The sequence below is a fragment of the Erpetoichthys calabaricus genome, chromosome 3 (assembly GCF_900747795.2).
Source record: "Erpetoichthys calabaricus chromosome 3, fErpCal1.3, whole genome shotgun sequence".
NCBI classification, from domain to species: Eukaryota; Metazoa; Chordata; class Cladistia; order Polypteriformes; family Polypteridae; genus Erpetoichthys; species Erpetoichthys calabaricus.
Genome location: NC_041396.2, coordinates 103201916 through 103490273, shown reverse-complemented (window position 1 = coordinate 103490273; position 288358 = coordinate 103201916). Strand labels below are relative to the sequence as shown.

General features: G+C 38.3%; 1 protein-coding gene across 1 annotated transcript; it reads right to left on the bottom strand.

Annotated features, from left to right (window-relative positions):
* Positions 1 to 60657: 60657 nt before the first annotated feature.
* Positions 60658 to 245326, bottom strand: pld5 (phospholipase D family, member 5). Its single transcript, XM_051924697.1, has 11 exons — positions 245157 to 245326; positions 243235 to 243244; positions 240099 to 240235; positions 193304 to 193487; positions 167163 to 167277; positions 162747 to 162874; positions 132395 to 132592; positions 124787 to 124950; positions 120629 to 120794; positions 64972 to 65062; positions 60658 to 61622 (listed from the first exon to the last, which is right to left on the bottom strand). The coding sequence occupies exons 1-11, from the start codon at positions 245324 to 245326 to the stop codon at positions 61363 to 61365; spliced, it is 1623 nt and encodes a 540-aa protein (XP_051780657.1). The 3' UTR covers positions 60658 to 61362.
* Between the last annotated feature and the right edge of the window lie 43032 nt (positions 245327 to 288358).

The window sequence follows — 288358 nt, the reverse complement described above, 5'->3', positions numbered from 1 at the left end:
TTCCTTATAAGGATACTACCTTTTCTTCAGTTGTCCATCCACCACATTGGTTAATGCAGCTGTTAATCACTTCTGTTGAATCCACTGCCTAAAGCCATTTTGAAGCACATCACACACTATGTAAGTTAGCAATTTATTAATAAATTTGGGCAAATAAGACACATGATGATTATTTTTCTTTTTTCTATAACGTCACCAAATTTCAATCAAATCAGTCAAAGCATTTTTGAGATTCGGGGAGAATTTGTGTTTCCACTGTTGGGGGTTTACCCCTAAATATTAATATTAATATGATCTTTCCTTTTGGATATCTGCTGGTCTAAATGTACACTCCTGCCAAATTTCAGCTTGTTAACTAAATGGGAAATTGTGCTTTTTTGGAGAATGAGTGAGTCAGTCAGTCAGTCAACTTTGCATATATATTGTGGTCGTCCAAGAGAATAACATGCTTAAATAAGGATAAATTCTGGGGCACTAACCCAGCTGTCCCCGTTTACTTAACGATTTAAACAAAAACAATGCTTGATGGTAAGAAAATAAAAAAAAACTGCTGCAACCAGAATAACTTGGCTACAATAATAATGATTGCTTCATCTGCCAACAGAGGAGCTCTTTTGTGCTGGTCACGTGAATAAGAAGTGACGTCTCCTTCTGGGCTGTTGTGCTTTGGCCCAGGGACCAGAAGGGACAGATTCAATTGCCCTCATTGGGGGTTTTCTCTGAACTGTGGAGGAAGAAGAAGACAAGACAAGTTAATAAAAACGGACCCTTTCAGTCTGGATTGGTACCACATACCTGGTAGGAACTCAGAGACTGACCCTGTGATGTGCATGCATGACATATCTTATATATAAATGACTACACATGGAAGTGTGTGTGTCTGTCTGTCTGGCCCGGAAGTGCGAGGCTACAGCTTGAAGCTCAAAGAAAGCGACTCTGTTGCCAAAGTGAAACCACTGCCGCTAATACACAAGTGAGGCGAGCACATTGGCAAAACGAAACGTCAGAGGAGCCGCTAATACACAACCAATGTGATTGATTGATTGATTGAAGTGCCAGAATCCATAGTTTCTAGGAGCCCAGGCTTTTTACAGCATGGGATTAACACAGCTAATATATATATATATATATATATATATATATATATATATATATATAATATATATATATATATATATATATATATATATATATATATATATATATATATATACAGTATATATATATATATATATATAGTATATATATGTATAAGCCCGTCTCCTGGTATCTCCTCCATGCTCTTGAGATCTTCTTGCGACGGCACATATGGATGTGCCATCCTGGAGGAACTGGACTATCTGTGCAACCTGAATTGGCTGCAGGTACCATCTCATTCTATCGGTGGTGACAAAACTAGCAAAACTAGAGAAGAATAAGGAAGGATAAAGAGAGAGCAATTGTCTGTGGTCACCAACTGCGAAACCATTCCCTTTTTGGGGTTTATCTTGCTGTTGACTCTCCAGTGCACCACTTGTCTCTTTCATTTTCACCAAGGCTGGTGAAGTTGATTCACAATCGCTGATGTTTCCTAACTGGACAGACTGATATCCCTTAAACTTAATGGGCTTGGTGTTAGACTGTGATGATTAAGTGTTCCCTTCTCCATTGAAATTGATTTTGTATTGTCCATTAATAAAAACAGACCAACTAGTGGGGCAGAATGATCTTTTCTTCTTTCTGTTTTCAAATTTATGGACCTCTTTCAAAATCATGTCTTGTATGAGGAGCAAGTGACTTGACCCAGTCAGTGTTTTAGATTTTACCTGACTTACAGAAACAAAGGTAATTTTAGGCAAGCTCTCTGTACCCTGAGGCTATGTAAAGCTTGCTGGCTGTCACCATCTTAAAGGGAACTTAGGTTAGCAAGGTTAGCAGATTTTCACAAAGCCTAAATTCATTTCTGTTTGTCAGAACATATGGGAATAAAAATTCATGGTCCACGTTTCTCAGAGGCACTGAAAGGTTCTGTCACCCTGGCAGGCATGCTCAATACTTTCATTGCAATTAAAATTTTATTAAAGAAAATAACTGAAAAACATAAAGAAAACAGAACATATGCAATTAAAACATTAAAAAATAACCCACATTGGCACCGACTCCCTCACCCCTAACAATACCTTCTTTCAAGAGAATAGTGATAATTGAAGGGAAGAGACTGTAGGTCAATGAGAGGTGAGTTCAACACACTCAGAGGATGATGGGTATAGTATAAGGTATCCAAGGCTGCATCTACTGCAGGAGAACTGACAAGAGGTGCTAGGGCATGGCACCAGTCTGCATGAAGTCTGCTCATTCATCCTGATCAGAATGTTATGGACAAGACAGCTAAGTTGACAAAGGTTGTGGAAATTCTTCAGAGATTAGTGCATACACACGTGAAACACATAATTTTAAGATTCATACAATTCCGACATAACTTGTCAGTGTATTAATTCAAAGGTTCTTTACAATGATGGGAACACCAGCACATAATTTGTAATTTGAAAGCATCAGATGTTAGTATGTGGAAAAAGTGCATAGAATTAAAACCAAGTGAAACCAGTAACCTCTAATCTACACATTGTTGAAAGAATACAAGAATCTATCCACTTTAACAGATAAGAAGTCAATCAGTACTAACCCAATTAGATTAAGTACCGTAATGCTCAAGACCATCCGCATTGTGACTGTAAGGATGACGTGGGCTAAACGTACTGCTGGGAGAAAGACCATGAAAGATATGGCAGCTATTGGTAAGAAGTCTAAGAAATCTTTTTAGACTCAAATTATATTTTTATAAAGTCATTTTCTGGTTTGAACATTAAACAGAAGCTGATATCCATTGCTATAACTGACTCGTAATATGTTACTTTTTATGAATGGGTTAAGCTGCTTTAATATTCTTGCCCTTGGTAGCAATTACTAAAAGGTGGAGATAATTACAGAGTTAAACACCAAACCTAAACTGACACTTGGCAGCTGTTATGGTGGTTTATGCCAACATGATTTGGATTACAGTATGTGACACACCTGCTATCTTTCAGTAATTCGTCATAACAATACCAATGGCCACAATGTTGTCTTTCAGTGAGTCACTGGTGCATATTCTTAGTTTAAAGGTATCCCGCCAGAATATTTGCATCACTCTGAAAGAGTGTGGATTTCAGTGTGAACCCTATAATATATGAGGTAAAATCTGTGTGTGTAGTTTGCATGCTTTCTGTATCAGCTTTCTCTGGGTATGCTGCTTTCCTCCAACATCCCCTATTGGTAATTCTAAACGGGTCAGAGTAGTTGTGTGTTCGCCCTGAAATAGAGTGACACCTCCTAGAGAGTTGTCTTTGGCCTCTTGCCAGATTCTGCTAGGATAAGCCCTATCTTCTGATGACTTAGACATTGGATTAGGTGGGTTACATTAATAGGACAATCATTCTCAAGAAGAATCATTACATAGTTTTAACATGGTTTAACATATACTGTATGACAATAAACTTCTTGTATATTGTAGCCTCAAAAAAGACTGGATGTAACCTTTTGGTGTCTTTCATGTGTTCTTTCATTTTGCTGTACACATTCTTTAGAACTTAAAGGAGTAATAGTGTGAAGAAAGTTAAATGTGGTTATCATTTGTTAATTTTCAGAGAATTTTTGGCTAGTGACTTTATGTTTTGGCATGAAACAATCTTTCCCCGTATAGAATATAATGGCCCCTTGGTATGTGCATTCTGCAGGACAGGAAAGCACAAAAATGCTGTTTGGCAGCCGTGTATGAAAATGCCATTTGGGCTTTAAAGAATGCATATTAACATCTGGAACAGCAAAATTATGCAAAACTGACCACAGAAAAAATTAGATTTCCATAGGATGTCATTCTGCTTTGCCAAATGTCTGACTGCAATTGTCTAATTGCCCATATTAATGGATTCACAAATGGAATAGGAAAAAATCCCCAAAATGTATATAAGTAGGCTTTGTTTTGTTTAAACTGTTGCTTCACTGAGCCTCAGTGCCTACAGTATATGGAGAAAACGCTAAGATGAGGCATTCCCCAGAAGCAGCTAAATATGAAGTAGTGGCCTTTGATAATATCAAGAAGCACAGGATCCAGCTTGAATAAAGGGCTCTTTAATAAAAGGAATATGAAAGGATAACTTTGGTATTGTTCAAGTCAGCATTTTTTTATCACAATCATGGTATGAAGGGATTGTGAATGGGAAATAGAATTTTGAAGTGAAGCATTTTCAAGCCAAAAATGTTTTCAAGTATTCATCTGCAACTTGAGATTGCACACAAATTTTAAAACAGAGCAACAATGCCATTTACGGAAAATGAAATGTTTTATAAGATTCAGCCATTTAAAAAGAATTCCAGTTGTGTTATTAACCTCACCCTCCACAGCAACCTTTCATCCCCAGAGATGTGATTTCCTGTAGTATGTTCTGTGAATGCTGCAGATGCTGCCATTTATGCCAATAATATGTTTGACTGTTAAAACAAGAAAACATTTCAGCCTCATCACCGTACCATAGTTTTGTAATTCAGTTCTGAAATCTCTGTTTCCACTTTTGCACTTTTTGTGGATTTATGGAATACTTATGTACCTTTCAATATTTATAGTTATTAGTTGAAAATACCACAGTCCTTTATTATTCATGTTAGCAACACCATTTCTGCTAATTTTGAATTTTAGTAGCCAGGTTTTTTATGCTGATGCCATCTTTTGCCAGTCTTTTGAAAAGACATTGTCGTTTTGCATGACTCCATATCATATTCTAGATTTGAAGGTGTCGAAAAAATTATTCTTAAAGTTGATGATCTGTATATATTCAAAGAGAATCATAAGCATATCTTTATATATAATGCTCTACTGTGGCTGTTCGTTTGTCTTTCCAGGATTTTAAATTACCTGCAGCTCGCAAACCGTTTGAACTATTGACCTAAAATGTGTACACATATACTATATTATGTCTACTATCCACTTTTGGGGTGATGATTGACATCCAAGATTATTCCTCCGGGCGCCGTTCTCATCCCTACCACCTTTGCCATCACTTCCCCTACCTCTTCATATCTTAAATCATTCTTAAGGCAGATTAAAGACTTAAGTATCAGCTTAAGTGAAAAATTAAAGAAACTGTACTCATAATTTCAACACAAACACTGAGTTAATCAGTTTTAATGTGTAAAGATGCCAACGAAAGAAGAGAAGAAACGGACTGCTAGGGTGGAGAAAAGAAGAGCTGCTCAGGAAGCAGCAAGCGCATCAACCTCTAAGCAAATGAATGCTAAACGTACAGAGAAAGACGATGAAAGCTATGAATGCTCAAGTCAAGTGTATTCACTGCATGTTATCGTGCAGTGCGCTGTTACTGGTATGAAAATAAGTATTATCCTAATGAATGCTAGTACAGTAAGGGTTAAACCATAAAAAGCCCTTGCCTGCATATTTTATTATTTTTCTCTTTTCAGTTGCAAACCACCAATATCTTGTTGGTAAGCTCAAAAACTTTAGTCAAGGACACTGTGTACTTAAAAAGAGTTAAGCAGATCATTGTTTTAGAAATGTAGCTGCTCAAAACTTGCTTGGATGTCAAGTAACTTTCATTTGAACAGTGGAGTGTCTCATATTTGGGTCTTCCTGGTTTCGACTTAAGTTGTGTTCTTCATTAATGAATACGTTTTGGACACCTGCATAGGGTATAAAATAATGATGGCAGTTTCGGTCAAGTGATGGACATTAGGTAATGGTGGGTTTGGACATTAGGTAATAATGGGAAGAACTAGAAGGAGGAGAGTATTTTGCATAAGTGATAAGAATTGTAATAAATAAATGTAAGCTCGCTGAATTTGCTAATTGGTCATCTCACTTTATTTGAGTCCGTGTATGCATCACGCAATAAAGCTTGATTCTGCTGCCTTCCTGAGACTCTGTGTGCCTTCTTTGAGCAGCCCGTTTATGCCACAACAAAGGTAGGGTGCTATATGGATATTGTTTGTGTATTGGACTCCCTTTGAAAAAAAATGTCTTTTGTAATTTAGTTAGGGAAAGGCAAATATTGATAGCATGAAGACCTTTTTACTTGCTGTTTTTAAATGTCAATTTTCACGTCAGCATATTTGACTTTTGTGGAAGAAAATTTAATACACACAGGCACCCCCCTACTGGAATGCCCCGATTTTAAGCAATAAAACACAGGCAGGCGAAAGCATCAAATCGTTATCCATATTACTAACCGAGAATGCTAAACCGGATGATGGACGCAGGCACATCCTGCAATGGGCCGTAGCTGCAAAAAGACGTACTGCGCAGGCGCAAAAAGAGTCCGCGAGAGTCGGCTGAGGAGCCGAGAAAGGCGGACAAAAGAGGGCGAGAGAGGCGGATGAGGGGCCGCGAGAGGCGGACAAGACCACAGAAAAAAGGAGTGAGCACAGGAAAAATGGAGAAATGAGGAAACGCAGGCAAAGCACGAAACACATTGCACACGAGACTAGACCCAAAAAAAAAAAAAAAAAAAAAAGAGGCTCGCGCACAACAGCAAGGCACCCCCCCCCTACAGGCACCGGACGGGACACACACCAAGAGGGGGATTCAACAAGCCCATGGAACACAAAAAAAAGAACACAAAACCACCCCACAGACCCTACAAGCAAGGGACGGGACACACACAAACAGGGGGATTCAACAAGACAGAGGAACACAAAAAGAAAGAAGACGCTCGCGCGACAACAATCCTCACCCCCCCCCCACACACACACACACACACACACACACACACATCCATAAGAAGTGACACCCAAAGCCACATATTCTAAAGTGAACATCAACACCTTCACACTAGACAGCATAGGTTTCAGCATTGGTGGATCTCCTTACAATAAAGCACTATTAACCGTTCAACTGCAGAAAAGGAAACATATTAACAGTGACTGCGATCCTCCTTATTACTTATCCATATTTCGCATGCTGAGAAAGAAACAAGTCATGAATACACGGTCACGGGTACAAAACGAAAAGAAAAGGATAACAGGAACAAACACACAAACACGAAAGAAACAACAAAATAGACGGCTATGCAGCATAGGTGGATCTCATTACAATAAGGCACTATTAACCGTTCAACCGCAGAAAAGGCTCCATATTAACAGTGAGTGCAATACTCCTTATTACTTATCCATATTTCTAAAAGAAAAAATGACTCGACTCCAAAAACGCAAAGCTCAACTAAAGCTTCTAACTAACGATGTACCTAAAAGTAAAAACTTTATGAACTGCATTAGATCCTACAATAGTTCATTTAATATGCACAAATCTACATCCTAGATCCACATGACGCAAACTATCAATCAAAGTGCTGCATCGCAACAGGCACGGATTCAAAACGAAACACCTCCCGTCTCAGACATACGTTAATGGCAGCGAAGGCTACAACGGGCTTCTCACACAGCACAGGCAAATCGATTACAGCTCCAAAACAACATGTCCCAAATACTACACATGCAACAACGCGCCTCTCAAACGGCACAAGCAAAACATACACCAGGAAAATTCATTCGGATTAATGAATGTCATTTGCAATCATTGTCATTCAGTTCACTTCCCTGAAGAAACAACTGGCAATACAAGTTATACATTTACACGTTGTTGTCAAAAGGGTCAAATTAGACTGCCTTCTTTACATTCATATACTGAATATCTACAGAAGCTTATAACTGACGATGTACCTGAAAGTGAAATCTTTATCAACTACATTAGATCCTACAAATCGGAATCCACTATGAACATTAACGGTGGCACTGCACGTGACATCCGTCTTGAAAAAATGTTGTTTATTGATGAATGTTCAATGGCATGAACAAACGTTTATGAATAATAATATTCGATTTGGAGGAAAGGTACTTTTATGAGGAGGAGATTTTAGACAGTGATTAGCTATTCTTCCAGATGCCATGCACTCAGCTATTGTTCAGTGCACCTTAAAATACGCAGACAATTGGCATTGCTTTCAAAAGATACAGTTAGTAAAAAAGATACAATGTCGAGAACCAGATCATAACAATTGCTTATTACAACTGAGAGATAGTACACTCACCAATACAGATGGACTTCAGCCACATATTATTACAATTCCTCAAGCCTTTATCTGCGACAACTTAGTTACAGAGAGATTTGGAACAGCAATCTCATTAGACCAAATGCCCCTTTTAACACAACGCACTATATTATGTCCAAAAAATATTAATGTGGAAAACATAAATACCCAAGTCATTCCATTACTTCCTGGAAAGACACAACTCTTTCTAAGCTCTGACAAACTTGACTCTGATCACAACAATAACCATCTTAAATGACCTTACAAGTTCTGAGCTGGAATTACCTTTTACACTTAAACGGTGTGTACAAAGAAATTTTCAAATAAACCTTTACACTGTGCCACACACTTTATTGTTTGCTTTCTATTTGCATCATCTACACCGTCACACTATTCTATATCTCATTCATACATCACGCTCTTTGTCATTCCCAACACCAGGGGTTGGCGAGCGAAGCGAGCAGGGGGCGGAGCCCCCTAGTTCTTTATCTAAATCTTCGAAGAGGTAACAAGTGTATTATATGTTAGCCACATGTTAGTCACATTGCTACAATGGAAAAAATGTCCTCAGCGCTATATTTATACAATTAATTGATTAGGTCACTATTCTTTAAAAGGAATTCATTACAAATTCAGAAAACTTTTAACATGATTGGTTACTCCTAGTTGCTAACAGGACATGCACAACTTGATTGATAGTCCTGTTTGTTTGGGATGTACGTGACTTTTTGAATGTATGTTTTTCATTTTTATTTTTTTGGGAGTTGTGTGAACACTTTAAAAGGAAGGAGAAAAAAGAACAATAGCCTATATATATATAAATATATTATGATCCAGCTTGGTACAAGACAGGAAACAGTATTGTAAGGGAAAAGTTATGCCATAAATATAGTACTTCTCTTAAGGGGTTATGTAAAGGACAAGAAATACATTTTATCATAGTAAAAATAAAATAATAGTGTCAGCTTTTAGGCATAAGCTCAGAAGGATATGAGACTCAGACACATGCCAGGTACACACTGGATCAGGGTTCAAATTTAACTCTTACACTTTTGATTAGTACTCTTGACTTATTTTGGTCTGTCCCTGACCTCATCTCTACTCTGTCCTGCCTTTTGGTACCTCCCTCTGTGTTAAGCTGTCATGGGGTATGTCAGATTTGGCTACTGAAACTAAAGGCACGTCCAACATTTACGAGTCACACTGCCAACTTCAATCACCCTGAGATTTTAACAGTCATTTATCTGTACAAGTCAGAATATACTGAGGAGGAGATCTAACAGGATGAAGGTGGCAGACAAAAGAGAAATAGAACTAAAGAGGCAAAATATTTCTTTATTTTATTTTTTCATTCTGGTTATGCTCATTTTAAAACCTTCACAACAGAAGTACAATGTCTCTATGCTAATGTAGCCCAGGTAGAAATTTGCAATAATAAGTGATTGATGTAAATAAATTACTGATGTAAAAATGTAAATGTTTGTGTTTTAAACTGTTAATATTAGTGTAGTAATTTGTTTACGCGGTTATGCAGACTTTTATTTTGATAACCGGATGTTGTAGAGAAAACGGAAGGGGGTGGAAGAACCGGCTGTAGGAGAGAACAGGCGAGAGAAAAAAAAAAATGTGACGCCGAGGTGGTGTAGTGGAAAGTTTGGGAGGCAAATTTCAAATTATCAGCAAGATAATTTACCGGAATACGAACTGCTGAGATAGACTGAGAATTTCGATTAGATGTTCGCAGTGTCTATCCGGCGAAGAACCACTTGTTAATTCAGCGAGGGGAAGTAGCAGCGTGAACCGATAGAGGCAGCAGCTAACTCAGCTCAACGCGCTTCTGCTTTTGGATTATGGTTAGTTTGACAAGACTGAATGTGTTTTTATTTTATTATTAACGGTGTAATATAGTTTATGATTATTCGTTTGGGTAAAAGAAAATTCCTGAGTATCTTTTAAGAGTAATAAAAAATGCTTCACTTAATTCACAATTTCCTGTTCCAAATTTATGTAAAACGGTGATAAAATATCTTCAACTTGAAAATTAGCAAACTTATCCTTTAAATTTGCAAAAATAAATAAAACAAGTGTAGGAGGTAGATCCTTCTGCATCTGAAAGGGCATCTGAATATTCTCATCATGCTCTCATGAATGAAGATGGAATGTTCTCAGATGCCCCCATGTTTTTGAACTGAAGACCTGCTACCCTGTCTCATTTATTTGTCAGGAGTCCAGTCCAGTATCAGCTTATTCATTGGCTAACATTGCGCTCCATATGAGATTAGTAAAACGTGTCCACTGAGAGAGCGCATTCAACTTTTGTCCACAAGTGCATTTTCTAGAAGTGCGTTATTTAACATTATTTTAGTAAAAACACATTTGTTTGAAGCATTGTGAGCATATAACTGGATGACTTGATATTGTCACTCATGCACATCAGTGAATCATCATCCTGGCTCTTCTCAGGTATGTAATTCCACCTCGGGTCAAGAGAGGGCACTGGTGCTAACCTTATCCTCTGTTTATTCCTCTACAGTGCCGAGAAGATGTCCAGTGAGTGCAACTGATTCTGCCCCTTATGGTTCCCCCACTACATATTCTGCAGTCCCCGGAAGAAGGCATACACTGCAGGATATAACGCCTTCCCACTGTGACTCTCATAGGCTTTACCAGCCGAGAAAGGTTCCTCACGCTTCAACCCTGATTTTTATTTGTTTAGTGCCACTGAGTGCAAGTTTTGCTTGGACAATTATTCTGATTAAAACGGGGAAACTGGGTTAGCGCCCCAGAATTTTCAGCTTGTGGACCTGTAGTTCCTTCCAGCAACCACAATATGTAAATTATGCGAGACAAGCAACATGGGATTTTTTTAATGGATGTTTTGATATTGTTTGGTGTTGTCCAGCACTGGTCTTCATAAATGTATCAGAAACTTTGTTTTTTCTGTTCTGAATGAAAACATGCTTGAAAAATTTCCTTTGGCCATCACTACGAGGCATATTGGTTTAGTAGAATATAAAAAAATAATTTTTAGATGAAGAATTTCTTTAGCAATAGAAGGAATAAGTGCAGTAGAAATAAGGTAGGCTGATACAGACAATAATAAAACAACAAAACCTAACCCTCTAAGCCAGTACTAATCAGCGCCGGTCCTGGAGGTCTGCAGTGGCTGCAGATTTTCATTCCAACCAGCTTCATAATTAGAAGAAAAGCCTAGCCATTAATGGCGCTTGTTTTTTAATTATATGGTTTTCTTGTGCTTTAATTCATCCAAGGCAAATCTTTATCACATTGTAGATATTTCATTTGCTGAGAACGTTATCCATATGTTTTGTGGTCTGAAACAGATCTGTATCTTTTGGTCCTTCCCTTCTCTCTTACTTATTTCAAAATGTTGTATTAACACAGATACCTCATGATGCCTGTACACAGGTTTAACTACAAGCATGTTAGCCGGAGAGCTGGTGGTTTACTTGCCATTTGCACTTCATTATTAACTGATAAGTGGTTAAGAAAACAGGCAACAACTAAAACCTTAATGCATCTGTTTAAAACTAAAATATGCAAATAAGGATTCTGAATTGTAACAAACATGTTTCCTAAAATAAAGCCCAAAAAATCCTATATTTCTTAAATAGTAAATACGTGCATTCTAATTAAGAATCTGGTTAACGCAAAAACCTGCAGCCAATGTGGACCTCCAGGACTAGAGTTTAGTACCCCTACTTAATACACAAGAGGTTCTTAACTACTCCTGGCTGCTTTGATTACCCATTGTAAGTCACAATTTCAGGCCCACCTTTCTCAAATAAACCACTTTCTATCTCTAATGCTGGCCTACCTTTGCCCAATCAATTGATTCCTTATCAGCTCCTTCCTCCCAACTCCAAACTTTTTGATCTTCTGGCCAGAAGAGGCTTTTAAACCCAGGCCCACATTCACCCCAGGGTAACCCATTGTAAGTACTTTCATGTTCCCCAGTGACCACACAAAATCCTTTTGATGTATGGGTATGACATCATAGTGTTGTATTCGGGAGGCCCACATTGGGTATCCTCGTCAGTACCCTAGTGTAGGCTTCAAATGGCTTGAAGAATAGAAACAACATTAATAAAACTTCTTTTATTCATTCCAATGTCTCACCCCATGCTGATTATAAACAGTGCCACCACCTCAGATTCCTCCAGAAAAACAAAAGAGACTACTGTGTTAAACAACTTTATTAATTTTTGACTGAAAAGATATATACGACTTTCAAGCTTGAATAGTTTTAACAGTACTGTGAAAATACAGTCATATGAAAAAGTCTGGGAACCCTTTTCAGCTTGCATAATAATTTACTTTACTTTCAACAAAAAAGATAACAGTGGTATGTCTTTCATTTCCTAAGAACATCTGAGTACTGGGGTGTTTTCTGAACAAAGATTTTTAGTGAAGCAGTATTTAGTTGTATGAAATTAAATCAAATGTGAAAAACTGGCTGAGCAAAAATTTGGATCCCCTTGTAATTTTGCTGATTTGAATGCATGTAACTGCTCAATACTGATTACTTGCAACACCATATTAATTGGATTACTCGTTAAGCCTTGAACTTCATGGACAGGTGGGTCCAATCATGAGAAAAGGTATTTAAGGTGGTCGATTGCAAGTTGTGCTTCCCTTTGACTCTCCTCTGAAGAGTGACAGGATGGGATCCTCAAAGCAACTCTCAAAAGATCTGAAAACAAAGATTGTTCATTATCATGGTTTAGGGGAAGGCTATAAAAAGCTATCTCAGAGGTTTAAACTGTCAGTTTCAACTGTAAGGAATGTAATCAGGAAATGGAAGGCCACAGGCACAGTTGCTGTTAAACCCAGCAGGTCTGGTAGGCCAAGAAAACTACAGGAGTGGTATATGCTCAGGATTGTGAGCATGGTTACAGACAACCCAAAGATCACCTCCAAAGACCTGCAAGAACATCTTGCTGCAGATGGTGTATCTGTACATCATTCTACAATTTAGCGCAATCTGCACAAAGAACATCTATATGGCAGGGTGATGAGAAAGAAACCCTTTCTGCACTCACGCCACAAACAGAGTCGCTTGTTGTATTCAAATGCTCATTTAGACAAGCCAGATTCATTTTGGAACAAAGTGTTTTGGACTGATGAGACAAAAAATGAGTTATTTCGTCATTACAAAAAGCACTTTGCATGGCGGAAGAAGAACATTGCATTCCAAGAAAAGCACCTGCTACCTACTGTCAAATTTGGTTGAGGTTCCATCATGCTGTGGGGCTGTGTGGTTAGTTCAGGGACTGGGGCCCTTGTTAAAGTCGAGGGTCGGATGAATTCAACCCAATATCAACAAATTCTTCAGGATAATGTTCAAGAATCAGTCACAAAGTTGAAGTTACGCAAGGGTTGGATATTCCAACAAGACAATGACCCAATATTCCAACAAGACAATGACCCAAAACACAGTTCGAAATCTACAAAGGCATTCATGCAGAGGGAGAAGTACAATGTTCTGGAATGGCTGTCACAGTCTCCTGACTTGAATATCATCGAAAATCTATGGGATGATTTGAAGCAGGCTGTCCATGCTTGGCAGTCATCAAATTTAACTGAACTAGAGAGATTTTGTATGGAAGAATGGTCAAAAATACATCCATCCAGAATCCAGACACTCATCAAAGGCTATAGGAGGTGTCTAGAGGCTGTTATATTTGCAAAAGGAGGCTCAACTAAGTATTGATGTAATATCTCTATTGGGGTGCCCAAATTTATGCACCTGTCTAATTTTGTTGTGGTGCATATTGCATATTTTCTGTTAATCCAATAAACTTAATGTCACTGCTGAAATGCTACTGTTTCCATAAGGTATGTCCTATATTAAAAGGAAGTTGCTACTTTGAAAGCTCAGCCAATGATAAACAAAAATCCAAAGAATTAAGAGGGGTTCCCAAACTTTTTCATACGACTGTATGTGCACAATTTCTTCAAATTCATAATCCCAGCATAAGACTAATTTAAACTCAAGTATCTGGAATGAAAATTGAATCTGGCCAAATTGTATGAGCTTGATGCAAAAAGCTGGAATATTATGTAAAATAAACTACTTTAGAGTGCTGGTATGTTTTAAAAACAAAAATGATGTAAAATATATTGTAGCGACAGACGGCGCTGATGCCCCAGGAGGCTCTCTGGCACTGCACCTAAAATTAGATTGTTAATTATGATTTCTTTCATGATGGGTTTCAAACAGTAATATTTGGTTTTGGTTTGTAGCTTTTGGCAATGGGAGTGTTTTGTTGAAGTTAAAATGGGGGTTTCGGTTTGCCACCACCACTGGCTAATGTTGCCTGGTGAATGCATCCCGGTATCAGGACTAAAGAGGAGAGGCTTAATTTGAATATTGCTGTTTAAAGTAGTTGTCTACATAACTGGAATGCTACCAGTATTAAGAAAAGAGTAAAGAAAAAGTGTTTTTCTTGATAAATCAAGCATGTCTGTCACAATATATTTATCTGTGGGTTTGTGCAGTGCAAAGGCACATGGATCATGAGTCTCTTCATTGTTCACTGGGCACTGTGCTAAATGGTTAAATGGCATAGGTGACCTTTTGTGAAGTTATTAATTGTAATTTATTTTATACATTTTAGGGAGAAAAGAGGGGCGGCATGGTGGCACAGTGGTAGCCTGCTGCCTCGCAGTTGGGAGACCTGGGTTCGCTTCCCAGGTCCTCCCTGCGTGGAGTTTGCATGTTCTCCCCGTGTCTGCATGGGTTTCCTCCAGGCGCTCCGGTTTCCTCCCACAGTCCAAAGACATGCAGGTTAGGTGGATTGGCGATTCTAAATTGGCCCTAGTGTGTGGGTGTGTTTGTGTGTGTCCTGCGGTGGGTTGGCACCCTGCCCAGGATTGTTTCCTGCCCTGTGTTGGCTGGGATTGGCTCCAGCAGACCCCCGTGACCCTGTGTTCAGATTCAGCGGGTTAGAAAATGGATGGATGGATGGCAGAAAAGAAAATGTGTGTCTATGTTTTCATATTCTGATTACTGGATTGTGATTTGGACCTGCTTTGGTTTAGAATTGCCTTATAGGCAACTCGTTTGTGTCTCTTTTACTTTTTTGTGAGCTGTTCTTTATTTTTTCACATTTTTGTTAATAAATCTTATTTTTATAAAGATTCTATGCTTGCATGTCTGGCCATAAGTCAGTCCTCCTCTTGTGATGCTTTCAATATATTTTCTGATATTGCTACAGCTGTTTCACCAGGCCCTCCTTTTTGGCCAGTGGGTTGCCCTGGGGCCTGGTTGAAGTCTGGTGAGTCTCAGCTAGGCAGACCAGGCAGGATTCTGGCCTGCTTCCTAGCTTCTTTTTGAAGGCCTCTAATTATTGCTGTTTGGAGGATATTCCAGTTCATAACAGAATGGTTCCCCAGTCTAAAACAAAACAAATAAAAAAAAAAAATGGCCTTAAACAGGCCAAACATTATGGTTAAAGAAAAAATACAATGTATAAGGATAGCATTGGATGATATAACTAAATTTTTATTTACCAGACTGCTGGTAATGTCCTGTAAATTTTTGTGTAACTTGAAAATCTATAATAATAAAAGGCAAAGCCCTCACTGACTGACTGACTCACTGACTCACTCATCACTAATTCTCCAACTTCCCGTGTAGGTGGAAGGCTGAAATTTGGCAGGCTCATTCCTTACAGCTTACTTACAAAAGTTAGGCAGGTTTCATTTCGAAATTCAAAGCGTAATGGTCATAACTGGAACATATTTTTTGTCCATACACTGTAATGGAGGAGGCGGAGTCACGTATCGCGTCATCACGCCTCCTACGTAATCACGTGAACTAAAAACAAGGAACACATTTACAGCACGAGTCACACGCGGGAACGAAGGTAAATTACGTTAATTTTTGACTGTCTTTTAATACTGTGTGAGCATACATATTAACACATGTGCAATTAAACGTGTGCATTTACGGGGTGATTTCTCAGGCTTAAAAGCTCACCTTTTATCAAACGCGGGAAGAAAGGTAACTGACGTTGTTCACTGTCTTTTAATACTGTGTAACCATACATATTAACACATGTCCAATTAAACGTGTGCATTTACGGGGTGATTTCTCAGCCTTAAAAGCTCGCCTTTTACTAAAAAGGTAAATGCAAAACTATTTTCAATCAGTTTATTGAAACGCTCCCGTTAAGGATTGCAATAACATATTCGCGAGATAAAAGAACGAAGTAGGGGGAAATGGAGGAACAGCCGCAAACAGCGAAGAGCAAAAAATTAATTAAACAATTGAGAACGGAGCAAGTTAAGCATACAAGCATGTTCATAAGGGAAACAAAGCACGGTGTAAAACGTAACTTTAAATTAAGTTAATAGAAACGCTCCCGCTGCGGATTGCAATAACATATTCGCGAGATAAAAGTTTAATGAGAAGACACGAGGTATAAACGAAGCACACGCCGTGGCGCAACGTTAGGGGCAACAGTTTCAACCATTCTATGATCTGCTTCTCGCAACTGAAAGACGGCACATGGCGGATGTTAGCCGACTTGCTGACCGCAACGTTAGGGGCTTCAACTATGGCGCTGACGCCACATCTCAGTGCCAACACTTTGCAGACTGTACTTAAAAGACACACCCTCCTCACTGGACAGTTAAAAACACCAATCAAACTAACGATGACATCAAGTATTACCCAATCAAAAGTAGGAAAGGAGGCATCTTCATAAAATGCGTGTGGGATGATTTGCATGAGACGCTGCTTTAAAAAAAAAAATGATAAAAAAAATACGGGATAAATCCCGTCCAGTATTGATTCAAAACGGGACGCGCAATTTCATTCTCAAACGCGGCACAATTCCGTATTTTAAAGGACGGGTGGCAACCCTACAGTGCCAGGTAACCACCCATACAATCAGATTGTGATTCAGACTAGGAATGCAATGAATGTAATTACCCCGATCTACATACAAGGCGAAAGTCTTGCAACATTCAAAGATGATGGTTTGGGATAATTAGTACTTATTAAGTACACCATGGAACATAAAAGAGCTTATGAAGCCTTGAACCGAAAAAAGCAAGATCTCAGAGATCGTAAAAAAAAAAAAGGAGGTAATGTCGTTTTACTCACTGTACATTTTACTCAAACATTACCAGTTATTCCACGAGGGAGACCAGCAGATGAACTCAACGCGTGTTTAAAATCCATGCTTCTCCCACGGTCGGTTATATGTCGCGTGTTCTCGGGTAGGTACACCAAAAAATGTATACATTTAAGCATGTAATGGGCAAAGAAAAAATGAGGTATACCCGAAGGCACTGCAGTAGTACTCAATGTAACTTTACTTCTTAAATGTTAATGTTTTACTGTTTAATAATTTATACGCTTCTTATATATTGTTCAAATTCTTTTATGAAAATACCAGTGACAGCGCAATGCACGATAACATGGAGTGAATACACCATACGCATCTGCCCACGGCCGCCCTGGTGTGCGCAGATAGGAGTTGATTCTAAAATAAAATAAACATAAAAAGAGTAATACATTCATCACCCATAAAGCGGATAGCAGACGTGACGTATTATATGTGTACCACATTTCAAGTCAATACGTGAAACGGTTTGCAAGCTACATGTGATTTAAAATCCTGGACAGACCAACGAAAAGCCACGGTAGCAAATTATTGAAGAAGATTTTACTGTTTAATAATTTATATTTATATGAAATGTGCTTCTTATATATTACTTCATATTCTCATAGGATAATGATGTTAATGTTGTTTATATTGATTTCTATGTTATTGTAAGTGCATCTATGTGTGTATATGTATGTATGTATGTGTATATGTATGTATGTATGTGTGTATATATATATATCTATATATATATATATATATATATATATATATATATATAAAAAATATATGTGTATATGTATATATAATATATCTGTATATGTGTGTATATGTGTGTGTATATGTGTATATGTATATATATATGACAGCAACACTCATAACAATGACAACACAATTACATTGACAATCATGTTACGTTATTTTTAAAATGTTTCCTTTACTTTTTCATTACCTCTTTAACACACTACTTCTCCGCTGCGAAGCGCGGGTATTTTGCTAGTATTTATATAATTTTGATGGTTATTTTTTTATACATTTTATGAAGGTTGTTGAAAAAACAGCAAATGTATTGTGTTAGAAATTAAAGAGTGTTTATTTACCCGATTACAAAATACACTTGAACCGTTTGTTAAACAGGTTACAAGAAGGACTTTCTAGTGTATTTTTTCCCTTTATAACAAAAACCACTGAGGATTTCAACCATAATCGATTTTTTGCACCCAAGTCACCAGTCTTTGCAGCTGAATCTACTGCAGAATTTTTGGAATCACAAACACCCAGATAAGCTGTTTATTCTGTTCAACCACTTTTCTGTATCTGTGATGCTGCATGTTGATGTTAAGCCCGTTTCAGTAGAAATTGTTGTTTCAACTTAAGTTCCACTACCTATTTCTGCTGTTACAAGTGTCATCTACCCATCTATCTTACTTGGTGCTGGGATATGCAGAGATAACCTCACCACCAGATAATCATGAAACTCTAGAGTATAGTGAGTATAACGTTTATATGCTCACCTCTTAGTTTATGTTTTTCAGAACTATCTTCCTGCTTGCTAGTGTCCAGTTGTCTTCACTAAATGGTGTCCTGCATGGTCTCGCCTCGTCTAGCTCACCAGGCCAAAGTCTTCATACTTGGTAGACCTAGCTTATAGATGAACATTATTGTTTGGACTTTGTGTTGTTTTTTGTGGGAAATTTGTTTGGGGGAATGGTTAAGGTTGTCTGAAAGTCACCCCTCAGAGGAAAGGTTGTATCATGTATCATGCTGATATTACGTGTCTAGGTGCCAATCTTATTGTTGGTTGTACTCACGAACACACTTACACTCAGTCATATGCAGCCAGCTTAGATGCCTGTAAACATAACAAATGTGCTTCTGGGATATGGAACGTAGAACTGGTATACTTGGAGAAAAACCCATTCAGACACAGTACATCCAGGAACTCTTCACTTTTTCACATTTTGCTATATTGCAGCCATATGCTAAAATCATTTTAATTCATTTTTGCCCCCATCAACCAATTGTCAATACCTCCAGCATGACATAGCATTTCAGAAATTTTTGTAAATTTATTAAAAGTAATAAACTGAAATATCACATTGGTACAAGTATAGATAACCTCTGCTATGACACTTGATTGGTGGCTCAGGTGCATCCCATTCTATTAACCGTCATTGAAATGTTTCCACACCTTGTTTGGAGTCCGCCTGCGCTCAACTCAATTGATTGCCCATGATCTGGAAAGGCACACCTGTCTTTATACAGTAATGTCCAGCAGTTGACAATGTGACAAAAGTCAAGCCATGAGGTTGAAGGTATTCTAAACATCACGTTTAGAAGAAAGCAGGTACCACTTATCACCTGTACAATACCATTCCAATGGTGAAGCATAGCGATGGAAGCATCATGCTGTTGGTTTGGTTTTTTTCAGCGGCAGGGTCTAGGAGACAGGTTAGAGTTGAGGGAAAGCTAAATGAGGGTATAGAAATATCCTCATTGAAAACCTGCTCCTGTGTGCTCTGGACCTCAGACTGGACAAAAGGTTCACATTCCAATAGGGCAATAACCAGAAACACAAGGCAAAGGCAATGCAGAAGTAGCTTAGGGACAACTCTGTTTATGTCCTTGTTTTGCACAGCCATAGCTGAGACCTGGCACACCAGTGTTGCCCAGAAATGCTATTTTCAGCTATTTGAAAAGCAAAATATAATTACTTACTACAGAGAGCTAGACCCAATGACACCTCAGTGATACCTTTTAATATTTCTCATTGTCTTCTTACTGAGTCCCAGAAGACAGACACTGATGTAAAATTCTGACTTACCTGTAGTAAACCAATAATTAATTTTTCTTTTAAGTTATAAACTAATTCATGTTGTTAATAACTAGGAATTATGAGATGTAAAATATTAATAGTCATTAATGGAATTTCAAGTCTAGTGACGTTATACTTTTGCATGTCCTTATACTTTAGAAAACTTAAAGAAAATGTAAGGCTCAGAGAAGGGCATGCTGGTGTCTCTAAACTACCTTATTGCTGCCTTTAAAATAGCCTAGTGTGAGTGTGTGTGTGTGTGTGTGTGTGGGTGTGCGTGTGCGTGTGCGTGTGCGTGTGTGTGTGTGTGTTTTTTAATGCATGTGTGTATTCTGTCAAAGACTGTAATTCTTTCCAAAGTTACCTACTGCTAGGCTACACCCTGTAAAAAGCAGAGTCAGAAAATAAACAGAAGGCTTCACAATTGCATGATAGCAAATTCAGATTCAGGGCAAACTCGTGGCAAGACCATTCCAGATGAACAATAATTACAAATGCCAGATTAAGAAAGAACAAAAACAGGATGTTGCAAAATATTAAATGAGCAATAAATCTGAGAGGCCAAACGAACACAAACCATAACAGAGTATACCAGCGATTACAAGAAAAAGAGCAGAAAGAAAATTTGGGAAATCTTGTTGATACTGCTGCACGACACAATGTTTCATCTTTTCTATATGTGTCTCTTCATAATTGTTTGTTCATCTTCATTCAGTATGGTAAAACTATAATTTGAAAGGTTGATTTGCTGCAAGGAATTATGTGTTTTGTAATTTAGTTATGAAAGTAGCTTTTCTCCATTGGCTTGGCCTTGCATAATCACTGGCTTGAAAATGTGTTACAGTTCTTCCCAAAATTCTCATGACAAGATTCATGAGTGTCTTAATCAGTGCCACATGTCATGTGTCAGCTCTTCTCAGAGGTTTGTTTTATGAGCAATGTTACTGCAGTTCCGTGTTATCTGTCAATTGGCCTATAATATGAATGTTAAAATTGTTATGTTTTTTAGTTGTGTTAGCTTTTCGTCTATGAGCAAAAAGAAAAAAAAACTCATCCTGGTTGTTACAGAGATATGGAAGTAGATTAGACACAAATCAGTTTACAAAAGAAGCCTTTGATTTGATCCCAGAAAGTAGTCACAGGATAGAGAGAGATGTCTTGCTCTCTAATGGGCACTACTCTCCTCACATGCCAGTCTGGCATTACTCTTACAACTTGATTTGTGCTGGAGCTAACCAAAGCTTAGCTCCCATAGCTCTCATTTTGAATCCTCTGCACTCCAGGGGCCTGCCATTGTCTTTTAACAAAACGTGGAACGGAAGGGGCTGTTTATGCAGATTTGCATATTCAAATAGGTAAAATTCTGGGAGGAGTCGGGGTGGGGCTGTAGGCTCTTGCATGTACGTTACAATTCACGTTGATTGGGATTTATAAAGAAAAAGTGTGTCAAATTTTGCTTACTCACAGTTTTATGCATCTGAATTTTTTTGTGCATTCACACGTATCTAATCTTGTTTGTTCACCAGGCTTTAATTTGAATTCTACACAAGGCATTATACATGGGGTCCTGGGACCTCCAAATGTGCTCCAGGACCTAAAATTGACATAACATATTTGTTGTTATTTTTTTATAATTATTTAAATAAGCTAAGTTTATTACACAGGCTATTTAAACTTTATAAAAGTAGTCCAGTTAACATTATGCCTAACTGTTTTTTAATTGGCTGATGTAAAAAAAAAAAAAAGTACAGCAAAAACACCAGAAGCTACACAATTTGAAATAGATTGTCAGTTCAGTATTGTTCAAAGCAGCAGGTAAAAATGCTGACACGGAGTTTGAGAGAAAAGAGAAACAGGAGCAAGGCAATGGAGATGAAGATGCATCAGATAATAATAATAATAATTCATTACATTTATATAGCGCTCTTCTCAGATAAGGTTGACCAGAGCAAAAACCGTGAGTGTACTTTATAGAGTGTGGACAACAGAAGAAATAAGGATTGCAATATATCCAAGTGAACACTAATTTATGCATATTAGCCTACAAGTACACAGAACTGATTTAAATGTGTTTATTAGACCAATGATATAGTTGGAATCTAAAAGTATGGCGCTCCGGTGCCCAAATCGCTGTTGTCGATGTACCCCCATTCCACTCCCGGGCACAATAAGTTCTGCTGTTTTGGAAATTACAAATTAATGTTGCAAAACTTTGTAACATTCCTTTCAAAATATTCCATCCGTCTTTACATGGCAAGGGTTGTTAACTACAAAAAAATCCACATCCTACACAGAACAATGTCTGGGTACTGTATGCCTGTGTAATGATTTTGCGTTTAACTCTAAATTTGATCCATTGCTGATTAATTTGGTTACCTTTTTGGCCATCATTTTCATTCACTTAATCACAGTCTTTTTGTGGACTGAAGTCATATTGCTTATAGCAACATGGAGCCATTCACATCACATGATGCCAGATAGTGACACGTCACAATGTCCATCCATCCATCCATCCATTTTCCAACCCGCTGAATCCGAACACAGGGTCACGGGGGTCTGCTGGAGCCAATCCCAGCCAACACAGGGCACAAGGCAGGAAACAATCCCGGGCAGGGTGCCAACCCACCGCAGACGTCACAATGTCATCAACCACAAAGTATAGTGTCAGCACACTACTTAGCCATCATTTTGGTTCACTACTGGTAACAATGAAAAAATTGTACTTGCTGTGTTTTAGTTTTCACTGTGTTTAAAAGATACTATGAACGTAGGCAGTGATTATGAAAATACGTATTGGGCTTTAGTTTTCTCGGTTTATTGATTTTCTGACCAGGATTTATTTTATTTTGATCTCCAAGTGATGACCTTTTGCATGTGTGTATTTTGCCTAAGCCATCTCCTGAGCCATTTTCATAAAGTTTTTTTTGTATCTATTTTTACTGGTAGAACAGTTTGAATATTTGTGACAAGCCAAAGGACTAAGCCAATAGACAGTTGTGAAAATAACTCTTTAGCCATTCAGAAATTTTAAAAACAATTTTGTAGCTAATGTTAATTGATGAGAGCTGTATCCGATTTAAGCAAAAAAGTCATTGTAACTCCTCTGAAGGTTACCCATGAACACACAGCTGTGAATAACACATGAATGGTATCAATGCTAAGAACAGACTCCTTGATCCTAATCAGCCAGGCTGCAAAAAGGTCATTGCACAGACATGGCTCTACTTACTGTTGGAGACATGTTATGACTGGTTAGACCTACCAACATGTCATCTGTCCTCATTCTGCTAGGTATCCCCTCTGCCTTCAACAAGGTCAACCATCAGATCCTCCCTGCATCACTGGGACTGCTCTTAGATGGTTTGAGTCCTACCTCTTGGGCAGATCCTACCATGTGTCCTGATGAAGAGAGTTGTAATTTGAGCACCAGGCAGGCACCAGGCAAGCATGATATCAGTAAACATCTCTACATGTCTCAGTGATATTGCAACTGGATTTAGAAACACCACCTTAAGCTCAACCTGGCAAAGATGGACCTTCTTGTTATCTCAACCTGTTTATTCAGTACCCCAACTCTGTTTGGGTTTTAGAACAATCTAGACATGAACAGGCCATTCAGCCAACAAAGCTTGCCAGTTCTATCCATTTAATTCTTCCAATATAACATGAAGTTGAGTTTTGAAAGTCTCTAAAATCCTACCATCTACCACACTACTTGGTAGCTTATTCCAAGTGCCTATGGTTCTCTTTGTAAAGAAAAATTTCCTAATGTTTGTGCGAAATTCACTCTTAACAAGTCTCCAACTGTGTCCCCTTGTTCTTTATGAACTCATTTTAAAATAACAGTCTCGATCCACTGTACTAATTTCCTTCATAATTTTAAACACTTCAATCATATCTCTTCTTAATCTTCTTTTGTTTAAACTGAAAAGACTGAGCTCTTTTAGTATTTCTTCAAAAGTCATCCCCTGCAGCCCTGGAATCAGCCTATTTACTCTTCTCTGCACCTTTTCTAGTGCTGCTATGTCCTTTTTGTAGCCTGGAGACCAAAACTGCACACAGTATTCCAGATGAGGCCTCACCAGTGCATTATAAAGCTTCATGGTAACCTCCTTGGACTTGTACTTCACACATCGCACTATATAACGTAACATTCAGTTAGCCTTCTTAATGGCTTCTGAACACTATCTGGAAGTTTATAGTGTCGAGTCTGCAGCGACTCATAAGGTGTACTCTCGATTTTCAGACCTCTCATTGTGTATTCAAACCTAACATTTTTACTATCTATGTGTAATACTTTACATTTATTGACATTAAACATCTGCCACAAAGTATGTTGTCCTAGTCCCTCTGTAATGATTTCATGAATTCCAAATTATCTGCTAATCCACCTGTCTTGATATCATCTGCAAACTTAACCAGCTTGCTACTTATATTCCTATCCAAATCATTTACAGTGGTGTGAAAAACTATTTGCCCCCTTCCTGATTTCTTATTCTTTTGCATGTTTGTCACACAAAATGTTTCTGATCATCAAACACATTTAACCATTAGTCAAATATAACACAAGTAAACACAAAATGCAGTTTTTAAATGATGGTGTTTATTATTTAGGGAGAAAAAAAATCCAAACCTACATGGCCCTGTGTGAAAAAGTAATTGCCCCCTTGTTAAAAAATAACCTAACTGTGGTGTATCACACCGGAGTTCAATTTCCGTAGCCCCCCCCCCCCAGGCCTGATTACTGCCACACCTGTTTCAGTCAAGAAATCACTTAAATAGGAGCTGCCTGACACAGAGAAGTAGACCAAAAGCACCTCAAAAGCTAGACATCATGCCAAGATCCAAAGAAATTCAGGAACAAATGAGAACAGAAGTAATTGAGATCTATCAGTCTGGTAAAGGTTATAAAGCCATTTCTAAAGCTTTGGGACTCCAGCGAACCACAGTGAGAGCCATTATCCACAAATGGCAAAAACATGGAACAGTGGTGAACCTTCCCAGGAGTGGCCGGCCGACCAAAATTACCCCAAGAGCGCAGAGACGACTCATCCGAGAGGTCACAAAAGACCCCAGGACAACGTCTAAAGAACTGCAGGCCTCACTTGCCTCAATTAAGGTCAGTGTTCACGACTCCACCATAAGAAAGAGACTGGGCAAAAACGGCCTGCATGGCAGATTTCCAAGACGCAAACCACTGTTAAGCAAAAAGAACATTAGGGCTCGTCTCAATTTTGCTAAGAAACATCTCAATGATTGCCAAGACTTTTGGGAAAATACCTTGTGGACTGATGAGACAAAAGTTGAACATTTTGGAAGGCAAATGTCCCGTTACATCTGGCGTAAAAGGAACACAGCATTTCAGAAAAAGAACATCATACCAACAGTAAAATATGGTGGTGGTAGTGTGATGGTCTGGGGTTATTTTGCTGCTTCAGGACCTGGAAGGCTTGCTGTGATAGATGGAACCATGAATTCTACTGTCAACCAAAAAATCCTGAAGGAGAATGTCCGGCCATCTGTTCGTCAACTCAAGCTGAAGCGATCTTGGGTGCTGCAACAGGACAATGACCCAAAACACACCAGCAAATCCACCTCTGAATGGCTGAAGAAAAACAAAATGAAGACTTTGGAGTGGCCTAGTCAAAGTCCTGACCTGAATCCAATTGAGATGCTATGGCATGACCTTTAAAAAGGCGGTTCATGCTAGAAAACCCTCAAATAAAGCTGAATTACAACAATTTTGCAAAGATGAGTGGGCCAAAATTCCTCCAGAGCGCTGTAAAAGACTCATTGCAAGTTATCGCAAACGCTTGATTGCAGTTATTGCTGCTAAGGGTGGCCCAACCAGTTATTAGGTTCAGGGGGCAATTACTTTTTCACACAGGGCCATGTAGGTTTGGATTTTTTTTCTCCCTAAATAATAAAAACCACCATTTACAAACTGCATTTTGTGTTTACTTGTGTTATATTTGACTAATGGTTAAATGTGTTTGATGATCAGAAACATTTTGTGTGACAAACATGCAAAAGAATAAGAAATCAGGAAGGGGGCAAATAGTTTTTCACACCACTGTATATACAAGTAGCCGCAGCCCAGCACTGAACCCTGTGGAACACCACTATTAACATCTGCCAATTCTAATAAGGTTCCTTGCACCATAACCCTCTGCTTCCTGTGTCTGAGCCAATTCTGCAAAAAATTCTAAAAATATCCCACTTCTTTTAGTTTGATGTCCAACCTCTTATGTAGCATCTTATCAAATGCTTTCTGAAAGTCCAGATAAATACTATCATAACCTCCACTTTGATCATATCCTTTTGTTGCTTCCTCATAGAATTCCAATATGTTAGTAAAACACGACCTCCCTCTTTGGAACCAGTGCAGACTTGTCCAAAAAACTCCTGTACTTACCATGTGCTGCTCAATCTTATCCATAATAATTCCTTCCATTAATTTTCCTGTGATGCACATTAAGGTTATTGGCGTATAGTTGCTTGGATCTGCCTGGTCACCCTTGTTATATAGTGAGATAATATTTGCCATTTTCAAGTCCTTTGGAATTTCCCCAGTGTGCAGTGACTTCCTAAAATATGTCAAGGGTTTATATATGTACTCATTAGCCCCCTTAAGAACTCAAGGGTAAATATTATCTGGTCCTGGTGATTTGTTTATTTCAGCCTATTTAATCTAAGCAGTTCTTCTCCTTCTACAATTTCCAGATCCCACAGTACGTCCCACTTCCTCATTTGTGAAGACCACAGAAAAATGCAAGTTTAGTGTGTCCGCTAATCCCCCTTACTATTCTTGATACACTTCACCTCATCCTTGACTGTTCTTTTTACTACTAAAATACTGAAAGAATCTCCTAGGGTCTTCTTTCACCTTATCTGCTATATTCCTCTCCAACTGTCTTTTAGCCTCCCTAATATCCTTCTTAATGGTTGCCCTCATGTTTTCATATGCTCTACAATTCACATTGGACTTATTAGTCTCATACGCCTTATAAAGCTGTTTTTCCTTTGCAGCTTCTTTTTAAACTCTTTATTAACCCACTGTGGAGTTTTTTTTAATTGACTATTAATTCCAGATATGTACCTGCCCTGCATCAAATGTTAAACCTTTTTAAATCTATTCCACTGGTCCTCAATTGTTTCCACGCTTAAAAGTGTATCCCAGTCTATCCTTCTTAGACTTTGCCACATCTGCTCAGTTTTAGTCTTTGCACCAGCACTCTTCCAATACACTGAGAATTGAATTATATTATGATCACTTGACCCTACTGGTTCAATCACCTCTACATCCTCAATTCTATCTTGATTATAACAAAATACTAAATCCAGATAATCTTCCTCCTGCATTGGTGCTTTGGCATACTGTGTTAAAAAACAGTTACTGATTATTTCTAACAATTCCTGCTCTGATACTCCGCTATTTGCAAGGTTATCCTAATTAATTTTTGGGTAGTTAAAGTCCCCCATGACTTCAATATTCCCTTGTACATTTGCCTTTTTAATATTACTAAAAAGATGGGCATTGAAATTACTGTCTGCATTGGGCAGTCTATAACACACTCTTTGTTATTTAGCCATGTTTCTGTTATTGCTATAATATTATAATTATGCTCCTCTACATACAATTCCATCTCACTTGTTTTATGTTTGATACTTCTAGTGTTAAGGCAAGATATAATGCATTACTCATTTTACTTTTGCATTTAAACGTTGGGTTAGAACTTACATTACTATGCATTTTTATTTTTACACTACTGTTTGCTCCTCCATGTATAGTTGTAAACCTGGCTTATCCTAAACTCCCTGCCACCCCAGTCCTAGTTTAAACAATCCTTATCTAACCTACTTATACACCTCACCTCCACATTGGTGCCCTTCCAGTTCTGATGTAACCCGTCACAGCAGAACAGGTCCCAACTGTTCCAAAAGCAGTCCCAATGCCCCATACATCTATACCCTTCTACCCTACACCAAGATTTGAGCCACGAGTTAAGCCTTGTAATCTCCTCAATCTTTCCTAGACTTTCGCGTGGCACAGGCAGAACTTCAGAGAAGACGAACCCGTCAGTTGTGCTCTTCATCCTGGCACCTAACTCTTTAAATTTCAATCATAGAACTGACAGACTACCCTTATGCATGTTATGTATGGTCAATGTCAACTGGATCCATCCCCGCTCTGGCCAAGAGTCTATCCACACTTCCAGGGAGGTCTCCCACCTGTGCACCAGGAAGGCAATATACTGTGCAAGATTCTTTGCCTCAGGAGCAAACGGTGGTTCAGTCCCTTTAATGATTAAGTCCCCAACTATCAATACCTCTCTTTTTTAGGAACTGGTTTTGAGATGGCTTATGGTCTACATCCCTGCCTACCAGAAAACACTGTCAGAAGCACAGTCCAGCTCTGCAAGGACCTGAAAATGGTTTGACATTTCCAAACCTGGGGTTGATACCCCCAGAGATTGTGCACTCTTTACCTTACACTTTGTGGCCATGGCCCACCTATCTCTACCTGTCTGGACTGGAACATCCGCACACAACACCTTAGGGGTGCACACTATCTCTCCAAAGGATACCTGGGCCAGGTCTGCTTATGGTCTACTACAACGCAAGCTAGCAAACTCCTCCTCCAGTTCAGTGACTCTAGGCATCTCCTGCAGATGTAGCCCTCATAGAAGCTTGGCTCATTATTGCTAACATCCACCAAGTCTGTATGCAATCTTGGGGTGGTGATTGATGATCATCTGTTCTTCACTGACCATGTTGCAATAGTCTCTTGGTCTTACAGAATTTGCTCTATACAGTGTGCAGAAGATCAGACCATATTTGACTGAGTATGGTACACAACTCCTGGTCCAGGCTTTGGTCTCATCTGGACTACTGCACCTCTCTGCTGCCAGGAATACTGTCATGTGTCACCAAACCACTGCAGATGATTTAGAATTTAATTTTAATTAATATCTTTAATTAATATTGTTTTTTTATCAGTATGCTGCTGCTGGAGTATGTGAATTTCCCCTTGGGGATTAATAAAGTATCTATCTATCTATCTATCTATCTATCTATCTATCTATCTATCTATCTATCTATCTATCTATCTATCTATCTATCTATCTATCTATCTATCTATCTATCTATCTATCTATCTATCTATCTATCTACAATGCAGTAGGACAATTAGTTTTCAACCAGCTGAGGTGGGCTAATGCCACTTCTCTTTTCAGATTCAGTATTTGCTCTCTGCAGTGGTATGCATTAAGTTCAAATCATTGATTCTTGTCTACAGAGATGTCAATGGGTGAGCACCTATAAATATGGAGACACTCATGAAGCACTATGCTCCTTCTTGACTACTCAACTAATGAAAGGCATCTGATAATGCATGGAAACACAAGGAAAACATTGAATGGAACCCTTAAAACCATAAGTGAATATGGATCACATAATTATCAACTGGGACTGCCATAAATAGAACAGGGTGATACCAGGCAGAAGTATCAAAGATAATAGTAAACAAAGTCCTATAACCCCATTGGGCCTGTCTTGGATGGGTTTTGAACCAAATATTTTTGGGGTGTTTACATCATTAGCATTTCTCCCACTTTTTCAGAAAGCCCTCCTTCATATCTCCAGTCACTCTCTCTTACTCTGGCCTCTGTTCCTCTCCACCATGACTTTCAATAATTACACTAATGGAAAGGACCATCACTTAAACCGTACCCAAGTGTAACGGACAGGGGATGGGGTTCTCAATGGATAAAAAAATGCTAATAAGGCTGAGGAGTGAGTTTGAAAATAATACCATTTTTAAAAAAAAAACTAGCCCAAAAATGGCCCAATTGAAGAAAAAACTGCAGGCATTGTGATCTGTACCGATAGTAGAGAGCAGGTTGAGGAGATCCTGGAGAGATGGAGATATGCTCTAGAAAGGAGAGTAATGAAGGTCAGTAGGAACAAGACAGAATACATGTGTGTAAATGAGAGGGAGGTCAGTGGAATGGTGAGGATGCAGGGAGTAGAGTTGGTGAAGTTGGATGAGTTCAAGTACTTGGGATCAACAGTGCAGAGTAACAGGGATTGTGGAAGAGAGGTGAAAAAGAGAGTGCAGGCAGGGTGGATTGGGTGGAGAAGAGTTTCAGGAGTAATTTGTGACAGACAGGTATCAGCAAGAGTGAAAGGGAAGATCTAAAGGACGGTAGTGAGACCAGCTATGTTATAAGGGTTGGAGACGGTGGCACTGACCAGAAAGCAGGAGACAGAGCTGGAGGTAGCAGAGTTAAAGATGATAACATTTGCATTTTGTGTGACGAGGATGAACAGGATTAGAAATGAGTACATTAGAGGGTAGGCTCATTTTGGAAGGTTGGGAGACAAAGTCAGAGAGATGAGATTGTGCTGGTTTGGTCATGTGCAGAGGAGAGATGCTGAGTATATTGGGAAAAGGATATTAAAGATAGCTGCCAGGCAAGATGAAAAGAGGAAGGTCTAAGAGAAGGTTTATGGATGTGATGAGAGAGGACATGCAGGTGATGGGTGTGACAGAGCAAGATACAGAAGACAGGAAGATATGGAAAAAGATGATCGGCTGTGGCAACCTCTAACGGGAGCTGCCGAAAGAAGAAGAAGAAGAGGGAGAAAAAACTGCAGGCCTGGCAAAATTTATCTGCTCTCAATGTTGTAAATCAGGATCCCACCTGTCCGATAATTGATACCCCTGCTGTCACCTCTAGCCTGAGGATTTTCCCTTTGACATCTACTGAGTTCACTTCCATCAGCAATAGTTAGGGAATTCAGGCTGCTTCTTGTACATGGGAACCCTTTGTGGTATTTACTTGAACTGCATGTATTATCTTCTTGAAGGCCCTCCAAAGACTCCCTGTGTCACCATGCTTTCTGGTAATCCTCTGTAATTATTTGTGGTCAGTGTTTATGCACAATAGCCTGATAGGTGCTCTTTGTTTGTAAGTTTTATTTCTCCTTTGATTATGATCTGTGATGAGCCTTACCCCATACTATTCCAATTTGGCAACTCTTTAGGATATAATGTATAAATAAAAGAACATTACATGATAAATATTTTAATTTTATTATTATTCATTTTATTTACACTACAGCATATGGTAAACATTTTTATACTTGAGTTAAATATAATCAAGATAGTTATTTTTAAGTATAAAAGTTGACATACATTGGCAATAAAAGATTACATTGCACATGAAATAGGCATACATTGGTGCTTAATATAGCAAATACTGTAGGTGAACAGTCAGGTTACATTTGTTAAATAGCAGCCCATGCAAAAGTAGCAGCATTCCATTTTTAAAGTATCCTTGTATTTCAAAGCGTTTACATAACTAGGCTTGCTGTTATAAAAGAAAACTTTCACAGTTTTATGTACAGTGCAGCCTACGTAATATAAAGTTCTCCTCTTCAGAAGTGTTGAGAGAATCGGCCACTGTGAGGCAGTGACAAACCACGTTAAGGTCAGCGTGTCTTCTATTCTCATGTTCTAGCACTAGACAGGACTGTTCTTTTTGTAAAATGCTAAAACCTGTAGTGGACCTCAAAATGATTAATATGTACCTTTTTGCCATTTCACTGAATATATTGCATTTTCATGTTAGACTACAAGCAACTTTTGGTTGAACCAGCTGAATTTTAACATATATCTAAAATTTTAGTTGGCTCCATAAAGAACTAAAATATTGTACAATAAACCATTAATGTTACCAGAAATTGTGATGATTTATTGAAGGCAATATTTTAGTGACTTTCATTGTAGACATTTTTAGGAAAGACCTTGTTTCTTCAAAAGCTTTTAAAATATTAAATTTTTATGGCAATTTTTACCATATAACACCTGAAGAAAAAAACCATACATTACTTTAGACTCTAATAGTGAACCAATTAAGAAGCTAGCATTCCCCAAAATCTAACAGAATACTATAAATTTGCATTGTCAGTGCTAAAATACTTTTATTCTAAAACAGAAGATTCTTATTTTTTGGTTTATCATCACAAAATTGACCAAAGGGGAAGCACTCTGTAAGAAATAATTTAAATATACATGCTCCTTGCAGATATTTTTTGCTGAGAATGTAGGCTGCATTAATGATACCACATCAAATGTGCTTTGTCAATAAAAAGACAAATTATGCGACAAGCAGAGTTTCTACCAAGTGATGAAGTTTAGTACACTTTGCACATGTATGAAAATCCCATTGCTTTAGAGAAATATGTTATTGACAAATCATCATTAAAAGTATTAAGGCATAACAAATAACTGAAGCTGTAGAAAAGTTGGTTTTGAACAATGGTGTACAGCAAGCAATATGAAACATTGAAAAGAGAAGAACATTGAAGTGAGAGTGTCATTCGGTCCATCAGCCCTTCAGTTCCTCCTGTTAAAGAGGACTTTAAAACCATAATTAGTGACACCTTTAGGCACAACACTGTTTCTGTGCTTTATTGGAAAAAGCTGGTATTTTTGACATTGCTTTTTTATGAATTCCATTTTAACACTCACCTCAGAGCCTCTACTTTCCAGTTTTATAAGCTTAACTTTCTTGTGTCTCATTTTACTTGCTGTATAAATATTGAACCTATTTAAAAAGTCAATTTTCAATATCCATTTACTGGTAATATAAATTAAATGTAATATAAAATAATGTATACATAACCAACTTATTGTACTTATAGAACATTTAATGAAAAAGTTAAAATTTTCCTCCACTTTAGAGAAGGATTTACATTATGCTAAATCCTCCAGTACACATTCGAAAAAGTTCATCACTGTGCAGCAAAACATTCTTCTTCGTAATTCAGGAAATAAGTCAAACTGTTTCTATCTTTTATTTAAAAAATCAAGCTGTTATTCAACATTAAAAAGTGCAAGAAAGATGCAATCAACCAGAACTATGTGCAGTGCTGGCACATGGTTGCACTGTGAGCTGAAAACAAACGTCAAAAGAGGCTAACAAAACATTTGAGATTGATGTGTAATCTCCATACCATACAACAAAATGTAACTTGCCGAGGAAATAGACAGGCAAGGGTAGAAAGAATACTTTGTGTGTGTTTTGCAATGTATAATTCCAAAGGGCATAGTATCACAGGTATTAAAAAAAGAGAACAATAATACAACGATACAGAATGTCATATTGGATATTCACAAAATGATTATGAGGTTCCAGCAACTCAAGAAGTGACATGAGAGGTTGAAGTTAACTGTCATCGTATTGCTGCTTAATATTCCCAGAGATGTCATTCAGGTGTTTCAATGAACAATCAAGGTAATTATGAAGTTAAGGACACCAAAAGACAAAATTATATATATATATTGTATACTGTATATAAAATGGCAGATATGCTATATTAATTTTTAAAAGTTGTATTCAGTATAGTAGTGACCAACATGATTGATGTGCAAAGCATCCTACAGTTATTGCTTTTTGTAAGGGGATAAAGGGCAGGTAGTATGTCTAGGGCATATGCCAATTTGGTCCTGGCTTCCAGCTCACTGAGTGACCCATCTTGCCTATACTATAATTGCAAACAATCATAATAATCCTGATCTTGTTAAGTTGCCATAGTGCCTTTGGGCTATAAAATCTATAATAATGATAACGATTAACAAAAATGATTTGCTTTGTTTTGTCTGTATGTGTATTACTATCCCTTATAGGTGTTTCTTATTTTAAACAGAAAGTGTCACGCAAAGATAATATTAGATTTAGATTAGATTAGTGAAAGCATAAAATAAAAAGATTCTCTTCCTTTATGTATTTTCATAGAAGCAGTTTTCTAAACTGTTCTTGAACCAGCCTTAGCAGGAAATAAGGGCTATTTGTACCTGGGAGTTTCTGAAAGGCTTGTCATTAATCGGACAAATGAAAGCCAACAAGGCTCAAATGAACGGTATGCAATGAACAGGCTATCTGTGTACTATTTGCCTTATAAATGTAAGTGGGTTTCTTTTTCTTTAAACAAATGTAGGGTTAAACAATAATGAATGCAGAAATGGTCCCAAATTTTGTGAAAAATTAGATTAAATGGAATAGCTTTATTTTCAAGATGCTGAAAGAATATTAGAGGTTCACCAGTCAATAAGACACCTAAATCAGTTATTGAGGCATGAGCACAACTAGCAGCTTGCCAAAGGTTGCTTCAGAAATCAATAATGGATATTTTACTATAAATAACAATAATAATAATAATAATAATGATAATTAAATCTATTGGTAGATGACAGGTCCAGGGTAAGCCATATCTTACTAATACCATTTCTATTGCATTTTAAAAGCATTACAACATTAGAAAAATTTTGACAGGAACAGGCCATTCAGCCTAACAAAGCTCAACAATCCTATCCACTGAATACTTCCAAAACAACATCAGGTTGAGTTTTCAATGTCCCTAGAGCCCTACTGTCTACCACACTACTTGGTAATTTATTTCATGATCTATAGTTCTCTGTATGAAGAAAAACTACTTAACATTTGTGCAGAATTTACCATATTTCTAACTGTGTATCCATGTTCTTGTTGAAGTAATTTTAAAGTAACAGTCTCGATCCACTGCACTAATTCCTTTCATAATTTAAAACATATTAATCATTTCTCCTGTTATTCTTCTTTTGCTTAAACTGAAAAGGCTCAGCTCTTTTAATCTTTCCTCATAACTCACACCCTGCTGTCCTGTAATCAGCCTAGCCACATATCTCTGGATTTTTCCATCATTGCTATGTTTTTTAAAGCCTGGACACCAAAACTGAACACAATACTTGATGAGGTCTAACCATTGTGTTATAAAGCTCAAGCATAACCACCTTGGACTTGTACTCTACATATCATACCACATTCCTTAACATTTTGTCATCCTTCTTAATGGCTTCTGAACACAGTCTGGAAGTTGATAGTGACAAGTCCACTACGACTTCTGAGTCCATTATGACTTCTCAACTTTCAGGACCCCTCAATGTGTATTCAAATTTAACATTATTACTTTCTATGTATAATACTTACTTTGCATTTACTTATATTAAACATATTTTTACCACAAATCTGGCTCTCCAGATCATATATATTTAACATTACCCAATTCTGATAAGGTTACTCGCACTATCATCCTCTGCTTCCTGTACTTTAGCCAATTCTGCACCCATCTTCTTTAGGTTTGATACCCAGCCTGTCATGTGGGACCTTATGAAACACTTTTTGAAAGTCAAGTTAAATATTATAGACACCACTCTGATTGTATCCTTTTGTTGCTTCCTCATAGAATTGCAGCACATTAGTAAAACACGACCTCCCCCATCTGAACCCATGCTAACTGTTCAGTAAAACTACTGTATTGCCATGTAATTGCTCAGCCTTCTCTATAATAATTCCTTCCATTAATTTACATGTGATGCATGTTAGGCTTACCGACCTATAGTTGTTTGGATCTGTTCAATTACCCTTTTTATATAATAGAATAAAATGTGCCCAGTGGAAAATGACTTGAAAAATATGAATCAAGGGTTCCTGTATGCATTCAAGGATAAATGTTATCTGGTCCTGGTGATTTGTTACGTTTCAGCCTATTTAATCTGAGCAGTACAATTTCCAAATCACTCAATACATTCTTAGTAGTCACTTTTATTGCTGGGAGGTTATCCACTCCCTCACATTTGAAGACTTGCAAATTTAGAGCATTCTCTGTTTCTCTATCATGTTTTAATTCTACCTTACCATTCCTGATACACTTCACCTCCTTCTTGGCAGTTCTTTTAGGACTAAAACACTAGTAAATCTCTTTGGGTCATCTTTCACCTTATCAGCAATATTCCTTTCTAACTGCCTTTGCGTTTCCTGATAACCTTCTTGGTTGTTCTCATGTTCTCATACGCCTTACGGTTAGCATTTCAGTCAATTAGTTTTATATGCCTAATGCAGCTATTTTTCCTTTGCAGATTCTTTTTCATCTCTTTATTTACACAATGTAGTTTTTTTTTTTTAATTTCTTACTAATTCCAAACTTTGGGATGAACAAGTTCTGCATTATGTGTGGATTTTATTTAGCTTTTTTGATACTGATCAACAGAAAGAGGCTCATTAATGTCCGAAACCCCTCTTAAACAGCAATACAATGGGAAACAAATACAGTTTTTTACCTCTTCTTTGCTACTTTACCTTTACCTCTGCTGCTGCTGCTGCCGTGCCATGTGATCTGGTTCTCACGCAGCACTTTGAACATTTAAAAGCCTGTATAGCAGCTGTCCTTTTGTCTTATTGCCTTGTCTGACTTCTCCCCCAGACCTCCTCTGTTTTATTATGCTGTTTACGAATAAAGTTTATGTGTCTTGAAAACCCTGAATGAATCTGTGCAACTGTGTAACCCAAGCGTGACAATATATATATTGTGATGGGCAACCTTGGCCATTATCCGGACAGGACGCCACTGGATGGATGGACGGGGGAATGAGCGTCTGCGAGGCACTACCTCCCCTGGGACACTACAGGGCCGCCCTATTGGGCGGCTGTGGCACCACCAATTCCCGCAGGGCATACCAGGACTTGGAGTTTGGTACAGCCCTGTTGGGTTCTGTGGGGGCTACCAGGGGGAGCTGCAGAGCCATTTCCACCACACCTGGGAGTGATTCCAGGTAATACTGATAAACCACCTGAAGCACTCCCAGGTGCTGAATAAAAGGAGCCATCTCACTCCAATCGGAAAGCCAGAGTTGGGAGGTGGAGGACAAAGCTTGGTAGGAGCAGAGTGGAGGCGGCAGAGAAAGAGAGGAGGAAGAAGAAAAAGAAGAAAGAAGAGACTGAGCATTACGACTTGTTTGCTTGATGTATTGTGCTTTGTAGTGGGGAGAGTGGGGAAAAGCGCTGCCCCATGAGAAATAAACATGTGTTGCCTTGGACTTGTGTCATTGTGCCTGTCTGTGTCCAGGTTTGGGAATCTGTATTCCCCCTAGAATCCCACTATATATATATATATATATACATTGCATTTATACTGTATTTGGTAGAAATTAGTACCAAGGAATTCGCAGTTTAATATTTGCAGACCCACTTAATCCATTCAGTGTTACAGTGATCTAGAGGGTAAAAAAATCCCTGGGCAGAGAGCCAGTCCATTACGCACTCACACACACACATTTAATTTGGAACTGCCAATTAACCTAAAATGAAGGTGTTTGCGAATGCTTGAGGAAAACTTACACAACCATGGGGTGAATATGAAAATTCCACATTGATAATGACTGGGTACAGTATTTAAGTGGAGGATGCTGAATCCGTGAGGATACAAGACTAACCACTGTGCCATTAAGCCACCCCACCAAGAAATTCTCACTTGCATTTATCATCCCCAGTTCTCAGATACTTCTCATTTTCTCATTTACTGTAGGCATAAATGAACAAACCCTGAAATCTAAAAGGAACTCTTAGAAAGTGAAAGCTCTTAATTAGTTTTAAAGATGATCAGCCTCTAGGCCACAGGTGTCAAACACAGATCCTGGATGGTTACAGTGGCAGTAGGTTTTTATTGCAGTATTTTCTTAATTATTAATTAATTACTGCTGCAACCAGAAGCTACTTCTTTTGTGTCAGTTTTTAAGATACAGAAAGCTTAATTACTTCTATCAACCAAACAGTGATGAAATCCAAAGTCATCGTCAATCCACCGATCACACATTTCTCTGGACTGTGGGAGGAGGCCCACATGAATATGTATAGAACATGCAAACTCCACGCAAGGAACACATGGGACTTGAAGCCCAGTGTACTTGTTGTGAGACAGTTGCACTGCTACACCACTTGTAATGCATCCTGTTATGAACAAGTTAGATTAATTTCTATGAGAATGTACTAAGACAATGTAAAAAATATCCTCGAAAACTTGTTTTGAGCTTCATGAACTCTCAATTTAGAACATTCCGCTAAGCTTCATCTGCTGACTAGCACACAGCAGGTCAAGAGCCTACACTTTGCTGCTTCAGTTACCAAGCACAAGTTGTATAATCGTCTTTGGTGAAACCCAAACTAGTTGGAATAATCCTGGCTTATTAATTTGAGTGAAGCTTACTCGCTATGCACGCTTCATGTAATGTCCAGGTTTACACATTCATTCAAGTTAGAATGTCATGGATTTACAGGTTAACTTAAACAGAAGCTCATAAAATACAAGCTTCTTTAACTTACGCAGCTCCGTACAAGAGCATTAACACCAAAGGAATTTAAAGAGTTAAGAAGGTTAGATTACTTAAACTTATGTAAACAACCCTGCATGAAAGAGTCAGCCATACCTTCTGCCTTACATCTGACTTAGCCTGGCCCTAAAAGAGAAACTGTGTACTAGAACTCTTTACCACAGTGTGCCAAGAAATGTGTTTCTGTGTTAGTAAGCCATAACATGTAACATGATACAGCGAGAGAGACTGACAGTCAGACAGAATGGATCCTGATTTAAAAATAGAACAGTTTACACTGACTTGCTAAGACACTGTTGAGTAGTAATGTTCTTTATGTGTCAATGAGAAAGAAAATGGAGCTTTTAAAAAATATATATAATGGGCAGTTCTAGATTTGCTTTTTATGAAAAACGTGCAATTAAAGCATTAAAATGTCAGTTCTTCATATTTGATTTAACACAAATGCAAATAGTAGGCAAATGCTTTATATATTTTTTGTTATCAGTTTCTCACAAAAATAGAAAATGTATAGACACTTTAAGTGCAATGTATAAAAATATATTTCTATACAAATTAACATAGATTTAGACTCAGCAGCTTTTTATTAAGGCAAAACAGTAAAACTGCTAAATTACTAAGCAAAATGTCAAGCACACATTGTTAAAAGCAATGGCTCTAAACTGGGTCCATTTTATTACTGGGTCAGCCTGCTGGAGTGTATTCTGGCAGTGCAAGAGAGGAGCCAACTCTGGATGGGATGTCTACCCATCGCAAAAGCACACTTATATATCCTAGTATTTAGAGTTTAGAGCTGCTAATGAACCTAATCCTTATCTCTCTTGGCTGGGGAGAAATCCTAAGTAACTGGAAAAAAATGAAGGGAATACAGAGAAAATGTGAAAGTTCTGTACACCCCATGACTGAACTGAGAATTGAATCCAGGTCCCTGGAGCTACTAGGCAATAGTACCAAAGACTTGACCCTTATGCATACTGTCCAGGAATATAAAATGAAAAAATATACAGTATATTGACAGTGGTAATGGAAATTTGGCAAGTTAAATCAATCTGACTTCCCCCTAAATGCTTCAATTTGCTTACGGTAATTTAAAGTTTCAAAGTGAAAGGGCAAATTGACGTGATTTAAAAAGAACTGGCTGAATAAAAGTTAAAGCTGCAATGCAATAGCATTTTCTCAGTCATTTTTTGCACTTTATTCAACAAAGCAGCTATTTTATATCCATAATGTGTATGAAACAATACTTTGCATATTACTTTTTTATAGTAACTTGACTGATAATATTGTAGCATCTGGCTGCTGAGGAACCATTGAGTCTAGCAGGAAGGTCACATAGCAGCGTGCAGGACTGCCGTCAGGGAAATAATTGAAACTAGAAGGAAAAAAAGGGGTTGTACCCTGACCAGAGGGGCTGGAAATGGAGGTGGGGATTTCTGGACGGTTCAGGGGATGATGGGAAGGGGCGGTAGTAAGGGGGTATAAGCACAGGGGGAAGGAGGATTCTCAGTCAGTCAATCATATTCCAACCCGCTATATCCTAACTACAGGGCCACAGGGGTCTGCTGGAGCCAATCCCAGCCAACACAGGGTGCAAGGCAGGAAACAAACCCCGGGCAGGGTGCCAGCCCACCGCAGGGCACACAAACTCACACACCAAGCACACACTAGGGACAATTTAGGATCACCAATGCACCTAACCTGCATGTCTTTGGACTGAGGGAGGAAACCCATGCAGACATGGGGAGAACATGCAAACTCCATGCAGGGAGAACCCGGGAAGTAAACCCAGGTCTCCTTACTGCGAGGCAGCAGCGCTACCACTGTACCATCATGCCACCCACAAGGAGGATTCCGTTGTGGGGAAATGAAGTTTTATTTTAGGGCATCTCTCTGGGCTACAACAATGTGAGGTTTAATTGTAAATAGTTCTTGTTCATTTTCTTTCTTTGTTGTCTTACATTTGTGTATTCTCCTTACATTGTTAAGAGTATATTGTAATCACTTCTTTGTCCTTCAGTGTCTTCTTTCTGAACCTGTTATGAAGAGGTCGCTACAATATATGCAATAATTATGGTTAACTATGGAATATACTAACATTGCATATAATGTAAGATTTCCTAGATCTTACAGACCAAACTCAAACTTGTTTAGAATTTTATAATGTACTGACTACTATCCCATAAGAGATTACCAGGCTTAAGGACAACAAGAGCAAGGTAGTGATTGTGAGATCTCCCACCACTGAGTTTAGTTCATATCTATAAGACAATGTGTATAAATAGCAGGCACAAGAAAATTGGTAAGCAAAGGATTGTTCAGAAAAGAACTCTCTTGGCAGACCCCTGATATAAGAATGAGAACCTAAACTTCTTATAAGATGTGAAAAATAGGACTACAGTTATATGTATAATAAACACTAATAATGGATTTATGTGTTGGATTTTTCTTTGCAATTTATTCACATATTAAACAGACCTACCGTATGTTCTGCATTGTGTACAGTACACAATAGAGTACATGTTTTAGACAGCAATTAGAATAGTCATGCCTTAAATAATGTTTAAGAGTGGATTTAAAAAAAAGATGTGCTTTTGTGAGATGATTTGGGCTCCAGCCTTGTAAATGTGATAGTAATGATTATATAATTAAGGAGTTAATTATAAGAAAGATAGAAAAAGAGAGGCAAGAGGAAGCTTCTCTCAATTAGATTTTATGCTGCTGTAAAGCTGCTTACTACAGACAGAGCACACTCACTCTGTGATGCCTAAATGTATGGCACTGTATCATCTGTAAAGACAAGACATTTGAACCCCTTTATCTAAGGATAAAGAGAAATTGCCTTATTAGAAGCGGTACTTTTAATGAGAAGCATGTTACTCTTGGTCATTTTATCTTGCACAAGAGGATATAGATTATTTCTGTAGCTACATGGATTTTTTTTCTGGTGTGTTTTCAGTTAAAACATTTTTGTGCTAGCTCAGAGGTTAATTTGTGGTGCATAAAATGTGTTAAGTACCACACACAAAAAATCATTTTTATTTAATTGCATCACCATATTTTCCTCTTATTTAAAGGTTCCCACACAATATCATTATTGATAGAAATCAAGAAGAACTGACATTGTGGACTGATCTTGTGAAGGACATCATTAACTTGAAAAGTACAAATATTCATGTATGCTCACAATCACGTCATAATTACTCCCTATTACTTACTGAGATCTGTTAGGTTAAAAAGTACACTTGCTTCCCTCATATTAAATCATAATCTAGTCCTGAATTAGTGAACTGGAAGTATGGAAACTGTAAGGAGTACATCAGGTACGCTGATATGTTTTTTCTATTAAATACATAGACTATGTTGAAGCCATGCAAATAATTTCACTGTGTTCTGATTAGAGACCATACTAGTTATTGTTCACTTGAGGGTTCACCCAACAAAATTTTGCTGATGAGAAACTTGTATACTTTATTTGTTGTAGAAGCAAATTCAATGAGAAATACAGTATATTAGGAACAAATTAGTATATTGTTTCATTTGTTCCTTCTCCTCCTAGATATTTATTAATGTACTATACCTCTGCCTTATGGTTTAGTAAGTATACTCACAGTTTGAAAATTTTTGTAAAAAAATATTTTGTTTCTTATGGATTCCTGTAGTTACATGTTTTGGTGGAGGCCTGTTATTTTGCAAAACATTTGCAAAGTACTTACTCATTTCTGAAAGAATAATCTGTATTTGCCACTTGAAATGTAGGGATTCCATGTGAAGTCAAGAAAAAACATTAGAATTGAACTGTCCTTTCAAGGAATTTTAATGAACAGAAAAACATGGCCTGAGATCTTGCTTAGTTAAATATGTTGAGTATTTTGAGGATTTTGCTAAAGGCAATTCATCATAAACTTTAGTACACATATGGTGCCGATTATAGCATTGACAAAAAGGTTTCCGCTATTACTTTACACTAATGCCTCAACCCAGTTAACACATTCTCTGCATTTTTTGTTTTCCCCAGACCCATTATTGTTGTCTTGTTTACATTTTATTTTGTCTTTTTTCCGGGCCCTTATTTCTCTTTGCAGGGACAAGGCCTAATTATTCATTAAGACACTTAGGTGCTGTGGTTGTCAGAGCTGCAGTTACTTGAGATGTCTATTTAAGTCCCCTACCTGCAACAAAACACTGGTTTTGAATTAGCACATCGGCTGCTTTGTTTTTTACACTCTGTTTATTTTGTATCTTTTCAAATGTTTGGTCTATTATTCTAATAGCTTAGCTCAGTGTGTCTCATAGTAGACTTTTTGTTAAGGACTTTTGATTTAATTTTTGAATTTTGCCTGCCTCTCAGATCTAAGCCTTTGGATATCCCTTGTGAAGATTAAAAACCCTATCCTAAGGTTGACACTGAAATGCAACCAAAATTAATCAGATGACCAGAGTCCTTTAATTAGCAAGGGACTGTAACCAGAAGACTAATTGAGAGAGATCGTCAACTCCAAAACGTAACCACAAAAACGCAATTGAAAAAGGTAAAGCAAAAGTCAGTAACCAAAGAGGTTTTAGAAGAAATTAGTGAAAGGAAACACACAGTTTTAGTCAGAATCTGTCAAGCCTGAATAATTAATGGTCCAGGGCACTGACCTTTATAGTATTGCACCATTGATATAATTCATGTAACTTCCGTGTTCGCTCTCCATGGCATCCACAGATGCATAACAGGAACCCCAAAACAAAATTGCAGTGACAGGAAATAAACAAAAAGACTAATCATTCATATCAAAATAAACAATAAACATGTGCAAATGAGAAAAAACAGTAAACTCAAAGAAAAACATCAGGAAAGAATTCATAATATAACCGAAGACTTATGGTACAGATATATCTGTCAGGTATAACTGGAAATTGTGCCAAAACACATCTTAAGCAAATAAGGTAAATGAATCAAGTCTGTACTGGACCCAAGAACAGTCCTCAGGGCCATAACCACACCAGTAAACAAGGTAACTACCTTGAGAACCCTTACGATGCAAGTTTATAATAAATTGCACCTCAAATTCCTTCAAACCATCAACGGACACACGAGCAGGAAGGGGACAACACTCATGTAATAAGGACTCATACAGGTATGTATTGGTTTCAGTTTAGAAACATGGATTACAGGATGAATTTGAAAATGAGACAATAGAGCCAGTTTATGGTAGACAGGAACCAAATATCTATAAATCATATAAGGTCTCATAGCACTTTATTTGTTCCTAATATATTGGGGCTCCAACATGCGGAATGAAATTATAATAAGATATAAAACCGGCCACTACAAGGTATCCAAAACACTGACACCTGAGAAAAACATAATAAGTACAGTATATTTTGTGATAGCACCATTCAATCCTGAGTGTGTTTGTACTCAATTTAAAAACCTTTAATCTTTAATCAATTTCATTGGTAGAAATCACCTGAATGCTGAAGAAAATAGAATAGATTTCCATAATGTAGTATGTTTCGTCAAAGAGGAAAATAATATTATTTACAAATATTTGCTCCTGACTACCAATCTGACAATATTTAAAATTAAGATAAGGGAGGTGGAACCTTCTGTAGCAGCACTGGGCTCACTCAAGACAGGAGCTATCCCTGGAGTGGGTGCCAGTACATTACAGCAATAAAGCCAAAATACCTACAGAAAATGTCATTGGTGATACACTGCATAGAGTATTTTCTCATATTTGAAAAATCATTTAACTTTACTGACAAAAACATTTAGTTAGTATTGTGTTAACCATTTATCAAGAAGTTTTGGAATATTTTGCAATGAACCTAATAGTAAATTTCAGACGTTTCACCAATTTTCTGAATGTTAAACCTTAATCTTTGTTGATTGTAATCATTATTATTATTTTTTTAAATTATTCACAGGAGGGCTAACATACTTGTTGCCTCAAAACTCAAAATGAAAACTTTATTACAAAAACTAGATCTCAACACTTCAATGACACATAAATACAAAAAATGATCATGGCCCCAAAATCAATGAGCAGACCAAAAAAGCTAAGACTGATTTCTATATTTTAAGGGAGATTGGGAAACATAAAACTCATGGCTCACGTAACAATAAAATATTTTAAAGAGTGCTAATGGCAGCATTATATTTGGCAATATTTAAAATACTGTAACTGCTTACTTAATACAAAACCATTATCACCACTTTTATTGGTGGTTACAAAGCTGATGTACTGGACATAAGTGTTGCAATAGCTGGGTCAGATATAATCATGACACAAACTATGCCATCAAGTCTACTGATGACACAACAGTAGTGAGTCTGATTATCAACAATTATGACCCATAGGTAAGTACTTCAACTTCTTAATGAATGGTGCACTGTCAATACTCTGTAGTTTAACATCAACAAGACTAAGAAGCAGATTGGGGAAAACTGGGGTTGGGGGATCCTTGAGTCATGTGTTCATTAGAAAGATTGCAGGGGAAAACATCAGTAGCGTTAGGTTCTTTGGAGGGGGTCATATAACTGATGATCTGAACCATGTATATCAAGTTATTTGGATTTTGTTCACTTCTATAGATGCAAAGTAGAGGGCTTACTGAGCAGCTACATCTGTGTGGTATGACAACCACACCATGGTAGACTGAAAAGCCCTGCAGCAGGCTAAAATGATCCAATTCATCACTCAGTCTTTGCTCTAGGAAAGGATATTTATAATAAGAAATGAAAGACCTTTTGATTGTGACAGATCCCACACACTCCAGCAACAAAGTTTTCCCATCAATAAGCGGTATTATGGAATTCAGTGCAACAGCAACAGTTTCTATGCCAGATAATTAAAATGTTAAATCCCATTCTCTTAGACTCCACTTGTGATTCTGTTCTGCTATCTCATTGTTAACTATGATTCTGTTCTGATGATTGCTACTTGTTCCATTTTCTGCATGTTGTATTTTAAACAGCATATTTATTACATTCAATTTTAACTGTTGTTTGTGCGTATGCACCGAACAGCAGTTCGGAGTACCCACCCTTTTTGGAGTCCCTGGACGGGGTGCTAGAGGGCATACCTTCTGGGGACTCCCTCATTCTGCTGGGAGACTTCAGTGCTCACGTGGGCAATGACAGTGAGACCTGGAAGGGCGTGATTGGGAGGAATGGCCCCCCCGATCTAAACCCGAGCGGTGTTTTGTTATTGGACTTCTGTGCTCGTCACGGATTGTCCATAACGAACACCATGTTCAAGCATAGGGGTGTTCATATGTGCACTTGGCACCAGGACACCCTAGGCCTCAGTTCGATGATCGACTTTGTGGTCGTGTCGTCGGACTTGCGGCCACATGTCTTGGACACTCGGGTGAAGAGAGGGGCGGAGCTGTCAACTGATCACCACCTGGTGGTGAGTTGGCTTCGATGGTGGGGGAGGATGCCGGTCAGGCGTGGTAGGCCCAAACGTGTTGTGAGGGTCTGCTGGGAACGTCTGGCAGAGCCCCCTGTCAGAAGTAGCTTCAACTCCCACCTCCGGCAGAACTTCGACCATGTCCCGAGGGAGGTGGGGGACATCGAGTCCGAATGGGCCATGTTCCGTGCCTCTATTGTTGAGGCGGCTGACCGGAGCTGTGGCCGTAAGGTGGTCGGTGCCTGTCGTGGCGGCAATCCCCGAACCCGTTGATGGACACCGGTGGTGAAGGATGCCGTCAAGCTGAAGAAGGAGTCCTACAGGACCCTTTTGTCCTGTGGGACCCTGGAGGCAGCTGATAGGTACCGGCAGGCCAAGCGGAATGCGGCTTTGGTGGTTGCTGAGGCAAAAACTCGGGCGTGGGAGGAGTTTGGGGAGGCCATGGAGAACGACTTTCGGACGGCTTCGAGGAGATTCTGGTCCACCATCCGGCGTCTCAGGAAGGGGAAGCAGTGCAGTGTCAACACTGTATATGGTGGGGATGGTGCACTGCTGACCTCGACTCGGGACGTTGTGGGTCGGTGGGGGGGAGTACTTCGAAGACCTCCTCAATCCCATTAACATGCCTTCCAATGAGGAAGCAGAGCCTGGGGACTCAGAGGTGGGCTCCCCCATCTCTGGGACTGAGGTCACCGTGGTGGTCAAAAAACTCCTTGGTGGCAGGGCCCCGGGGGTGGATGAGATACGCCCGGAGTTCCTCAAGGCTCTGGATGTTGTAGGACTGTCTTGGTTGACACGCCTCTGCAACATCGCATGGACATCAGGGACAGTGCCTCTGGATTGGCAGACTGGGGTGGTGGTCCCCCTCTTTAAGAAGGGGGACCGGAGGGTGTGTTCCAACTACAGAGGGATCACACTCCTCTGCCTCCCTGGAAAAGTTTATTCAGGGGTCCTGGAGAGGAGGGTCCGTCGGATAGTCGAGCCTCGGATTCAGGAGGAACAGTGTGGTTTTCGTCCTGGTCGCGGAACAGTGGACCAGCTCTATACCCTTAGCAGGGTCCTGGAGGGTGCATGGGAGTTTGCCCAACCAGTCTACATGTGTTTTGTGGACTTGGAAAAGGCATTCGACCGTGTCCCTCGGGGAATCCTGTGGGGGGTACTCCGAGAGTATGGGGTACCGGCCCCCCTGATAAGGGCTGTTCGGTCCCTGTACGATCGGTGCCAGAGCTTGGTCCGCATTGCCGGCAGTAAGTCGAACCCGTTTCCAGTGAGAGTTGGACTCCGCCAGGGCTGCCCTTTGTCACCGATTCTGTTCATAACTTTTATGGACAGAATTTCTAGGCGCAGCCAGGGCGTTGAGGGGGTCCGGTTTGGTGGGCTCAGGATTGGGTCACTGCTTTTTGCAGATGATGTTGTCCTGTTTGCTTCATCAGGCCGTGATCTTCAGCTCTCTCTGGATCGGTTCGCAGCCGAGTGTGAAGCGGCTGGAATGAGAATCAGCACCTCCAAATCCGAGACCATGGTCCTCAGCCGGAAAAGGGTGGAGTGCCCTCTCAGGGTTGGTAGCGAGATCCTGCTTCAAGTGGAGGAGTTCAAGTATCTCGGGATCTTGTTCACGAGTGAGGGAAAAATGGAGCGTGAGATCGACAGGCGGATCGGTGCGGCATCCGCAGTAATGCGGGCGCTGCATCGGTCTGTCGTGGTGAAAAAGGAGCTGAGCCGCAAGGCGAAGCTCTCAATTTACCAGTCAATCTATGTTCCTACCCTCACCTAAGGTCATGAACTATGGGTAGTGACCGAAAGAACGAGATCGCGAATACAAGCGGCTGAAATGAGTTTCCTCCGCAGGGTGTCTGGGCTTTCCCTTAAAGATAGGGTGAGAAGCTCAGTCATCCGGGAGGGGCTCAGAGTAGAGCCGCTGCTCCTCCGCATCGAGAGGAGTCAGATGAGGTGGCTCGGGCATCTGATCAGGATGCCTCCTGGACGCCTCCCTGGTGAGGTGTTCCGGGCACGTCCAACCGGGAGGAGGCCCCGGGGAAGACCCAGGACACGCTGGAGGGACTATGTCTCTCGACTGGCCTGGGAACGCCTTGGGATTCTCCCGGAAGAGCTAGAAGAAGTGGCCGGGGAGAGGGAAGTCTGGGCATCTCTGCTCAAGCTGCTGCCCCCGCGACCCGACCTCGGATAAGCGGGAGACAATGGATGGATGGATGGATGGATGGATGAATTTTAACTTGCAATGAGCTAATATTTATTTTTAATTGTCAGTTATTTTCTAATTTATGTCTGTTGTACTGCTATATACTGAACTGTATTGTCAGTGCATTTTTTCTAAATCAGTGAGACTAGCAACTAATACTTTTCGATTTAATGTAAAGTATAATGACTATTCCATTGAACTGAATTAATAATAATAATACATTTTATTTATATAGCACCTTTCCCGTGCTCAAGGCGCTTATCATCAAAACCAATTTTCTTTGCTGTTTTTAAAATTTACTGTCTTATATGGATTTTGTCTTTATCATATTTTACCTTATGTTTTTGGTGTATTATTATTACATTGCCTTGTAATATTGATTGCTCCGTAATGTGTTTTGAAGTAATGCTAAATGTATAAGGTGCTCAACTATGTAAACTGTAATTTACTGTTTAATCTGATACACTATTGAATTAAATTTGAAATTTGTACTTAAGTAACATAGAAACATGTTTCCCTTAATACAAAATATTTAAACCAACTTATATTTAGTTGTTTCTATTGCTCATTTTGTGGATTTTTTTTCTTTAAACTACCTCTTAAACAATTATTTTCAGAAGCATTAGGCACAGTGCAGTACTAGAGGTAGACTGTTGTAAAAAAGGGAGTTTGCCAAAATTACTGGCACTTTGAAATATTTCCTGTACATGAAATGAGTATTGAACTCCTTTTGGAATACTGTGCTGTATGCTTGTACTGTATATATGTTAATGATATATCATTAATAGGCCTTGCGTGCAGTGCATCAAATCCCACGGGTACTGCACTGGTTTAAGAGTTTCATGTACAATATTAATGTGATAGTAACTCTTTTGACATTGTTTTAACAAGTTAACTATGTTAATACAGTTTAACAGTTTCAGACCAGCCAATTAATCAGGGTTGGTGTTTAAGTTACTGAAGTTGTGAGAACTATTTATTCAGTTTTCTACATTACTTGCTGTAACTTTGGAAGTTTCTCTTTTATTCTATGACATAAACTTTGCCTAGTCCACTAAACATTCTCTGGTGCACATCAATATGCTGATGCATGCGGCAACATTCTGTTGATCCTTGGCCAATTAAAGATCTCTGGAGAAAACTGGTGGTACACTGCAGTGCATGTCAAGTTTGCTATGTCAGTCAGTCATTATCCAACCCACTATATCCTAACACAGGGTTACGGGGGTCTGCTGGAGCCAATCCCAGCCAGCACAGGGCACAAAGCAGGAACAAATCCTGGGCAGGGTGCCAGCCCACTGCAGGGCACACACACACCCACACACCAAGCACACACTAGGGACAATTTAGAATCGCCAATGCACCTAACCTGCATGTCTTTGGACTGTGGGAGGAAACTGGAGGAAACCCACGCAGACACGGGAAGAACATGCAAACTCCACACAGGGATGACCCGGGAAGCGAATCCAGGTCTCCTTACTGCGAGGCAGCAGCGCTACCGTGCCACCCAGTTTGCTATATAGAAAAAGTTAAATCTTTCTTATTTGTTGTATAGCTAAAAATAGGCATGCATAATTTTGTTTAACACTTTCGAGCAATAAAAGCAGAGGTTTATTTTAAATGAATTGTCTTTAAAGGGTGAAGTATAATGGCACAGTGGTTCAAGGGACTTGTATTCAGTTTCTTGCCTTGTCACTTCATGCTTGGATGTTGTGATTAAGACAGTGGTTTCTGCAAGCAGTTTGAAAGGGAGACCAGAAAATGGATTTTATTTTAAAAAGTTGTCTGGAGAAAGTCAGAAGTTAGCTAAGCAACAAAACCAGACCTAGACCCAAGAATAAGTCAAACATGGAAACCTAAGGATCTAATACTAAATATTCTTGTAAGCTCATTATGGCTTCCAGTAATACTAGAAAAAAAAAGTTAATTATTGAGAGTTCTCTGTGTGATGTTTCAGCCCGGATTCTATCCCTGGCTGGGGTTCAGATCTTTGTTTTATGTCCTTTTTTGATTTTTTGTTTAAATTAATACTGCTTGTTTTTATTTGTATTCTTTGTTTTTCATTTTCTCTATGCATCAATGTCTTGATTACCCACATTATTTTTGTGGGTGGTCCTCCAATAGGCTGGACCACCTTCCAGTCACTACCAGGAACTGCCCTCTGGCTTATAAATCACAGTTCCTGAAGGTTCATTCAAATAGGCTGGGGAGTTTAGGTGCATTTCTGTGTTTCCACTGTGGTTGTTTTGTTGTATCTGGATTTTTGATCTTCTGTCCTGTGTTTTGATCTTACTTTAGATTTGTGATTTTTGGGTCTGTTTGCTTATCGACTCAGCAAATCCTTTATTCCTTTTGTGCTCTATGAAACTTCAGTGTTTGACAGAGCATTTTTGTGGAAATAAAAACTTTTATTTTTGTAAAGTTCTGTGTTTGCCCTTGTTACTAGTCGGTTTGACAGTTTCCCCCTTTATTGGGCATTGTTGGAAGTGTTTGGGACTATGTGCTTTGGAACTTATTAGGATTTACGTGCTTTAGGACTCCTAAGTCCCAACTCTTTTATCCAAAATGCAGATGTGTGTATTGCTGGGCCACTGTTTTAGAGAGGCATAACACAATATTGTCAAGTGTTGGAACAACATCCAAACACATAACTAGCAATGGATGTTATTGCTTAAAACAATACAGCTGTAGTTGGGCCAAATGTCACAAATTGGCAAAGACTGTGACAGAAAACATCCAAGATGGTGCCATGGTGCCATGGTGCATGACAGAAATGGACTAAAACGGCTTGCATAATGTAGAATTTAAAATATTAGATAGGAAAGAATCAAAATCACACAAACAGCGGAATTTGTGTACTCCTACTGCAAACACCGTGCCTAATGTCTATAATTCCATGGGTTTTCCCTGAATATTTCTATGTTCCTACAGCCCATAAATGTGCATACTAGGGTAAATGAAAGGTAAAACTGAACCTGCACAAGTGAGTGACATGCACCACTAAGCACTGAAATGGACTGGAGCCCAGGACAGTGGGGGGATCCTGCTTTGTATCCAAGACTCTTTGTGACCCTGCAATGGAAAAAATTATTTCAGTGAATACATTAAAAGCCTTATGAAAAGATAATAATTTATATTTTTAGACAGCCTGCATGGCAGTTTGACATTGTCTACATCATTGAGATACCTAAATAAAATGTAATTATTTTTAAAACAGTTCACTAAAAATACGGAAATTTGCTGGGATAATCGGTGGATTACATTTATTAAATTAATTAAATACATTAATTAAATGTCAAACACAATAGTTTTATTTACTAGTGGAACACACAGACCTCTGCATCCTCAAATAAAAGTCAACTGAAAGGGGTATAATCCACCATTATAATGATACACTTGCATATGTATTTTTGAGTACGCATGTCGTGAGGGAGTATAAATGGAGGCTGTAATGGATGGCAAAGAGGGGTGTTGATGCTGCATATGTGTGTGTATGGCCCTCAAAGAAAGGGGAATGGAAAAAGGATTCCAAGATGGTAAAATGTAGAAATCCAAAACAAAAGTGTGCTATTGGAAAAAAAGAAAAGAGCTTGGATAACAGAAAAAAACAATGCAAGAATGTTAAACCAAAAGTCTGAGACACCTTGTGTTCTACCAGCTTTGGTCTTCTGTGAAGGGTGTACTGTAGTGGGCATCACCAATAGCAATTATTTGTCAATGTTATAAAGGTAATTTAAAGTTCATTCACTGAATGTAAAAAAAATGAGCAAAATGTTAGCAGGAAAGCCAAATATTAGCAGGGTTATTATACAGTTGGTTTGAATAAATGTTAACCAACCAAAAATGAAAAGTTGGTAATTCACTCACTGAAAAGCGCCATCTTCTGTTGGTCTGTTTCTATTACTGTACATTCTAAAATAAGAGCATCTACATGCGTATGCTCTCTTCTTTTGTGGCTTAGTTCCATCATGTAAATTTACATTTTATTTTATAAATTCCGTCTGTATTTTGCTTACTTCAGAAAGTGGTGAATGCTTGTTGTTCATTCGTATTGGCAAGTTAATGGCAATATGCAGATGGACAACATTGCTAGCTTTTTGAAAAATTGAACAAGGTGGATTTCAGAGTTATTGTCATGTGTGGTGTATGCAGAAAAGTGAAACGCATGCTTAAGCAAGTGTATGTTGGTGGGGCGAATGTCATCCTGCAGATTATGTCAAATATAACATCAATAGGTAGTGATTCTCAGCACTGCATTAGCCAGTTTTGGGTTTGTGCATTTCTCCGAAAATGGTGTAGATAAAAAACAAAGTGGAAGTGACTTTAGTGAATGCAATTTGGTTAAACACAGTAAAAAATGAACGATTTACTCTTAGATAAAAGCAGTATTCCAGCAAGGGCATAAAATTGTTCTCACAAACTGGTTGAGGAGCAAAAAAACGTGGAAGCTGCTCTCTTGGACATCACGCTTTTGTCAGTGCTCATGTTGAAACTGTGGGTGTGGATGACATTTTCCACCACAAAACATGATGAATATTGTAGTTTTTGCTTTGGGATTGCCACAAGGTTGGAGAAGAGATGAATATATCGTTGTGGAGAAGGGATTATACAAGTGAAATATGTGTATTGCGTGAAATTGAACTGGTTAGTCAACGACTTGTTTTTGCGATGCCAAATAGTGTGGTTTGTTCTTTTTTTTGTGGACTCAATTTTGTTGGAATCACTGACACATTAGCATAGGCTAAAAATTGGCTGGGGCCTTGGCCTGATAGCCTCCCGATTCCACAGTGTGTCTTTGGGTGTTAAGGCTATGTGCATTAATGAATTCCTATAATTTTATGAGGAAATGAGAGGAGATATCTTATTTGTAGGCCATGAAAGTATCTACTTAAGCATTCCATCAGAACAGCTACATTTATAAGTTATTGAACCTTTCTATTGTGTGGTGTGTGTAGGGTTTTTTTTTTTTGTCCGCCAATCTGTTTGCATATATCCTGGCAGAGGGGATGCGCACTAATGCCTCTTCAGTGGCCATGAGAAGAACTCTGGGCCAATTTCAGTGCTGCTGTGAGCCAAATGACCAAACCAATGGGTCACGTAGCGTAGCTTATAAGCTGATAAGCTTCAAATTGCATCCGGCGCCGCCGTGAGTGGCAGCCTTTTCAGCAGCTCCGTGTATGACTGTATATGTATGTGTACTTTTCTACTTTTATTTTTCTATTTTTATTTATTGATCACTCCTACCACTTTATTTTATGTGGATTCCTTCCCTGGACACACTTACTTTTACAACGTGGGCATGGATTTTAACACGCCGAGACTCGCCTATTCAAGTACTCAACTTCGGGCGCTGAGAACAAATGCCAGTGCCGGTGTGGTTCCATATTTACCCGACGAGGTAAGAAGGCGGTATCGTGGCAGCAGAGCCGGCACTAAGCTAAAAAAGAAGCGGCTTGCGAGAAAGTGGCGTTTCAAGCCTTCGGTGCCTTCTGTGATTCTGGGGAATGTAAACTCAATCTCAAATAAGATCGACGAACTGGCTGCGCTGGTGAAAAATGTAAGGACCTACAGAGAATGCAGTTTGTTGTGTTTCTGCGAAACGTGGCTAAATAACACCATCCCAGATGCCAACGTGGAGCTATCCAGGTTTAGCACAGTTAGAGCGGACAGAGATGCAAGTACCTGTGGTAAGCACAAAGGAGGAGGACTCGCTCTCTATGTTAATACACGGTGGTGTCACTCTGGACATGTTAACGTCAAAATCTCCACTTGCTGCAGGGATATCGAACTGTTGGCCGTAAGTTTACGTCCCTACTATTTGCCCAGAGAGTTTGGACATGTCATTGTTGTTATTGTATACATTCCTCCTCGGGCAGACGTGGAGTCAGCGAGTGACATCATCCATTCCGCTGTTGCTAAGTTACAAACGCAGCACCCTGAGGCGCTTGTGCTAATCGCTGGAGACTTTAACCATGTGACGCTGGACAAAACATTGCCTGCATTCTCCCAGTATGTGGACTGTAACACCCGGGGAAATAAGACTATTGATTTACTGTATGCAAACGTTAAAGACGCATACAGCGCCACCCCGCTGCCTGCGCTTGGGAAAGGAGATCATAACCTGGTTCAGCTTCAGCCTCACTATAAACCAAAAGTTAGAGTCCTACCTACAACCACACGATCATTCAGGAAGTGGACCCTGGAGGCTGAGAATACTCTGAGAGAACTTTTTGGAACTACAGACTGGGATATCCTGCAGGGATCTCATAATGAGAACATTGAGGAAGTTGTTGACTGCACTACTGACTACATCAACTTCTGTATGGACATTGTAGTTCCAGTAAGAACTGTACGCTGCTATGCTAACAACAAGCCATGGATTACAAGTGACATCAAGGGCCTTTTGAATCAGAAGAAAAGGGCTTTTAAAGACGGTGATCAGCATGAGCTCAAGCGCGTGCAGAAGGAACTCCGAGTCCAACTCAGGGCGGCGAAGGAGCAGTACAGGAGAAAGCTGGAGCAGAAGTTGCAGAATAACAGCATGAAGGAAGTGTGGGATGGGATGAAGATCATCACTGGCTGCAGCTCGAAGCGGGGGTACCACCATTGAGAGAGACGTGAAGAGAGCAAACCAAATGAACAACTTTTTTAACAGGTTTGACCACCCTAACCCACTCTCACTCTCACCTCGGAGTACTGCACCCTCCACACATCCTTCTGCTGATACCAGCATAGGAAAAACATCCCCACCCATAATAACAACAGCGCAAGTGAGCAGAGAGCTGAGGAGACTTCGTGCCAGCAAAGCAGCGGGTCCAGATGGAGTATCGCCACGACTGCTGAAGGTCTGTGCATCGGAGCTGGGGGGTCCTCTACAGCGCATCTTCAACCTGAGCCTGGAACAGGGGAGAGTCCCGAGGCTTTGGAAAACATCTTGTATCACCCCAGTCCCAAAGGTATCACGTCCTAGTGAGCTGAATGACTTTCGGCCTGTTGCTCTGACATCACATGTGATGAAGACCATGGAGAGGCTGCTGCTTCACCACCTTAGGCCACAGGTTCAACACGCCCTTGACCCTCTGCAGTTTGCATATCAGGAGAAGGTGGGAGCGGAAGATGCCATCATCTATATGCTACACCGATCCCTCTCTCACTTGGACAGAGGCAGTGGTGCTGTAAGAATTATGTTTCTAGACTTCTCTAGCGCCTTCAACACAATCCAACCTCTGCTCCTTAGGACAAGCTGACAGAGATGGGATTAGATTCATACCTAGTGGCATGGATCGTTGACTATCTTAAAGACAGACCTCAGTATGTGCGTCTTGGGAACTGCACGTCTGACATTGTGGTCATCAACACAGGAGCGCCACAAGGGACTGTACTTTCTCCGGTCCTGTTCAGCCTATATACATCGGACTTCCAATACAACTCGGAGTCCTGCCATGTGCAAAAGTTCGCTGATGACACTGCTATCGTGGGCTGTATCAGGAATGGGCTGGAGGAGGAGTATAGGGACCTAATCAATGACTTTGTTAAATGGTCCGACTCAAACCACCTACACCTGAACACCAGCAAAACCAAGGAGCTGGTGGTGGATTTTAGGAGGCCCAGACCCCTCATAGACCCAGTGATCATCAAAGGTGACTGTGTGCAGATGGTGCAGACCTATAAATATCTGGGAGTGCAGCTGGATGATAAATTAGACTGGACTGCCAATACTGATGCGCTGTGCAAGAAAGGACAAAGCCGGTTATACTTCCTTAGAAGGCTGGCTTCCTTCAACATCTGCAATAAGATGCTGCAGATGTTCTATCAAACAGTTGTGGCGAGCGCCCTCTTCTACGCAGTGGTGTGCTGGGGAGGCAGCATTAAGAGGAAAGACGCCTCACGCCTGGACAAACTGGTGAGGAAGGCAGGCTCTATTGTTGGCATGGAGCTGGACAGTTTAACATCTGTGGCAGAGCGAAGGGCGCTCAGCAGGCTCCTATCAATTATGGAGAATCCACTGCATCCATTAAATAATGTCATCTCCAGACAGAAGAGCAGCTTCAGCGACAGACTGCTGTCACTGTCCTGCTCCACAGACAGATTGAGGAGATCGTTCCTCCCCCAAACTATGCGACTCTTTAATTCCACCAGGGGGGGTAAACGTTAATATTTAACATTATACATAGTTATTGTCTGTTTTTTTTCACTGCATTATTATCATTCTTTAATTTAATATTATTTATTGTATCAGTATGCTGCTGCTGAAGAATGTGAATTTCCCATTGGGATTAATAAAGTATCTATCTATCTATCTATCTATCTATCTATCTATCTATCTATCTATCTATCTATCTATCTATCTATCTATCTATCTAACAGACAGACAGTCCTTCCAATTTTATATATACTGTACTGTATAGATATTCTTATTAGCACTGTGTGAGTGTTATGTCTGTAATTGGTTAAAGATTTTTTGGGTTTACTGCCCCTCTTTATTCATACTATATTCATTTGTTGATAGTGTGCTGATGATCCCTTCTGTGGAAGTGTGATTAATTAAAATCTGAATGAGCCTAAGCTGTTTTAATTTGGGGTGTTCATAAGAAATGTGATGATTTACTTCATGAGGTAGAAATTCATACGAAACAATAGCTGCATCAGATATTTGCAATATCAAAATGTGTGCTTCACATTAAAAGTTTAAAGTCTAAATATTCTCGATTGTAATAGAAATTTGGCATTTTTCACCCTCTGATAGAGTTTTATAGAAGGTTAGATGCCTAGTAAAAGAAAAATCATATAAACAATCACTGACCTTGACATAGTCTAAAATGATGCCCCTTAAGCTTATGTTTGAAATATGTCATTTTTAACCTTTACCAGACCCGGAACCACTGGTAAAAAATCAAGTATCAAAAATATTATACTTGTGACCAGCAACCTCAAAATAACATAAAACACTCCACATGTCTGCATTACTGATTCACATTTTTAACTTTGATTTCTCACATCCAATTACAGGGTGAATCCCCGGGGTAAATTAATGTAGCAACTTCAAGTCCTTCTGATAAATTTTGTTGACAACACCTACTGGTTTACTCTTTATCATAAAGGTGTACTTTCCTGCTCAAAATATGGTCTATAAATGGCCTAAAAATAAGGGTTTGGAGATACAAAATAGGGAGAAACACCAAAAAGCTTGATATCTTGCATAATTAGACATCAAGGCGCATTGGACAGTATGTCATATGTGGGGGTATTCTTGTACTGGTGAGTCAGGAGGAGAAAAACTGAAGTGATTTCAACGTAATTCTAATGAACATAAATTAAAATTGAAACGTATCCTCTGGCCTGATTTATAAGGTGATTCAAAAATGTATTTTTGATACTAAATGTACCATGAACCAAATTGTAGGTATACTCTTTTTTTTATTTCCCTGTAGATTTTGGTGTGTTGTAACTGCCAAGTCAGTCATCGACAGTGATGTGCTACAAAGGACTTACAATGAATACAACAACAGGACTGACGTGTGCCACAAGACATTAGAGGTACTTACTGAGCATTTGTACGACTGAAGATAAACAGAGTTTCCTTACACACAGACTATAAGATAACATGACACTTAGTTACTAAGAAATACACTTTTTAAAGTCAATTCTTTTTGGATTATCCTGTACTTTATATGCAGACACCAAAGTGAATGCTGCATTTGGTTGTGTAAAGTAGACACAAGACACAATTAAAGAAAATGTCAGTTTAGAAATACAAGCTAAACCATAAACATACCAATGACAAAATGAACCAGAGAAAATAGTTTCAGTAGTCATATGACATTTCAAAATGACAAATTAATTCATAAAAACAGCAAGATAAGATAATATGAGCTCTGGAGTGCTCTCTTCTGAAAGATGATGTAAACAAAAAGGCATAACTACTATGATGTTAGCAGAGCTTCCTAGAACAAAACTACTGCCTTTTTGTTGAAAAGCTGCAAAAAATGAGAGTAGGAACAGAAAACAATGAAGAAAAGAATCAATAAGTGATTATCAAAAGCCAACTTGATGAAACCAAAAGTACCATTCAGTCCAACATTGTGCAGAAGAATGTAGTTTACATACTTAGGTTGAAATCTTTATACCTCACGCCACTTAATACAGTGATCCTCTCTTCCAGATCCTAGTCTGCTACCAGCCTCTTTAGCCAGTGTTTCCATGTTACATGCACCAATTTCTCTTTTTGTGATTTTTGGCAACAATTTATAGTGAGTTTCTTGCTACAGATTAGTTCCACTGTAACTACTCAGTTACTATTTACATAAGGAGTGCATTGTCATTTTTACAATGATGAGTCTTTATTTGCTAAAATGCCAACTTTTTTGCCATATGACAGCTGTAGTTGTTGAGCAAAGTATGCATTCGATCATCCATTCACTCACTCATTAATATAAGAGCAATTTAAAGTCAATAATTAGCCTTTCTTTTGGAATTTATTAGGAAATGCTCCCTGTTTTTGCATGGGTATTCCTCCAAAGTACTCTGTATTTGCAAACTCCACATAGGTACACCATGAAAAGCATTCAAATAAAAGAATCTGAAGCATAATAGACTGTAAAAATAACATTTTAGGAACTGAGTGTCACATATTCATTTAATGAAATATTCCATCCAAAAATATTTTTATGTTACTTACCCCATGTAGTTTGCATCTGAGCGTATTCCACTTTTCAGAAATGACATATTTAACAAATTTAGTAAAAGCGCATACTGTATGTTTGGGACATTTTGAGGATAAAGATAGATGACTTTATATGTGGGTTACGTTACAAAAGTAATGGACATACTGATGTTGTTTGTTTGTTCTCCAACCTTGGTCAGGATAGACTTAGATTGTATCAAACTTTTTTAGCTCTGTTCTGCATGAAATTAATTAATAAATAGAACCTAGTGGTAACAGCAATTAAAAAAAAATTGGGTGAGGTATTCCTTTAACTGTGGTGATTCCTTTTTTCTTGTAATTTAGCAATTTAATATTGAGAAATGTTACTTTGAATAATGGTGTTGGTCTTTTTGGCTTTGTGTATTGCATGTAACTGAATGATTTATGTACAGTAACCTCAAAGGCATTCTTAGCAAACTGTTGCAGTTTTATTGGTTTCTGCAACCAAAAACAATTAAGAAAGCAATTGTCTTTTTACATCTTAATATTGAAATGACTGCCAGGAAGAATATCTTCTCAGAACGGTTCTAGGCAAAAGAAAAAGATTTCCCAAATTAGGCAAAATATCACCTGAGTTTGCATACAAAGATATGTAATGCTATGTTCAAAATTTTGGAAGCTGTATGACTGAGATGTTTGAATGTTTTTTTTTTTTTAAATCTCTCAATACTGCAGGATTTGTCCTTTGCAGTCTGATTTTTTTTATGCTGCATGTCGCATTAAAACATTCTGCACATGTTTATCGATTTTTGCCAGGGTGGTTAAGAGTTGCAAATGCTATAGAAGTTAAAGAGGAGGAAGAAATACAAAAACAAAGGGCTCAGAGCTTTGCATTGCATAGCCACTAGAAATAAGCAAAAAATAACATAATAGGACAGGGTGTTTGGGCTCAGTAAAGTTAAACATGTTACTTTATAAAAAATGTACTAGGAAATGTGCAAATTTATTTTTATACCACTTTAAGAATTTTTTTCTTTTCTGGCACACACATTAACTTATGACAACAATGCAGCTGCTATTCATTGTTGTGTTCCTTGATTAAGTGCCAAGGTGGCTACAAAACTTTTTCACTCTAAAATCGGTTTGCAGCAAATGTAGTGTCTTTTTTAGATATTTAAAGGATCTGGAAGAATACACATGGGATATGTCTTTGTTAATTTTGGCCCCAAGTGGCAGACTTATTTATTTTTTTGTAATTATTGGTAAAAGTGAAAAGGTTAGGCTTATTTTTTAATTAAGGTTACAACCATGTTGCCACAGATTTCAGACGTCACAGCACATGTACTGTATATATGATTTGTATTGTAGCTCTCCAATGTGTACCATAGTTTGCCCTATTTTACATAATTTTATTTTATGTTTTTGGCATGAATACAGTTTATATTGCTTAATATATTAAAACATTCTCAAACTTGCTTAATCCAAATCAGGGTCTGTTGGGGAGATGGGGCCTGGAACCAATCCTAGCATCCATTGATGCAAGGTTGAGCCGAACAGAGTTAAAAATCCATTGCAGGGCTCAATAATGCAAAAACAAGAAGGGGCCAATTTTGTATCTCCAATTAAACTTCCATTAAAAAGGGAAATGTGCAAATTCCACACAGGTAGTGACAATACAGAGAACTCAAACTGAAGACCGAGAGGCAGCAGCAGTAACCACTGTGCTGTCCATCACAGCTACTGTGCACTTAACTTTATGAAATGCATATAAGATTTGAGCATTGGTATCAGTTGAATTAAGTTTGAACATGATCTGTTTAACCTGGAAAGTGTAAAGCTTTTTGAATTTTACAAATTTGCTGTCACATAAATATAAAAAACATATTCATAATGTGAGTATTTCAGAAACTTGCCTATGGCTAACGGAGGAACTTGCATGGCATGAAAATATAATGAAGTACTGCATATAATAAGAGCAGAATGTTGATTTAAATCAGAATTTATCCACACTATTTTGAATTACTGTTATTCTATTTAGATCAATCCAGTTTCAATTCAAAGTAAGCATGTTTTAAATTAACATGATTGTTGTTGTTACAAATTTTCACCCAGCTACAGTATCTGACTTTTTTAGTTTCAAAATGAGCTTGACATTTCCTTTAACTGCCCTGTCCATTTATGTTGATTGTATATTACATTTAAAATATTTATGCTTATGACTTAAAGGCAGATATTTTGATTTTCGGAGGGGAAATAAAAATGATATTAAGAGAGAAACAGACAGCAATAATAAATCCTTTGTTCAAGTCCTCATATTTTAAAAATGGTTTGGAGTGTTTCCAGCATTACTTAAGGGACTTGTCATATGGTGTTAAAATTGAAATATAAATGCAACTTAATGGATACATGAAGTCCACAATTCTAATTTCTGTGGGCCTACAAAGAAAATTCTGGGTTTTGATTTAGCAATCTTAAGCATAAATAACTGTAATTTAAGGAAAAGAAAGTTGAATATGCCTTCATTACTGCCTTTTTTTCTGCAGGGTGTGTAACAGACCCAATCAACCATCTAAAATAACAGAGAATTGGAGTGATGTAATATTTTATGTGTGCATGTAGATAGTATCTTTAAATTTCATAACAAAATATTAAAATTGTTTAAAATGCAAAATTTATGGAAATTTACATCCTCACTGAGGGGAAAAAAGACAACATTTTGAAAGTATATTGAAAAACATTTCTGCCTTCTTTGTATCTCCTAGTAAGTAAATCCATAGTGATAAAATCCAGCCATTGTTTGGACTAACCTGAGATACAACTTCCAGTCTGTAGTAAGTTTAAAAAATGTCCTTCCCTTCCATGCTTTCAGGTGAGATTTTAAATGATGCTGGTTTACTTAGTTTTTGCTTAATGCACTCTGGAATCTTATTTGCTTGTAAACTTTTGGCATGACGAGAGTACCAGTCCCACTCAAAAATAGCCTTCATTTGCTCGATCACTGTGGAATTAGTTTTATCTGGTTTTGCACCCTTTTGGATGATGGTTAAGCCAGCACCTGCATTGTAGGTGAAGTCATTTCCAACCCAGTCAAAGTTTCCTGTAAGGCAACATACACACATTTTAATGAATATAATTAAAAGACCAGTTGTATTTGTGATACAGACCTTGCACATTATCTCTTACGTCATCTGTTATTGATCCATGTACATATGGTGATATTTCCTCCCTGTCAAAAATGTTAGTGTGTTGAACAAAACTGAAAGTGGGGTGTGAATGCTTTAATAACCAAAGTTAAGCAGACAGTCTTTGAAAGTTTGAATTTAGTTTAGTTTTGTTAATTAACTAAAATACAGTAGAATGTGTGAATTTATAACATTCCTGTTATGTTAAAGCCGTCTGCATAAAATGAAAGACCTATATATCAAAAGAAAACAAACATAAGGGTTCCCTTGTTCATTAGGTGTACTTACTGCTATTCTAACTTACCAAGTGTTTTACTTAAGGGTTTTAGGATTATCATATTTAAGCTTTACATAATTTTGTTTCAAGTGTTAAAGCCATTTATTTCTCTGCATTTCTAAACCTCATGTTCTTATAAGGTTACATAGAGAATTCATTAATTTCTGCATTTTGTTTTCAAACTAAAGACTCATTGGCGGATGGAAACTAGCTTCGGAAGCACATTCTTTTGGTTCCTATGTTTTGTTTCTGGCTTAAGATCTTTTACCTGATTAAGACCCCAGTTTCCTCTTTTGCTCTTTGTTTTCACTTGGCTTAGTGTTTTGTATTGCTGAACAAATCTGTTTGACAATGTGTTTAGAATATTCCTTTTTTAAAATTTTCACCACTTCCTAGTAAATGTCAACCAGAACAGCATAACTGCTCCTCAGTTATACAACAGTGAATATGTATGAATGTCCCTTTTAAAGTGCTGGCATTTTTTAGGGTTTGTTGCTTAATTTAGCTGATTCTGATGGGCAATATCTCCCTTTGATAAGTGGGTTGATGTATGGGTGAATTTCAAAACCAAAAAAAATGTTTTCATCCAAATTCATTGCAATTTGGATACATTATCTCATATACAGTGCATCTGGAAAGTATTCACAGTGCATCACTTTTTCCACATTTTGTTATTTTACAGCCTTATTCCAAAATGGATTAAATTCATTTTTTTCCTCAGAATTATACACACAACACCCCATAATGACAACATGAAAAAAGTTTACTTGAGATTTTTGTAAATTTATTAAAAATAAAAAAATTGAGAAAGCACATGTACATAAGTATTCACAGCCTTTGCCATGAAGCTCAAAATTGAGCTCAGGTGCATCCTGTTTCCCCTGATCATCCTTGAGATGTTTCTGCAGCTTAATTTGAGTCCACCTGTGGTAAATTCAGTTAACTGGACATGATTTGGAAAGGCACACACCTGTCTATATAAGGTCCCACAGTTGACAGTTCATGTCAGAGCACAAACCAATCATGAAGTCAAAGGAATTGCCTGTAGACCTCCCAAGACAGGATTGTCTCGAGGCACAAATCTGGGGAAGGTTACAGAAAAATTTCTGCTGCTTTGAAGGTCCCAATGAGCACAGTGGCCTCCATCATCCGTAAGTGGAAGAAGTTCGAAACCACCAGGACTCTTCCTAGAGCTGGCCGGCCATCTAAACTGAGCGATCGGGGGAGAAGGGCCTTAGTCAGGGAGGTGACCAAGAACCCGATGGTCACTCTGTCAGAGCTCCAGAGGTCCTCTGTGGAGAGAGGAGAACCTTCCAGAAGGACAACCATCTCTGCAGCAATCCACCAATCAGGCCTGTATGGTAGAGTGGCCAGACGGAAGGCACATGGTAGCCCGCCTGGAGTTTGCCAAAAGGCACCTGAAGGACTCTCAGACCATGAGAAAGAAAATTCTCTGGTCTGATGAGACAAAGATTGAACTCTTTGGCGTGAATGCCAGGCGTCAAGTTTCGAGGAAACCTGGCACCATCCCTACAGTGAAGCATGGTGGTGGCAGCATCATGCTGTGGGGATGTTTTTCAGCGGCAGGAACTAGGAGACTAGTCGGGATAAAGGGAAAGATGACTGCAGCAATGTACAGAGACATCCTGGATGAAAACCTGCTCCAGAGCGCTCTTGAACTCAGACTGGGGCGACAGTTCATCTTTCGGAAGGACAACGACCCTAAACACACAGCCAAGGTATCAAAGGAGTGGCTTCAGGACAACTCTGTGAATGTCCTTGAGTGGCCCAGCAAGAGCCCAGACTTGAATCCGATTGAACATCTCTGGAGAGATCTTAAAATGGCTATGCACCGACGCTTCCCATCCAACCTAATGGAGCTTGAGAGGTGCTGCAAAGAGGAATGGGCAAAACTGGCCAAGGATAGGTGTGCCAAGCTTGTGGCATCATATTCAACAAGACTTGAGGTTGTAATTGCTGCCAAAGGTGCATCGACAAAGTATTGAGCAAAGGCTGTGAATACTTATGTACATGTGATTTCTCAGTTTTTTTATTTTTAATAAATTTGCAAAAACCTCAAGTAAACTTTTTTCACGTTGTCATTATGGGGGTGTTGTGTGCAGAATTCTGAGGAAAAAAATGAATTTAATCCATTTTGGAATAAGGCTGTAACATAACAAAAGGTGGAAAAAGTGATGCGCTGTGAATACTTTCCAGATGCACTGTATAAACATCTACGTGTGGAATTGTGTGTGTTTCTGTCCTGCCCGGAAGTGAGAGGTTGAGTCGGGGTAAGGGCTGCACCTCTGAGGATGCACAAGAGAGAGGCCAGCACGTCAGCAAAACGAGACCTCCAAAGAAAGTGTCACTCGCTTAGCTGCTAATACAGAAGCGAGGCAAGCACATTGGCAAAACTAAACATCTAAAGGTAGACAGTCGCTTAGCCACTAATGCACAAGTGATGTGAGCACGTTGGCAAAACGAAACCTCCTAGGAGAGAGAGATGCCCAGAGTAGTTCCTTTCAATTACCTGACATCTCTACATTTCAATTTTTTATATGATGATTTTAATAGTTTATAGGACCCAATGCTTTTTACAGCACGGGCTTACACAGCTAGTATATAATAAATGTATAAATATGCCCACACATTATATAAAGGAAATTTACGGGAGCTGAGCAACTTGACTTTCAGTTTTTATGTATAACATAATTATGAAATACAGAGTTTTTTTTTTGGTATTAAAAAATTAATAATGTAATGTAATAATAATGTTAAAATAATAATGTTAATAATGTAAATAAGGATTGTATTGTATTTTTCTAAAGTTTAAATCTCAAAGAAAATATTCTGTACAGAAAATATCAGTTTATTCAACAAAACCTTTTAAAGCTTTTTTTTTTATACAATTTAACATTTTCACTTTTTCCCTTCAAATTGGTTTGGTAAAACATGCAGTGTAAAAGCAAATAACGCTGAATACTTACCAATGTAAACAGCTCTGTCCGTCACAACGAATTTGTTCCTATTGACTGTCTGAAATGTATTGTTGTATTGATCTTTTGGGGTGAAGAATTTCTATAAACAAAAACAGGTAAGTGCTTTGTCATATTTAAAGATAGAAAAGCACTAAAACACAAATACAACTCTAAAAACTCTAAAACACTAAACTTAAATACAAGTAGAACTATACAGACAAATCTACTTTAGAAGTTTCCTGAAAGGACACTACTCAGGTAAAAGTAAAATGTGTAAGCTATTGTGTTGAGATTTAATGTAACTCAATACAGTAAGTAAAAACATATTTTTAGAAAGGTTTGTTAATTTATTAAAAATCAAAAACTGAAATCTCTTACTTATATAAGTATTCAGACCCTTAATTCATTACTTTGGCAGAAATTACAACTTTGAATCTTCTTGGGTAAGTCTCTACAAGCTTTGCATACCTGGAATTGGAGTAGTGTGTCTGTAAAATGTCATCTGTGGAAAGACCTATGAGGTTTAAGTCTGGGCTTTAGCAAGGCCATTTAAAGACCATCAGACTTGTTCTTAAGCTACTTCAGTGTTGCCTTGGCTGTAAGGTTCAGGTCGCTGTCATGCTGAAAAGTGAACTGTGTAAATTCGAAGCAGGTTTTCTTCAAGGACCTCACTGTAGTTGGCTGCATCTATCTTTCCCTCAATTCTGACCAGACTTTATGTCTCTGCCACTAAGAAAGACCCCACACAGCATGATGTTGCTACCAGCATGGTTCACGTTAGGTATGGCATTAGTGAGATGATGAGAAGTGACTGATCAAGTCCATGGAGTTTAACCCAAAAAGTTAAATTTTTGTTAGACTAGACAATCTTCTTCATCACACTCTGAGACCTATAAACTGTCATGCCTTTTACTCAAGAGTAGCTCAAGTACTCAAGACTATCTTATGTGTCCAGTTGCTGGAATGCTGCTGAGATGGTCCTTCCAACAGGTTCTCAAATCTCAGCAGAGGGACTTCTGAAGCTCACAGAGTGACTTTTGGGTTCTTGGTCCTTAAGACCATTTTTTTACTCAATTACTCAGTTTGGCAGAACAGCCAACTCCGGGAAGATACCTAGTGGTGCAAAACTTCTTCCATTTCAATTGAGGCCATTGTGTTCCTGGGAACATGGAGAATTTTCAAAATAGTTTTTATATTTTCACTAAACTTGCAAACCTTTCTCAAAACATGTTTTCACTTTGTCATTATGGATAATTCAGTACAGATTGATGAATTAAATTCAAAGACATAAGGTGTGCAGAAATTTAAGGGGTCTGAATACTTTCTGATTCCACTGTATGTGTGTGTGTATATATATACACATACAGTATATATATATATATATATATATACAATAATACATTTTACTGTATATATATACAGTATATAGCACCATATATAAAATGCACACAGTATATATGCACACATAGAAAAAGAAACTGTGTACTGTAGTTTATATGGCAGTTAAAATTTTTAATTTTCTCTACATTTTATGAAATATACAAAATGTTTAAAATCTAAACAAAACACACAGCAGCCTTAGTGATTTCAATGTGAAATTACTGTACATTTCTAGCAAAAATGGGCCCACCGTCAAATGCATAGAGAACTGCCCCTGGAATGAGATTTAATGTTATGGATGCAGACCATAGAAGTACAAAATGATGATAAAAATTAATTCAGTAAGACTATGTTTTTTTACTTAGATTTTAAAAAATGCATATTTTTAAAAGGTTTTAATGTACTAAAACCAAGTGGATAACATTGCATACAAATATGGACTAATTAAATGCCAAATTCCAACCATAAAACAAATACAACAGAAGGATCCAGTGTAATAAATTTATTTGTTTCTGCTGGATTTTAACATATGAAAACATTTATTTTCAACCCAAAATCCAAATAAATGGTACGGTACCCATAGTGATTTGAAACTATAAGTGTTATTTCTAGAAAGCTGAGCCCTTCAACTGCTCATTCAAGTGTTCATTATCCTTCTTTCCGAAATGAGATTTAAATTTTTGAAAACAAGTCAACATTTTTATTACTAGACATGCTCTATACTAATTGCAATTTTAAATAATGTGCCTGCTGTATTAGATTGCTATTAAAAAGTTCTCAACCAGATTCAACTTGGCCTATAACAACAATAATGAATATCATTGAAGCAACATGTATATATTGAAATAGGAAAACAAGAAAAAAAAATATCATGATAACAAATGCATGGCAAGTATTTAAAATCATGTCTAGTATAGCAAAGAATTCCACCACTGGTCAAATCATATCAAAAGTGCTGTGCTTGGCCTTGCACTCTGATAACTGTTAGATGTGCTCTAACAAAAATGCAGCTGTTAGTTCATGCTTAAATCATCGGGGAAAATATTTATTAAAGCTTCTTTCATGCTAAATGTCTGAATCAGGTTGTCAGCCCTCTAATAATAAGTAATGATTTTTGTTACATAAACACTGCTCAGGCTCTAAAACATATGCAATCACCTTCCATTTCTTTACAACATAATAAAACATGTTATTTCTGCAAAAGCTGAAAGAAAAACAAAGTATTGATGGCAGTGAGCAGAAGTTGTTTTGCTCAACTAACTAGTTAAAATTAGATGAACATGGTCGTACTTCTGAGATTTTTTTTTGCCTTACTCATTGCACAGCTCTTGTACTACACATGGCTTGCAAAACTTTCACTGGCAGTTCCTGGCCTGATATCTAGCATTATAGTATTATGTCAAAGTGATGCATTAAACAGTTCAGAAAAAAAACATCACTTTCCACCAATTATTCTAATTACTGTTTTTCTCCACTTGACGTATCATGTTCACGTATCTCAGCATTCCTTTTCAGTCCTATAAACTATAGGTTGTGACTCCGATTGGGTAACTGATGTGCTTGTGATGAGGCGCCACATAATTGTGTGTGTAAAATCAGTGGTAAGTGATACAGCGCCCACTGTTTAGCATAGTATTTATTGCAGTAGTATGCAATCTAAGGCATGGCCTGAAAACAATACCTTTGATGCATCACATAGAGATTTGGTTTCTATGGTGCAAAAACAGAATTCCTTCTCACAACACTGTACCAGTACACTGGTAGTGTGAAGGACATGTTTGACTTTTGGAAGGGTGAGACAAGCTGTAGAAGAAGCCTTGGGCATTCATCATGAAGTCAGTTGGTAGTATTAAACATTTTAAACTGGACTTTTTACTATATTATTCATCAAGATTTTGTCTCATCACCCATATAATCTACAAATAATCCATACATTGTTTAGTAATTTAGCTACGCACCTGAGTTTTTTTTTATTCAGTTTGTTGGACTGTTAAATGAAAAATGTTAAATGAATTTGAGAGCTCATTTAGAAGAATGTATTAATAGTGGAGCTAATTTGAAAAATGTTTTATAAAAATCTCAACACACAATAAATAAACAGCATCAATTAATTACTGGATTTCTAATTAGTCTACTCCTTATACAGTGCCATGAGTCAAATAAGTAATTTAAGTGACCATTCACACTCTCCATCATATATTTGTTCAGCGTCTTTTATAAAGAATTTAATTCTCTCAGCTTACTAAATCTTAACCTAAGCATTCACCATGGCAGTGATGTAAACTGGGAATCTATTCACTGTGTTGAATAATTAAAGTTTTATCAACAATTTTACCTTAATCTTTTAGTAATATTCATGTGAGAAATAGCCTAGTTGTGTAAACAAATATTTGTTGTTATTTATTACATGGTCATTATTATTTGTCTATATAGTATACAGCAGGGAAAATAAGTATTGAATGCATCAACGTTTTTCAACAGTAAATATATTTCTAATGGGGCTATTGACATGAAATTTTCACCAGATGTCGGTAACAACCCAAGTAATCCACACATGAAATCAAAACAAATAAGTCCATAAGTCATGTGTAATAAAAATTGTGCAAGTCAATAGCCCCATTAGAAATATATTTACTGATAAAAATGTTGACGCATTCAATACTTATTTTCCCCACCGTATGTTTCTGATGTCTTTAAAGTAATACTCTTCTGGGGCCTTACGTATAACACTGGGTGTAGAATTCACACTAAAATATGGTGCACGGATAAAAACAAATGTGCGCACACACGCAAAATGTGCATAAGCAAAGTTCCACACATTTCCCCTTTATAAATCCCAAACAACATGAATTTTAATGCACCTGCACATGCCTACAGCCCCACCCCGACTCCTAGAAGTTTGCATATTTGAATATGCAAATCAATATATAGCCCATTCCGATTTATTGTTTTGTTAAAAGACAATGGTAAAAGCACATATAAAAAGGAATTTCATCTAATACGAAAGTGAAGGAAAAGAAAAAAGTACAATTTGGTGGCTTAGGGAATGGTATGAACAACACAAGCAAACTGATGGAGTGGCACTCAAAAGTTCAAATTCAGAAAGTCGCACAGTGATCAAAATAAAGAAGTGGTCGAATGTCAAAGTCAACGTGAAAAGGTGAGTGTCTGAGTATCATGTGAACGCGTATTAGGGCCACAGAAGGGAATAAAAAAAGGACACATTGATGAAGAAATTCTGTTCGAGATTAAAGTCACTGTCAAATTTAATCTAATTTCCCTTTAATCTCATAGTTTATTTTGTAATTAAAGTAGAAAGTTGTAAACTTCAACTTAAAATCTATATTTAATTACTAAAGTTTCTCAAAAGCCATCGTAACTAAAGTAGTACGTTAAATGCTTTGTACTCTATGTGTTCTTTGACCTAGTCATTGATTGCTCTGTGCTTGTTACGCCAACAGGAGTGCACAGAGAGTGATTGCCACACAGAATACATTACATTCATGATATTACAGATCTTTGAACATTTTAATATACTCATGATGAAATGCATTAAAGCATGTATTAAACATCAGAGGGACGGTGATGTAGCGGAAGTGATAAGCTGGTGCCTCATCCAGGGACTGTTCCTGCCTCCTGCAAGATGCTTGCTGTGATGGCATGGAATAATTTATTGCAACAGTACTATGTTTGTCAAACGTACCAACCCCTAATTCCTGTCCTTGCCATTTCCTTTCTCCACATTACCAATCATCATACAATAAGTGTCTGTGATAAATGTAAAATCAGCTGTAAGCTTAGAAACACTGATTCTTCCAAAACTTTAAGGAACATTGAAAAATCTTTGTTATACATATTTAATTATTTCATCCATCCAGGGTTGTGCCAGATCCTGCAAGCACAAAGCGTGAAGCAGGTTCAGTCCTTGGATGGGGCACCAGCTCATCACTACATTTGTGCCACTGTGCACATGTTTAATTATTAACAGAAATATAATATACTGTAGTTTACAGTGAGGTAGTTGTAATTATAAGTACAAACAGTTCTACGGGAGCACTTGATGGACTGATTGAAGTGTGTTTATAGCACTTGGGATGAAACTGTTTCTGGAGGAAAGAAGTTCAAATAGACTTGGCATGGGTGAGTGGAATTCATGCAGATGCTGGTGACTTTCCTGAGGCAGCATGTGCTATAGGTGTCCTCCAGGGCTGGTAGATGTATCCCAATAATTCTGTGCGCTCTCGACACAACCTGCTGTAGAGCAGCTGTGATTCCACACACAGATACAATGGGTTAAAATACTCTCAGTGGTGCACTAAGAGTAACAACGCTAAAGCAGCTATGGTATTTGGAATAGTTTGGCCATTCCATGCATCATTATATTGTTACAGAATGATTACAATCAAGTGCCTTAAATTTGTAAACGATATGCAGTTAATTTCGGTGTATTTGATAAAGCTCACATCATTGATGTGAATCTAAAAAAGAGAGACCACAAGAACAGTAAAACTGCTTTGATTCTTGGTGCCGCTAGTTTGCAAAACCGAGCAGAAACTTGCATACACATGGTATGAGGCTACCGTGAAAATGTTTGTGGCTTTACGCCAAGTTTCGTTTTTATACATCTCAAAGTGAGCCTGGAAAATGGGCATGCACTAAATTTTTGTGCGTATACACCATTTATACATGAGGCCCCTGGAGTCCCAGAATAGTACAGATTTTCTTATTCTGGTCTTCAGTTTAAAAAGTGTAAGAACTAAATGAGAAAAGATTTTTCTTGCTTTTTTGACAGTGCTAGCCTGAAGGATAATATATACTTTAAACTTTGGGTGTTTGCTTATGGCTCCAGTAAATAGTGATAAAATTACAGTTAAGTTAGATGGTTGTCTTGTGGCTGAATACTCAAACTCTTTTTGGACTCCTACCTAAAGGACAAATGTATCTTTGCTTCAAGAGGGTAGACAAGCTGTTACACTTACCTTAAAGAACCACCTACAGGTAAGCCACAAAAATCCAGCCTTAAAATCATAAGAGGACTGCTGTAATACACCTGAAACCACTCATTAATGAATAAGTTCAAATTATTGTATAAATAAAGTAATAACAATTAATCTTAAGTTTTAGAACAGCTAAAGATTGAGAATAAAAAATTAATAAGAAAGCAACAAATGACTAAGTTTATTTTTTGATTTTAGTGGTTTTCTTTTTCAAATTAACATTAATTTCCAAATTCTGACCAGATAACAACATTCAAAAAACAAAGATAACATAGTTTTTGCTCACAGTAAATAAATTAACAACCTAAATTAGAGCGCAATTTTTGTTTCCAAATTTTAATATCTTTAACCATCTCATTCAAACAGTATGACAAGTCTTTTCATCACATGTGTAAAAAGTACCAAACATTAATAAAACCCTGAAAATCCAGAAATCATAAATGCTCGAATACTAAAATGAGGTTTATACTCTGAATGGTTGGGAAGGGAATTTCCTAGGCAATGTAAGCAAATGATTGCAGCTCACTTTTATACTTACATTAGCCCTCAGGTTACTGCACCTTTAAAAATAGTCATAATTTAAGTTCATGTCTCCTGGGGCTCTAGTGTTAAAATGGAGAATGGTAAACAATTCACAAAGAAGAAAATGAAGAGCATGACACAAACCAGAGTGCATTATCAGACTTGCCTTTTTGACTGCAGCAGGCTAATGACACTTTATTTGCCTAATAGGATATACAGTGAACTTTAAAAAACAAAATCACACTACTGTAAACATCTGAAACTATAGTTCAAATCTAAGGTCAGTGATATGACACAAGCAGTTGACACATATAAATGAAAACACATTAATAAACATGCTGGAGGTTGTTTCAGCATCTGATACAGTTGCTTTTGGACACCTTCCTTTGGTGGTATTATGGGCATGACCAGCTGGGAGGGAGATGCCAGTGGGAATATCCAGGGCCTTCTGGAGGATTATGGGAATCCATAAAGGCCCTAACACTACTGAAAAAAAAATTAAGAGAGCTACCGGCAAAAGTACTTTGAGCTTGCAAGGGCCTGCAAATAAAAGTAATCGCCTTCAACTTGAATCTCCCAACTTCAACCGCACATGTGGACCCCTACAGCTCCCCCCATCCAAACACAAATGAAATGGAAAAGGGCAGAAAAGAAGTCATAATGTTACTAAAGAAAATACAGTTTAGTCAACTGGATAGGGAGCATCTTCAAGACTTGTGCTGATCAATTACTTTATTATTACGGTGTCTGTCACAGACTATGGAAGAATGGCTTCTGTTGTGGATTTTTATACTGGAAGTAAGGAGGACAAGTGACATAGTGGGTCAGTGGATAAACCTTCTGCACAACATTTACAAAGGATAAGATATAAATGTTGTAGCCTGCACTGAAAGAAACGGTTCTGAAATGGATAAATGGATGGATATTATTTACATTTTCCACTTTATTTGTTAGAAATTATTTAAATATTTAACTTAATTCTCATACCCTTTTGGTTAAGATTATTTTCTATTATATTACTGTCTTTGCTTTGCTAATGTCTGTTGTGATATCTGAGTTTTTGTCATCCCAGCGTGATCATAAGATTTTTGGGTAATTTTACATTTCTGCAATGTAATATGTTTATGCAATTTATGTTAAGTACAAAAACCTGTGGAAACAATCTTAGTGAAATGAATCATTTTGTGCTGAATATCAGGCCTTGTAAAAGAGTGTGCCAAATTTAGCTCTAGACTTTGCAACCATCTGTGAATCTCTCCCAGTATCTTCTTTCTAAGGATGCCATCCAAAATGAGTCCTTTCAGTTTTGAAATATTTTTTACATACATGAAATTCACTTTATGAAGTACAGACCTATGAAGCAATCCGGAAGGTTTGAAAGGTGCACCATAAGTGGCTTAACCTTCATATGTTTGGAATGGAGAAAAACCCCAGGAACAGGAGGCGAACATGCAAATCATGCTCAGATAGTAATGGAAGTATCAACAGAGTTTTTTTTCCTGGCTCAGAAGAATTAACCACTACATTGGATAAGGCACTGCTAGCCCTGTTTAGAGTTAACAGTCAGCTTAATACAAGTGTCTTTAGAATTGGGAAGAACAAGAGTGTGAGATTTCCTCTGAATAAAAACACTGGGAGAACGTGTGAAATCCACACAGATAGGGATCAGGCAGAGATCTGAACCCAGAACTTCTGAGTTATGAAATAGAATTGAAAACTATTGTGCCACAATCAAAAACAAACCAATGTCTGTGTTACATGACTTTATCTACATAATGCTCTGTTTGCAGTTTGACCCTGTCATGATACTTTCCCAATGTATGTAATTACCTCTGTAGAAAAAAAACAACTGCAATGATTTTCTCAATCAAAAGGCACTTAGCATTGAAAGTTTCACTCAAATCGAGAAAATGTATTTTTGAGTAATCACGTCTACAAATTCAAATTCTGACAAACATGCAGACACAGACAAATGATGTCCTGAATGTGATCAAGAATGCCTAAAATCTGCAAAATTCAGTACACCTATGAAATATATACATAGAGAGAAAGAGGTTGTGAGCATGCATCGATACCGCATGGTGTTGCACTCACACGTGACAAATCACCACAGGAATCCCAAATTAGGATCTGAGCACACCTCAGCACCACACTAGTTCGAATGGAATTGTGTGAGGTGTTTTTTTTTTTTACAGTGGCTGGAGTGTCAATTCTGACACCAACCCCCAAGTTTTCCCTTGCAAGTTGGAGGACCTCCTTGCAGGGCTGGACGCAGGTTAACGTCATACCAAGACAGAGCAATTGCAGGTTAAGGGCCTTGTTCAAGGGCCCAACGGAGAGGAATACATTAGTGTTCAATCAACAAGCAAAGTGCGATGATACTATCAAAAACACTGCCAAAGCTCACCAAACACTGCTTGTATGTTATTGTAAAAAACTGAGAAATCCTGGCTGTGTCACAATGATTTTTCTGTATACTTTTGTTTCATGTAGTTATCTCTGTAGCCATTCCACTCAAGATCATTAGGCTTCTGGCAAGTTTTATTTAGATTGATGAATTTATGCTGTGGTGGATGGCTGGGTCCCATACCCGGCCAAGACGCCCCTTTGACACTGGATCCAGGGGAACACCCATGGGCTACACCCTATGTCCTCCAGAACACTTGGTGGCAGCCCTGGGTTGCATCGGGGCCACAATGGTGGAACATTGGAGCTCATCCCTGTTGGGCTCCGTGGCTACTGCCACGGGGAGCTGCATGGCTTAACGAGCCCATGTGGGCTGGACTGCAGCCACACCCGGAAATGCAGCCTGAAGTAGGTCAACGAGCACCTGGAGCACTTCTGGGGGTGCTATAAGAGGAGCCTGCAGCCACTACTCTAGGCGAAAGAGTCTGGAGGAGGACGACGACGACGACGACGACGACGACGACGACAAGGAGGAGGACAAAGTTGCCTGGGAGGAGTGGAGGAAGAGTATTTTGTTGTGCTTTTGTTTAACTTTGGTGTGCTTGTGCGGGACTGTGTTGAGCTGGTGGGACATGGGGAAGACGTGCCCCATGGCCGAAGGAAAATAAAAATCCTTTTTCTTTTCTCTTATTCTTTTCCTGCCGCCTCCACTCCTCTCTTGCAAGCTTCGTCTCCCTTCCTCCCAACTCCGGCTCTTCGACTGGAGTGAGGCAGCCCCTTTTGTGCAGTACCCGGATGTGCTCCAGGTGCTTCTTGATGATCTTCCTGCAGCACTTCCTGGTGTGGCGGAAGTGCAGCCTGAGCAGCCGGAAGCACACTGGGTGTATTTGCCTCCTGGGCTAGCAGCACTCCCTGTTGTGGCGGAAGTGCTGCCGTCCATGACTCTGGGAATGTCTGGGCGGACCCTGGTGGTGGCCACGTGCCCCAACAGGGTGGAGCTTTCCCAGTTCCAAACGTGTAGCCCACCTGTGAACCAGGGAGGTTGCCCTCTCGTGTCCTGGGGAGGTATTGGTCCTCTCCCGGCTGCGCAGACACCCCAGCCATCTGTCACAATGCATTATATCCGTGAACTCACATTTTTATACACAGTCATAACTAAAACATGTAAATCTGCTGAAAACTTAAAGTCACAGCTTTGATCCTGAAACCCGCCTAATCAAAGATGGATAGCAATATGCTGGATGGTGAAGAATTCCCCTCTGTTTTCTGTTTCATTTATCACAAACCAGTCATCCCCGTGGCTCTGCTGGAGTAGTAGTGAAACAAGGCACACTTTAAAAATCAAACAAACAGGTATTGCTAGCTAAACGGAGGCAAGGTCCACTCCAACATGTGGCCAGAGATACAGCGATCCGAATGAAGGTGGCGCGTGAGTGAGGAGGATCCCACCCAGCTCCCCACTCCTGACGTCACTCTTCCCCCTCCCATCGGCCCGCAGCCTCTGACTCAGATTAGCGCAAATAAATCAACCCTGCAAGCGAACTATGATACTTAGCGCAATGAGAGAAGTCACAAAATCAACCACAATGTTCAAGCAAATTATAGAAAAAAAACTCAATCTAATTCCGTTAAGTAGTTCTCTCGTGAAAAACGGATAGACAGACAGATGTTGGATTTAATACATATAGAGATGACCTCTTTGTTGAAGTAATTAAACAGTGCTTGGAGAGCCCCCAAACCTACTCCTGTATATAATAAAACAAAGTTTGCATCCAGCCCCTCTGAGCAATCTGATTGGTCAGTTTGGTTTTGATGTGATTGGTCAGTTTGGTTTTGGTGATGCACTCAAAGTGTGAGAGTCATGAAGAGGAGAAACGACATTGAAGGTGATTGTCTCATTGCCTCCCAAAACAGCGAATATAAAAGCGGACAGGATGTGAGAAAGGCACCTCCAAAATAACCAGAATCTGAGAAGCAGGCTTTAGAATAACATGTTCGAGATAGGGAGTGCCAGTGAAGAGAGGTTCAGACACATGTAGATATCAAGGAAAGGTGTTGAAGGTATACATTTAAGGCATCTATAAATTATTCTATTACCTGCCTGTTATATATTATATCAGATGATGGAAAAAAATTGTACAATGATATTGGAGCAAGCTGGAAATATCCATTTTTTGTTCACTGTTTCTTTATTTCTGATGTATAGCATTATGACATTAGCAGCTAAGACCCACAAGATCTTTCAAACACATTGCCAAAGTGTACCATGGTACATACTTAAATCAATTCAGTTTTGCTTGTTGATTTTATTACCTACATTTTCATTTCAAAGTTAATTGTATATGCACTGCGAGGTTTAGTCCAAATTGGCTTTCCTCTATGAACGACAGGCATAACACTGCAAAATTAGATTTGGCAAGTCTGCTTTTTTTTTTTTTTTTTTTTTTTTAGCATTTGCTGACCTTTTCTTCATGATTTATGCATTGGTGGCCAGGCTCTGATATGCTCAAATGGTAATTAGCTGGCACTGTTGAAAAAGCCTGCACTTAGGGACATTACCTACTGTAGACACTTACATAGCAGTAAATACCTCTGCTTGTGTTGCAGGAGTAATTAACAAGAAAAAACCAGAAAAGCTTCGTACAGGCGCACCTCTGATGAATCTGACCTTGCCTGAGATACATTTATGCTCAGCAAGTGACAGCTGCATGCTTAATTAAAACAAAATCTCAGACACTCTTAAGAGGCTAGGTAATAGAGGTGCAGCACTGCCTGACTACAAAAGAATGTATTCACTAGCAGGATAGGGAAAAATTCAATAGTCTTTGACTTACTAATTCATTATTAATATGCATACAGGCATAGCAAGCAAGGCATAATTATTCTCATTACAACAAACATCTCAACATTTGAAAAAGGAAAACTCCTTACTGGTTCTAATATTACACATCAGAATTAAAATAAAGGTGACTTTACTGTAGCCGTATTTGTATGAGAAGCTACTGCAGTTTTGTCAAAGCCCACTAACGGTCAGTTCCACAAAGCATTACCATAAAAGACCAAAAAACTGGAGAAATAACACAACGTACAGTAAGTAAACAATGCTCTGCACACCTCCCTGACCTGAACCATGGAGTGACATTTTACCCTAAACATGTACATTGTCTCACCCAATTTGAATTTTTAAATGATATAATTTTTTTTATAAATCGTTTTTAAATAATGTAATTTTCCTCTTGCCATTCAGTGTGACATGCTGAAATACCCAGATCCAGCAGAAAAGTGGAACCGGGGTGGACAGCAGGTCCCCAGAACAGGTACCATCTTGCACAGGAAACACAATTAACACATCATTTTCTTTACTTGGAAGAAATAGTCTTGAACATTCAAAAATTAAATTTCTTAGCAAGACCCATTTGTTTTCTATATAAGTCACAGATCACAGAACTATGGTTTGGGCTACTTTCCGCCTATTAGTGATGAGCCAGCAATTCAGGCAAAATTGAATTTGCAGTTAGATTCATGATATTTTGTGACCTGTGAAATTGTTTCCATTAATTCAGGAAGAAAGGTGTTTAGAGTATTTTTTATATATATAAACTATAAAAAAATTTCTTCTCTATACCTCTATATTTGTAGTAATGATGACGTGGGGACTACAATTAACAATCAGGTCGAAGGAGTGTGCTATGACTCTGACTGATGAGAGGACACTTTCATCTGTGTATACAAAGTTTAAGCAACAGCAAAGGTGGAATCTTATCTAACACTGCTGCCTGGTGTGTGTGTGTGTGTGTGTGTGTGTGTGTTTTTAATTCTCTCTCATACAGTTAGGATAATGCTTTCAGTGCATCGCTTTGTCTAAGAGTACATCTTTTTTTCTTATTGTAGGTTGTTTATCTTTTTTGTATTTCCAGAATACATTTCTCCCTGGGGCAGCACTCCTGCCTGTGTGGAGTTTGCATGTTCTCCCCGTGTTTGCATGGGTTTCCTCCGGGTACTCCGGTTTCCTCCCACAGTCCAAAGACATGGAGGTTGGGTGCATTGGTGACCCTAAATTGTCCCTAGTGTGTGCTTGGTGTGTGTGTGTGTCCACGCACCCTGCGGTGGGCTGGCGCCCTGCCCGGGGTTTGTTTCCTGCCTTGCGCCCTGTGTTGGCTGGGACTGGCTCCAGCAGACCGCCGTGACCCTATAGTTAGGATATGGCGGGTTGGATTATGGATGGATGAGATGTGGTTCTCCCTGTGTGTGTGTGTTCCCAGTACCCCCTCCCTCCCCAATCTGGCGCATTCTGTGAAAAATATACCGTACTTTAAAAAATACTGTAATTGCACATTTAATGCATGTTTCCATAAGTTTCGCACTACTCCATCACTACCCATTATATTTTGTAATATGTTTGGATATGGGATGTGTTGGTCATGTGCAAATAGGAATTTCATTGTACTATGTACGCGTGACAATATCTGAAATTAACAGATTACATAGTTTATGAACCCAAGACTTTTTAAAAAAAAAACAAAAAAAACCCCCTGTTGCTCACCTGCAAATCTGTAGTAAGTTCGCAATGGCCATCAACACTAAGTGTTACACACTTTTTGAATCGTGTGTGTGTGTGTGGTTGCACAATGGAAAAAATATATTGAGGGTGCAAAAAACTCCACAAATTGTGCGATGGAGCTAAGCCAAGCACCCAAGGAAGCTTCCCTTACTGGAGATGCTTTCTGTAGTGCATGGGTGAATTAACAAAGACATGTCCAGAAATGCAATTTTAATTTTTTGAAAAATCTGACTTTGTACTGTTTAGAGCACAGGTGTTGAGCTCCAGTCCTGGAGGGCCGCAGTGGCTGCAGGTTTTCATTCTAACCATCTTCTTCATTACTGACCAGTTTTTTGCTGCTAATTAACTTTTTTTGCCTTAATTTTAATTAACTCGACTCAGCCTCTTTGTTGTTTCTTTTTCCTTAATTAGCAGCAAAACAATAATGAAACACAAAACGAGCTGCCCACATGACCAGCTATCCATAATATCTGAAAATAAAGAAAGGTGAAGGTCTCAGTAAGACTGATCTCCCAGATCACCAAAACATCTTAGAAAAAACACAAAATCAACAATTTTGGAAATGTCTGCTGTGGCAGAATGAGAGCAGCAACAAGCTATGGAATTAAAGAACGAGTTTAATTAACAGCAAGAATCAGCTTCTCATTAAGAAACTGGTTGGAGTGAAATTGGTTGGAGTTTGAAGACCCATTTTAGCTGGTCATCTGTTGGCTCGTTTCACATCTCATTTCTGTTTGTCTGTGATTTAATGAAGAAAGGAATCAAGTCAGAGCACTGAATCCTTAAAAACAGGGCTATTAAAACAAAGGGCAAATGAGTTAGTTAGCAGTGAAAACTGGTCACTGATTAGGAAAAGGGTTAGAATGAAAACCTGCAGCCACTGCAGCCCTCCAGGCCCGGAGTTCGACACCCCTGGTTTAGAGGGTGAACCAGAGACAGGAAGCAAAAAAAGTGCTTAGTATGAGTTAACTTTAAAAAGAGAAAAAAGTGAGGCACAGAAATAATTCATAATTCATGTCTGCCTACTGAGAAGTAATGTATGAATTAAAACGGTGCAATGTATTTGCTTTTCCAGGAACTTCAGTTTTGTAAATTGAAAGTCTATGAACTGCTGCATAAACAGTGAAATGCCATCATTTTAATTCTGACAATATACTTCAGAAGCAAGCCAGTGCAAAGCAATGGCCCACTGCAGGAGTGGTGGGTGCTTATTATGGCATTAAATATATTTTAAGGCTGTGGTATTGGGTTACATTTGCACAGCATGTTTCTTGTTCTGCATTTAAGAAGGATAACAATATGTTTACTGCGTAACATGGAACACATACCAAGCTGAATTTATTATCTTTCCAAGTTCTATGGCAAAAATGATTTGTATAGCATTGAAAGAGGCTTTGTTTGAGGTAATGCTAGTTTCTTATACAAGTGTCTCAAGCAGTATTTTTAATAGACGCTTGCGAATGATTTTGCCTATTTTATCTGATGTGCATGAACAACAGCAGGTACAAACAAAGAGGTAGGCTGCAATGTGATAAAATATTGCTTCAGCAGACTTTTCTGCTTTCTTAGGTAAAGGGTTACATTTCATATAACTGTTTTTATTGGTATGACATAGAGATTATTAATATGGAATATAAGCATTTTCTTAAAAAGATTATCAAGATCATTGAAGCAGTAATATTAATGGTTAAATATTTAAAGAAGATATCATTTTAGAATATTTTCTGCACAGAAGATAAAAAACAAACATTATGATTTCCTTATTCTTTAGCAGTTAATGAGGAAAGAATTGATACTAAATAAACTAAACAAGACTACTGTATTTTCACACAGCCTTTCTCACCCACCATCTTTTCACTTGCTCAATGCTGCCATCTTGTGGTAAGATGAATAGGTGATTTAAGAGTGCTAATAAATAACCAGATAGTTACATACAGACTTGAAGAAGACAGACAGTATTTTTATGACAAAGGACCAGGAGATAGACATATGTCAAGGATTCATGCCATGCATTAATGGGTGGTCAAACCAATCTTTTGGCAAATTCTAAAACAAAACCCAAAATCCAAAGTCAAATAAAACAATCTCTGTCAATTGTTTTGCCAGGGTTGCATCAAAATACAATCACACAGAATTTTGTTTTGTGTCTGTAAAACTCTGATAAATTTGTAGTGCGCAACGTGACCTTTATACAGTCTGGACAGTGATCACTTTCGGGTCACTTGCTTAGCAATGCAGTAACAACTGTTCAACAAAATGGCAGTGTCTGTGGAAAAACCAACTTACTTAGAGAAACCGTTAAATTCAAACTCCTTATGTCCCAAACCTAACATAGGAAACAAAGTACTACAAAACATATTAGGAAGATGAAATAAATTACTTTAAAACCATATCACAACAAATTAATGTGCATTATGTTTGCACCTCATGGTGATCAGTAGTACACATGGACCAATTATTGTATTCGGTAGTTCACAGTATGAACTGAAATTACAATACTAAGAAGTTATTAGTACACTAGGCTTCATTGTCAAGCTCTGCTGAATGTGATACTTGGGCAATGGTGGCTGTTGTCTTGTGGTGTTCCAGCATCCTTTCTTTAAATCTCAACTCTGTGCTATGTTATGTTATTTTACATTTCATTCTACAAACTGCTTCACACCTTCAGGGCAGGTGTCTACAAATGTAGACATAAATGGCAGAGGGTGGGTGTCAATAAAACTTGACATCAAGAGGCAAAAGCCTAAATTTCGAGAAGATGGCTAGAATGTATTTAGTTTTATCTGCTAGATGGCAGAACAGACCAAGAGATAAAGTTGAACAGTCATTTGTTTCGCCTATAGCATGGCATCAAATTCCAGCAGTCACTCCTGTCAAATGAAAAACATGTTGTGTGTATTTTTGATAACTCCCATTCACTGCAGTCAGATGAGGATTTTGAACTGTTAGAAGAAAGCGAAAATAACAGTGCATCAGCAGTGCAATCAGCGTGACTTAGCATTGCATGCAATTGGTTGGCCTGACCATTATCAAAATCATGTATTGAGTGTTCATATAGTTGTTAGTTGTATGTTGGTGCACAATTTGTGAAATAATTTTTAAAAAAATTCTGACATTCGGCCAATGGCCACCACAAAAAAAAAAAAAATTCAGCATCAAAAGAGGTAATGTGATTCAGGGTATCTCGGTGATTTGGCAGGAGTCGCCTTCATAAATCTTGGCATTGATTTGAGAGTGAAAATACTCCCAAAAAAAGATTTATAAAACCTGATGCAGGCTTGTAAATATTTGTACAGGAAAGCATCTGAAATCCTACCTGGATGACACCCAGAAACAACCATATTTTTACCATGCTAATCAACCTCATACATATATAATGAGCAGATTTACCTGGCAGGTGACACAAAGGTGACAAGAGAAGACCAGCAAAGACCAAAAGCTTTGATTAGTGTGAGAAAGAAGTTCGATAAAGCACAAATATGTTGAATAGCAACATGTTACTGCTACCTGTGAATGCCATGAGCTCTGCTAGTCAATGGTCTCATGAAGCAGCAGACCACTCGTCACCAGCAGAGTGTGAGTGAAATAGGAAGGGGAAAAAGGTACATCTATAGTATGCTCTCTGATTTTGATCTGTGAATGGCATCTGTAATTGGAAATGTATTAAGTAGCATTACGTCAGAGCAGTCACAAGATACAGATGTGTTAGATTAGACAACTGAAGAAGAATCTGATAAAACACTTAACATATGCCTTTGTGTGAAATAGCCATGCTAATGCAGTGTATGCAATTGTCAGTAGGTGGGTTGGGAATGGATCATCTGGATTCATATTAAGGTGAGGGAAGAGAAGATTATGCTATGCCACATTATTTAGCATAATGCATGCAGCCCACGATGCTGCAGATCTTTTTTGGCAGGTACAGCAAACTCCCACCTGATGCATCGGCATGGCCATCTGCAATTGAGCAGTTCTTTGGTGTGCTTCACAACTGGCCACAGAAGAGCGTGCACTGCATTGTAGCAGTTCTCTTCTTCTGTACTCTGGTGGTAAGGGAAAGCCTATGAACAGATAACCACTATCATCTGGCACAAATAACAATTGTTATAATGAACAGAAATAGACCATATGAAACATTGAGGGTTCAGCTGGTTACCTTATCAACAAGCCAGTTGTTGCATACTACACCCTCAGCTACTCCTCTACCAATGTTACTTCACCTCAAAATAAATGAATCATGGGTGATTCCAGGCCACTAGGCCATGATATTTGTCAGTTTCATCTTGGCATCACAGATGATATGTAATGGAATATTACTGTTTACAGTTGGCAAAAGCAACTTCATTCTTGCTAGCTGCTCTTAATGCAATATGAATGCAGTCAATTACCCCAATTTCATGAGGAAAACTGGACACTGCTGCAGATTTCCTTTTTATGTTGGCCTGTACACCCACACCATATGGAAATTGAATGAGGCACTTCCTCAGTTTGTTTATGGCCTCCATCACAGTGGCCTTGTTGAATCTAAAGCTGACCTGTCAGCCATTTCCCGCTGGTAGGTACTTGTTGCTAGAAAGTCATCCTTTGTTAAAACCTCAATTTGAACTAATATGAACATGTGTAGCCTGATTTTGAGCAGACTGTCATTCTAATGTCTGGTCCAACACAGCTCAAGTCTCTTTCAGAGGTGATCCGGCCTCACAAGGAACAGCTGTCAAACTTCAGCCCCAATTCCTGCTCAAAATAACACAAAGTCTTCTTCATCAAAGGGGTACAGTGGCTCAGAAGCAGCAGCCGGAGTAGAGGGGGTCTGGGGGAAGAGAGACAGGAGAGTAAGACGTCAGGATGGCAGTGGTTCGGTTCAAAGCCCCGCACGAGGAACACGTTGTGCAGCAAGCCTGCAGCTGATCCCGCAAAGAGGAGCTGTTAGAGTTAGTTTGTTTCCCATTGAAAAACTTTTTAAGAGGGGGTTTCTGATGGGCGACGTGTCCCCCTGCAGCAGCAGTCAGAAAACGAAACGGACCCTTGGGAATCTTACCAGTCATCATGGGCTAAACATCCTGCCAGTCTCTAAAAACTTGTTCAATTTGTATAGTTATCAAGTAGAGCCAAACAACTGATATGTCTAACTGTTGAGTTTTGCGTAAACTGCAGGGCATATTTGCAGCACTCCACTCCGAGAGTGAATCACACCTATGTTTTTACTTAATGCCATTATTGGCAACAAGAGATTTCATTGGTTACAAATCCTGTGAAATGGTAACAGGTAGCTGACAAAAACAGAATATTGTAAATAACCTTTCCTAAATAAAAGGTGTATTGTTAATAAAAGGTTAACAGGATCAGAGAAACCTGTAGACATCCATAGAAAAGCATGAAAACAATATCCAGGCCAAAAAGATAATGTTAGACTTACTGTATGAGTCAAAAAGATTAAATTCAACTGTTAAAGAATATCTTACTTAACCAGAAACAAATGTCTGATTTTTGAACTGCAGCCAATCTAACAGTTCCAGTTTAAATAGCATCAGATGCTGGCTTTCTAAACTAATAAGAGAAGTGAGACTGTCTCATTGTTTCAAGTTATTATGAAGGCATATGCAGATCAGTTGTTCCTTCCTCAGCATAGCATATTTCTAAAAAATGATATTATGTTGCAGCCTATAGAACTCTTTATCCAGTTTCAAACCTGCTAAATCCATTTCAGGACTACAGGAGGGCCAGAACCTATCCTGGCAAAATCTGGCACAAGGAAGGATCCAGTCTTGGACAGAGCACCAGTCTATGTAAAGGCAAATTAACGCACACGTGAAAACTTGCTCAAAGGATGCATTAAAATCAGAAATTAACCTCAAATGCTTGTGTTGGGGGGTTAATGCAAACATTTTTCAAACTACTTAACGCGCTGTATCAGTGCATGCTTCCAACCTACCTACCTAACAAGAGTTTAGCCTGAGTTATTTTTTCCCCATAAATCACATTTAACACATTCGCCATAATCCATAATTGATTACTTATTGAGAACAAAGTACAATATTTTATGCAAATTAGGTAATTCTTAAGACTAATTTCAGTTTTACTTCAAATAGACTGTCTACAAATCTCTGCGACAAACCTGTTTAACGTGTCTGTTTACATATTTAAAAAATATTCTAAATTAAATAGTGGGATGTATGAAATGCAAAAACAGAATATATATTAGCACCATTCATAAAATGCAAACTCCAGGTAAACTGTAACATTTATTATAATAAGTGTCTCCATTTTAACCAGTACCACAGGATACAACACAAAAATTACAAAAGGATACACTAAAAAAGAGGAAAACAAATTATAGCAATATAATAGAATGTACTGCGGTGGGTTGGACCTGACTGGGATTGGTTCCTGCCTTACGCTCTGTGCTGGCTAGGATTGGCTCCAGCAGACCCCCGTGACCCTGTGTTAGGATATAGCGGGTTGGAGAATGACTGACTGAATAATAGAACATAAAATCGTAAAGAAAATTCATAAAAACTATGTACTCCGCAGTTTGCTCATAAAGTTATTATTCCAATATATTGAGATGTGCAGGATGTCACCTTCTAAACTTTTTCTTTGAGAATGAGTTGCTGGAAGGAGAAGTTTCTAATTATAAGAGATGGACACACCTCCTAGGGGGTGAGTGACAGGGGTGGGGCTTAAGAGGGGGCAGAAGTGCGGGGTGAAGTGAAACTAAAGGCATCATATGGTGGTGACAAGTGAAGTGGATGGATATGTAAAGCACTTGAGATAGGAAAGCTATAGGGTTCTGCTAAGTGTTTTAAGGTTTTGGAGGTGTCGTCCATAATCCAAAATAGTGGAGGTAACGATAGCACTTTCTTTGTACAGAACTGAACTGAGCAATAAACTTGAAAAGGCCCCAATAGCTGTGATTCCTCTTGTTCTTATTTGCACAGGTTGCTACAATATCTTTCAGGTCATAGGCAAAAGTCATGAAATACATTTGGCCTAAAATACTACAGGTACTGTAAGAATCAAAATGATTGTAGTGTTGTTGGTTTCTTCTTCTTCTTCTTCTTCTTCTTCCCTGGCTTTAGCACACTAGCAAAGTTATCATGCATTTTCTGAACAGAAAAAGTCATAATTTGAGATATTTGCTGATCATTATTCATGTTAATTCCAGACACTTGTTTTGGTAAAAATAAATAACTAATGATCAAGCTTTGAAAAAAAATGTGAGGCAAGGAATTGTTCATTTAAGGTGCACTCCCGATTCATATTGTTCCAGCAGGATCAAGCCAAATTTTATTTTTATTGATTTTGTAAAACTATTGAAAATGAAAAGTTTTTGAAAAACAAATGAATGTTTTAGCACATTATCATTTTATAGATTTTAGTTTGAAACTTGAATTCTGTATTCTCATGTGATCTGGTTAATGAATAGTTGTGACTGCTTGGCAAATGTAACAGGTTGGATGTTAATATTTCCTACATGTGCCATAGTATATTTGGTCTTTTACTTGTATGTTTTATCTTTAATTTTGATAGGCAATTATTTATGACAATCAAAGCTAAACTAGGGAGAACTCAAACTGTTTTCTTCCTCGTCAGAGATGGATATAAATGCTGTGTAATAACTTGTTTAATTATCTTCCTTTTCAGGTAAGAATCCAAAATCAGTTATTTATGGAAATGTTATTTAGGTGTAACATTTTCCATTTTGAAGGACATTTTGAGTTAATAAGAGTTATATATTAAAAACTTAATAGCTGAAGAAAGAAAGGGGTGGGATGCTTACAGCTGTGTACTTATCTTGGACGCTACAAAGTTAATGCAGTGAGTACACAGAAGTTAAAGCAGGGAGCCGAGGACTAGTATTATTAAGGAGCCAGTTGAATTTTATCATAATCAACTGGATTGAATTGCATTAGCTTTATAGTCTCCCCTTATTTCTTATAAATTCAAAAAAAATTCTTATTTTGGAATTGTTTTCGTCTGTTGTGAGTGTAAGAGTCGGTGGGGCTATTGAGCTCACAACGTAACAGCGACTTGGGAAGAGAGTGTCTAGGTATGAACAGAAGAGATCTAAAGTATGGGTGCATTTTATTAAAAATGGTAAAGGATATGTCAAGTTAATATGTCAAACCCTAATCACATGCAAAGGTAATGCTTCTAATATGATGAACACCTCCTAACACAGTGTTATTTTACGACAATGCACCATCTTCAATATACAGAGCAGATAAACTGTAGCCTCTAATACTGCTAGCTGTGAGAGAATAAAAAAAGAAAATGTTGGTATTTTACGACACATTATAAAGACAGAATGAGGGCTGTAGTACTACAATCAAACATTAAAATAGGAAAAACACATAGTGGAAGAGTGGTGGCTCTGAGGGTTAGGATCTGGACTGGCATCCCAAAGGTTGCCGGTTCAAATCCCTGTCACTGCCAAAAGAAATGCTACTCTGCTGGGCCCTTTGTACAATTTCTCACCCCAAGGGGTATGCGAAACGACTGTGTGTTGTCCTGTATAACTATGTATGTAATAAATAAATAATTATATTTATTGTTAGCCATTCTTTTAAAGCCTTATTTGGATAGGATTTGTTCTTCATGCAGAGGTAAGCTAATTCTAGAGCATGTGACTTTAGTTAATTTTATAACTGACTTTTAATTAACTGAATGTCTGCAAAGATTAAGGCAAATTTTACCTTATGCCACATACAAAAGCAATTCTTTGTGAACTGAAATGTTTGTAAGTACTCTGTTGTTTGCTGTGTGAAAGATGTTTTCTCATGTTTTTTCTGAACCTTTTTGTCATAGTGAAAACCTCATACATGAAATCTCCGTTAATTATGGTTATGTTTATATAGTCATTTCTGATCTTGTGTAAATTGGTCATGACCATTATAGACTTCCTTTGATAATAACTTTATATTTATTAACTTTATATTGTCTTGAAAATATATGCCATCCAAATAGAGCTTAAAATTGACTAGTCGTTAAAAATGTAACCTTGTATTCTGTAACTACATACAGTATGTCATTTTTTGCCAGGATGCAATATGCCAGTGGGGTTCCAGTCTACAGCACAAGGAATCAGAACCACTGATGTATTGCAATGTTTATGGATTAAACCACAGTTTTTAAAATTGGACCATCCAAGGCAGATATGAAATGATTCTTACATATTTGTTAGTCGGCTAAAAAGAAAATAAATAACCTTGTAATAACAATTTCGGGTAGGAAAAGAAATAATTAACCTTTATTTAAAAACCATATAGTTCTTTAGAGTTCATTTTCTATTAATTTCAGTATAGGTTCTGTAGCAGGGTTTCAGTCAGTGTTTTGGGATGCTGTAAAAGGTAATACATTTTGTATAGCCAAGGAACTGATAAGAGAAGCCTTAACGAATCAAACCAATAATTGTCAATCCCTTAAGATTCCCATTAATAAAATCTTACTAATTTCCTACTCTAACATTAGCTTGGTAAAAGAAATGTGTCTATATCACAGAAACAGGTAAAATTTTATGGAAAAAATACTTTGCTTTTGTGATAACTGCTTCATTTCTCTTTAAGGTTAATATTTTGCATAGAAAATTAAGTTACTAGTAAAATGTAAATGCATTTTTAACCATTGTGTGTAGTACATTTAGTTCAGGAATCTCAAACTCCAGTCCTGGGGGGTTGCAGTGGCTGCAGGTTTTCATTCTAACCCTTTTCCCAATTAGTGACCTGTTTTTGGTGCAAATTAAATTCTTTTAAATTAATTTTGTCTGACTTGCTCTTGAAGACTCAGACCCCTTAATTGTTTCTTTTTCCTTATTTAGCTGCCAAACAATAGTGAGATACAAAATGAGCCAAAACATGACCAGCAAACTGTGTCCATCATACAGTATCTGAAAATAAAGAAAGATGAAGTTCTCAGGAATGTTCATCTGCTCAGGGCCACACAAAATTTTAATAGTGCTCTTAGAAAACAGAAAATCAACAATTTCAGAAATGTATGCTATTGCACAATGAGAGCAGCAACAAGCCATGGAATTAAAGAATGAGTTTAATTAACAAGTATCAGAGTCTAATTAAGTAACTGCTTGGAGTGCAATTGGTTGGAGTTTGAGGCCCTGACTTAGTTGGTCTTCTGTTGGCTCCCTCACTTCTCATTTCATTTCTGTTTGGATGCCATTTAAGGAAAGAAATGAAGCAATTCAGAGGAACAATGAAGAAATTGAGGGAAACAAATCTTAAAAAACAAGTCAACTAAAATTAATTCAAAAGAAGTTAATTAGCAGCAGAAACAGGTCACTAATTAAAAAAAGGGTTAAAATGAAAACCTGCAGCCATGGGGGCCATCCAGGACTGGAGTTTGAGAACCCTGATTTAGATGGTCATTCTTGATTCTACATTATTTGCAGGAAATACGTTTTTGGTATATTACTAGTGCAACATTTTAGATGTACTGCTAATGTCTAGGCAGGTAATACTACAAACTGATTATTACCATGAAAGAGGGGACACATCCCAGCTTCTTATAAGGTGGCACTTCTGTGTCCAATCAATATTCTGCCAGCTCTGATCAAACTGTGTGTTTAATTTATGTAAAGTTTTATTTACTTTTTTCACACCTGCTACTTTGGATTTCATGAGCTATGATCATGGGTCACTCAGTTTTCTGACTCCATATCTGCTGACTCAGCTTGACGAAGTGAGATTCTCCGAAAAAACGGCAACAACAACAGACGCACCCAAAAGAAACATGAAGAGAAACAGGCCAGAGTGCAACAGCCTGAGGGCTCGTGCACATTGACCACCACTGCCCAGTGTGCTACTGGCCAATGTCTGCTCACTGGTGAACAAGCTGGATGACATCAGAGCAAGGATAAAGTTCTAACAAGACATTGGGAACTGTATCATCTTTTGTTTAAAAGAGGCATGACTAACTCCATTGGTACTGGAGCATATAATTCAGCCTGTTGAATCTCCCTTTGTTAACTATATCAACAGAACAGAGGAATACGGCAAATTGAAAAGGTTGAGGTGTATATCTTATGGTTGGCAATAGCTGGTGCAACAGCATGAACGTAACAGTCTTCACACTAGTGGTTGCCCAATCTGGAACTCCTGACTATTAAATTCAGACTATTTTATTTTCTCCAGGATTTTATTTCAGTCATGGTCACGGCTGTGTATATTCCACCTCAACACAACCCAAATGGAACTGTATAAGACACTCAGAAGACAGCACCCTTATGAGAATTGTTAAAATAACCCTCAGTTGAATGACTTTAACTGAGACAGGTATTACAGTAACTAAGAAACTGGTCCTAGTGCCGGAAGAAGAATCTAGCATAGTCTTTGCCTGGACTTTGCTATATGAAGAGAGTACCAATGTAATTGTGGGAAGAAAAACTGCTACAGCACTGAGGAATTTCTCAATGAAACCTAGAAGAACTTCTCTGGATGGTCCTTTAGAAAGGTAGGGTTTTCAGGAGACCTGTAGAGTCCTAAACATGCAGAATTACAGGTAAAACCAATAGCTTATGTTAGAGATGCAATTAAAGGTACCAAGGTTAACATACAATGCCTATAAATGCCTATAAATATATTCACCACTTGGATATTTTTGCATTTTGTTGTTATGCAACATTGAATCACCGTGGATTTAATTAGACTTTTTTGACACTGATCAACAGAAAAAGACTCTTCAATGTAAAATTGAAAAAAGCTCTCTGCAAAGTTATTTAACATTATTACAAATGTAAAATACAAAATAACTGATCTACTTAAGTATTCACTCCCCTTAATATAACACACCTAAATCATCACTGGTGTAGCCAATTGGCTTCAGAATGTGATGCTCCAGATGGGCTCCACAGTCCTTGGCAAGACCTGAACCTGGAACTGTCAATAACATGACTGGGATGAACCAGGGCCAATGAGGCCACAAACAGTCACAGCAAGAGTGTGGTTCAAAAGTGCTTGTGCTTTTATTTTCACACAGTTTAAGTGCAAAAATAATACAGTGTTATTCCATAAAATAATAGATCAATAAATAATCCAATAAAAATTATTATGTAGAGATTAAAAGTCAAAATAAATAATCCATAACAACAAGGTTAAAACACACAGAATCAATTCATTAAAAGCCAAAGCTTGCCTCTGTGTCCCCTTTTTACACTGACATCTCCTTAGCTCACCATGAAGGTCTCCTCAGCTCGAGGAGATGTCCTCTAACAGATGCAGTCAACTGTCTCCAGGGATTGCACCCCAGCCACTTAGTTCAGTCATCGTTGGGGTGCTCCAAGCTCGACTCATGTCCCTTGCTGCCCTCCTTCAGTGCCTGCTGGGACATAATGAGCCCTGCTCCATCTCCTGTCCAATGCCAGTGCATGGTCATTAAGGTAGGAACCCGCTAGGAGTGGTTGGTCGCTCCTACTCCCTGATCGCTCAGCAAGAGTGACACTGTAGCTCGAATGTAGGACATTACCCTGCCACTTACCTGCATCCACAGCATCGGCTTTGCCACAATCTGTTTTTTTTTTCCCCCTTCCTCTCCGTTTCTGCTTAGGTTCTTTATATACTGCCATAATGACTGCACATGTGCCTTGCACCCTCTGAGACTACCATATTTATTTATTTATTTAAAACTGCACTTCGTTAAAGACCTAAATTTGTCTTCTCACATAGAAGTCACATCATTAAATGGAGATCACCTGTCTGTAGTCTAAGGATTTCAGTTGATTGTTGTTTAAATGCACCTGTATTTGAAAAGTCCAACTTGTGGTGAGTCAATATCCTGGCCTAACCTACACAACGTAGACAAACGAACACTCCAAGGAGTTCTGTTAAAGGGTGATTGAAAGGCACAAGTCAGTGGATGAAGATAAGAAAATATCCAAGTCACTGAATATTCCTTGGACACCAGTGAAATAAATCATTAAGAAATGGAAAGAGTGTGGCATAGCTGTAAATCTGCTTTGAACAGGCCATCCACAAAAACTGAATGATCAGTTATAAAGAAGACTAGTGACAGAGGCTACCAAGAGTCTGCATACAACAACTGCTACCCCAGTGCTTCACCAATCACAGCTTTATGAGACAGTGGCAAAGAGAAATTCACTGTTAGCAGCACCAAAAGTAAACAAATTTGGAAGTTTTGTTTCTCATGTAGATCTTGTGTTGCATACTAAATTTCTTGAACTGGGTGATGTACATAGTGGAGGCTCTCAGTATTTCAGGGAGCTGTGAGCAAGCCAGAGATCCCCTGAAAGTGGGCATCCACTCTGTGTGGTCATTGGAGGTGGGCATGAAGGCTGGACATTAGTGAGCTCTACTGACAAAATATCTGTGGTAAGACAGCTCCCTTATAAGAATTGTTAAAATAATCCTCAGTTGAATGACTTTAACTGAGACAGGTATTATAGTAACTATGAAACTGGTCCTAGTGCCGGAAAAATAATCTAGCATAGTCTTTGCCTGTACTGTGCTATATGAAGAGAGTGCCAATGTAATTGTGGGGAGAAAAACTGCTACAGCACTGAGGAATTTCTCAATGCAACCCAGAGGATGTTCTCTGGATGGTCCTTCAGAAAGGTAGAGTTTCAGTGAAATAAATCATTAAGAGATGGAAAGAGTGTGGAATAGCTGTAAATCTGCTTTGAACAGCCCATCCACAAAAACTGAATGAACACTTATAAAGACGACTAGTGACAGAGGCTACCAAGAGTCTGCATACAACAACTGCTAACCCAGTGCTTCACCAATCACAGCTTTATGAGAAAGTGGCAAAGAGAAATTCACTGTTTAAAAAATAAATAATAATAATAATAACTACAATGTGCATCATACAGACCAATTTCACTCCTGAATAATGATGTTAAGATACTCTCAAAAATTCTAGCTAGAAGGATGGAGAAAGTGCTCTCCTCGGTAATATCACAGGATCAAACTGGGTTTATTAAAGGCAGACACCTATCTTCCAATCTCCGGCGCTTGTTTAATGTTATATATTCACCAGCAAAATCAAACACCCCAGAGATATTACTATCATTAGTCGCAGAAAAAGCATTTGATATGATTGAATGGAACTACCTTTTCACTGCATTGGAGAAATTTGGGTTTGGCCCGAATATTTGTGCATGGATCAAACTACTGTATACCAATCCAGAATCTTCAGTTTGTATTAACAACATTTGTTCAGACTATTTTAAGCTAGAACGTGGTACCAGACAAGGATGTCCCACTGGCGGTTCACTGTCGAAATTCCTATCAGATAAAGCGGATTATCAGAGAAGGACTGGAACAGAAAATTTCTCTATATGCAGATGATATGGTTTTATATATATCAGACCCAGGAAACACTGTGCCTGCAGTTTTAACAGCACTCACAGAATTTCAAAAGATATCTGGTCTTAGAATTAATCTGAATAAAAGTATACTCTTTCCAGTGAATTCACAAGCATATAATATTAGATTGGACACCCTACCTTTTACCATAGCAGATCAGTTTAAATATCTAGGGGTAAATATCACAAGTAAACATAAAGCTCTTTATCAACAAAATTTTGCCGTCTGTATGGAAAAAATTAAGCAAGACTTGCATAGATGGTCAACCCTTCATCTCACTCTAGCCGGAAGAATTAACGTTGTTAAGATGAATATCCTTCCTAAACTTTTTTTTATTTCAAAACATTCCAATATATATCAATAAATCTTTTTTTAAGCAATTAGATTCAACAATAACCTCATTCATTTGGAACTCAAAACACCCACATATCCGAAGAGCGACTCTACAAAGACCTCAGGCAGAAGGTGGCATGGCTTTACCTAATTTTCAGTTTTATTACTGGGCAGTAAACATACAAGCCATAAAAACCTGGACACAAAAAAATGAACATACACAGGCTTGGTTCGCAATAGAAGTGAAATCCTGTAGTACTTCTTTATACTCCCTGCTCTGCGCTCCAATAAATGCAAGTTATCGCAAATATACTAATAACCCAATTGTGCTTTACTCACTTAGAATATGGAACCAACTTAGAAAGCATTTTAAGATGGAAAATCTTTTATCCATGGCACCTCTGCAAGAGAACCACCTCTTTCAACCCTCGCAAACATATCCAGTTTTTAATATCTGGAAAAGTTTTGGGATTAAAATGCTCAGAGATCTTTATATAGACAACATATTTGCATCTTTTGAACAATTACGTTCCAAATTCAACCTCCCAGCTACACATTTCTTTCACTATCTTCAAATTAGAAATTTTATTAAACAGAAACTGCCCTATTTTCCCCACCTCGTACCTTCCACCATGCTGGAAAAAATGCTGCTCAGTTTCGAGGAATTAAACACCATTTCCGCATTATATAAAATCTTATTACAGTCCCTACCTTTCAAAGACCCAAGAGGACATTGGGAAGAAGATCTCTTAATCAATATATCAGAAAAGGAGTGAAAGGTAGCAAAGCAGAGAATTCACTCAAGCTCCATATGCACAAAGCATAGAATTATTCAACTAAAAATTATATATCGAGCTCATCTGTCTCGCTTAAAACTGTCCAAAATGTTTCCAGGGCAAGATGTAACCTGCGGATGCTGCAACCAAGCTCCTGCCTCACTGGGTCACATGTTTTGGGCCTGCACCAAACTAACATCATTTTGGATCAAAATTTTTAAGTGCCTTCCAGACAGCCTTGGGGTCACAATCCCTCCTAACCCATTAACAGCTGTGTTTGGTGTTCTTCCAGACGGACTTGAAGTGGAGAAAGACAAGCAAACGGTGATTGCATTCACTACACTTTTGGAACGCAGACTTATTTTGTTAAATTGGAAGAATCCTAACTTTCCTCTGATAAGTCAGTGGGAAACTGATGTTTTATATTATTTGAAATTGGAGAAAATCAAATTCTCAGTTAGAGGATCTGTACAGAATTTTTTTAAAACCTGGCAGGATCTAATCAATATTATTTTAGAATAAGAGAAATAACTATTACCGCATTTAATTCCCTTCTCCATTTTTACCTATATATATTTCTTCCTTTCTTTTTTTTATTGTTGCCTTATTAAAAAGCCCTAAGCAATTCTCCTTTGGCTAAGCTCTCCTTCTCAGGGGTGGGGTTTGATTTGTCTTCAGTTTTTTTTTTTGTTATAAATTGATCTATTTGTATGGAATGATTACAATAAAATTAATAAATAAAATTAAAAAAATAAATAAATAAATAAATAACTAAAATGAATCATTATAATAATGCATGTGACATCTCATCTAGAGTTTACCAGAAGGCACATGGAAGACACTGAAGTCACCTGGAAGAAGTTTCCATGGTCTGATGAAACCAAATTTGAGTTTCATAGCCATCAAATTAAACACCATATGTTGTTGTAAGCAAACACTGCACATTATTAAAAACACACCATAAAGCTTGGTGGTGGCAGCATCATGCTGTGTGGGTGCTTCTCTGTAGCACCCTCGGCAGGCTTGTGAGGCTAGATTTTAAAATGAACGCAGCAAAACTGAGGGAAATCCTGGAGGAAAAATTGATGCAGTCTGCTAGAAACCTATGCCATCCATCCATCCATTTTCCAACCCGCTGAATCCGAACACAGGGTCACGGGGGTCTGCTGGAACCAATCCCAGCCAACACAGGACACAAGGCAGGAACCAATCCTGGGCAGTGTGCCAACCCACCGCAGGACACACACACACACACACCAAGCACACACTAGGGCCAATTTAGAATCACCAATCCACCTAACCTGCATGTCTTGGGACTGTGGGAGGAAACCAGAGCGTCCGGAGGAAACCCACGCAGACATGGGGAGAACATGCAAACTCCAAGCAGGGAGGACCCGGGAAGTGAACCCAGGTCCCCAGGTCTCCCAACTGCGAGGCAGCAGCACTACCCACTGCTCCACCGTGCCGCGAAACCTATGCCTTGGGGGAAAATTTGTTTTCCAGCAAGACGACAACTCCAAGTATAAAGTCAAAGCTGCACAGGAATGGCTTAAAGACAATGTCAATATCCTGGAGTGGCTGAGTCAGAGACCATATCTCAATTTAATTGATATGTAGTGGCTGGACTTAAAGGCTGTTCACTCACAATTGCCATGCGACTTGACAGAGCTTGAACAGCTCTGCTCTGAAAAGAAGAATAGAAGAAGTGTCCAGATGTACAAAACTGATAGAGTGACCTGTCCACACAGACTCAAAGCTTTCATGGCTATGAAAGGTGCATCTACTAAATACTGACTTAAAGGGGATGACTACATATGTCATCAATTATTTTGTGTGTTATATTTGCAACATAAAACAAACGGGGTGAATGCATATGTGATCAATTATTCAGTGTTTTATATTTCTAATTAATTTAAAACACTTTTCATAGATCTTTTTTTCTAAAAGCCAAATTAAATCCTCTGTAATTCAATGTTACATAATAATAAAATGTAAACACTTTAAAGGAGGATGAATACTTTTTATAGACACTGTATTACTAGATTCATTGTCAAGTGTGTCCTTGATTAGTAAGCTTTATGCAAGAATGTCTTGGACAAGCAGCATGTGATATCCCATTCAGCGGATGGCTGGGTTTTGGACACAATGGGGTTCTAATGTTTGACAGTTCACTATGACAATGATTACTGGGAAAATATAGTGAAATGCAAATAATCATGTAAAAAGTGCAATTAGGATTGAAATTAATGTTGCGCCACAACGTACAGTAGATCTACAGGTTGCCAAATCACTGCTCCAGATAAGGAGCATTATTTTTCTGGTTAAGACTAAGTACCCTTACCCTGAATGTATCAATATGTCAGTATTTGCTAATATCAGTGTGCCAGCCCTTATCAAGTCCAATGCTTTGGAAAAATGTCAACACACTCCGATTCAACATAAAATGCATATGTAGGCAATTTGGAGCATGACTCTCATGACAAAATATTATTGTTCGCCGCATATACACTAGATAAACCATTAAGAAATGGATGAACCTTTGCTGTTCTTCTTAACTCAATGGAACAGAACTAACAGTGCAGCAGGGATCTCATATTGTGATGCTTTACCCTTTCATGGCGGCAGACATGCTTCAGTCAAAAGCTTTATTAACCCATTGGAATATCAGTTTTACACTTGCCTGTATTTATCCACATCATCTGCACTTTTTAGTACCCAAAAGCAACAACTCAATAAATTGCTGGAAAAGCATCAAGACATTATTTGGCCAGTCAGGGGCCACTTGGGAATGCGTTGTACAATCAAACACCATATCAGGTCAGGAGATTATGTACCCATTAAGTAACATGTACAGTATATTATCAGGACGATGTATGTGTTGGACGGAACTCTCCCCCTAGCTTTTGGTATGCTTTATTTTCATTAATTGTTTTTCCTTTAATTAATTGCAAATATTTGGTTATAGTATGCTTAATTTTTTTTAAGTATTTTCAATTAGTTGTCTTTTCTTTTGGTAATTGTTTTGTAATTTATTTTGTTTTTTAATTATTTATACTACTCCAGTTGTTTCATGACCCATTACTAATATTAAACCCAAGGCTGAAAAATCCCTTAATTATGCATTGCGGAGACTGGCCCGGACACAGACAGGCGGACACCAATAGTTCACCCACCACACGTTTATTATACATAATTTATATTTACAAAAGTGACACACACAACCCCAGTACTCTCCCAAAGTCCAGGCCTTCCTCCCTATGCCTTTCTCAGGTCCGCCTCCACTCCTCTCCTCCAAGACTTCGTCTACTCCGTTCCCGACTCCAGCCATCGAATGGAGGGAGGCGGCCCCTTTTATACACACCCGGATGTGCTCCAGGTGTTTCCCGATGAGCTTCCGCCACCCCTTCCTGGAGTCGCGGAAGTACCAGCTGTGCACCCGGAAGCACTCCGGGTGTCTCTGGTCTTCTTCCCCCCAGCACTTCCGGGTGTGGCGGAAGTGCTGAGGGCCCGGGCTCCTTAGGCATTTGGGCGCCCCCTAGCAGTGACCACGGGCCCCAATAGGGTTGAGCTTCTAAGCTCCATTCCCGTGGTCCCCAAAGCCACCAGGGCGGTCACCCCCTCGTAGTCTGGAGGAGGCATAAGCCCAGCCGCTTGCCACAGCATGCATCCTATTGTTTAGGCAGCCACAGGCAACTGTCCTATTTATGGACCTATAGGTATGCCCCAGTCTTACCTCTTAAACTGTGAGTATCACTCAACGAAGTCTTCTTGGTTTAAAAAAATCTTTTTACTTTCTCGTAGGGAAAGTATTGTTATCATCCAAAAATTCAATTTCGAGATTTTGATGAATCTCGACATTTTACACTTCTCTGAGTCCAAAAATACCATTTTTGGAATTATGTTTGTGTGTCTGTCTGTGTGTGTGTGTACTGTATGTAAACACAATAACTTGAGTATGCTTTCAATTAGGTCAACCAAATTTTGCATACAAGTATTAGGTACAAAATGTAGATTTCTATCAACTTTTGAGCAATTTCTGTTAACCAGAAGTGGTACTTTTTTATTCATGCAGCTGCAGAGTCCGATTTATTCAACTTTACTTTTATAATAAATGTTCAATATATTACTAATTTGATTTGTTGTTGATGGTTCTTTGATGATATGATGCATGAGTCACTGTCTTGCACCTCAAAACACGAGGCTGAGTCTCAGTACTTTAGAAAAACCAGCTTTATTCAACTTAAAACAGGAAGACCAGGGTTATTTATTGCAGCAGGAGCAAACACTCTCCTATACACAGTAACAGCAAACGGGCATAGTCGGGGCCAGGTCAGTGGCCAAGTTATACTGTTCCCTGAATTTATAATGTTCCTTGCATCACTCATCAATGAGAGATGCATATATCGCGATCTTGATTGGCTCGTAGTTGTTTCCACTGAATAAGCAGTAATCTACAGATGAGGCAGTAGCGCTTCAGCGTGTCGTCCCGTTAGAGGGGGTCCTAAAACAGTTCAGAAACCTCACAATGTACATTACAGTATATAAAAATATGATCATTGTCTTGCGGTTTACTCCTTATCTCCATATCTAAGTATACAAGAAAGTCCAGGGGAGACCACTGCTGATTTTTATCTCTCTCTCTCTCTTTTGCATTTTTCCTGTTTTAGATTTGAAGTTTGGAAAGCCATAGTTAAAAGTAGTTTGGTAAAGAGTAAGTTTCTATGGACCTTCAAATTGTTAATCAGTGTCTAGGTAGATTGGCAAGCTTGTTAGGCTGAATGGTTTGTTCTCTTCAAATTTTTTCTAATGTTCTAAATATTTTTTTGTTTAAGTTCTTTATGCATTTTTCAACTTCTTCTGGGTTTCTCATCTTTATGCACGAATTTCAACTATTACTGCAAGCGAAGTTTGGCTTGCTAAGGTTTAGACTTTAATCTATTTCTGGAGGTATTAGTTGGAATGTTTTTGTTTTAGAAAGGCAAGGCCTTTTATTTATTTGCAGTTTTGTTTTCATTGCATTTTATTTTTATTTTGAAGATTCTTTATCTTTCTGCTCATTTTAAGTATGAAGTATTCTTATTGTAAGAGCCATTTTCCTTGTTCAATAAGATTCACAAATATTTCTTAGATGACAATGCATAAATAATGGGAGGTTCCTATAACTCCCGTAAATAGAGTCTTAGTGGTATATGCTTACCATTTCTAACAGCTTGGAGTAAACATTATTCTTTATTCATTAGTCAGCTAGTGATAGCCTTGCCTTGTATAAGGTGTAGAGGCATACGGTTTTTAACCGTGATCGCACGTCACAGTGCCTGGGCACTTGCCTATGTGCCAACCGGCTTACGAGCCTTTTGAGTGTGTGAAGCAAATATGTACTTAACAGCACTTAATTTATGTGTTGTGCCGTACGTAAAGCGTACAGAAGAAGAAGCTAAGAACCTTTAAGTAGAGAAAAAGAAATTAACCTTTAAGTAGAGAAGAAGAAACGTGACCGCACATAACAGTGCTCGATGGCCTACGGGCTCTTTGAATGTGAGAAATAACAAGTAAAGAAAACTTGTTTACTTAAGTACCGCACCGTACGCCAAAGCGTACAGAAGAAGAAATTAAGAACCTTTAAGTATAAAAATAACTAAAGTCTTTCAAGAAAAACTAAATTTAAAGAAGATACATTTTTCCTTTTTTTTTTTTGCCTTTTATTCTACGTGTGAAACTATTTTTTCTTTTATTCTTGTGTGGACTATTTGCTTTTACCTATCACTAAATACCTTTAAAACGAACTCTTGGACTCTGAGAAGTCTTTTGACACGCGTCTTACCCGTGCCGGATGACACCTTATATATTTCAGCAGCTACACTTATTTTTTAATTATTCTTATTTCCTAGTTAGCATGTTAATGTACAATTTAGTAACTTACAATAACTAATTAGTTAAATTATTAGTTTCTAGTTTTAGCAATTGTAGTCCTTGATTCTTTCCTATTGTTCTTAAAAGGAAGAAAAATTAGAGGTTCTGTTTGGGCTACGTGAAACCACCCTCTTGATGATCTTGCTGGGTTGTAATGTTCTATTACATCTGACATTTCTGATGGTTGAGGAAACTCTTGGAGAAGGACCAGAAAAAAAAAAACCTTCACGATAAAGAGTAGTTTATAAATGCCCATCAATGTCTCTAGGAGGAAAAGTTAAACCCAAGGCTTGGCATTTGCAGAGAAATGGAGGAGCTGGTACGGACTCTGGGTTTATAAAGGAAAGAGTGAATGTCTTGCCAGTTTCTATGCTAGTTTCTTGCGAGTCATTGTTTCAGTTCATACAATCTAACCACGTTAGGTGATAATTGGTCCAAAGCTTTATCCATCAAGGTTGGAAAAGGTTGAATCATAGTAATTTTTCTCACTGAACAAGTGATAAACAGTACATGATCAGCCTAGATGTATCCGTCTGGTTGTCATTGGATTAAGATCAATCTTGTCTTATCAGATAGAGATCTGCATAGCAAAGACTGTAAGAGAGAATCGCTTTTATACAGCTGCTGCTGCTGCAGATTTTTGTAATAGTAGAGGCGTTTTTGTTTACTATTGGTAAGCCTTACATGTGTTGTCTCAGCATTAGCATGAGCCTTGGCTGCATTTTTATGTATGCAAAATAATTAGAGGGAGTAGATTTCCAAGAATTTCCTAAGCACTTTGGTGTTGGAAATAGTAAGTCAAGATAAAATGTTGGGATTCTTCAAAGCAAAATGTTACAGTTAATACCCATAAGTTACATTTTTAATCTAGGGACTACCTGGGATATCTAAGATTTAAAAACTCTTAAGGAGCTTAATATTTTTTTCTGTCATTCAATCAATTGTTCCAGTGAGGACTCAGTATCTGACTTTGTTACCTGATGCTTTTTATTTTCCTAAATATTTTTCAGTTTTGGTCAAAAACTAAATCATCTTTGGCACATAACTTTCTAATACTTTATGAGTTAAAGTTTTCATATGTTTGGTTCTAATCAAACTTTTCCATAGTAACTACTCCTTGAGGTGTTGCAAAGCTATTTCTTATAATTTTTTTTCCTAACTTTGTAGGACATACACTGTTGGGCAAATCCAACGTCTGCCTTCCCGTCGGTCCAGCTAGCTTCAACTACTGTATATCCTTTGTATATATGATAACACAGGCTGAAGCCATAAAGGACTAGTAATTAATCAAAGGACCATTTTTAGACCAATGTTGGAAAGTCAAAAATGATTAGGAGCTGATTCCTAGGACCCATTACAAAAATCAAAGTCAAAGAAAACAAGCAATAATTGAAAAACCTTCAAATGTCCTAAAAATAAACTGTAGTGATATTTGCTATAAATGAATCCAGAAAGTCAGACAATTATAGTAATTAATTACCACCTTAAATAGTGATAACTTGTTGATGTCATACAATACAACGTCTGAAGTCCATATAATGGCCACATGTACTGTTGTGAACAATAAAGGTCACAAAACAGGAGCACTATAAACACAATTATAAGTAAAAAAAAAATAAGAGGTCCAAAAATGAAGACAAAGAATGCGTTCTGTACATTCACAAATAAAAGAATAATAACAAATACCATAATTTTCACTGTCTTTTCAAGCCCACTTGGTTAGTTTGAGTAAGTTGTTTAATTGAAGCACTTTGAGCTACATCATTTGTATGCTATATTAATAAATGTTGTTGTTGTTGTTGTTAATGGTGGACTGAGAATAAAAATATATGAAGTTTCATCTAGTCTGTGATTAATGTTATAAAAGCATGTTATGTCTTATAAGGAACTGTTTTGACATCTTATTCCGATCAGGTTAATAAGTCACCATTCCCATTAGGCACAGGGATTGTGTTTCTGTTCCTTTTACAGGAGGTTTGTAAATGATTTTGGCCACTATACAGCATCTCTTTTCCACATGAACAGAAAAAATGTTCTTTTGCAATGAACTGTTCTTGATATCTTTTTAGGCATCCTTTTGAATACTTTATGCTCTGAGATAACAAGGTCTCCGACATCTGGCTTGGCCAGATGCCACTATTCAGGCCAACATTAACAGTGCTGTAGTGTAGTAAATAATGTGCTAACTTATGCTTACTGACACCTATAATGTTAACAGACAATCTATGAATTCCAGCCTCACTGTATGGTTCCCACCACAGAAAACATGAACAAGCTAACATTTCTTTAGTTTAACAATTGTTGATTGGCACTTTGTCGAAGCCTTGTAAGTAGAGGCTCTTTTTGCCTGTGACATTCTGTGTTCTTGTAATTCACAGCCTATAATACAAAATTCATGCCAGTGGCAGTGTGGTGAGCGTTGGTCAAACATGTACCAAAGAGTGCCATTTTACTTTGCAAACATGACAATAAATAACCGAATTGATGTGTTACATTACATTTTCCATCAAAGCCTTAGATTTTTGAAATGCCATGGACACCTGCTCATGGATACTAAGTTCACAATACCAATCAACACTCAGCACTTTCTACTTTCTATTGAATAGCAATAAAAACATATTGGGTAAATAAAAAGGCAGATTGTATTATAGAGCTAAAGCATGAAGAAACTGATAACAAAACCTCAAACCAGTTATTGAGTTATATAATGTAGCCCGATTTGCTTTTGCTTAAGATATATTAATAAACTAACACCTGAACACAATATTTTTGAGCCAAGTAAAAGTAATTAGAAACTTTCACTGTTGCTTCTCGGTAGACTCAAGCTCATATTTCTGCAGTCTATTACAGAAATAACTGGAGTGCTGACAGGTGTTTGAGATTTGTCTGTGATCACTCGTTGTCAAAGACTGCAAGTTATTGTAAGTGTGGCATTTTATCAGTAATTATTGTCTAAGTGTCTGTAGAACAGAGACAGCAATTGAGACCTTTTAGTACCATTCAATAACTTCAATTATAACACTGACAAGAAAGGAGTTTTCAAGGTGAATGGCATATGCTAGAGGAAACCACACCTCTGGGATGAGAAGGTTGCTACAGAGATTAGCAGTGAAGTGAACTGTACTTCTGGACTCCTTTTAAATTATCAAAAAAAAATGTTTCCTCCTTCCTGGAAAATGACATTGGATGTGTTGCTTTACAATATTTGTACAATCTCAAGATGTGGAATGATATCCGATAACCCTACTTAAATAGATAATGCACAAAGATTTTTGAGAAAATCTAGAAACGTATACACTACTGATTGGGCACCACCATCTTAAGAAAATGAGACATGGCATCATACCCATAACAACTTGTGGTCACATGTTAGTAATGGTGTAAGAAACAACAAAGAATTGCAGCTATAACAATAAAAAAATACACAAAATGATGGCAAAACAATTGAGAAAAAAATAACTAAAATAATAACATCAAAACGAAAAAAAAAAGACTGAATATTCAGAAACCCCCATATCATAACAATATGTTGAAATGTGAACATTTTATGCCTGGGCTGTCATATGTTAAAAGTGCAGATAAACTGTTAATGTCTAGCAGCCGCATGCACTACACCAAACTGATCATTATTGCCTAAGAAGGACAGTGTGCTCAAAAATACACTTCAAGGAAGGTCAGGTCAGGTTGGGGAGCATGCACTGGTACAGTGCGTTGCCATACCCACCACACGACGAAACAGCTCGGGATCCTTGTTGGAAACCCCCCAGGCAGACTCATGGTCCAGTCCCACTCTCCAGAAAAGACCGTTTATCTGCTGCAGCCAGGTGTTACATGGGCGTCCACTTGGCCTGGTCCAGCCACTCGGGTCCTCAACAATAAGGATCCTGCAAGCTGGATCACCCTGGAGGATTTGCGACACATGGCTGTAGTGTTGTAACTGACACTCCCTCACAATGCAGGTAATGTGCCTCATTCGTGACTGCTCATTCAACACAAAGTCAAACCAGCAGTACCCAAGGATTCTCCAAAGAGACACAGTACTGAAGGAGTCCATTCTTCGTCTCAGGTCACTGGATAAAATCCATATCTCGCAACCATATAACAAGACAGGAAGCACCAGGACTCTAAAAACTTGGATATTTGTCCTTTTCCATAGATATCAGGAGTGCCACACACCCCTTTCCAGTGACCTCATGACCCCCCATGCTCACCCAATCCATCTACTGACTTCATAGGAAGAGTCACCAGAGACATGAATGTCACTGCCAAGGTAAGTAAACCTCTTAACAAGGTCAACATTCTCTCCGCAGACAGACACACTGCTGATGGCTGTGCCCAAGAGGTCAATTAAAGGCCTGGATCTTGGTTTTTATCCAAGACATTCGCAAGCCCAGACACTGAGGCTCCTCGCTCAATCTCTTGAGAGCCCTGATATGAGCCTCCATTGACTCCGTGTTCAAGGCATTCTGCATATTTCTTGATCTGCTCACTGAGTTTCATTTTATATTAAGATATGAACCATTTTCAAACAATGTTTCACCTGTGAAACAAAACTATGGCTTACATTGATTGTGATACATACAGTATGGAATGTGCTGTTGGAGGGGAAAAATCTAATTACAGTAGTTACACTAAAATAGTACAGTAGTTACAGCTAAAATACTGTAACTAATAATGTGCCAGTTTCACAACCTTATTGAAGTAAAGCTGCTCACTGGGACAAAAGATGTGAAATTATTTATTTAATTGCCAATCTTCAGGAGCATGATACTAGCATTTCTAGTTTTCATTGTTTTATTTATTTATTACTAGCTGATTACCCAGTGGCTTCGCTCACTGAGTACAAGGGAAAAAAATAAAATGTAGTATTTATAAAATAAGTTTGTTAATTGCCATTTTATTTTTCAACAAATAAAGAACACTTACAATAACATAGAAATCAATATAAACAACATTATTAACATCATTATCATATGAGAATATGAAGTAATATATAAGAAGCACATTGCATATAAATATAAATTATTAAACAGTAAAATCTTCTTCTATAATACGCTACCGTGGCTGTTTGTTTGTCTGTCCAGGATTTTAAATCACCTGTAGCTCGCAAACAGTTTCACCTATTGACTTGAAATTTGGTACACATATACTACGTGACATCTACTGTCCGCTTTTGGGGTGATGATTTTATTATGCTTTTTATCTTTATTTTATTGTAGAATCAACTCTCGGCAGCGCGCAGCAGGGCGGCCGTGCAGCGGATGCGTACGGGCGCCGTTCTCATTCCTTACCACCTTCGCTAATCATTCTTGAGGCAGATTGAAGAATTAAGTGCCAGATTAAGTGAAAGGTTAAAGAAAACGTACTAAGTAATTGCAACACAAAAACTAAATTAATCAGTTTTAACGCGAAAAGATGCTGACAAAAGAGAAGCAGCAGGCCGCTAGGGTGAAGTAAAGAAGAGCTGCTCAGGAAGCAGCAAGCACATCAACTTCTGAGCAAACGAATGCTAAACGTACAGAGAAAGAGGATGAATACTATGAATGCTCAAGTCAAGTGTATTCACTGTATGTTATCGTGCAGTGCGCCGTTACTGGTATTTTGATAAAATAATTTGAACATCATATAAGAAGCGTATAAATTATTAAACAGTAAAACATTAACATTTAAGAAGTAAAGATACATTGAGTACTACTGCAGTGCTTTCGGGTATAGTACATTTTTTATTTGCCCATTACGTGCATAAATGTATACATTTTTTGGTGTACCTACCTGAGAACACGTGACATATAACTGACCATGGGAGAAGCATGGATTTTAAACACACGTTCATTAGCTGATGTCCCTCGTGGAATAACTGGTAATGTTTGATGAAAATCTCCTGCGAGTAAAATGACAGTACCTTCCATTATTTTGGTAGGATCTCTGAGATCTTGCATTGTTCAGTTCAAGGCTTCATAAGCTCTTTTATGTGCCATGGTGCACTCATCCCAAACTATTATCTTTGAATTTTGCAAGACTATTACGTTTCCAGAGCCCTTGCATATGTTGCAAATTGGATTTTCGTCGTGAGCAAGATTTAATGGTAATTGCAATGCTGAATGTGCTGTACGGCCTCCATCGAATAATGTAGCAGTGATTCCCCATGACGCTACAGCCAGAGCTATGTCACCAATCGCTCTCTTGGCAAGAATCACGTTTATTAAGAATGTTTTTCCTGTTCCTCTGTGGTCATACGTAATTTCCGTTTCAAATGCTCATACGTAATTTCCGTTTCAAACGCGAAAAGAATTTTATATATGTAGATATACAAGGGGGCTTTGCCCCTGCTTGCCAACCCCATGGGCCTGCACTAGGCGATATCCTCTTTGCAGTTCTGCTGCTTGCGTATGGGGATGCAGATGTACAATTTTATCAGATTTTTACTTTCATGGGAATTGTTACATATGCATCAACGCATAACTGCTCGTAACTGAATTTCGTTTCTTTCTCTCTATTAAATAAAACAACTTTTTTGAATGTTTGGCTCTGAGATTTGTTAATTGTCTTTGCAAAAGCTATTCTAATGGGAAACTGTTAATGTTTTAATACGAATAGCATATCACGATCTCCTTTGTTGTCTAATGTTATCCATGGAAGATGTACTACATTACCTTTCTTGGATACATCCTTCTTTCTCCAGTAATTTGTGCATTGGTAGACCGGACGTTGTTAACTGTTGCAGATATTCTTTGTGATATTCTAAGTTGTTGTGTTCATCTTCTGCATGATCACCACCAACTATTTCAGCATAGTCTATTGATACGCATTTAACCAATTTCCTGTATAACCGATCTACATTTTTGGATGCATTTAACCAATTTACTGTGTAACCGATCGTCATTTTTACCGTTAATTCATTTGACTTCCTTGATTCTCAGTGCTAGAGGACCGTGGTCTTGTTTGAAAATGTTTGAGAGGAGGGCGTGACTTGAAAAGTTCTCAAGGCAAAAGTCTCATCTTACGAGACTTGAAAAAATCTCCCTTCTAAAAATTCTTGTCGCATCAAAGGATTTTTTTATATAATAGATAGATTTTTAATAAGAAGGCTCCAGGCTGTACCATCATATAACCAAAGGACTTAGTTGAAACTAACTAGACCCAATGCAGGGAGGACTTGAATTTGCCTGCCAGTTATATATCTTCAAATATCTACAGTGTAAAGAAAACAGAATACTCAAAATAATTAATACTTAGTTTAGAGCATAATTCTTTTTACAAAAAAGCAAACAAATGAAAAGTTTAACCCGTAACATACTGAAAAATGATGTGACAAAGAAAAAATTAGGTGAATAAAAAGCATCAGGTAAGATGAACATATCAGATATTGAGCTCTCACTGAGACAAATGATTGAATAAAGAAAATGTATTAAGCTCTCAGAGTTGTTAAATATTCTTTGCAAAATTGAAGAAACTTGAAATGTACCTTGACATGTTATTGAAACTAGATCTCTACAACTAAGCGCTCAAAAAAACCTTAGAAATCTGCTGCCTCCGATCTTTTTGCATAAATAAAAAGCTGCCAAGGCACATGCTAATGCTGAGACAACACATGTAAGGCTTACAAATAGTAAACAGAAAACCCTCTACAATTACAAAAATCTGCAGCAGCAGCTGTATAAAAGCCAAGTGTGAGCTTCTCTCTTACAGTCTTATAGTCTTTGGAATGCAGATCTCTATCTGATAAGGCAAGATCATGCTTAGTCAAATGACGCTTGCAGTGGCATATCTAGGCTCTGAGACATCTTAATCATGTAATGTATATAGCATTGGCCAATAAGAAAAATTACCATAATTCACCCTTTGCCAATATGGATGGCTAAAGCTTTGTACTAATTATTACCTACAACGTTGGGATTATGTGAATCTAAACCACAGATGGCAAGACGTTCACTCCTTCAGGTCAAGTCAAGAGGCTATATTGTCATACCATCCATATACAGTATTACAGTATATAGTGGTATGAAATAATGATCCTAAGGACCATGGTGCAGCATATATAACACAGGACATATGCACGACAAGTAAATAAATATACTATATCATAAATATATAATGGGTAAACAAGTAATAAAACAGGTATTATTTCAGAACATTTAAATAAATAGTAATAAATAATAACAATAACTAATAATAACAGAAACTGTGCTAACAAATATATACCACAAATAAACTAGGTGCAGATCTGTGGGAAAGGGGTGCAGCTCAGAGTTCAGAGTCCAGACAGTAAAGGGGTGGAAGCCTGTTGCAGAACTTGTCAGAACTGGTTTGGATTCTACAGTACCAGTGGGATAAAGACACTGTGGGAAGTGTGGGAGTGGTCATCCACAATGATGTAGGCTTTATGGCTGCACTGCTTAATAAAGATGTCTTTAATGGAGCACAAAGAGGTACAGATAATCTGTTGTGCTGTGTGTTCTATCCATTTTAAGACCTCGCAGTCAGAGACACTCAGTTCCCAAAGAAGATACTGATGCATCTGGGCAGAATGTTCTCAATGGTGCCCCTGCAGAAAGCTGTGAGAATGAAGGGAGAAACATTGTTGTAACTTCATGGCTATGGAAGTCATGTTAATTGACCAAGTAAGATCTGCTGCCAGGTGCACACTAAGGAGTTTGGTGATCTTAACCATTTCTGACCCCCAGATTCCTCGATGTGAAGTGAGATGTGAATAGCATGGGGCCTTTCTGAAGTCAATAATCATCTCTTATGTCTTCTCCACATTAAAAGACATATTGTTGTTCTTCCACAGGTCCACCAATCATTGTATACTCCTTCTGTAAGCTGATTCAACCCAGTGTCAGCACCAGCTCCCTACTTTCTCTGCAGCAGCCAAGCCTTGGGTTTAAATTCTGCTCCACGGCCACTGGCCCGAAAAAATAGCAGGAGGGAACCTGCTGCTCCAAGAGGTAATGTAGTATCAATCCACAACATCAAAATAAAGCCCATATCGGGAGTGACACATTGGATCCGCCCTCATTAAAGAACAGGAAGATGTACAATAAGGAAGTCCATCCATCCATTTTCCAACCCGCTGAATCCAAACACAGGGTGACGGGGGTCTGCTGGAGCCAATCCCAGCCAACACAGGGCACAAGGCAGGGAACCAATCCTGGGCAGGGTGCCAACCCACCGCAGGACACACACAAACACACTCACACACCAACACACACTAGGGCCAATTTAGAATCACCAATCCACCTAACCTGCATGTCTTTGGGAGGAAACCAGAGCGCCCGGAGGAAACCCACGCAGACACAGGGAGAATATGCAAACTCCACGCAGGGAGGACCTGGGAAGCGAACCCGGGTCTCCTAACTGCGAGGCAGCAGCGCTACCACTGCGCCTCCGTGCCGCCCACAATAAGGAAGTACAAACATAAAATCAATACATATTTGTTTCATTTATGTAAGAGTTGAATAATTGCAATGTATGTAAACTCTCAAAGACTGTAACTACAGTATACTGTAGTGCATTTATCTTTCTCCTTGCATGCGTGTCTGAAAAAAAATCCTTGGTGGTCCAGAAGAGTTAAAGCTCTAGAACAAAATATTCCCTCAATCCTGGAAGATGACAGGAACCAAACACAATTGAGTAGTACTGCTTTACACTTTTGGTTGTGAGGCTAATATTGTTTGTCACCTTGCAGCTAAGGTAAAGCCAGGGAACATATTACCACTTGAATTTCTATTTGTTCATGTTATTTGATTTGAAAGTAATAACATGTGAAAGAAAAATCTTTAGCTTTGTAATATTCTCCTTCTAAATTTATCAGGAATACAAAGCCCAAAAGAATACATTCCATTAATTCACTGCTACTTTCAGGACACAGTCACGAAACTGCTTCTAAAAGTGTGTGACAAACACACACACACACACACACACAAAACCCTCACAGACGGGTTGTTAGGGGGCTAGTGCTAACAACTTTGAAGTAAATCAACACTTCTGCATCAAAGCACATGGGCACTGAAGAACTAGAGAAAGGTTGATTGAATAAACTGACTTAAAGACCAGGGGCCTCATGTATAAACGGTGCGTACGCACAGAAATGTTGCGTACGAATGTTTCCACGCTGAAATCGCGATGTATAAAACCTAAACTTGGCGTAAAGCCACGCACATTTCCACGGTACCTCATACCTTGGCGTATGCAATTTCTCCGCTCGGTTTTGCAGACTGGCGGCACCTAGTGTCAAAGCAGTGCTACTGTTCCTGTGTGGTCACCCTTTCTTTCTTAGCTCCTCATTCCTGACACGGCTTTATAAATACACTGAAACTAACTGCATATTGTTTATTAGTGTAATGCATCTGATTTTAATTAATCTGCAGCAATATAATGGTCCAGGGAATAGCCATAGTATTCCAAATACCATAACTGCTTTAGCGTTGTAACTCTCACTGCATCTTCTTCTTTCAGCTGCTCCCGTTAAGGGTTGTCACAGCAGATCATATTTTTCCATATTACTCTCACTGCACCACTCGGAGTATTTATATCACTGTATCTGAGTGGGGAATCACAGCAGCAGCTGATCAGAAAGAGAATTATCGGTATACAGTTTCAAGCACACACTACCTCAACCACAGCAAAACACTTTAGAGACTTCCCAGTACAGACTTCGCGGTTTCGAAAAAGTTTCATCCCAATAACTCTAAACGCACTCAATCAGTCCATCAAGTGCTCCTTGTAGAACTGTTTACTTATAAGTACAATTACCTCACTGTAAACTTGCACTACAGTTATAATATTGCACAACCTGCGCCACTTTATAAAGCACGTATTTACATATGATGATGGTATTCATTTTTAAGATGAAATGCACCAAAATATGTTGATTATATTATACAGATAAAACTTTAACTTCATTTAAATAATCTGTATTGTTAATAATTAAACATGTGAGGACACGGTGCCGCAGCGCTAGCTAGTTCACGGATAGCTCCTGCATTGTGCTGTATTATTGCTGGTGCTGATGCGACACTGGAAAGATAGACGGATAGAATAATTAAACATGTACTACGAAGATATTTCAATGTTCCTTAAACGCTTTGAAGAATCGGCGTTCTAAGCTTATAAATGGCTTCACATCTATTACATAGCTGATTGTGTGGCGATTGGGTATTTGGAGAAAGAAAAGTAAGGACAGGAATTGGAGGTTAGTACGTTTGAAAGAGACAATACTGCTGTGATAAATTATGTCATTGAAGGTCGCGCATGGCGCAGCAAGCCTCTTGCGTGAGATATGAACAAGCACTGCGCCACCGTGTTCCCATGTTTAATCACATGCTTTCATTCCTATCATTATGAAAAAGATATCACATATACATCTCAGTATTTTAATTATTCAGAGAGCTGTAATATCACGAATGTAATGGATTATGTGTCCTGTCGGAGAAAGAGAAAGCCTGTTTAAGAAGCAGGTAGTGATTCATACACATAGAGCACATAGAAGATCAAATACAGAACAAAGCATTTAACGTCCTACTTTAGTTACAATGGGATTTCAGAAACTAGTAAATTAAACGATTTTAAGATGAAGTTTATGATGTTCTACTTTAATCGCAAAATAAACTACGTGATTAAAGTGGAAATTTCGAGATTAAAGTTGACATTTTGTGCTTTTTCCCACTGTGTGCCTATTTTTTTTGTCTGTACCCTAATAAGCTTTCATATGACACTCAGACGGTGGGCTACGACTCGCCTTTTCACGGCGACTTTGATATGTGACTTCTTTTTTATTTCGGGCACTGTGCGACTTTGTGAACTTGAGCTTTCGAGTTTCTCCGACACTCTGTCACGCGATCAATTTCCTTTTGTTGATTATACTGTTTAAACCAACAAATAGAATGTTTTTCCTTTGCCTCCACTTGGTATTCGCTGAAATTCTTATATTTTCCCCCATGCTTTTCCCATTGTCTTTTCACAGAAGGCTATTTATATTGATTTGCATATTCAAAGAGGCGTAATTCTGGGAGGAGTTGGGGCGGGACAGAAGGAGCGTACACGTGCGTTACAAGCTTATGATCGGGATTTATGTAGCGGAAGAACGTGGAAGTTTGCGTAAGTACAGAGTACTGCATCTGGATTGTTCTGTGCGTACGCACATTCCCGCTTTTGTGCTTACGCCATGTTATAGTGTGAGTTCTAAGCACGGCGTTATACATGAGGCCCCAGATATTTTACAAAAGCAGACTAAAGCCAGTTCTGAATGAACAATGTTTCCTTGGGAAATACTTTAGACAAATATTAAGAAAAAGAGGCATCATTTATAAGTTTGTGCCCCATGATGAAAGGGGACTTAGATTTTATGGTACATGTTTTTTTTGTCTAGTGTCTGAATATATATATAATAATACTGTATATATATATATATATATATATATATATATATATATATATATATATATATATATATATTATGGTTAGTAGTGGATGCTACTGAGCCCCACACCCCTAACAAAAGTGCACCAAGACAATCCCAGGTTCAAATCACATATTGTTTTATTCAAGAATTGCCTTTTACAGACTTCTTTTCAGTGAAGACAATATATAATTGAATTCTTGCTCGTTACACTCTTCACTTCTCAAATACTTTCTTGTCCACTTCCTCCTGACTTTGACTGCCTTTCCTACGTAGAGCAGCTACTTTTATGGAGGACCCGGGAGTATTTCCATTCTCATAGTGTTGAACGACGGAGGCACTTCTGGTTCAGGTGGAAGCCCCACAAAACAGGGAGATCTTTCCCTAGCAGCACTAACAGGGCTGCCCTTCCGAGCTGCAAGTCCCGAGCAACCCTGCTGATGTCGAAACTGGGACCACATCAGGGGAACACTGTCACATCTAATGTTGCAGGACAAATTGTCCCCAACATCCATATTTGCCCAGTCTTCCCCTTATGGCCTCTCCCTGACTGGACTGATGTACAGTAGATGATCTAGCAAGTGTTTGTCAGAGGAAAATGCTAAAGAAACTAGAAATAATCTCAACTGATGACAGACATGCATCGCATGTAGAAATTAACTTCAGTAATTCAGGAAGGAGAGTCGCTTTGAAAACCCACACAAATCGCTCTAGAAATTCCTTTGTTCCTAGGGCCAAATGACTTTTTAACAAGGAATGTTGGAGATAATTATTAAGGTTTGACATGTATCCTGTGACAATTATTGTGTAAATATGCATTATCAAACTGCCTTACCTTAACCTTTTGTCACACATGTGCGCATGGGAGGCAGCTAAAGGGCTCGAATAGTAACAATTCCATGTCTGACCAGGGGGTGGCAAGGTTCACTGACTTTTTCTCCCAATCCTCTGAAGACCATTCACAGGAAATTCCACAGGGTTCTGGCACCTGTGATGACATCACTTCCTGCCCAGAAGACGTCATTTCCGGTTCTGGCACTTGTGATGACGTTACTTCTGGCTCGGGCACCCCATGATGATGTCACTTCCTGTCCAGACCTTTAAAGCCGACATCTTTGCCACATGTCATCAGTTCTGTTTTGGACTTTGAACCAGATGCAACTCTACAAAATCCAACCCTTTTTGCAGGCAGGGCATAATATACGGGTGGCTGCACAAAACCTTTTTATGCCTCCTGTTTATTCTTGTGACACCATCTTGTCTCTATTTGTTTTGTTTCATTTCTTTCTGTCTTATTATTAGAGGCAACTGAGAAGGCAAATTTCATGTTTTCTTCTGTAAACATGACTAAATAAAGCAACCTTGGACCAACCTTGAACCTTGGACCATCCTGGCCAGGCTGCACCTCCATCCACGTGTTCCATCCATTATGGCTTCCCAGCCAGGTAAGACATTGCTCTCTATCCCATTCCTAGACTGAACACCTGTCCATCCACTACAGCATCTACAATGTATATATAGTATCTACCTTATATGCATGTTATGAATAAACTGTATCATTTTGTTTATTACATCCAAAACACAAACAATCACTTTAGCGCAGAATGCAACACTTAATCTTTGTGAAGGAATGTATTTAGACATAGTGTGTCTGTGTTCACAATGGCACTAAAGTACACTACTGGCAGCAGGATAACCTGACCTAATTTATTTCCAACAGGGCACTACAACATCTGTCTGGACAACCTAAAGGTTCACTACTTATGAAAACTTCTTTTCCATGCTTATGTTCAGTGATGTTATGATTATTTTGAGATTTTGATATGTAAGTTCTTGTTTTGTTATTATTTTGTGTCTTTCTTTAACTTTATTTATTGTTATCAGCTTTGTAACGTTTCTACTGTGTCATTTTTCTATCATGTTTTGGATAGCAGATGCTATCGTTTTGTGTGTTATTGAATGACTCCAGCCATATTGTATATAGTTGGTATGCTTGTCACTGGTTATTTGACATATTCTGTCATTGTTCCCTGCTTATATAAGAATGCAATGTTATTTTAAGGTGCAAGTTTCTGAATATTCTAAAAAAAAAGTCAATTATTTCAAATAATCAATTTAGGGAGTTAGGATCTTTCACATGTTTATTTTGGACATTGGTTTCTGATTTATAGTATGTATTGAGCCTTAAGAATTGGTATTCTTTGGCTTTCCAGCAGCAGCATAATGATACAATAAATAATATTAAATTAAAGAATGATAATAATGCAGGTGAAAAACAGACAATAACTATGTATAATGTTAAATGTTAACGTTTACCCCCCCGGGTGGAATTAAAGAGTCGCATAGTTTGGGGGAGGAACGATCTCCTCAATCTGTCAGTGGAGCAGGACAGTGACAGCAGTCTGTCGCTGAAGCTGCTCTTCTGTCTGGAGATGATACTATTAAGTGGATGCAGTGGATTCTCCATAATTGCTAGGAGCCTGCTGAGCGCCCTTCGCTCTGCCACAGATGTTAAACTGTCTAGCTCCATGCCAACAATAGAGCTTGCCTTCCTCACCAGTTTGTCCAGGAGTGAGGCGTCTTTCCTCTTAATGCTGCCTCCCCAGCACACCACTGCGTAGAAGAGGGCGCTCGCCACAACTGTCTGATAGAACATCTGCAGCATCTTATTGCAGATATTGAAGGACGCCAGCCTTCTAAGAAAGTATAACCGGCTCTGTCCTTTCTTGCACAGCGCATCAGTATTGGCAGTCCAGTCTAATTTATCATCCAGCTGCACTCCCAGATATTTATAGGTCTGCACCATCTGCACACAGTCACCTTTGATGATCACTGGGTCAATGAGGGGTCTGGGCCTCCTAAAATCTACCACCAGCTCCTTGGTTTTGCTGGTGTTCAGGTGTAGGTGGTTTGAGTCACACCATTTAACAAAGTCATTGATTAGGTCCCTATACTCCTCCTCCAGCCCATTCCTGATGCAGCCCACGATAGCAGTGTCATCAGCGAACTTTTGCACGTGGCAGGACTCCGAGTTGTATTGGAAGTCCAATGTATATAGGCTGAACAGGACCGGAGAAAGTACAGTCCCCTGTGGCGCTCCTGTGTTGCTGACCACAATGTCAGACATGCAGTTCCTAAGACGCACATACTGAGGTCTGTCTTTAAGATAGTCCACGATCCATGCCACTAGGAATGAATCTAATCCCATCTCTGTCAGCTTGTCTCTAAGGAGCAGAGGTTGGATTGTGTTGAAGGCGCTAGAGAAGTCTAGAAACATAATTCTTACAGCACCACTGCCTCTGTCCAAGTGAGAGAGGGATCGGTGTAGCATGTAGATGATGGCATCCTCCGCTCCCACCTTCTCCTGATATGCAAACTGCAGAGGGTCAAGGACGTGTTGAACCTGTGGCCTAAGGTGGTGAAGCAGCAGCCTCTCCAAAAGCCTCTCCTTTTGTTTTTTGATTTAACTCTGTCTGTCTAATGTCCCAGTATTTGTGAAACATTTACATTTCCTGCTACATGCAAATGGTGTCGGAACAGGTAGCAGTGATTGAGCCCAGCCTGGAAAGACTGAGAGGCAGCATTACTTCAAGAAAGAAACCTCAATGTGCAAATTACCTTGCCATAAAGAGTCAAACGTTTTCATATGAATTTGTAGAGCACGTAGTAAAGCCAAGCTGAGGAAGACAGTAATGCACAACAGATGCAAAAGACCATGCAGCAAAGATAACAAACATACTCCACCAGAAACAGTTCTTCACTTGAACTCAGAGTAATGACACACAAGTCTAGATGGGTTCGAACATTATCCTTAATCTGGTGTCTTCATCAGCTTCAGGCTTTCTCTATAACAGGCAAGGCTTGAGTTTAACCTCTGCTACACAGCAGAAATCACAAAATATTGTCTATGGTGTGGCCTACAATAAAAGGAAGGAGCAACCCTTCCGTCCTAGAGTTGTAGAGCCAGACCAGAGCAGAGGAAGACGGCCCACATTGGATTTGGGCTTGGGTGCCACATTGAATTCAGCTTCATTAGAGAATAGCAAGATGCATAAGTAGGAAGTACCTACATAAGATCAATACATTTGTCTCAATGATGAAAGAGTTGACTAAGAGTTAAGCACTTTGAGCTACTTTTTTGTATGAAAATGTGCTATATAAATAAATGTTGTTGCTGTTGTAATCACAAACTCTTAACAGATTTATTTTAAAGGATTGGGATCGTAAAACTGTTTATCTGTGCCAGGGTAAATTAGAATTTTAAGTAGCTGGTAAACAGCCAGCTAAAGACCTGCTTTCTCATGCTGGACTGTTACAGTGTAACAAGATCATGATTAATTGTATTAGGTAAACTTGTAGGTTTACAAGATTTTAACTTATTTGGGGACAAAAAGCCTTGAGTCACAACATAGCAGAGTAGCCGTCGCTCACCCAGAGTTGCACATTTAACCTAGGACGAATGGTGTGTGACATCACTTGAATGGTGGCCCTGTGACTAAGGATTTGCATTGGCATCCAGAAGGTTGACAGTTCAAATCCTGTTACTGCCAGAAGGGATCTTACTCTTTTGGCCCCTTGAGCAGGGCCCTAAACCCAAAAATTGCTCCAGGGGCACTGTACAGTGGTTGATCCTGTGCTCCAACCCCCAAAGGTCATACAAAATGACAATTTACCTCAGGGATTAATAAAGTATATCAAATCAAAATTCAAATTTGTAAAATTTAAATGAAAAAGGTTTCTTAAATTAAGAATACCTAGAAAGCCTAGAACGGCATGGTTGCGCAGTGGGTAGCTAGATGTATTATGAAATAAGCAAAATCAGTACAATGACTTAAATCAATAAGTTCAGGGCAAGGTATACTATGTTTAAGTATCAAATCTAATGCAATAAATTTTGATTCAGATAACAAAATTTTACCAGGACACAACCATGACAGTGAAGCCATCTGGGAAACAATATAAATAAATGACTCAAAAAGAGTAAATTACATAAAATACAGTATGTTTAGTGAACCTTGATTTGAGGCTTGATTTAGTTAAAGTGAGAAGTTTGGTATTTTTCAAGTTAAAGTTATTTCTTCACTCTAATGGAATATACTAAGTTGCTACATAAAATTGTGTTCTGAAGTGATGCATTTTTAATAACTTTTTAAATACTTTTTCTGTTCGTGCAGCTTACAATGGAACAAATGGATACACTGGTCCATAGGTGAATGACAAAGCCTTAAAACCTAGTCAAATATATCCACTTTGAAAAAGCAAACGTTTTGATTTAAGAAAACATGCCTATTGCATTTATGAGGCATCCTTGTGATAACGAAAGGAAACAAAAAATTTTATCACACATTTCTTTTTCGCTAGTCTACTCACAGTCTCCACTGTGGATAGAGTTATGACAACCTGACAATCCCCCAGCGGCAAGCTATATCCTGCTTATAATTCTACTTTTACAATAACAAACAGATTAGCTCTCACATCATCTAATTATTTTTTTCCTAAACAGCGCTTACTTTTCACCCCTTACATTCTGTTATTTTACATAGCCTACAGAGCAAGCACAGTGAAAAGCGCACATGTTGTGCTTTGTACAAATAGCAATTACTCCATAAATACACGGGAAGAACATGCAAAACTCATGCAGACCCTAGTGCTGTGAGGCAGGAATAACAACTGTTTGTGCTTCCTGTAGAATCCATTGTAAAAGGAGCACCTTAAGCAGCCACAAAAGCACCAATGGCTGGAGAAGGTAAAGACACAGACACAGCACTTGCTTAGCCTGTAAACTATCACCTTGTTTGGAGGCTCTATTAGCTGTACGTCGCATAAACATTACTCATACTGTTTGCATCTTTGGTAGAAATAATGCCAACTGAGATTGTGCTCTTGGTGTGTAGCCTCCCACAAGAAGGCTGGGGACAAAATGGTATACAGGTTGCCTCTGATCCTGGTTGAGTGGAGTGAAGCATGAGGGGGTGTGCTTTGTACATGTGATAATAAAAAAGAGCTTGACCTTGAGTTTATTGTTATCCTGTGTCTGAGTGGGTTTTCTCAGGGTATTTTCATTTCTCATCCATGTCCCAGAGGCATGCACATTTGGTTTGTTTTAGAGTTTAAATACACCTGGTGTGAGCAAATGTAAGTGTTTGCCTTGTGACAGAATGGAACTCCATGCAGAACTGGTTACTGGAATAAGTGTGATGATCCCAGGATGGGCATTGGCTTCTCATGACGCTATCACGAGGCACACTCACACATACACCCACGCTCATTTAGATTTGCTCAATTAATCGACACTTGTGTATAATTTATAGAATACATACTTTTTGCCTCAAAGTACTTTTTAAAGTACTGCACACGTAAATCATTATTTGTATAAATAAGAACTATACCATAAATAGAAAAAATAAAGCAATGGATAATATCATGCAGATTTTAAAATTGAATCTTTTGCAGTTAGAGGTCCTTATGTTGCCACTTAGCACTGAAAAAAAAACACAGTAGAGTCTTCCACAGCTTGGCTGATCAGTGTAAGACTGTCACTTTGAATCCAGGAGGTGACTAGCTTACAGTAGGTGAAACTCAAAAAATATCATATTGTTTTTAGGACCACATAAGGCAATCTTAAATAATATACTAGTAAATATGACTCCTGGAGTACAATTTTAACTATTCATAGCATGCCATTATCTATGTATTTTTCATTTAGTTTAACATCTTATTGTCTGTTGCTAAGTACAGTAATCCCTCCTCCATCGCGGGGGTTGCATTCCAGAGCCACCCGCGAAATAAGAAAATCCGCGAAGTAGAAACCATATGTTTATATGGTTATTTTTATATCGTCATGCTTGGGTCACAGATTTGCGCAGAAACACAGGAGGTTGTAGAGAGACAGGAATGTTATTCAAACACTGCAAACAAACATTTGCCTCTTTTTCAAAAGTTTAAACTGTGCTCCATGACAAGACAGAGATGACAGTTCTGTCTCACAATTAAAAGAATGCAAACATATCTTCCTCTTCAAAGGAGTGCGTGTCAGGAGCACAGAATGTCACATAGATAGAGAAAACAATCTCTAGCAAACAAATCAATAGGGCTGTTTGGCTTTTAAGTATGCGAAGCACCGCGGCACAAAGCTGTTGAAGGCGGCAGCTCACACCCCCTCCATCAGGAGCAGGGAGAGAGAGAGAGAGAGATAGAGAGAGACAGAGCTTGTTTTTCAGTCAAAAATCAATACGTGCCCTTCGAGCTTTTAAGTATGCGAAGCACTGTGCAGCATGTCGCTTCACGAAGCAGCTGCACAAAAGATAGCAACGTGAAGATAATCTTTCAGCATTTTTAGACGAGCGTCCGTATCGTCTAGGTGTGTGAACAGCCCCCCTGCTCAATCCCCATACGTCAGGATCAGAGAAAGTCAGCGCAAGACAGAGAGAAAAGTAAGCAATCTAGCTTCTCAGCCATCTGCCAATAGCGTCCCTTGTATGAAATCAACTGGGCAAACCAACTGAGGAAGCATGTACCAGAAATTAAAAGACCCATTGTCCGCAGAAACCCGCGAAGCAGCAAAAAATCCGCGATATATATTTAAATATGCTTACATATAAAATCCGCGATGGAGTGAAGCCGCGAAAGGCGAAGCGCGATATAGCGAGGGATCACTGTAGAGCCCATAAAGGCCTTAAAGATAAAGCACTCATATATTGTACATTTGTGTGACAGCCAGGATCCTCATATTTCTTTCCAGCTATTCCAATGCGTTGTTACTTTACTGGTACTGTAGGTAGATTCAGAACTATGTCAGACCCCTCCCTCTTAGTTCCTGTGTCTGTACTTAAGGCTTATTTGAAATTGAATCTTTGCATCTTCTCCATTCCCTTTGAAAAACATCATCAGTCCCTTAGGCATGTGTGCTTCTCCAGTTTAATCTTTTCATCCTTACAGAATACAAATGTGTTTATTGCACTGCCAATGTTATTGCATTTTTGTACTCCAGTTTTGTAAATTAAGTAGTCATTCTAAACATAGCAATACAAAGGTTTTATAACACTTACCACTTCTAGACTGCAATTTGGCAAATCTGTGCAAAGTGTCATCAGAGACCACACAAAGTTAAAAGTCAGGGGATGAGTTTGCTTCCAGCAACTTATTAGAAGTCGTATTTTAATCCTGCGTAAAACAAGCACCTCTCTGAGCATTTCATCAGCACGGGACCAATATCTGTCAAGAGCATGAAAAGTTATTTGTTAACAGTTCTGAACAGTACTGAAAATGATGTCAATTCCTCTACCAATTAAACAATAGTTGTGATTAGAATATCAAATTACAGGAAAATTATTTTAAAGCAGCTCATATGTAACACAGTTTAATTAAATAATAAGTGGTTTGTCTGTTCCTATATGAGAAATATTTTATAGTAAATAACCCTCTTGTATGAGTAAATTTCCTATGTTGTTTGTAGAGATTCATGTTAAATAATTGCACATTTTAAAACAGTAAATTAGAATACCAAATTATAAAGTAATGAAGTATTAAGTGAATTTATTCATTCATGTAACTATTATTTTTATGACCCACTTAGGCTTCCCACAACCCTGCTTTGATTTATTTCATTAGCAATGATGTTATGTTTCAGCCAGGGTTTGTTACTTGATTTATGTTTATTATTCTTTTTATACATTTTTGTATAATGCCCTTTTTTTTAATATTTATGTAATGTGTATTTATGTTTGCCTATATCCATTGTTTTCTGTGGATTACATTGCTGCTGAGCGATCACCCTCAGCTTTTATATTTCAGGCTGTGGAGGTTCCGTGAGGTTTGTGGTGTCTTCAGCATTATTGAAAGTAATTCTTGGATTTCAGGTTATTGTGTATTTTTGCTTTGTCCTCTGTTTTTCTTGATTATGATTTGGACTTGTTTTCCTTGAGTTGTCTTTTTAGGCAAACCTATTTTTGCCAATTCTTGTTTTCTTTCATTTTTCATAATTTAGTAAAGTAATAATCCTTTAAATTTAAAGAACACTGGTATACCGTTTTAAGCCAGAGGTTTATGGTTTCCCTTCTCCCGTGATGGGCATTTTTGTATAGTTTTTGAATATTTAAAGAGTCTTTTGAAATGCTAAAGCCTGAGCCCCATTTTGGGTCTGTGTAGGCCTGAAAGCTTGCTTTTTGAGATTGGACCCAGGCTGCCTGGGGCAAGGTCTATTTTGTCTCAACAAATCTCAACAAATGGGAGTAGAAGCTATGCAATACCACCTTCCCATCAGAATCTCTCTCTCATTCATACTGGACTGATTTTTCAGTCGCCAATTAACCAGTACCTTTGGGATGTGAAAGGGACGATGGGAATGCTTAGAACTCATCAAATACAATTTTATTTTAAAGTACAATTATAGGTCATACTAATCAAAAATAAAATATGTTCAATAGTAATTAACATCACCAGCTGATGAATGCAGGGTGTAAGAGAGATTAGTTATGATCAAAGCAGTAGGTGAGACATGTAGAACAACTCAGGATTTGGGCTCCAAAACGCCCAGTGAAAGTGTGGACTGGCAATGACAACTTTTGTGACCTTGCAAGTAACACTAGTCTTGTGATTTAAGATGCCCTGTGAAATTTATTAGCAGGCAGTACCATCAAGGTTAGAGTAGTTATGATCCCTGGATGGGGAAGAAATGCACACTTCCAGGGTGCCAGATGACAGTCGATGCAGTATTTAACAGGGTTTAATTATGCAGCATTAAATAAGAAAACGCTGCAATGGGCAGAGCTGGGCATTCTTGGATCACAGAAAAATGAGGAAGACAGTAAGAAATGGAGGGGAATCCCCCAGGCCAATAAGTGGAATGAGGGGCTAGTATTTCATGTTAAATATGACTGCCTGCACTCTATTTTATTACTCAAAAGACCTGCAGGTTGCCTGTCCATTTAGGTAGAGGGTGGAGCTGCTGGAGGAACCTCCCCTAAGGATTCTGGAAGAAATTCCTGACCCTAGAGGTTAATCACAGAATCTCACCAGAAGTGATTAAAAGCTCATGTCTCTTAGTTTTTAGATTTTTTTTATATTTGTAATAAATGAAACACATTTTGTCAATTTTGGCCATTTTGCCATTATTTTTCAAGTTGGGGAGAATAAGAGGAGTTTCCTATTGTGCACAATAGTTACAGTATATTATTTTTTTGTAGGCAAGAATCATACAATTGGAACACTGTGATTGGCATCCTGGGTGTAGAATCTACCACCACCAAATGCTCTCTTCAAACTTTCCCTATGTTTTCTCTCTCACCTTCTTCCAGCATTCACCACCCATCTGCCATAATTCAAATGTATTTAATCATTTGTAAGAGACACATAATTAAAGGTAAGGCTAAAAATATTTTCAAAATCCTTTTTGTTACTGTGTTTGGTGGCCATGGGCATCAATGTACTACTTTCTAGATGTCCTCAATCGATCAAGAAGCAACTTTTACTGCTTCAAAGCTACTAACTGATAGTCGAAGTGGCACGTAGATCTCTCTATAGTTAATGACGACTATGTACCTTGCAGTCACCTTTAAATCACTCAAATGCTTTAGTCAGTCTCTAAGCAGTCTAGCTGGTGATGTATGTTAATTGATTTACATTGCTAATGTGTTACTACAGATGCACTGGGTGAAATCTGGGACTTTGAAACACAAATTCAGCTGTGTTGCACTTTTGTAAACTTAATTTGGGGAATGTTACAATATTGTGCTAACAGATGACTGACAGACTCATGTCCTCCTCTGTTAGATTTGACTATATTAAAGTGGTCCTCGGTCCAAAACACTTTGAGCACTGCTACTCTTAGAGTCCCTTAGTATCCTTATGTGGAACAAAAGTTAGTTTCTTAATCCTGAAAAGCACTGCTAAAACTACTGTGCAAGGTGTGTTTTCCTGCGGCAATCATTATGGCTGCAGTTACCTGAGAGGACTATACAATCTCCTCATTCATTTCAGCTGTTGCCATGGTATTAACAAGCTTAACTGCCAAGTTTTCCGGCCCCTCTTGTGGTAGTATTTTAAAACTTTTAGTCACCTTTTAAGACTTGTACTTGGATTTGTGATTATTGAATTTTAGTTTTGGCATTAATATTCTGAATTTTGAATTTCATAATTGGATATTGGTAATACTACTATTTTCTTAGTTTTTTGTTGTTGTTGTTGTTAATGCTATTGTTCTTATCTTTGTACATTTTGTTTCTTTGTTGCTTTACATTTCTTAAATAACTTCTATTTTTTTTTTAAGAGTAGTATTCTATTTAGGTTTATGTATTTGTTTCTTTAAACTTTATTGCCTGTTATTGTTTAATAAATCTTTGTTAGTATTTAACTGATACATTTATAATTATAGATTTGATTTCCTTATTTAGTTAGTTAATTAAACTTAAAGGTATATTATTGTTCTTTCTCTTTGGATTTGGAATTCCTATACTTTAAACTTTTTTGCCTATTATTGTTTAGTAAATATTTATTTGTATATTTGTATTTAACTAATACATTTTAAATTATAGATTTGATTTCCTTATTTAGTTATTTAATTACATTTATAGGTATATTATTGTGTTTTCTGTTTGGATTTAGCATTCCCATTTGGGAATTATCATTAACAGTCTGCAAGGGTGCTATATTAACAAATGCACTTGAAGAATATATTTAGATCATTTTTGCAAACCCATTAAAATGTATCTTGCTTATCCAACATATACATTTTTAATACAACATATGTATATTTATTGCACCATAGTTAAATTCAGCAGTACATGCTGTTATAATTCCTGTTATTAATAAATCAATAAAAGAATACAAAACTTAATTGTAATTAACTAATACTGTATATCAGGCAGCATCCAATATTCCTGGTTTACTATTTTTGTGTAGTTTTAAGTACAGACATAAATTACATTGTCTCTGGCATCTTTTCAAAGTTTTTGAATTGTGCATAATTAACATTCTATCCATTTTTTGAACTTGCTTATTTATTCAGGGTCCTAGGGAACCACACCCTATCCTGGCAACATCAAGTGAAAGAATTAACCAATCAAAACATAATTATTGCAACAGAAATATAAATTTAATAACACAAAAACTTACTTTTAAGTGCAGAAAGTATCCATAATTAGAACAACCATAAGATTAATGACATTTTGTTGGGTTACAGGGGATGCATACATGAGTTGTTACATTACCTCTGTAGTGGCACTTGATTTTCTGTATGGTAGTTACTTCTGTTTATAAGAGGTAAATAGTCCATTACAGATACATAGATGAACCTTTGAGCATCAGAAATCACTTTGTAAATGGCATCAATATCTTTGGTTCGGCCCTTAGGGCAAAAGATATTTGGAGAGCTCTAAAAATTAAACAATAGATATGCTGATATCAGTCATAAGTATTCATATATCTCAAACAGTCATATGTAAAATCAGAGCTAAAGAAAGCCTGCTTTCATCTGTCATTGGTAGGATATCTTATCTCCATTAAAATTGAATGGCAAACCCATCCACATATAGTGCCTTTAAAAACTACTCAACCCCCTGCAAGTTTTTACATTTTATTTTTTAGAACAAATTGATTCACAATAGATTTAACTTGGCTTTTTTTCCCATAGATTACCAGAAAAGACACTTTAATAACAAAGCTCTGCAAAATGGTATAGATGAATTACAAATATAAAAGTAAAAGTAAAAAGTATTCAGCATTAGTATTAATATGACAAACCTAAATCATCACATAAATAGTTCAATGGAGATTACCTGTTTTTAGTCAAGGGGATATAATTCTTTCCAGTATAAATGCACCTGTATGTGGTGAGTCAGTATCATAGTCAAACATACACTCCAAACAGCTCCAAACATATGTATATTTTAGTAACAAGTATTTTTTAACCTAAGGAAACTGTTTAACATCATGCTCAAGGTTTATTGGATCTGGTCTGTACTATCATAAGATATCCGATTCTTTTTTTCCTTAAGGGGACTGTTTAACATCATACCCTAGGTTTATTGTATTTGGATTGTACTATCATAAGATATCTAAATTCTAATCCTTTCTATACCGCTGCTGGGGGTTTGTTTTGTTTTGGATGTGCTCAGTTTCTAGGCATGTCAGAGGATTGGGACTCTGAAGTGTGGTCTAGCCTCACTTAGGGAGGCAAACTGGGGAAGGGGGGGGGGCAAGTTACTTCTTGTCTTTGTTACCCCAAAAACTGTCAGCACCAACATAATAATGGGCTGTTATCGTCAAAGCTATTGTATAAAACAATAAACTACTTTTACTTAAGGTTATGCATTTGTCCTCAAACGTTCAGAAGCAGTGTTTCTCTGACCACACAGTGAACTATGTGAGCTGGAATGTCAAAGGTCTCAACCAAGAGCTAAACAGAAAAAATATATATATTCACTCACTTAACAGGAGTAAATGGCAAGATAGTATTTTACAGGTCATTTAGTAAGGACCAGTTTCAGTTGTAAAGAGACTGGACTGGCCAACTCTTTCACTGTATCTAGTCAAAGAAAACTAGACGTGTGGGAAACTAATACATAAAACAATCTAATTTGTTGTATCTGTAATATCTGATCCTGAAGGGATATCTGTCAGGGTTCGTAATGGATCATAACTTATCAGTCCAATGGAGATTTTTAAATCCAAACTTGAGAGCATATTCCTTCTTTTCACCAGCACATCAAGATATTTCATATCTTTCCTATAAAGATTAATTGTAAAGCAAGAAGGCATCTGGGCTAATCACTGCCATCCATCCATCCATTTTCCAACCCGCTGAATCCGAACACAGGGTCACGGGGGTCTGCTGGAGCCAATCCCAGCCAACACAGGGCACAAGGCAGGGAACCAATCCTGGGCAGGGTGCCAACCCACCGCAGGCTAATCACTGCAATTACCAAAATAAATCAAGAATACACCAGGGGCCTCATGTATAACGCTGTACATAGAATTCACACTAAAACATGGCATACGGACAAAAACAGAAATGTGTGTACGCACAAAAAAATGCAGATGCATAAGTCTGTGCATATGACAACTTACACGTTCTTCTGCTACATAAATCCCAGTCATGGTGAAAAGTAACGCTTGTGCACGCGCCTGCTGCCCCACCCAAACTCCTCCCAGAATTACACCTCTTTGAATATGCAAATCAATATAAATAACCCCTTATGTTTTGTGTTCTGTGAAAAGATGAGAAAAACACGGGGGGAAAAGAAGAATTTCAGAAAATACCAAGTAGCAGCAAGGAAAAACATGCTATTTGTTGGTTTAAGCAGTGATATAAACAACAAAAGGAAGTTAATCAAGTAACAGAATGGCAGAGAAACTCGAAAGTTTAAGTTCAGAAAGTCGCAAAGTGCCTGAAATAAATAAGAAGTGGTCAGATATCAAAAGTCGCCATGAAAACTGAGTCATAGCCCACTGTCTGAGCATCATATGGAAGTGTATTAGGGTACAGAGAAAAGAAAAACAAAATAGGGACATGACTGAAAAAAATGTCCAAATGTCAACTTTAATGTCAACATTTCCAATTTAATCACGCAGTTTATTTTGTCATTCAAGTAGAACGTCATAAACTTCATTTTAAAATTGTTTAATTTACTGGTTTCTCAGATCCCATTGTAACTAAAGTAGCATATTAAATGCTTCATATTCTATATATTCTTTTATGTACTCTATGTGTGTGTATCACTACATGCTTCTTAAACGGGATTTCTCTTCCACCGACACGACACAGAATACATTACAGTCATGATATTACAGCTGTCTGAATAATTTAAATACTGAGATGTATACTTGATATCAATTTTATGATGACAGGAATTAAAGCATGTTATTAAACATGAAAACACAGTGCCGCAGTGATAGTGATAAGCTGGCACCCCGTCCAGAGATTATTCCTGCCTCCTGCAAGATGCTTGCTGCACCATGCACGACCTTCATTGAAATTAATTGTTGCAGCAGTACTGTCTCTTTCAAACGTATTAACCTCCAATTCCTGTCCTTCCTTTTCTTTCTCCAAGTAACCAATCGCCACACAATCAGCTCTATAATAGATGTTAAGCCATCTGTAAGCTTAGAACGCAGATTCTTCAAAACTTTGAGGGAACATTGAAATATCTTCATAGTACATATTTAATTATTCCATCCATCTATCCATCCAGGGTTGCACAAATCCCAGCAAGCATACAGCGCGAGGAAGGAACAGTCCCTAAATGGGGTGCCAGTTCATCGCTAGTGCTGTCCACCGTGTCCTCACATATTTAATTATTAACAGTAAACATTATTTAAATTAAGTTTAAAATGTATCTGTATAATGTAATAAACATACTTTACTGCATTTCATCTTAAAAATGATATCAAGAGAACCAAGAAGATAGTGCTTGGAAATCTAAATTGACTTAGATGCAAGACGTCATCATCCATCTATCCATCCAGGGTTGCACAAATCCCAGCAAGCATACAGCGCGAGGAAGGAACAGTCCCTAAATGGGGTGCCAGTTCATCGCTAGTGCTGTCCACCGTGTCCTCACATATTTAATTATTAACAGTAAACATTATTTAAATTAAGTTTAAAATGTATCTGTATAATGTAATAAACATACTTTACTGCATTTCATCTTAAAAATGATATCAAGAGAACCAAGAAGATAGTGCTTGGAAATCTAAATTGACTTAGATGCAAGACGTCATCATATGTAAATATGCGCTTTATAAAGTGTCTCAGGTTGTGCAATATTATAACTGTAGTGCAAGTTTACAGTGAGGTGAGTGTACTTAAACAGTTCTACCAGGAACCCTTGATGGACTGATTGAGTGTGTTTAGAGCTCTTGGGATGAAACTGTTTCTGAAGTGCGAGGTCCCTACAGGAAAGGCACTGAAGCGTTTGCCGTACTGTATGGCAGAAGTTCAAATAGACTGTGTGCATGGCTGAGGCCGCGTGTACTAAATATTTTATCCTGATAATCCTTTTTTCGATCAGCTGCTGTAGAGCTGTGATTCCACACTCAGATAATATATCTAAGTTATGGTATTTGGAATAGTTTGTAATCAACCTGTAACCATATAATGGTGCACAGAATGGCCAATCAAATGCCTTATGCTATAAATGATATGCAGTTAATTTCAGTGTGTTTGATAAAGCCGTGTCAGGGATGTGAATCTAAAAAGTAAAGGGAAGCCACTCAGGAACAGTAGCATTGCTTTGATGCTGGATGCCGCCAGTTTGCAAAACCGAGCGGAGAATTTGAGTATGCAACAGATTGAGCTGGTGTGAAAATGTGCGTGGCTTTACGACAAGTTTAGTTTTTATATATTGCGATGTGAGCATGGAAACGGGCATACACAACATTTTTGTGTGTACGCACCATTTATACATCAGGCTCCAGTTCTCTAAATGAGCCACTTTATAGGAAAAGACAGGTTTTGCAATCATACTTTAACCTCTTAACAACAAAATAAACAGAATAGCTCATCTATAAGCTGCTATATCACTACTATGAACATGGAGAGAAGGTTAATAAGATCTTAGCTCAACAAATCCACAATCAAGAAGTTTTCAACGCAATAACAGAAATTACCAACACAGATGGAGATAAAATTATTGACCGTAAAAAAATAACGCACACATTTAGAGAGTACTGGAAGTTTCTATATTCTACTTAGTTTAAAGAAGATAAGGCACAATCTAATCAGTTTTTGATGCATTGCACATACCATAGCTATAGATACTCTAGTGCAGAGGAAATGGACAAACCTCGGACACTCTCAGAATTACTGGATGCTACAAACTCACTCCAAAATGGAAAAGCAGCAGGCCATGATGGCTACCCAGTGCAATTGTAAAAAAAAATTCAAATACGTTAGCACCACTCTTACTAGCAACATTTACAGAAGCTAGAGACAACAAAATTCTTCTTCAGAACTTTTGACAAGCATTAATTACCTTCTTTCCAAAGAAGATTAAGGACTTATTACAATACGCATCATACAGACCAATTTCACTTCTGAATAATGATGTTAAGATACTCTCCAAAGTTCTAGGTAGGACTGAGAAAGTGCTTACTTCTGTAATATCATAACACCAAACCAGATTTATTAAAGGTAGACATTTAGTTTCTAATCTTCAAAGTTTGTTTAATGTAACATTCCCATAAAATCAAAGATCTTATCTTTGGATGCAGAGAAAGCATTTGACATGGTTGAATGGGACTACCTATTCACCACATTGCACAAATTTGGGTTTGGCCCAAATATATGTGCATGGATGAAACTACTGTATATCAGACCAGAAGCCTCTGTTTGTATTAACAATATTATTGAACAAGATGTGAACAGATGGTCTGCTGTCCACTTCACGTTAGCAGGGAGAATAAATACTGTCAAGATGAATAACTTTCCCAAGCTTCTTTTTCTGTTTCAGAGCATCCCCATATACATTGACAAATCATTCCTTAAGAAATTAGACTGAATTATAACCTAATTTATTTGGAACTCGAAACATCCACGCATCCAAAGAACAATTCTACAATGACCTAAAACAGAAGGGGACATGACATTACTGAACTCTCAATTTTATTACTGAGTGGCAAGCTATAAAGACCTAGAAATTGACACATACTGACGAAAATACACAAACCTTGTCTGCAATAGAAATAAAATCTTGCTGTTTTGTGCCACAGTAAATCCAATTGTCCATCAATAACTCAGAATATGGACCAATGCCAGAAACATTTTAGGTCAGAGAAGTTTTTATCTGTTGCATCTCTACATGATAATCATAGTTTTCTGCCCTCTCAAACCTATACAGCATTTATTGTCTGGAAAACGTCTAGGATTAAAACACTTGTAGAACTGTATGTAGATAATGTCTTTACATCTTATGAACAATTACGTGTCAAATTTAACTTCTCACCAACACAATTTTTCTGCTTCTTGCAAATAAGAAACTTTGATAAAAGGAACCTGCCCAATTTTCCTCCCTGTCCACCCATTTCTATTCCAGAAGAAATACTGATTAGTCTTGAAGACTCAGACAGCATCTCAATAATATATAAAAACATTTTAATGTTCCTTCCTTTCAAAGATCTCAGGGTATGATGAGGAACGGATTTTCACTTAACATCTCAGAAAAGGAGTGGAAAGCAACCATGCATAGAATACACTCTACCTCTGTATATACAAAGCATTCAATCACTCAACTTAAAATATTTTATTGATCACACGTGTGTCATTCAAAATTGTCCAAAATGTATCCAGGCTAATTTTCAACTTGTGAACATCACAGTGTAGCTCCAACCTCACTGGGCCACATGTTTTGGGTTTATCATCATTCTGGACAAAAATCTTTGAATGCCAGTCAGACAGCCTTGGTGTCACAATCACTCCTTAACCCATTAACAGCTGTGTTTGGTGTACTCCCAGATGGGCTTAAAGTGTAGATGGACAAATTTAATTGTAATTGCCTATACCACACTACCAGCACAAAGACTTATCTTCCCAACTGGAAGAATCCCAGCCCACCTCAGGCACAGGACAAAAGCCCACCTAAAAATGTCTCATCACTTTTATGCTGATGAAATTAAGCTGTATATTTCTTTTAAACCATACCAGCTCGGTACGTTGTCCACACTAGTTGGTCATGTATTACAGATAAAAGAGTGGTTCTCTAACAATTACTTATATTTATATGCCACAAAATTGAAACCATAATTATGGCTTCCCATGACACTTATACTAAGATTAATCATGTGCTTGCATCCTTCTGCATGACTGCTAAGTCCAGTGTTCGAAACCTTGGAGTTATATTTGATTCCTCTCTGAGTTTTAACTCACATGTTAATTTTGTTTCTCGTTCCTCTTACTTTCATTTAAGGAATATTTCAAAATTGTGATCTATAGTGTCATCATCAGAGCTGGAAAAAATTGTTCATGCATTTGTTTCCTCACACTAAGATTACTGTAATGCCTTGTTTAGTGGCTTGGACGATTCATCCCTTTCGCGACTTCAAGCTATACAAAATGCAGCAGCTAGGTTGCTAACGTGTTCCAGAAGGGGAGATCATGTTACGTTCAAATCTCCTCCTCAGTTTAACCTATATGAGATACAGAGTGCTCCGGCTCAATGTGTCCCTCATGACACTTCAGCCTGTACACAAGGTGGAACACTTGCATATGAATTCTAATAGGGGTTAAAATAAGATATTTAGGAGTGTGCATAACTAGCTATCGAAAGTGTGTTACATTGCAATGATAGTGGTGTTAGCCACATGAGTCCATTTGCATGTGTTTCTACTGCAATTTTGTGGATACTGTATGTACAGAATACACTGACATAATGCTGTATATTGTGTTTTACTGAAATGAGCAGCTCAGATATATAAAAGAAAGTCTGAATAATTTTAAACACCCAATGCATTTATTTTGTACTCACCACCTGAGACTAACAAATGTATTTAAATAATAACACCAGCCTTTGACATTGGGTGATTAGTATGTTACTGACCTCACTCATTCAAATTCTCTTCATTTGTGATTTGTTCTTTTGCTCTATATTATCTTCAGCTCTTCACTTTGTCTTTTTCTTAATTCTAACTAACTCTGCATCGAAGCATAGGCATTTACCTTATTTGGTGTCAAGTTGCAAGTCAAGTTTTTTCTGGGTTTAGACCCTTTACCACTACTTCACCATTCATAATAATCAATTGGGCATCTGCAACAACTATTGGAAAAAAATCCCTGAACAAAGTACAGATAGATATTAACAGGGCTGGTTTTAAAACACACTTACGGATAAAAAGACATCATAATTTGTGTCATTCAGAGTTAGGTTGTGAGGTTTTTCAATATTAGAGATGGCAAAAATCCTCTTCGACCATATTGTTGGGATAAACTCTTTGTATTCGAGCTGCCAGAAAAGGGTAAACATCCTGTGCAAGTCTAGGGCCAAACAGCTGCAGTTGTAGATTATCACACCAAGTTCTTTCATCTGTGAAATTAAAAAAAAATGGAAAACATAGTTTATGATAGTAGTTTTGGATGCAATGTTACTTAATATTGAAGAAGTAATTGACATCTTTGTATCTGGCTGTTTTTCCGAGCACACTATTTTTAGGTTCATAGTGAGTGAGACTCTGTCCTGACAACTTTTGCCTCAGGTAGCAGCCAGCTATAGATAAGACATCAGATCATCACACTCATACAGACATTCTTCTTTACACTGTTAATATAAATTGGCCAATAAACCCAACAAGTTCTGCTAGAACCATGACAGGAAAGTGGACTCTTTGAGAAAATGTGTGAGGAGTAAACAGAACTAGATGTAGTGCAGAAGCAACTCTACCTATTTTACCTCAGGGCCGTGCAATTAATTAATTAATCAATCAATCATCAAATGTTAAAGCCACAGTATTTCTTGATCTATCAGCACTTTTTTGACATACATATATTATAAGTAGATACACTTTATCAGTAGCACCCAAATTGTTTTACTATTGTACAGTCATTAATGTTGGTTGGAAAAATGTTACTGGTCATTTATGAGCTGTTGTCCTGTCATTTCAACATTTTCCCCTCCATCTATTTTTAGTTATTGTAGGGAGCCAACCTATGAAGCACTGGTCGGGATGGCATTCCATTTTTGAATATCTCTTACACTGCAGCAGCTTCTTCCACACATCAAAGAAAGATCTCATCTGCAACCTTAAGTATCCCATCCTTTATATAGCTGATTATATTATATTGTACAAGTAAGACTTGTGGAAATTCTTCATAACAGAAATGAGTTGAATTAATGTACTAAAAAGTATTTTTAAATGTAAACATCATTTGGGACACTATGGTAAAAATAGCAATGCTGATGTTATTGTAGTGTTGTCAAGAAAAAGTCTTGAATAGTGTGTTTTATCCATTTTATTTAAAGATACTTAACAATCACTGTTTGTTTTTAATCACTGACCATTACCATTCAAAAAAACTGCCCTAAAACTTTCAGGCATTTAAAGGACATCACAATGTTCTACAATGAATCTACTGTAGTTAAACTACCCTGACAGAATCTTTAAGTTAACTCATTTAACTATAGTTTGCAATTTGGGTGAGCAAGCCATCAAACATTAGCTAATTTTCTAAGAAAACATTCCCTTCTGTATGTAGTATGGTACTGTATATGGCAAAGGCTTTGTATTTTAAACTAAACATTTACCATTTTAGTTCTTACATCTGACTGTACATGTGACAATGAACCTGAACTGTAAAGCAGTTTTCTCTGAGTTTAACCTAAACATGTAATGCATCATGTTTTATGGGACTTTACTATTTCCTAAAGGTAAAATATTGAAAGTGTGTTGACCTTCTCCATGGTGGTTTGGTATTTCAGTATCTCTGCCAAGGGCAGAAAGCAACTTCAGAGTGCTGTGCACAGTGTCTAAAATCATTGTCACCTCTGCAAACTGAAACTTAAAGCCATTAAAATCTTATCTAACCCATCACACACCACCCACACTCTGTCTAGTCTCCTTCAGCCTAATAAATGGACTGAACCAATCAAAACCAGGATTACTAGATTTCAAGATAGTACTTAATTAAGAAAGTAACACCTAGTGCAGAGTTCATCAAATTTCACTGGGGCCAAAATCTTGCAGAGTAAGAGCTCTTTGGGCTGGACAGGTTCAGGCCAGCCATCCCTCTTTTGCACAAATGCCTCACACACTTAAACAAGCACACTCCCTTGTTCACTACCGGACACTTTCATCTAATCACCCATGTATTAACACTGCACACATTTGAAGTCAATCCAATCCTCTTATATCTATGCTGCATAAGGAATGTTTCACTAAATTCATTCTGGTGTTATTTTTCAGTACAAACAAGCTAAATCTTTAACATTCATATTTTTAATAATGAAAATCCATACTTGCTGTCTTCAAACACACAACTTTTACTGATTAGCCAGGAAGTGACATTAAAATTTCTGAAGGAGGGAGGGGGGCACTCAGTGATATTTTGGTTAAAACAGAGCCATAGCGGATATTGAAGGAGAACCCAAATTTCACTTTCAGTCTTAATAAACAGAGCAGTAACAACATATTCTCTATCCTAAAATTTGGTATTGTAAAATCAGTCAGATTCTTTTGTTCAAACAAAACGGAATATGACTGTAACTTTGATTTCTTCCAACATTCACCTTCCTTAACAAATTCAATGCTATTGGAACAAACTGACGAGTGGTGGAAGAAGGACTGATATACAGACACAAGCAACGGTTAATAGCCTGAGGAAGACACATTTGTTAGCTCTTTTCTGGCCAGGACCAATATGGTGTAAGAGTGCTGTCAAAAATAGCTCATAATAATTTATAACAAATTTACATTTTGCACGTGTAAATTATGGCTGTGCTTCTGAAAATTACAAGTACGATTCTCAAGCGTCATTGGATGCACTAGATATCTCTATCAAGGAAGAAACATAATAAATGATAACCAACTATAATGATTATGATTAAAGTATAACACACTTTACCTTCATTTTTTTACCTTCTGTAAACCAAGAATAAATGTTATACAACAACAGGTAAACTCTAATAGAAATACCTGTGAATTCAACATGTTGGGTTGGTTCTCTATTTTTCCACTTTTGTGGCACATGCATAGTAACAAAAATCGATTGTTTCTTCCTCAACAGAGAATGCCTCGTGCATCCAATGATGTATTTTTGACAGGTTGTTCATGCTTGAGGATCATACTTGTAATTTTCAGCATTAAACGTAATTCTGTGAAGGCTAGGGGGTGCCACAGAGCCCCAAACACAAACTCACAAAACACAGTCCCAGGTTTAAATAATGGGGTTTTATTACAAAATACCATGTACCAATAATAGACAGGTGTTTCTTCTTCTTTCTTTCCCTCTCTCTGTCTCTATACCGCACTGGTACTCCTCCAGTCTAGTGTTGCCTGCCTCCACTCCCAGATCCGACTTGCCTGTATAAGGCAACGTGGTCTCTTTTATTGAGGGCCCAGGAGTACTTCCAGTGAAGTGACATAGCCAGTTGGAAGCACTTCTGGATTATGACAAAGCCAGAGAAATCCTCCCCTGGCAGCTTCCTCTATCATCTGCCAGGGATCCCTACAGGGCTGCTCCTGTGGACTCCAACTCCATGCAGCCCTGCGGGTGTCCAAACTGGGACTCGATATGAGGGACACTAACACCTATTAAAGTGGGGGATGAACTGCTCCCTGCTGTGCTCTCCTGCCAGTTCTTGTAATCTTTGGGCATCCCACCCACAATGTGGATCATTAGGCATCCTGACTGAGTACTTCCCCCATTTAGTCCATTATGGCATCCTGGCCGGGTAAGGACTCCAACTCCATCCTGGGCGGGACACTCAACCATCCTCTGGGGCATCTACACTCCTTAAGTGTTATTCCACAGCTGAAACCCCTATATCCTCCTTTGGCCTACCGTCCAACACTGCCCCAGTCTCCCACGGTTCACTCCTTTGTTCCACATGCTCTCATCTGCACTTTCATACATTGTCTGTATGCATATGCAGGGTACTTACCCTGCTTCCCACTGCTCACTTGGGGTCAGAGGTAACACCATCTGTGGTCACATTACTGAACTCCATAAACCAATTCAAGCCAGGATCTTTCCGGAGGCTCACTGGTAGCCAAATTCCCAAGCCAAAGTCAAAGGGCCTCTGAAATGCTTGCAGTTAAGTGCTCCCTAGCGGTGACCCCCTTTTCATGCACTGCACCAGAATAAATTTTGCCAAACTTTTGTACATGATAAATACAAACATTGCAGATAAGATGAAAATATATTCTATAATTGCATGAAATACCATTTTGATTCAAAATGTGAACTGAAACTTTAAGTTTCAATTAAATTTCACACAAATCATTTGACTAATCACAAGTTGTATTGTTAATGCTTCAGAGTTCCTTGTGAGTAGGATCAATCAAAGCCTGGTCACTGTCTCTGGAGTTTACATGTACTGTGTGTTTTCTCTGATTATTTTGATCTTATTGAATTGGCCATGTATGATATGAATTAGCATAGTTATGTATATGACTTTGTCCTGTGATGAATTGGCATCCCATCAAGGGCTGGTTTTGCCAAGATAGGTTTGGGTTCCATGAAACTTTTACTTTGTATAAATGGATCCAGAAAAGAGATGAATCAATGATATTTAGATACACTCAACCTACTTAGAGGTTGCAGACAAGGGCACAAGTTTAATAACCAGAATAATATTTATCAAACATTTATTACTATCTGTCAGACAGCTTTAATTTATATTTAACTTGTAAAAGCTTGCCTTTAGCTTTAGACATGTCTGCTAGCTGTCAATGAAGAGCTGCACTCAACTGGTTTGAAATGTGCTCCAGTAGCACAGTTAATGAACACAGCATTGGGAGAAAGGTGAGTCTGATTCTGTTTCTCTAAAGTAGAGCAGTTCATAGCTTGCAGTATATTAACATCACCATAATTTACAATGAAAAACCCTACTGCCTTTTCTTCGGGCATGTCTTCTTTAAAAAAATATGATTGCCCAGTTTATAAAAGCATATTGGGTTTACTAAGTAGCCATTTAAAGTGTACAAGCATTTCATTGTCTAGCCTTAATGACACACACTGTATAGACGAAAATGAAAAGTGAACACTGAGTATGATATTTTTTTAGTATTTTAACAGCCGGCCAATGACTTTAAATTGTTGACCACTTTGAAGGATAGGAGTCCATTTGTCTTCATGAAGGCTACATTTCAAAATAGCTGTGGGAAAAAAATCTTCAGAACTAATAGGATTACACAATTTTTTTTGGAAAGCCTAATTATAGCAAGATGCATGAAACAATTCCCTATTATTGCATTTGAAGAAAGAAAGAACTACATCGGTACACATGGCCGTATTCTATTACTTTTCTAATACTCTAATGTAAATGGTAGTATGGTCTACCATTTGCTTCCTGAAGTGTATGGCCAGCTCCATGGTTCTGTTGACCTGGCACCACTGAATCAGCAGGTAAATGTCTTCTCTTTAAGCTGCATCATTGTGGATGTAATAATGAAGTTAGAGTAGTGTCAGGTCACACATCTATAGGTGAACCAGAACTACAGAAGGGGCTCAGCACACTACCCTGTTGAGGATCAGCATTGAGGATATGATATAGGTACAGTAATCCCTCGCTACTTCGCGGTTCACTTTTCACGGATTCACGACTTCGCGGGTTTTTAAATACAAGTGATTGCCCGCCTATCGCGGAAGTTATGTTCCAGACCCATCAGCAACAGGAGAAAATCTGCGATATAGAAAGACCATATAAATAAACATTTTTATAGTTTAAGCCTTAAAATACCCATCCCACATGCTTTAAACACATGTAAACTTATAAAACACACTTTGTTAACACATATGATATGTGGATGTCGGGCTAAGGATATGAGTAACATCTCACTATTATAAAACATTTTAACTTCACGCAAGACAAGACAGTGAGACAGGAAAATTGGTGATGTACAGGCTTTTAAATTATTGACAGGCAGAGCGACAAGCAGCACAAAGCCAGCACGAAGTCCACTTCTCCTTAGCGTTCATTCAGCTCCCCACCCCCTTGACAATGCGAACTGCGCCTCCAGGGAGGGGGGTTTGAGCGAACGTGCGTTCAGCCCTCACAAAACCACACACACACTCCTCCTCCTTCCGAACGCGCAGAGCGACAAGCAGGCATTTTGGCAGAAGCAGCACAAAGTCCATTTCTGCTCAGCGTGAGTTCAGCTGCCCCCCTTCACAAAGCGAGTGCAGACACATTGACGTCTGATCGCTGCGTGCAGTGTGCAATGTTGGTCTGCGGTGTTTAAGAATGTAGAAATTGTTTAAGAGCATAGGAAGTGTTTATAAGAGTGTGGGAAAGGTTAACAAGAGAGTGAGAAAGGTTTATAAGAGTGTGGGAAGGGTTTATAAAGCCTTAAAATATGTATAAATAATAAAATAAATATAGGTCGCTACTTCGCAGATTTTCACCTATCGCGGGGGGCTCTGGAACGTAACCCCCGCGATAGGTGAGGGATTACTGTAGTACCAAAATCTAGTTCCAGAGGGTAGTGCTAAATCTTAAATTGACGATTTTGGTCATCAACTTGATGGTACAACACAGTTAAATGCTTAGCCGTAATCTATAAACAGGAATGCAGTGTAACAGCTTTTATGTTTAGATGTGGCAAGATGGTATGGAGTGCAAGCGATATCACAAGATGCTATATAACAATTAATAATTCCACATGGGATTTTTTGGGAAACAGTGAAGGAGAAAGAGATAGACAGACTGGCAACATAATGTCTGTCAATTTCTATTGTGGTAGCACAATGGCCACCAAGATGTGATGTAAGCTGTATGTGCGCTGAGGACCCTAGAAGGGAAACTTGCAAATGTACCAGCATGGAGAAAAGACAGAAACGCAGATTATTCCCATAGGACAAATAAGGAAAGAAGATCCACTAGACATCAGGGAATATACAAAGAGGGACCGAGAGAGAAAGAATTAGTTAAATAAACTTAGACACAAGGTAACAAGACCTTCTGGCCAACAAATACAGAATAGGAGTATTAGCTGCAGAGATTGACTCTTTGTTACACATTCAAGGATGAATCCGTGGGAACTGGCAGGAGGTTGTAACCCCCGTCCCCCCACCATTAACGAGCAAACAGCTAATCTTAGTTACTTTACAGAGATGTGAAGCTGTAAGGTTATTTTATAGACCTTCCTTTAAGTCCAACTAAAGGCCCTGTAATACAGTAAGACAGAGACCATGAAGTGATTAAGGGACTTAGCCAGAAGTAACATAGACAGGGGTTTTAAAACAGCTTAACTGACAGAAGTATTTTAGATTCAGGTGTAGTGCTTTAAAGCCTTGGCTGATGAGAGTAAGAAATCAAATTAGCGAGAAGGAGAAAAACAGTGAGAAAGGGAGAGCTTTTTGGTATTGCAGTGGCGGGCAAGTAAAGTAGATGACCAACCTCACCTGATAAACCAGGCACATCAGCTTTCATGTATTGGGAGTTTAAGACACATGGGATGCAACTGTTGCAAGATTGGCTGAGGTTCAAATTCATGTTAATTTTTGTTTCTTTTATTTATGTTACTGTTACTTTTATTGATTGTTTGCATTATTCTTTGTGTGTCATTGTGTCTGTCTGTGTAAGCTCCCTGGGTTATGCTCCATGTGTTTTGTGGGTTGTCCCTCAAGAGGTGGAGCCAAGTGCCAGTCAATGCAAGAAACTTCCCTCCACCCTATAAATCAGGAGGCTCTCCCATCATTCCTGGTGGTTCGTTTTGAATGCTCTATGGAATTTTGGTAAGTTCTTGTGCTTTTGTGATTTTTTTTCTTATTCTTTTGCCCTGTTTTTCCTGACTATTCTCTGGATTTGTGATTTGGGACTTTGTTTTCTTAGATTGGCTTGTGGTTTAGGAAACTCCATTTTGTCATTGTGTTGTTTGAAACTTCATAGTATCACACAGCATCTTTAGTAGAAATTAAAAATTTTTATTGTTATAAAGTTGCAGTGTTTGCCCATTTTTCTAGCCAGGGTTTGGCAGTATATCCCCCTGTAGTGGGCATTATTAGAAATGTTTTTGCACCTTTTTGGGATTTAATTTTGGATCTCCTATTTCACAATTGGCAGACAGAATGTGATAGGGATATAAATGTCCACTGCTGCCAGGGATAGACAAGTGGAGTGGATGCCCATGTGTATTGTGAACCTGCACCAACAGTATGTTTGACTGTTAACCACCTGTCTTTGCCTTTTTAGAATTCTGCAGTGCACCCACCTCCATAAAGGACATCAGGATGAATTCCTCCAATGTTCTATTGCAACACAGGCAAGTTTTAATGAAAAATTAAATAACCCTGATCTTAAAGTGTTTAGCTGGTGTCTATTATAGATGTAAGCCTCCAGGGTACTTGCTTCCATTAGTCCCAACATCAAGCAAATGTTTTCCTTTTTTTGCATTCACCTTTTGTTTGCATTTTTGGCTGAAACTGTTTCATCAGTTTTACCATTTTTAAAAATATATATTTAATTCAGTTTAAAGCTAAGCATATTATTTTGACACATTAATGGTTATAATCAGAGATTTTCCTTAGTAGTATTCTTTTAATTAACATAAAAGAGGAATGGAATCACAGATTGCTTTCTTTTTCTCCTTAGAGCAACTTGATTAGTTCTGTGACTACAGATAATATTGAACACAATAGAATAGGCAGGAGCCACTAAGTATGGAGCCGAAGTCAGTCAGGTTTGAAGTGCCAGAGGCATTCAAGTTATAGCCACTTTTTATTTCACATCCATATTTAAGAATTGGGCCATGAACAATGCAGCAACATTTTATCTGTAGAACTATTGTATTCTGATTGGTTTGCCACAGCTGAGATTCCATGTTTTTTCTCCCCTTTGGTGGCACAAAAGAGGGAACAGCAATATATTTTTTTCTTTTAAAATAAAGAGCTTTCTCTATATTCTGTACAGTCCCTCCACAGTACATTTTGGGCACAGACATATTTCATGGATTTTCCAGATACACACTTTTAAGATAGTTTTTTTCTTTGAATTGTTGCTATTTTATTAGTTACACTTTTATTTCAGAACTTTTTTAAAAACAATATTTGGGATCTTTAGAGTCCCAACATGCTGAATCTTTTAAATGAGGTCCGTGAGACATGTGTTTAATGACTTTATACCATAATTCAGGATAGGTTTCTGTTTGTAATTTCAGCACAGACAAAATGATCTACATCATCAGTAGTTAATAATTGTTTTTGCGAAGTAACCAATAAATGCATGTAAGGTAAACCCTGTTTTTGAAATTCTCTGACTTAAGCTTCAAAACCTTACAATATTTACATACTTCAGACATATCACCTATGTCCATATATTCGATCTCTATTCACCTTTTTGTTATTTCTCTCCTCTCCCTTACCGCATCAATTAATACCCCGCTGTCAGACTTCCGTGCTGTACTCCGCCCTCCCTCAATCGAACCTAACAGTCACTCCAAAAAAAAAAGGCTTCAACCTAGAAGGGATGCTACAATACTTTTGAATTTTCCTGCTTTCATATTCTTTACCTTTCTCTGCATGTGTATAGCGGCAACGTTTTTGAACGTCTTTATGAAGTTATACTTTGTCTTTTAATTCTGAGCCCAATTGGACATGCTTTTTTTCAATTCCACTTGTTCCTTACTTTCCTTATTTTCTGAATTTGCACCTAGATTATTATTTTTCTTTTTTGTCTCTCCAATGCTTTCGAGTCTCTTTTCTCCGCGCTGCTCTTTCTTCTTTGCTTAGTCGTCGACATTTCATCTATAACGTATTGTCCTTATACGCATTATATGCGCTGAGAGCCCTGGATCTGTGTGTGCTCAAAGCCTTGACACGACTGAGTGTTTTGCTGCCCGTGGTCTTATTTGATATTGGTTGTAAATAGGGTGTGCCTTGCAAGAATCTCATGTTCTATGTCCCTGCGAGAGATGGTCCTGGGTCAATCTCTTGGCACAAAGTCTCATGTTTAAGGTCCCCGCGAGATGCTCCGTGGCCAATCTCTTTTGTCTCGCGGGTCTTTTAAGTGTCTTCCATGATCTTCACGTGAAGATCATGTCTCGTCTCCCTAGTCATTCTCTTCCAGGATTTTTTTTATAATAGAGAGATGAGAATGAATACACAATGTCAATATTTATTTGTCATTTGTTCAAGAATATCACCATTTGCCTGTTCAAATATGTTGAAAAAGTCAACAGTTTCAATGGGGTGTACTTACTTTTTCACATGACTGCATATCATTTTGTTTTACTTTATAGATACTGCATCTACTCATTACATTACTACACATACTATACTGTGTGATAGACGGACGGCAGCTCAACCTGCCCGGGACACTTACTGAGTGGAAGGATGGGGGAAGGCAACCTCTTTGGGACACTACTTCTCCCAAGACATTAGATGGAAGCTTCCCTGCAGTGCAGCGGTGCCCCAGATTACTGCAGGACACTATGGGACATGGACTTCGGTAACACAGCCCTGCTGGGCACCGTGGGTCCAACCGGGGGTTGCTGCAAAAGAACCGGGGGAGTCATGTCTCGTCCATAGCCCAGAAGTACTCCCAAGTCATGAGGATGGAAGCTCGAAGTACTTCTGGGATGAAGAAAATTCAAGTTCTCCATCTGGTCCAGAAGTGCTGGCAAGTCACGTGGACGGAAGGACAGAATCACTTCTGGGTCAAGGACTATATAAAGGACTGCTGTGAACCCAACAAGCAAGCCAGAGTCGGGAGGTAGTAGACAACACTTGCTTATCGGGTTAGAGGAGCGACTACACCACTGTGACACTGGTGTCCCAAAGAGGTAGCCTTCCCCCATCCTTCCAATCTGTGGGCGTCCCAGCCGTCTATCACAACTGTTAACAGTACATTTCTAAACCAAAACCATGAATAGTTTCTCATTTAGTTTATTAAAATCTTTTGTTAATGTATATTCTTCTTTGGCTCAATCTTTTTGTTTAAAAAATTGAACGATTGGTACTATTTCCTTATTTTAGAGTTTGCACACTTCCTCCATGTCCATTAGTGTTTTATTCAGGTACTTTCCTTAATATAAGGTTATACAGGCTATTATTGGCCATTATTTCACCAGCAGTGTATGAGTTTGATTATGTATGTAAGAGAGACCTATAATGGAATGTTGACTGATTCAAGACTGCTTCCTGCCTTGCATCTAATCTCCAATTCACTATGATCCCATAGTTTGAAAAACAAATTAATTAATTTAATTGATGATGTAAAAAATAGCTCTTCTATGTGCCATCCTTGGCTGTGACAAAAATTAGCCAGACATACTCTTTGATACATTAATAGGTTTATTAATAATAGAACAAACAGTTAGGGAGGAGAGAAACGTACATGTTAAGAGTATCAAATCAAAAAGAAAGAATGCAAACTCTACATGTTGCTCTTGGCCTACCTGTACAGGTTCTGAACCTTTCCTAAGTTAAGTGGTGTGTCCATTTGCTCAAAGTTGAGCAATATAATAGTGCTTCTACTGTATGTATAGTAATTTTCCAAAGATTTATTTTGATAATATCCATGTATATTCTATACCATGACAAGAAAATCTGCAGGAATTTTTTAAATATTTGTCTAATATTTATGTTACTTTTTTGAAGATTAATTAAGTTATTTTTAAGTCTTCTTGTAGCAAGCGTCATATGTGTAATCCTCCCTTTTTCAGTTTTGAACTCCTTTAATGTATACCTTCTGTGAATTTGACTCTCACTGGAAAAAAGGGGGACCTGGACATATAAGGATAAGGTGCAGAACAGGAAGGACAGTTACCAATAGGAGATAAACCTTGAAAAATAAAAAGAGAGACATGAGAGAAGGAGAGAGACATTTCTGTAGAAGAAGCAGGAAGCAGCAACACAGAAGAGTGGGAAATACAAATATAGAGTCACCTACTGGGAGTTGCCTGTTTAGCTCTGATACACAACAGTATTTGTCTTGAGCACCCAACTATTTCCTGGTAGGGCAAAACATTTTTCTTATATTTGTGACAGCTTGCTGAGGATATCTCCCTGCTACTTTTGTCCTCTTTCAGGACTATAAGTCCTTAAGTTCACCGTTTTGCTTTCAAGTTTACATCTATTGAATCAGGTTAATAATTGTGATTTCATTATGCAATCTATATTGTTCAAACTCCAGCTTTATGTTAGAAATGTATTTGTTGTTTGGTGGGTTTATGCTGTAAAGTAATTGTTTTTGTTTGTGGAGTTATTACTTATTAATACAGTTTATATATATATATATTACTTATCATCTAGTGCTGGTTTGGGGTTATTTTGTGAGTGGGCTAATAAAGACAAGTGTTGATCACTGAGCCCAAACGTTTTTTTTTTTCATTATTATTTAATCTTGCTGCAAGTAACATGGCAGTTTCTGATTGTATGGTTGCTCTGAGGTATAGTCAGACTTCTGGGAGCAATACAGTGTGATATTGTAGCTACCATTATTTCAACAAATAAAAAAAAAAATTACATGGTTTTCAGTAATTTATCAGTTTCTTCTTATTGTTCCTCACAATTCAGGCTTTACAAATTAAGCTGACAAGGCTTTGTCTAGGTTTCAATTTCATAAATTCAAGAGCTTATAAACTAGGGCACATCCTCATTCAGTGCCAATTAACAGTTTCAAGTAACTTCATCTGTCTAGCATTTTGTTTGCAGGATACATTATTTTCTAACATCTTAGTCTGTTATGTTTTTTTATACTTTATTAGCTTTTACAATTATAATTACCTTTTACATTACAATTCAAGTCATCATCTATAGAAAAAAAATATAAGACAAGCTTTGCTTTTTTTCACTCCTCTCTCTTTGGCTATTCTAGTCCCAATGTAGTAAATCTGCAGCATCCAAAATGCTTTAAACTGTAAACTATTCTGAAAATTGGGTAATCAAATTTTTCATCTTTTCTTAATGGCTTTCCATTTACACTGAGGCCAGCTTATTTAAATGCATATGACTCTATAAATTTCTTTCATTAAATTCATGCACAGATGCTAAATTGCATGACTCAGTTTGTATAAGTAAGAATGGTCACTTGCTACAAGTCACTGACTCCTCCATCTGTCCCTGTCTACCCTTTATGAATTTGGTTCGCTGGCTCATCTTTTTTCAAACAGTTCTTCTGTTTCATTACTGCTACGACAACAAACTTTTAACTAAGTCATTGTTTTTCTTAATTTTCTTGTTAAAAAGCTGAATTGAAGATTACTTGTTAAAGCATACCAAGATGAATCTCAGTTTAAACTTTCAGGCACTTCATACACTGTATTTACTCCTTTCCAGCCTATTCAAAGTTTAATTGAAGGAAAACTGCACTGCTCTAATGACACTATAAAAGTTGAGCATTACTCTAAGGTATTGTTTCTTAACACTAGAATCCCTAAAGCCTATGAAAAAACTTGTAATCCCGGGCCACCTTAAATTCCTTCTCACCTCTCCATTAGCATCTTTTGTTTTGTAAATGTGTCAATCAGCCTGCTATTCCATCCCCACCACCACCGCAGCTCAACTTGGACAAAAGTTCTCCCAGCTCAAGTCTTGTTTACCAGGGTGTGAGGTGCCTGGAGTTGTATAGGGTAAATAATATATCGTTATTTGGAACACATGCATTTCATGCGCGTTCCGTGTCTACAACGATCTGGGTAAATGTAGGATGACAGGAAATGCGAGAAATTTAAGACATGTTGAACACATACCTAAAACAAACTTTTTTCATGTTATAGTACTAATGACAAAACTTTGACATGGTGTATAATGTGTGAAGACTGAAGTCCACATATCAAATAAACACTTTCACAAAAGGTACACGTATAACAAAACAAGTGCGCTTTTAATCAAGTATATAACCGAAGAAAAAGAAATCAGGTTAGGATATGACACTGACACGACTGCTTGGGTGGTGCATCGGTAAGAACTGCTGACTCATAATCAAGAGGTTGCAGGTTCGAGTTGGGCCACTTCCCAGAATTGCCGTTTTGAGTAATGGACTGCTCTTTATTGTTACTATTATAAAATAAAAACATACATTTGATTTGTATCTGTAACAGCCGGTGTAAATGTATGGTACTTGTAAAGGTTACCATTTTCTCAGTCACGTTCACACTTCCCTTGATGTGACACTGCTGTTTTCAGATAAAGACGTGCTATAACAGAGGTGAACTCAGATGAGGATGAGGGTTCTACATTGGAGAAAGAGAACAGAAGCCCTCTCCACCAGAAACATCCACTCAAACATAAGAACAATGCAGCTGCACCAGGCGTAAAGGTGAAAGATGACATCATTTGGATGAAGCAAAAGGTCGGACGTCATCCTGCCAGTAGATATAACGAAACAGCAGGGCATGCCGTGCTCACCAAGGTATCATGCAAAGTTCTGTTTGTGATTATGTTTTGTGATGGTCTTTATATGAAAAACAATTATATGTTACTTATATGAAAGCCTCATCGAATGTTATTTACCTATTTACCTTGATTTATTTACTTATCTCCCTACAGCATAAAGTCACAAGTAGACTGCAGAGCTTCTGGTGTTTGATCGACACAGGCATGCTGACAAAGTACATGTGGAGTGCCACTCCTTATTCAGGAAAAGATCCCAGTCATCCCACGGGAGAAAGACTTTGCGAGATTAAGGTCATAAAGCTTATGAAACCATAACAACAGTTGCATAAAGTGCAACAGGTGCTTCCACCTGCAGCTAAAGTCATTCGCGTACTGAAGTTGCATTGCTACTTCTCAATTTTGCCCTTCTTAGTGTCTTAGAAACCTAGGTCAGAATCGCTGGTGGCAGTTATAGCAAAGCAATGTTGATTGCTTAATCTGCCTGTGGCAGCTCATAATGAGATACTTTGCAAACCATATGCAGCCCTTTACCATTGAATACAGAGATGAATCACAAGTCTGCATGACCCAAAGAGCAGCAACCCAAAACACTTTCCGTGGTGCGACCGATAGTTTAAGAAACTATGCTGTAAAGTTTGCTGAAAGAAGAGGTTAGCTCATAATTGAAAAGTAACAAGGAACTAACTGTGAGTTATAGGGCACTCTTACCAAACACCAGAATCAACAACAAGTCGGCCAAAATTGTACAAAAAATGTTTCTATTATGCTGTCAGTCAATCTATCTATTTGGCAATATAGCTAACCCACCTTCCATCTCTTTATCATAACAAGCACTCCGCTCATTTAACTCTTTTATGATTGTCTAACAAATGGCATGCCAAAACCTAGAAAACCCACCTAAACTCATAAATACTACAAAATATTTTAATTATGTCACTCAATTATTGATCAAATTAAGAATTCAACAGCAAATGATTCAATACACACATAATAAAATTCTAATTACAAATTAAACAATACTAGACTAGACTAGACTGCTCAACAAATTGGTTTAAAGTAAGAAGCATTAAATTCAAAAAACCAAAATGAATAAAAGATAAAAAGACTTAAGTACTAGTGAATAAAAGAAATCCCAAAAATAAGAGATCAGTGATTATAAACCAAGAATTCAATATAAAATGTCTCCCAGGAGACACACAACAAACCTAAATCTTAGTGTCTTCAAAACAAAGCCAAATATAGTACTTTACAAAACTAGTAGCAAAAGAATAAGCCCCAGAGAGGAGCAGGAATACAAAGCATCTAAAGGATGATGATGCCACAGCACTAAAGCTGTGGCAACTGCAGTCTTATCCTCCTATTCTTAATTGAAAGGACTTATCCTATTTGCAGCCCTATGTTGACAAAATAAAGATAATGTTGTGAGTGAGGGATTGGAAGAATATAAAAGATGTGTAAGAACATGTAAATAATGAACAGTCAGGGCTTGAGGGAAAATAAATCAATGAAACAAAGATGAGGCACTTCTGCAGTTGTGACATTTGCCTGTAGCGTGTCAAATGAGCCCTTGCCCTAACTCACTTTCTGAGGAATTGTCCAGAATTGAATTTTTAGAATTGGGTTAATCACCCTATCATTTCTGGGGTTAGAAACATCCTCCATAAGGTCTGGGACATTATCTCAAGTTATTTCTGCCAGGCTGAGGTGTTCTCACAACCCTGAGCCCCAGCTATCCTTTTAAAGGGCCAGACAACTTCCATGTAGCTGCATCCACGTGATATGCAGGAGTTCACAAACAGTATAGATTACCCCCTTGTTACCCCCTATCAATCTTAGATCTTCTTTCATATTACCCTAAGTTCTTGTCAATAAGCCGCGGCTTATCTAAGGAAAAAAGTTGTGAAAATGAAAAAATAGAATATCGGCTTATACATAAGTCCGGCTTATACATCCATCGCGGGGGTTGCGTTCCAGAGCCACCCGCGAAATAAGAATATCCGCGAAGTAGAAACCATATGTTTATATGGTTATTTTTATATTGTCATGCTTGGGTCACAGATTTGCGCAGAAACACAGGAGGTTGTAGAGAGACAGGAACGTTATTCAAACACTGCAAACAAACATTTGTCTCTTTTTCAAACGTTTAAACTGTGCTCCATGACAAGACAGAGATGACAGTTCCGTCTCACAATTAAAAGAATGCAAACATATCTTCCTCTTCAAAGGAGTGAAGCAAACAAATCAATATGTCTGTTTGGCTTTTAAGTATGCGAAGCACCGCGGCACAAAGCTGTTGAAGGCGGCAGCTCACACCCCCTCCGTCAGGAGCAGACAGAGAGAGAGGGAGAGTTTGTTTTTCAGTCAAAAATCAATACGTGCCCTTCGAGCTTTTAAGTATGCGAAGCACTGTGCAGCATGTCTTTTCAGGAATCAGCTTTACAAAAGATAGCAACGTGAAGATAATCTTTCAGCATTTTTAGACGAGCGTCTGTATCGTCTAGGTGTGCAAACAGCCCCCCTGCTCAATCCCCATACGTCAGGATCAGAGAAAGCGCAAGAGAGAGAAAGAGAAAAGTAAGTTGGGTAGCTTCTCAGCCATCTGCCAATAGTGTCCCTTGTATGAAATCAACTGGGCAAACCAACTGAGGAAGCATGTACCAGAAATTAAAAGACCCATTGTCCGCAGAAATCCGCGATATATATTTAAATATGCTTACATATAAAATCACAATTTAAATGACCGCTACGCGCTCGTGTTGACTCGGCGACGCCCAGAGCAGAAAGAACGCGCTCCGGCCGCTCCAACCGCGCCATGCGGGGAGTGAGAGAGACGGCAATATCTCACACTCTCTCCCCCCTTAAAGAAATTAAATGGGCGCGAGTGAGACCACTGACCTCCCTCCCTTCTATTAGTTATAGGTTATAGTACGTTCGGCTTATCCATGAGTCCGGCTTATCTATGATACGATTTTATTTTAAAAATTCGTATGATTTTTGGTCTCCGGCTAATACATGAGTCCGGCTTATAGACAAGAACTTAGGGTACTTTCATTTCTCAATTGCCATTCTTCTTCATCTGTGCTCCTGGACTAACTGCCTCCAAGGCATTCTATTTGATTATAGGGCCGATAACAATATGATGTCATTCTGTCTTCTATACTGTCTTGACAACAGATGTCTTTAATTTCAGTGGGTTAGAAAATGAGAGACTGGTTGACTTTTTCTTTATTATTAGGCTCTGCAGCATGCCATTCACCCTGAAATCCTGGTGCCCATTCCATTACATAGGATAATTTAATTCACTATGATAGGTTCAGGGAGAAGAAGATTGCTGAAAAACACTTTGTCAGGTTAGGTAGAGTAAATCAGTGATGAGGCAGATAGAGATGGCATTAAAGCTAGTACTGGGAAAGAGAAAGGTGTCAGCACAGAGGCTATGGTGGATGGTGAGGAAGTAGTGAACATCTACGCATGCTGCACCAGAATTACGTACATATGTAGCAGTAATGTGAATGTAAATCAAGCATACAGTAACTGCTGCATTAGTGGGATGAAATATGGTCTTATATCACCTATGTAAAACAGGTTTAGGACCAGAATCTGTACAGCAAGAAAGTGATTAGTTTAACAGAAGCAGGTTAAAAAACTGATGCCTGCAATCTGGAAATTAGGCAGCAGTAGGGGTAGAGTGAGGGATATTAATGAGCAGTGATGACAAAATTACTGGAAACACAATTTCGTGGGAAGACAATTTGGGAGTGGTGGAAGGCGTGGAAACATTACAAAATGAAGTAAAGGGGAGAGATAAGGAAATCCCGTAAAGAATTTATCATTCTACTTGTCATTTCACACATCTGTTGGTGAGCCATGCCAAGATTAAAATGGAAGTTCTAATGCCCTGAAAACATAAACTAGAAAGAAAGATATGCAGGGAAAGAGGTTGGGGGTCTTGGATATATTAGCAATACTTTATTATCTAAATATGAGTGTTAGGATTGAATGACCGAAGAATGCCAATGAACCTTCCTCAATTAAATATACTTCATTTTGATTTATGTCTGTTCTAACTCTCTCTTGTAAGTTTCAGCTTCTATAAGCCAGAAAAGGTTTAAATGTGACATCAAGAGATATCAGGGACTTGTAAGTCATTTCAAGTCATCTGTTATTTTTTCATTAAAATAATAAGATATATAGAAATATTAAGAATTGTTTTTCAACCAGCTGCAATCATGACCGCAAACTACAAGGATGATATAACACTGTTAATTCAATGTTACATGTTGATGTCAAAGTAATTTCCTCACATTCATGGTATATACTAATTTGGCACATGAAACTGAATTCTAAAAGAAAACATTTTTTTAATAAATGTTTATAATTTTTTTAACACATTTTCAATATCTAACCTGCTATTGCAAATGGAGGTGAAGGGTACCAGGGTCTAAAGCTGAAAAAAAGTCTTAAACCTTGTGGCAAGAGGCTGGGGGTGGTACCCAGCCGGGACGCCCAGGAGGACTGGAGGAGGGCTTACGCCTCCTTCAGACCATGAGGGGGTGACCGCCCTGGTGACTTTGGGGACCACGGGAACGGAGCTTAGAAGCTCAACCCTATAGGGGCCCATGGTCACTGCCAGGGAGCGCCCCAATGCTTATGGAGCCCTGGCCCTCAGCACTTCCGCCACACCCGGAAGTGCTGGGGGGAAGACCAGGGACACCTGGAGTGCTTCCAGTTGAGCATCTGGCACTTCCGCCACACCGAGAAGGGCCGGCGGAAGCTAATCGGGAGGCACCTGGAGCACATCCAGGTGAGCTTAAAAGGGGCCACCTTCCTCCATTCGATGGCTGGAGTCGGGTGGAAGAGGACAGAGCTCGGAGGAGAGGAGTGGAGGTGGACCTGAAGAGAGAGAGAGAGGCCTGGACTTTGGGGTGATTGGTGCTGCGGCACTGGGGTGTGTGTGTTTCACTTGTACATAATTGTAAATAAACGTGTGTTGGGTGATTTAAAACCATGTCTGCCTGTCTCTGTCTGGGGTGTATCCCACAATGTCATCCCAGATGGGACTCTCCGCCTGGTTCAAGGCGGGGGACCCATTGCTAAAAATAAATTTGTGGGCAGTCCGGCACAGCAGGTAAGCCCACAAACGTGCCGTGGGAGCACACGCACAACCCCGTGGGAGCAATTCTCCCAAGGGACTGCCACCGGTCCACAGAAGAGCCAATTCCCCCCGGTTGCGGAATGACAACAAGGAGGCTAGCCGGAGTGCAGCGGGTTCCTACAAGTGCGCTGTCGCTGAGGACGTCCGGGATGGCATCGCATGTAGGAAGGCCATGCCGAGGCAGGCGCCTCAGACAGACGGGATCCGGGAGGTAAGTGCCCTGCCCAATGGCGGGCCAGACTTACGGTTTGTGTTGTAGGCAGGGACTGCTCGGATCCGTGTTGGTGGCAGACGCGTGCCAATCTGCAGGGCTTCGTCAGCGCGGTGGCAGCAGGAGAGCTGTGGAGGAGGAGTCACTGCAGCTTGGAAGGCCATGGCAGCTGCTGAGTTGCCTGGAGGCATGCCACCGCACCAGGAACAAGGGGAACAAGATGGCCGCGGACTGGAAGTCCCTCCCCGAGACAGGCAAGGGATTGAGTGGTGTGTGTTGCATTCCCGCCGATGATTGGATGGAGGCGGGACTAACAAATGTCCATCCTGAGCCGGGAAAGGACCCGATTGGGCCGGAGGAGAGGCCCCACAGTAAGCAGCCGGCGTGTGTGACTGATCGACAAGTAAGTCCACCATTGGCTGACTGTCTGTGCTAGCTGGCGGCTCTGCGCGAGCTGGGGGAGTGCCTTCAGCCCGCAGAGTCATTATTGCAGATCTTACGTGCCCTCCGAGAGGAATTGGAAAAGCTGGAGGGGAACACAGTCACATCCGTGAAGACGCTGCGATAGTGGGTGGATTGGCACGACGTTTGATCCTCTGGCCGGAACGGCACGGCCGAGCAGGTGAATGGAACTGTCCCCATAAAGGATAAGAGAGGCCCCACCGAAAAGAACAGTGACATTGGTGATCGGATTCAAGTAGGGGGCGCTCCGATAGTGGATGCGGCGGTGGGAGTCGATCTCGTGGTGAGGGGGGAGAGAGGGAGAGGGCAGGTAGGATGTTGGCTAATGAGTGCCATGGGTCCTGCGCCCCGAGCCAGCGACGGTCTCACGCCGCTCCACAGGGATGCAGACGGGACAGGGTCTATACCTTTCCCATAGGGAGACCCAAACCGTCACAGCGTTCCAGAGAAAGAGGAGGAATCGAAGAAAGAGAGCCGGTTCCTCCGATAAGGGCGGACATGGGGCAGGATGCTCACGTCCAGAGAAGGGCTGCCCTCTGTGGAGGCAGAGGGAAACCCCAAAGTTGGCTGAGGTGACGGGGGTGCGAGCGGTCCCGTCTGATGTCCCTACCAGGGGGAACCCGCGGAGGGGGTGCCAAAGAGGCAAAATCCGGGGTGCCGGTCAGAGGGGGGAGCGCCAGGCTGTGGTGTCCAGACAGTGTCTCCGCCCCAGTTTCTTCCCTGTGTGTTGCAGGACCGGACCCTGGACCAGTAATAGGACCCGCTTCGTGGGAGATCCGCCCTAGGGGTCTCAGCTGGCGATGGGGCACTGTGGCAAGTGGCGGAGGGTGGTACCCAGCGGGGACGCCCAGGAGGACTACAGAATACATCTATTTTTCAAGCCAAGAGTTTTATCATGTATTGATCTACATTTTATATTTTATTGCTGACAATTGTGTAATGTGTGAGTTGTATATGTGAGAATATTAGGTATTAGATGTGCAGTTTTTTTACTAGTTGTGGAAGATCAGCCTACAGACAGACACCAGGACACATAATGTCCAAAAGCACACACTTTTATTTTCCTTTTCTTCTAAACACAACACAGTGCACCAAACAACCACAATAACTCAGTTCCTTTTTATTTTACTTTTACTTTTCTTTCTCTTCTTCTTCTTCTGCCGTCTCCTCTCCGCTTAGCTCATCTCCAGCTCCAGCTCCATCCTCTGCTTCCCGACTCCGGCTTCCTGAATTGAGTGAGGCAGCCAATTTTGTAATGCACTCCGGGTGTACCTGGTTCCTGTTCCAGCAGCACTTCCTGGTGTGGCAGAAGTGCTGCAGTCCATGGCTCTGGAACCATCCAGGTGCCCCCTGGCAGAGGCCACGGCCCCCCACAGGGTTGAGCTTCCAAGTTCCATGGCCACCATGCAATCTAGAGGGACTGCCCTCTTGCATCCCGGGGAAGGAAATGCCCCTCTCCCGGTTCCCTGCTTCTCCAGGCCTCCCAGTGGGGCAAGGTCCCTGGCCATCTATCACATAGTATAGTTTTGAGCATTGTTTCAATGTTGTTTTAGCAAGAAAAAAAAGAAAAACATTTTTGTGAAATTCAGCCATTTAAAAGGGAGACCAACTTCACCTAGCTACTTGTCATTCTCTGCAGCAACCTTTCAGGCCCAGGAATGTGGTTTCACATTAGTAAATATTGATTCCCACATGTGTCCCAGAGCTGTATCTGCTCTGTAGACAACTAGAAAATAATCACTGAAAAAAGTCATGTGATCACTTACAGTCTTTACACTTCCATACGTAACAAGCTTTATACCCACAGCTGAACACCCCAACTGATACCGTAATCCATAAATGTACATGCAAACCCGGGCACTGTGAGGCATGAATGATGTTAAAACATCTGTACTAAACTTACTAAAGTTTAGCCTGCTTAAAACTAATGTATGCCTGTAACATCTGTTTACTTCTTGTTACTCGATTACACATTATGTGAGTTGTCACAAACAAGTACTTGTGTATCTTGAGGGCTTCAGTGAGGTGAGCAACTCCACCTTGAATCAGGAGAGAGCTTTTTAGCAGGAGCTCTGAAGAGGCACAACACAGGTTTATGTGCTAAAATTAATCTTGTAAAGATATCGTGGTTAAGCAAGGACACAGCAGGTTGTTTTAAATCATACATACTGAGATCAACTGTCAGAAAAAGTTAGTACCCAGGCTGCAGCCAAAAAAAAAGGCAGTCACTATTATTGAGCAGGAAATTAGTATGAGATACCTGGCTTACTATTTTAGGATCCCTATTGTACATAAGTGCCTGGCTGCTAATAGGATGCCAGGGACAAGTGCATCATTACAAAGATATTGCTCAAAAGAAACTCCTGCACAGACCTCCAGCATAGAGAGTGACACAACTGTTAAAATTCAGGGCCAGTACACCTGGTAAGATATGGCATCCCAGAACATCAATGAGCTGGGCAGCCACTTTAGAGGAGAGAAAGTGAAAGAGTGATATGTAGTCTGGGAGGAAGCTTTCAATTTAGACTTTTCCCCAGTGATGCTAAAGAGCAGAGGCCTCATTTATAAACGATGCGTATACACAAAAATGTTGTGTATGCCCATGTCCACACTCATTTCGAGATGTGTAAAAGCTAAACATAAAGCCACACACATTTTCACGACAGCCTCACCATGTGTAGGCACTTTTCTGTTCGGTTTTCCTTTATTTTTTTAGATTTGCATGAATCACACGGGACTAATTAAATACACCAAAATTAATTGTATATTGTTTAAAAATTGAATTCATCCATCCATCCATTTTCCAACCCGCTGAATCCGAACACAGGGTCACAGGGGTCTGTTGGAGCCAATCCCAGCCAACACAGGGCACAAGGCAGGAAGCAATCCCGGGCAGGGCGCCAGCCCACCGCAGGCTAATTAACTTCTTTTGAATTAATTTTAATTGTCTTGTTTTTTAAGATTTGTTCCCTTGACTAGGGCCAATTTAGAATCACCAATCCACCTAACCTGCATGTCTTTGGACTGTGGGAGGAAACCGGAGCACCCGGAGGAAACCCACGCAGACACGAGGAGAACATGCAAACTCCACGCAGGAAGGATCTGGGAAGCGAACCCAGGTCCCCAGGTCTCCCAACTGCGAGGCAGCAGCGCTTCCCACTGCGCCACCGTGCCGCCCTAAATTGAATTCACTTGACTGTAATTATTCTGTAACAATATAGTGGTGCACAAAATGGACAAACAACTACCATAGCTGTTTTAGCTTTGTTAGAAGGCATCACAAATGGAAGAATCAGAAGAGAGTGCATATTTATAGATGATGATGACTGGCTCCAAGTCAATTTTGAATTCCAAGAGCTACCCTCTTGGAGTTGTGTGCTGAACTGGTGTCTGCTTTACAAAGGCAGACTTTGAGGAATTGTGCTCTACCTGCTTCTTTGCAAGTCCTGTCCACCCTCAGGTTTTTAGCCACAGAGGCTGTCTTCCTTCACAGTAATATAAGTCAGGAAGCGGCTCTTCCAAACAGAGTATAATACAGGTTTTACCAACATAAACATTCAAAATACACAAAAATGTGTATATACAAAAATAAACAGTGTACCATTAACTACAACCAAATAAATACTTCCACGAAAGCATATCAAGAGAAATTTATCAAGATGTATATGAGAAAAAAAATATTTACAAAAATCAGGGCACAAGCTGCAGTGCTTGGAAAACTCACAAGAAACTTCTACCAAGAAGCTCACTCAGCGAGATCTAGCCAGAAGACCCCCTCTAGAGGCCGGAGATTCCCTTTTGTATTCAACGCCATTGAGCCAACCAATTAAGCTGTCAAACATCATCCTTCTATGAACATGTCTATGAAAAGTGGCGTCTCCTGCCCCGCAAAATTCCTATAAAAATGCAAGCGACCTGTTCGCGCATGCAGCTATGCCGGCACTTGAGATGCGAACTGTGCTTCTCCCAAAACTGAAAGTGAGACCTTTTTGTTCCTTCCTTAATATGCCACGGTAAGCCGATACTAAGACGCTTTGCACTTTCTCTTGCCCTTCCAGCGCTACGAGGTTGCGGGAGGCATGTGCACGACAACACGGACAACAACATCCAGGCCGGACAATAACAGAGCTGTCTTTCCATTCTTGCATAAAACCCACCACGACACTCCCCAGAAGACACTCACATCATCAGCAAAGACGTTCCTCTGCTCTACCTAAATGGACAAAAAGGCAAGTATTATTTCTTTATACTTTGTCCTTTTTCTCCCAAACTAATGCCTTTCTCTCAACACTGCAAAGGACACAAAATTAACTTAATTTAATGCCTGGTAATGCCAGTGAGGCACATTACCACAACATTGAGCAAGCATGTAGCGTGCTGCATAATGTGGTATACAATTGTGGCTTGCCTATACCTGAATTAATGCAGTATGATGAACCTGACCCTGACCCACTAAATGATAAGCCAAATCGGACAGCATTACAACTTAATTTGAATGTAATTAGCAGAATGTAAAAACAGGTAATCAGATGCAGCATTTAATTTTTAACCATTTCCTTCAATTTGTGGTCAATATCACATAATACAGCCCCCACATATTTCTTAGTTTATTGGTCACATCTCTTATAACATCCACTATTGCTTTTTTATGACACCTGAACAGCGTCCATCAGCATATGGCCAGATGGTCGCCCCGGAGGTTTCCAAGGTAGAGGTGTGTGTGCGGCCAGCACCGGATGATGTGTTGGGCACAGCAGCACCATCACCACCTAGATTCAGTTTTTTGGCACAGGGGTCAGCTTTTGGAATATTGCCTGAAACAGATTAATCAGATGGTGGGCTGCAACTCACCTTTTCACATCAACTTTGATATCTGACTACTTCTTTTTTATTTTGGGCATTGTACGACTTTCTGAACTTGGAACTTTTGAATGTCTCCGCCACGTTGTATTACTCCATCAGTTGCTTACACCAACAAATAGTACGTTTTTCCTTGCCTCCACTTCGCATTCGCTGAAAGTCTTCTTTTTTTCCACAAGCTTTTGCTATTGTCTTTTAACAAAACACTAAACAGAAAGGCCTTTTTATATTGATTTGTCTATTCAAATACAATGATCCCTCCTAGATCGCGGGGGTTGCGTTCCAGAACCTCCCGCGAAAGGTGAAAATCCGCGAAGTAGAAACCATATGTTTATATGGTTATTTTTATATTGTTATGATTGGGTCACAGATTTGCACAGAAACACAGGAGGTTGTAGAGAGACAGGGACTTTATTCAAACACTGCAAACAAACATTTGTCCCTTTTTCAAAAGTTTAAACATGCTCCATGACAAGACAGAGATGACAGTTCCGTCTCACAATTAAAAGAATGCAAACATATCTTCATCTTCAAAGGACTGCGTGTCAGGAGCAGAGAATGTCAGAGAGAGAGAGAGAGAGAAAAGCAAACAATCAAAAACCGATAAGTACCGTTCAAGCTTTGAAGTATGCAAAGCACCGTGCGGGAAGCATGTCGCTTGACATAGCAGCTGCAAGGAAGGGAGCAATGTGAAGGTAGTCTTTCAGCATTTTTTTGACGAGCGTCAGTATCCTCTAGGGGTGCGAACAGCCCCCCTGCGAACAGCCCCTCCGTCAGGAGCAGAGAATGTCAGAGCAAGAGAGAAAGAGAGAGAAAAGCAAACAATCAAAAATCAATAGGTGCTGTTTGATCTTTTAAGTATGTGAAGCACCGTGCGGGAAGCACATTGCGCAACAAAGCAACCACAAGTAAGCCCAGCAAGGAAAGGAGCAATGTGAAGGTAGTCTTTCAGCATTTTTTGAGGAGCGGCCGTATCCTCTAGGGGTGCGAACAGCCCCCCTGATCACAATATATTTGAGGAGTTTTATTTAATACATAATACGTGCTCTGATTGGGTAGCTTCTCAGCCATCTGCCAATAGCGTCCCTTGTATGAAATCAACTGGGCAAACCAACTGAGGAAGCATGTACCAGAAATTAAAAGACCCATTGTCCACTGAAACCCACAAACCAGCAAAAAATCTGCGATATATATTTAAATATGCTTACATATAAAATTTGCGATAGAGTGAAGCCGCGAAAGTCGAAGTGCGATATAGCGAGGGATTACTGTATTCAAAATTCTGGGAGGAGTTGGAATGGGGCTGTAGGCACGTGCTTGTGCATTAAATTTCATGTTCATTGCGATTTATAAAGGGAAAGTGCATGGGACTTGCTATATGCATAGTTTTATACATCTGGATTATTCTGTGAGTACACCTATTTCCAGTTTTGTCCGGTCGCCATGTTTTAGTCTGAATTCTATGCACGCTGTTATGCACGAGGCCCCAGATATCAGGATACCTGATCATGGAGGATAAGTGAGATGACAAGGGGTTTCTCCAGATGACATTAAGAGACCAAAGTTGCTAGAAAAGAGATAAGGAAAAGTGCTATGTAACTCTGCCATGGGGTTAGTTCTTGCTTTGAGCCATATTCTACCAGGGCACAATTAATGGAAAATATAAGCTTGGACATATCAAAATCTATTCATCTCAGACTTTCTTAATTTATTTCAGGATTGTGTTTGGTCACAACCTTTCCTGACAGGAATGAGGTGCAAGGCAGGAACCGTCCTGGGTGGGGAACCCGTCTATTAAAAGGGAAGTATGTTAATGGACATTTAGCTCATTTTGTACTATATTTCACTCCAGAAAATTCTTGCTAGTAATATGAAAGAATACTGTTATTTTCTGATCAATGTGATTATAATTGTCATTGAGATAACTCTTACTCAAAGGATATGATGGACTATATTATGTTGGTAGAATATAAGAAACATAAACTCACCTCTTCAAACTAGACAGCTTTTTCTCCCTCTCTTATTTTATTTCTTATTTTTAATTACTTTTTTTTTCGCTAACACAAATATTTTATTGTTTTATCTTGTAAAGTGTCCTTAAAATCAAATGAAGTATACTATTAATATTAGTATTATGATTATTATTACCCTTCTCCCAGTCCTCCTAAGACTTACCCTGGAATTAGCAACTTGGCCACAGCGTCCTTATCCAGTAGACCTAGGCTGTTGCACCTTCTTGCCACACCACCCCAGCCTCACTCTTTCTCTTTCTTTTCCATTAAACCAGATTATATTGAAGGTGAACTACAACAGTTACGCAGATGACAGACAGCTTTACTTATCTACAGCAGCTGATGACCCAGACGCTCTAGGCCCTCTCATCCAATGTCTTACTTAGATTTCTGAACAGACGAGTAGTAATTTCCTCAAGCTAAATAAAGAAAAAACTGAAATTTTAATTGTTGGTAAAAATGGAAGTAATGAGGGTATTAGAAATTAACTTGATCCTGTAGCACTAAAATTCAAGGTGCAAGTAAAGAATTTAGGCGTAATAATAAGACTGACATTAGCTATGTTACAGTGATCCCTCGCTATATCGCGCTTCGCCTTTCGCGGCTTCACTCTATCGCGGATTTTATATGTAAGCATATTTAAATATATATCGCGGATTTTTTGCTGGTTCGCGGATTTCTGAGGACAATGGGTGTTTTAATTTCTGGTACATGCTTCCTCAGTTGGTTTGCCCAGTTGATTTCATACAAGGGACGCTATTGGCAGATGGCTGAGAAGCTACCCAACTTACTTTTGTTTCTCTCTCTCTCTCTCTCTCTCTCTCTCTCTCTCTCTCTCTCTCTCTCTCTTGCGCTGACTTTCTCTGATCCTGACGTAGGGGGTGTGAGCAGGGGGGCTGTTCGCACACCTAGACAATATGGACACTCGTCTAAAAATGCTGAAAGATTATCTTCACGTTGCTATCTTTTGTGCAGCTGCTTCCTGAAACGACATGCTGCACAGTGCTTCGCATACTTAAAAGCTCAAAGGGCATGTATTGATTTTTGCATGTTTGTTTTTCTCTGTCTCTCTCTATCTCTCTCTCTCTCTCTCTCTCTCTCTCTCTCTCTCTCTCTCTCTCTCCCTGCTCCTGACGGAGGAGGTGTGAGCTGCCGCCTTCAACAGCTTTGTACCGGCGGTGCTTCGCATACTTAAAAGCCAAACAGCCCTATTGATTTGTTTGGTTTTCTCTCACTTTCTGACATTCAGTGCTCCTGACGCGGACTCCTTTGAAGAGGAAGATATGTTTGCATTCTTTTAATTGTGAGACAGAACTGTCATCTCTGTCTTGTCATGGAGCACAGTTTAAACTTTTGAAAAAGAGACAAATGTTTGTTTGCAGTGTTTGAATAACGTTCCTGTCTCTCTACAACCTCCTGTGTTTCTGCGCAAATCTGTGACCCAAGCATGACAATATAAAAATAACCATATAAACATATGGTTTCTACTTCGCGGATTTTCTTATTTCGCGGGTGGCTCTAGAACACAACCCCCGCGATGGAGGAGGGATTACTGTACTAGGACTGCATTTCTCCATTTAAGGAACACTGCAAAGGTTAGAACTCTTATAACGTTGCAAGATGCTGAGAAATTAATTCACACTTTTGTTTTTAGTCAGCTAGATTATTGTAGTGGACTGATAACTGGACTACCTAAGAAAAATATCAATTGGTTACAGTTGGTTCAAAATGCAACAGCAAAAATCTTAACCATAAAATGAAAATTTGAACAAATCTCACAAGTTTTCACATTGTTACATTTGTTACCTGTGTCCTTTAGGATTGTCTTTTAAATACTACTAATGTTATATAAAATCCTTAAGTAATCTTTCTCCATCTTATACTTTGGAATGCCTGTCCCCCTACATTCCACTTACATCCCAAGTCGTAACATTAGATTCTTTAATGGTGGTCTGCTTACTATTCCAAAAGCCAAGTATAACAGGACTGGTGAGACAGCCATTTGCTAGCACTGTGGACCAATTTAATAAGCTCTTAAAAAAACAACGTTTTCAATTTAGCTTTTTTGTAGCTACATTTTTGTTGTACTCCTAAAAAACTACCTATGCATAAATTTGTCTTATTTCTCAATGAATTTGTAATAATTTCTGTGTTGGCATCCTGCAGTATCAACACTGTAATCTAAGCACTGAGCACTGAGCACTGCCTGTGATGTCTGAATGAAAGTGGATGCTTCAGCTTTCCTTGAGACGCACTGCACAGAATCCTCTAAGATGAGGCCTAACAATCAGGAATGATGTAAATGCATTTATGTCAGATAGAATATTTAGTGGGTGCTGGACAGTCTATTGGCCTTGGAAGCTCTGAAGATTATTTTATTTAATTTATAGCTTATATTATTATTATTTTTTTTTGTCCTCCCCATCCATCTGAACTTACTATCAAACTCCTCTTTAGAGACCTAAAAGCACATTCTATATATAAGGACTCTACTTTTCTATTACTTATTTATATATTATGTATTTTTATATTTTATTTATTCATTGTAATTGGTATCTAATATTAATTTACTTTTTTTTGCTTTTAACCATTTTTAGACATCTTATAAAACACTTTGAGCTACAGCACATCCTGTGTATGAAAATGAACTATAGAAGTAAATGTTGTTGCTCTTTCACCTTCTTTATCTCCCTCTCTTACTAGATACAGGTTTAGGTACTTGCTAGGTTTCCTGTTATCTAGCATTATGTTTCTTCTCAGGCCTCAGCACTCTATCCTCCTTATTGTTGGCCCTCAGAGTGTACAGAGTGCACTGCCTTCTAACAGCACATTCATTTATATGCTGGCAAGTTTACAAGCTCTCCAGCAATAAGTGTGGGGAAATTTGTGCTAGTAATTTGGAAACACACTTTTAGGATTAAAGTGATTTTTTTTGCTTTTCGTCTAGATACCTGCTACTTAAATGAAGAGGTGGACTTCCATTAAAAAGGGTATGATAATCCTGATATCTGGAACTTAAGAGTTTCTGGTTGAGGTTTAACAGCATACATTGTCAGTTGCTGATATTAGTGTGTTTTTCTCTTAGCAATACTGCAATGTTAAGCAGGAACCCTAAAGCATACAGTTTATGTGTGCCTAGTTACTCACTAACAGCAAGCTGGGAAGCAAGTGTATTAGCCAATAATAACATAAAAACAGTTTAAACATCTTGAATTCTGCTTCTGTAATGGCAGGACACAGCACTAATTTGAATAAATCTATGATGCTATCTTATTGAGGGATAGAAGCAGAAGAATGTGCAAATAGAGACCAAGATGTAGGATTCAAACCCAATATGCTGAATCCTTGTGGCTGTATCATTAACTACTGCTGAGTTGTCCTCATATACACATACTGATCATAAATATAGATTAATTAACAATTTTACATTATGAAACCAAACAAAGAATACTTGGTTATTCCATCTTAAAAAAAAGTCCTGTTTTACCTGTGCCATGGAATGCCAGTCCATATTTGCACTTCCGATATAAATGTGCTTCTTGTCCACCACCCAGAAAGATGCGTGCATTTGTCCTTTAGTTAAAGCTGTCATGTTTAGGTAGTGAACTTCAGCACCTGTGCCAGAAAAAGAAGTGAAGTTAGCAAAAGAGAATATAAAGCCAATGTGTTTGCTTTATTTTGTTCCCTCAGTGTGCAACTACAGAAGATAGAAACTAGCAGATTTCTGTGAATTATACTTAAAAAAAGTTGTTTATCAATTACTACTGTCTCAATGTTCCTGGAAACTGCTTTCAAATCCCAATTTGGTCAATGTCTATGTGACAATCTGTATGATCTGCGCATCTGTATTCAGTTACTCCAGTTGTCCTGCAACATCCTAAGAATGTGTATGTTAGTTTACTTTGTGACTCAAAGTAAGCTATATATGAGTGTGTGGTTTTGTGCACAAAATTTTGCTCTATGATTACCTGGCTCTTTATCTAGGACTAGTTCCTTTTTAGTGGCCAGTGATCTCATATTTACTTAAGTACTCTGCAAACTTCAGAATTCTATTAAACAGGATGGGAAATTAAATGATATATTAATTAATTAATAAATTACATATCTATATATAGTCACACGCATGGGTGTAGGGGACAACTCGCCAAACCAGGGGCTGGCACTGTGGTTTAATGCCTTCTCTCTTCCTTCCTCTGCGGAAAGGAAGCCTAACCTCCACTCCAGTGCTGACATCACTTCTGATGTCTGCCCTCCTCGACCTTCCCCTTTCTGTTGAAGACCTATATATGACCAAGAGGGCCACTAGCCTACTTCAGTTCTGTTTTGAACTCGTGTCTGCTAAAAGGTCGCTGCATTGGTTTGCATGCTGAAAACTAATTACATGGGGTTTACCCAAGGCGGTGCACCCCAAATGTTTAACTTTGTCATGTCTCCTCTTTTACAGTGGTGTAGTTTGCATGATTATTGCTGGAAATGAATGTACAGCAGAACTTAATCACCATGGGACCAGACATGACCACTGGACTGCACTCTTTGAGAGTCCAGGTATGAGAACTGTGGACTCAGCTTCCTGAGGCAGAGGTGCATGCCCAAGCCCAAGCCCATCTATATATAGAAGTTTATTGACAGTGTGGGTGCATATGCCAATATGCCATGTAATAGACCGGAGCCCTGTACAGTATTAAAAAGTTTTAGTTTGGTTTGGTTAGGTTAAGCTATAGTAGGTTTGGCAGAGTGATTGGTACTATTGTCTCACAGCTGCAAGGATATGAGTTTGAGTTGATGTGAAATCTGCATTTGTTCTTTGTATATGTATTTCTTCTCTCGGTATCAAATTTCTTCCCATATGTAAGTTAGTTTAACAGAAGACACAGAGTGTGAGTTAATGTAGGTTTATGAATTAATGTATTCAACAAAGGACTGATTACTTGTTCAGGACTGGTTCGTGCTTGGTGCCCAAAGCTGGCGTCACACCCTTCCATGATCATGAATTGGATAATGCTAGGACAGAATATACTTTGTCTCTGCACCAAAAAGCTTGTTTATACAAGTTAAAAGGAGTTCTATTACTGATCTGAGGGTGGCAGATGTACAGGGCTTTTTTTGAAAAAGTGATTTCACTATGTTTAAAAATAATTTAGTTAAGTATTCTAAGCAGCAGCTTGGGGATTTGAAGCAGAGAAACAATGCATAAAGGAAACCATGTGTTTTGTTAGACACACCTTAGACTCGCATAGCCAAGCATATACAGTAGTACATACATCTGCAGACAACCATGAGTAAATTTTGCTTAAAAACATTGAGATGGCTTATTGAGTATCACATTTCTAAACCAATACAATATCTCAGGAAGGCAACGCACAAAGATAGGGTGATGATTCTGAATTTCAAAGAGCAATGGTTTACAAAGGATTACATCTTGCCTGAAGAAGGGGCCTGAGTTGCCTCGAAAGCTTGCATATTGTAATCTTTCTAGTTAGCCAATAAAAGGTGTCATTTTGCTTGGCTTTTCTCTACATTCATAATGGCTAACACGGTACAACACCCTAGTACTACAAGAGCAATGGTGCATTTGTTAACCTAGTCCAACAGACAACAAGCTTCTGATTACAATAAACTATCTAAAACCATAAAATCCCCCAAATAAACATATAAATGCACGTCATATGTTGAAAATAAGCATAACCTGTTGTATAACATGTAAAATCAGATTAAACATTGGCATTTGAAGACATCAATGAACTAGTAGTAAAAGTGAATGATGTCATGCAGTAATTGCTGTACGTGCTGTCTGTTTCCAGTTACGGTCATAGTGACAGAGTCGATGTAAGGCTAAAAGAATTGTCATCAGCATTCATAAAGATATCAATTTCAAAAAATGCATTGAAGTAAATTGAGTGTCACACCCCATCAAAAGGAGACGAAAAGGACGGCCGTTAAGAGACATGATAATAAAGAGCCACAATAGGTGCAAATTTCAGTACTCAAAACACCCCAAAGATTATATGTGCATAATGACACTGACACCATTCCAGCAGAACCATGGATGACTGAACATGTGAACAGATAACCAAAGTAAGTTAACATTACAGTCTAACAGGAAACTCTGAACATACCATTCCAGAATATGGCTACAGTGTTTTAACATGTAATATATACATAGACAACAATGCTTATTTAAATTCTATTTACTGTTGTTATGTCATATAGTGATGCAATAGTCAAAATGACAGAAAGAAACACTTCTCAAATGGGTGGGGCCAAGTACCTGCAGTGATCTACGTGTGTGTCTGTCTATTCTGTCGCAGCTTTCATTACAATATACAAATTAATCATTAAGCTTTAGTTACCTTGTGCTACTGAGCTCCTGAAATGATAACAGCAAGTTTAGCTTTTTATTTTCTCTCTGTGTCAAGTCTTTTGTTTAGTTTCTTTTTCTCTCTCTATGTTTTTCAAGACTTATTTTACATATGTTTGTAATACATGAAAGGAAATAGAACAGTGCAATGTCTAAAGTTCACATACTGGAAGAAATTTGGGTGGATATTAAGGAAGAAACCCTGTTGGTGGAGCCTTTTCAGCAGCAGATTTCACAACTATTCACTACAAAAGTTTAAGCGAGTTGACCCCAGACATGTGTTCTCATTCAAGAATCACATCTGGCTCTGCAAGATGTGTACAACTTTTTTAATAATAGTTTTCAAGATACGAGTGTTGTATAAAAAGAACTATTTATTGGACATTCTCTATGAATATAAATGGAATTGCTGTTCCCAAAAGACCCATCGACACAATGGTTCAAGGAAGAACATTTATTTATTTAGATCCATAACAGACTCCATACAGTAAATTACCTTGTGTAGATGGTAACAGATTTGTGAAATACTCTTGCCGTACAATAACGCAGGCCAAGTCCAAGTTTTCTTAATCTGTTAGTGTCCTGCTATACTGTAGGTTGTCTACCATGCATTAAAGATGTCATTTTTTTTCCCTACATATTAGGAAAATTTTCAAAGCACAAAGAAATAACTTCAAATGCAAAGAACTCTTCCCAGAATTAAACAGTTCTTCACCAAGTAAAGAACCATATTCGCTTTGGTCCTATCTTTTCTGATATCATTCCTGTTCCTTTTACTTGCCCTTATATCAACTTCTGCTTTTTGAGTGCTCTTTGGATAACGGACTTGATTATTTAAACAACTTTGTTTTACTTTGTCATCATGTTTTTATTTTTTTTTTCAACTTTTTTTTTTTTCTTCAATCAACGTGTCCTCAAATAATGGCATGTTCTGTTTATCAAACTTGACAGGGTACTGCCTTGTTCATTATCCTCATAGTGCAACTTCTTCTTGTGTGAATCAACAACTGTAAGGGCATGCTGAGAAGACGACCACCTCTGAAGGAGCAGATGGGTGGCATGTGTCCAAAAGCTATTTTTATACAGAATAAGTGTTGCCAACAGAAAGCTTTGTAACTGACTGTTCTTTTTAATATCATTTAATGGTGTACTTATTAATATTTTTATATTTACTTAGTATGTCTACAGTATTATTCTGTCTCTTAAGGTGACTTTTGTATATATTTTCTAGCTGTTTTCATTTTGATAAATGAAAAATCTTTTCACTGTCATGCTAGTAGTTTATCTGGAATTTTTAAGCCAGTCCTATGTACTGTATGTGTACCCAGTGCTGTAGTTGTACTAGTTACAGAATTTTGTTTTTAATTGTATCAGATGATTGAGAGAAGACGACATGGCCCTTGCAGAATAGGTTCACATTCGGATGTAGGCCTACGTTGTTTCAGGTGCAATGTGAAATAATTTGCTGTATTATTTGTTTATTGAACATTTATTTTTTTAAGCAGGACTTCTTTGGCCTACATTACCTGTCCCTTCACCACTTACCATGTTTAGCAAGTTGTTTCAGTTCACTGGAGTCTTTGTGATTCAAATCACTTGCTATTTTCAGGGTTTTCTGATGCAGATGAAGATTTAGAAGTCTTTTAAACACTTCCTGTCCCTGAAAGAGAAAATATATCAAAAACAATTTAATACATTAATATGGTAATGCATACTTCTAATGAATAATAAAATAAAAGAAAAAAGGTAAAATTTAATTGTATTTTACAATATCTATCCATTCACCCACTTACAGAAACAGCATACTCCAATTTAAGGACTGTGAGGAGGTGAAGTTTACCGTGTCAGCTTCAGGAACTCATCTTGCTTACTGCATGGCACACTCTTATAAACACCATTTTATAATATTCTTTTATTGAAACAAATAGAATACCAAATTTGTTGTAGAATAAACATTTAATAAACAATTGTAAATTAAATGTATTACTTTTGTTTTTTTTATTTTCTTTCATTGGATATATTTCCTTACATGGCCAGCATTTATATACAGTATAAATAAAAAGACAGGGGACACCATTGAGCCCCAAAACTCCAGACACGCGGCATTAAACAGTCCCAGGAACAAAATGATTTATTTTCAAAAAATACCTTTTTATAGGCCAGTTCCACAGTCTTGTAATACATATTTTTCCTTTTTCCACCTCCAAGTGAGCTTTTCCTTCTGCCTCCTGACTCTGACTCACCGGAGGAAGTTGGTTCGCTCACTTTTATGTCAAACCCAGGAGTACTTCTGGTACCAGGACATAGCCCGTCGGAAGCACATATGGGTGAGACGGAAGCCTCCTGAGCAGGGAGTCCCTCTCTCTGCAGCCACCCCTGGTAGCACCCAAAGACCCCAACAGGGCTGTTCCTCAGAACAGGGTCCATATACTAGGGAGGAACTGCCCTGGGTGCACCAGCACCCCCACATTTTCCATTAATTTATCCGTTTGTATATTCAGTCCTTATGTCTCCTTCCATGCTGTCCTTCCATTATAGCATCCTAGCCAAGAAAGGGTCCAGCATGGCATTCACTATATATATACTGTATACACACATTTAATCCACATACTACATGCATTAGGATATAGGGGGGTTCATTATACATAACTGTAGAACCTCAAAACAGTAGGCAAAATGGTCAATATTTTTGGGAAAAAATTAGAAGACAATTTAAAGGATTAACCTAAAATCAATAAAACACACAAACAGACATTTTGAACAGTACAAAAGTATGAAATCTTCACCATCTCTGTTTGAGTCAAATCTATATTTTTATTGAGATTTGCAATTGTAAAACTGAACGGGAAACAAAATTTGGCTGTTTTGCTCATCCTGCATGTTTCTTCAAACACCATGGAAGTTTTAAAACTGTGTCCTGAAAGCTAAAAGGCACCTGCCCCTTCTATGTAGACACGCAAAACACAAAGTTAAGAGACATTTAACAGAGATTGCACCAGTAACTATCATCTTAATAACATAACAGATATTAACACAATTTTAAAGAATGATATTCACAGTACAATATGTGAAAAGCAGGAAAATGTACACCAATGTCAAGTACTGACATGTATCTTTGAAATGCACCATTTTTAGTTCGAAAGCTCTCGGTGTTGACAAGTGGTACAAATTGTAGTTTTGAGATATTTGAAATGAAAATATTGTTTTCAACTTTTAAAGCCAGTTTATATATTAGACACTTGATATGTATGCAAGTCTTACCCTTCATACTTAACTCTCATTTAACTCATGATTCATACTTAACGCCAACAACCCCAGCCTGAATTCTACAGAATGTTTTAAATTCATTCAGCACAAAGTGAAAATATTAAACATTAACATCAATGTAAAAATATGTTGGCGTTACAGTTAAAACTAATAAATAACCAGTCTCCAATAACATAATTTGACAATTTAAATTTAGGTGATCTCATAAAATAAAGATTGAATCATGTTTTTTTAACGAATAAAGAAATCTTAATATTAAATAACATGCTTCACGGATACACTATACCCAGCAGAAAAAGGGGACAATTTGAAGACACAAGTAAGAAGATAGCATTATTCCATATATAAATAATCAGATGAAAACAAACCTAGGAGAGTGACAATATAAGCTGTCAAAGAAGCAGAATCAGTAAAGTAGGTAGAGAGGAAACACATAGAGCTACAGATATGTTAGATAAATTGTAAGAGAGAAAGAGTTTTCTTTTAAGCATGATCTGAATATGACTACCGATAGAAATTCTTAAACAGACTTTAAGGAGAGTAAACAGAGATTATAACAAATAAATATTATTTTTCCCATGTTTTGTCTTACACAATACAATTTAATGTTAAATCCTTTATTTTCTTAAAAACAAACCTTTGCAAATCAGTGTAAAATGATTTTGAAAACATACGGAACAAAGGGACGCACTAAAGACCCCTGTTCAGCAGTACAAAAAGAGCACAAATCATCCTGTTCATGTAGTGCCAGCATTGCTGCCTTGCAGAAAGGACGCCAATGTTTGCTTCCTGGGTGCACCCTGTGTGAAGCCTGCATGTTCTCCCTGTGGGTTTCCTTTGGCTGTTACGGTTTTCTCCCACAGTCTAAGGGCATGCAGGTTAGGTGGATTGATATTGTTAAATTGGTCATAATGAGAATCTGTTCACCCTGCGGTGGACTAGTGCCCTATCTAGGCACTGTTCCTTCCTTATCTTAATGTAGACTAGATAAAATTTATTAATATCAAGGTAAATTTAGATGAATAATAAATAAAGATACGGACTCACAGGAGAAATAATACTATCAATCAATGCATAGATCAATAGATAAATGTATATTGAGCAGAAGCTTCAAAATGATCTGAATGAGTATATGCATTTAATCTGAGTTGTCTGGAAGAGGCATTGAACTGCCTGACACTAGCAGGCATAAAAGATCCCCAGAGGCGCTTCTTAGCACACCACTGCAGAATGAGCCTATGGTTTAAAGTGCTGTAAAACAGCACCGTCTGGCGTTGATGGAGGGGATTTTTCATGATGGCATCCAAATTTTTCACAATTCTTGTTTCTACGACAGTTTCCATTTTTTCCAGGTTTAGCCCTGTGATGGATCAGGCTTTCCTGATAAGTTTGTTCAGGCATTGTGGCACCTTTTGTTCTCAAGTTGCTTCCCCAGGAGACCACAGTATAGAACAATACAATGGATATTATGGATTGGTACAATATTTACAGCAACTTTCTGTATACATCAAAAGACCCAAATATCCTCAGGAAGTACAGTCTGCTCTGTGCCTTCTTGTACAGAGCCACTGTGTTGTCAGACCAGTCCAGTTTACTGTTTATGTGAACCCTCAATTACTTGTAGCTGTCCTCCACCACTTGCATGTCCTCCCCTTGAATGGTCTCTAGTCTGAGGCTCTGAGAAGGATCCAACCACAGTGCTGCAGCACCATATGTCACCACAGATCTAGGCCAGCAATTCTACAGCAGCAGTTTCATGGCAAAAGTAATGTCAGTGTATGTCTATACTGCATGCTAACCACACTAAGTCCTAACTCTCAAGTTACCCCTAAACATAACCCTTTATGCTACATGCTAACCACACTAACCCTAACCTCAGTATTCACTGTGAAACTGCTGGTGTAGAACTGCTGACCTAGGCCAGTGGTGATGTATGATGCTGCAGCTTTGCTGTTGGATATTAATGGAGACTCTTTGGCATGCCAGAAGTCCACAGCCAACTCTTTTATCTTGATGACGTTAAGCTGCAGGTTTTTTTCCCTGCCCCACAGGAAGAAGTCCTCCATAAGCCTTGTGTACTTCAACTTTTCTCAATTATTAATGCACCTATGATATATATTTGCGTCTGACTCATGCTGGTCAGACCCTTTCCTGAATAAGCAAGTTTGAAAAATTGACAAAAACTAACTTAATTATGTGTTATTCTTGATTTCCACACAATCCAAAATGTTACTGTTTGAAGCCACACATAATCACTCAGCATGCATGTGCAGCTTGTAGGCCTTAGCACCTGTAGCCATATGGTTAATGTCTGCCAAATTCAGCGCAACACCACTTATTTGGCTTTAAGAAGGACAGTCTCAGCTTGAACAAGCTACTGCCCAGGATTTTTGTGATCACTTGTAGGAGAGGAAGTCAGTGCAATGCTATTGCAGGATGTGTTGTTATGGAGTTTTACTGTATTTGTAGTTTATAATTGAATCTTCTTCTTCTTCTTTTGGCTGCTCCCGTTAGGGGTTGCCACAGTGGATCATCTTCTTCCATATCTTTCTGTCCTCTGCATCTTGCTCTGTTACACCTATTACCTGCATGTCCTCTCTCACCACATCCATAAACCTTCGCTTAGGTCATCCTCTTTTCCTCTTCCCTGGCAGCTCTATCCTTAGCATCCTTCTCCCAATATACCCAGCATCTCTCATCTGCACATGTCCAAACTAACGCAATCTAGCCACTCTGACTTTGTCTCCCAACCGTCCAACTTGAGCTGACCCTCTAATGTACTCATTTCTAATCCTATCCATCCTCGTTACACCCAGTGCAAATCTTAGCATCTTTAACTCTGCTACCTCCAGCTCTGTCTCCTGCTTTCTGTTCAGTGCCACCGTCTCCAACCCATATAACATATCTGGTCTCACTACCGTCCTGTAGACCTTCCCTTTCACTCTTGCTGATACCCGTCTGTCACAAATTACTTCTGACACTCTTCTCCACCCATTCCACCCTGCCTGCACTCTCTTTTTCACCCCTCTTCCACAATCCCCATTACTCTGTACTGTTGATCCCAAGTATTTAAACTCATCCACCTTCGCCAACTCTACTCCCTGCATCCTCACCATTCCACTGACCTCCCTCTCATTTACACACATGTATTCTGTCTTGTTCCTACTGACCTTCATTGCTCTCCTCTCTAGAGCATATCTCCACCTCTCCAGGGTCTCCTTAACCTGCTCCCTACTATCGCTACAGATCACAATGTCATCAGCAAACATCATAGTCCACGGGGACTCCTGTCTAATCTCGTCTGTCAAGCTGTCCATCACCATTGCAAATAAGAAAGGGCTCAGAGCCGATCCCTCATGTAAACCCACCTCCAACTTGAATGCATCCGTCACTCCTACCGCAGACCTCACCACTGTCATACTTCCCTCGTACATATCCTGTACAACTCTTACATACGTCTCTGCCACTACCGACTTCCTCATACAATACCACAGCTCCTCCCAAGGCACCCTGTCATATGCTTTCTCTAGGTCCACAAAGACGCAATGCAACTCCTTCTAGCCTTCTCTAAACTTCTCCATCAACATCCTCAGAGCAAACATCGCATCTGTGGTGCTCTTTCTTGGCATGAAACCATACTGCTGCTCACTAATCATCACCTCACTTCTTAACCTAGCTTCCACTACTCTTTCCCATAACTTCATGCTGTGGCTCATCAATTTTATTCCCCTGTAATTACTGGAGTCCTGCACATCCCCCTTATTCTTAAATATCTGGCACCAGTACACTTCTTCTCCACTCCTCAGGCATCCTCTCACTTTCCAAGATTACATTAAACAATCTGGTTAAAAACTCCACTGCCATATCTCCTAAACACCTCCATGCTTCCATAGGTATGTCATCTGGACCAACGGTCTTTCCATTTTTTATCCTCTTCATAGCTATCCTTACTTCCTCCTTGCTAATCCGTTGCACTTCTGATTCACTATCTCCACATCATTCCACATCTTCTCTCTCTTGTTCTTTTCATTCATCAGCCTCTCAAAGTACTCTTTCCATCTGCTCAACACACTCTCCTCGCTTGTGAATACGTTTCCATGGGTTATATGGGTTGGAGACAGTGGCACTGACCAGAAAGCAGGAGACAGAGCTGGAGGTGGCAGAGTTAAAGATGCTAAGATTTGCACTGGGTGTGACGAGGATGGATAGGATTAGAAATGAGTACATTAGAGCAGGGGTAGGCAACGTCGGTCCTGGAGTGCCACAGTATGTGCAGGTTTTTGTTCCAACCCAGTTCCTTAACGAGAACTCAATTATTGCTGATGAAGCACATATTACTTAAGTGACATTTTAATGCTTCATTTTAGTGGTCTCGCTTGTTAAGGTTCTCCAACCTTAATTGCTTATTTCAATCTTAAACTGCTGCATTCAGTGTTTTAATTGCTCCTTATTAGCAATAAGATGTAAAACAGGGGTAGGCAATGTTGGTCCTGGTGAGCCACAGTGGCTACAGGTTTTCATTCCAACCCAATTGCTTAATTAGAAACCAATCATTGCCAATCTCAGACCTTATTTAATTTTATGGCTTGTTAGTCTGTGCAATGTAAGGATTTATATCGTAGATTTTTTTCCTTTCCAAGGATATCATCCAAATGATTTGAAGCCTAAAACAGATCATTTTCAGTCTGTCACATTTTTCTATTAAGTGTTTTATTAAATCAAACCATGCATGATGAACACACAGATGTAATTGGAAAAAAGCTAGCTGGAGAACTGCTGGCTACTTTGTCTTTTACATCTTATTGCTAATAAGGAGCAATTAACTGGGTTGGAACAAAAACCTGCACATACTGTGGCACTCCAGGACCGACGTTGCCTACCCCTGCATTAGAGGGTCAGTGCATTTATTGGCTATTGTTGTCTTTTCACTACTTCCTAGTTTTTCACAAAAAGCATGTGAATTCCAACACAAATTATCATTATGCAAATCAAGGGTCCCCATTCCGGTCCTGGAGGGACCCAGTAGCTGCAGGTTTTCATTCTAAATTAATTAGTGACCTGTTTTTGCTGCTAATTAACTTATTTTGAATTAATTTTATTTGACTTGCTCTTGAAGACTCAGACCCCTTTTCCTTAATTAGCAGCCAAAAATAATGAGATACAAAATGAGCCAAAAACATGACCAGCAAACTGTGTCCATCATACAATATCTGATAATAAAGAAAGAGGACGACGGTCTCAGGAATGCTGATCTGCTCACATCCAAAAAACATTTTAACTGTACTCTTAGAAAAGAGAAAATCAACAATTTCAAAAATGTGTGCTATTACACAATGAGAGCAGCAACAGGCCATGGAATTAAAGAACGGGTTTAATTAACAACAAGAAACAGAGTCTAATTATGCAACTGGTTGGAGTGAAACTGGTTGGAGTTTGAGGCCCTGACTTAGTTGATCTCCTGTTGGCTCACTCACTTCTCATTTCATTTCTGTTTGGGTGCCATTCAAGGAAAGAAATGAAGCAATTCAGAGGAACGATAAAGAAATTCAAGGGAACAAATCTTAAAAAACAAGACAATTAAAATTAATTCAAAAGAAGTTAATTAGCCTGCAGTGGGCTGGCGCCCTGCCCAGGATTGCTTCCTGCCTTGCGCCCTGTGTTGCCTGCGATTGGCTCCAGCAGACCCCTGTGATCCTGTGTTCTGATTTAACGGGTTGGAAAATGGATGGATGGATGGATGGAAGTTAATTAGCAGCAAAAACAGGTCACTAATTAAGAAAAGGCTTACAATGAAAACTTGCAGCCACTGGTGCCAACCAGGACTGGAGCTGCGGACCCCAGATGTAAATTATGTAGCATGTACTATCTACTCAGCTAGTGTAACGAAGTTGTTAAATTGTTCTTGCTGTTATAGAAGTACAAATAAGCATTGGACTTTGGATGAATAATGCACTTTTATGAACTTGTCGGCAGGCTAGCTCTGTCTAGTGGCAAGGGTTGGGGTAGGGCCCCTTGGCGTCTTGTCAAACTGATGGGATTGGGATCCATTCCTCCCTAACAGGTTAGTGTAAAGGCTAATCTTCATCATTTTATTATATTTTCTTTTTTTTTTTTTGGCACCAGTAAAATTATGGATTAAAAAGAAAAAAATATGTTTGTAAAGTAAGCCGTTGTGTTTATGAGTCATTACTAGCTTATACTGCTGTTATGCAATATTTCCCATTGCATCTGCAGTTTGGCGTTTTAAAAAATGCTTTATCGTTTTTATTCTTCCTTTATTCAACTGATAAGAAAAAATGCAATTCTGCAAAAAAAGATACAGCTCATATGTAAAAATGCAAGGAATCTTCGGACAGAAATGGCTTTTGAAATCTTTTTCCATTTGTCTGCTGAAGCATTCCCATAGAGAACAGTATGAAAGCTTAGCTATATTCACTTAAAGCTTTTTTTTATTATTCTGAAATGCAAGCTTATGTGAAAAAACTTTTTAAAAGTTATTTCAAATATGCTGCCTTCATGTTTATTATATTTGATATATGTAACTTAATTCCAAAATTTGGAGTAAAAAGATTTAAATTTGTACATTTAAATAACTGTCATAAAGTGCTACTACATATGTAATAGATAACATTAAGCTAGTGCCTGTGTAAAATAACTATACTCCCAAATTTAATTTGCCCACCCAAAATATCTGACTGCAAAAATGGGACATATTGTAACTTTAAGTCCATAATTTCAATATAACTAAATTCTTCTTATCTTAGTGAAAATAATACTGCTGAGTAAATAAGTTACAGTAATTGTATTGTAAAATCACATTTTAATAAACACAACAGTGAACTAGGCATTCAGTGAACTCTTTCATTGTACCAAGAGCAGCATTTGTTGCTGTTACAGCTTAAAACAAAAATAAATAGAACCATTTTTTTTACATCAGGTCAGATATTATGTTGTTTCCAAACTGATATTTTATAAATAACAAAGAAAATGTGATATTGCTTCGAAGTTAGCACAGTATGCTCAAAAACAGACTTTGTGAAAGATTTCATGCTGCTTTATTGTTTTTATCAAATTAGAATACATTTATAAATACACCTCCAAAATGCAAGTTTAATCTCAAGCCAAGATATTGTGCTTACACGACACTGTACTGAGGAGGATAAACGGTGAGTAAAAAGTAGCATAACATTCTATGGCCATAGTTGCAGAAAGGGGTTGGACTCATCACATTATAAGAATTTTCCAGTGATTTTCAGTTGTAGCCCTAATTTAGATAATCTTAGCGAGTCTGAGGCAGATGGTGGTGCACTCCCATGTAGCTGATTGACCAATGTGAAATAGCCAGTGACTCCAAGTCACTGAGTCCATGTAGTCTGTGACTCACAAAGATGTGATTTTCCTTTTAGTAATAGAGGCAGGCACTGTGTGCAGGAGAGCTGGCAACCAATGGCTGCTCATCTGGAAGTACAATGCATAGACTAGAACAACGAGGAATAAGGAACATGCATGTTTTAAACCTCACAAATAGAAAAAAAGGCTCGACTTTCTGGTGTCTTGTGTTTTACATACTAAAACAGAATGGAAAAAAGAAAAAAAGGTCAAAACTGTGGCTAAAATTGCCGTAACTGTTAATTGGTCAACGCTATGTACAACACCTACTCCATCAGGCAGCATGTTATTACCTCTCACAAAAAGGGATGAACAAGACTGTGCTTGAAAGTTGGCATTCATCTGCTAAACGTGACATTAGCACCGGTTTTCAGTTGCTCAAACCGACATGGTCTAGTGACAAGATCAGAGACTGTGGTTGGCGAATTTTTCATACCACCCTAGAGCCAAAGTCATGTAATGTGACATCGGCTTTACCAGCTTCTGATACAAGACAGGAACCAATGCCATATGCAGCACCAGTTCATTACAAGTCATGCTCAAACAAACTGTTATGGCTGCACTTTATTTTACTTATTGTTTTCATTTTTCTTTATTTTTGAAATTTGCTTCCACCCCCTTTTTTGCTCCTGGTTTTCGTTTTTGTCAAGAGTAATTTTGCCCTAGGCCCTTTTCCATAGCTCTAGTAAGGCCTGGTTAATGCCCTCCGTGGCCTAGACATTCTGGCCCCCTAATCATCCCGTATCTCTAATTGCCTATTTGTCTCACCCCTTCACCACCTAATATCTAATGAGTGGTGAGAGTACTGGCGTAAAATAGCTGCCATCATATCATCCAGGTGGATGGTGCACATTAGTGGTGGTTGAAGTGCCTACCCACTCACTATGTAAAGCACTTTGACTAGTGAGAAAAGTGCTGTATAAATGTAAAGAATTATTATTATTCATTATAATGTATTAATTTAGGTCTCAAATTTCAGTTGCTGCCAAGACTTAATCTGCAATTACCTTACATCCTTATTTAAGACACCTACTGCGACAGATGTTCCTTTGGCTTCCTTTCATTATTATGATTTGTTTTCTTTTGTGAAGTTTTCTGGGGCTTGCTTGCTGTCATTTTGGGGCTTTTAACATCCAAGGAATCTATTTCTGCAAGAAGAATTTTAATTACAGTTTCCATTAAAAGTTGATTTTTTTTTACCACCTTTCCTGCCACCATTTGTATTAACTATGTACGCAGCCATTTTATTGTTTTCCCATGATGTATTGAGGCTGCACTGTTTGTGATGTCATCGGTGAGCCAGTATACAGGTTACCTCAAAACATTTCCCAGTATCTGAGGTTGAAACGAAACTAGAAACTTACTTCTATGTACTCTTAATTACCGGATATTTGAAGCAAAGTTCTGTTTTTTTGACACATTGTTGGTTTACGATTTGGCTCTGGTGTTTTTTTGACCTTTGCTTTGCCCTTGACTCCATTATTTCTCCTGTTCCCCACTATTTATTTTTGAACTTACTGCCTTTTTGTCTTTCAGTACATTTAGAAGGTAAAGCACATATGTAATATCTTATCCTGAAGGGAGATATGTGATTGTCAATGGTTAATTTATTTAACTGTAAAGTGATTTTAATTAATATTTATGCACCCAATGTCGATGATAGGGACTTCATCCAAAATTTATTTGCATCCATTCCCAATGTGAACACTCATAACATTATAATGGCTGGGGACTTTAATTGTGTTTTAAATCCAGACCTAGATAGGTCTCCAGACACAGGGGTGATGACATCTAACACTGCAAAGACAATTACACAGTTTGTAACTGACCACAACTTATCAAACCACTGGAGATTTCTAAACCCAAACTCGAGCATATTCCTTCTACTCACCACTGCATCATTGCTACTCAAGAATTGATTATTTCTTTGTAGACAACAATTTCTTGCCCATGAATAAATCTTGTAAGTATGACGCTATTGTCTCCGACCACGCTCCTCTGATCATGGAGCTAAAATTACTATGCCCCACATACTCATATTGCAGATGGCATCTTAACCCACTTTTATTGGCAGACAAGAACTGATATCCAAACAAATCAGTTTTTTAGAAGCAAATACATCCTAGCAGATTCTCTCCCCTCTTTTTTTTTACTATATTTATCTTTATTTATTTATTTATTAATTTATCTATTTACTTATTTTTACTAGCTTACAGTTTTACTCTGCTGGCCTAGCTCTCTTTCTCATAGGTGGGGGTTGATTTGTTTCAAACGTATTTTTGTAAAACGTGACTTATTTGTATGGAATGTTATTTGATTTTAATAAAACCAATAGAATTAAAAAAAAGGTAAAGCACTCTTTTGATCACTTTGATTTTTTCCTGGTTTTTAACTTTTGCATTTGGATGATTTGGTTTGTGAATTGTGCAATTGTTGTCCTTTACTTGGTTTCCTAAATAATTTAATGATATTTTTTTTATATCTTTGAATTTTAAATTTAAAACTTTGGTTTTCAAACTTAAATTTTCATTTTTGGAAATCATTAAATAAATAAACTTATTTATTGAAAGTTTTGAATTGGCAAGGTGTTTTTGGCAGTTATTGGACTTCTCATCTGGGGTTAATCTTAACAGAAACACATGCTTACTCGTACTTGGACAAATTAAAATCAACAGATAACATAAACTACACAAATTCAGGACACAGGACACAAACTACCGTACCTGGACAAAGACTTACACAGACAATGAGGAAATGGGCAAACTTTACACAGACTACAACCAGAATTGTAACTATTCCTCAAATACTTTGCATTATTTATTATAATTAAATCTAAACTGGTTAGCTGTCACTGTAGCTGCATGTCAAAGATGCACATATCTCTTAAAGGAGGTCATAGTTGATTCATTACTGTATGAAGGGGAAGGAAGAAGTAAGGCAGGGAAAATGAGTAAACAAAAAGAGAGAAATAATGGAAAATGTGGGTGCAAGAGTAGAGGGGGTACAAAGTACAAAGAAGTAGTTTGAGAACAAAGCATGAGCAAAAGTAATGAGTATAACACTTTAGTTTAGGTACTGCAAAAATGCATCTATTACTTAATCCTTTTATGTAACAAGATCTTAACAAAGCAACCTTTGGGTCTTCATAACATTTTTTAAACTTCAGTAGATAGGTTATGCATCTCTGTGCTGTGTGGCGTATTAACATGATGGTGAATTGACTTGTTATGAAGGATTCATAGGTCTTATACTAAATATATTATATCAATAGAAATGTGTCTCAGTTAAGCCACATCAAACCACGCTAAAGTTGAGTTCTGTCAGTAAGTCACATTGCACAGATGAATACACACTTTATTGATTCTTTGTAACTGTAGTTGTTATGAAGACTCAAAGAAGTGTTTAAGGCCTTGTTACATAATAGTAAATGAGTAACAGATGCATTTTTGCATTACCTAAACTAAAGTGTTACTGTAATGAACATAAAAGAGTAAAAAGAGCAGGAAGATGATTATTTTTTTTGTGCAGGCTACAGGAGGACTGAATGCTGTTTCAGTCTTTCAATGTGTTACGGCACGTGAATCGCTGTTCATTTTTTCCTTAATATATTCCTTATGCCTAAATTTCTATTTAAGGTTTGGTACTTTAATAAATTAAAGTATTAAATTATTTGCTTTTTTATTTTAAGAATCATTTTCCTTGTTGAGTTTATTGGGTCAATATTGAGCTGCTGCTAGAGAAATGCCATAAACTCACATTACATGACATCATCAGCAGTGCTATGCTATGTAAATTGTCGTCACGTCTGTGTCAGTGTCCAAGGTTTTGGATTCTCTCTAAAAGCAGTTTGCAATGTAAGGCATTTCTATTAGGTCAGATTATCTCAGGGCATAATGTGAGCTACCACAGCTATGCTGATGACACACAACTGTATTTATCAATAGCACCTGATGACCCAGACTCTGTTGTTTCACTAACACAATGTCTTATTTGTGTTTCTGAGTGGATGAGTAGTAATTTTCTCAAGCTAAATAAAGAGAAAACTGAAATTTTAGTGATAACCTCATTATATCCATTATTGCCTATTAGAAATAAACTTGATGCATTAGGATTAAAAGTCAAGATGGAGGTAAAGAATTTAGGGATAACTGTTGACTGTGACCTGAATTTTAAATCGCATATTAATCAGATCACAATGACAGCATTTTTTCACTTAAGAAATACTGTATAGAAAAAGTTAGACCTCTTATATCATTGAAAGATGCTGAGAAATTAGTTCACGCTTTTGTTTTCAGTCGACTAGATTACTGTAACGCACTCCTCTCAGGACTACCCAAAAAAGACATAAATCGATTGCAACTAGTGCAGAATTCAGCTGCTAGAATCCTAACTAGGAAAAGAAAATCCGAGCACATTTCTCCAGTTTTGATGTCACTACACTGGTTACCTGTGTCATTCAGAATTTACTTTAAAATGCTGCTTATGGTTTATAAAGCCTTAAATAATCTTGCTCCATCTTATATATCAGAATGTCTGACATCTTATATTCCAAATCGTAACCTTAGATCTTCAAATGAGTGTCTGCTTAGAATTCCAAGAGCTAAACTTAAAAGAAGTGGTGAGGCGGCCTTCTGCTGTTATGCACCTAAAATCTGGAATAGCCTGCCAATAGGAATTCGCCAGGCTGATACGGCGGAGCACTTTAAAAAACTGCTAAAAACACATTATATTAACATGGCTTTCTCATAACTTCATTTTAATTTAATCCTGATGCTCTGCATATTCAATTAATTATCATTACTATTCATGGTGGCTCCAAAATCCGTACTAACCGCTACTTTCTCTTCTGTTCTTTTTCTGGTTTTCTGTGGTGGCGACCTGCACGAACACCACCTAATCAAAGCACCATGATGTCCCTACATTGATGGATTAAAGGCCAGAAGTCCATGTGACTGTCATCATCAAGTCCTTCCATGAAAACCCTGAATACAATGAGGACTGATCATTTATGTTAGGTAGAATGCTTAGAGGGGGCTGGGCGGTCTCATGGCCTGGAACCCCTGCAGATTTTATTTTTTCTCCAGCCGTCTGGAGTTTTTTTTGTTTTTTCTGTCCTCCCTGGTCATCGGACCTTACTTTTATTCTATGTTAATTAGTGTTCTCTTATTTTAATTCTTACTTTGTCTTTTTTCTCTTCGTTCATCATGTAAAACACTTTGAGCAACATTATTTGTATGAAAATGTGCTATATAAATAAATGTCGTCGTTGTTGTTGTTGTTCTAGGTCAAGAACTAACTGCTCCCATTAATTGCTACAGTGGTGATCACTTCTCTTTTTAGAAAGAAATGCCAACACAATCGAAGCTAAACTGTCCACACACAATGGCAGCAAATAAAGATTTCTCATTGAATTTCTCCACTTAACATAAGAATACATATCTGAATTAAATTAGGGTTAGGGTTAGGGTCTAGGGTTAGGACTGTAGTGAATTTGCTTTGAGAATACCAGTGGCTCCACATTACAAACAACTTCCATTCCTATCAAGCTCTTAATGGGTTTTGTATGTAAATCAGAACATATAGAAAAGGTTAATCAAAATATTGTATCATCAATAATGTATAAATCTTCTTTACTTATTTTATAGAATAAATGTTTAAAAATTATTAATAAAATAACAATGAAGCAATATTACTGTATTTTGAACCAGAAAACAAAAATATAAACTCAAATGATTTAAAGTAAAATGAAACACTAGTATGTGTAGTATGTTGAACCTATGCTTAAACATCTCAGTTTTTCAAAATGATAGACTACCTTATTGAGTTGGAAAAGGCATAGTGATGACTCAAAAGCATCAACTGTCGATTTAACCTTCGGTAGAGACATGCATCTTGCTGACATGAAGACTTTGCCCAAGTGGTATAATTGTTTGTGTTGCTTATATTTGTTGCTATTGGTTATTATGCAAATCAACATAATCGTTAAGTAAAAGCTTAAACACAATGTCTCTGTCCAATTATTAATTAGTAGCGCTTCTTGTCTACCTGCAGTCCTTTAAGGGCAGGAAGGATGTTTTATGAAATCCTGTAACGGCGATAAACTGGCTTGAAATAAAGGAGTGGAAATCAAAGACAGTCCCAGTCAGCAAGCAGCACCTGCAATGAGAGTTCCCTAAGGTTGAATGTGTGGGGTACAATATGGACAGTGAGACAGGAAAGAGGTTACAGGTAACAGTTGTTTAGTTGACTTTGACATTTCTTTCTATACCCCATTAAGAAAAGAACTTAAGAGGTTAGTTGGTAACTTTCATGGTACAGTAAGTGCATCTGAACATGATAAAACAACCTCTGTGTCATGGAGGTGTGCACCAGAAAAGCACCCTAAGCAAACCACTGGCTCTGAAACTGAGGTTGTTCAGCACATGTCTGATGCTACCTCACTTCACTTACTGGTCACTGACATTAACAGTGTGGAAGCACTAGACTAGACCCTCCCTGTGTGTCATCACACATAAGAAATAGAGTATGACTTACATGTGGCCACTTCACTGTATCTATAACTGTAACTATAACACTGTAACTATTCTATAACTGACCTTGACAGTGATTACCGTCAAATGCTAGTGCATGACTACAGTCATGACCCATCTGATTTTCCTGAATCTGTATTATGCCAGCTGCTGTACTCCCTTAGATAGCATGGCTGGAATGCATACTTACTGTAGGATTCTGGGACGCTTAAGAGTTAGCTGTCAACTGAGCTGCTTAACTGTGACTGAACATACTGCACGTGCTGCTGCACACAAAAGCACAAAATGGGTGAAAATGGTGATAAAGTTCATAGTGTGCAGTACTACTTCTCACTAGTTTGATTCTTTCATAAGTAAGATAAAGATTTGGGAATTTTATGTGCTTGTTCAAATCTGCAGAATTGTCACAACCCAGGACTTTTGCAACTTAAGACCATCCTTATTTTTTTTTTCCATTATCAATTTCTTTAATAATATGTTTTTTCTTTATTGTTTTCAATGATAATGATACTTTTGTGAAGTTATTTTGATGACAGTTTGTATTTTTTTTTCCTTAAGAGCTCTGACATTTGGGATATATTTTTGTGGCCATGGCTATGTTGTTTATGACAATAATGGCAAACTTATTTAAGATGGGGGTATATATTAGTGGGTGCCCAAGCTTTTAGATTGACTAAATAACAATCTAGATAATTAGCATTTAATTAGGTAAGGTACATTTATTTGTTTACATGTAGGACACATTAGCTACATTTCTTAGGTTTACTGTTGCTGTCTTTTGCTTTGTTTTAGTTGCTACTACAGTATTGGTCTTTCTGATATTTACTCAATTCTGTTTATCAACAATTTATTTTGCCACTAAAATTCATTCTGTTTCTAGTTCTTTTCATCAGATATTACTACCTACCCCATGTACACTCAGGTCCATAAGTAGCTGGACAGTGACACAGTTTACATAATTTTGGCTCTGTACGCCAGCACAATGGATTTGAAATGAAGCAGTCATTATATGATTGAAGTATAGACTTTCAGCTTTAATTCAATGGGTTTAACAAAAATATTGTATAAGCTGTTTAGAAAAGACAGGCATTTTTATAAATTATCCAATATTTTCAGGGGCTCAAAAGTATTTGGACAAACTAACGGAACCATAAATATAAAGAACATTTCCAATGTTTGGTTGAAAATTCTTTACACTCAATAATTGCCTGAAGTCTGGAACCCATAGCCATCTTCAAGTGCTGGGTTTCCACCCTGGTGATACTTTGTCAGGCCTTTACTGCAGCTGTCTTCAGTTGCTGCTTGTTCGTTGGAGTTTCTGTCATCAGTTTTGTCTTTAGTAAGTGAAACGCATGTCCAATTTGGTTGAGGTCAGTTGACTGATTTGGCCTTTGAAGGATATTCCACTACTTTGCATTGAAAAGCACCTGGTTTGCTTTCGCAGTATGTTTTGGCTCATTGTCCATCTGTACTGTGAAGCATTGTTCTATCAATTTTGCAGCATTTGGCGGAATCTGAGCAAATTGTATAGCCCTATACACTTCAGAATTCATCCTGCCACTTCTGCCAGCTGGCATATCATCAATAAACTCCAGTGACTGACTTCCATTCACAGCCATGCATGATCATGCCATAAAACTGCCTCCATAATGTTTCACAGACGATGTGGTATGCATCGGATCATGAGTCATTTCTCCATACTCTTCTCCTTCCAACATTCTGGTATATATTGATTTTAGTTTCCTTTGTCCAAAGAAAATTGTTCCAGAACTGGATAGGCTTTTAAAAAATGTTTTCTGGCAAAGTCTAAACTGGCCTTCCTATGCTTGAGGTTTGCCAATGGTTTGAACCTTATGTTAAATCCTCTACCTTTACTTTTGTGGAGTCTTCTCTTGATTGTAGACTTTGGCTATGATAGGTCTACCTCCCAGAGAGTGTCCCTGGTTTGGCTAAATGTGAAAGGGTTCTTCACCAAGGACAGAATTCTGCAATCATCCAACACAGTTGTCTGCTGTGGTTTTCCAAACCTGGTGTGTTCATCAGTGTGTTTCTTCTTTTTAAGAACGTACCAAATGATTGATTTGACCACTCCTTGTGTTTCTGCTATCTCTGAAGGTTTTGTTTTGTTTTCTCAGCCTAATGAAGGACTGTTTTTTACTTGCATGGACAGCTCTTTGCACCTCATATTTAGAGTTCACAGTGACAGCTTTCAGATGCAAATACCACACTTGGAATCAATTCCACACCTTTTACCTGCTTAATAGTTAATGAAATAATGAGAGAACTGCTCCCATCTTGCTATGGAACAGCTTGTCAGTCAAATATAAATATATTTTTGAGCCCCTGAAGATGGAAAGGGTTAGGCTATGTCAGACAAATTGCCATCATTCCCAAATGGCTCATATAATACTTTCGGTAGGCCCCTTAAATTAAAATCTACACTTTAATCACATAATGATTGCTTAATTTCAAATCCACTGTGGTGGCATACAGAGCCAAAATTATGTAAATTGTGTCATTGTCCAAATACTTATGTACCTGACTGTATATGGCGATTTTCCGTCTGGTTCTAAAAGTAGCTACAAAATATAATACTCAATAAGGATTACAAAATATTTTTTTAAAAGTGGATAATTCAATAGACATTCTCAGATAATTTATTTTGTAGTTTTCTGCCAAATATCAGCTCTCAAGTCTTTTTTCATTTTGATGAAGTTAAAGTGAACAGATGGCGATAGAATAAAAAAAGAGACAAAATAGCACATTATCAATTAAGGACAAACACTTCAGTGCATGGCCTGTAATAAATCCAGTAGATATACTGTAAAAATGTAGTGATTCATCAAAAATTTTAAAAAGTTCAACATGGCATTTACATAATTCATTCTAAAACAAAAATTTAATATTTATTTAATGTGCCAAATGAAAAGTACTAATTTCTACCAAACTCTAGTAAAACAGACTTCTGTGACTCTTTGCAATTTCTTTACTCATATTATAGCAATGTTTGTTTGTTTAAAAGGACTAGATATTACAATCCCTGACAATTCAACACAGCACTTGCCTTGAGTGGGGTTGGAGATGTCTTCTTTGTCGGGATGACATTGATAATGATCACTCAATGATGTTTCCACCAATACGACATATCATCAGTGTGTACTCCAGCCAAATAGGGTGTTTTGGCCTTTAACCACAAAACACCCTCAGCCGAGGCTGGCCCACCACAGGCTGACCAGACCTGGGTGTGTGTCAAATGGTTACTAAGTGGTCATTTGGCAGCCTATAATGTCTTCTTTCACTTCAGCTACAACCAGTGACTGGTTCTTTCAGCGACAGTGGCAAGTTCCTTAATTGCCTACCTCTAGGCCTGCCCTCTGATGCCCACTTCCTTCAGCAGCTTTATAGTGCAACTGGCTACAATACCCCTGCTGCCCACCACTACTGGACATACCTTCACCTTCCAGCCTCGCTCCTCTGCCTCAGCTTCAAAATTGGCATACCGCAGCTTTTTTCTTTTATATGCCTCATCGATGGCGTCCTCCCAAGGGACTGTCAGCTCATTTATGAAGACACATCGGCAGGAGTTAGATCAAAGGGCCAAGTCTGGGCACAGATTGGAGGCTGCAATTTCAGTCTTTAATTTATATTAACACTCATTTCGCAGTCTTTGGCTGTACTTAGTGGGCATGAGTCAGAAGGTGTGGGCGTGGTTTGTTGTTTCTCCCTTTCCCTCATGAAAGTTGTTAGTTGCGGGAAGGTAAGCTAGGCATTTAGGGGCATGGCATTAGTTGACACTCATTTGTACTCTACTGTCGAGGCCTAGCACCACAGTGCCTGGTTATAACAACATGTATCTTCCTTGCGTTAAGCTATTTTTACAACCCAGTTTGAGGGTTGTTGGGGCTGCACATTGGTGACAGGCTGGGTCCTCTCCACGCCAAAGATGTAGGTTTGTTGGCAAGGGCAGCACGTTATATGGCTCTAACGAGGAAACTTGGCCTGTTTGTTTCCATGTTCCACAGCTTGCTCCATGTGATTTTACGTCTCTCTTTGTCATCCCACCTCATCCAGCAGCCCTGCTTGGCTTGGAAGACTTGTCTGGCTCATCTGGCTGTTTCCTCCTGGCGGTGTGCCTCCTCCACCACCAGATACCGGCATTCATATTTGCCATATGACTGTTGTTGATCCCAAACCAAGTCCCCCTCTGCCATACTGGACTTGCCCCAATGTCTAAGGGCAGCCTTTGCTTCTGCCACTACCAAAGCTTTTTCCTCCCTGTTGCTAGGATTGGTGCAGCATTTCTTATGAAGGGGTCACGGGACTCTTTGATTGTCATATCTAGTCTTGCTTTGACATATTTATATTCCTCCACAAGGCTTGATATAGGCAGAGAGAGGGCTCCATTCCCATACAGACCTATGGTGCTGAGGCATCTTGGTAGTCCAAGCCACTTCCTCACTTGTTTGCTCACCATTCTCTCAAGTTGTTTGGTATGGGATAGGGTGACTTTGTTGATGGTAAATGGCCACATGAGATGGGGCAGTAAACCAAACTGGAAGCACCACAGTTTCAATTTTCCTGGAAGAGCAGTGTTGTTAATTTCCTTAAGGCCACTAATTGTGTCCTGCCTGAGTTGTTCCACCTCTCCGAGGTCTTTGAACTCTGCGGTGTACCAATGTCCGAGGCTTTTTATGGGCTTCTTCAGGATTGTTGGTATTGGCTCATCATTTATGCAGAACCTCTCGTTGGTAAGCCAGCCTTTTACAATGGAGATGCTGCGGGATTTGCTGGCTTTTATTTCCTTTTGTGCCCATTTGATGTTTTCTTGGAGTTTATCCAGCAGGCATTTAGTGCATGCTTTTATTGTTGTGATGGTTGTCATGTCATCCATGTACACCCTAATTGAAGGAAGATGTTCCCCTCCAACCACCCACTATGAAGCTTGAATAATGAGCTCAATCGCCATTGTGAAGGCCAGAGGAGAGATTGTGCAACCCGCCATTATGCCAATCTCATGCTGCTGCCAGACAGTGGTACTGTCTCCTGTTGTGATGCAGAACTGGAGGTCCTGGAAGTAGGCTTTGACCAGCTTTGTTATGCCTTCTGGGACATAAAAGAAATTGAATGCTGCCCACAAAATCTCATGCAGAGCTGACCCAAAGGCATTGGCAAGGTCTAGAAACACCACATACAGATCTTTCTTTTCCTATTTGACTGTCTGCACCTGAATTTATTATTCAACTTTTAAATAGGCATTTTTTAATAAATGAAAAAAAAACTTCGTATAAGTGCTCCACCCTAGAAAAATGCCAATGACACCCCCGAATTAAAAAAAAAAATTGTTAGTCAAGATGTTATAGAAAGAACAACATTTAGCAAATAAATAAAACACCAAAAGGCTAATTTGGGCACAACTATAAAAGAGGAATAGACCTTAACTAATCTGGTGGGAATCTTGTGAACTTAGAAACCACCAAATATCATCAAGGCTATGCTTATCATGTTCTTTTGTGTCCTTCAGCACCTGATCTCTCTTTGTACGACTAAAAGCCTTTGTCACATCTAGTTTCAGGCACCAGACTCAATGGCTTCCAGCAGGAAGCAGCCTTTTAAACTACCTTGAAGGTTACCGTTCATTACCATTATTAGTATGATTTTCAAAGACAGAGCTGTCGTACAGTATGCCAGGGTACAGTACCCTCTGGTTGTATCTGGGACCATGGCATTGTCTTATGTAGTTAAAAAGACTGGAGGCCTTTAATAATTGGTTATCAGTCTTTAATATTGAGCAGCAGGGTCCCTCCAGTCCCATATTTACTTTTTCATAATTTTTGTTTTATTGTAAAGCTCTCAATGCATTGATTGTTGGCCCAATCTAGAGTGACAGGATGTCCTGTGACATCCACCCCCTTTGAACAATGGAAGCTTAAGAAACTCTTCGCTTACTTTGTGGATTCCTTTCTCTTTGAATGGCTTTTTAAAATATTCACCTTAAAACTCCTTAATGTTTCTTTAACTTTCAAAAAATATTTTAGAATTGTTGCCCGTCTAAAGTCAAGAGATTCTATAGACTACCAGAGAATGTAAAATAAGAATTTTGTTTTGTCTCGTATGTTGTTAAGAGCTAGACTTGAAATAAAAATGTGCTTTGGCGTAGGTGGTAAGCTAAACATTTCAGCAACCAAACCCAAATCAAGGTAGCACAAGGCCAATTGTAGAAGTCCATTAAATTTATAGTACATCATTTATCCTTTAAATATACATTTGCTCAAAATACTAAACCCTATTTAGAGTAAATTGAAGAATTGATTGATTTCATGTTTGCAGGATTGTTATTTCACAGGTCACCATCTTAAAAAAATCAAGAAGAAGGCAAGAATATAATGCAGTTTCCGATACAAATGTAAATGGACATTTTAGAGGTGCCATATTATTTTTTATCTATTAACACATCTCTGAACCTGCTTAATCCTATTTTAGAATGGTAGTGATCTGGAGTTTGTTAGCAGCATCAGGTGCAAGACCGGAATCACTGTAGAAGGGATGCCAGGCTATTGATGGGTTCTCACAAGCACACATGCACACCCATAATGGTCTATTTACTGAATTTAAAAAGTTTGGTCTAAACTATGCCTACTCAATTAGAAATGTACTTCACAGGCAAAATTAGTAAACACTGGCTATAATCAGCAGAGACTGTGGTATAGCAGGTCCATGGCTTAGAAAAAAGGCCAGTTTTAAATAAATATTCGCTGCACTCGCGGCTTATAGAGGGGGCATGGTAGTGTGGCCGGAGCAGTTCTGGGACGTGACATGCTGCGGGCATTTCCTCGTTTATGTGCACAGGTGAGGAATCATCCGCATCCGTAATTGATGCCGGGAGCTGCTAATTGCCACACCTGCGCCACATCCCCATTATATACAGTATATAGTAGGAGCGCGAGTGCGGAGGGAGATAAAAAACGAGAAAGAGAACGGAAGTTAGGGAAAGAAGAAGAAAGCTGAAAGCCAGTGTCGGAGCGAGCGAGTGAGTATACGCTCGCAGTATTATCGACAGGCAGCTGGGAGAAGAGCTCCTTCGTGGAGTGTTTGGCCAGCACTCGGGGCAAGAAGTAGTGGTCACTCCTGCTGAGCACTTATGAGGAGCAGGAGTGATCTGAAGGCGGTTGGCTTGCGGCATAAGGCCGAGGAAGGCAGTGGAGTCGGGGGCTTGGGAGGTTGAAGTCCCAACATGAGTGCCCTGGTCGCTGGGGACCCAAGTCTTGCTCTGGATCAGCCAAACGAAGCCAGGGATCGGGAAGCTACCAGACCAACAGAAGTAGGAGAAGGTCAGCTGCAGGTAGGGCAGCTCCCCTGGTGCATAGCCTGGATGGAAGAAGCAGAGGAACCATTAGGAGAAGAAGGCACCAGGTCTTGTTTTTAAAAGATTGCTTCCAGCTATTGTTTTAACCTTGCTTTTAATGGAACTATTTAGATTTTAACCTCCACTGTTTTACCTCATTTTTAATGGATTACAGTGGACCCTTGACTTACGAACTCAATTCGTTCGCAAGGGCTGGTTGTAACTCAAGTTGGTTGTAAGTCAAGACTATTTTTCCCATAAGAAATAATGGAAATACCCATAATGCGTTCCGAACCTCCCACTGCAACACTTACTTAACCTTTTCATAATGAAAAAGGGTTGTATAATGTGCATACTTTACCAAAACACCAATAATTTTTCTAATGTACTAACCAAAAAGTAATAAAAAGTGCCTAGCCTACCAGAAACAACAATTTCATACTGTACTCACCATTTAATTTGACATCTTTGGGCTGTAGGAAGGGAGGAGGATGATAATGAAACTGAAGGCTTTTTAAAGGCTTTTGTAAACTTGCGCTAAGGCATTTGCAATCATTTCAATAGCTTCTTTTGCGTTAATTTTAATCTCCTCCTGCCTACAAGTTATTCTGACGAGAATTTTTCTCAGCATTTCCTTGCGATGATACAAGGAACTGTTTCTGAACTCTTCTGAGACCCCCCCCCCCACTCCCCACTCAATGGGAACGACATGCTGAAGTGCGTCCTGAAGCATGATTGCCGCGACTGTGGAAGCTTGCTTGTCCATTGCCGGGCAGGGATATCACATGCATATCACCCATCGATATCTTTTCTGTTTGCTTTGGCTGAGAGACTCAGCACAGCTTTAAGCCGGCTGTTGCCCCAGCAACAGATAAACAGTCTTCCATACGGAGTTTGGACTTTGGCATGTCTTCTAGTTGGGGGAGGTCCCAAGAGAGTTTACAAACCTGACATTTTATTGAATGAGTGCCGCATTAATAGGAATGTTTCTGTTTGTTTACAATCGCGCAAGCGGCTACACGTGACCGCATTCAGGTCGTAACGCAAGATGTTGGTCGTAAATCAAAATAAAAATTTTGGTCGTAAATCAAGTTGTTCGCATGTCAAGCCGGTCGTATATCAAGGGTCGACTGTATTTATTGACTTTTAGAAGCACTGCACTGTTTTGGACACTGATTTGGTTTTGTTGTTTTTAATAAAAGCACTTCTGCACTTTGCACATTCCCCTTGCTTCGTTGTGATGTCTTCATTGTCCAGCTCATCTGGTGACATTACCATCGGTGTTGGGTTCTAGGGCTCCCAAAGGTGAAGTGGGAGCATGAAGCAGAATCCACATCGTCACAGAGACATGATATCTTTTAGAGGGAGTGCTAAGAGTGTCATCTGCCCCTCCTAGCAGATGAACTCCATCAGACAGCATTGGCTGGGATGCGTTCTTACGAAGAGCAGGTTCTACCCCTCCTCACTTAAATAGACTGCTAGCTGCCTGTCCGCTGGATTATAAATAGCCTATATATTCATATTGAAATTTCACTTTTTCTTTTTGTAAGGGGGGGCACAGAGGTGCTTTAGGATTGGATTCAGCCTAGATTAAGCACAGTTGATAATGCTATGTTATTTTAATGCAAAAGGTGATCAAAACAGATCAAGCCAGACGTTTTTCACCTTTAATGAATTCTTGAAACCAAAAATATTTAAGTGAATGGCAAATGGATGAATTATTAAGAAACATTTTAAAATACAAACATTTGCAGTGACTTAATTACAACTTAACAAAATGTATACAATTTTGAAGACTTTATGAGGTACAGTAGTACTGTATAAGCAGTATGCCACAATGTCCAGACTCTGGAAGAATGAGCATTACAACACCAAATATCCAAATCAACAGTCTTTTATTACACACAGTGAACTTAAAAAAAACAACATAGAACAAGTACAAACAAAACAAACAATGTCTAGAATCCAGGTACCAAAGCAACGAAAGTGGTTTTCTGTTTTTGCCAAGCCTAGGACATTTCCTTTTCTCCTCTGTTGGTCATCTGTCTCCCACCAGTTCATTCATGCTGTGTAATTGCATTAAGCCCTAACCAAAATTTATGCCTCACCTTACATTTTAGTTAAGGCAACACTGTTGAGTAATTTCTAGGGATATGTGTTTTGTAGAGCCACAGTTACAGCCTTCTTCCACTGTGCCAGTTTTTGCCATCGATTTACTTTTAAGAGGGCAGGCTCAAAGGAGTCCCCTATGCCATCTGTTCTTGCCAACACGGTTACAATACACATCACAATTTCAAACATTTCCAATATGAGATTCACTGTTAGCATCTAACAACTTTGGAGAAGTAAGCTAATCTTTCTAGATATACAATGTGCAACTATGTTAAGAACTCCAGGACACTAAATGAATTTAACTGGAAATACCACAACTTGGAGCATGTGTTTAGTAATGGTATATAATGCTCTCTTTGATTACCCATGTGTCGTGTACCTCCTTTTTATACCAACAAATGTTTGGTAGCCAGACAACAAGTTGTAATATAAAGTTTAGCCATTAGGGGACATCACAGACCCCCACTGAAACCTCAGACACAATTACACTGACTACAATTCTGGATTCAAAATGACCTTTATATTAAACAAAATACCTTTTCACAGGTCTCATACTAAACAACATTTCTTTTCTTCTCTATTCCTTTCCTTTTCTCCTCCAGGCAAACCTTGTCCGACTCCTCTCCCAACTCTGACTCCTGATTGGACAGAGGCAACCCTTTTTATCCTGGACCCGGGAATGCTTCCGGTGTCAAGGAGGAAGCAAACCCTGGTAAGGCATAGCCCCCTGAAAGTAGGGCCAGCCCTCCCCAGCAACTCTCCTTGTTGGCCCCCAGCATACCCTGCAGGCACATGAATGGACATACTGGCACAGGAATGCTGCCATCCAGAATGTTGAGGGAGCCATGTACTCTTGGGAGATCATTTCCCCCTGTCCATCCACTGCATTAGATTCCCTGCCAGACAAGGGTAAAAGGTTTATCCCAGCCTGGATGTCAGTCCACCCTTGCTGTCTGTCACAATAGCCATACATGCTGTACATACAATTATATATCAATTCATTATGTATAATACAGCTGGATCGTCAAACTTATTTATACATCTACCTGCCAGGCTGAAGGGTGAATCTGTTTCATATCTGTAGCATTTAGATTCCAGTGAGAAGATACAATTTCCACTGTCTTTTCTGCTGAATCCAATAGGCTGAGCAGTCCCAAGTTAAGAGGAAGATATAATGTGCCATTGTCAGAATAATATAGATCTTCAGGGATGTTTTCTACAAGAACAATTCTACAGAAACAGAACAGAAGCCATCTATGAGACATGTTAGTAAGAACAAGGAGGCACACAAAAAGAGACACAACAGCACTAACAAAGAAATGCACACCAGTAAATTAAAGCACAAACAGAAGGTAACTCTGGGAATTGAACTTTTAGAGTGAATGGTTACAAACGAGGAGAATTCTGAAACCTTTATTTAAATTTCTTCATATTCTCTTATTTTACTTGCAGGTACCTGTTCAAGGAAAAAAAATGTAAAGGTTTTTTTTTCATTCACTGATGTACAATAATCATCATATTGTAACACAAGCAAGTCAAAGATGCCTGTATTTCAGGGTGACTGCTGATTTCTGTAATAAATCAGCTGAGAATCACAACTAATTTCTGCATTCTAAACTGAAATCCTGTCGATTTCTAGGAAAATAATTTGTACAGTGTTTTGTAAATATCACGTACAGTAAATTCAGCTGATTGGTTGGCAAATTAGAATACTTCACCCATAACTGTTTTTTTTTTTTTTTTTTTTTTTTTTCCTTGCAGTGTCTGATGGCAGAGGAAAATTTTCTAATCTCATGTTTTCATGGAGAATGAAAACTAAAAAAATTCAATGAGTTTCAGTGCAGGCCAACATTAAACAGCAGCAAACAATTTCAAAACATCCATGAAAAAAAATCTAAACTTTTTTTTATCTAAAATATTGTTAAATAAACACTTCTAGAAAATCATCTCATGAATATCTGGGGAGTACACATTCAAATGAGAGCAAGCTTTTCAATTGAAGACTTAACTCCTCCCTTATTATTTGGTCAGGAGTCATGCCTAGTAATAGATTATTCAGAGTGTGATCTAAGACAAAAGTACCATAAGAGATTAAAAGTTAGAAAATCAAGTGAAAACATAACTGGATGGAAAGTATATGTGGTATTTGTGTATATCCAAGGTGTTTCAACAAGCAGAAGCTCAATTTACCAGTGCAAGTTGGGTTTGAGAAACCTGGAAGTAGTGCAGTCGAGGAAGCAATGAGAATAGCAGTTAGTAGTGCCATTAAGGATAGCCAATGAATAAGCAGATAACACTGGTCAACAAGCATTTTGCTACTGGGATTCTTTCATCTGTACTTTTAACAAATTTCACTTGCTGACTCCAAATCTGAAAACCGTTTTCGTCCAGCACGTCCCATTTTTTAGTTATGATGTTCCAGGTCTTGGACAACTAGGCTGACTGGACAGTAAAGGCGATGCGTTTCAGCATTTAAGAAATAAGTTTGGTCTTGAGAAAAGTGAAGTCAAAATTAAGGAAGGTTTTTGTTGGCCCTGAAATCCGTGAACTGATGCTTGACAATGAGTTCAAAAGGAAACTGAAGCCAACTGAATCAGCACTCTCATTCGTGCAGGTTGTCCAGAATTGTCTTGACAGTCACAAAGCAGAGAATTATACTGAGCTTGTGGAGAATATGCTGAAAGTATATTAGCTTATGGGAGCCAGAATGTCACTGAAGACGTGTTTTTTACATTCTCATCTCGACTTCTTTCCACCAAATCTAAGCGATGTCAGAGATGAGGATGGGGAAAGATTTCATCAAGATATAAATGTGATGGAAAACTGATATCGGGAAAAATTCACTCCGAGCATGATGGGTGATTACGGTTGGTTCTTGCAAAGAGAGACGGATGTGCAGTACAAGCGCAACAGTGAGGGCCTCCAACATTTTTGAGCACGATGACCTCACTTTTATATTGAGGTAAATTGACACAAATATACATTAACGGGTCTCTGGTATCATCTTCTTCTTTGTTTTTAGAATAAACACATCAAAACAATTTTGGTTGGACATAGTCCAAACTCCAGATATCGTGTTGATATATTATATTGATATTCTAAAGTGTCAAAACGTCAATGATGTGTATTTCAGAAACCTGACGTGCTAGCTTAATTACGATTTCATATATGAAATCAGTGTAAAAACCTTAATAAAGAGCTGCTCTGAAGTTCCCAGAAGCAAACAAAAAATATTTTTTTGTTGACCAGTGAATAGTAAATTATTGGACTCCTGTCCAATAAATGATGGGGAGTCAGGACTTCAGTTCAAAAACCCAATCCCATCTCAATGCTCTCCCCAGACGTTCACAAGAGGATTTTCTGGAAGCTGTTTATTTAACAATATTTTTTACCAAAATACATGTGTCTTGGACATTGATAGCATATGACTATATACCTGATATGCAGATTATGTAATTTGAGTTTTCCTCAAAATATTTTTCGTTTTGTTGGTTGTTGTTGTCTAATGTCGGCCCCTATTGACACCCATTGAATCAGGAATTTTGTTATTTCTATTCAAAATTAAAACATGAAATTAAACATCTCTGCCATCATTACAAGCATTAAGGGGTGAATAACAGTGGAGCACTCCTTTAATAACTGTATGTTTACAAATGTCAATCAACGTATGGTCTGATATATTGTAAACTATGTTACAGTGCATTAAAATCAACATGAAATTTTATAATCATTAAGTACAATAAATAAATTCAATTTTTTAAAATAAATTGGAGAAAACATAGATTTGTCTGTGCAACATATATGTACAGATTTACTGTATTCACTCACTGTATGCACTGTATACACAATATTAATACTGGGTAGGGCCCTCTTTTGCTCTCAAAACAGCCTCACTTCTTCATGACATGGCTTCTTCAACATGTTGGAAACATTCCTTTAAGGAATCTGGTACATGTTGCCATGATTTCATCACACAATTTCTGCATATTTGTCAGTTGCACATTCATACTGTATAATCTCTGTTCTACTGCATCCCAAGGTTGTTCTATTACATTCATATCAAGTTAGGCCATAGTTGAACACTGAACTCTTTGTTACATTCATGAAACCAGTTGGAGATGACATTTATTTTGTTACATGGTGTATTATTATGCTGGATATAGCCATTAGAAGATAGGTAATCTGTAGTCATGAAGAGATGTACATGGTCAACGACAATACTGAAATAGGTCAGGACATTCAAGCAATGATTGATTGGTACTAACAGACCCAAAGTGTGGCAAAGAAACATTTTCAACACCAGTACACCACCACCACCACCGCTCCCGCAAGCCTGGATTCATGCTGTTGGTACCAAATTCAGATTCTATCTTATTTGTGACTCGGCAGAAATCAAGATTTTCAGACCAGGCTATGTTTTTCTAGTCTTCAAACTGCCCCGTTTTAGTGTGCCTGTGCAGTTTGTAGCCTTCCTGTTCTTGGCTGAAAGGAGTAGAACCTGATATGGTCTTCTTATGTTGTAGGTGTGACATGTTGTGCATTCTAAGATGCTTTTCTGTCCACCACAGTTATACAGACCTGCTGTGGGCTGGCGCCCTGCCCGGGGTTTGTTTCCTGCCTTGTGCCCTGTGTTGGCTGGGATTGGCTCCAGCAGACTCCCGTGACCCTGTGTTAGGATATAGCGGATTGGATAATGACTGACTGGCTGACAGTTATACAGACTGGTTATCTGAGCTACCATGGCCTTTCTGTCAGCTCACACCAGTCTGCCATTCCCTTCTGACCTCTCTCATCAACAAAGCATTTCGATCCACAGAACTGCCTCTCACAGGATGTTTTTTTTTGGTTTTGTTTTTTGAATCATTCTAAGTAAACTGTATCAGCTGTTGTTTGTGAAACTCCCAGGAGATCAGCAGTTACAGAAATATTCAAACCAGCCCATTTTCGCCAACAGCCATACCAAGGCTGAAATCACTGAGATCACATTATTTCCCCATTCTGGTGTTTGATGTGGACATTAATGAAGCAACTGGCCTGTATCTGCATGATTGTATGCATTGGCAACTGCCACATGATTGGCTGATTAGATAATGTCAGTCAGGGTTTGGGGCATCTTATATTACAAGGAAGAATTTAGGTGTAACATTGCCACTAACCAGATTTTCATTTGTACTAGAAAGTATGAGCACAATCTAGAGGCACCTGAGCTGACAAAGCCCCCCAACCCCCCCCCCCCCCAATGGTGCCCCAATTCTTCTGTTTATCTTGTGTCTTTTTACAATGATCATCCACTGACAGCATTTTTTAAAATACTACTAGATTTTATCTAGCCATGGAACTAACTATAGCTTACACTTACTTTAAAATTCTGCTCTATGTTATTTAAATTAGTAGTTTTCATGATAAAATCTGCTAAATTCATTTAACAGATTTTTTGTAAGCTGCGCTGAATGATGGTGTCTGCTAAATTAATACTGATTTATTAAAAGGGAATTCTGAGTGACTCTTACAGTGCAACCTCTAATGCCTCAATTTATATAAGTGAGAGAGATAAGTAGGGTACATTACATGTTCTTGCCCATAGAAGGAAACAAAAGTATAACAGTCATTAGTAAATCTGTTTAACATGTTTGAGCAATTACAAGTTACTTTATTTCAGTTTCTTATCTGTATTACACGTGGAAGGCGTCAGAGTGCCAGCTCCATTTTTCTCTTTGATTACATCACTTTGCACTCACAGTGAACCCCATTTTAATGAAGGACTGTGTTTTCAAGTATCACAGTCATTTGAAAGCTGAAATTTTCACTGGGTCCATGAAGGAACACCGCATGAAAATTTAAAAATTCCCCCCAGTAGCATTCTAATCAGAATGCTATTATGTGATTAAAGCATCATTGGCACAAGATCTTCCTTTTTCAGATTATTGCAGCAATGATTAAAGCAGAAAATAGTTCTGGGTTACACTCCATGGCCTTCAGTGGGAAAGACTCAAACCATAAGTATAAACACACATACACATACAAACACACACACACACACACCCACACAAGTGATGGCACTCACTGTCCTGCCAAGAATAAAGTGTATAGTTGAGGTTGCACATACCATCAAGACTATGCACTGAAGAGTCAATCGGGCCAGCCCCACTAACCAAAGTCAAGCTAGCCAAACTTAGCACAAACTAATTTCAAAACTATACTAAACAAAGCAATGTTCTTCTGGATAAGAAATTACACTATATACAATAGAAAAATGAAGAAAAAAATAGCAATACAAAGTTGAGTTTACTATAATCATTGTAATAGTAAATTATTAAGGGAAGCTTATTTTGCACAAGAACACCATCTGCTGAAGCCATGCTTCACTGCCCTCTAATTCAGAGACACCACTGGATTCATGTATTTTATATACTTTGAATCTTTTGGGAATTTATTTTTCTTGTATTTTAGTGACATTTTTGATTTACCTTTCAAGTTGCTTTATAGTCTCATTGAGATCATCATTTGACTTTGGTTTCTGTTTAACCATCAAGTGTACTTTTAAATTGAACATTTTCATTTAAATTTACAATTATTTGCTTGGCAGATGCTTTTATCCAAAGTGACTTACAAAAGAAATTGTACTGCAGAACAATTATTATTATAGTGAATCTTTATACAAACTGCTAGCTGAAATACCCAGCATTGTCCGGGAGGAAAATAAAGTGTTTTTTTTAATTGTTTGAGAAAAACATTTATAAAAAAAATACAACTTTAGAAATAAAAATAAATTAACAAACAATACTCACTAATGTGCTTGTTTTGTGGTCTTGTATGTATGTTATCATCCAGTTGACGCTCGGAACCGGCCAGCTCTATTTAATTTGAAAAGCAACTGGGGCGCGGTGGTGCTCAAACATACAGAATGCTGGCAGTCACCTGCTATATACTGACCATGATCCTAGAAAGTATTGAAATCATCAGAACTACTCTGGGCATCTCTCTGCTATGAGGATTCATGTTGCCGACGTGCTCACATTGTTTGTGGATGAGCAGCTAAGCGACTGTCTTTCTTAGGAGGTTTCCTTTTGCCAGTGTGCTGGCCTCGCTTGCGTATCCTCAGAGCTGGAGTCCTCACCCCGACTCTATGTTTCACTTCCAGACACACACACTTGCACGTGAAGAACTCTATTTAATTTCAAAAGCAACAGGGGCGCGGTGGTGCACAAACATAAAGAATGCTGGCAGTCACCTCCATTATGCCCTCTGTTGGTCGTTCAGAGTGTCAACTGGATGATAACATGCATACAAAACCGTAAGATCACCCCCACCCTATCCAGAAGGGGTGGGTTAGGGCTGATTTCACCCTACAGTATTTTTAGTCGACCATTGAGAAACATGTGTGCCAAGTTTCATGAAAATAGCTCCAGCCATTCGGAAGTGTTGCTGGAACATACATACATACACACATTGGCTTTTATATACAGTCATATGAAAAAGTTTGGGAACCCCTCTCAACCTGCATAATAATTTACTCTACTTTCAACAAAAAAGATAACAGTGGTATGTCTTTCATTTCCTAGGAACATCTGGAGTGTTTTCCAAACAAAGATTTTTAGTGAAGCAGTATTTAGTTCAAGTCAAGTCAACTTTATTTATAAAGCACTTTACATACAACAGCCGCTGACCAAAGTGCTGAACAAAGACTAAAATAAATTTTAAACAAAAACAAAATAATATCTAAGTAAATAAAATACAATAAATAAAACTAATTAAAACATAGTAAAAACAACTAAACAGAGTTAAAACAGAGTAAAATCAATTTCTCACACAGGATCAAACGCCAAACCAAAAAAGGTAAGTCTTAAGAGCAGACTTAAAAATGGGCAGTGAGGAGGCCTGTCTAATGTGGATCGGCAGTGAATTCCAGAGCCTTGGAGACACAACGGAAAAAGCCCTATCCCCCCTGAGCTTTCGCTGAGTCCTAGGCACATCCAGAAGCAGCTGACCAGCTGATCTGAGTGAGCGGGAAGGAGAGTGCATATGCAGCAGCTCAGCGAGGTAGGGTGGAGCAAGCCCATTTAAGGACTTAAAAACAAATAAAAGAATCTTAAAATGAATTCTAAACTGAACAGGCAGCCAGTGCAGTGAGGATAATACAGGTGTGATGTGCTCATTCTTTCGTGTGTCAGTTAAAAGGCGTGCAGCAGCATTTTGCACCAGCTGCAGCCGAGACAGGGTGGACTGGCTAACACCAACACACAACGAATTACAATAGTCCAGCCGGGTTGTAATGAAGGCGTGGATTACTGTTGTAAATTGATCTTTGGAAAGAATGTTTTTTATCTTCGCCAAACGTCTTAGCTGAAAAAAAACAGATTTCACCACCGCACTGATCTGACCGTCCAGTCTAAAATCGTCATCTATCCTAAAACCCAAATTTGTAATAACAGGCGTACCATATTGTTCAAAGGGACCCAAATCCACAGGATCAGAAGTAGAAATAGACCCACTGGTGACCCCCGGGACCAAAAACTATAACCTCTGTCTTATTTTCATTAAAATTTAAAAAGTTCACTGCCATCCAAGCTTTCACCTCTTCTAGGCACATAACCAAAGTTTGTATGGAGTAAGCATCCTTGCGTTTGAGGGGTACATAAACCTGAGTATTGTCTGCATAACAATGGAAAGCAATTTTATGCTTTCTAAGAATAGAGCCAAGAGGCAGGAGATACAAAGAAAATAGCAGAGGACCAAGTATGGAGCCTTGCGGAACCCCACATGATAGTGAAGCAGAGGAAGATCTAAATTCATTCAGTTCATTTAGTTGTATGAAATTAAATCAAATGTGAAAAACTGGCTGTGCAAAAATTTGGGAACCCTTGTAATTTTGCTGATTTGAATGCATGTAACTGCTCAATACTGATTACTTGCAACACCAAACTGGTTGGATTAGCTCATTAAGCCTTAAACTTCATAGACAGGTGTGTCCAATCATGAGAAAAGGTATTTAAGGTGGTCAATTGCAAGTTGTGCTTCCCTTTGACTCTCATCTGAAGAGTAACAGCATGGGATCCTCAAAACAACTCTCAAAAGATCTGAAAACAAAGATTGTTCCGTATAATGGTTTAGGGGAAGGCTACAAAAAGCTATCTCAGAGGTTTAAACTGTCAGCTTCAACTTTAAGGAATGTAATCAGGAAATGGAAGGCCACAGGCACAGTTGCTGTTAAACCCAGGTCTGGCAGGCCAAGAAAAACACAGGAGTGGCATATGCGCAGAATTGTGAGAATGGTTACAGACAACCCACAGATCACCTCCAAAGACCTGCAAGAACATCTTGCTGCAGATGCTGTATCTGTACATTGTTTTACAATTCAGCACAATTTGCACAAAGAACATCTGTATGCAGGGTGATGAGAAAGAAGCCCTTTCTGCACTCACGCCACAAACAGAGTCACTTGTTGTATTCAAATGCTCATTTAGACAAGCCAGATTTATTTTTGGAACAAAGTGCTTTGGACTGATGAGATAAAAATTGAGTTATTTGGTCATAACAAAAAGCGCTTTGCATGGTGGGAGAAGAACACCACATTCCAAGAAAAACACCTGCTACCTACTGTCAAATTTGGTAGAGGTTTCATCATGCTGCGGGGCTGTGTGGCTAGTTCAGGGACCGGGGTCCTTGTTAAAGTCGAGTGTCGGATGAATTCAACCCAATATCAACAAATTCTTCAGGATAATGTTCAAACAGCAGTCACAAAGCTGAAGTTACGCAGGGGTTGGATATTCCAACAAGACAATGACCAAAACAAAGTTCGAAATCTACAAAGGTATTCGTGCAGAGGGAGAAGTACAATGTTCTGGAATGTCTGTCACAGTCCCCTGACTTGAATATCATTGAAAATCTATGGGATGATTTGAAGCAGGCTGTCCATGCTTGGCAGCCATAAAATTGAACTGAACTGGAGAGATTTTGTATGGAAGAATGATCAAAAATACATCCATCCAGAATCCAGACACTCATCAAAGGGTATAGGAGGCGTCTAGAGGCTGTTATATATGCAAAAGGAGGCTCATCTAAGTATTGATGTAATGTCTCTGTTGGGGTGCCGAAATTTATGCACCTGTCTAATTTTGTTATGATGCATGTTGCATATTTTCTGTTAATCCAATAAACTTAATGTCACTGCTGAAATACTTCTGTTTCCACAGACGTGGAAACAGTTCATGTACATGTACAGTACATTGTAATGTCATATATTAAAACGAAGCTGCTACTTTGAAAGCTCAGCCAATGATAAATAAAAATCCAAAAAATTAAGAGGTTTCCCAAACTTTTTCATATGACTGTATATAGATTGTGGATTATGACATAGAGTTATATTGATAATTGGATTTATTATTTAGTAATTGTTCTTCAGAGTGTCCCTCGTGTTAAAATAGCTTTTTGAAGTTTCTTATTTTACCTATATTGGTGCCACCACGGGTTGTACAGAAAGCAGGAGCTTAACAGTTTTTGTGTTTTTTGTGAAGGTTTTGGTTTAATTTTAATTGTTTTTTTATGATCCCACCAGCAAATGTAGATGAGCAGGCTGAACCCATGAGATGACTGTGAAGCATCTGGTGTTTTGTGTTTGGGTTAATCAATGTGGGTGTACTACACCCAGGTCTTGGTGTCCCTGGGCATTTAAATGATTGCCATATGGTTAAGTATTAGGAAGTGCTGGGGTTAATCTGTTTTTCCGCTTTTTGCTATTTTGTTTTGTAAATCTTATTTAATGTGTGACATTTTGTCCCTTTCTCCAGTAGTGCTTATTAGGGTGATCAGGTAAGCAATTAAGAATTACTAGAAAGTCCTATTTAAGACAGCTGCTGCCAAAGCTATCTTGCTATGGTATTAGTTGGCTTTAGTATACAGCTTTTGCTTTTCATCATTATTTAGGATTTAGAGTTTTGAATTTGTGGACTTTTGACTTTTTTATACAGTAATTTTAAATAATCAGTTTCATTTCTTTAAATCTTTCCTTTAGGATTTGGAATTTTTATTTGTAAATGTTATATTCTTGAAGTTTTAAGTGTTTTTGTTGGGCTGTAAAATTCTTTACTTATTTGAATAAATGAAGTATGAAAGTCTTTTGAGTCATTTAAACAATTTTGACTCGATTTTAACATCTAGTGTTTTTTTCTTTCAAAGTGGAATGATGACAGGGTCTGCTGCCCCCTAGTGGCCGTTTTCTTCACGCACTAACATGCAGATGTGCTCTCTTACTTGTAACTTGATACTCTGTTGCTTGTGGCTACCTTATCCTGTCTTGACCGTGATAAACTCTTGCCATATGGGCATGCTCTCACAATATATAAATCTTTTCATACTGCATGTATGGCTGTTTTTGTGTTTTTTTAACTTATATTGAATGTCATGTTGTACTTATTTTAACTATATTTGTACATGTACAATGTACCCTACGATTTTCAAACAGAAAGCTCTAAATTTAATGGGTTTTTTTCCACAAAATAAAGCATTATATTCTTTACCCCACTTAATCCTGTTCAGGACTTTTATCCTGGCAGTACTGTCCACAAAGCTGTAAACAGACCAGGACATGGTGCCAGTCCATCACAGAACCAACTCAAACATACATCCACTGGGCCAATTTAAAATTGTTAATTAAAAAAGTAACCTACATATCTTTAGGGATGTATAAGCAAAATCAGGGTGTGTGAGAGGAACCTTTATATACTGTACATACATAGACAGAACAAGCAGACTCTGCATAGACAATAACCCGGAGTGAGATTCAAGCCTAGAATACTGAATCCTTAAGGCAGCAGCACCATTAAACACTGCACTCCATACAATATAAATGATTTGATTCAAATCAAAACTGACCTAATTAAACTCTTGAAACAAAGAAAGTGATATCTGTTTGTAAATCTTACAGGATGAAACGTCTAACAAATTACACTGCAAAAATCAAAACAAAACGGTACAATACATTTGGTTAATGAACACATTTTCCAGTTGAACATGTTGTGTTTACAACACATTTCACAAAATAAAGTTAAGGAGGACATGGGTATATGCATTTGTCAGTCACTGATGTATTGACATGGAAGTCCACTCAACATCCTACTCACCCACTGGAATAACCAAATTTGTTGGACCCTTCATCTGTGGAGATGTTGCTAAAGCTCATGGCTGTGAATGCAAACTACCAAATGAAGCCTTCAGGCAGAGTCTGTGGTAAACCCTGGATATTACCGTACACTGCTTAATGCAATGTTTTGGGGTTTTTTTTGTACTGCATTTTTATTTCTTTGCACACTATTCATATTTCAGTCTACTTCAGTGCTACCATTTATCTGTTATTGAGTGAACAAATGCAAATAATTTAAACATGTTGGTTACAAACAACAAAATATAATCAAAAAAATGTGGTAGCCTTAGTCTAAAGTTTTCAATCAGACATCTTTAGCAAATCTAATATTCCCTAAAATTTTCTAATATTTACATGAAATATCTAAATAGAAGTATAATCTATTTAGTCTAAATTGTACTGATGCGAGGGATGAGTCTGGCAGATAGCTATTTATCCTGTTGTAGTAAATAAGATAACATGTTCCCTTTGGCCTGTGCAGACAGTCATCATTATGTTTGGTTTCTTAATGATAAATGGTGTTCAGCGTTTCTAACCTAATATTTACTGGTATAAATGCCATAGACTTATACAGTAGTAGAAATATACATCAAGCTATATAAATTATATTTTAGGTATTACATTTTAGTTATTTAGAGTCCTAGATTTAAATTCTAGTATGGTCACTGTATTAGAGAAATTCTCCCCATGTCCTTGAGTTTGCAAAGCTTTCCTATGTGCTCACAAGTCAGTGGATTAAGTAAGTCTACAGAATACACTAGCAGTGCTTCAACATTACAAAGACGTCATAGTTAGGTTGACTAGTGTTCCAGTTGTAACAAATGATACCTATGAAGGGTGACAGCTTACACTTCCCCACCTGCTATGGTTGAGGTAAAAGGATCGAAAAAAGTCAACACCCTCACCATACTTCGTCCTTCCCACCCCTCTACAGTAAATCCCTTGATAATATACAAAAAAATATATATAAGAAAGCTAATTAAAGTTTCAGCCATTGAAATAAAATGCAAAGACAAATAAAACAAAGTACACATTCAACAAAACAATCCCCATAAGTCCCACAAAACCATTAACACAAAATTACCATAAGTCCTGCCACACACATGCGCATGGGAGGCAATCTAAGGGCTTAGCAGAGGATAAGCAACAGAGACAAGAGTTGATGAATCGTACTAAGGCCTTATCTCCCTCTTTCACAGACCTTCAGAAGGAAAGCTCCACCCATCTTCGGACCTCACTTCCCCTCCTCTTCCTGCCAAGAAACTACAAAGAGCAAACCCTCCACTTACCAAATCAGTCTGTACTGACTCAGTCTCTTATGATTACTCTTTGCCATTGATTACTGGTGCTACAATATACTGGGTGATCTCACTAAATCTTTATCTTTGTTTTTGTCTTGTTCACAGTCCATTGCTTGATGTATTTTTTACAGATAACCTACAGAAACAGACACTTCAATCAAAACAAGAAAAACTGGTATTGCCTCACCAAGTTTAACGTTGGTGAACTCCTGTTCATTGCCATATAGAAAGGAACCTTCATTAGCTGCTCCATTGAACACATTACCTGAGGTGGCCACCTTTCCCATTGAGAAACTCTTCAAAACATAATCAGCTAGTAATTTTTTCGGCTTGCTTCAGCCTTTAGTTGTTGCCATAGTTGCCAGAATTGGCGGTTTCAACTGAATTGGACTATTATTAAATGTTATGCGTGGAAAAAATTTCTTGGTCATGACTCCTCAATTTGTGCTATTTTTTTAAAAATTGTTCATGATTTTATAAAGACTAAAAATGTCTATCTGCATATCCACGCCCTTTAGCCTATGACAGTGAAATGTCACAAAACTCCTTTTAAAGTTTAAAACCTGTCAATTTTACAGATAATTACAGTTCATTCAACTGCCAGTCACAGCTACTGCTACCTAATTATTTATAAAATTCAGCAATGCAATGCAAGTAACCAATTAATACTGATTAAACTGTTTAAAAAAACAAAGATACAAATGGGTGTCAAACAGGAATGCAAAGGTGAGAACTGTAGTACAGAAAATATTTTTGTGCTAACTCAACTATTGTTGAACCACATTTTGTATAAATGTAGGAAAAATATTAAAATATTTGTAAAAGTAAAAAAAAACAATGTATTCAAAGGTATGCAAAGATTTTAAACAATTGATCGGTTGTGTTCTTTGAGACAATACAAAAGTATTTTACTGCAACATTTGTAATAAACCATTGAACTTTTAAAACATTTATGCTTTTTTGAGCATACTTTTAAAGGATGGGTGCTGTGTGAATATGATATGTTGCATTTTACCATGATGTTTGTAATTCTGTTGCTTGAGTTTAGAAGTGTCATATCTTTCTGATAAAGAAGAAAAAGTTAAAAATGTTATATCCATGCTGCACAAGAAAGAAAGTGATGCAAAGTCTTGGTGTTATTTATACGTTATGAGGTCTACCCTGTATATAGACAAAAGTTGTTCAGCCAGGAAATAACCTGTTAACATTTTTCCTTTGCAGAACACAGACTTTTAATTTCTGTTATTTCTCCTGAAACAAAAAACAAAATGCAACTCACATAGCCAAATAAGCTCTCATCAAAGTTTTCCACTTCCATTCATCATATTGTGCAGAAAGATCTCTCTGCAACTAATCATCAGCAAATACAAGGAACTGGTTATTGACGTTCACTGCAGGAAAGCACCTCTAAGTCCAGTCACAATTCAGGGAATGGATGTAAAGGTGGTGAACTCCTACAAGTACTTGGAAGTCCACATCAATGACAGATTGGACTGGTCTCGTAACACAGAAGAACTATATAAAGAAGGGCAAAGCAGGCTCTTTTTCCTAATACATTGTGTTGCTTTATTGTGAGTTACAACATCCTCCACACCTTCTACAACAATGTGATGGCCAGTGTGATTTTCTATGCTGTGGTGTGTTGGCCCAATAGCATCACATCAAGAGAGGCCCACCAAAGCAACAAGCTAATTAAAACGGCAGGCTCAGCTATGCGACATCCTCTGGACCCCCCATAGGTGGTAGAAAAAGAGACAAAACAAAACTGAATGCCATTATGAACAATACTGCACATCCTCTCTCTGACACACAGCCAATGAATCATTCAGCAGAAGTGTGTCATGCCAACAGCACTATGCCTGCATAATGCCTTACTATGACTGTGACTGCCAAGTCAGGAGTTTTCTTTCTTTTAATTTTCTTCCTTTTTAGTCATTTTGGTTTATGTTTAGACTATAGTGTGTGTATCTGTCTATCTGTCTGTTGACCATCTATTTAAAGACCTTCTGCAAAAAGCCTCTTAATAGACAACTCTCTGTTAGCATAGTGATGGGTCAGGCCTTGTGGGTGTGGTTGCCCACGTGAGTGTAGCCATGTGGTCCCGGAGTGTTTAATGAAGAAATTGGCTGATCACGTAATTACATACAAACTTAGTTTGAATTAGTTCAGCCGATTTCCTGATTGATGCTCTATGGATCATAATCAAGCAGACTGCACCTAAAGAGTATAAAGGAGCCTGAGTAGGACAGAAAGCAAGAGGTTAGAGTTCATAAAGGAAGAGGAAAAAAAAGAACAACAAAGAAAAAAGAAAAGAAAGAATTGGGATGGTACGTGGTGCTGCAAGGGCATGAGAGGAGTAGCACTCCAGGTTTGGGTCACTCACACTGATTTATATGGAGAAGTGGGGGTGATCAAATGCTCTAGGGGTCCTGCTGACCAAGGACAAGTGGCGGCTCCAAGACCCCAAGTGGTGACTGAAGTGGTTGAGGTGAGTGCCAGGTAAGGGCAGTTGCCAGCATCTCAGCCTGGGTGAGGAGACCTGAAGAATGAGGAAGGGAGACAGAGGGAAAGACACACTGGGTTCAGAGAGAGAATGAAAGAGAACCCAATGTCTGACTGGTTTTACTGACTTTTAACTTCTTTAAGAAATTATACATTGCTCTTTCAGCAAAAATGTACTGATGTTTATGGATTATGTATTTATAGAACAAGTCTGAATTGACTGCACTGCACTTTCAGTCTGGCACTTTAATGTTGAGTGAATTAAAGCACAATGCACTAATGCACCAGCCTTTTGGCTATGTGTCCTCATTGTCCAAGCCATCCTGGTCATGAATATTGATGTCCAGGCCAAAGGAAAAGATGCCAAGGCTGTTTACAGCCCAGGCATCGCAGACTCGTGGACTAGCTATTCACTTTCTCTGGTCATAATAATGACATGACAAGGCATGAAAAATTTTTAAGATCAGCCAGTGTCCATATGGATTTACTTTAGGTGCTGCTGTTTTCTACCACGACATAACTTCATACCTGAATTTGCATTATAGCTATCTTACTCAGCATAATACTTTTATTGTTAAATTTATTTTTTATTAGGTAAAGTAACAAGTGTAATTGCTAACAATGAATTAAGAAGCTTTTGCTTATAGAATAAACTGAGTATCAGTTTCCTCAGGCCCTATATAGAATGAATGGAAATGTAAACACAAATGAATCATTTAACATCAATTAAAAATTTATAAGGAAAGTGAGGATTCATTATCTAGTACTATATCTACAGCATGGCTAAGTCAAATAATTTATATTAACTTTTAAAGGAGTACTATGAATAATTCAGAATTCAGCTTTAGGCAAGTCATAGCTGCAGCACACAGCTTGGGTGACCTTTTAGTTTCACAATATTGCAGTAGTCTATGAGGTTTTCATGTTATTAGTTTTTTGTTCTGTTTTTCACACTATCACAGTTGATGTTTGACTTACACTTAAAGAATTACTGCTTCAAGGACACTGCACCAAATCATTTCACAAAATATTGATTCTATCGCTTGCCACCAGAACTTACAGCAGCAGTGCTCCCTTATTTTTCCACTTATGAATAAAGCTAAATAGATGAACATTTATTGCTAATTTAACATTTATTTTGACAGAAAGATGCTAAAACAAAGTAAGCTGTGCTCAATCAGGGCAAAAATTACAATCTAATGACATTTATAGACTTTTAGATTAATGGAAATGCATTGATGCCTAACAAAATTTGCTTTGTCTTTCATTTCTTTAGCTGTATATGTACAGAAAGATATTTGGGAGTTAGTAGACCTAATAATTAAAATAGCTTAAAATGAAAGCTCTTTTTATTGCATTTTAAATTATATTTTGGGTGTTCAGAAATATTTTCAATTAACAATACTCAATCAAAATCTGCAGGCAAATGCATTTTTCAGAATATTAAGATTAGAGAATTTTTTTTAACATATTTTCAACAGAACTCATTCACATCACCTGCTCTTTTCCCTGGAATTGGCTGATGATACTTAAAGCGTGCTCCTTCCTCTACTATAATAACAATAGCAGAACCAATTAGCAAGACCTACTAAAGTATTATCACAAACTGGAAACAACTACAGCTTTATATATGTTCAACATTTTTTGTTGTGGAACAACTTTAGTTTTCCATTGATGTGGTGAGCAGCATTTTGTTTTTGGAAATGTACATCACTGAGCTCATGTCTGGAAATCAGTGATTGCAGAATTGAGTTTTGAGGCACTGATTCAAGACTTTGCTGATGGCCCATTGCATGGTTAGTCTAGAGTAAATATGACACTGCTAGGATACACACTTAACTACCTTCTTTTAGGTCGTCAGTGATGCCATGTAATGTGTTCAGTTGAATTTAAAATCACTAAGCTTAACATCTACAGTAAATGCAAAATAATAGATAATTATGAGACAACATTAACATTAATCTTTTAATTTTCTCTGTAGTTGATGGGTAACAAGAATGTGTCTGGTTTCATTTGCTAACTTATCTGTGGAGGTGGCAAATCTAGGGTGTGGTTTACAAGTGCAAACAATCTCTACAGTGGTATCCATGTAAACAACTCTAATTGATCTGATTTAGTTAACGAGAGATCAGTATCTAATAAAACTCTTATCCTGCAAGACTTTATTAGCTCAAAGAAATTGGATTTCTTTTTTATTATCAAGACCTGGATTGTTAATGGTGACTCTTCATGTTATGTTGAATTGGTACCACCAGGTTATTCATTTTTGAACTCTCCTCGGCTGTCTCGTCGTTCAAGATTCAAGATTCTTTATTTGTCACATGCATAGTTATACAGGATAACACGCAGTGAAATTCATTCTGATCTGCTTATCAAAACTGTGAAAAGTTAGAAGAATATCAGTTAGATTAACAAAAAGTCCTAGATTGAAAGATAACAACATAAAAGGACATAAATAAATAAGTAAAATTAAGTGAAATAAAGTAGAATTAAGTATTAAAGTGCAATGTTAGACAGGTGCATAGTGTTAAATGTCAGACCAATTTCCAAAACAAGGTACGGGTAGACGGCATGGTACAATTACAGTCCAGTCTAAGTATGTGGAAGGTCATGGATGAAATGACATGTTCTGATTTAACAGTCTTATGGCTTGAGGATAGAAATTCCTTCTGAGTCTCTCTGTCCTGGCCAGGATACTACAAAACCTCTTGCCTGATTTTAACAAATGAAACAGGCTATTGCTGGCATGAGATGAGTCTTTGATAATCCTGAGAGCTCTGGTCCTGCATCTTCTGGTGTAAATGCCCTGCATAGATGGTAGAGCTGACCTGCAGCAGTGTTCCACTGCATGGATCACTCACTGTAGGGCTTTACGGTCCTGAACACAGCAGTTTCCAAACCAGGATGTAATGTTCTGTGTCAGGATACTTTCCACAGCACCAGAGTAGAAAGTCTTTAGAATCCTTGAAGAGACCCCAAACTTCCTAAGCTGTTTGAGATGGTAGAGTCTCCGCTTTGCCCTTTTTGGTCTGAACTTGGATGTGTACCATGTCAGGTCCTCAGAAATGTGAACCCCCAGGTATTTAAAACTGTTCACTCTTTCCACTGGAGTCCCGTTAATGATGAGGGGCTTATAGTCCCACTGCTGTCTCCTGCTGAAGTCCACCACCAGCTCCTTGGTTTTGCTGACGCTGAGCTGGAGGCAGTTTTCCTGACACCACAATGTCAGGTTCGCAACTTCATCCATGTAGGCTGTCTCACCGTTGTTCGCAATGAAGCCCAGTACCACGGTGTCATCTGCAAAATTCATGATAGTGTTGGAGGAATACATGGCCGTGCAGTCATGGGTGTAGAGGGAGTACAGCAGGGGGCTAAGAACACACCCTTGTGGAGCTCCTGTGTTGATGTTGATGCTGTTGGAAACACAGTTACCAACCCTCACTGCCTATGTTCTGCCTGTGAGGAAGTCCAGAACCCACGCACACAAGCGGTTGTTGAGTCCTAAGTCACACATTTTCGCAAACAGTCTACAGGATAGTGTGTAGTTCGTGGGAAATGCCGCCCTCCGTCAATCTGTTAGGACGGTAGGCAAACTGGAGTGGGTCAACATTGCTTGAGATGGAGGATGAGATGATGTCTTTCAGTAGCCTTTCGAACACCTTCATGACTACTGATGTCAGTGCAACAGGTCGGTAGTCATTCAGGCAAGAGAACTTATTGTTCTTTTGAACAGGAACGATTTTGGATCTTTTGAAACACATAGGAACCACGGACTATGCTAGAGACTTGTTAAAGATGGTGGTGAGTACTCCAGCTAGCTGGTTAGCGCAGCAACGCTGCAGGCGTCCAGAGATGCTGTCTGGTCCCGCCGCCTTTCTGATGTTTACTCGCTTCAGTCCCACACGCACATCGCGCTCTGCAATGCTGATGACGTCACAGTCCTCCATAGTCAGTATCACCAGTAGTGAGTCCAGCATTATAAGCAGCAGTTCGAGCATTTACTGCCATGCAGATTGATCTATCAACCCACGGTTTCTGGTTGGGAAAAGATTTAACTCTTGCCGTGAGGACAACTTCATCAGCAAGCATACTAACAAAGCTAACTACTGCTTCCGCAAACTCATTGATGTATCTGCGCATGTACGGAACCTGTCCCAGTCTACATCATCGAGCGTGTCCTGCAGCATGGATTCTGATTGGGCAGACCAGTGCTTCACCTCCCTCATGACCAGAGCTTCACGAATGAAACTTTGTTTATATTCCGGCATGAGGAAAATGTTGTTATGGGCAGACAAACGCTGCAAGTGAAACAGCTTTGTAGCCCTGCTTCTACGGGGTGTAGCAGTGATCCAGAATTCTGGCTCCCCTAGTTGGACATGTGACATGTTTTTGGAAGTTCGGCATTACTTGTCTGAAGTTTGCCTTATTAGAGTCCCCTGCCACGATGAATGCTGTGTCTGGGTGTTTGTTTTGAGTCATACACTGAACATCGTGGAGTTCAGACAAAGCTGTGCCTGCATCCGCTTTGTTTGGGATGTAGACCACTGTGGCAATGACCGAGGCAAACTCGCGAGGCAGATAGTGAGGATGACATTTGATGATTAAATACTCCATATGAGGCAAGCAGTAGCTGGAGAGAATGGAAGCACTCACCTTTAGCTTTGTTAGACTCCACCATTCCATCCATGCGAAACACAGAGAACGAATCCAAAGGTGTTATGGCTTGGAAGGTAACTCTTGCTCTCAGGTCATCCAGTTTGTTCTCCAGTGACTGAACATTAGCCAACATGATGCTAGGCAGTGGTGAGCAATGTGCTTGTTGTCTCAGTCTGTTTTGGATGCAGCCGCGTTTCCCACGCTGTTTCTTTGTTTGTCGCCACGGATCAGCATTGCGTCTATTGTTGTGATCTGGGTTACGGAGTATCTCAGCCGGCCATGATGGATCGGGCTTAAAAGTGTCCAAAATAAAAATAGAGAACCGGTTTCCAATTTCCAAAACTGTTCTGCTGTCATAAATTACTAAACCAGTTGTCATCTGTGATTGAAGAATTAATAAATTAAGGAAATAAACTAAAAAAACACACAGTCTATACGGAGTGGTCAAGAAGGTGTCAGAACGTGGTGGTGGTGGGGGGGGTGGCATTGCCACTGTTTTAATAAGTATGTTCTTTTGTCAGAGCCTTAAAAGGGGTCCATTTAGTAGCTTTGAACTGCAACTTTTTGAAGTGTGTAGCTCTTCCTCTTCGCTGTGTGCTGTGGTTTATAGACCTCCTGTAATTAATGATATGTTCATTTCTGAATTCTCTGATCTTCTGGCTGATATTATGCTCTCCTATGATAAAGTACTTATTGTTGGCTATTTTAACATACACGTTTGTTGTCAATCTAAAGTTTTGGTTAATGACTTTTTTTCATTATTGAACACATTTTATTTTATCCAGCATATTATTGCTCCTACTAATTCTCTTGGTCACACCCATTTTCTCGTTCTTACACATGGTACTTCAGTTAATAATAGTGATATATATGATGTTCCTTTTACTGATCATTTCTCTCTACCGATGGATTTGAATATTACTGTTGACATTATTGCTACAGGCTGTGCCCCTCGCTCTTCTCAATTTTAAAATTCTTCTGTTATATCTGATTTTAAAACCATATTCTCCAGTCTTGATATACAAGGCCAGTGTGATGGTATTGACGATTCTGTCTTATTTTTAAATTCATCATGTTAAACGATTTTAGACTCAATTGCTCCCCTTCAGATACACTGCAAAAAGACACCACACTGCAACTGCACCGTGCCTGTAGAATTGCTGAACATTGTTGGAAGAAAGATAGGTTGGCTGTATCTAAGCACATTTTTAGGACTTCTCTGTTCAGTTTCTAGGATGCAGTTAAGAAATCTAAACATGATTACTTTGCTGATTTGGTATCCTCTCATTCTAATAAACCTAGGGTCTTATTTAATTCAGTGAATGTGGCAATTTGTCCCCATTCAGAGACAGGATTAAATAGTACTGTTCTTTCATGTAAGCAGTTTCTTTCATTCTTTGTCAGCAAAATTGATACTATCCGCTCTTGCATTGTTCCTGCTGGTTATGAATTTCCTGTTGTTAATCATGGCATTGTCTTAGAATTTTTTGATGTTGTTTCACTTTCACAGCTAAAAAGCACAACTGACACACTTAAACTTACTTTCATTCCTCTTCATGTTATTCCACCACGCCTCTTTGTTGAAGCTTTTGATGTTCTGGGTCCATTTTTGTTAGCTATTATTTATGTTTCTATTAGTGAGGGGGTTGTGTCCTCATATTTTAAACATGTGATGTTGTGACCTTGTCAAAAAAAGGCAGATTTAGATCATGGAGTGTTAGCTGATTTTAGTTCGATTTCCCAATTCCCATTTCTAGCTAAAATATTAGAAAAAATTATTTATAATCAATTGGTTGATCATCTTAATTCCATAATTTATTTGAGATCTACTAATATCACTTTCTGTGTTTCCATGGTATTGAGACAGCTCTCCTGAAATATTTAATGACATCTCTCTTATTATTGATTCAGGTGGGGCAGCAGTCCCTATCTTCCAAGACTTTTCCACAGCTTTTGATACTATTGACCATGAGATCTTGGCATTGCACCTTGAACATCTGGTGGGGCTTAAAGGGGCTGCTCTTAACTGGTTTGGGTCATATCTCACTGGCAGCCACTTTTCAGTGTTTTTCAATTCCTGTTTCTTGTCTTTTGCTCCCATTAAATGTGGTGTCCCTCAGGGATTCATTTTGGGTCCTATTTTATTTTCTATTTATCTTCAACCTACAGAAATTATTTTCAGGAAATGTAATATTTCTTTTCACCATTATGCTGATGATACACAGGTTTACATTCCTGTTTGTAACTCTACAATTAATCAGCTGGCACAATTGTCTTTATGAACTAAGATCCTTAAAGAGAAGTGCTGATAGCTGGTCCCCCTGCCAAAGCTCAAATAGGTTTCGAACTTCTCAGCTCTTTCACTGACTTTTGCAAATCTCAAGTTCGTAACTTGGTGTCATTTTTGATAGTAACCTCTTTTTTGAGAAACAGAACAACCCTGTAGTAAAGAGTTGCTTTTTCCAGCTTTGTCTTTTAGCTAAGGTGAAATCTTTTTTCATCTTCTAAGGATATTGAGAAAGCTACTTATGCTTTTATCTTTTCTCAGCTTAGTTACTGTAACTCATTGTATTCTGGGATCAGCAAATCCCTGGTTCCCAGGTTGCAACTAGTTCAAAATGCTGCTGCCCATTTTTTGGTTGGGGCAAGAAAATTTGATCCTGTTTCTCCAATATTAGCTTCTTTACACTGGCTGCCTGATAGTTTTAGAATTGACTTTAAAATGTTGACGCTAGTTTATAAATCATTACATGCTCCTGCCTGTTTGTCTAAATTGTGTGTTTTACACCAGCCATCCAGAGAGCTTAGGTCTGCTGGTCAGTTGTCTTGTATGGCTCCCTTGCACTAAGTGCAAAACTAAGGGGAACAGGGCTTTTGCAGCTGCTGCACCACATCTGTAGAAATCTTTACCTCATTACGTTAAAGAATCACCTTCAATTGAACTGTTTAAAACAAGAATGAACACCTATTTCAGTGACCCTCACTGATACTAATGGTTGCCCTACTCTTAATCATCTTCTTTCTTTTCTTTAACTCACTGCTGGTTCTGTTTCATTTTATTGTACTTTACAGTAATCCCTCGCTATATCACGCTTCGACTTTCGCGGCTTCACTCTATCGCGGATTTTATATGTAAGCATATTTAAATATATATCGTGGATTTTTTGCTGGTTTGCGGATTTCTGCGGACCAATTTGGCTACAGCATTACTGATGTTGTTTTAACACTAGAATTCCTGAAGTCTACAAAAAAACTTGTAATCCCGGCCCACCTTAAATCCCTTTGCACCTTTTCATCAGCGTCTTTTGTTTTCAAAATGTATTGATCAGCACATGCAGGAAGCAGCCTGCTGTCCAATCCCTCGCCTTGATGGAGCTCAACTCTCCCAGCTCAAGCCAAGGCTCCTTATCTGCGTGTGAGGTTCCTGAAGTTGTATAGGGTAAATAATACAGTATATTGCTATTTGGACTACATGCATTTCATGGGTGTTCCAGGTCTACAAAGATCTGGGTAAGTGTAGGATGAAAGGAAATGAGAGGCAAGAAATGCTGAACACATACCTAAAGCAGAAACATTTTCCATGTTATACTAATAATGACGTAAAGTGTATAATGTGTGAAGACTTCAGTCCAAATATCAAATAAACACATGTGCTTTTAATCAAGAATATAACCAAAGAAAAAAAATCATTTGATTCACATGTTGCGGTCAATGAGTTAAAAACCCAAGCTCAAATGTCAATTGACAGGAAGTTTAAATGTATTTTTGAAAGGTGGACTGGTAAGAACTGCTGTCTTATAACCCAAAGGTATTGGGTTTGAGTCTTGGAGATCCGCGTAGTGAGCTGCTATTATTATTACAGTAATCCCTCCTCCATCGCGGGGGTTGCGTTCCAGAGCCACCCGCAAAATAAGAAAATCCGTGAAGTAGAAACCATATGTTTATATGGTTATTTTTATATTGTCATGCTTGGGTCACAGATTTGCGCAGAAACACAGGAGGTTGTAGAGAGACAGGAACGTTATTCAAACACTGCAAACAAACATTTGTCTCTTTTCCAAAAGTTTAAACTGTGCTCCATGACAAGACAACACGACTCTGCTTGGCACCAGAAATAAAATGGGAATTCCACCTGCAGCTGAAGTCACTTTAGTACGTGAGCAATTTGCCACGCTAGTGTTTAGATCTGGCAGTGCCATGCTGACGGTGTATATGCCCAAAAAGAAGAAGCCTTTGACTTCTGTCTGTAACAGCTGGTGTAAAGTTTTGCAACCTGTAAAAGATATCGCTGGATAATCAGCTTTAGCATGCAGTCCCTTATTCCATATGGATCACATCCTTAGTGGGAGTGTGAAAGTGCATCCTTTCAAAATCACTGGTTATAGAGCTCTTCTGACCAGACTAAACTTAACTGCAATTCAACTTCCAATTTTAGTATAATATAGAATATTCATAATTAAAATATTTAAAGAAAAAATGTAATTTGTTGCAAAGAAAATTAAAATAACCTAAATGCAGTGTAGTACTGTACAGAAATTAACCATCCTTCTAAAATTTAGTAACTGCAAATTATTTTGACTGTAGCACACAATTCACTAGAGCTGTTTTTTTGTCATTTCAGACAGTTCTGTTGAAAACATATCTTAAAATTGTATTTTTATACGTTAAAACACCACAAACAACAAACTGCCTGTGTTTTCTGTCTGAAAAATATTGCATTACTTGTTTTTATTCTGAAAAAGCATCTGACTTGCTCTGTGATTTTTGCTTAAAGTTTAGATATAGGACCAAATTATAAATAATCTTGTGCCAAAATATTTGCTAAAATTTGTGGTGTGATCATGTTTTTGACAGCAAGCATTCTTTAAAGTTTCAACATGTTTTTGGTTTTGGCTGATACAGAAAAAATAGATTTGGTCAATGTCTAAAGACCACAGATATTCGAGTCTCCACATCTAATGACTTAATTTCTTCAGTGGCTTCACAGTCAAACATCCATTCAAACCTCCCTTATAATCTGGAGTAATTCATCTCCAAAACAGTTTTTTAATTTGTTTTTTATAACAAATATTGTACATAAATCCAAACCTCTGCTGTGAACCTTACTTACAAAAAATACAAAGCAACAGTTTACATTTAGGATAGCCGAACCTGGTTTAAATTAAAAATATTCTATTGCCGTATATTTTTATCTCTCTTTGCAATCTTGACACAATACTTTTACCAAAGGGATATGAAATCTTAAAGAATATGACGATTCAGACCGTCTGTCTTGTTGTTTCCTGAAGGAATTAAGAGCTTTCAAAAGCATTATTCCAAAGTTTATTCATAAATCTTTTTAACCTTTAATTATGAAACTAATTTCTGAGTTTAAGCTTCTGAATTACTGCAGTTTCCCGTTGAAGTCAGACAGTGTTCACTAGAGTGTGAGAGGTCTGATTACTCTTCTCTGTACATGTTCTGGTGGAATGGTGCCTTATTTTGAGTAGGTACTGTATAAAAGGCTTTGTCTAAGTAAAGTGTAATGGCCTAACTTAGAATTATCCCTTTTTTGCCTGAAGCCTTTTTACTAGGACACCATGCCTAGAAATCCAAAGATTTTACATGAGTTCCATTATCTCAACATTTTCACTGGAGTGACATTATGGAAATTTAAACTTTAAAGTAATGGGTTTGTAAAAAATAAAATCTGTTTACAAATTTTTAAATATTTAGAAAAAAGTGGAGAAGGACAAACAAACTGTAATTGCCTTTACTACACTATTGGCATGTAGACTTATCTTGCTCAACTGGAAGAATCCTAACTCTCCTATTCTAACTCAGTGGGTAACTGATGTTATATACTACTTGAAACTGAAAAAAATCTAATTCTCTATTAGAGAATCTGTGTAAAACTTTTTAAACATGGCTGGATCTAATCAATAACATTTTAGAATAAGCATTTAAATTGAGGAAGCAGGTTCTCTCCCCTCTTTTACTCCATTTATCTTTATTCATTTATTAATTTATCTATTTACTTAGAAAGCTAGGCCAGCTAGTAAAAATTTCTCAGGGGTGGGGGTTGATTTGTTTCTAACCTTTTTTTTTTTTTTTGTAAAACTTGAGTTATTTGTATGGAATGTTATTTGATTTTAATAAAATCAAAATCAAAAAAAATATATATTGATATTTACTTTTCCTTTCTGACTTCAATTATTGCTAAGCCCTTTTGTACTCAACAATTATCTTGCCATTTAAACAACTTTTCTGTTCTCTTCTGCTGCTCTTAGGTACCTCATGATCATGACAGCCTGGTGGTAACAACATCTTTCTAGACCATAGGTTCTTAAACTACGGGTTACCACCCAGAAAATTTGTGTCGCATAGAATCACAATACTATTCAATGAGAAAGGGTCATGTACAGTTTGCAGAATGACTTGCAATGAACCACTGTGGACAGCTAAGCAAATGCCATGGGGATAAAGGGCTGCCAATCAGCAGTCCTGTGTAAACTGCATCCGGCCCTGCAAGTGGTCCCCCAACCTGCAGGGAAATCAAGGGGTTTGGTGGCAGGATTGGCACTCCACCCACAGTAAAAAAAAAGAAAAAACTTCATGCAGCTATGAGACGACAGACAGGACTCCTTTCTGCTCTCCACGGGAGTAGCTCTGATACAGGCCAGGCCTGTTGGGGATCAGAACTGGTGTGGTGCTGAGGCGTCGCCCCCTGCACAGCAGCGATTGGGTCCCGGTTTGAGGCGGCCCATCCATGTAGGCTCATGGAATGTCTTGACTCTCCAGCATGACGATCATCTTCCTCTGCTGTCAGAGGAGCTGTGTAAACTCTGCAATTCAGTAGTGTCACTCTCTGACGTGTGCAGACCTGGGACCAGCCAGATCTCAGTAGGTGGATACACCTTTCATTGGTCTGGTTGCTCTGATGCCTGCCATACTCAGGGAGTAGCTGTTGCTGTAACAGATCGGCTGCTTCCAATGGTGTTCGATGTCACTCCATGCAACAAGCATATTATGATTACGGCACTCTCTGGGTGCTTTGCCTTTTGTTTCAATGTATGCTCCAACCATGGTGAGCAATGTCTCGGTGAGGGAGACATTTTATTCACAACTTCACTTGGTGGTTGATGGGTGCCCACAAGGTGACACTCCTCTAGTCATGGTGGTGCAGTGAAGGAGATTGATCACATCCTCGTGGGCAGATGCATGAGGCTATTACAAAACTGCAGGGTCCACAGAAGTGCCCATTTTGTGAATTCTGATCACAGACTTGTTGTTGCTACTCTGAAGATCCAGCTTAGGTCCAGCAGGCTACCACATACTAGGGAAATGAAGCTGAACCTGTCCAGTCTCCAAAATCAGGCTGTTTCTGATGAGTTTGCATGCAGTTTGTTTGAGGAACTTACAGTATAGACTTGGGTGTGACTACAGATGCTAATGTAGTGTGGGAGACCTGCCATGATAAGACCCTAATGGTTGCTGAAAGTTATGTTGGTGTTACCAGCATTGTCAGAAGGAGGTGTTTCATCTCGCAGGGCACTCGGGAATCTTGAGAGGAGTCGCAGCACACAGCTTGATGGCAACTCTGGTCTGAACCGGGAACTGAGGAGGACAGCTGGGAGGGCTCTGAGGGCAGATAAGGAGGCATTTGTTAGAGGAATCTGTGAGCAAGTGACACACCATCTATGGTCTAGTGACCCACGTCCTGCTTATAAAGGAATCGAAGCATTACACACATCCGAATCTGTTCCTTGGAGAGTTGCAGTCAGGATGGCTGATGGAACGATCCTTACGTATGACACTGCAGTTGTGACACTCTGGGCTAGCTCCTTTGAGCAGCTGTTTAAAGCTGATCCTCTGGTACCCCACTGAGATTGCACAGGGGGTGAACCAGCTGAGGGTAGGGAAGGCTGCAGGGATCTGTTGTATCTGGGGTAGACTTTTCCAGGATGGTGGTAAGGCTGTTCTCCTGGTATTGCAAGCAATCTTTGCTTCCATTTGGGAGACAGACACCATCACAACTGAGCAAAAGGGAAAGGGAAGGGTGATCACCTGGATTGTGGCAACTACAGGGGGATAACACTGCTTTCAGTGCCAGGTAAGGTCCTTGCTAGGATCATCCTCATCCAAAGTGAAGACAGAACCTCTGGATTTTTTCCAGTTGATTCTGGGGTTCGTCAGGGGTGTGTTTTTGCTTATACTCTGTTGGGCAAGGTCATGGGGTCCAGCGGTTGTGGGGTATCTGTTGGTGAAGAAAGATTCACTGATCTTGACTTTGCCAACAATGCTGTGGTCTTCGCGGAGTCAATGGAGACTCTGATCAGGGCTCTCGAGAGACTGAGTGAGGAGTCTGAGTGTCTGGGTTTGCGAGTGTCCTGGATAAAAACCAAGATCCAGGCTTTTAATGACCTCTTAGGCACTACCATCAGCAGTGTGTCTGCCTGCGGAAGGAGTGTTGACCTTGTCAAGAGGTTTACTTACCTCGGAAGTGACAGTCATGTCTCTGGTGATCCTTCCTATGAATTCAATAGATGGATTGGGAGAGCATGAGAGGTCATGAGATCGCTGGAAAGGGGTGTGTGGTGTTCCTGATATCTATGCAAAATGACGAAGGTCTAAGTCTTTAGAGTCCTGGTGCTTCCTGTCTTGCTATATGGTTGCGAGACATGGGCACTATCCAGTGATATGAGACAAAGACTGTACTCCTTCAGTACTTTGTCTCTTCAGAGAATCCTGGGACACCGTGGGTTTGACTTTGTTTTGAATGAGCAGTAGTTCACAGACTCCCAAATGAGGCACATTACCCGCATTGTTAGGGAGCATCGGTTATGACACTATGACAATGTGGCACGATTCCCTAAGGGTGATCTGGTCCACAGGATCCTCATTGTTGAGGACCCGAGTGGCTGGACCAGGCCAATTGGGATGCCCATGTAACAGCTGGGTGCGGCAGATAGATGGTAATTTCCGGAGGGTGGGACGGGGGGGGTTGTCAACCAGTATCCCAAGCTGTTTCGTTGTGTTGTGGGTACAGCAACGTGCTGAGCCAGTGCATGCTCCCCAACCTAACCTGACCTGACTTGATTCAGCAATGAGTCTCCAAGGTAGACCCTTCACCTGGGAGGAGATTATGGGTTTCAAAGTCACAAAAATATGAGAAGAAAAATTTTAAGAAACACTGATCTAGACCATTATTGAAATCACTTATGTGTCACTATAATTCTTTTTTTATGTATATTTATTGATTTTATTTGAGGGGAGTGCCAACAACAAGAGCACATCTTAAAAAACAACAAAGATGGGTGAATCTCCTTTTCCCTGATACATATGCTTATTCTAAAATTATATTAATTAGGTTTTGCCATATTTTAAAAATGTCTGCAACAGATTCTCTAAGTGAGAATTTAAAATTTTCCAGTTTCAAATAGTATAGAACATCAGTTACCCACTGACTTATAACAGGTGGGACGGGATTCTTCCAGTTGAGTAAGATAAGTCTATGTCCTAATAGAAAAGTTTGGTATAGGAAATTACAATCAATTTCTCCAATTCTTTTATTATCATCACCACACATTAGATTAAAAAAATGTAGTTGTTTGATGTGTTTATTTTCTATAATTTTCACCAATTATGTGTATCATTTTGTACTACAGTTGTTGTGACAGCAAGTGTGTTAGGGCAAGGCAGGGGTAATACAATATATAAGATTGGATCTTTAGAATCTACTTGTCTTTTTTTCAAAATTAATACTTGGTTTAATGGTTTTTCTAAAGCCTTACCTGTTTAATGACTCAAGCCTTTATTTGGCCTTTGGTTTTGATTATTGCTCTTTTAGTGGATCTGATGCGGCCTGTAGGGCTTGTCTTCTGGATCTCCTAAATAAGGAAGAAATTCTTCTCTCTCTCTTACTCTCTCTCTCTCTTTGTATCATTTTCCAAAATGCTCTGCTTCTGAGTATTCTACACACACCCCTAAAATGTTGATGCGCTCTTCCTGTTTTGTTTTTATACATTTTTTTTCCATTGTGTATTTTAATAACTGTATATTTTTCCACTGCTTCCCTGGTTACTCAGAACTATCTCAGAATCTTCATCCATACCCTGAAGTGAGGTTTTGTTATGTGTATGCTTTTCTGCCTTATTTCTCCTGCTTGTTTTTCCTTTAGACATTCTCTTTTAAGAAGCTCTTCTTCCCCAAAAGCTAGCTACTATTCTTTCAATAAATCATTAATGGTTCATTACAACAGTGGCTATCTTTAAAATATTTAACACCTTTTTACACCTTATCCCCTTTTTGGCTATGAACTCGTTTGATTTGACTCCCTGAGGAATCTGGTTTATCTCCTCTCTACCAATGAGACAACTTCTATTGACAGATATAAAAAATCCCTTTTAACTTTCTACTTAAGTGGCATATCTTATGAGTGGTATCTACATCTCCATCACATTGTTGTTTTCTTGTACGTGACAAATTAAGTAAATGGAAATTAGTGCTTTGGCTGTGTCCCAATACTGCTTGTTACAATATTAATGCAGAGTTGTATGACAGTATTTCACATGAAAATCAATAGTTCCAAGATTATTTTAACATACAAAGTATCATTTACCCTTGAATACATCTATACATCGTTCATTCATTCTATTAGTTATGGAAACAGTAGGGCTTGCTCTATCAAAGCATTTAATTTACACACATAAAGTAATTACAAAAAATATACAATATAAAATGTTATTAATAATAAGTAAACATAACATGAATATACAGCATATTGGAATAAAACATTTCTAGACTTTTTTATCATTTTAATATACAATTTAAAACACGTCACTCATCTCTAATTGCAGCCAAAAACAGTTGCATTGTAACATAACTAACCCCACAGAACATACAGATGTTCTACTTCTTCTTTTGGAAGAACTAAGAGAAATAATACTGTATTATTTAATTTCATTGGAGGAAGAAATGAAGAGAATGATCAAACAAACAAATGATTGTTATCAATTTTTTCTGAAAACAGCAATGTAGACAAGTTTGTTGCTGAGTATTCTTTCTGGTTCTTTAACTGTACCCAGATGCATTGGTTTCAAAAACATTGGATGGCATAATGGCTTCTAATAAGATAGCACTTACAGTAGATGTGAATTCATGAAGAACAATAGACAGCTAAAATATTGTGCAACAATGGGGTGGATCTTCCATTAGGGCATTCCAGTTGTGAGCCCAGGTGCCCTAAACAACAAGGGGCCTTTTCATCTTGCAAACCCCAAAGATCAATAAAATTAAATGAGTGTCCACACATCAAAATCACTAAGGGGGAGCTCAATGAAATGATGGAATGTCTGCCAGCTGAAATCAAAGAGTAGGAACAACCATGCTGCATGAAACAATCAGGCATCCTCATACTGAAATGAATTGTTAAAGTAGATCAAACTAGGGATGTTCTGATCAGGATTTTTAAGGCCGATATTGATCACTGAATTCATGTTACTTGATTGTAAGATTCTGGTTCCAATTTTTTCTTCTTTATCCATTTAAAAACATTTTACCCTAATCTCCTGCATAACCAGGTGCATGTCCTATATTTAAGTGCATTTTTGTAATTAAACTATAGACCACAGGTGTTAACTGTTTATTTTTTATTAAAAAATAAAATTCTGTAGGCTTATTGTTCAGTGACAATAAACATACTAAAATAACTTAAATTTTCTTAAAATACATACTTAACTAATAAAATATGTACAAAAATATGTATCCATAATACATATGGCATAAGAGAAATTAAAATGCTTCTCATTAATTACAGGCTGTCATATTGTTTATTTTTTTCCCATAATGTACCTATCTGAATTCCATAATGTACCTATCTGAGGCTTAATTAAAAACTAGTTTTTACCATTTCTCTAACAACAAAAATTTTTATATATATTTCTCACGCAATCAATTAATTGATATTGGAAATTAAACCCTGCTTAACTGTAAATGCGCATGCACTTTTTAATAATTTTAAATCATTAATTGCAGCTAAGATACCACACAGAAATACAATATGCCCTCTGTGATGTATCGGTGGAAGGAACAAGCACCTGCTGAGGCAGCCTAGCTTTCTTCAGCATCCTCAGGAAAACCAGTTGTGGCTATGCTTTCTTGATCAGCGCATTGGTGTAAATGGACCGTGTGAGATCCTCCAAAATCTGTATGTTCAGAAAACTGAAGCTGGACACTCTCTTCACTCTGTCCTCATTAATAAAAATTGGAGTGTAGCAGTCATCCTGTAATCTTCTACAGTAGATAATCAGCTCCTTTGTCATTGCTGTGGTAAGGGAGAGATTGTTCTCTGAGCACCAACTCACCAGGTTCTGAACTCCACTCTGTAGGTCGATTCATCGCTGTTAGAGATCAGCCCAATTATAGTTGTGTCATCTGCAAACTTAATAATGGTGGTAGTGCCGAGTGCAGCAAGGCAGTTGTGTGTGAAGAGGGAGTAAAGGGTAAGAACTCAAAACACATCCTTCAGGTGTGCCAATACTTAGAAGTATACTGGAGGACAGGTAGGGACCCAGCTTCACCGCCTGTAGATGCTGTGACATAAAATTCTCTATACAGTTACACACTGATGAGCTGAGGCCTAGTTAGTGTAGTTGGGTGGTGAGCTTGCTGGAGATGACAGTATTGAAAGCAGAGCTGTAGTCTACAAATAGCATCCTCACATATGTGCCCTGTCTTTCCAAGTGAGTCAGAATAATGTGAAGAGCCAGAGAGATGGTGCCCATTGTGAATCTGTTAGCTCTGTAAGTGAACTGATGAGAATCCTTTATTTTGAGCCTATGGAGTCTGGTCACCAAATGATTCAGCTGGGGAACTAGCCCAAGCAAATATTTAAGGACAGCAGCTTTGACATTGTGGTTCATTTTCAATTTTTGTGTTCTTATTTCACTTTTTGTTCTTTGAAAAATGATGGCTTTATCACCTCTGTGTTTCTTAGTTTTGTTTGCCCCGTTTTCCTATCCTGATTTTTGTGCTTTTTTTGCAAAATAAGTTCTTTCATTATAAAAGTACTTTGTTTAGTTTTTTATTGGATATGAGGCTTCACAGTACTTCTTGTCTCCTTTTTGTTAACTTCTGGTTATTTTAAGGATGTATATTTTATTAACTTTAACAATGTTAGCTCCATTTCTTTGCCAGTGTAGGCTAAAGCTTGCTTACCATTTAGGTAGGGGTAAGGCTGCCTGGATGTAAGGCCTATCCAATGGGCCCAAACAGGGCATGTGTGGCCATTTTGTGTGTGTGTTTTAGGCTTGCTTCCCTTTTTCTAATTGGTTGTGGCAGGAATCCTAACACACATCCAAAACTTATTTTTTTGTGCAGGGAAACATGACCCTTTGTGTAAATTCTAACCTCAATATAAGTCACATAACCTTCCCCAAAAGTAGTTCATGCTTTTAGAAAACTTCAATTTTTTTATTATTTTATGTTTCTTTATTTTACAGTATGTGTTAGTAAATAACATCACCTTTTTGTTTAATGAGTGCTGCCATTTTGTGCTTTTTTTGTCATTGACCTCTCCATACTGATTACAGCAACACCCCATTGCTACATATTACATCATAAAGCAGCCTCTATTTAATAAGGCTATCCCACTCTGAAATGCCTTAACTTTGACAGCCAATGCAATGGAAATATCCACTGTAGTGGGGCTAAAATGATTCTAAAATAATGATTTTTAGTACAGTTTTTTTTAAAGATTTCTGACTTTAAATGTTGTTTAATGTGTTAGTTCTGGTTCTCAGTCATTATTGATTAACGTGTTTCTGAGTTTCTGATTCATATCTAATTCATGACAATCCCTTTGAACAAAAGCCTCTTACGCAATTTTAAGATCCATTCTTAAAAGCAAAATTTTCTTATCCCTGGTTGTTTGAGTGTGAACACTTATTGTTCTGAATAGAAACTACTGAGTTTGTTGTGCTTACATGAATTAAACCTTTCTCCCCCACCATTGTCTGGCTCTGTTCTGTGTTTGAATTAATGTAAGAGACTGAAAGCATATGAAGAGTTACTATCTAAAGTCTTTTGAGAATACAGAACCCTCTGTTGTGACAATATGGAAACATGACCTCTATATATACACTTTAAGTTACACTAACATTTAACAGTGGTGATTTGGCTACGTGGTGATGGTGCTGGTAGTGCAATAGGTTGTGAGGATTCACATCTTGCCACATACAGTATTAGTCCTCATAATACCAATGCAGCATCATTTGAATGATACAGTGTACCTAAGCATTGTTGCTGATCTCGTGTATCACTTTATAGTCACAATCTATTGTTTATCAAATGGACACATCTAGCAGGATCATACGCCAGGTTGGTTCAATGAACATGAGAGTAGTTTCAGTTTACTCCTGTACAGTCTCCAGCTCTCAGCCCATTGCAGCACCTTTGGGATGAGATGGAACAAGTGGTTCAGAGTATGAATGTGTGGCCAAAAAATGTGCAGAAACTGAGTGATGCTGCCAAGTAAACATGAGCTAAAATTCCTTGGGAATGTTTTTCGCTTCCCGGGTCCTCCCTGCGTGGAGTTTGCATGTTCTCCCCGTGTCTGCGTGGGTTTCCTCCTGGTACTCCGGTTTCCACCCACAGTTCAAAGAAATGCACGTTAGGTGGATTGGCGATTCTAAATTGTCCCTAGTGTGTGCTTGGTGTGTGGGTGTGCGTGTGGTTGCCCTGTGGTGGGCTGGCGCCCTGCCTGGGGTTTGTTTCCTGCCTTGCGCCCTGTGTTGGCTGGGGTTGGTTCCAGCCGACCTCCGTGACCCTGTAGTTAGGATATAGCGGGTTGGATAATGGATGGATGGATGTTTTTAGCAACTTGCTGAATTCATGCTTCAAAGAATTCAAGGTTTCCGGAGGCCAAGGTACTGTATATTCTGCCTTATACTAGATGTGTGTACCCAATAAAGTGGCGATTTGATATGCATTTGAAATTTGAAATGTATTCAGTGCAGTTACTATGAAATGTGCAGCTCTGAGGTTAGTGGGTCTTGCTTCACTTAAAACATACTACAACCAATGGAAGATTTACTGAAATGTATTCACATGTGATTCTTCTTCTTCTTTCGGCTGCTCCCGTTAGGGGTTGCCACAGCAGATCATCTTTTTCCATATCTTTCTGTCCTCTGCATCTTGTTCTGTCACACCCATCACCTGCATGTCCTCTCTCACCACATCCATAAACCTTCGCTTAGGCCTTCCTCTTTTCCTCTTCCCTGGCAGCACTATCCTTATAAACAAGGAATAAAGAAAAGCTAATTCTATATTGTAATGCTTAAAATCCTGTTGTCATGGATTTAAATCACTATTATCTGAGAAAAATATAAATGACAGTTGGAACTGAAATGATAACAGTGATAATTTCAGTATCAGTTACTGTTTATGCTTTCTAATCCTATGCGAATGAGAAATTCTTATAACGGTATAATTTAAATCCTTCCCACATTTAACATATGGCATAATGGTAGAATGACAAATCTACTTCAAAAAAAATATCACAAGTAAAAATAAATTCTGTAATAATTTTTTTGCACAAAAAAATTGATAATGAAATATATAGGTTTTTTTATATCAACTGTGATCGCTTGTGTTTCTGAATATGAATAAGGACATTTTCTAAAATGTTCTTCAGACTCTTTTCAGAGCGTTATCATTATTTTGGCTCACTGTGAGATCTTCTCTATCATGCGCATTCAGTCCTCACTATGCAGCACAGTTGAGGAGCAATAGTTTGCCCTTTTAGATTAGAATATTTCAGAATGAATTAGGAATAAAATCATTTTCATTCCTTACATCACATACTATATATCTATACTGTCTCACTATGCTACTCTAGAAGAAAACCTCTTATTTTTGCACAATTCACCCATCATCTCAACTACATGGTGCCTCTGCTGATCAAAAATCCATCTACGTTTGTGCCAGCTGTTAATTCTCTGTACTGTATTTATCACTTGATTAGCAGTGCTACCTGTTGTCATGCATGCATGTTGGAGTATTTCCTCATGGGCTCTGTCAAGGTATGTATTAACCCACTTGGGACAGGGGTGTTTGAGGGGGGGCATCTCCTTTTTTACCCACAGTGCCAAGAAACCATCCAATGAGGGCAATCAACTCTGCCCCTTCTGGTTCATCTTGTATAAAATACCTCATTTCCTGGAAGGAGACGTCATTTTGGCAAGGGAGACCCTCCGGATGGAGCTTTTGAGCAAACAGACACTGACTTGTGGTTAGAAGTTTTTGACAGCCTTTTGTAGCCCAAACAAAAGAGCACAGATGCCGAAGAAGCTTACCTTTTCTTTTGTTTTTGTTGAAACAATAAACTTGAATGACTTGATTGGCGCGATACATTTTCATCTGGCACCCTGTCATTCCTGCATCTGGCCACACCGTTTAAGATAACTTAAAATCTAAATAATCAACGTAGCTCTCAGTATCAATATTTGCAGGGCACCATGTAATGCATATATCTCTGTTATATGGCTTTTTGTGCAGAATTAATAAAAGCAGTGCTAATGTTTGTGATATGCAATCTATTGGAATGACAAATGCATTTTATTGCAAAATATATTTTTGATGTGCCATCTTTCAAAATGACAGAACATAGCAACTGGACAGACACATAAGACAATTATCCCTTTATTGAGGTGGAAGACTGGATAATGGAGGTTCTGTCATAATGGACCTGACAGCCAGGAGACAATGTCAAAATGGTCTGGTTGAAAAGCTTCTTCCCTGAGTCAAAAGCATGTGGACTGATATAAGGGTGAGCCAACAAATATAACATTTAGATTTGTCTCTAGTTTTATGCCTCCCCATGTTGTGTCTCACCACCTGTTCCATCCCCACTCAACATATGAATATTGGGAAGCTTCCATAGTCTGGTCCAGTGTTTCTTAAACTGTGTTCCTTTGAACCCTAGGGTTTCATGAAAGTTTACAGGAGTTCCGTAAGCCACCAGTCTTGATGTCTTGTATCAGTTGTACTATAGCTACTGGATAAATTAGTGGTGATCAATGAAATAGTCTACATTTGAGACAATTATGATTGCATCTCTTGCTCCCTGATAATAGCATACCCAAACCAGAAAGCAGAGGACTCACTGCCTGTCATGATAATTACTAAATGTCTCTGTTGTTTGATTCATACAGTGTTGCATCTGTCACTGTAAGAGCCATTTGCTAGTTATGTTAGGTTGTGTTAAGTTGAGAGCAGTATTTTCTAAGTTGTGTTAAATGTTAGCCTATAAATTAGTGCATAGTATATGGGAGGTTCTTATAGCCCCAAAAAGCTGAACTGAATTGGTATATTCTAACTATTTCTTGTCCCTCTGACTACAGATTAGTCTCAGTTAGTGACCTGCTTTACTCTAAGTAAGGCATGGAGGCACATGGTTTCAAACCGTGCCTTAACGTGCCCAATTGTGTGTAATGTAATGTGCTCTATTGAACGTGTATCACCGTACGTTTAGGATGTACTGAAGGTGAAGTAAATAAAAAAAAAACTAATCTTTAAGTATAGAAAAACAAGTTTAACAAGAAAAAGTTAAGTTTAAAGAAGAAACATTTGTTCCTCTCTTGCCTTTTATTCTGCATGTGTAACAACCTTTCTCTATTCTTGTGTGGACTGTTTGCCTTGAAATTTTCACTAAACCTTTTTAAAACAAACTTTTTTGACTGAGAAATTTGACTCATGCTTAGCTACCAGTAGCTGCCATTCATCTAGCTGTGCACAATAACTAAACTATGTTTTAATATTACCGTGGTTATTTTTTAATTATTTTGTTACTAATACAAATAAAAAATGTAGTTAGATTGTCTTTAAAATTATTGTTGCACATAGATGTTTTGTAAGGTCAGTTTTGAAAAAAGATTTTGAGATGATATCAGAACAGAAATAACTAAACTGCAACATTGTTCAAAGATACAGACTGAAACATGAAATTGGTACCGCAGACATACTTCAGGTTTTGAAAACGTTGAACTTATCACTTCAGGAAACACATAAAATAATATTTGATGGTTCTAATAAAAATAGAAGGCCCAAAGAAGAAAATTAAACTTTGGATATAAAGAATTGAAAACAACTTCTTTGATAACTTCAAAACCTTTAGCTGACACAATGAATGATGCAGAAATGTGAAGTGAAGAATACAGTTTTAACCAGCTAAAACATAATGTGATCAGTTATTTAGAAAAAGTAATTAGTTAAATTTGAAGACTATTTTCCTGAAAGTCGGGACTCAAAAGAAGAGTTTTGTGGGTTCTGGATCCATTTAATCTCAAGGAAAAAATAAAGAATGATCTATTTATGAATGATAAAGATATGTTGGCTGGTTTTTCCTCAGACATTATGTTAAAGAATTTGAAGACTAGTTTACTTCTTGATTAATTTTAGATAAAAAAACATCACAGTGATTGTAGACTTTTACATTCGTAAGCATTTAAGATCCACTACAGTTTGTTTCTGTGTGCGTAATTGAAAGTAAATTTTCAACCATGACTAAAATGAAAACAACATATCAAAACAGGCTAAACATGACACATACATTAAGAGTATCTTTAACAAATTGTACGCCATATATTGATGATCATACAGTGGTAGCACATCCTTTACAATTTATCTTGTCTGAAACATGAAACATTTTTTTATATAAATATATACATGTATTTATGAATATTTAGTTGATTAAAATATTTTTCACGTAACTGATTATTCTGCAGTTTCCTTGTTTTTTGTCCTTTTTTTAATTTTCATAGGGTTTCCATAGATTACATTTTTTGTTTTTGCATATGGCAGTCGCAAAAAGTTTGATAAACACTGGTCTAGTCAATGGAAAGTATCCTGTTCTTGTGATACATTGAAATATACACATGTACACAGAGAGTAAAATATAGGTTAACTCTTTATTTATAAAGAGCCTTCAAAGTATAAATAGACAATAGTTAAAGATCAAATAGGACCGTTAGTTATACAAGCTAAAGTTGCCGTGTTGTAGCCTAGGTAGTTCAGCTCTATTTTCTGATTATTTTTTAAATTAAACTGAGACTAGTTAAATTTTTAATGTGCCATAATGAAAATACAACTAGCTCATTTTGCTCATGGGAAACGAACTGTCTCAGTATCTAATTCTTTTGGTTATTAGGTGATTGCAAGACATCTGTTTCAGCAGGATTGCTTTTCAGTTAATTCCAGACCTGACAAAATTCTACGTAAAAAAGTGTACTCCTGATTGGGTTTTATTATTTATCTTACAGGAGTTTGATCAGCTGCCTTTTTTGATAAATTCTAGTGTTTCAAAAGCAACTTTAGATTCCTTGAGAGAGAATGCTCTTCTCTGCACACATGCATCACTGTCTCTTTTTCAGGCCTTTTGGCATGTCAGAAAATGCACCTAAGCATCCTTCATTAGACTGGATATTTAAAACAGACTTTGTCATTTCCTCGTTTCTCAGTTTCATCTGTGACCCTTTGTCTAGTGTTTCCTATGCTTTGTCTCTGTCCTCCTACATCCTCTTCTCTCATCTCTCGTTACTTAAGTTTTCATCTTTATGGTTTCACTTCTCTACTAATTTTACCTTTATAAGTGCTGGTTTTTTAATTATTTACTCTCATCATGCATTCCTCTAGTTCTCTTGTTCCTTTTTTCCTTGCACTGATTATAGATCTCTGTCTACTTACATCACATCACTTCAATTGTCTAAATTATGTAATTGACATCTTTACCCATGTTTCCACAGTAGTTGTGTGCATCCAGAACACATCCAAGAACTGAAATGAAAGTCTAAAATGATAGTTTAACACTAAAATCCCACGCAAGGAAATTCGTATGGCGTTATCACATCACAAGATTGCCCACTGATAGCCCCCTTTGTTTTGCAAATGTCTCAACTAGCAGCACTGAACCTGCATTGACCCATCCCCCATTCAGCCAGCTGTTTGCCACTCTTGACACTTGGGGCCGGTTTATGCTTCACAGTCAGAACGCATATGTGCACGTATCATGGCTGCCAAGTGTTCCCAGCGCTCATTTGACGTGTCCTCTGAGCATGTCCTCAGAAATTAACACAACGCATGTGCAATTTGCACTAGCAGCAAAAAGTCAGGGGGTGCAGTGTGTTCAAGTTGGAACGTGACGGCAGAGTCTGTTTACTATCAACATGTGACAGCAAGCTGCTTTGCAGATCCTACAGGATTGACGTGCGTGCTTCGATGTTTGATGAATGGTTCGATGTAGTGAAGCAAACTTAAATGCTGACATACAGATGTATTCATGGTTATTTTCTTCATCTATTTCCTGCAAAGGCAGTGCAAGCATCACATATTCCCCATCGTAATGACACAATACTTTTTAAAGGTCTCACATACCATCTTCTTTACATTTTTTTACTTTTTTTTTCCACCTTTGCAACAGCTTCATAATGTATTTGAGCAACAGAAAAAAAATTAGGGACACAGTGAAGAAAAAGAAGGTCTATTTCATGATTAAAGTGGAAAATTCGACTTTTAACAGTTTATTTTTTCATTAAAGTAGAACTTCATAAACATCAGCTTAAAACTGACCAAACTTGTTAATCGCTACGTGCTTCTGAGGCCTCCTCCTGTGCTGTGAACAGCAGCAGCCAGTGATCGCCACATAGAACATATTAAATTTATGATATTCCAGCTCTCTGCACATTTAGAATCCTTCGATTTATACTTAATACCACTTTCTCCTGTTGTTTCTGCTGACCAGCTGCGGGAAAACCTGTCTGACTCAGCATTGAAGACGTCACTTTGGGTTCTGGCGCCTAGGACGACGTCTCTTCTGGTTCCAGTGTATAGAATGACGTCAGAAGGGGGTCACTTCCGGTTCCCCCATGCATCACTTCCGGTCTGATCACTTAAAACCGCCATCTTTCCAAACCTTCAGCAGTTCATGTCTGGACTCCAACAGAGACATATCTCTCTAAAAAACAAACCCATTGCAGCCAGGGATAATATACGGGTGGCTGGCCAAAACCTTTTTAAGTGTGTCGAGTCTGATCCTTTCACAGGAGTCACATCCCTTGTGTTCCCTGTATGGAGTTTGCATGTTTTCCACGTGGGTATCCATAGTGTGCTCCAGTTTCCTTCCACGGTCGTACAGGTTTGGGAATTTGGTGATGCTAAAATGAGGTTAGTGTATGTGTGTGCTTGTATTCTCCTTACGATGAGCTGATGCCCCGTCCACGGATCATTTCTGCCTCATGCCCGATGCTAGCTGGAATGGGCGCATCCCTGGATTGATGGATATAATCATTAAACATCCATCCTTTTCAGAGATATTGTGGTGAGGTGTCCTGGAAATTTAATGTATGTTTCTGGCAATTCACAACGCAGCGAAGCCAAATGTTGTTTTCTCACTGAGAAGATATCTCTGCCACTTGATAGAATCCTCCAGATTTACATAAAGTATGCATGCAAGTATAAACAGTACACCACTTGTGTACCGGTAGCGTCCGCAGATGCATGCGTCGTGTGAAGTATAAACCCGGCCTTAGACTATCTGGTTAATACCACCAGCTTGAATCCTCTGACTTACAGCTCAAGTCTGCTTTGAAGATTTTATATGGCAAAAACTTGTAGGGAGATATATTATTAATGATTTATCATTATTTGAAGTACATTTGTTTCCTGTGTGTTCTGTATCTACAATGATCTATGTAAATGTACAAAGAAACAAGAAATGTTAAGGTCTTGTAGACATAGGGCAAAAGTTTGAGTTTATTATATCAGATATAACCATGTGAATGTGAATTTTTACTTTTTTGATAATTGCAATTATGTGGCGTTAACCAGCACACAGACCTAAATTGCTGTTTAACATTAATTTTTGCAACTAACAAACCTACACAGCCTGTTACTCAATAGAAATGCATTTATTATATCCAATATCCAATATGGCTGCTTGAATTTGAAACACACACATGCATGAAAATGACTTTATTTGGAAATGCTATTTGGACTTCCAGGTCTGCACACATTCAGCAACATCTTATTTGAACAATTTTTTATTCTGATTTATTATTTTCATCATACCTTTTGTGAAAGTGTTTATTTTATATTCCATGGTTTAATCTGAAAACAATATTTGTACTTCACTTCATAGTAACAAAACAATTTGGCTTTGATCCAAGAATGAAACCAAATGAAGAAAAATTGTTCAAACGACATGTCGCTTTGAATGCGTAAAGACTATGAAGACCAAATATCAGTCAGTACAAAATAAAGATCTTTGCCTTCATGTGTGTTTCATTTTCAAGCTAACATATTTGATATAATAAAAACATGCGTTTGCTCTGAGCCTGTAGCAGTCTGTGTAAATGTATGGTACTTGTAAAAGTTAACGCAATAAAGACAAATTATTTATCAGTGCTTAACGCAATAAAGACAAATTATTTATCAATGCCGTTATAATTACTCTAAGACACCAAAATGGAAGTCAGAGAGGAGAACTGCAACTGTTGGTGTTTCCGCTGGCTGAGCAAGACTATGGTGTCGTGGGCTCAGTTAAAGGCTGAAAGAAGACCAAGGACCCAATAACTAAGTTATTTTATCTAGATTGTATCTTTGAATTATTGAATTTCTAACTCATGGATTGTTCACTGGTTTTATTGATTATTTATTTAATGGTGTTCATTTTTATGCACTGCACTTTGAACATTGTTTGCTTGCTGTTTTTTTATTAAAAGCACTTGAAGCACTTTGCACCAACCCCTTCCTGACTGTGTGTGTCCTCATTTGCCCGGCTCATCTAGGTTTCCGACTGTCGATGGTTCTGGATGTAAGTGGCTCCAGGAAGTGACCTGGGAACTTGGGGCAACCCAGACCATCACAGGCAAGAGTATCATCTGTCTGGATGAGGGTGCACAAGTTTGTCAGAAAACTCTGATAGAATTGATCTGGAATAACTTAAATTACTAGTTTATGCAGTTGGTGGCACTTTTCAAAATAGTAAAAGAAAACATTCTTAAACAGCTAGGGATCACCTGGCCCACATCATCATATGAGTCTGGCACACATCATCTGACTTCATTACAAGTGTGGTATGGCACCATATTCAAACAGGCAATCTGTCCAATATAGAACTGATCAAGTTTCACCTCCCAAAAGAAGAGTAATTAAGGAGTGGTCTAAGCAAATGCTGGCTGATTGGGTCATCAACCCCCCTGTTAATAATGGGCTATTCCTGTGCTACTTGTACAGAAGCCGGACGGAACATGTTAATTCTATGTTGGCTACAGGGTGCTGAAAAAGAGACCCATAATGATATCTGTCCATGATTATGAAATTCTTGAGACACTGCATGGGGTAGGGGGGGAGAGAGAGTGTTGATGCCTTTTGGAATCAAAAATAGTGGGTTATAATGTGGGAAAGATGTGCTTTATTTATACTGATAATATAATCAGGTTCTACAGCTCTCTCTTGTTTTGTTATACTTGTACCTTTTGTGAAAGTGTATATTTGATATTTGGTCTTCAGGCTTCACACATTATACATTTCATGTCAACATTTTGTCAGTTATTATTAAAACATGAAAAAGTTTCTGTTTTAACAATGTGTTTACATAGATTGTTGTAGACACTGAACACACATGAAGTGTATGTATTCCAAATGACGATATATTATTTACCCTCTACAACTCCAGCACTTCACTCCAAGATAAACATTGAGCACTGAAAACCTTCTTTGCGAATTGAATTGTGGTGGTGCACGGGGGGATGGGATAGCAGGCTGCTTGCTGCTTGGGCTTATCAACACATTTACAACACAAAAGACGCTGACGGAGAGGTGTGAAGGAATTTAAGGTGGGCCGGGATTACGAGTTTTTTTGTAGGCTTTGGTAATTCTAGTGTTAACAACATCTGAAGGATCAGGATAAATTCTTTCATAGTTATAACAAGGCTTATCTTACCCTTGGCATCAATTAATGGAGATGTCTGCAAGAACAAATCACTTTCCTACGCGGTGTTTGTACAGAGCATGTAAATTGACCCCAAACAAATCAAGACACTCATGGTTTACTCAATGTCGCAGAAGGTTAAAAGTCTCCAGCACTTTCCAAAGAAGGCCCAGTGATTTCACAAATGTATCTAATGGTTCACTGATGCTTCAGATCATCAATTGCAGCTGCTGACAGAGAAGTTCCCCTGGATGTGGTTACTAGCATGTCAAGGCTTTGATGAAGGCTTTAACATTGTTGCTGATCTTGGTACAGCCTACTACTGCCATCATATTTCATGTTCACAATGAAGTGATTGACCAGGGTCTCCAATCCTCTGCAATGTAGAAGATAATGAAGTAAAGGTTATACTATATGCTTGACAGTCACTACATGGAACTGAGTACAATTACCCTGCAACTGAGAAAAACAGCAGTGCTTTTTTTGCTGTTATTTATGTATACTGACTCAGAAAGAGATAGTAAGGATTTTTACATGAAAGGATCCAGAGTCACTAATGCAAGCCAAGGTCATTATAAAAAACTCAAACTGATCTTTCAAAAAAGTTCTAAATGCTAATCAAAAACCATAGTGCTTACAAGCAAAAAGAGAGTTCATAAACTGCAGAGAATAGCAATCAAAAGAATAGCATACTAACACTACATATGTCCAAAGTCTCGGAAAGAACTGTTAGCAACTTTTAAAACTAATGTCTCAAAATGGCAGCACACATCACCAAATATAGTGGTGTTTTGGCATGACAGTAAAATTATTTATTTTTTCAAGAAGCCTGAAAAAAACAACAATTATTACAGAATGAAAGCCAGTTTGTACACTATTATCAAGACAGCCCAATTGTTGCCCATCTTGGGTGGATTAAAACACTATCTAAGATCCTGGACATGACACAGTGTTTGACTGTTCATAACGATGTCTGGACCCATGTCACCTGCTGTGACATATTCCAACAATACACAGTTCTGCATTGGGCCTGCTGGTCAGCTTCAACTAGTTACATGAACAGCACCAGGAAAATATGTTGCCATGGATCTAATAAGGGTCCTTCTATCCTGCAAGGACAAGTAGACCTTCCTAAAGGTGTTATTGATTACTATACCAGATGGATAAAGCTTTCCCATTTGTAAATGCTACAGCACCAAAGATCTGCTCTACACTTAAGAATGAGATCTCTACATGATTGGAATCCTGAAGAATATAATCACAGATATCGGTCTGTATTTTACTGGTTCTGGTGGTGGTGCAACACTTCTGGAAGAGAAGTGAGGTAGTGCATGAAACCATCACCGCTTACCATCTTCAAACTAATTGCACAGAGCAAGTAAACAGAACCTTGAAGAAAATGATAGCATCCTTTATCTGAGACCACTATCAGGGTTGGACAAAGTGGAGCCTGAACTCTGGTTTGCCTTAAACGTGGCATTGCACAAGTTAACAGCAAAGTTTAACAAAATCCAAGTTTCCAGTGAATCTAAAAACATTTTTGGTATGCTGTATGAAATGGGAGATGCCAAGAGAAAACAATATGGACAAAGGGAGAATGTGCAAACTCCTGACAGACAAAATCACAAACTGGGGATAAAGCTCAGTTTCCTGAGGTTCTGTGGCACTGCACAAATCTGTTTTTGAAAAGTGTGCTATTTTTTAAATTACTACTTTTTGGTATCCATTTAACATTTATAAAAACCACAAGCCACAAAATATATGTTTATGCACAATGACTCTAGAAACTGCCTTGGATTTGAATTTTACAATGTTGTTTTTTTCTGTAAATATTAAAAAAAAAATGTCCATTTTACACATCTTTCTACTTTGTCTAGACAAGCATGCAACTTTGTTTTCATTTAATAAAAACTGATTAGTTGGACCGTAACGTTCATTATTGATTTACATGGGCAATGACTAATTTGCTTTGTTTTGTGTGCTTCTTTATTTTATTGTTTATCCATTCTCATTATAAAAGCTGAATTCAACCACCAACTCAGTTAGTGATATTTATTTTTCCTGTCAGGAACAATATATCCTAACCATGGTGTTTTGGAAACTTAAGCACTCGGATTGTCTACATTGTTCCAAAAGTATATTTGAGACATTCTTTATATGCCAACATAAAGCACATTATGATCATAAACTTTCTATGAATACTGTCATTGAATGACAGCTGTTAGCAGCTTCATATAGCATCTTTATGAGCTTTATGAGCTTTGTCGATTACATGGTAAAAAGTCATTTATCAGCAATGACCATTCCAGGCCAATCCCTGGGGTGTTCACAGTTCAGGATGTTTGTATCATTTCTGAGAAAAACACAGTGGGAAACAGATTTGGATCATTCTTTGGCTTAATTTTTCTCCATGGTGCCTGCTGGTCAGCTTCAACTAGGTACATGACACAGTGTTTGACTGTTCATAAGGATGTCTGGTCTCATGTCACCTGCTGTGACGTATTCCAACAATACACTATTCTGCATGGTGCCTGCTGGTCGGCTTCAACTAGTTACATGAACAGCACCATGAAAATACGTTGTCATGGATCTAATGAGGGTCCTTCTATCCAGTAAGGACAAGAAGACCTTCCTAAAGGTGATAGTAAATGCCACAGCTCCAAAGATCTGCTCTACACTTAAGAATGAGATCTCTACATGATGGGGTTCCTGAAGAATATAATCATAGATACTGGTCTGTATTTTACTGGTTCTGGTGGTGGTCCAATCTTACCACACCACCAGTATTAGATCATTCTTTGGCTTAATTTTTAGATTATTTTGCTAAATAGGGCTTTGCTATCATCATAATCATTACACTGTGTGGCTGTACAGTATACTCAGAAAATCAAGGAAGAACATGGCTATCTCATTCTATCATTATGGTTTTTTTTTTTTGCTTTTTTTTAATCATGCATCTTCTGTCCTGTGTTAGATGATATAAAATGTCCATATTTACTTTTTTCATGTAGGAAACTGAGGAGAGTGACATTATTTTTCTGTTTGGTATGAGGGAATACAGATAACTACTAGTTACTGTTCCTATACTGAACATTTAAATATTGTTAGGCATTTCATGGCAATTACAAAATGATTATTACTCTCGGCACAGTCCTCATAATATTGTCCCCATCTATCTTCTCAACATAACAATCAAAATTCTGTATGATGTTTAGAATAACAAATACTGTATATGAATTCAGCTTCCATATATAATAATTTCTCTTGTTACCTCTTACCGACAGTTTGTGTTACAGTTGTTCTCTGTGATTCCGTCTTCATCCTGCCCCCAAATGTCTACAGCAGAAAATATCAAGGCAACCAGGACTGCAAAGCAGCATACCAAGGCAAATACTACAATGCATTTTTGTTGAGACTACAAGAAAACAGAAAAAAGAGAAATAAAAATAATCACTTGCACTTTTAACAATATTTGTTCTTTTATAAATGCTTTTCAAAATATTCATTTTATTATTGGAGGCAGTAATAGTATTTAGATAGATAGATAGATAGATAGATAGATAGATAGATAGATAGATAGATAGATAGATAGATAGATAGATAGATAGATACTTTATTAATCCCAAGGGGAAATAATAATACGCTTATTTAAAAAATTTCAAATGTGTGACCATAGTACCTTTGTAACTTAATATGTACAGTGTAATGTAACTCATTATGCATAAACATGTCTTCTAAACAGTTAAAAAAATCACAGGCATATATGTTGTATCAGGATTAAAATTTGGAGTAAAACTAGAAGTATATACACAATCAAAGAACTTTTTTAAAGCTATAATATACAATAATGTACCATCTTTTAAAGCCCATTTTGTTCTCCTCTTTCCGGAGTAATGGCATAAGGGTCACTTTATCAGGACCCTAAACAATTCTAAAGCCATTGGTATTATACTGAGCCAAACAATGTAATGATATATTCTGTTCTTTCAAACTGGACACATTGTCATTTTCTTCACTTGGTTCAAGACATTTGCTCCTTGTTTTCAATCACTCTTGGCACTGATTTCTCTCAATGATTATACTATATACTTAGTCTTTCATCTTTGTCATCTACATCAAAATATGCATCTCATTAACAAATTATAACAATTATAATCTCTACTTTTCTCTGTTGTTTTTTCTGGATCTTCTGTGGTGGTGTTTTGCCCCACCACCACATGATCAAGGCACCTGTGATGGAGGTGGGTGCCTTAGCTGTCCACATGACCGACTTCATTGAATCCTTTCAGATGAAGCCTGGAAACACAGAGGAATGACTTCAGAACATTTAGGTTAGATAGAATGCCCAGTGGGGACTGTGCGGTCTTTTGGCCTCGGAACCCATGATTTTGTATTTTTTTCTTAAGGTTAATTGGAGGTTTTTTTCTACTAGTTATATATTTGTTTTATACAATGATATAGATTTGTTTTTTCTCTGTTACTTATTCTTTAATATTTTTGCCTAATCTTATTTGTTTTTCTCTTCTTGTTACTTTCTCTTTGGCAGCTTGTTAAGCACTTTGAGCTACACTGTTTGTATGGAAATGTGCTATAAAAATAAATGTCGTTGTTGAAAGTTTGCACACCACCAACTCAAAATTCAACTTATTTATTTAGTATTTAGAAGTGTTTCAAAGTTGTTTTCGTTGCAACAGGGATTGTGCAAAAGTATTTTTTCAGCTGTCTAGTAACATTAATGGTGTCGCTCAGGTGTCTTCAAGTTCAGTCCAGGAAGGCTGCAGTGTCTTCAGGATTTGTTTCAGTCCGTTTTTTTAATTATTAGCCAGCAATTGTTGAATTTCTGTTCTTTATTTTAGTTGATTCACTTGTTACAATTTCTAATCCTTATTTTCTTCTTTTAGTTTTAAATAACTTCATGTACTGCTTTATAATTGTGTGTTGGATTTTGAACCTGCTGCCAGATAACAAGGAGATGCAAATGGCAAGAGCCATTAGTTCACCATCAAATTGGGTCAAAACTACACCTGTGTGTACATCATGAAGTATTTATTTTAAAGAAATATTTGGAAAAAAATTGCAGAGAAAAAGTGAAGGACTGAAAATGACTAATTGGTTCTGGGCCATAACAATTTAGATGATAACCCTGAAATGGAAAAAAAATCTTCATGGACATAACAGCAATGTTGTATATCCTACTTTTTGATTAATAACAGCTCATACTTAGGGCAAGTGCAAAAGTTGTAAGCACTACTTAAATTTCCTCAAACTCCCAGCAGCAGCAGCATTAGTAGTAGTATTACACCATTTGGCAGCTTCAGAGTCGCTGTGGTTGCTGGGAATGAAGCTAAGAAAGTGACCTCTTTAAAAAAGGGCCAAGAAGATGCATCGGGGTTCACAACCATCTGTTTTGTTTTTTTCTACTTGTACGCAACACACTGTATTGGATTACAATTACAACCACTGTGGATTAGTTTCTGTCTGGATGTATGTGCTTGTCTCGTGCATGCTTGTTTTTGTGATTTTATCTTCATTGGATCCGTCTTCATTTGCGAAGTGGTCCCAATCACACCAAATCTTCATGCTGCAGCTGGAACCTGGTAGGACAAAACTTTACATTTCATTTAGACGGCTGTTCATAGGTGTTTTTCAATCCACACATCATTACCATCTGTACCTGCTGTATTGGACTGTGTTTGGACTTTATCATAAGTGTTAATTGTTTACTGTGTAGTACCTAGTGTTACATTCAGTTATATTTGTGCAATTATCGTTGTCAGAGAATTGGGGAGGGCTTTTGCGTGCATGTTGTTTACTAATTGTTTTTTTGGCCTTCTTTATTTGCTTAATATATACTTTATCATCTTTATTATCAATTCATCAAGACTCTTTATCAGTGTCTCCAAGTGTGAGTATGTGTGTGCCGGATCAAGGCTAGTTTTGTTCCTATGGACATGTAATAAAAAAACAAATCATCATCTTCAGGCAATGTGAATATTAGAATCCTTGAGACTGCTACAATGAAGCACTTTTATTGAACCTATATTTTTAATAAAATTTCCTTTTGCTAACTGTTCCCCTTAACTCATTTATAGACAGTCCCACTTTCTCTCAGATACCAAGTTTACAGCAGCCATTTAAAGACACACTTCACAAGTCGTTTTTTAATTCCTGAATATTGTCTGTTTTAAACCAGCTTTACCAAAACATATCAATGCTTGTTCTATCTACCCTGTACTTGTTGAGAATGACTCTGACATATTATACATTTGGTTAAGATAAGAGAAAAAACATCTCATAATATTCTTTATTTGTCCCAGAGGTAAAATGGGCTTTTTACAGAAGCTCTTTAAATAAATACATAAATAAACAAAAAAATAAATATGTACACACACACACAATATGGTATGAACTCACACTAGAATGACTAAAAAGGAAGAAAATTTAAAATAAAGCAGTCACAGTCACAGTGAGGAATTATAAACGAATACTGCTGTTGGTATAAAGGAACCCCAGTAGTATTTCTTGACACACTTCTGCTGAATAATTTGTTGGCTGAAAGTACACAGTGTTACTGTGTCAAACAGAGCATTGTTGAGAATGGCACAGCTTTGTTTTAATTCTCTATTTGCTACTTCCTGTCCAAAGACATGCAGGTTAGGTGGATTGGCGATTTTAGATTGGCCCTAGTGTGTGGGTGTGTTTGTGTGTGTCCTGCGGTGGGTTGGCATCCTGCCCAGGATTGGTTCCTGCCTTGTGCCCTGTGTTGGCTGGAATTGGCTCCAGCAGACCCCCGTGACCCTGTGTTTGGATTCAGCGGGTTGGAAAATGGATGGATGGATGGATTCTACAACAGAATGGGAAAAAGAAAAAAAAAAGCCCGAGATTACATCTTAACTTGCTGTATCTATAAACCTTTCGCTTAGCACCAGCTCATCAGGCAGCGAGTTTTTTGCTGTCAGAAACAGGGTAGACCTTGCAATACTTGAAAATGTGTAGCTGTTTTCATTGAGTTGGATAATTTGACATGCCTAGTGAAATCTACTTGGGTAATCTGACATGGTCTAGTGATAAGATTAGCAACACTAATCATCAAGTCTGACATCCCCTACAACTATAAGTTGTGCAATGTGGCATCAGCTTCAGAGAGAGTGTTGTCATGATTTATCAATCTATCAGTCTTTCCTAAACCCTCTTAATCCAAAGCAGGATCAAGGCCAGAGACAGACCTGGACAGGCCATTGGTCCATTGCAGAGTCACTCATCCTTGCATACTATACATACTTAGGCTAATTTGGAATTGCCAGTCATCTTAAACTGCATGTCTTTGAGGATACAAGAGAAAGCATGGGGAAAAGCCCATGCATAAACAGGGAGTACAAGCAAACTCCACATGGACATCATTTGGGAGTGGAATTCATAACTAGCATGCTAGAATCTGTAAAGCAGCAGCGCTACAATTACTGCATAACAATTCAGCACCTGAAGCATAAATGGGTTAGCAAATGAGATTTACCAAACAGAAATAGTGATACAAATGGTATTCTTGTCTAGCAGAACACTAAACATGCCTAAAAACACAGTGAAATCAAATACGTAGCTTCCTGAGAAGCTTGCAAGAGCTGATTTCACTCAGCCAGCAATTTGGAGACAAACAGACAATAATCAAGGTGTGTGCACAAAAAAGATGCAGAAGAATGCTCACAACATTTCAGTGACTAAAGGGTAGTTAAATGCAGAAATACAAATATCAGAGAAATACTAGAGTATAGGCTATCTTAATTCTATATAAAGCAGAAAGTCTTTTTTTAAATTAAAGTATTTCCAGAAATGTGCTCTGCAGTAGAAGATTTTGAATAGAGCCATCTAACATACATTGTTATAAACACAAAAGCAAAAAAAAAAAATCAGTCAACTCCCAAGTACAATCAAAGCAGAGTTTACGATTCAGCTCGTTATTAACAAAAAGTCTATCATATTGATTAAAACAACAGCAGTTAAACTGAGACATTGGCTGGAGCCCAGCAGGCATACTCCAGAATAACATTAACACATTTTTGACAGATTCTAAAGAAGCTGTGCACAGTTCTATGCAAAGAAATTTGATTTTGATTTTTTTTCCCTGGTTTTTAAGTAGTATAAAATATTTGAGTTACAGAGGGTGCATTAGAATAATTCCAGCTGAGTAAAATTTGTTGATGTGGTAACAATGTGGTGTAGGATATTACTGTGAACTTATCATTAGATAGTCTAATCCTATCCAGTATTACTCCAAACACAAGAGCATTATGAATAATTGCAAATCCATTATTGTTAGATAACTAAGTGAATATCTTTACCCAAAAAGGTCTTGCTTAGGGCAGCGCCAGAACATATGACCTAGCGAGGCCAGAGCTTGGTAGGTTTTTAGCGATAACGAGTCAAGATGAACAGAGATCCGGTGTTTAATAGATTTGCTAGATGAGAAGTCCATCTTTGCCATGTTGAGCTGCAGATAGCTTTCCTTCATCTAGGTTGAGATATCAGGGAGAAATCTCAACATTTTAGTTGATACCGTGTGGTCACTTGTAGGGAATGACAGGTACAGCTTTGTGTCATCAGCATAGCACTAACATGAGCAACCATGAGACAGAATGATAGGGCCTAGTGAGGTGGTGTGCAAAAAGAAGATGGGAGAACCCAGTACCAATCTTGGGAGTACCCCTGTGCTTGCCTGGTGCATCCTTGATATCTCTCCTCTTGGGACACACAGTAGGATCTACTTGAGAGGTAGGATTAAAACCATGTGTGAGTAGTCACAGTGATGCCAAGGTCAGAGAGGGTGGCATGGTGATCTACAGTAGATGGATGCCGGTAGCTATAACCAGACATAACGTGTTGACTTTAATAATAAAGGTAATAATACATTTTAGTTATATAGCTCCTTTCCTGCAGTGAAGTAGAGATGTCTCATCTTTTCATCCATTTGTTCCTGCCGGGAGATGGTCTTCTTATCCAGTTGTCTCTGCATACCCCCACCTGTATCAAGGTCAATGGACTTAAGCAGAGTAGTAGGTTTCATAAGCTTTACTCTTTAAGGACTTGATCATCTCTCTCTATCACATACTCGTATTCACATATTCATACTAAGAGAAACACCCCATTTGCATGTCTTATCAGGATGGCTGCACCTTTTCTGTCAATCAGTCTCTTCCAAGTCTGCATGACCCCACCAGAATTTTTGTGCCAAAACAGCACTGTTTATAAGTAAGCATTTTTTTCTGTGCTTGGCATTTAGCTCTGATATTCAGTTAAATTTCCACATTGTTGTTACTGTATAATTCAAATCATTCTAAGCATTCTCTCTTTTACTAAAATAAGCACTCATGTGCAGCCTTTTGAATTAAAATAACTTTGATCAGTTTCAGAATGATTTTGCTTAAAGACATCACTTTGTGAGTTTAGTGCACAGCTGTTCAACAGTTTTATCTAACACTCAAGTAAAACATTTGGAAAGCGCAACTCATCTCTTTCAACCTTCACTAGTCAGAATTTGAAGTGAACTGACACAGAAAGAAATAACATTACTGAACAGATGATACAGTCTCCTAATTTGATGTGATACTTTATTATTTATGTTCCATGACTTCTAAATATATTTATATTAGAAATTCTAATGATTTGTTAGCATCAAGGAGTAAGTAAGGCTTTTAATAGTAGAAATGGTTCTGGCAAGTAATACTCATGATTGGCAAGAATGAACTTCACTGTAAGTTGAGCTCTTTTGCTGGCTGCTGTTGAAGATGAAATCATCATGAATGCTGCCAGGTCACTTAACACTGATGTTGTGAATGCGCAGGTCAGAATCGCACATCATCTGGCAGTCAGTGATATGTACTGTAGTGAGCAGTAGACATACACTTTTAATACATTCATCTGGAGCAGAATTGAAGTTGTTTATAAAGAAAGTCTTCAAATCATCCCACTAGAAAAGTGCTGAAAACTTAAATATATATGTGTATATATATATATATATATATATATATATATATATATATATATATATATATATATATATATATATATATATATATATCTATACTAATAAAAGGCAAAGCCCTCACTGACTCAATCATTCACTCACTCACTCACTCACTCACTCACTCACTCACTGACTGACTCACTCATCACTAATTGTCCAACTTCCCGTGTAGGTGGAAGGCTGAAATTTGGCAGGCTCATTCCTTACAGCTTACTTACAAAAGTTAGGCAGGTTTCATTTTGAAATTCTACGCGTAATGGTCATAACTGGAACCTCTTTTTTGTCCATATACTGTAATGGAGGAGGCGGAGTCACGTATCGTGTCATCACGCCTCCTACGTAATCACGTGAACTGAAAACAAGGAAGAGATTTACAGCACGACTCAAACGTGGGAACGAAGGTAAATGACGTTAATTGTTGAGTGTCTTTTAATACTGTGTAAGCATACATATTAACACATGTGCAATTAAACATGTGCATTTACGGGGGGATTTCTCAGGCTTAAAAGCTCGCCTTTTATCAAAAGCGGGAACGAAGGTAAATGACGTTAACACATGTGCAATTAAACGTGTGCATTTATGGGGTGATTTCTCAGGCTTAAAAGCTCGCCTTTTATTAAAAAGGTAAATGCAAACTGTTTTCATTCTGAAGGGCACAAACCACGTTAGATTTCAGCCGTTAAACACGCAAAAATGTCGGTACACCAGATAAATAAGCGCAACATATTATCAGTTGTATTGTATGCTTACAATACATATAGAAATGTGTTAATCGTTAACTAATAGTATGGGATGGTGTTTTTCGACTCGCGCCTTGATTTAAACGATTGCATGTCTTGGTGGGTTTGCGTAGCTTATTGTCAATATCTTTACAGTACACCTCTTTTTAAGACTTATTGACTGAAACGGGCTTTCATGAAAAAAGTTAGGGCTTTGCTACAGGATACACCCTCCACAAGTTAAGGAAGTAAAAATAAAGGTATATATTTCTGTTTTATTTAAACCTTTTAAGTTCGTATGCATAGCCCCATTTGGCTGTTTTAGTTTTTTTTTTTTCTTTCTTCAGTAATATTTAATCTCCTTAAAGAAAAACAACATATTCATTTTACTTTTTTTGTATCTCTTTAGTAATATTTTAGTGTAAAAGGATAACCAGTATTTAAACCTTTTATGTTATAAAGTTATTTTACACAATGTTGAAAAAATAATAAGAAAGCTACATATTTTGGCAGCTGCTGCTTTAATTTTCAATGAAATGAAAAAAGCTCTCCAAGAGAAAACCTCAATGAAGAAGAATCTAAAAAGGAGAAACCCTCATTTATAAAGGTTTGCTGCAGATGACTTAACTGAAAATAAATGAATAGTTCCTATGTGTATAATACATATTTATCTATTTGACTTATGCCTTTATTCCAGCAACTTGCAACATCTGAGGTACAATTTGTTACATTACTTTTGTTTTTTGCAGCACAGGCAGGTGAAGTGACTTCCTCAGGGTCACACAGTGGTGTCAGTACCAGGATTTGAACTGACAAGCTCTGGGTTTGCTGAAATATTACTGAAGGAAGAAAAAAAAACGAAAACAGGCAAATGGGGCTATGCATACAAATGTCCATCCATCCATTATCCAACCTGCTATATCCTAAATACAGGAGCCAATCCCTGCCAACACAGGGCACAAGGCACGAAACAAACCCCGGGCAAGGTGCCAGCCCACCGCAGGGCACACACACCCACACACACCCACACACCACGGACAATTTAGAATTGCCAATGCACCTAACCTGCATGCCTTTGGACTGTGGGAGGAAACCGGAGTACCCGGAGGAAACCCAGACAGACCCGGGGAGAACATTCAAACTCCACGCAGGGAAGCGAACCCGGGTCTCCTAACTGGCACCTTTCACTGCGCCACCATACCGCCCGCATACAAACTTAAAAGGTTTAAATAAAACAGAAATATATACCTTTATTTTTACTTCCTTAACTTGTGGAGGGTGTATCCTGTAGCAAAGCCCTAACTTTTATCATGAAAGCCCCTTTCAGTCAATAAGCCTTAAAAACAGGTGTAAAGCTAAACTTGCAGCACCACTATTCAATTACACTTGCCTAACGCCTCTCCTAAGGGGAGATACTGTGGGATCCGGGCATCCGTCAAAGCACCAATCACAGGCCCGATTAGAATGCGGGAAGCTGTGATTTGTCGTCTCCTACCCATGTAACAATCACAGCCCCTGTTACAACGCACTATGTATGTATGTGTATATGTATATATGTGTATGTGTGTGTGTATGTATGTGTGTATATGTATGTGTATATATATGTTGATATGTGTATATATATATATATATATATATGTGGATGTGTATATGTATATATATATGTATATATGTATATATATGTATATGTAGATATGTGTATATGTAGATATGTATATATATGTATATATGTATATGTATATATATGTTTACATATACATATACATATACATATATACATATACATATATATACATATACATATATATACAGTGAACCCTCGTTTATCACGGTTAATCTGTTCCAGACTCTACCGTGATAAATGAATTTTCGCGAAGTAGGATTCTTTATTTATAAATCGAATATTTTCACAGTTTGAGTATAGAAAACCTGCTTACAACCATCTAAATACATTTTTTAACATTATTAGAGCCCTCTAGACATGAAATAACACCCTTGAGTCACCATTACACTCGTATTACCCAATATATTAGACAAAATAAGAGAAAATAAGACATATTTGACGTTACAAATATCATATTATTACTAGGCTCACCCGCCTTTTATCCTCAATTTGTGTGCACTCCATGCGTACATCAGGCATGTAATTGTAGGGAATGAGAACATCAAAGTGCCCATTCATAACATCTCCCGAAAACCTAAGTTTTTTTATCCCCTCGAGTGCCTGTCCAAAGATGTACAATGTCAGCCCGAATCTGTACCGCTAAAGATGGAGTTTCATGCACTAAATAAGCTATAGATGAGAATAAGCAAGCACCATCTCCCCTGATATTTACTATGCGGTGAGGCATTTGTACTCCATCAACATTAATTATTTCCAGAGACATAATTTTGTCTATTTTTCCAGCGCATCGCGCACAAAAGCAAGGGAATGATGGGAGCACCAGAACTCTGCTCACATCGCGTCGCTTCGTACCGCAAGCCGCAAGTAGTAAGTCTGTGATAAGTGGAATACCGCTACGCTTTGCACTCACAGGACGGAAGGACAATCCCGACTGCTTTTATATAGTAGATTATTGTACTGTACATTTAATTGCACACACACAGTTCTTACACACAACCACTAACCTATGAAGGCACGACCTCAGTAGGAGAGTCTTCAGGTGGTGCAGTATCTTCAGCAGGTGCATCGTTGTCTTCTTCCGCTGAAGGAGTACTAGGAGTAGGCAGTGGGTGTCTGGGTGCGCGGCTGAAGAACATCTTGATAGGCAGTTGCTGGCACTGTCTTTTCATATGCTTGAGGAGGCTTTGGTAGGGTATTGCCATCTTTGATCATATCCAAGAGTTTCACCTTCTCCTGGATAGTAAGCATCTTCCTCCGGTGCTTAGTTTTATTGTCAGAAGGCTTAGAAAAAGCAGCACATTTAGGAGCCATCGTGGGGCTTAGATAAAAGTTCTCAGAAAGTGCATGCGTAGTGACATAAGCGTGTATGACAAAAAATCGCGATAGAGTGAAGCCGCAAAAGTCGAAGCGTGATATAGCGAGGGATCACTGTATATATACATATATATACACACACACACACATATATACATACACATATACATCTATACTAATAAAAGGCAACACCCTCACTGACTCACTCATCACTAACTCTCCAACTTCCCGTGTAGGTAGAAGGCTGAAATTTGTCAGGCTCATTCCTTACAGCTTACTTACAAAAGTTAAGCAGGTTTCATTTCGAAATTCTACACGTAAAGGTCGACAACATCTGCCATGTTAAACTTTCTTATTTATGGCCCCATCTTCACAATATTTAGTAGGCAGCTTCCCTGCACTAACCGAAACCGATGTATGTACTTATTTCGGTGGTATGACACCACTGTCGGCCGCCATATTGAACTTTCCAACGGTCTTTGTTACTTAATGGGCCCATCTTCAAGAAATTTGGTACGCGGGTTCCCAACGCTAACTGAATCCTACTTACGTACATATATATGTCCATAGCCTGCAGCTCAGTCCACACTCTGAATCCTCCAGGCACTCCTGAGCATAATCTAATTTTGAAGGTTGGGGCACCAATAATGTTACTGAGAAACTTACAGCCACCGAAACTTTGTAATGGCACGAGACTTCAGGTCACATACTTGCAAAAGAACCTAATTGAGGCAACTATTTTTACTGGCGGTGGCTCAGGGGAGAGAGTTTTTATTCCTCGCTTCCCCGTTATACCCTCTGATCTCCCATTTCAATTCAAACGCCTCCAATTTCCAGTAAGGCTCTGTTTCGCAATGACAATTAATAAGTCTCAGGGACAGACCCTACAAAAGGTTGGCATTGATTTGAGGCAAGATTGCTTTTCACATGGCCAACTATACGTTGCATGCTCAAGAGTAAGCTCAGCGCACAGCTTGGTCATATTACAACCGGAGGGGCGAACTGACAACGTGGTATACAAAGAGATCCTTAACAAAAAATTATTGGTACATTTTCCCTCAGTTTATTATTTAAAATTTTAAAGCAGTACTTCGCCGCTGCGAAGCGCGGGTATTTTGCTAGTATATTTATAAACTCAGTTAAAGTGTCTCTGTTTTCTCTCCAGTGATGAGATCTTCATTTATTTCTCTGAAACAATTCCTTGTTGTTTTCATAGATTCTGCATACATCATGCAAAGTAACAGATTCTGTGCCCATCAGTGATGGAACTATATGCATATTTGTTTCTTATATGCATATTTGTTTCTATAAGCAGTCTCCAAATTAGGTTTAATGAAATCTTGTATTTTATTTACATTTGTTATCACTTTTACATGAAGCAGCTAGACAGATCAGACAGTGAAGTTAGATTTGTATGTCCGAAGGCATACACTTAGTTTGATTAGCAAATCTAAACTAGCCTACTATACAGTAAGTGTGGGTATGCATCTAAAGCTAATTGGATAGATTCTGGCTCCCATTGACTGTGTGCCAGGTAAGGAAAATGGACAGATGAAATATTTATGAACAGGTTTACCCGCTCTTAATAATTGCTTGTACATACATTGACCTTACTGCACAATTTGATGCCAAGGATGACAGAACAAATAATGACGTCAACTGAATATAATCAAATTCACCATGTACTTATTTACCCACTCACTATTTGGTATAATTTTCTTCTGAACTAAGCACACTTCACAGGCTACTGTATGTGTCAGTCTCTGGTATTGCTGGGTCACATCTGAAACCAATACATACCATTTAGCTCTATCATAAAACCAGATTATATTTACTGCAGGCGGAGAAACAAACATCGGATCTATAGTATTAGTCAAATCATGTTCTTATTGCAATATATGCGATTTATTTTTGTCATATTTTTTTAAAACATCAACACACATTGAATATTAATTTTAAAACAATAAATCCATCCTTTGATCTGCTAAGTGTTTTGATATCCATTCTGGTCTTATTATACACAGATGTATTTTAGTAATAATTTTAAACTCACCCCCAGTTTTCAGTGGTTTTATGCTTGGCTTTGCAAGAAGAAAACTGATCAAAATAATCTATGCCTTAATTTTGCAGTCTTTTGAAACTCACTGCAATGGGTACTGTAGCTGCTGAAATATATAAGGTGTCATCAAGCACGAGTAAGACGCATGTTAAAAGAATTCTCAGAGTCCAAGAGTTCGTTTTAAAGGTATTTAGTGAAAGGTAAAAGCAAATAATCCACACAAGAATAAAAGAAAAAATAGTTACACACGTAGAATAAAAGGCAAAAAAAAGGAAAAATGTATCTTCTTTAAACTTAGCTTTTCTTGAAAAGCTTTAGTAATTTCTATACTCAAAAATTCTTAATTTCTTCTTCTGTACGCCTTAGCATACGGTGCGGTACTTAAGTAAACAAGTTTTCTTTACTTGTTGTTTCTCACATTCAAAAGGCTCGTAAGCCGGTTGGCACATAGGCAAGTGCCCAGGCATGGTCACGTGCGATCACGGTTAAAAACCGTATGCCTGTACACCTTATACAAGGCAAGGCTATCACTAGCTGACTGAAGAATAATGTTTACTCCAAGCTGTTAGAAATGGTAAGAATATACCACTGCGAATCTATTTATGGGGGTTACAGGAACTTCCCGTTATTTATGCATTGTCATCTAAGAAATATTCACGAATCTTATAGAACAAGGAAAATGGCTCTTACACATCCGGCCCCTAATTGTTTATGCTAGGGCAGAAATCAATTACTTTAACATTACTTACTAGGAGCCTTCACTACTTTACTAAACCAAAACCTTACTTAAGTTAAGAAACTTAAAATTTAAACTCTACTGTAAATTCACAAACACAATGAAAACTAAGCATGCAATTAAGATTCAATCATTTAAATTACTTGATCCTTCCTGGATCAGGCACAGTTTGTTCACGAGTCTGTCCAATGTGTTGTTTTTAGTTTGCACGCAAACCCTTCTGACTGCACCTTTGGCATCTGGCATTGTCTTGATGACTCGACCCTTACCCAGGAATTGCAGGGCGTAGCTCTTTCTACAATTAAGACAATGTCCCCTGGTTCAAAATTTCTTCTTGGTGCAAGCCATTTTTGACGTTGCTGGAGTATTGACAAGTACTCTTTACTCCATCTTTTCCAAAATAATTCAGCCATGTATTGCATTTGTTTCCAGCGTCTTTTTGGATATGGTTCCTTTTCTGAAACGAGTTCAGGTGGTATTTCAGGTTGAGTGTCCATCAATAATATATGATTGGGTGTGAGTGGTTCCAGATCATTAGGGTCGTTTGATGTCTCCATGAGGGGTCTGTTGTTAAGTGTTGATTCCACTTCGCACATCAACGTAGGAAGATTTTGATCATCGAGGGTTTGTTGGTTTAATGTCGAATTTAAAATCTTCCTTATATTTCTGATTTGTCTCTCCCAAACTCCTCCTTGATGGGAGGCTGATGGTGGGTTAAAAATCCATTTGATTTCTCTTTGCATCATTTCGTAGCCGATTTTTTCATGTTCCAAATGTTTTATAGCCTCCCTTAGCTCTCTTTCTGCTCCAATAAAATTCGTTCCATTGTCTGAGCGTATGATTTTAACTCGGCCTCTTCTACTCTTGAACCTGAGTATGGCTTGTATGCAAGAATCTGTGTCCAGATTATGCGCGATCTCTATGTGCACGGCTCTTGTTGTTAAACAGGTGAAGATTACTCCATACCTTTTAACGAAACTTCGTCCTCTTTTGACAAAAAAGGGACCAAAATAATCAACTCCGTTAGTGAAAGGTGGTTTGTTGGGCACTAGGCGATCTTCTGGCAAATCTGCCATTTTTTGCTCACCTACTTTCGCATTGTATCTTCTACATGTAGTGCACTTTGAAATTATTTTTCTGATAGCTGCGTTTGCTTGAGGTATCCAGTATTTTTGGCGTAGTTCTGCTAATTAATAATTACGTCCACAGTGTTTGTGCATTTGATGAAGGTGTCTGATTAGGAGTGTAGCGATATGCAAGCTTTTATGAATAATCGCAGGGTGCTTGGCTTCTTTTGGCACAGCAGATTTGCTAAGTCTACCTCCGACTCTTAATATTCCTTCTTGTAAAACTGGATCCACTTTGATGATTTTACTACTTTTTTTTATAAGCTGATTTTTGTATAGGGCTTTAAGTTCTTCTGGGTAAGCTTTTAATTGACTAAAGCGAATAAGTTTGTCTTCTACTTTAGATAAGTCGTCTATGGACAGTGGATTTAGCCTCATTGATGATTTGTATTCTTTCATATGTTTTGCGATCAGTGTTTTTTGTTTCTCTGGGCTGTGTCCAGATTTGCTGTATGTACATCTGGTAAGTCGTAAAATGTGTTGTCTTCTAGCCCACAGACTTGTACACCGGGTATGAGTTTACATTTTAATGGTCTTTCTAAGTTGTTTAGGGTGTCGAGATGTAGGTTCAAGCTTTAGTAATTTCTATACTTAAAAGTTCTTAATTTCTTCTTCTCTAAGCCTTAGCATACGGTGCGGTACTTAAGTAAACAAGTTTTCTTTACTTGTTGTTTCTCACATTCAAAAGGCTCGTAAGCCAGTTGGCACATAGGCAAGTGCCCAGGCACGGTCACGTGCGATCACGGTTAAAAACTGTATGCATCTACACCTTATACAAGGCAAGGCTATCTCTAGCTGAGTGAAGAATAATGTTTACTCCAAGCTGTTAGAAATGGTAAGAATATACCACTGCGAATCTGTTTACGGGGGTTATAGGAACTTCCCGTTATTTATGCATTGTCATCTAAGAAATATTCATGAATCTTATAGAAAAAGGAAAATGGCTCTTACAGGTACAATACTGAAATGAGGATTATTATCTAGAAAAACTTTTAAAAAAACTATTTCGTCAAAGACAACAACAAAGCCAAATTACCAACATTCTGAAAAGGTTGCTTTGTGACCCAAAAAGCAAAATATTTGATAAGCTACGCATTTGAACTAGTAAGTATATAAAAACATAATATGTGCACACAGTTGGCCAGTTATTCCTAGATATTCAGTACCTGATTTCCTGTAATAGACAGTAGAGATGCCTTTTTGTACTTGTTCTTTAACAGTGATGACCATGAGCATCTTCAGCGATGTACAGCAGTACCCAAAATACTTCATGCTATAAAGAAACTGGCCTGTGTATTCACTTTATGTATTTCATCCATTTTAATGCTTTTTTATTTTGCTGGAATTGCACTTCATTGTAGTTTTGATCAGTTTGAAGTGTTACGAATTTGTGCTGTTTGTACTTTGAAGACTGCAAGACATCTCCAGAGAATATAGTCATTTTGTAGTGTTCTCCCCAGTGTTACATATTTTTGGTTAATATTATTAGTTTTTGTGTTATAGCAGTATATGAATGAGTCTGAAAAAAGGATGCTAATATTCAGTATGTATTTCAATTGTTTGCTACACAAAAAACTCAAACATGGAATATTCAAATTTAAAAAAAAAAGTCTTTTAAAGTGTTTAGAAGGCTCAAATGTTTGTATACTTTAGATAGATAGATAGATAGATAGATAGATAGATAGATAGATAGATAGATAGATAGATAGATAGATAGATAGATAGATAGATAGATAGATAGATAGATAGATACTTTATTAATCCCAAGGGGAAATTCACATGCTCCAGCAGCAGCATACTGATACAAAAAAAAAACCAATATTAAATTAAAGAGTAATAAAAATGTAGGTAAAAACAGACAATAACTTTGTATAATGTTAACGTTTACCCCCCCGGGTGGAACTGAAGAGTCGCATAGTTTGCAGGAGGACGAACTCCTCAGTCTGTCAGTGGAGCAGGACAGTGACAGCAGTCTGTCGCTGAAGCTGCTCCTCTGTCTGGAGATGACACTGTTTAGTGGATGCAGTGATTGACAGGAGTCTGCTGAGCGCCTGTCGCTCTGCCACGGATGTCGAACTGTCCAGCTCCATGCCTACAATAGAGCCTGCCTTCCTCACCAGTTTGTCCAGGCGTGAGGCGTCCTTCTTCTTTATGCTGCCTCCCCAGCACACCACTGCGTAGAAGAGGGCACTCGCCACAACCGTCTGATAGAACATCTGCAGCATCTTATTGCAGATGTTGAAGGACGCCAGTCTTCTAAGGAAGTATAGCCTGGCTCTGTCCTCTCTTGCACAGACAATCAGTATTGGCAGTCCAGTCCAATTTATCATCCAGCTGCACTTCCAGGTATTTACAGATCTGCACCCACTGCACACAGTCACCTGTGAGTGTGAAGCGGCTGGGATGAGAATCAGCACCTCCAAATCCGAGACCATGGTCCTCAGCCGGAAAAGGGTGGAGTGCCCTCTCAGGGTTGGTAGCGAGATCCTGCCCCAAGTGGAGGAGTTCAAGTATCTCGGGGTCTTGTTCACGAGTGAGGGAAGAATGGAGTGTGAGATCGACAGGCGGATTGGTGCGGCATCCGCAGTAACGCGGGCTCTGTCGTGGTGAAAAAGGTGCTGAGCCGTAAGGCGAAGCTCTCAATTTACCAGTCGATCTATGTTCCTACCCTCACCTATGGTCATGAACTATGGGTAGTGACCGAAAGAACGAGATTGCGAATACAAGCGGCTGAAATGAGTTTCCTCCGCAGGGTGTCTGGGCTTTCCCTTAAAGATAGGGTGAGAAGCTCAGTCATCTGGGAGGGGCTCAGAGTAGAGCCGCTGCTCCTCCGCATCGAGAGGAGTCAGATGAGGTGGCTCGGGCATCTGATCAGGATGCCTCCTGGACGCCTCCCTGGTGAGGTGTTCCGGGCACGTCTAACCGGGAGGAGGCCCCGGGGAAGACCCAGGACACATTGGAGGGACTATGTCTCTTGACTGGCCTGGGAACGCCTTGGGATTCTCCCGGAAGAGCTAGAAGAAGTGGCCGGGGAGAGGGAAGTCTGGGCATCTCTGCTCAAGCTGCTGCCCCCGTGACCCAACCTCGGATAAGCGGGAGACAATGGATGGATGGATGGAATAAACATCCTTACCATAACCATAAAGTTAGTATTCTGACTCTAGAGGCATGTCTTGCCATCATCAAAAGCATTTCTGGAACCATTTGGGGGAAAATGTTGATTTCTTAGTATTTTAAAAAGTTAAAAAAGACAATAAAGTTCTGTTGAGCCTCAGTCCACATAAAGAATCTTTGGGTTGTTTACCCATTCCAAATTTTAGTTACCTTATTAATACCACTGTAACTTTAAGACATAGGCCTACACATTTTCATGAAGACTTAAAAAACTCTACAATAGAGAGTAATGTGATCTTCAGACCTCTCTCACCTCGGCTAAAATCAGTTTTCATAAATGACCAATTATAAAGACACTAGGATAAAATATGGCACATGATAAATTAGAGTGATATAAGCAATGCACCATTAACAAGAACGTGTACCTAGATGAGCTTCAAGAATTGTGGAACGGTGTCCTATATTCAGATCAGTCAAATGATGAATTGATTCTTTAACACGGATCCTGATACAATTACAGAAAACCTAACACTATACAGTATTCCACAGGGCTATGCTCACACGGTCAGTCACTCGGTGAGGATAGGGTCATAGTCTGATGTGTGTTGCTTCATCAGGACCAAGATAACTTACCATTATTAATGGAACAGTGAATTCTGATCTGCAAGTGTTTTTGGAAAAAGATTAATTCTGCTGGGGAGTCAGAGACTCTTTCAGAATAATGTAAGGCTAGCTGTCTATGACCTGATAATAAAATTCAGTTGGATTTTAGAAACACATAAAGAACTCTTCCTCTGAATCACTGAAGAAAAAAGAAAATTCAAACTCTGTAAGGGGTTAGCCAAAGCCCAGGCCAAGATCCCATTGAAACATTGTGGCTGGACCTGAAATTAGGTGATCATGCTTGAAAATCTACTATTATACTGCAACATTTTTTGCTAGGAAGAGATGGTGAAAAATTCCTCAATACAGAATAACTGATTATTAACTTAAGGAGTCATCAGACTACAATTATTGCTTCTAAAGGAAGTAAAACCATTTATTGCACCAAAGTTTGGGGAGAGAGAATTCTTTTTTCCCCAAAGAGGAATAGGTGATGTAGAGCATTCATTAATAAATAGGAAATATAGAATTTAAAACATTGGGTGCTCAGCCTGGGCCTCATTTATTCAAAATTAGGTTTTGACTGAATATCTAATAACATTCACCATGTGAATTGTGCAATAAAACAGGAAATTAAACATTAGGGCAAAAACACCTTCATGCAGTATATGTCATTATTAATTGGACCCAAACTGTGAACGTATAGATACTATTTTTATCCTGTTTAGAGGCTGGGTGTTTGAAGTAATATTTTGACTAGTTTTGGTAGGTATCCATTTTTAGGTAACACTTGTGTCTTCAATAATATAATGTGAAGTTACTAATAGAAATGTAACTGGATACTGTTTGCTAGCTATTTATTTATTTATATATTAATAACCAGTATTACAACACCTTTATATAGTGGTGTAGTATTGTTTTACTGTTCTTATTTCTCGAGGACTGTGTAACTCATATAGACAATTTCACCACCCTGGCACAGTAACATTTAATTGTAATTTTACAGATATTTGTTCATCTCAGCTGTCACCTTTGCTCCTTAAATATCCCTGATATTTTTTACCATGTTCTAGGACTGTCCCACTGTATCTGACTTTTTTGTCTACTATCTCTGACTCTTTATCTTCTATACTATTCACAATCTTTTTTTGCTTCATGTGTTCCTTCTTCTGGACTTCTTTTCTCTTTCTCTCACTTCTGGCCAATAGAGGTTAACTTTCCTGGGGCACAGATGCTGCCAAATGAACACTGACGTCTTCATGTAGATCCTGATTCTCTCTCTTTCCTTTAACTACTGGAAATACACCTTGTAAACCAAGTCTTGCATGAACTTTCAGATCAATATGCTGCAATATGGAGAGGTGCCAATATGTCATGTAACTGGGATGGAGCTGGATGACCGATGGTGATCCCAGTGCTAATTTTTAATCTCTCCTTGTCTACGTGTATTTCTTTGTTCAAGCCAGCCATTTCTGCCATAATTTCCTTCTGCAATATGCAAGTATTATTTGATCTTTTATCCTGGATCCTTTGAGGACCTTCTTTTACTGGACAGTTTGAAGGACGCTGGTGTGGGAAGGAATGTGTTCAATGTATAGTGTATAATTTCAGAAACATTTGTTTGCATTGATGTTGTCTCTATTTCTTTGAGCGGTTGTTTAATAGAATGATAAAGTGTTTGTTCACATAAACATTATAATTCATGTTTCTCATGAAAAATGTGCAAGGTCATTGTGCCATGTACAGAGTACTGTGAAATTCTTATTTGCAAGTGCTAATCAACAAGCAACACGTTCCTACTCTCCAGGACCAGATTAGGACCTTGCCTTTAAACATTTGACTTCCTTACTTGAAAAATCTCAGATCACAGACAGATTACAACAATAAGAAAATAAAATCAAAAGCAAATAATGAATGTGTCCACCTAAAGAAGGCATAATTTGGTCTAGCGTGAAGAAGGTCTGTTTATAAAATAAACAAATTTGGCATTGCTTTATTTTCATATATCTTGATTAGCCTCCAAATTTCATTCTTCCTCAATTCCTTTTTGACCCACACTCACCCTTTCAGTCTTTCTTGCTCACTCCTTTGCCTGACCATTTATAAACTTTAAATAAACCATCTCAGCAAGAGGGCCAAGTAAAACCTTGCCTTATGTGATCTTTAGTGACAAAGAACTGTTACTTGAGTGGAATCCAATATCTCAAGCTGAAACTCTAATCCAGTGCTGACAACGCAACTCCTCGTCCTCAAAGATGTAATACATAAAACACCAAGTACCTCCAGTCATTGAGATTACTGAGTGTTTTTGATTTATTTTTTCAGACCTGAGTTTTCATAGTGCAAAGAAAAATATATTTTGCTCTTTCTTGTAACACACATTAGAACTAAAATTAAAAATCTAATGTAAGTCAGGTAGTGACAGTTGTAAAATGACAGAATTATAAATAATATAATATTGTACCTGATAGAATGCTATTTACATGTGAGTGAGATTAACAAATAAGTAGGAATCATACCTTTGTGAGTGATAGCTTAGTAATAATATGTAATATATAAATTTGTTGTATTTGTACCTACAGAATACACAAAAGAATATAAAACTATCGATATACAGTTGTTGGTATTTCCGTAACATGTTGTGAGTAGCTGGGAGAAGTGATTCCTTGAGTTATATGAAATAAAATTAGTCTGTAAAATGTAAACAGCTTTGCCAATTATAAGATTATATTTAACATTTTTCATAATTAAAATAACATGTTTTACAGTGGTGTGAAAAACTATTTGCCCCCTTCCTGATTTCTTATTCTTTTGCATGTTTGTCACACAAAATGTTTCTGATCATCAAACACATTTAACCATTAGTCAAATATAACACAAGTAAACACAAAATGCAGTTTGTAAATGGTGGTTTTTTATTATTTAGGGAGAAAAAAAAATCCAAAACCTACATGGCCCTGTGTGAAAAAGTAATTGCCCCCTGAACCTAATAACTGGTTGGGCCACCCTTAGCAGCAATAACTGCAATCAAGCGTTTGCGATAACTTGCAATGAGTCTATTACAGCGCTCTGGAGGAATTTTGGCCCACTCATCTTTGCAAAATTGTTGTAATTCAGCTTTATTTGAGGGTTTTCTAGCATGAACCGCCTTTTTAAGGTCATGCCATAGCATCTCAATTGGATTCAGGTCAGGACTTTGACTAGGCCACTCCAAAGTCTTCATTTTGTTTTTCTTCAGCCATTCAGAGGTGGATTTGCTGGTGTGTTTTGGGTCATTGTCCTGTTGCAGCACCCAAGATCGCTTCAGCTTGAGTTGACGAACAGATGGCCAGACATTCTCCTTCAGGATTTTTTGGTAGACAGTAGAATTCATGGTTCCATCTATCATAGCAAGCCTTCCAGGTCCTGAAGCAGCAAAACAACCCAGACCATCACACTACCACCACCATATTTTACTGTTGGTATGATGTTCTTTTTCTGAAATGCTGTGTTCCTTTTACGCCAGATGTAACGGGACGTTTGCCTTCCAAAAAGTTCAACTTTTGTCTCATCAGTCCACAAGGTATTTTCCCAAAAGTCTTGGCAATCATTGAGATGTTTCTTAGCAAAATTGAGACGAGCCCTAATGTTCTTTTTGCTTAACAGTGGTTTGCGTCTTGGAAATCTGCCATGCAAGCCGTTTTTGCCCAGTCTCTTTCTTATGGTGGAGTCGTGAACACTGACCTTAATTGAGGCAAGTGAGGCCTGCAGTTCTTTAGATGTTGTCCTGGGGTCTTTTGTGACCTCTCAGATGAGTCGTCTCTGCGCTCTTGGGGTAATTTTGGTCGGCCGGCCACTCCTGGGAAGGTTCATCACTGTTCCATGTTTTTGCCATTTGTGGATAATGGCTCTCACTGTGGTTCGCTGGAGTCCCAAAGCTTTAGAAATGGCTTTATAACCTTTACCAGACTGATAGATCTCAATTACTTCTGTTCTCATTTGTTCATGAATTTCTTTGGATCTTGGCATGATGTCTAGCTTTTGAGGTGTTTTTGGTCTACTTCTCTGTGTCAGGCAGCTCCTATTTAAGTGATTTCTTGATTGAAACAGGTGTGGAAGTAATCAGGCTTGGGGGTGGCTACGGAAATTGAACTCAGGTGTGATACACCACAGTTAGGTTATTTTTTAACAAGGGGGCAATTACTTTTTCACACAGGGCCATGTAGGTTTGGATTTTTTTTCTCCCTAAATAATAAACACCATCATTTAAAAACTGCATTTTGTGTTTACTTGTGTTATATTTGACTAATGGTTAAATGTGTTTGATGATCAGAAACATTTTGTGTGACAAACATGCAAAAGAATAAGAAATCAGGAAGGGGGCAAATAGTTTTTCACACCACTGTATATAGGAAGAGCAGAAAAACACTTTATATATACTGCATAAGCCACAATAAAAGTATTCTTTTGTGTTTTCAGTCATTACTTTATGACACTAGAAATAACCAACAAATTGCAGTAGAATGGATTATTTTTTGTCTCTACATTATTGCATTGCTTCTCTTTTGAATTGGTCTATTTCAAAGTGCCCTGTTGGATATTTCTAGCATGACAAAATAATAAATGAGGACATGAATAAATAATCTCATTAAGTGAGCCATTCAGGTAAAGTACTGATGTGTTCTCTAATTAACCCTGGTAGAATGAAAAAAAACAGTTCCCATTGTCTATGTTCCCTTTAATTTAAGTGGACACATGCTTGTTTTTCATGAATCCACAGTACAGGCACCATAACATGATGTGAATTTGCCCAATAATTTTGTTGCTAAAATTTTTTTGGCAGGCAGAATGAAAATGCTGGTGCCCTTGAGAGTTAATTTGTGAAAAAATATCTCTTTATGTGTATATTAGGGGCAACTGTAGCAGGATTACCCAAAAAATTCATCAAATCATTTATCAAAATTTTTGAATAATAAACAGTGTGCTGTGTCTTATTAGGTACATAAGAAGTTATTAATAATTTGATCATTTATAACTTCTTTTTAATTATTATCAATAATATGATGGTTCACACATGTCTGGCAAAACTGAACAACATGGAGTAACAGTAGGGAGTTGTTGGAAATGCCTGGAGACTTATTTTTCTGTTTTACCTGCTACATTGCCCCAGCGGAATATTTGTGATTCCTGGTTTACTCCATATACCTTTCCATCCTGTGCCACTCTAACTCCCAGAAGATTTTAAGGACACCACCAAATCCCATCAAAGTCCCAGATGACCAGAAACCTCCTGTGAAAGCTGTGTAGTACACATATTGACACAAGCGTCTTAATACACTAGAAACTGGAATTGATCATTAAAGGGCTTACACTCAAACTGGTATCCCAAAATTAATAAGAACATATATATATATATATATATTAGTTTAATCTAGAGATGCTTGTGTTTGGTGCAGCTGGTATATATAATAATAATAAGATCCTGGAGGAAACCCACATTGAGAACATGGAAACTTAACACACAATGACCAAGCCAAAATACAAAATTGCGGGGCAGCTGTACATGGGACACCATACCACTCTGATTACATGCCATTTATATTGTTTTAAGGCAAAATACTGACGTTGCTTTATAAACTTCTGTGCAAAAGAAATGTATTAAAAATTAGCTGCGGTACCCATATGAGGCAGGTTAAAATCTTAGTAATCAATGTACACCACAGCGTTAACGTCTGCAGAGTACCATCCAATGCATAATGTCTCTGTTATAAGCCATTTAACATGAGAGTTGAAAAAGGCAGTGTTAATGTATGTGATGTGACATCTGTTGGAACAACAAATGCATTTTATTACTAAAACATTTGTGATGCATCATCTTTTGGAATGACAGAGACATAGCAACCAGACAGACACACAGACACCTTTGTATTAAGGTGGATATGTGGCATCTACTGTAACAGTAAGTAAAACACATTATCAAGTAACTGTACTGTATGTAATAAAATTCATCCAATGATTGACTGTGATCGAGGAGGTGTTCAGTCCAGCCCACTGATTGTATTATTTCTCTATTCTGTGTGAGTAGTTAAAATTCATCGATGTTTGGATCTCTTTGTGGAGATGTTAAACCAACATTCACTCTTTTACAACGAATAACATTTTGGGTAATTCTGAATGGGACTAGTATTGAAAATATACAAATGTAATAGTATAAATGATATGTAATCTTAAAAAGTAACAAATATCATTTGGAAAAAGGAATGTGTAAAATCCCATGAGTGACAGACACAGAATCTAGTATCCTGCATGACACAAACAGAATTAATGTGAACATCAAGGAGTTATTCCAGAGAAAGGTATCAAAATGATATTATTAGTGTGAAATCAACCAAGCCATGCTAAGATGAGATGATGTGCAAAGTACAGAAAGTGTGATGTTATGATTAATGTAATGATCAGTGGATTTCTTCAGGGGAGGGGTGAATACTTTTACTTCTACCAATCCCCATTCTTTTTGAACCAGATAATGAGAAAGTGTAAAGCCACACCTTTCATTTATGACTTATGATTGGTCATACTGTAACAGAGCCACACTTCTCAGCACTGTTTATAAGTTCAAAGTAACAAGGGACCTAAGACAGCAGAAAGCTGGTGACGTACAGTAAAAAGAACAAAACACGTGGTGAGAGAAAGACGTAATTTACTTATAACTGTCCAGACCTGAGTTTGGGCACCTGGTCATCTAATTTCTGGTTTTATGCAACAAGTGAGTATCAGAGAGATTCCGGACTTTTATTTTTGTCTTATCTTCTAGTTCTTGAATTGTATAGTTTATGCCAGCTTCAGTACTAATGTATTCAACATGACATTAAAAATTTCTAAGTAAGATGTGTGACAGATGGTTTATGGCTCAATAAAATGTAAAATGTAATTAAATCAGCCGGTGAATACTGAACAAAAGACAGCTGCTTTTATCCATTTACTAATTTGTTTGTTGGCTCTAAAACTGTAAGTGTTTAACTTCATCTCAGTTTCCAGGGTTTCTCTTTAATTCTCACTCTGTGTCATCTTATATTTGCAATGTGCTACTTAAAATTGTTTTGGAGCTAGGATGTAAGCTTCAACATTTTCCTCCAAGAACTGATGGAAATTATAAAGTTTTATTTATTGGCTACACACAAATATCATGAGTTTCATGGTGACACAGAGTCCCAGCAATAAAAGTATTTAAATTTAATTTATTGTTACTATACTTTAGTGCAGAATTAAGTCATTCCAGAGTGATGATGCAATAGTGACACAGAAGATATAAACTACTAAACAAAGCAGCCAATAAAATAACTACATCTCAATAAATATGTAACTATAACAATTTAAAAGTAAACAAACAAATAGATATCATACATACATATCAGATAGAACAAGTAATAATCTGGCATTAAAGTAATACAAATCAGTCTTTGTGAAGTTTGCCTGTTTTTTTCTATATTCACACAGGTTTTCAATTTGCTTTTCAGTTGACTGAAAACTCTAAATTAATGCTGTATAAATATAGTTATGTGTGTGTGCTAAGCCAGTGTTGGTTCATACCATGTGAAGGTGCTCCCAGGATGGGTTCCTGCAATTTGTGAATCTGGAATAGATAGATAGATAGATAGATAGATAGATAGATAGATAGATAGATAGATAGATAGATAGATAGATAGATAGATAGATAGATAGATAGATAGATAGATAGATAGATAGATAGATAGATAGATACTTTATTAATCCCAAGGGGAAATTCACTTACTCCAGCAGCACCTTACTGATACAAAAAAAACAATATTAAATTAAAGATTGATAATAATGCAGGTAAAAACAGACAATAACTTTGTCTAATGTTAAATGTTAACGTTTACCCCATCCCCCCCCCCAAACCCCCCCGGGTGGAATTGAAGAGTCGCATAGTTTGGGGGAGGAACGATCTCCTCAGTCTGTCAGTGGAGCAGGACAGTGACAGCAGTCTGTCGCTGAAGCTGCTCCTCTGTCTAGAGATGACACTGTTTAGTGGATGCAGTGGATTTTCCATAATTGATAGGAGCCTGCTGAGCGCCCGTCGCTCTGCCACAGATGTTAAACTGGAATGTATTATTTCTTAAAAATGTACCTCCCAAACAGCACTGTTATGTATATCTAGATAGACTCTGACCCCCCAGTAGGTGTAAACAGGTCTGTAGAATGAATGAATGAGTGTGGGATTTACAGTTGGTTGAGCTCTGCATACTGCTGTCATATACAAAGAACACCATTATCATCACCTAAATTCTCAAACACATGTAATCCAGTTTAGTATCATTGGAGATGGGGGGACCAGTGCCTGTCCTTGGCAGCATCAGGCACACAGCAATGACCAATACTACACATGGCCCTACTTCATTGCAGGGTTCACTCACACACACAAGGCCTACTAGGTATCATTAATTAATTTAATATGTCTGTAAGAGCCATTTCCTAGTTACATAAGATTCATAAATATTTTACCAAATGATAGTGCTTAATCTATGGGAGGTTCCTATAACCCCCATCAGTTGAATTGAATTGGTATATTCTAGGCATTTCTAGCATCTTTGACTAAACATTATTCTCGGTTAGTGACCAGCCTTGCCATGTGTAAGGTGTAGAGAGCAGATGGTTTTAAACCGTGCCTTTCGTGCCTACGGGCCTTTTGAGTGTGTGAAGTAACATGTAAGACAAAGTGCTTATTTAAGTGGGGCGCCATATGCCTAAACTGTACAGAAGAAGAAGTAAAGAACTTTTAAGTACAGAAATAACTAAAGTTTCTCAAGAAAAGCTGTTTAGAAAAGATTCATTTTTCCTTTTTTTTTGCATTTTATTCTACATGTGTAACAACTTTTTTCTTTATTCTTGTGTGGATTATTTGCCTTTAATTTTCACTAAATATTTTTAAAACGAACTTTTGGACTGAGACATTTCTTTTGGCACGTGTTTTACCCGTGCTTGAACTCGCCTTATAGTTCGGTGTCTACAATGTCTTTGGAGCAATTGGAGAAAACTCCAGTGAGAAAATGAGTGTACTTAGAATTCCATTGGAATGGCATTGCTAGCCACAGCACCAACTTGCTGCTCACATTTGTTTACTATAAAACACACAACATTTCACTTAAAACGTTAAAGGAGCAGCAACAGGAGTAATTGAATGGACATGTTTAAAACAGAGAAACTGAAGGCAGGCATTCTCAGCTTGTTAACCTTTAGAATGCCCTGCCAGGACACACATCTAAAGCAAACACACTGAACCTTTTTAAAAAGAAATTGAACTTGCAGTTTATTTTCAACCCATTAGAGGTGGATGTTATTTGTTGGTGTTTTTTCCTGTAACAAATAAAACTTTATTCTTTCTTCTTTATGCTTGTGTTCACAGCACTGTAACTAGCGCATCAAAAAGCTTCTCCTCACTTAAATTTCTTACATCTTCATGAAGCTGCTCTGTTCTAGCAGAGCACCTGCTCCCTTAAGCTGTGTGTTTGTGTTCTGTTCAATTATCTTAGCTGATGGAGCAAGAGAAATGCACCATTGTACTGTATAGTAAGTACCATCTCAGTTTAGTCAGATTGCTTGAAATGATCAAATATTGTTGGAGAGGCATTATGCCAGTCTTCAACACCCACTGTCAGGCAGTGGCATTTGTTGTAGAAGCTGCATCCATGGTTGTTTTGATACTGCACCTGGGAGAGTCATTGTGTTATTGTGACAATGCTAGAGAATAAAGCTGCTTGCTGGCACAATGTCATTTTAGTTCTTTGTTATGTTAAAGTTACAAACTGTGTTTTACTTTTGTCACAGCGTGTCTGGAAGGATGAACAAGCTGTGTTTCACATTTTGCTGAACATACTACTATATACACAGAGCAGAGGCTTCAGAAACAGCAGAAGGCATTCTTCAATAATTTACAATGCAGTTCTTCTTTGAATGTTAACCTTCTGAAAAGTCTACTAACAGTTTAAAAACCTTAGCTGCTTTTTATTGGAGTATAATGTCAGGCTCTCCAAAGCATGTGTATCGTCACCCCTGATTGCCTTTCAAAATTTTCCTAGCCATTTTCCGATTCTCAGGAGCCATCTTTACATACCAACTTGTAATATGCAGTTTCATATTGATTATGGAGGGTCAAAGAATAATGGTCAACATGCACCACCACAAGGGTCATCAGTGGTTCATATTCTTTTTCATGTTGTTTCAAGTATTGTGCCATCCTTAAGCCATATTAAACCAAAGCACTATCATAGTAGACAAACCAAAAAATAATGAATTCTAGTCCAGTCATAGTGGAGTGGAGTGGAGTGGAGTGGAGTGGAGGGGTCATAGTGGAGTTTGCCTCTGCTGTTCTTTGTGTGAGTTTTTTTTTTCACATAATTTGGATTTCCTCTCATGTTTTAAAAACACATAGTAGGTTTATTGTGTGATGCCAGGCCTGACACAGACAGGCAGGAGACAGGTTTTGCACCCAGCACATGATTTATTTACAGTTCAATGTACAGATCACAAAGACATAGCACGACACAACACAGTCCCTTCTCTTCCGCCAGTCTGTTCACCTCCAAACCTGCTCAGGCTTTGTCCTCTTCCTCCTGACTCTGGTCTAGGAATGGTGGGGACTGGTCCCTTTTCATAGGGCACCCGAAAGGACTCCAGGTGCCCAACGAGCTTCTTCCGGCCACACTTTCAAGTGTGGAGGTAGTGCAGCCAAATAGGGCCCTGAAAGCATCCATGCGCCCCCTGATGGTGGCCACGGGCCCCAGTAGGGTTGAGCTACTATGCTCATGACCCATGGCCCTGCTGGAAGCCAAGGGTTGTCCTGGGGCAGAAACTGTCCTGAAAATACTCTCTCCCCTGGTCCTTCCATACTCTAGCCGGGTAAGGGCTCGCTCTGGTTGTCCGCCACAAGTGGCAACTGAAAATTTGCTTTTCATGAGAGTATGTGGTTGTGTGCATGGGTGTGTCTTGCAGAGGTGGGTGACTTGAGTCTAATGAATTGATTTGAGTCAGACTCAAATCTTTATTATAGTGACTTGCTTAACAATATTAAAATAAAAAAAAACTGACTTGACTTAGACTTGCTTTTTGAAGTCTATTCGTGCTGCATACCTGCAGAAGTCATCAGGACATGTTGGACAGCAAAAGCAAAAGGGGGATCATCACTTAAGATTACCAATTTTTCTCAAAAATTACAGCAGACTACAATGCAAAGAATAGAATGGTTGTCTGCAAGATCGGCTGGTCAAAACCAACCAATGCCACAACATCTTTAAACTTTGTCATTTCAAAATTCAGTTACACTTACTAGAGAGCAGCATTGCTCTCTCATCTCTCAATTCATCAAGCCAGAGACAGAGGAGGGGATGCTGGCGCATGCTGCTGCCGCTCCTCCCTGTTAACAACACTTTTCGTAAAATTCACCTTAATCTTGCACTTTTTTATGCATGTTTTATTTTCTTTACTGTACATATAGTTCGTGGATGCAGCTGACTCGAATTGTATGGATTTGGATAAATTTTTACAGACTTTATGGACTTTACCTTGACTGAGAACAACTGAATCTGTGGATCACGCAACGAGACCTACGGACATTTCTTTGTACCTTGGCGATCTAGGAGCCTGGAATGATCTGTCTCCTTGATTATTGTTTGCTATGCTGGTCTGCTCTCGATTCATTTTATTGTGCTTTATGACTAAGAACTGATCTGATGTTCACACCCTCCTGGCTTGTGGCTCTGGGGTGATCATGCCTGTAATACCCAGCGTTACTTGTTTGTGGCTGTATGTTGGAACCTCCAAATCCTGCTACCTCCTCCTGCTATGCTTTCTGCTGCTTTGCTGTCGTACCTCGCCCATTTCACCAGCTCCGCTGTGCTCTGCTGCTTTTCCACTGCTATCAGATAAGTATTGCTCAGTATCCTGCTAAAATACTCTTGTGACAAACACCTTCATATTAAACAGACAGCAAATGGTCTGACTGGAATATCCTAAAAGACACCTATATTTTGTGGTACCCGAAATAGTACATCGCGGGTCAGGTCACCGCCACTGGCAGGCTGCGAATGAAAAGATCACCAGCAGCATTTGCTCAGGAATATGCCGTTCTACTCATGGCCCTGGAAATATAAGTGTCAGTGTGCCAAATTTACAGTATGTGAAAATAAACTCCGGTCACGGTTCTGTGCAAAAAGAAGTCTCATCAACTAATATTGCATTGTTTAATTCGAGATCTCTTAATGGCAAAGCATCGGTGCTGTCATAATTCATTATTGATTCCAAACTTGATATGTTGTGCTTAACAGAGACCTGGCAAAAACCAAATCAATTTACGTCTCTCACGGAGGCAACACCACCTGGTTACACTTTTCTCACAGAGCCTTGTACCTAAAGACAAGGTGGAAGACTTGCAGTAATTGTCAGAGTGAAGTTAAACATCAAAAGAATCCCAATTGACTGTCCATTGTCTTTCTAGTGTCTGGCTCTTAAACTAATTACGGAATCAGGTCCTGTCCTACTCATTGTCCTTCAAAATACAATGCATCCTTCTTATCTGATCTGACTGAACTATTAACCCACTTAAGTTCCTTTTCCCAGAGAGTCATTCTTCTTGGTGATTTCAACATCCATATTGACATCCCCACATCTAAACTGAGAAATGAATTCCTATCCTTACTGGACTGTTTTGACTTGACACAACATGTTGATTTTCCCACCCACTCTGGTGGTCATATATTGGATCTGATATGTACATTTGGATTATCTGTTGCCAACACTTACAGCACTGATTTGGGACTCTCTGAACATAAAGCAGTGTTTTTCACTGTCTCATTACCTCTCCCTCCTCTTACCTGTAAACAACAAATTTCTTACAGAAACCTTAAAAATATCTGTCCCTCTATCTTCTACTGTCTTCACCTATTCCATCAACACTAGATAGTCTTGTTGACCACTATAACACAGCCCTTCATTCAGCATTATATAAAACAGCTCCTTTAAAACATAAGGAGGTTTCCTTTAAGTGTTCAGCTCCTTGGTATAATTCAGAATTGCAATCTATGAAAGCAGCTGACCGACACCTTGAGAGAATGTCACTTAAGTCTGGCTTCACCATGCAGATCCAGGCTTTCTCTGACCACCAAAGAGTTTACAGAGAAGCACTAACTGCTGCCAAGAACTCCCATTATGGCAGAATAATAGAAAGTGGCCACGATAACCCAAGGGTTTTGTTCTCTGTAGTTAAGAAACTACTCCAACCCGCATCTGGCCCAACTACCTCTTCTACTGAAGTCTGTGAGAAATTCCTCCACTTTTTCCGTAACAAAATTAAACATCTAAATAATTCAACTAACATAAATACATCATCTGTTTATATCGTCCTCTGTTTTCCCACTCCATCCAGCTCCTTCTCTAGGTTCTCACCAGTCACATCTGTTTTTGTTAATAACCTGCTTTTTAAGATGAGGCCGACTACTTGTGTACTGGACCCCGTCCCCACCACACTACTTAAATCCTGCCTTCATGCCATAATCCCAACTTTTACAACAATAATAAACTCATCCCTTGACACTGGCTTTGTGCCGCTCACTTTTAAAATCGCTTCTGTAACCCCAATGTTAAAAAGGTCTGGTCCTGATGCTGACATTCTTAACAATTTTCTATCAAAAGTTCTTGAGCCTGTTGTAGCTTCCCAACTCACCAACTACTTAACTTCTAATAATTTGACGGAACCCTTTCTGTCTGGTTTCAGAGCACAGCACAGCTGTGAAACTGCTCTGCTACGGGTAACCAATGATTTGCTTATGGCAGCAGACTCTGGACAAACCAGCATATTAATTCTGTTAGACCTCAGTGCAGCATTTGACACTGTCAGACATGACATTCTACTGTCTAGAATGGAAAACATGCTGGGTATCTCTGGCACTGCCCTCCAGTGGTTCAAGTCCTATCTGACTGATAGGCAAGAGTTTGTTAGTCTTGGCAACAGCAGGTCCGGTACAGTGCCAGTCATACAAGGAGTTCCTCAGGGCTCTGTCCTCGGCCCTCTGCTTTTCTGTATTTATATGCTTCCCTTTGGCCATATTATTTGTAGCTTTGGACTGGGTTATCATTTTTATGCAGACAATACTCAACTCTATTTTAATGTTAAAAGTGGAACTTCTTCAGAGCTTTCTCAGCTCACAACTTGCCTCAGTGAAATTAAAACCTGGATGGAGCAGAACTCTTAAAATTAAATTGCAACAAAACTGAACTCCTGCAAATTGGGACTAAAGTGCAACTTAATAAAATGAGCTCCTTCCCAGTCAATCTTGGTGGTGATTTCATCAGACCTGCCTCTACTGCAAAGAATCTTGGTGTCATTTTTGTTTCCTCCCTTTCGTATTCCGCCCACATAAATCACATTAAGAAGCACTCTTACTTTCACCTCCATAACATATCACGTGTTTGCTCCTTCCTCTCCTTTTCTAACGCTGAGAAACTTGTCCACACTTTAATCACGCTTTAATCACATCCCGCATCGATTATTGTAATTCCCTACTGGCAGGTGTGGTATAGCAGGTCCACAGCTCTCAGCAAAGGCCAGTTTTAGATAAATAATCACCGCGCTTGCGGCTTAGCGAGGGGGCGTGGTGGTTGTGGTTGCAGCAGTTCTCAGGGTGATCTGCGATGTAGGCGTTTCTCACCTAAGTGCACAGGTGAGAGACTGCCCGCATCTGTGATTGTTCTTGGGGCTGCTAATTTGCCGCAGCTGCTATGCCCTCTTGGCATATATAGAAGCGCGAGTCGGCTAGAAAGGGAAATGAATGGAAAAGGGAGATGAACAGAAAGAGAAAGAGACGGAGGTTGCTGGAAGGAAGTAAGGAGAAAGCCGGTGTGAGAGAGAGAGAGCGCGAATGTGAACGAGCGAGAGCATGCTCAAGTGCAGCTGGACTATGGGCCCTAGCGAGGTGTTTATCTAACACATAGAGCAGTTGATTGTAATTACTCCCACTGAGCATTTTGAGAAGAGCGGGAGTGACTAGCTAGGGAGGTGACTTGCCGTGGAAGACAGCGGGAGTCGGGAAACTTAGGCATATAATCTCCAGCGTGGGAGTCCTGGCCGTTGGAGAGAAGCTAAGACCCGGTCTGGGATGAGAGTGTGACCGAAGCTAGGATCGGGAGGCCTCCAGACCTGTGTGATTGAGAAAAAGAGGGTCAGCTGCAGAGAGAGCGTCTCGCCTGCTGCAGGGCCCAAACGGGAGAAGCAGGTGAGACGCTAGTGTAAAAGAAGCACCGGGCTTGAAATTGTTTTAAAGGACTGCTTCCAGCTGTGTTTTAACCTCGGCTTTTGAAGGATTTTTTTCGTTCTATTTATTGATTTTTAAACCTCCACGTTTGTTTTAATGGATTATTTATTTAATGAAGACTTTTGGGAAGCACTGCACTTATTTATTTATTTGGACTTTGTTTTGTTATTGTTTTTTAAATAAAAGCACTTGGCACTTTTATACATCATCCCCTTGCTCCATTGTTATTCCCTCACTGTCTAGCTCATCGGTAACATTACCGACGGTGTCGGGTTAAGGGCTCCCGGACAGAAGATGGGAGCATGCAGCAAACCCGCATCGTCACAGCAGGTGCCCCTTCTAATCTTATATCACAGCTCCAGCTTATTCAAAACTCGGCTGCAAGAGTCCTTATACGGGCCAGCAGCATCAAGCACATAACACCCATCCTGCTTCGCCTTCAGTGGCTCCCTATGTCCTACAAAATTGTATATAAAATTCTACATATAACCTACAAAGCCTTAAATGACCTTGCGCCAAAGTACATCAGTGACCTTCTCCATCACTATGTGCCTGTCCGCCCACTAAGGTCCTCTGATTCTGGCAATCTTGTTGTGCCCCACACTAATCTACACTCCATGGGTGACAAGGCCTTCAGCTGTATAGCGTGAAATGAATTAGATCAGCTGACTCCATGAATTCTTTTAAAAAACAACTCAAAACTCATCTGTTCAGGAAGGCTTTTAGCCCTACCTGACTTTATTACCATTCTTTCAGTTTACCTCTATGTCAAGATGCTCATGTAACCTGTGTGTGTGTGTGTGCTAGACCATCAATTATGTTGTCTGTTAGGCTTTTCTCTGAATTTACTATCTTACTTTCCTTTATTTATTTATTTTGTTTAGTACAATGCTATATACTGTATACCCTGCCATTCTTTCTTAAACTCTGTGAAGTGCCTTGAGCATGGGAAAGGCACTATATAAATAAAATGTATTATTATTATTGCAGAAATTGTTCTAACTATTTTAGCACTTCAGCCTATCTACTCAACTGCGTGTTACCACCACAGTCCACTGGCCCCATTTTGGGCTGCTTCTCTCTATCCCCAATCCCTGCTCTTCTGCACTGATTCAAGTCAGCAACTCTCCACATGGATGGTGCGTGCAATACACAGTTCACTTGCTTTTCCCATATCTGTGAACTGCCGATCTAAGTTAGGATCTGTACTGCCACCGAGCCGCATAAAAGGATGCTACAGAGAGCGTTGTAAGTGCTTTACTATACAGTGAGTGTAGTCACATAAGTGTTGTTAAGCATTGTTTCCTGGGGACTTTAAAATATTTAGTTAATCTATAAATATGCAAAATTATGTAAAGAAGTTATTTTAAAATGCGAGTAGATTATGTAGCTGTATTACTCTGAAGTGACATAGCCACAATATTTTTGTTAAACCCCTGGAAACAAAGTTGAAAGTCTCCACTTCAAACACATCTTGATTGTTTTGTTTCATATCCATTGGGGTGGTGTACATAGTCAAAATTATGAAAATTGTGTCACTGTCCAAATACTTATGGACCTGACCGTACAGGCAATGGTGAAAGCGTAAGCAATATTTTCACTCGAGTCTTCTAAACTTTGACTTGACTTCCTTGAATGTAATCTTTATAACTTAACACTTGATTTGAAACTTGAAGATTAGAACTTGAAGCTTTAACTGTGACTTACTGTATATATGTAGGACTTAGTCCCATCTCTGGTGCCTTGTAAAGGACTGATGTCCCATCAGGAGTTGATGCCTGTCTTGCCCCCCACACTGCATAGGTTTCAGAAACTTGGATGCCTACATATTTAACCACATTTTAAATTTTTTGCTTGAAAATTATTTAGCCAGTGAATGGAAAAGAGCATGTACTGTTTTGCTATCCATATTTTATCCAAAACAAGCATTGTAAAATTTGACCGTTCCAAATTGGTCCTGTGTAGATTTGAGTGTGTATGCAAGGACAAAGTCAGCAATGGACTGGTGCTCCATCTGGAGCTTCTGCCTACCTTGTCCCAAGTTCTGCCCCACATCCTTACGCCTAATGTGATGATGATATTTTATTAAACAAATTATTAAATTCTAACATTTACAATACTTTAATTTTTACACATACTTTATCCAATATGTATTCTATTATTAGCTACAACAATAATTATAAGCTCAAAGGACAGCAACAGCATTTTAGGTATATGGCATCCAATTCAACAAGCTTTATAAACAACTTGTGAAAAGCTGCTAATTGCCTGTATTGTGTCTGATAAAAAAGTGATATAAAGTATGGGTAGCATTTATGCTTTTTGACCAAAGAAACAAATGAATGTTGCACAGTTATAAATAAAATATTAATCTTAAAAAGCTACTGCATTTTCTTGAAACAGCTGAAGCCGTTAAATAAATTCATGAATTGTAGCACATATACACAATTTTTAGAATTAATTATAACAAGTTTATACTGTAATATCAGCAATGCTCATTATCGAGATTCTGATGTATCACCTTTTGAAAGTGTTCCATTGCCTTCAGCAAGCTGTCAAATTAAATCTTTTATTTTTCTGTGCCTTGCGTGGAGCGAGGAGTACTGAAATTATTCAAAGGTGAAAATGTTGGAATTCAGTTTCTCTAAAAAGATGGATAAAAGAATGCTACAAGAATACATTTCCTTGTTATTACATTCCTTCTACAGGCTGTTGCTTGGTTAAATAACTGCCACATAATTATAAAATAGTGAAAAACAGCAAACTGAAACAAGAAAGAAAGAAAGAAAGAAAGAAAGAAAGAAAGAAAGAAAGAAAGAAAGAAAGAAAGAAAGAAAGAAAGAAAGAAAGAAAGAAAGCTTTTTTCAAGAGGTTTATGGTATGTATTAAAAATAAATAAGTATTTTTATTGCTATGAATTAACAGTATAACATGGACACTTTAAAGCACAGGTTAAAAGGATAAACATGCAGCCTTAAAGAATTACATGCATACCCTGAGATGCTGTCTTTTTACTTATTCATTTTATAATTAAAACCTACAGTACATCTTACACATCTAAGCCAGCTTGACAGGTAATGAATCCTATTTTTCATATACTATATATTTTCCCTTTTTAATTCTAATATCATTATAATGATTATGCTTCCATTTTCTGTACATTAGGGCAGATTACAACCATGGCCAGGAAGGGAAGCAGCCCTGGTGTAATATCCTCACAGCACACTCACATCCACATCTACACTTACCAGGTGAGGTTTGTCAGGTCAATTTCTTAATTTCCTGTCCTTGACATTTGTAGAAAACTGGGAGTGCCTCAAGATAACTTGTGCCAACACAGGAAGAATCACACTTTTCAACAAAGGGGCTCCAACTTGGAACTGAGTCAGATATAAGTGAAGAGCCAGCAAAACTATACCAGAACATGACTCAGTTATCATCACAATATCACTGTGAATGAGAGGATCCACAGAGAAAATAAAGTTGTGGACCTTACGCTGTCTTCTGCATGCTGTTTCCGTGCCTAATTATTGGAGAAGGGATTGCTGCAGACCGGAGACCCATAATGGGTGGGTCTAGAGGTGGGATAACTGTCAATCATATTCCACTTCATTAAATCATATTGTGCTAATTCAGAACTTCAACGAATGAGATTGTTGTTACTGTATGACAATCAAAAGCTCACTTGTTCAGTTATCTATGTTTGAAGTTGTCTTTCAAGTGTAACTTCAGTCAATCGTTTCATAGTTTGTGGTCCCTACCACTTTGAGATTCCACCTTATAGAGTTTCCTCTTAAAAAACCTGCCATTGTAACAAGCAACAAAACTCCATTAAACCTAAGAAGAACACAAAGAAGAAGTAGCAGTGACAAAACACCATTAGACAAAAGAAGACGAAGCGATAAAACTAATTGCTCATTGTTTTTGACAATGGAAGTAGGTATGCTTCGAAATGAAAACGTTTGAAATTTGCATTTGAACAGTTTTGTTAATATCTTTGTGTTGCATGGTTATGTTTGTACCATGAACCTTTACGTTTGTATTAATAATCATTTTCACTGTAGTAATTGATGCATATTCAGTGCATAAAGTGGGCTGGCACTCAGCGGTACTGGCAACTCTTCAAATTCCACAAGGCAAGTTTCACGAGAACTGCTTGACTGTGCAAGGAAGACAAAAAAAAAACTTTTACAAGCAACTTGGAATCACTTGATTAGTCATTTTGTTTTGAACTAGGCTTTTGACAAAGTTCTGATTGACTACAGTGGTGCACAATATTAGCTTTTTTTTCTTTTCAGTTTAGTCCCTTATGTTAGAGTTATTGGAGCAATGCGTCTAAATTGTAATACCAAGTAATCTGCCATGCTTTGGTACCATCAATTTTAACAAAATTTCATGGTAGTTTTGTGCAGATGATGCCCGCCAGTTCTAAACTGTTAAAAGACTTTCATGCAATGGGCAATGCACCACTAAATTGTATGTGACTCAGACTGACAGTCGTGATGTACACAGAGCCTTTTCAATTTAATTACAAGTGACATTTATATTTTTTCCTTTCAGCCAGCTTGCTACAAGAATATCTTCTGGAAATTGGATGTTAATGACAAAGGTAAATTGCAAACAACCATTTGTTAAATTCACTTGTAGTATCTGACTTTCATGTGGATCTTTTTTCTTTCTTTCATTCTTTTCCTAGGACATCCCTACTGGTTCAGTAGACTGTGGAATAGACATGTTGATGGTATTTGAATATTAATTATAGGCTTTATGTAACCTTAGATTTGTGTTTAGATTGTATATGATTTAAGTACTTTTTCTCTTATCCTCTGTCAGTATGCACTTTATCTGACCATGGAGGAACCCTTTGATTTTACTGCTTTCAGTCTTTTAAAGATGCTGATAATATAAATTTTTTTCTTCATGCATGGCATACTTATAACTGTGCAATTCATTTACATATATATCATTTTTATCTTAGGAAGACATGCCAGCCATTAGAAAGTGGTGATGCCTGCTTCTTCTGGAAAACTGCTCAAACGGGTGGTAAACATTTAGTATTTCCTTTTTTATGTAAACAATTTTTCCCATAAGTTTTTGTGGCCAGATCCTATGGTCTGGTCTGGTTTAGTGGATGCCAAATGACCAGTGCCTTTTCAGAAAACCTTACAGTTTGTTGGTACTTGTTCTGAGTGTACCATTGCTGACTGCTGGTGCAGGTACCCTTCCTTTGGAGCTGGTCCTTTTGGGATACTTGGACAATCTAGGGTGACACCTCGCATCCAACTAGGGAAGACAGTCAGCTTAAATAAAATTGAAATTTTAAATACTCTAGTGTTTAAATGAGGTGAAATAGTGTAACTTTAAATACACCAATGTGTGTTTTGGTATGTACAGGTAAACATTTACTGGTGCTCTTTTTATCTGTCAAATGAATAACATCAATATTTTAATGTCTAAAAGTCAGGATCAAGAAGAACATGGCAGCAGTGAACTCCTTGAGGAATATACAGATACAGCCACACCAAGGTATTAATGTAAAACTTAGTCTACCACCATAGTTTCATAGTCGGTTTGACTTCAGCAAAACCTTAAAATTGAACATGGTATGAGGGATTGTTATAAGCTTTGTCAAGGACTAGTTGTCACCTGGGGAAGTGTTAGATTGGTTATTTTATGATTAGAATAAAAGTATCTACAGAACTTTTCTGTGACTTATAAATTACTTTAGGTAGTGTCCAGATTGCTGTATTCATAATACTCTGAAATAATGGATGCATTCTAAAAAAAACTATTGAGATAACCTCCAACAGGAGTTTTTGTAATGAACCACAGAGGAATTCTCACACTTTGAACTGTATTACAATGTGTCCACTTTTCTGAGGAAACAGAATACAGTAGTTCAGACCAAAACCAGATAGCTTGCACAAGATAAATACTACATATGACAATTGTATGTATTATTTGTGTGTGTCCACAGTGTAGGAGAGCATGCTGCCTGTGTGTCTACAGTAGGGCAGCTGACTCAAGAACAAGTGGCTCAGGTTTCTGTGGCTGCAGAAATCATCACGGCTTCTGGGAGGGGGGCTCAAAATGAAAAACTGTTGGGAGTTCATAATAAAGGACCATTTGAGCAGATGATCACTTGCTGGTAACTTAGTTCAGATAACAAGTAAAACTTTGTTAATGTAATCCATCTAGTAGCAAAGAGCTATGATGACTTTATAGCACCAAACTCTTGTATTTGCTTGTCCAACAGGCTGTTGTATCTCGAAAGGTGTCATCCAAAAGGTTTAAAAATTATGAAGATCCTAAAGGTGACCAGGTAATGAAATGAGGAGTGGATAGATGGCCTCTACAACTACCTAAATTAAGTGCTTTCAAGAGCTGTAGGCACCTTTGAATAGATTGTCAGAGAATTTGCATCATTCTGGATGTGCTTATGCCAGAGATTAATTTGGCTACAGTAAATCTAAAATGACTACAGAATAGCGTCTTCTCTTTTTCTGTAATTGTGATAGACTCTTATTAAAGCTCTAGAAACAGTTGAGAGGTTTTCTCTACCAGAGACAGAAGATCTGTTCATTGATGGACTAGTAGTATATAGTGAGTGGTATGTCATGTGGTGTTGGGGTGGAGACCGTCCTGTCTTTTTCTTTTCAGCACCATTATTCTGTTAAACAAAATACCATTTTACTTGTAGTGAATTTAGACAAGAATATGAACTAAATATATATAAATGTAAATATCTATGTTTAAAGTGAAATTTAAAATATGCATTATTTCACTTTTAGTATTGGTAAAAGTAAATCTAGAAGTATGCCATAAGTAGGATTCATTCTAAAGTTTACAAGGTCAAGAGTTGTGCTTTCAAATGACAAATGCACAAGTCTTTTTGGCTGATAAGATAAGAATGTGTTCATTTGTGTGGTGTGCGTTTTTTCTTTTAGTGATAGAGAAGTTTGACATACTTGTATTGCAACAGTCGGAAGCACAAGGACAGCATCACTAAGCCATTTAAACTTGGGATTCCATTTCATCCCCTACTCTAATAAACATGTCACTTTCTTTATTTGTCTTTTGCCCTTTTTACTTCTGAATGTTAAACTGATATAATAGAGTTGTGAATATTTAATTTAACTATTGATGTAAATAATAAAGGACACTTTCTGTTATTGTTAAAGATCTTTGATTAAGTTCTGTATATTTGAAATTGTCTGCATATCTGTTTATAGCCAATTGATGTCATCTGCATTTTTTCTTTAATTTTTATAACTGCACTGTACAGTTTTATTCCTTTTTTGTATGTTACAAGCAAACATGTCTATCCCCATCACGTTGTTCTTTTATTTATATATAATATATAGAAGTGGGCATGCTGCAGTTTTAATGCTTCAGCTTCAGTATATTCCCTGATCAGTCTGTTTGTTAAATTAGTCTTCTTCGTGCATTCTTTCTTTAAGTTCAACTGATCCATTATTATTGTTAATTGTAAATATTTCTTGAAATGGTTGTACAATTTATACTGAATATTTATTAATAAAATTTTGTTTTTAGTAATGACAATACTGAGTGTTTTAATTTGTGCTGGCCCAATCAACTGGCGTATTAACACTACTAGAATTGATAGATTTGACCAGAGCCTCCACTTGTATCAACATGGTCTACAAATGGCATGGACTTTGCTGGACTCACAGGTAATCCCACAAGATAAAAACAGCTTGGAAACTGAGCATCCTGATCAAGGTTTTGTTGTTCACCTGCAAAGATAGTCTAGGACAATAAGGTTATTACTTATCTTTTTTTAGGAGTCACATTTTCAATAAAACTTGCATTTTTTAACTGAAAATACAGCTTTTACGTATGGGAACAAAATTAAAGGAAAAGGATTGTAATCGCCTGAAAAATGGAGAGTCAAAACTGAAGCTCAGTATCCTAAAACCATGACTCACAGCTAGAACCTTGCTATTCTAAGGTCTTGACATTAACTGTGTGTCTTTGATTATATATATATAATATATATATATATATATATATATATATATATATATATATATATATATATATATATATATATATATATATATATATATATATATATATATATATATATATATATATATATATATATATATACCAGCGGCGGCACGGTGGCGCAGTGGGTAGCGCTGCTGCCTCGCAGTTGGGAGATCTGGGGACCTGGGTTCGATTCCCGGGTCCTCCCTGCGTGGAGTTTGCATGTTCTCCCCGTGTCTGCGTGGGTTTCCTCCGGGCGCTCCGGTTTCCTCCCACAGTCCAAAGACATGCAGGTTAGGTGGATTGGCGATTCTAAATTGGCCCTAGTATGTGCTTGGTGTGTGGGTGTGTTTGTGTGTGTCCTGCGGTGGGTTGGCACCCTGCCCGGGATTGTTTCCTGCCTTGTGCCCTGTGTTGGCTGGGATTGGCTCCAGCAGACCCCCGTGACCCTGTGTTCGGATTCAGCGGGTTGGAAAATGGATGGATGGATATATACCAGCTGTCACCCATGGTTCCGCCTGCATAGTACTGAAACAGGACAGTGAGGAGGGCCCTGCCTTGCTCCCTACTCCTGACGTCACGCTTCCCCCTCCCCTTAGCCTCTGTCTCGGATTAGCGTGAATATATTGCTCCTGTAAGTGAACTATGACTCTTACTACAATGACAGGAGACACAAAATCAACTGGAATGTTCAAGCAAATTATAGAAAAAAACCTGTTCTAAATCCGTTAAGTTGTTCTCTTGTTTGCTAGCTAAGCGGAGGTAAGGTACACCCCTGCTATACGATCAGACTCCTGGCAATAAGTCCTCATACAATCTTAGAGACACTAAAGATAGGCTTATATTTTTATCATACCACTAGGACCTGATGGATTCAAATGGAGACTAAATGAGATATGAACTACAAACATCTGTTAAGTTTCAATCTCTAAATGTAACTTTTTCATAAGTAATATGTACTATAATAAACATGTATTTGATGGTCTTAAAGTGATATTAAAAATCCCAAAAGTAACAAAGGTCCAATTAAGTCAAATAATTGACTAGCTTGATTAACAGGTACATAATCACAAAAACTGCAAAATTATTACTCTTTTTAAGGCATAATATGTGCTTTTCACAGATTGTTTAACATAGTAACTTTCGTTATAAAAAAAATGATTGAAAGGTGACTATTAGCACTATGATAACTGTGTTTGCCTTACATTTAACATTGATAACATGTGGAGACAGCCAAAGGATGCTTTCAAGTCATAATATTATTGCCAGCTTTCTTAACGTTGTCTATTCCTTGGTACATGAACTTGAGAATATGAAGTTGTAATATTCTGTAATCATAATACAGCTAAAAAACAACTTGAATACGAGATCCACAGGCAACAAACTCACTAGAGCTGTTGGTATGTTGAGAACAGACATGAATACCGTAGAATATTTGACACACATTAGCAAACAAAGAACAGAGGCTGTTCTGCAGGCAGAAGGGGGTACAATGGAATATTAGGAAACCATAAATAAATAAAAGTAGATAAATAGTAATGAAAGTAATAAAACACATTTTTAGAGTGGTGTATTATAGCAATGATGATTTAACTTTGATAATTTATTCAAAGTTTAAAATTGCAATACGTTTATAGCCTGTCTTTAGTGTGACTTGTTAAATGTAGGTGACTATTTCATTTGGACATTCAAGTAAACAACAATAGTCAAATATTAGTTTTAATTTGACTGACTTAATCAAGTATAGCCCACAGTTAAGTCTACATCAATCCATTAAAGTTAGGCAAACACAAATTTGTATTCATATGTTCATTGAAATTTTCTTCAGCTGTTGTTCAGTAAAATTAAACATCTCATATCTAACCTTTTATGATCATTATTTTTCAAAACCATTAATCATAAATGACGGTGGTAAAAATACAATGCAGTCTTAATAATGCACTCGACAGGATGCTTATAATGTAAGATATTGCCAGTAGTAGGCTACTGTCTCAGATGTATTTTCCAAATATACACTCCGTCTCTTACAGTCACTTTATCTTGACCATCCACCTTTAGAAATTATCTTACACGTCTACCTTTAGAAATTACTCCTGCCTTTATTTTTAAATATTCATAAGGCAATTTGGCTGAAGTTGAACATGAATGACAAATTACACCGAGTGGCAATTTGCTGAATAAAAAGGTGATTGAACGCAACGTTTAAATTTGTGATTGGGTGGTTAATGCCCAATGTACACAAATTTAATATATGATTGACTGAAGTCAAAAATGATATGTCGTGCCCATTTTACTCCGGTCTGCAGCAATATCATCGTACTTTAATCTCCTCCTACCATTACTGTTGCAGTTTACATCCACTTCATATTCACCTCATTTGAATCTCCACATTCAGTGTCCATGTACGAAATATCATTCAGAATCTCATGTTTTAAATATGGTGTAATACTCCTCAGTTGAAACCCACAGAAAATATACTTTCTCTCTTATTCAATGACAAATAGAAGTAACTACTAGCTTTGCTTATTCAGTTCATAAATTCTTTCAGTGCTAGCATTCTCAGCTCTTATGTTACGTGTTGATTATCTCCTTCAATTTAGAACACATTTTACATTTATAATCACCTTGCCGTTTCCATACTTTATTATTATTTTTAATTTAGTGTGTTCCATTATGATGTCCTTGTCCTCATACTGACCCTGAAATGTATTATGTTCAACTCTTTTATTATCTATCCATCTAAACCAGTTCCAAGCTGTAAAAGAACTATGTAACTTTTGATCTTGATATGCCCTTTTTCTTTCCAGGATTGTATAATTCTGTTGAGAAAATCTTTTTGTGTGTGTGTGTGTGTGATCAACTTTTTATTAAATAAAGACAAATTGACAGGATATGAACAGAAGCAAATGTACATTTTCATCACTTTTAAAAGAAGTGTAAAAGTGAGGGTCTAACGGTACACACATTAAATGGTTCACTGTTTTAGCACATGGGCTTTTTAATATTTTATTTGACAACGTGAAACAATTTAACATTTAAATGTCTTTAATGGGCACATTCCAATTGTTTATACCTGACATTTAGGACTAACAAAAAAAAAGCACTGAAAAATTGTAATTAAAGTTTTCTTAAAATTTAAGAGAAAAGCCAAGCAAAATGACACCTTTTATTGGCTAACTAGAAAGATTACAATATGCAAGCTTTCGAGGCAACTCAGGCCCCTTCTTCAGGCAAGATGTAAAGAAGGGGCCTGAGTTGCCTCGAAAGCTTGCATATTGTAATCTTTCTAGTTAGCCAATAAAAGGTGTCATTTTGCTTGGCTTTTCTCTACATTCATAATGGCTAACACGGTACAGCACCCTAGTACTTAAAATTTAAGGCAACTGTTCTTTAACTGGGTTAGTTTTGTCAGAAAATATGTCAAGGGATGTAATAAAGACACAGCAGAAACAAATTATAACAAGAAAGTGACTTTGACCACAGCCACTCTTTGTGAGAAGTATGAATAATTTATCATTCATACAGTATGGCTCTTAGGATTACAAGATGTAGAATAAAAACAAAGGAAATGAAGCTAAAAAGTTGCAAAGTTCTAAGTTTGTTCAGGGGCCATGCAGTATATATATAAAATCCAACATCTGTTTGTCCACTTTTCACGAGAGAACTACTTAACAGATTTAGATCAGGATTTTTCTATAATTTGCTTGAACATTCCGGTTGATTTTGCGACTTCTCTCATCACACTTTGTATTATAGTTTGCTTGTGGTACCGATTTATTTGCGCGCACCTGAGAGAGTACCTTACCTCCGCTTAGCTATTGAGCGAGAGAACTACTTAACAGATTTAAATCGGGTTTTTTTTCTATAACTTGCTTGAACATTATGGTTGATTTTGCATGGGCATGGACTCCACAGGACCTCTGAAGGTGTCCTTTGGTATCCGACAACAAGATGCAGCAGCAGATCCTTTAATTCCTGTAAGGTGTGAAGTGGGGTCTCCATGGTTTGGACTTGCACAGATGCTCGATCAGATTCAGATATGGGGAATTTTGAGGCCAAATCAACATCTTGAACTATTTGTTATATTCCTCAAGCCATTCCTGAACCAATTTTTGCAGTGTGGTAGGGTACATTATCCTGCTGAAAGAGGTCACTGCCATCAGGGAATTCTATTTCCACGAATTGGTGTACATAGGTGGTATGTATAATAGTAACATTCACATGAATGCCAGGAATAAGGTTTATGAGCAAAACTTACCCAGAGCCTCACACTGCCTCTGCCAGCTTGTGTTCTTCCAACAGTACATCCTACTGCCATTTCTTCCCCAGATAAATGATACACATGCACTCAACCATTCACATGTTCTAAAAACATGATTCATCATACCAGGCCATGTTCTTCCATTCTCCAGTTTTGACACTTAAGTGCCCAATGTAGCCACTTTAGGTAGAGGACAGTGGTCAGCATTGGCACTCTGACCAGTGTGTGGCTACATAGCCCCATATATATAAAGCTGTGATGCACTGTCTGTTTTGATGCCTACCTTTCATGGTCAACAAAGTTTTTTCAGCAATATGTGCTACAGTAGCTAAACTGACAGATCGGACCAGATGGGCTAGGCTTTGCTCCTTGAGCACCAAAGGCTAATATTCATATGACCCTGTTTCCATCTCTGGTTTTCCTTCCTTAGACCACTTTTGGCAGGCACTAACCACTGCATACCGGGAACACCCCACAAGACCTGCCATTTAGGAGAGGTTCTGACCCAGTTGTCTAGCCATCACAATTTGACCCTTTCAAAGTATTCAGATCCTTAAACTTGCCCATTTTTCCTGCTTGCAACACATCACCTTCAACAACTCACTGTTCACTTGCTGCCTAATACATCCCACCCCTTGACAGGTGCCATTGTAACAGGATATTATTAATATTATTATTATTAATGTTATTCACTTCACCTGTCAGTAGTTTTAATGTTGGGGCTTATCGGTGTAAACTTTATAAAACAACATTAAAAAACACATCTTGTGGTTATACTGTGTAAATTGCTCAAATTAATAACACTCAGTCCTCGAAGAAGCACCTATCAAGCAACACATCACCCCAGATCACTCTACTGAGTTTACAGCAAAGTCCTACCTAAACTGTTAATTGATGTTTCCTGACAACTATGTTCTTGCACATCTGTCAAATTCTTGTCAGCCATATTGCATGGCCATGCCATTGCTCTGCAAAAAGGACCCAAAGCCCAATAATGTGTTGGAGGAAGCCCACACCTCCAATTCTTTGGTTGTGTATGATTTACTGTTGTGTTCAGTGTGAATGACTTGCATTTGCAATGAAAACGATCAGTAGGCCTGAACTATGTGCCTCACTGTGAACAGAGGTCACTGTGGTTTGTCTCTTGTCAGCTAGGACACATGGCCACATCATGACTTGCTGTGAGAAGGACCCAAAGCCTAATTACGTGGGCCAGAACCTATCATTCTTGGGTTGTTTTATGCCTATCACTTTATAAGCTTTCAATCAAGACCAACATCAAGCTACAAGGCCCAGTAGCTAGCCCGTTTTTGCATGATTGACAGACAACCTTTAACATTTTATATTGTATATACAGATTGCTTAATTAAGATTCGATTTATGAAAGTGCATTTTTAAGCTAAAAATGTAAAAACTAAGCAATGCTGCTAAATGGATATCCTGATTCTTTTTGTGTGGGGTCTGCACGTTTTCTAGTTGGCTTTCTCCAGGTACTCTTTTGTTTCTCTCCAAAGATGTGCTGTTAGGTTAATGTATCACTGTAAATTTCTCCCTGCATTTCTGCCATTGGATTAAGTGAGTTCAAGAAATGGGTGGGTTGAAGGATTATTTGTTTCCAAAATGTATTATTTTCACCCTGCGGTGGGCTGGTGTCCTGCCCGGGGTTTGTTTCCTGCCTTGAGCCCTGTGTTGGCTGGGATTGGCTCCAGCAGACCCCCGTGACCCTGTAGTTAGGAGAAAGCGGGTTGGATAATGGATGGATGGATGTATTATTTTCACCTAAATATTTAATTCATTTCATGCAGAAGTTAAATAACCTTAATTAGTTCTCATAAGGGATATTCTGATAAGTAAAACATTTAACTGATTCATATATTCTATTTGTATTTGTTGCAGGTGTTTAGTATAAAGTGAATTTTACATTAATTTGTGTATGAACTTAATATTTTTGTAAGGTTTATACTGTATGTTTCTAAATGAGATTCATATTTTTTATTTGATATAAATTATACAGAGATTAAAGTGTTACCAATTGTGCTGGTGATTATGTTAAAATCCTGAGCACCATTCGCCTGACCATCCTGCCCACAATCATATGCACAGGGCCATCTTAACATATGGGCACTGTTCGGGAGCCCAAGGAGCATAGGGGCCCATGAGGTTTCTGATGCCTATGTATGTTTCTGTTTTGTTATAAAAACAGGGCCCCAGGGCATTATTTTGCCCCTGGGCCTATGATGCTGTTAAGACATCCCTGTGACTTGCATCCATGTAGAGAGATTTACTTCATGTGTGTTGGATATCAATTGACTAACACGTCAAAAAAAAGAAAGAAAGTTGAACAAAGCAAGTGAATCTTTTTTCATATTTACTTTATATAACTGTGTTTCCTCTGACTTTGAAACTACCAAGTTTCAAGCGCATAGCCTTTAACGGCTTGTGTAATGTTAAAAGAAAACAGAAGAAAAAAATGCTTCCAGATTTACTCACCGTAGTGTACAGAATGTGAATTGCTCCTTAGTGAGTTGAACCTCTGGCCCTGGGTTATTTTGAGCAAACCCCAAAGTCACTTCTGGGACCAGAACCAGCATTTCTTTAGCTAAAGGGACACTTCTATGATAGGACCTGGTAATCCTGCATCCCAAGTC

Coding starts and splice junctions, on each gene's coding strand:
- pld5 (XM_051924697.1), bottom strand. CDS start 245,326: ATGAAGGAAAGCTATCTGCAGCTCAACATGGCAAAGATGGACTTCTCA. Junction 193,488..240,098: donor AACTGTAACACAAACTGTCG/GTAAGAGGTAAC, acceptor CTGTTTCTGTAG/AATTGTTCTTGTAGAAAACA. Junction 65,063..120,628: donor CAAATTGCAGTCTAGAAGTG/GTAAGTGTTATA, acceptor TTTTGTTTATAG/AAATTCTTCACCCCAAAAGA.